At 38.3% G+C, this 288,358-nt stretch overlaps 3 protein-coding genes, 1 long non-coding RNA gene, 2 other non-coding genes and 1 pseudogene across 29 annotated transcripts in view; 2 read left to right on the forward strand and 5 right to left on the reverse strand.

The window, feature by feature from the left end:
• Positions 1–40,629: 40,629 nt before the first annotated feature.
• On the reverse strand, positions 40,630–42,397 carry LOC120854838 (annotated as a pseudogene).
• Positions 42,398–49,656: 7,259 nt separating this feature from the next.
• On the forward strand, positions 49,657–97,587 carry MARCHF7 (membrane associated ring-CH-type finger 7). Of its 23 annotated transcripts, XM_040229179.1 has the most exons (12): positions 49,657–50,149; positions 65,880–66,044; positions 74,991–75,180; positions 76,887–77,039; positions 78,666–79,773; positions 82,423–82,592; positions 88,948–89,057; positions 91,613–91,726; positions 93,130–93,178; positions 93,844–93,903; positions 94,375–94,415; positions 95,744–97,058. In XM_040229179.1, the coding sequence occupies exons 2-11, from the start codon at positions 65,892–65,894 to the stop codon at positions 94,395–94,397; spliced, it is 2,130 nt and encodes a 709-aa protein (XP_040085113.1). In that variant the 5' UTR covers positions 49,657–50,149; positions 65,880–65,891; the 3' UTR covers positions 94,398–94,415; positions 95,744–97,058. The 23 variants fall into 23 exon arrangements, 13 of the variants coding, with proteins under 13 accessions (XP_040085113.1, XP_040085111.1, XP_040085117.1 ...); XR_005719081.1 differs by lacking the exon at positions 94,375–94,415 and having other exon boundaries at positions 88,948–89,080; positions 93,718–93,903; XR_005719076.1 differs by lacking the exon at positions 94,375–94,415 and having other exon boundaries at positions 93,718–93,903.
• On the reverse strand, positions 97,391–216,875 carry LOC120854836 (lymphocyte antigen 75). Of its 2 annotated transcripts, XM_040229176.1 has the most exons (39): positions 216,689–216,875; positions 210,689–211,060; positions 205,618–205,788; positions 201,282–201,446; positions 197,461–197,571; positions 196,092–196,232; positions 193,491–193,685; positions 192,385–192,542; positions 189,206–189,316; positions 188,313–188,401; positions 187,995–188,164; positions 185,537–185,736; positions 183,951–184,093; positions 177,355–177,436; positions 176,355–176,423; positions 172,526–172,640; positions 169,066–169,101; positions 168,503–168,678; positions 167,608–167,675; positions 167,239–167,318; positions 166,210–166,349; positions 164,393–164,498; positions 163,998–164,158; positions 156,603–156,732; positions 155,311–155,537; positions 149,318–149,483; positions 147,721–147,888; positions 146,410–146,526; positions 144,404–144,598; positions 141,913–142,139; positions 140,208–140,376; positions 137,880–138,029; positions 135,337–135,459; positions 133,910–134,077; positions 111,937–112,047; positions 104,173–104,289; positions 103,268–103,441; positions 101,176–101,202; positions 97,391–99,990 (listed from the first exon to the last, which is right to left on the reverse strand). In XM_040229176.1, exons 1-39 carry the CDS (start codon positions 216,780–216,782, stop codon positions 99,788–99,790), a joined length of 5,625 nt encoding a protein of 1,874 aa, XP_040085110.1. In that variant the 5' UTR covers positions 216,783–216,875; the 3' UTR covers positions 97,391–99,787. The 2 variants fall into 2 exon arrangements, with proteins under 2 accessions (XP_040085110.1, XP_040085109.1); XM_040229175.1 differs by lacking the exons at positions 97,391–99,990; positions 101,176–101,202; positions 103,268–103,441; positions 104,173–104,289; positions 111,937–112,047 and adding an exon at positions 130,068–131,974.
• Positions 103,436–117,620, forward strand: LOC120854839. Its single transcript, XR_005719084.1, has 3 exons — positions 103,436–104,151; positions 114,005–114,155; positions 117,129–117,620. It is a non-coding gene; the product is annotated as an uncharacterized LOC120854839 (long non-coding RNA).
• Positions 216,876–246,312: 29,437 nt separating the features above from the next.
• Positions 246,313–246,384, reverse strand: TRNAC-ACA. The gene has a single exon. It is a non-coding gene; the product is annotated as a tRNA-Cys (tRNA).
• A 24,905-nt stretch (positions 246,385–271,289) lies between these two features.
• Positions 271,290–288,358, reverse strand: part of PLA2R1 (phospholipase A2 receptor 1) — a 125,459-nt gene continuing 108,390 nt past the window's right edge. The window contains exons 21-30 of the mRNA XM_040229192.1: positions 287,621–287,738; positions 286,809–286,939; positions 286,336–286,480; positions 282,845–283,083; positions 280,545–280,713; positions 278,613–278,753; positions 277,619–277,735; positions 276,162–276,338; positions 273,358–273,390; positions 271,290–273,236 (exon numbers count right to left, since the gene is read on the reverse strand). Of these exons, the coding sequence (XP_040085126.1) occupies positions 273,022–273,236; positions 273,358–273,390; positions 276,162–276,338; positions 277,619–277,735; positions 278,613–278,753; positions 280,545–280,713; positions 282,845–283,083; positions 286,336–286,480; positions 286,809–286,939; positions 287,621–287,738 (1,485 nt within the window). The 3' untranslated portion in view covers positions 271,290–273,021. The remainder of the gene's footprint in view (positions 273,237–273,357; positions 273,391–276,161; positions 276,339–277,618; positions 277,736–278,612; positions 278,754–280,544; positions 280,714–282,844; positions 283,084–286,335; positions 286,481–286,808; positions 286,940–287,620; positions 287,739–288,358) is intronic.
• LOC120855214 lies at positions 278,347–278,483 on the reverse strand. Its single transcript, XR_005719184.1, has one exon. It is a non-coding gene; the product is annotated as a small nucleolar RNA SNORA21 (small nucleolar RNA).

Raw genomic sequence — 288,358 nt, forward strand, 5'->3', positions numbered from 1 at the left:
ATGAACCTAGAAACTACTATACAGAGTGAAGTAAGTCAGAAAGAGAAAGATAAATATCATATTCTAATCCATATATACAGAATCTAGAAAAATGGTACTGAAGAATTTATTTACAGGGCAACAACGGAGAAACAGACATCGAGAACAGACTTATGGACATGGGGAGAGGGGAAGAGAGGTTGAGATGTATGAAAACAGTAACATGGAAACTTACATTGCTGCTGCTACTGCTGCTAAGTCATTTCAGTCCTGTCCGACTCTGTGCGACCCCATAGACGGCAGCCCACCAGGCTCCCTCGTCCCTGGGATTCTCCAGGCAAAGGAAACTTACATTACTATATGTAAAATAGATAGCCAACGGGAATTTGCTCTATGGCTCAGAAAACTCAAACAGGGGCTCTACATCAACCTAGAGGAGTGGGATGGGGAGGGAGTTGGGAGGGATGTTTGAAAGGGAGGGGATATATGTATACCTATGACTGATTCATGTTGAGGTTTGACAGAAAACAAAATTCTGTAAAGCAATTATTCTTCAATAAAAAATAAATGAAAAAAATTTAAAAATTTTAAAAAGGCATGGGATCATGATGCCTACAACTACTATTAAATATTCCATCAAAATAAAAAATAATAACAATAATAGTAACAGTATATCTGTTATAGAAAGAGAAAGCAAATATGGAAAATGTTAACAGTTACAAATTGAGGCTAGAAGTATAAAGGAGAAACCTCTAAGTTTGAAAGTTGAGCTTTTTAGTTTTCAAAAAATTTGCTTTTTGAAAAACGCTATTTTGTTTTTCTATAATAAATTTTATCAATTGTTTTATTATCATAAGCTATTGATTTAAAACATTTGTATAGTCAGCGTCATCAATAGTTTATTATGTTTAGAGAGATTCACTCACTCCTAGGTGTTAAGTGAATTCATGCTTTCTTCTAGTACCTGTATGACTTTTCATTGTACTTCAATTTTTCACAGTTCAATTTTGGATTTATTCTGGTATATGGTTGAGAAATGTTTCACCTCTAGCTTTTCCTATATATGTATGTATATCTAGTTTATACCAACAATACTTGTTTAAAAGTCCTTCTTTTCCTCATTGATTTTAGATGTTATTTTAATAGACTAGGTCTGATTACGGATTTTCTATTATATTGGCAAGTTGGAAACATTGTTTCATTATGGTAGCTGTATTGTATGTTTTACAGTCTTTACAAATTTTTTTTGTTGAAATATAGTTGATTTACAATACTGTGTTGATTTCAGGCTATGGCAAAGTAATTCAGCTACACACATGTGTGCGTTTGTGCTCAGTCACTTCAGTGGTGTCTGACTCTTTGCGACCCTATGGACTGTAGCCTGCCAGGCTCCTCTGTCCATGGATTCTCCAGGCAAGAATATTTGAGTGGGTTGCCATGCCCTCCTCCAGGGAATTTTCCCAACCCAGGGATCCAACAAATGTCTCCTGCATCTCCTGCATCACAGGGGGATTCTTTACTGCTGAGCCACAGGGGAAGCCCTATACATACATTATGTATATAGGTGTTTAGTTGCTGAGTCATGTCCCACTCTTTGCGACCCCATGGACTACAGCATGCCAGGCTTCCCTGTCCTTCACTATCTCCCGTAGTTTGCTCAAACTCATGGTCATTGAATCAATGATGCCATCCAACCATCTCATCCTCTGTAGCTCCCTTCTTCTGCCCTCAGTCTTTCCAGCATTAGGGTCTTGTCCAGAAGTCAGCTCTTTGCATCAGGTGGCCGAAGTATTGGAGTTTCACCTTCAGCATCAGTCCTTCTAATGAATATCAGGGCACATTCATGATAGTTAAATGATGTATCCAACAAGGAAAACTATGCCAACTTCTAGCAAAATTGGGATGAATCATAGATTATTACATATCTGTGAAATTCTCAGGTAAAATTTCTGATTTCCTTTAGGATTGACTGGTTTGATCTCCTTGGTGTCCAAGAGACTCTCAAAAGTCTCTCCCAGCACCACAGTTCAAAAGCATCAATTCTTCAGCACTCAGCCTTCTTTATGGTTCAACTCTACATTCATTATATGAATCAAATATTAATTTTAGCATTCTGTTTACCTGTTGATCTACTTACTGTGTATTTTCTCATTTAGCAGCACCAAAATCTGAAGCCTTTGATTAAATTATGAATCATATATAAATAACTTCTTCAGAAAATTCTAGGCATGAACAGTTATTTGTTGACACCAGTCTTAATAATTCTCTAATGACTCTTGTTCAGAAAAATTCCTGTGGCTATGTGTGGTACAAATACTTTTTCTTTAAGAGAGTTTCCTCTGAGAGACAGTTTCTTAAGATCAGTAAAAATATTTTTATACTATTTATTTGCTGTTTTTGTTAACATTTTTAAACTAACACATCTTGTAGACAATCTAAAACAGTTAAACAAATGGAAAAACCTGTAAAATGATGTTTTAAAAATCCTGTATCCTTCTAATTCTTATTCCTCTATTTTTTCTATGTTATACTATTTTATTATATTTGTCACCTTGGTGTGACTAAAATGGGGACCTTAATTATATATGTATGTATGTATATACATATAAGTAGATAGGTATGTATATACATATAAGTAGGTATGTATTGTGTACACAGATTTCCTGATTTTTGTTTTAAGATAAAGTACATCATAATACAAAAGAAATGTAAGCTCTCTTCATCCCGAAAATACTTAGGAAATCCTAAAAATGAATAAGATGTTTAGTAAACTTACAGATTTTAAGGGCTCATTTCTTTGTGATGTTTTATTGGTATTTGTGTGTTTGTACATATGTAACACAGAACTGTTCAGTGTTATATTTTACTCTTCTAAATGACAATAGTAGTCTCTACCATTCATCCAAGAAGGAAAATTAAAAATATGCAATCATATTAAAATTAAGTCATTCAAGGCAAATTCAGAGACTGAAAGTAGTTTAGAGGTTGTCATTAGCTGCATAAGAATGGGGAGTTATTGCTTAATAGTTACAGAGTTTCTGTTTGTGGTGATGAAAATGTTTTGGAAACAGCAGATGGTTGCACAACAGTGTGAATGTCTTTAATACCACAGAACTGTACACTTAAACATGAGGAAAATGGTAAAATTCATGTTATGTCTATCAACACAATGTTTTTTAATGGTTAACATGGTAAATTTTATGTTATATATATTTTAATCACAGCCTTAAAAAGTGGACAATCATTTACAAGAAGGGGTATTCCCATAAAAATTGTTATATTTACTTATCGAAGATGTAAATGTTTAATATATCATAGTCTCAGACCTCCATTTCTGGGCTAAATTTTACCTGAGAATTTCACAGATATGTAATAATCTATGATTCATCCCAATTATCCCAGAAGCTGGCATAGTTTTCCTTGTTGGATACATCATTTAACAATTATGAATGTGCCAAAACCTTTTGATTTTAGCTGAGACAAAATACTGAGGATGAAACACTGAACAACTAAAAACTTAAGACAGACGCATAAAAGAAAAAAGGTATTAGCCCTATTGGATAGAAATCCTATATTTTGTTTAAAGGGAATCTTGACAGTGATGATGTATAGATACTTCCCTATATCTCAGATGGTAGAGTCTGCCTGCAATGCAGGAGACCTGGGTCTGATCCCTGGGTCAGGAAGATCCCGTGGAGAAAGAAATAGCAACCAATTCCAGTATTCTTGCCTGGGAAATCCCATGGATAGAGGAGCCTGGCAGGCTACAAGTACAAGGGGTTGCAAAGACAACTTATCAATTAAACAACAACAACAACAACAATAGATATCAAAAGCTTCCCTACTGGCTCGGTCAGTAAAGAATCTGCATATAATGAAGGAGCTGCTGCTGCTGCTAAGTCACTTCAGTCGTGTCTGACTCTGTGCGACCCCATAGACGGCAGCCCACCAGGCTCCCCCGTCCCTGGGATTCTCCAGGCAAGAACACTGGAGTGGGTTGCCATTTCCTTCTCCAATGCAGGAAAGTGGAAAGTGAAAGTGAAGCCGCTCAGTCGTGTCCAACTCTCAGCGACCCCACGGACTGAAGCCCACCAGGCTCCTCTGTCCATGAGCTTTTTCAGGCAAGAGTACTGGAGTGGGTTGCCATTGCCTTCTACGAGTAATGTTTGTATAGTTATGTAGAAAACCAAAGATTACTGAAGTCATAAAATTAACATAATTTTAGATGTATATTTTAAATCAAAAAGAGGATGGAAAAACTCAGAAGTAATTGTAATTGTTACATCTTATTTCAAATTTTATACCTATCATTAAACATGTAACAGGACAAAATAAAGACATAAAACAATGAATATCACATACTGTAACCATGGAGAGTCATTCAAAGAAATTATGATTTCACAATTACTACTTGAGCCCAGATGACTTTATTCTTAATTCAGAAGGTTAATTTCTCCAAAATCTGTATTACTGACATTTAGAAAGATAAAAACAAGTATTTGTATGGCTTTGTTCTTTGTTTTCTCCACTGTTTTCAGTAACTTATGCTTAGGACTTCATCCAGTTACTTCTGAGCAGAAGACAAACGACAAACAGTGTATTGTTTACATCCCCACCTAGTGGTTTTAAATTTCTGTTCTGCATAGTATATAAAAATTGAATACTTACAAAATGAGAACTCAAAAACATATCTGGAAAAAATTAAAATAAACCAAAAATTTATAGCTAGGAGAGAGACAGATTATCTAGTCTTATGCTATTTCAACTAGAGGATATAATGTGATGTCAGGAACTATGAGAAGCTATCAGAAAAAAAAATATGAAGAATCTCCTAGAGCCTCTATTTTACTTAATGCTATATATTAAGGCAAACACATATTCTGGAGTAAAGTTCTTATTAGAAGTATTTCAGTTTAAAAAGCACAGGATCCAAACTTATTCTATAGGAAAAAAAAACCAAAAACCTGATTACCCAAGCAATTAAATGACTTGCTCAAGCTCATTCAACCAGATAGTGATAGAGTGGTATCAATAATGTAGATGTCTTATACCCTTTCCATTAAGTACATACCAAACACAAATCAAGTTCATAAGATACTAAGTAATAATCCTAATTGCCAATTATACACTGGTGGGTAGCTGGGGGAGTTTGGAAATAAAATTTCTTAGATTTTTTTATCCTCAGAATTTTCCTTCCACTTCATACTATAGCACACTTACAACCTGAAGCTAACTCAGAGTATTAGTCTACATTCTTTTCTAAAATTTTCCTAAAATTATATTAAATTGATTTTCCTTAAGAGTAAATAGTTCTATGAATTTTAACACATGTATAGATTCATGTTACTACCACCACAGACAAGATACAGAGCATTTCTATAACGCTCCACCTCCTCCCACAATCCGTAGTTACCGGAAACCACTGACCTGTTTTTCTATCAATCGAGGTTTGTCTTTTCAATAATAGTTTCTTAAGGGAATCATATAGAATTTAACCTCTTGAGAATGACTTCATAATTTCCATATGTTGCCTTTGAGATTCATTCACGTTGTTTCATGTATCCACAGTTCAATCCTTTGTTACTGCTGAAGGGTATTCTACAGTATACTATGTAATATATGGGATGGTGCATAGCACAGAATAGCATAAAGAGGAGGACCACAGTTTGTTTACACATTCAGCCATTGAACAACTTCTGGGTTGTTTCTAGTTTGGGGTGATTATGAATAAAGAGTCCATAAATATTTGTGTCCAGGTTCTTTTCTAATTTTTAAATGTAAGTGATTTACTATTAGAAGTCTTTCATACATCCGATAATTATTCATACAGAAAACGCAACACAAAAATACAACTTTCAGAAGGATAAGAATTTAAAGAAATACTTTCAATGTTTTAATTACTTCAGTATTCAGGAATTAGCATTCAAAGGACAATTATTTCTATTTATACATGGGAAACATGAAATAGAAAGACTGGATAATCTAACTTTCTTTAAACACAGGCATATATAATTTACTTAAACACATAGGAAGGGAATGGCAAATAACGGGTCCACTATTTCCTCTTCCTCTGCTCATGGCACAGGTCAATAATTAATTAAGGCACACTTGGCTGTACAGCCTTTATGTGGCCTCAGAATACTCAATACTCAGTTCTCGGTTGCCATTACTACATAATCAGAACTGGGACTCCAGGTGCAACAAATTTACCATCCCTGCTTTAGGGAAAATGATTCTCAACAAAATGTAATCTGTATAAAATTATTTTAGGGAAAAAATAATGTTCTGTAGCACTCTTAATCCTAGGCTTATTACCTTCCAAATGTGTGCTTTTCCATAAAACAAAGCAAGAGAAACACAGACGGGGTAGTTCCAGGCAGCTATTAGTAGCAAAACAAAATCTAAAGTATATAAAGGAAAGGAGTCCATTTCCTTTTTCCAAAAGAGGGGGAAAAGGAAGAAGATAAAGAAGGGGAGATGGGAAGAGAAGGAGGAGGACACAAAGAAGAAGAAGAGGGGGGAGGAAAATATTATAGTTAAGAAATTGTTAAAATCTTATTTGTCATTCCATTGTATCAAGCTAATTCTCCTAGTTCTGTGTCTGGTACTTGATGATTCTGTGTTTTTATACCTTCATACTTCCTATTTGTTAGATATCAACGTTAGACTGTAAAAGTGGACTCCCTTCTTACGTTTCAAAAATAAAAGATAAAATTTTAAGGAGAGGTTGTGGGAAAAAATAGCAACATAGGAGAACCCAGCTTTCCCACCCACTACCCGCAAGAAAGATCAAGGATTGAAAAACAAAATCAGCTCTGAGAAATCTCTATAGTCACTGAGAAAGTTTTAGCAACACAATGGAGCAAAATAATCACACAAGAAGAGAAAGAAGACAGCTTCATTTTGGCTGCATCATCCCATCCCCCAAGCTAGTATTATTCAGCACCAAGAAGGAACTTTCCAGATAGAATGAGTTCCTTTTGCCAGGAAAAGAAGAGCTGGCTGAATAGCCAGCTTTTCCAGATTCTTGGAGCACTCCATGAAGGCACTGCTTTGGTTTCACTTGGCCCAGACCAGCTAACCTGAGATGTATAGAGACAGCTGGGTATTAGGAAGAAAAGCAGAGGCAGTTACTAACAGACAAGCAGCAAGAGTGATCTAGATTCATAGGATCTGCTCTGTAGTCAAATTAAGCAAATTTCACTACTGACAAAATCAATAGCCAGCCTAGCTTCTGAAGACCCCTGGCAGATTTCACCAGATTTTGCCTCACAGGAATTAGCATTTGTTAAAAACAGCCCAGTGCAGCTGCACAAGTGTTAGGTCACTAGCCACCTGAGTCCCTTCCAGTCCCTGCCAGAGTCTGGTAGTCACATCTGCTGCTGGCTGGGGCTTCTACAGCTACACAAGTATAAGACGTAAGCCTAGATCCCCACTGCCATGCTCAGAGCTAAACCCTCCACCTGTGTGCTCATGCACACCACAGGTTTGACACCCATCATCAGCCTCCACTACAGTGCACATGACCAAGGAGAGCACTCACAGAAGAGCATCCAGAAAGCCAGGGCCCTACAACTGTTGTGGGGCCAGATCAGGCCCTGTCTGCTGTCACTAGCTGGCACCACAGTGCTCACCTGTAGTGAGTGCCTTCAGCTGTGCACCTGAAAGCTCCCAGCCTGACCCCTACCACAGGCATCCATTGCAATTTGCACACCTGGTATAAGAGCAGCAGTCACAGGAGAATATGCCAACAGTCAGGGCCACCATAGCTGACAATAAGGCCATACCTTACTGGACCTGGACCCTTGCTGCCTGCCTTGGTATCTACATTAAAATGTCCACAACTGTCCCCTGCCACTGTATAGGCACTTGCAGCTAACCCCCATAGCCAAATGTAAGCACACTACTAACTCTAGCTCCCACCTCTGTTTGCCCTAGTCCCTAGCTGCTGGACCTGAAAGAATTGCTAAGAACCAATAGGCCTTGATGCCACTGTAAATCATCTACAGTGCCCACCAAGGCCCACAGAGTTACTGATGCTCTGAATTCCAACGCCCTGAGTCAACAAGACACCACGCCCTTGCTATACCTGGTACTGTCACTTGATGCTCCACACCTCTAGGACCAGCATCACAACTCAGTCTACTGCATCCCCAGGTGAAAGACTTCCCTTACTGAAGTTACTCCCTGAAGTCTGAAGAGGTGACTGCTTCTTCAAACACTTGGATACCTATGAAAGGCTACAGGAATTATGAAGAATCAAGGAAACACATCTCTGCCAAAGGAATATAATAAATCTTCAATTTTGTTGTCGTCATTTAGTTGCTAAGTCACGTCTGACTGTTTTGCAACTCCATAGACCGTAGCCCGTCAGGCTCCTTTGCCCAAGGAGTTTCTCATGCAAGAATCCTGGAGTGGGTTGCCATTTCCTCTTCCAGGGGATCTTTGTGACCCTGGGATTGAATTCACAGCCTCTGCATTGGCAGGTGGATTCTTTACCACTGAGCCATTAGAGAAGCCCCAATAAATGGCCCCAAAGAAATGGAGATGCAGGAATTGCCAAACAAAATATTCAAAATAATTTTTCTATAGATGCTTAGAGAGCTACAAGACAACATACAAAAACAATTTCATGGTATCAGGAAAACAACAGACAAGTAAAAAATATCTTCAACAAGGATATAGAAAAAATAGAAAAAATTCTGGAGTTGAAGAATACAATGACTAAACTGAAGACTTCAGTGGAGAGTATCAACAGTAAACTTAAACAAGCAGAAGAAACATCTAGAAGACAGATCAACTGAAATTATCCAATCATAGGAGCAAAATGAAAAAAACAAATTAAGAAAAAGTCTATGGTATGTATGGGATACCATCAAGGAAATGATATATACATCACTGCAGTCCTAGAAGAGAAAGAGAGGGAGAAAGGAGTAGAAAGCTTATTTTTAAAAATAATGGATGACTCATGTCAATGTATGGCAAAAACTACCACAATATTGTAAAGTAATTAGCCTCTAATTAAAACAAATAAATTTTTTAAAATGGATGAAAATGTCCTAAATCTGGGGAAATATCTGGACATCCAAGTTCATAGGGTCATCTCAAATTTTCAATAGAAAACAACCTTTTCTGTTTAATAAAACTCTCTAAACCTAGATTCAGAATATCCAAATAATGTATTACGTGATGTGTCAACTAATTAGATAAAGGTTAAATGACAAAAGTATTAAATGCAACTATAGCTTCTAGAATTTGTTAAGGGACATACAATGTAAAAAGATATGAGTGGTGACATTAATAACATAAAAGGAGGGAAATAAAAGGATAGAGTTTTTGAATGTGTTCAATTGCCATCATTATACAATAGGTGGTTGTAAAGATATTTTATGTGAGCCTCATGGTATCCGCAAAGCAAAAACCTACAGTTGATACAGAAAAAGATAAAGAGAAGGGAATTAAAGTAAATCACTACAGGAAATCATTAATCCACAAAGGTAGGCAGTAACAAAGAATAAAGTAATAGTGGTGCTATAAAATAGCCAGAAAATGATAAGACAGCATTACTAAGTCCTCTCCTATTAATAATTACTCTAAATGTAATTAGATTGAATTCTCCCATCAAAAGGCATTGAATGGCTGGATGAATAAAAAAGACCCAACTGCATGCTGCCCATAAGAGACTCACTTCAGCTTTAAAGATACACATAGGCCCAAAGCAAAGGAATGGCAAAAGATATTCCACATAAGCAGAAACCAAAAGAGAAGAGATGTAGCTATACATATTTCAGACAAAATAGACTTTAAGTCAAAAACAGTAACAAGAGACAAAGATGATCATTATATAATGATGAGGGGGTTAATTTATCAAGAAGATATAGCAATCATAAATATATAAGTACTTAACATCAGAGCACCTAATACATCAAGCAAATACTAATGGATTGAAGAGATAAATAGATAATACAAGAACAGAATGGGACTTCAATATCCCATTTTCAAAAATAGATAGATCATCCAGACAGAAAATCAACATGGAAATGTTGGACTTGAACCATACTTTAGACCAAATGGAACTAACAGACATAGAGAAAATTCCATCCAATAGCAGCAGAATACACATTCTTCTCAAGTTTACAAGGAACATTTTCCAGCATATATCACAAATACATCAAAAGGCAGGGCTTAGCTAAGAAGTTTGAAATCCTATCTAGCATGTCTGGTACTGTCAGTACAAGCATCTTTGCCATAGACATCTTTGCCACAAATACTTCTTCCATATAACTAATTGCCTACAGGGCAATTTTGCAATAAAATAAAAGAGGGGCATTAAAAATGACATAAATACTTGATAAATTAATTAAAAATTAAAGACTTCCTTGCAAAATACAAAGTATTTGTATGTGTTTAAAATGTGTATAGATTCATGGCAATGCTATGCAAATAACTGATTTTATTTTGTGGATTGCACCTAAGCATTTGTCTTCCAAGTCTTTTGTTATAGTACTTTATAATTTTTTTTTTTTTGCTTCTGATTCATCTCATGCTTTGGCATTGTATTTTTCTTTATTGCTAAATTTTTTCCCTTAATTGAAAGGTACAAATTTCCATATACTAGACTCCGTATTTGTAAAAGAGATTTGTATTGCATAGTGAAAGCCTTTTACACTATAGCTGTTCTTAGTGTATTGCATATGTCTCCTAATAGATATTCTGAAGTTCTATGGGAAATGAGGGTTCAACTATGTGCTTTCAAGGCCTGTGCTCTTATTCTCCTTCAATACAGTGTGCTTCTAAATAAAAAAACCAACTCTTGGGGCAAATCACTGTTAGCTCAATGAAACCATCAATAATGTTGATAACTGGAAGAAATGCTAATGCATTTCAGCAGGCTGAAACTAAACTATCAACCCCCAAACCGTCAACCAGTTATTTTATCTTTCATGGGAAAACTGACTTATCATCAATCAGTTACACTGCAGAAACGCATGTGGCAAAGATGTGGCAAAGATGATTATGGCAAAAGCACCTAGCTGCTGCTGCTGCTAAGTCACTTCAGTTAGGTCCGATTCTGTGCAACCCCACAGACGGCAGCCCACCAGGCTCCTCTGTCCCTGGGATTCTCTACGCAAAAATACTGGAGTGGGTTGCCATTTCCTTCTCCGAAAGCACCTAGAATCCATAACAAATATCTTTCCTGATCACAGTGGTATGAAACTAGAAATCAATAACATGAGGAAAGCTGTACAACTCACAAATTGCAGACATTAACCAATATGTTCCTAAATAACCAATGAGACAAAGAATAAATCCAAAGGGAAATTAAAAAATACAGACATAATTCAGAGATATAGTCGGTTTGGTTCCAGACCATCATAATAAAGCAAAAACTGCGATAAAGTGAATCACATAAATTTTTTGGTTTCCTTGCACAAATAAAAGTTTTTACATTGTTTGTCCTCCTTGGTGCTCCAGTGGCTAAGACTCCATGCTCCCAATGCAGGGGACCCGGGTTCAACCCCTGGTCAGGGAACTAGATAACACATGCTGCAACTGAAGACCCACACATCACAGCTAAGACCCACTACAGCCACATAAGTAAATAAAAATAAATTTTAAAAATATTATGTTTATATTATACTGCAGTCTACTCTGTGTTCAAGAGCATTGTCTGAAAACACCAAGTACACACCTTAATTTAAAAATAATGTTTTTGAAAAAGTGGTGCAAATAGACTTGCTTGAGCCAGGGTTGCCACAAACCATAAGTTTGTATAAAACATAGTATGTGGAAAGCACAATAAAGTGAAGTACAATAAAACAAGGTTTGCCTGCAGATTGAAAACAAGAATATGGAACAATAACATATCAAAACCTGTGGGGTGCTGGAAAAACAGTTCTAAGAGAGAAGTTTAAAGTGGTAAAGACCAATATTAAGAAATAAGAAAAAACTAAAAAAAAAAAAAACCAACTTCACTTTATACCTTAAAGAACTAGAAAAATAACAACAAACTAAGCAGAAGGAAGGAAATAACAAAGAGTAGAGCAGAAATAAATGAAATAGAAACCAGAAAAAATAAACATTAATAAAATTAGGCACTCTTTTTAAAAAAGATATAAAATTGACAAATCTTTAAACTAACACCTTGTGTGGAGAAAAAGAAACCTTGTGCACTGTTGATGGGAATATAATTAGTACAGATACTATGGAAATCAGTATGGAGGTCTCTCAAAAAAATTAAAAATAGAAGTACCATATGATCCAGCAAGTCTACTACTGGGTATATATCTAAAGAAAAGGAAATAGGATCTGGAAGAGACATCTGCATGCACCCCAAAGTTCACTGTGGGCTTCTAGCCTAATAGCTCAGTTGGTAAAGAATCCGCCTGCAATGCAGGAGACCTCGCTTCAATTCCTAGGTTGGGAAGATCCCCTGGAGAAGGGAAAGGCTACCAACTCCAGTATTCTGGCCTGGAAATTCCATGGGCTGTATAGTCCATGGGGTCACAAAGAGCTGGATACAACTAAGCGACCTTCACTTTCACCGTTCATTGAAGCAGTATTCACCATACCCAAGATGTCGCAACCTGATGCCTTAAAAACACAAATTTAAAAGTCTGTAAGTCAGAAGCTTGAAATGAGTTGTTCAGATGAAAATCAAGGTATTGACAGGTCTGGTGCTTTCTGGGGACTTCAAAGAAGACTCTCTCTCTCACTTCTTTAGGGTTCTAGAGACTGTCAGCATCTGTGACTGCTGGCCGTGTCACTCTTAATCTCTGTTTTGTTGTCCTGGTGCCACCTTCTTGATCAACCCTCTGGCCTCCCTCTTACAAAACCTCCTGTGATAATATTTAGGGTTCACCAGGATAAATGCTCCATCTCAAATCCTTTAACCTAATCATATCTGCAAGTCCCTTTTGCATATAAAGCAACATTTTAGATTCTACAAATCAAGATGTAGATATCTCTAGGGGGCAATTATTCAGTCTCAGTCTCAGTTCAGTTCAGTTCAGTTGCTCAGTCGTGTCCGACTCTGCGACCCCATGAATCGCAGCACGCTAGGTCTCCCTGTCCATCACCAACTCCCGGAGTTCACTCAGACTCACATCCATTGAGTCAGTGATGCCGTCCAGCCATCTCATCCTCGTCCCCTTCTCCTCCTGCCCCCAATCCCTCCCAGCATCAGAGTCTTTTCCAATGAGTCAACTCTTCGCATGAGGTGGACAAAGTACTGGAGTTTCAGCTTCAGCATCATTCCCTCCAAAGAAATCCCAGGGCTGATCTCCTTCAGAATGGACTGGTTGGATCTCCTTGTAGTCCAAGGGACCCTCAAGAGTCTTCTCCAACACCACAGTTCAAACGCATCAATTCTTCGGCGCTCAGCTTTCTTCACAGTCCAACTCTCACATCCATACATGACCACTGGAAAAACCATAGCCTTGACTAGATGGACCTTTAGTAGTAAACTCCTGTTCCACCCAGCTGCCAGCAACCACTGTCTCTTAGTTCTGTCTCTAGAGCTTTGCCTTTTCCAGATATCATATAAATACAATTACTACAGTACACAGCCTTTAGACTCTAGTTTCTTACCAAGATGCACATGGCTGTTGTGCAGTGGCTAAGTTGTGTCCAACTCTTTGTAACCCCATGGACTGCAGCAAGTTAGGCTTCTCTGTGCTTCACTATCCCAGAGTTTGCTCAAACTCATGTCCATTGAGTCAGTGATGCCATCCAGCCATCTCACCCTCCATTGCCCCCTTCTCCTCTTGCCCTCAATTTTTCCCAGAATCAGGGTTTTTCCAATAAGTTGGCTCTTCGCATCAGGTGGCCAAAATATTGGAGGTTCAGCTTCAGCATAAGTACATCCAATGAATACTCAGGGTTGATTTCCTTTAGGATTGACTGGTTTGATCTCCTTGCAGTCCAAGGGACTCTCAAGGGTCTCCTCCAGCACCACAGTTTTAAAGCATCAGCACTCAGTCTTCTTTATGGTCCAACTCTCACATTTGTACATGACTACCGGAAAAACTGTAGCTTTGACTATACAGACCTTTGTTGGCAAAGTAATGTCTCTGCTTTTTAAAATGCTGTCTAGGTTTGTCATAGCTTTTCTTCCACGGAGCAAGCATCTTGTAATTTCGTAGTCACCATTGCAGTGATTCTGGAGCACAAGAAAATAAAATCTGTCACTGTTACCACTTTTTTTCCCCATCTATTTGTCAGGAAGTGATGGGAATGGATGCCATGATCTTAGTTTTTTGAATGTTGAGTTTGAAGCCAGCTTTTTCACTCTCCTCTTTCACCCTTGTAAGATGCACATTAGATTCATTCATATTATTACACTTTTCATTAGTTCATTCCTTTGCATTGCTAAGAAGTATTCCATTGCATGGATGTACCATACTATGTTTATCCATTAACAAGTTGAGAGACATTTGTGTTGTTTTCAGGTTTTGATCAACACTCATGTGCAGTTTTCTGTATGAACATAGTTTTCTTTTCTCTTGGGCAGATACCTAGGAATAGGACTGCCAGGTTGAATGTTAAGTGAATATTTAACTTTCTAAGAAACTGCCAAACTACGTTCCAATGTGGCTGTACTCGTTATGTCTTTTCTAAAGCACACAGTCACCCAACGAATAAACAATGAAAAAGTGTTCATAGAGAAAAAGTGGAGGAAATAGATCTTGGTTACACAAAACTGTTTGCCAAAGTGATAGGATTAATTCTCAATAGAAAAAGATACAGAAGTAAAAATAGAAAAGTATACTTAAGAGCCAGGATAGACAGTTCTACTGGAGAAGGCAATGGCACCCCACTCCAGTACTCTTACCTCAAAAATCCCACGGATGGAGGAGCCTGGTAGGCTGCCATCCATGGGGTCGCTAAGAGTCGGACATGACTGAGTGACTTCACTTTCACTTTTCACTTTCATGCATTGGAGAAGGAAATGGCAACCCACTCCAGTGTTCTTGCCTGGAGAATCCCAGGGACGGGGGAGCCTGGTGGGCTGCCGTCTATGAGGTTGCACAGAGTCGACACAACTGAAGTGACTTAGCAGCTTAGCAGACAGTTCTACAGGCTCCAATATAGAGCTAATAATAATTCTAGATATTACTTAGAAAATAATAGAGGGGCAATAATGAATAGATAATAGTTGAAAATTTTTCAGAACAGAGGAGATATTTAAATCCACAGATTGATAATGCACAGACAGAATAAACAGAGTCACAACCAGATACATTATGATGAAAATATGGAATATTAAAGATAAATAAAAATCTTAAATCTATCAGATAGTACAAATAGATTACCTAAAAGAATGAAAATAAAGACTGATAGCAGGCATTTCGTCAATAGCCAGGCAATAATAAATAAATCAACAACTTTTTATGCAAAATATTAAGACCAGAAATATTTCAGAATTCAAATTTCATAGCAGAGAGTATGCTAGAAAATTAATATGGTCCATTACTGTATATTACATAGCCAATTTAGCCAGCCCTAAGTACCAAGGCTTAAATAGCAAGGTGAGAGGAAGAGAGATGACAATAGGTTCCAGAAGCTTCTACAGCAATTATAAAGAGCTAGGGACATCACCTTAGGGAAGATGTGACAATCTATACTAATTTTGTCTGGAAACTGCAAATTAATTGGCATGATTTTGTTACCTTGTTTCTCTGTACTACTTATGCATAACAAATAAAGAAGTTAAAGCCTCCAGACCTCTTCTTCCAGAGCACTTAACTTCAAAAATCCTTCTTCTACTACCCAGAAGTCCAATCTTGAGGTCCAGTCTTAAGGGTTTTTGGTCTGCATTTTTAGAAATATTTTTCAATTACTTTTTTTGATTCACACGCAAAATAAATGTATTTTACATCACAACCCAGAAATTACAACCCCCCCCACATATACATTTGAAATATGTGCTGCAGTAACAGTAATTACACTGTGCTAAACACTGACATTTTCCACTCTGTTTTACTCAACTGGAAAAAATCCTTGTTGTGACTTACTTATTAAATTGATTTCATGACACACCAACGGTAGCAACCTGCAGATTGACAAGGACTGAGAAATCTATGCACATATATATAATCAGTTTTCCACAACTGATGGTTCCACATCCATGGACTCAACCAATCACAAGTAAGAAATATCTGAAAAAAAACTCCAGAAAGGTTCAAAAAGCAACACTTGAATTTCCCATGTGCTAGTAACTAGTTACATACAATTTCAATTATCGGTTCAGTTCAGTCACTCAGTCGTGTCCAACTCTTTGCGACCCCATGAATTGCAGCACGCCAGGCCTCCCTGTCCCTCACCAACTCCCAGAGTTGACTCAAACTTACGTCCATCGAGTCAGTGATGCCATCCAGCCATCTCATCCTCTGTCGTCCCCTTTTCCTCCTGCCCCCAATCCCTCCCACCATCAGAGTCTTTTCCAATGAGTCAACTCTTCACATGAGGTGGCCAAAATACTGGAGTTTCAGCTTTAGCAGCATTCCTTCCAAAGAAATCCCAGGGCTGATCTCCTTCAGAATGGACTGGTTGGATCTCCTTGCAGTCCAAGGGACTCTCAAGACAAAGAAATCCCAGGGCTGATCTCCTTCAGAATGGACTGGTTGGATCTCCTTGCAGTCCAAGGGACTCTCAAGAGTCTTCTCCAACACCACAGTTCAAAAGCATCAATTCTTCAGTGCTCAGCCTTCTTCACAGTCCAACTCTCACATCCATACATGACCACAGGAAAAACCACAGCCTTGACTAGACGGACCTTAGTCGGCAAAGTAACATCTCTGCTTTTGAATATGTTATCTAGGTTGGTCATAACTTTTCTTCCAAGGAGTAAGCGTCTTTTAATTTTATGGCTGCAATCACCATCTGCAGTGATTTTGGAGCCCCCAAAAATAAAGTCTGACACTGTGTCCACTGTTTCCCCATCTATTTCCCATGAAATGATGGGACCGGATGCCATGATCTTCGTTTTCTGAATGTTGAGCTTTAAGCCAACTTTTTCACTCTCCTCTTTCACTTTCATCAAGAGGCTTTTTAGTTCCTCTTCACTTTCTGCCATAAGGGTGGTGTCATCTGCATATCTGAGGTGATTGATATTTCTCCCGGCAATCTTGATTCCAGCTTGTGTTTCTTCCAGTCCAGCATTTCTCATGATGTATTCTGCATAGAAGTTAAATTAGCAGGGTCACAACATACAGCCTTGACATACTCCTTTTCCTATTTGAAACCAGTCTGTCGTTCCATGTCCATTTCTAACTGTTGCTTCCTGACCTGCATACAGGTTTCTCAAGAGGCAGGTGAGGTGGTCTGGTATTCCCATCTCTTTCAGAATTTTCCACAGTTTATTGTGATCCACACAGTCAAAGCCTTTGGCATAGTCAATAAAGCAGAAATAGATGTTTTTCTGGAACTCTCCTGCTTTTTCCATGATCCAGCAGATGTTGGCAATTTGATCTCTGGTTCCTCTGCCTTTTCTAAAATGAGCTTGAACATCAGGGAGTTCACGGTTCATGTATTGCTGAAGCCTGGCTTGGAGAATTTTGAGCATTACTTTCCTAGCGTGTGAGATGAGTGCAATTGTGTGGTAGTCTAAGCATTCTTTGGCATTGCCTTTCTTTGGGATTGGAATGAAAACTGACCTTTTCCAGTCCTGTGGCCACTGCTGAGTACAGTACTATCCAAACTACAGACCTTCATATTTTACCAATTGTTCCACTAATAATGTCTTTGATAACAAGAATAGAATAAAATCATAAATGTTTCTGTCTTGGCCCATGATCTATTCCCAGGTAAGAATTGTAGTTAATGTCATATCTCTTTAGTATTCTTTGATCTGGAACAAGTTCCTCATTCTTCATCTTTCTTCACCTTGATATTTTTGAAGCATAGGGGCCATTTATTTTGTGAAATGCCCCTCAATTTGAGTTTGTCTGATGTTTCATGTATGACTGATGCTTCATGTTTCAGGTTATATATTTTTGCAGGAATGCCACGAAGTGATGTTATGCATTCTATCAGGATGCATGATATCTGTTTGTCCCATTAATAACAACATTAATTCTGATAGTAGTAAAGGTGATATCTCCACTGTAAAGTTACTATTTTTTTCCATTAATGATTAGTAAGTACCTTGTGGGTAAGTTACTTTAACACTGCAAAAACATACTTCTTGTCATCACCTCTTTAGGCATTAGTTGTAGGAACCATTGATGATTCTTGCCTGCAAGAATTCCTGTCTGTTTTTATGTATTTGTATTTCCATGTGAATTCTCTCTCAACTTGTCTAGTTCTATAAAATAATAGCAGTACCTATTTTTTATATAAACTATGTGAAAATTAGAAATTAGGGAGAATTGTATTTTCATTAATTTCATCATTCAGATCAAGTTTTGTGTCTTTCAGTAGTGTTTTAAAGTTTTTCTCAAATAGTTTTTCTACATGTGTTACATTTATTCCCAAGTATTTATATTTTTGTTATTTAACTGGGGTTTTCCCTAAAACTATAATCCTCTAACTGGTAAATATCTGCACATATAAAGAATATTGAGTTCTGAATGTTAATTTCATAGCCTGCTAGTTACTAAATTATTTTATTATTTGTGTTAATTTTATGATTAATTCTCTAGGGCATGAGTCCACAAACTTCTTCTGTACAATATCGGATAGAATATTTTCAACTTAATGGGGCAAACCATTCTATCATAGCTATAAATTCTGTCAGTGTAGGGCAAAAATGGCTACAGCCAATACACAAAATGATACAACCAGATGTGGCTGTCTGGTTACTTTGCTGATCTTTGCTCTAGGGTTTTCCACATATACTATCTTTGCATGTTGACATCCATTTGTTCCAGCACTATTTGTTGAAAATACTATTTTCCCCCATTGAATTGTCTTGGCATTCTTAGTAAAAATAAACTGATCATAAAGATAAGTGTTTATTAATTCCTAGGCCTTTGATTTTATTCCATGGATATATGTGCTTATTTGTATGCCTCTTTTGGGAATGTTGGGGTAGGTAATAGATATTTTCATCAACTAAACTCTTTTTATCCTCACTTTCCTTTTTTTTTTTTTTATATAGTTTAAGTTGCTGTCAACCTCTGCATGTCTGTGAAAAGAAATGCTCATTTGGGGAAGTTTGTAAGATTCCTAGTTTCCAAAATGTCCTCTGCTTTAGGTAAAGTATGGTTTCTTTACTGATTAGATTTAGGGGCTGGGTTCTGTGAACAATTTGTCCTCTTATTTTTAAAAATATCTTGCTGTGTTGCAGGACCCCAAATTTAACTGTTTAGTTTCCAAAAGGCATTTATTTCTTCCTTTTTTAGCCCTCTTCTCTCCAAAAGAGTTGTCTTTCCAAAACTGTCTCTTTGAGTCCTATGCAAACTTGTAAGTCCGTTTTCTGTATTAATTCTTGTCTATCAGGATGGTTTTCAGTATTTGGGGAGAAATTAATTTTCCTGGAAGTGATCTTAGATCAGCCTTAAAGCCTATAATTAGTTTCTCTCTTATCGTGTGCAATTTTTCCCAGACCACCATGGCTCTCCACCAAGGCTTGCACAGAGTGTGAATGATTTCGTATTAATTTTTGTACTTACAGATAATCTCATATTTGAATATTCTCTGTGTTCTAGTTATATTAAGACCTGGGTTATATGTAGCTTTATGTTCTTCTTTACTGTTTTTTTGAAGGATGCATGGGGAAATTCAGATTTGTGTATTTGTCGTTACTTCAGTTACCCAATAAATCCTTTTTTTTTTCTTTTTTTAAAAAATATAAATTTATTCATTTTAATTGGAGGCTAATTACTTTACAATATTGTATTGGTTTTGCCATACATCAACATGAATCCGCCTCGGGTGTACAACTGTTTCCCATCCTGAACCCCCCTTCCCCCTCCCTCCCCATTCCATCCCTCTGGGTCATCCCAGTGCACCAGCTCCGAGCATCCTGTATCATGCATCGACCAGGGTCTGGCGATTGGTTTCACATATGATATTATCAATCAATCCTTTAATTTTTTATAAACATCTTGTTTGTTTTTTTCTGGATGAAGGACTGTTGGGTTCTTAGTGGTTTGAGTTATGTTTACTCAAGTAATATTACTTGAGGATGATATTGCAAATAGCTAATCTTCATTGACTTAATGGTCATATACTATATGGTGAATTCTTATTAAAGATACTGCACTTCTACAATGATATTGAAACAGCTAATAAATGATATGATCTAATCAGTGCTGACAACAGTGGAAGAAAAAAACCTGTTAACTAAAATACAAAATAAAGCAAAAATTCTATACCCAAAGGAGCTATATTTTTTTGTTTATAGTTCTCTTTCCACCAGGAAATTTTTCCTTTAAATATTCAAGCTTAATAAATCAGTAGTTTATTATACTATCTATATGAGAGACTATTTGATTCACAATCTATGGTACTTTTGACTTTTCTTGAGCTTTGCTTACCAGAGTAGAGCCCATGTCAAAAACCTAGTGACCATGATATTAAAAATAAATATTAAATGAAATTGCTAGAAACCAACACAATACTGTAAAGCAATTATCCTTTAATTACAACTAAATTTTAAAAAATGAAATTGCTGTTGTTGTTTAGTCACTAACTCATGTCCGACTCTTTCGAGCCCATGGTTGTAGCTCAACTGTCCTCAGGATTTCCCAGGTAACACTCCAGAGGGGTTGCCATTTCCTTCTCTAGGAGATCTTCCCAATCCAGGGATCAAAGCCACCCCTCCTACATCTACTGCATGGAAAGATGGATTCTTTACCACTGAGCCCATCAAATGAAATTACTATCTTTTTAAATACAAACACCTACATACATTTATCTGTATTTAACAGAAATTAAGTTGAAACACTTATTTTAGTAAAGATATTTATCCTTTTATTATTTTTAATTAAAATTCAGTTGATTTATAATATTATGTTAGTTTCATGTATATAGCATAGTGACTTATTATTTTTACAGATTATATCCCATTAAAAGTTATTATAAGATAATGGCTAAGGGCTTCTCTGGTGTCCCAGTGCTTAAAATAGAAAAAAAAAAATATGCCTGCCAATGCAGGAGACATGGATTTGATCCCTTCCCTTGTCTGGGAAGACCCCCACATGCCGCAGAGCAACTAAGCCCTTGTACCGCAACTACTGATCCTCTGCTTGAGCCCACATGCCACAACTACTGAAGCCCACATGCCCCAGAGCTTGTCCTATGCAACAAGAGAGGCCACACAGTAAGACGCCCGTGCACCACTAGAGAGAAGCCCCCGTTTGCCGCAACCAGAGAAAAGTCTGCACAGCAACGAAGACCCAGCACAGCCAAAAATATATACAATTATTAAAAAATAAAGATAATGGTGTAATTCCCTGTGCTGTGGTGTTGGAGAAGACTCTTGAGAGTCCCTTGGACTGCAAGGAGATCCAACTAGTCTATTCTGAAGGAGATCAGCCCTGGGATTTCTTTGGAGGGAATGATGCTGAAGCTGAAACTCCAGTACTTTGTCCACCTCATGCGAAGAGTTGACTCATTGGAAAAGACTCTGATGCTGGAAGGGATTGGGGGCCGGAGGAGAACGGGATGACAGAGGATAAGATGGCTGGATGGCATCACTGACTCGATGGACGTGAGTCTGAACGAACTCTGGGAGTTGGTGATGGACAGGGAGGCCTGGCGTGCTGCGATTCATGGGGTCGCAAAGAGTTGAACCGACTGAGCTACTGAATTGAACTGAACTACAATATATCCTTGTTGGTTATCTATTTTATACACTGTAGTGTATATCTCTTAATCCCGCTGCCCCTCTGCTTCCCTCTCCCATAAGATAATCATTAATTTGGTTTCAATATCAGTGAATCTGTTTCTGTTTTGCATGTATATTCATTTGTATTATTTTTAAATTTCAAATATAAGTAATATCAGCATTTGTTTTTCTCTCTCTCACTTATTTCATTAAGCATAATATTCCCAAGGTCAATCCATGTTGCAAATGGCAGAATTTCATTGTTTTCTAAGACTGAGTAATAGCCTCCTGTGGGCTTTCCAGGTGGAGCTAGTGGTAAAGAACCTGCCTGCCACTGCAGGAGACATGAGATGTGGGTTCAATCCCTGGGTCGAGAAGATCCTCTGCAGGAGGGTATGGCAACCCAACGCAACCAATTCCACTCCAGTGTTCTTGCCGAGAGAGTCCCATGGACAGAGGAGCCTGGTGGTCCCCTGTCCATGAGGTACAGCCCATGAGATCACAAATTGTTGGACACGACTGAGGTGACTTAGCATAGCAAAGCACAGCAACAGTCCATTGTATACACATACCATACCTTCTTTATCCATTCGTTTATTAATGGGCATTTGGGTTGCTTCTACATTTTGGCTACTGTAAACAGTGCTACTACAAACACTGGGGTATCTTTCAAATTAGTGTTCCTGTTTCTTCCAGATATACACCAGAAGTGGAATTGCCTAGAGTAGTTCTATTTTTAGTTTCTTGAGGAACCTCTATATGTTTTTCATAGTGGCTGCAACAATTTACATTCCTATTAACAGTATAGGAGAGTTCCCTTTTCTCCACATCCTCTCCAACATTTGTTATTTGTAAAGATATTTCTTTAAACTGCTGTGACTTAGTATTTTTATACTTGAAACTACAATAGCATTCCTTAGGTATCACTATACTGGTTTTTTTTCTTACTGGTTTTTTTTCTTACTTTTTAAAGTACTGCCTTTATTTCATATAGAAGTTAGAACTGATTACTGAGAATTTGGGACTACTTTTTTTCCATCAGCTACGTAGTATGTGATCATAACTAAATACTTTCGCCACTCTCAGCTTTTGCTTTTCCAATAAGATATGTCATTAATTTTATAACTATTATGAGAGGTTTTGAAAGATTTAATTAGTATTTGTAAAATACTCTGATATATTAAAAAGAAAAGATACAAAGCAAATTACCAGTAATTATAATTTTGCCTAGTACATGTTACTATGCTAATAATCACTGCAAGAGCATTCATGGTATCTTATGAAGCTAAGAGTATCTCCAAAAATCTACTATTCTCAATATAAAAATATTTTACTGAAAGGTATCCCTCTATCTTTTATATATATATATATATATATATATATATTTATCCCTTTCTATCAAATATTATATATTATCTAAAGTATTACAGTCTTTTTCTTCTAAATATAAAATATTTTAATCTAAGCTATTGCTGCATCACATAATAAAAATGTTTAGTCCTTCCTATCATATTTCTATATAATGGTGACTCTACTTTTAATACTGCTGCTGCTGCTGAGTCGCTTCAGTCATATCTGACTCTGTGCGACCCCATAGATGGCAGCCCACCAGGCTCCCCCGTTCCTGGGATTCTGCAAGAATACTGGAGTGGCTGCCATTTCCTTCTCCAATGCATGAAAGTGAAAAGTGAAAGTGAAGTCGCTCAGTCGTGTCCGACTCTTAGTGACCTCATGGACTGCAGCCCACCAGGCTCCTCCATCCATGGGATTTTCCAGGCAAGAGTACTGGAGTGGGGTGCCATTGCCTACCTTGAATCAAAGCTTTCTTTTTTAATGTTCCTGGGAATTAAAATCTGTCTATTCATTTTATAGCTGTATCTGAAGGCACTAATGATACATTTTAAGATTTCCAATGGCAATAAACATTTCTGACATAATTAAATAGTATCCTGAACTAAAGATTTTTCAGCAACAATATTTACTCTATCTGTCTAAATGTATTTAAGGTGTATGTACTACTACCAAATAATTACCACTTTAAGCACCTTAGAAAAAACAAAACCCCAGTATCTCCTCGTTTGCCCATTTATTTAACATTTACTAAGTGCCTCCATCTTGCAAGGACTGCCTTCTGATCAGAAGACAGAATTTTCAAATTCTATTCTTCATGGAGCTTGTAATAAATTTCAGTGGATACATATCCTTTAGTATTTTGCCACCACATTTTGATTAATCAATCATCCCAAATGCTACTTATCACTTCTTTTTATTTGAATCTCACCTCTACTGCTAGGTGCAGTGGCAATGTCACATCCACAAAGCCTACAACTGATTTGATTCATTTTGTATTACAACACGTTCTATCAACTCCTAATTGCTAGAAACTTAGCTGCTTATCTCAACCACAGAAGCCAACAGTCCAGGGACTTTTACTCATGTGGCATTACAGTGCAAACTCATTACTGGTAGAAAAAGGCCAAACAGATAATAATCTTTAGAAACTGTTCAAAATTTAAAGCTGTGAATGGGACTTCACCAGCAGTCCAGTGGTTAAGATTTCACCTTCCAGTGCAGGGGATTCAGGTTCAATCTCTGGTCTGGAGCTATGATCCCACATTGTTGTTGCATGCATGCTCAGTCGTGTCTGACTCTTTGCAACCCCATGGACTGTAGCCCACCAGACTCCTCTGTCCATGGGATTTCCCAGCCAAGAATACTGGAGTGGGTGCCATTTCCTCCTACAGGGGCTCTTCAAGACCCAGGGATCAAACCTACAGCTTACATGTCTCCTGCATTGGCAGGCAGATTCTTTACCATCCCACATAACTTGTAGCTGAAAAAACAAAATATAAACAGAATCAATATTGTAACAAATTGAATAAAGACTTTTAAAAATGGTCCATATAAAAAAATCTTTAAAAAAATGTGAAGTAATGAAAAGTATCCACCTTCAAATTGTCTCAAGTCTGAAATATTTGAGCTATGAATACTATCTCTTATTATTAGCAAAAATCACTTAATCAAATTATCCTAATAAAATTTTCAAAGTATTTAAAATAGAAAACTATTTCAAAATAGTTTTAAAATATCAGTGAAAAGCATACTACATACATGTTAGATTATAACACCACAAAGGATATGGACATAAAGTTCTCAAATTCTTTATCTTGCCACCTGTCTTAAACTAAGGAATCTATCTTAAATTTATTAAACTCACCTTAAAATTATTTTAAATAAATCAAAAATATAAGTAATGCTAGATAGCCAGCTGTTCACCTTTTAGATAAATGATCTTTTAAAAAGCTTTGAGAATTCGGCATTAATACTATATTTCTACATCACATTTTAAACATCTATAATAATTTTGAATGATATATAGAAAGTTTTATTCATATATTATGAAGAGTCTGCATTTTCTATTTAAAAATAAGATGTAAAAAAATACACCTCTCCCAAGAAGATAAAAAAAGAGCAAGAGTGCATCTGAAAAAATTATAATAAAGACCTTTTTTTGGGCCGCTCAGCACAGCTTGTAGGATCTTTTAGTTCTCTAGTAAGGGATCTTATGCCTGCTCCTGCAGTGAAAATGCCAAGTCCTAACCACTGGACTGGCCTTTCTGGTGGCTCAGTGGTAAAGAATCTGCCTGCAATGCAAGAGATGCCAATTTCATCCCTGGGTAGCAAAGATCCCCTGGAGAGGGAAATGGCAACCCACTCCAGTATTCTTGCAGGGAAAATCCACAGAGAAGCCTGGTGGGCTATAGTCCATAGGGTTGCAAAGAATCCCATGGACAGAAGTGCCTGGTGGGCTACAGTCCATAGGGTTGCAAAGAGTCGGACACAACTGAGCACACTGCACAATCACTGGACCACCAGGGAATTCCCAATGATGGTTATTTGAAAGAAATTGAGAGAATGAATGCATACCTTCAACTGAATCACTTAAAAATCTTTTTCAAAACAGTTATCTATAAACTTTTTAAATGTCCTTTTGCTCCTTTCAAATTACAGAAAGATACCATAATTCAATGAATTTCTATTCATGCATGTATAATGGACAATAAATAATTGAATTGTTTTTGTTTTACTTCACTTGCTATTGACAATTTATTTGCAGATGGCAATTTCTACCCCAAAGACTGTTAATTAAATAATGAAGTCTGGCAATTCAAAGATACTACTTTTTTCTGATATCAGACTTGCAATTTATAAACTAACTATAAAAGAGTAAATGTGATTAATTGTAATTTCCATTTAACAGAATTTTTTCATACTATTTATTATTATTTACTCTATACTATTTTATTTAATTAGCTTGGGCTTCTAGGACAAATGGACTGGATGGCTTAAACAATAGACATCTCTTACAATTCTGGAGGCTAGAGAGTCCAGGATCAAGTTACCTGCAGATTTGGTGACTGGTGAGGCTCCACTTTCTGGTTTGCAGACAGTTCCTTGCTCACTGTATGCTCACATGACTCTCCTCCTCTCCTTCAGTCGCTCCTTACAAAGGCACTAATTCCATTATGAGGATCCCACTGTTGTTTCTGTTCAATCCCTAAGTCATGTCTGACTCTTTGCAACCCCAGCATGCCAGGCTTCCCTGTCCTTCTCTATCTTTGAGTTTGCTCAAATTCACGTGCACTGAGTCAGTGATGCCATCCAACCATCTCATCCCCTGTTGCCCCCTTTTACTCTTGACCTCAATTTTCCCCAGCATCGGGGTTTTTTCAAATGAATTGGTTCTTCGCATCAGGTGGCCACATATTGAAACTTCAGCTTCAGCATCAGTCCTTCCAGTGAATATTTAGGGTTGATTTCCTTTGGGATAGACTGGTTTGATTTCCTTGCAGTCCAAGGGACTCTTGAGTCTTCCCTAGCATCACAATTCGAAAGAATCAATTTTTTGGTACTCAGCCTTCTTTATGGTTCAAAACTCACATCTGTACTGGTAAAACCACAGCTTTGACAGCATGGACCTTTGTCAGTAAAGTGATGTCTCTGTTTTTTAACACGGTGTCTAGGTTTGTCATAGCTTTTCTGCCAAGGAACAAACATCTTTCCTGGTTGCAGTCACCATCCACAGAGATTTTAGAGCCCAAGAAAATAAAATGTCACTGTTTCCACTTTTTCCCCTTCTATTTGCCATGAAGTGATGGAACCAGATGCCATGATTGTAGTTCTTTGAATGTTGAGTTTTAAGCCAGGTTTTTCCACTCTCCTCTTTCACACTCATTAAGAGGCTCTTTAGTTCTGCTTTCGTTCCTCTTCACTTTCTGACAGTAGAATGATATCATCTGCATATCTGAGGTTATTGATATTTCTCCCAGCAATCTTGATTCCAGTGTGTGCTTCCTCCAGCTTGGCATTTTGCATGATGTACTCTGCACATGTTAAATGAGCAGGGTGAAAATATATAGCCTTGACGTATTCCTTTCCCAATCTGGAACCAATCCGTTGTTCAATGTTCGGTTTTAACTGTTCATTCTTGTCCTGCATACAGATTTCCTAGGAAACAGGTAAGCTGGTCTGGTAGTCCTATCTCTTGAAGAATTTTTCACAGTTTGCTGTGATCCACATAGGCACAGGCTTTAGCGTAGTCAATGAAGCAGATGTTTTTTTGGAATTCCCTAGTTTTCTTTATGATCCAATGGATGTTGCCAATTTGATCTCTGGTTCATCTTCCTTTTCTAAATCCAGCTAGTACATCTGGAAGTTCTCAGTTCACATACTGCTATAGCCTAGAGCATTACCTTGCTAGCATGTGAAATGAGCACAATTGTACGGAAGTTTGAACATTCTTTAGCATTGACCTTCTTTAGTATGAAATGAAAACTGAACTTTTCCAGTCCTGTGGCCATTCCTGAGTTTTCCAAATTTGTTTATAGGTTGAGTGCAGCACTTTCACAGCATCATCTTTTAGGATTTGAAATAGCTCACCTGGAATTTCACCACCTCCTCTAGCTTTGTTCTTAGTAATGCTTCCTAAGGCCCACTTGACTTTATACTCGAGGATGCTTGGCTCTAGGTGAATGACCACACCATCATGGTTATCTGGGTCATTAAGAACTTTTTTCTATAGTTTTCTGTGTATCTTTGTCACCTCTTATTAATCTCTTCTGCTTCTGTTAGGTCTTTGCCATTTCTTTCCTTTATTGTGCCCATCTTTGCATGAAATATTCCCTTGGTATCTCCAGTTTCTTAAAGAGATCGCCAGTCTTTCACATTCTATTGTTTTCCTCTATTTCTTTGCATTGTTCACTCAATGTCTCTCCTTGCTACTCTCTGGAACTCTGTACTCAGTTGGGTATGTCTTTCCCTTACTCCTCTGCCTTTCACTTCTCTTCTTTTCTCAGCTATTTGTAAGGCCTCCTCAGACAACCACTTTGCCGTCTTGCATTTCTTTTTCTTGGGGATGGTTTCAGTCACCACTTCCTGTACAATGTTACAAATCTCCGTCCATGGTTCTTCAGGTACCCTACCAAATCTAATTCCTTGAATATATTCATGACCTCTACTGTATAATCATAAGGGATTTGATTTAGGCCATACCTGAATGATGTAGGGGTTTTCCCTATTGTCTTCAAATTAAGCCTCAACTTTGCAATAAAGAGCTGATGATCTGAGCCACAGTCAGCTCCATGTCTTGTCTCTGCTGACTGTATAGAGCCTCTCCATCTTCAGCTACAAAGAATATAATCAATCTGATTTTTCCATGACATAATCTAAACCTAGTTATCTCCCAAAGGTACTGCCTCCAAATATCATCACATTAGAGGGTTAGGGATTCAACATATGAATTTGGGGCAATATAAGCATTCAGTCTATAACTAATGGAATGATTATTATAAAGTATTCTATAAATTAAACTAATTGTAATTAATCAGCCACCAAGAAAAAGACAGCTATCATAAAAGTAAATATATATATAAATTTTACAGAGCAAATATTAAAGTGGCATTTAGTTACATATATAACTGAATATATCTGACTATTCTAGGTACACAGAATCTGCTGATTCTTAATTTTTTTTCTCTAAGTAACAAATTTTTCTGTAAGTAATGATGGTTATTCTAACACACTTCTTGATTAAAAAAAAGACTTCTTGGTTTAAGAGCAATTTTAGGATTGAAATTGAGAGGAAGGTATAAACATTTCCTATACACCAGCCACCATTCACACATGCAGAGCTTCCCCCATCACCAATCACATTCACCAAATGGTACATCTTTTTTTTTTTTTTAATTTAACCAAGGAAGAGCCTACATCATTATCACCCAAAGTCCATTGTTTACAATATTGGTGTTGTTTATTCTATGGATTTGTACAAAGGCAGATTCAAACCCTGGGTCGGAAAGATCCCTGGAGAAGGAAGTGGCAACTCACTCCAGTATTCTTGCCTGGAGAGTCCCATGAACAGAGGAGCCTGGCAGGTTATGGTCCATAGGGTCACAAAGAATCAGACATGACTGAAGAGACTTAGCACCATAATGACATATATACATCATAATAGTATCATATAGATACTTGCACTGCCCTAAAACTTCTCAGCAGTATGCTTATTCAACTCTCCCTACCCCTTACTTTACAGAATCATTAATCTTTATTGTCTCCAGTTTTACCTTTTACAAAATATCATATACTTGGATTCATACAGTATGTACTTTCCAGATTGGCTTCTTTTACATAGCAATGAGCATTACAGTTTTCTTCATGTCTTTTCATGGCTTGACAGTTCATTTCTTTTTAGTTCTGTATTGCCTAGTTGGCCAGTTTATTTCTCTATTCACCTACTAAAGGATGTCTTGGTTGCTTTAAAGATTTGGCAACTAGGAATAAAACTGCTATAAGCGTTCACACGCAGTTTTTCCTGTGATTGCTGGATCACATGGTAAGAATATACTGCATTTTCTAAGAAATCATTTTCATTGGAGAAGACTCTTGAGAGTCCCTTGGACTGCAAGGAGATCCAACCAGTCCATCCTAAAGGAGATTAGTGCTGGTTGTTCATTGCAAGGACTGATGCTAAAGCTGAAACTCCAATACTTTGGCCACCTCATGAGAAGAGTTGACTCCTTGGAAAAGACCCTGATGCTGAGAGGGATTGGGGGCAGGAGAAGAAGGGGATGACAAAGGATCAGATGGCTGGATGGCATCACCGACTCAATGCACATGAGTTTGAGTGAACTCCAGAAGTTGGTGATGGACAAGGAGGCCTGGCATGCTGCGATTCATGGGGTCGCAGAGAGTCAGACACGACTGAGCGACTGAACTGAATTGAGCTGAAGGAAACTATCATCCAATGTAGCTGCAACATTTATTCCCACCAGCACTGTATGACAGTGACTGTGGCTCCACATACTTGCCAGCATTTGGTGGTGTCAGTATTCTAGATTTTGACCATTCTTATATAGTGGTATCTTACCTTGGAGAAGGAAAGGGCAACCCACTCCAGTACTCTTGCCTGGAAAATTCCATGGACTGAGGAGCCTGGTAGGCTACAGACCATGGGATCTCACGTGGTCTGAGACATGACTGAGCGACTTCACTTTCACTTTCCTGGTGTTTTAATTTGCATTTCCCTGATGACATGTACAAATTCTTTCTATATGATGTGGAACATCTTTTCATATGATTGTTATCTGTATACCTTCTTGAGTGAAATGTCTGTTAAGGACTTTGGCCCATTTTAAAAATCAAGTTGTTTCTTACTGTCAAGGTTTAAGTATTCTTTGTATATTTTGGATAACAGATCTTCATCAAATGTCTTTTGCAATTATTTTCTCCCCATCTGTGGCTTGACTTCTTATTCTCTTATCTTTTTGTTTGTAATTAAAAAAAAATTTTTTTTTTTTTTTTAATTTTGGCTGTCTGTATCTTCACTGCAGCATTTGAGCCTGGACTTAGTAGTAGGGGCAGTCTGCAGCCTGCATACTCCAAGATGTCCTTTAGTTGCCCCAGGGAATGTGGGAATCTTTGTTCTCTGACTAAGGATTGAACTCATGTTCCCTGCATTGGAAGGCAGATTCTTAACCACTGGAAGGCAGGTTCTTAACCATGGGACCACCAGGGGCATCCATCATTATCTTGTGATTGTTCTTTCATAGAGCAGAAGTTTTAAATGTTAATGGAGTCCTGCTTTATCAATTATTTATTTCCTGGGTCATGTCTTTGATGTTACACCTAATAAGGCATTACCATGCTAAATATTATGTAAGTTTTCTCCTACATTATCTTCTATAGTTTTACAATCTTGCATTTTACATTTAGGTATGTGATTTATTTTGAGTTCATTCTTAGGTGAAGAATTCTAGTTTGTGTCAAGATTTATTTTTTTGCATGTATTAATAGATATCCATTTGTTGAAGGGATTTTGTTCCATTGTATTGCTTTATTCCTTTGTCAAAAGGCAGTGGACTATATTTATGAAGGTATATTTCTGAGCTCTCCATTATGTTCCATTGATCTATTTGTCTGTTCTTTCACCAATACAACACTCTCCTTATTACTGTAGCTTTAGATTAAGTTTTGAAATTGAATAGCAGCAGTCCTCCAACTTTGTTTTTCTCCTTCAATACTGAGGTTGCTATTCTGAGTTTTTTTCCATCTTCATATAAACTTTAGAATTAGGTTGTTCACATCCCAAATAACCTGCTGTGATTTTAACTGGGATAGTATTGTATTATAGATCAAGTTGGAAAAAACTGACTTTCTGACAATATTGACTACTTCTAACTATGGAATCTATCTCCAATTATTTAGTTTTACTTAGAATTTAATTTTTTTCTCTAGTTTCCTAAGGTGGAAATGTTAATTTTAGATTTTTATTCTTTTCTAGTATTTGCTTTCAACACTATACATTTCCCTCTAAGCAAAGTTTTCACTGAATCCACAAACTTTAAAAACTCGTATTTTCATTAATTTTAAAATACATGTTTTAAAATTCTAAACTTCTTTTGAGATTTCTTCTTTGATCCACATATTATGTATAAGTTCATTGCTTAATCTCCATATATTTTGCAACTTCCCAACTGTCTTTCTGTGATTAATTCCTAGTTTATTCCACTATGGTCGAGACCAAAGCACCCTATGATTTCTAGTCTTTAAAAAATTCTAAGGTGTGTTTTATGTCCCAGAAAATGGTAGATATTCCATTTAAGCTTGAGATAAATGTAAATTCTATTGTTTTGAATGAAACAATCTATCAATGTCAATTATATCCAGTTGAGTGAAAGTGTTGTTGAGTTGAAATAGTCTTTACTGATTTTCAGCTGGCTAGACTGTTCATTTCTGAGTGAGGTGTGTAGAAATCTTTGACTGTAACAGGGAATTAATCTATTTTTCCCTCAGTACTATCAGCATTTGCCTTGTCTGATGTTAATAGATGCATATACATTAAAAATTGTTATATCTTCTTGAAGAACTGAGCCCTTTATTATTATGCAATCCTCTTAACTTTCCTTACTTTGAAGTCTGCTTTGTCTGAAATTAAAATAGCTAACTCCTGCTTTATGGTGTATTTTTCTCTATCCATTTACTTTTTAAAACAATTTTTTGTATTTGCTTTTTTGCCTGTGCTGGGTCTTTGTTGTTTCATGGGCTTTTCTCTAGTTGTGGTAAGCTGGGGCTACTCTCTAATTGCAGTTTGCAGGCTTCTCATTGTCATGACTTCTCGTTGTGGAGCCCAGGATCTGGGGCAGGAAAGCTTCAGTAGTTGTGGAACATGGACTCAGTAGCTGCAGTCCCCAAACTCTAGAGTATACCCTCAACAGTTGTGGCGCATGGCCTTAATTCTTTGGCATGCAGGATTTTCCCAGATCAGGGACCAAACCCAAACCCAACTAGGGACCAACTGACAGAAAGATTCTTTACCACTGAGCCACCAAGGAAACCCTCTATCCATTTACTTTTAATCTACATTTCATAAGTATCTTCCTGTAGACAACTTATATCTGGGTCTTATTTGTTGATCCACCATGATGATCTCTGTGTCTTTCATTTGGTGCATTTCAACCACTGACGTTTAACATGGCTATCAAGATCTTTTAGAAGTAACACCCCCAAAAAATGTCCTTTTCATTACAGGGGACTGGAATGCAAAAGTAGGAAATCAAGAAACACTTGGAGTAACAGGCAAATTTGGCCTTGGAATGCAGAATGAAGCAGGGCAAAGACTAATAGAGTTTTGCCAAGAAAATGCACTGGTCATAGCAAACACCCTCTTCCAACAACACAAGAGAAGACTCTACACAGGGACATCACCAGATGGTCAACACTGAAATCAGACTTATTACATTCTTTGCAGCCAAAGATGGAGAAGCTCTATACAGTCAACAAAAACAAGACCAGGAGCAGACTGTGCCTCAGATCATGAACTCCTTATTGCCAAATTCAGACTTAAATTGAAGAAAGTAGGGAAAACCGCTAGACCATCCAGGTATGACCTAAATCAAATCCCTTATGATTATACAGTGGAAGTGAGAAATAGATTAAGGGTCTAGATCTGATAGATAGAGTGCCTCATGAAATATGGAATGAGGTTCGTGACATTGTACAGGAGACAGGGATCAAGACCATCCCCATGGAAAAGAAATGCAAAAAAGCAAAATGGCTGTCTGGGGAAGCCTTACAAATTGCTGTGAAAAGAAGAGAGGCGAAAAGCAAAGGAGAAAAGGAAAGATATAAGCATCTGAATGCAAAGTTCCAAAGAATAGCAAGAAGAGATAAGAAAGCCTTCTTCAGCGATCAATGCAAAGAAATAGAGGAAAAGAACAGAATGGGAAAGACTAGAGATCTCTTCAAGAAAATTAGAGATACCAAGGGATCATTTCATGCAAAGATGGGCTCAATAAAGGACAGATATGGTCTGGACCTAACAGAAGCAGAAGATATTAAGAAGAGGTGGCAAGAATACACAGAAGAACTGTACAAAAAAGATCTTCATGACCCAGATAATCATGATGATGTGATCACTAATCTAGAGCCAGACAACTTGGAATGTGAAGTCAAGTGGGCCTTAGAAAACATCACTACGAACAAAGCTAACGGAGGTGATGGAATTCCAGTTGAGCTGTTTCAAATCCTGAAAGATGATGCTGTGAAAGGGCTGCACTCAATATGCCAGCAAATTTGGAAAACTCACCAGTGGCCACAGGACAGGAAAAGGTCAGTTTTCATTCCAATCCCAAAGAAAGGCAATGCCAAAGAATGCTCAAACTACCACACAATTGCACTCATCTCACATGCTAGTAAAGTGATGCTCAAAATTCTCCAAGCTAGGCTTCAGCAATATGTGAACTGTGAACTCCCTGATGTTCAGGCTGGTTTTAGAAAAGGCAGAGGAACCAGAGATCAAATTGCCAACATCCGCTGGATCATGGAAAAAGCAAGGGAGTTCCAGAAAAACATCTATTTCTGCTTTATTGACTATGCCAAAGGCTTTGAATGTGTGGATCACAATAAACTGTAAAATTCCTCAAGAGATGGGAATACCAGACCACCTGACCTGCTTCTTGAGAAACCTGTATGCAAGTCAGGAAGCAACAGTTAGAACTGGACATGGAACGACAGACTGGTTCCAAATAGGAACAGGAGTACGTCAAGGCCGTATACTGTCACCCTGCTTATTTAACTTATATGCAGACTACATCATGAGAAACGCTGGACTGGAAGAAACACAAGCTGGAATCAAGATTGCCGGGAGAAATATCAATCACCTCAGATATGCAGATGACACCACCCTTTGGGCAGAAAGTGAAGAGGAACTAAAAAGCCTCTTGATGAAAGTGAAAGAGGAGAGTGAAAAAGTTGGCTGAAAGCTCAACATTCAGAAAACGAAGATCATGGCATCCGGTCCCATCACTTCATGGGAAATAGATGGGGAAACAGTGGAAACAGTGTCAGACTTTATTTTTGGGGGGCTCCAAAATCACTGCAGATGGTGATTGCAGCCATGAAATTAAAAGACGCTTACTCCTTGGAAGAAAAGTTATGACCAATCTAGATAGTATATTCAAAAGCAGAGACACTATTTTGCCGACTAAGGTCTGTCTAGTCAGGGCTATGGTTTTTCCAGTGGTCATGTATGGATGTGAGAGTTGGACTGTGAAGAAGGCTGAGCGCTGAAGAATTGATGCTTTTGAACTGTGGTGTTGGAGAAGACTCTTGAGAGTCCCTCGGACTGCAAGGAGATCCAACCAGTCCATTCTGAAGGAGATCAGCCCTGGGATTTCTTTGGAAGGAATGATGCTAAAGCTGAAACTCCAGTACTTTGTCCACCTCATGTGAAGAGTTGACTCATTGGAAAAGACTCTGATGCTGGGAGGGATTGGGGGCAGGAGGAGAAGGGGACGACTGAGGATGAGATGGCTGGATGGCATCACGGGCTTGATGGATGTGAGTCTGAGTGAACTCCAGGAGATGGTGATGGACAGGGAGGCCTGGCGTGCTGCGATTCATGGGTCGCAAAGATTCGGACACGACTGAGCGACTGAACTGAACTGAACTGATATATCTGGATTAATATCTACCATATCTGTTACTGTTTTATATTTGTTGCCCTTGTTCTTTGTTCCTATTTTTATCTTCCATGCCCATTTGAATGCAGAGTTCCAAACAACAGCAAGGAGAGATAAGAAAGCCTTCCTCAGCGATCAATGGAAATAATTAGAGGAAAACAATAGATTAGGAAAGACTAGAAATCTCTTCTAGAAAATCAGAGATACCAAGGGAACATCTCATCCAAAGGTGAGCACAATAAAGGACAGAAATGGTATGGGCCTAACAGAAGCAGAAGATATTAAGAAGAGGTGGCAAGAATACAAAGAAGAACTATACAAAAAGGATCTTCATGACCCAGATAATCACATTGGGGTGATCACTCACCTAGAGCCAGACATCCTGGAATGTGAAGTCAATGCTTAGGAAGCATCACTATGAACAAAGCTAGTGGAGGTGATGGCATTCCAGTTGAGCTATTTAGAATCCTAAAAGATGATGCTGTGAAAGTGGTGCACTCAACCTATAAACATATTTGGAAAACTCAGCAGTGGCCACAGGACTGGAAAAAGGTCAGTTTTCATTCCAATCCCAAAGAAAGGCAATGCCAAAGAATGCTCAAACTACCACACAATTGCACTCATCTCACACACTAGCAATGCTCAAAATTCTCCAAGCCAGGCTTCAGCATTACGTGAACCGTGAACTTCCTGATGTTCAAGCTGGTTTTAGAAAAGGCAGAGGAACCAGAGATCAAATTGCCAATGGCCATTTGATCACTGAAAAGGCAAGGGAGTTCCAGAAAAACATCTATTTCTGCTTTACTGACTATGCCAAAGCTTTTGACTGTGTGGATCACAAAAACTGTGGAAAATTCTGAGAGAGATAGGAATATCAGACCATGTGACCTGCCTCTTGAGAAACCTATATGCAGGTCAGGAAGCAACAGTTAGAACTGGACATGGAACAAAAGACTGGTTCCAAATAGGAAAAGGAGTATGTCAAGGTCGTATATTGTCACCCTGCTTATTTAACTTATATGTAGACTAAATCATAAGAAACGCTGGGCTGGAAGAAGCACAAGCTGGAATCAAGATTTCTAGGAGGAATAAAAAAGATTGCTGGGAGAAATATCAATATACCTCAGATATGCAGATGATAGCACCCTTACGGCAGAAAGTGAAGAACTAAAGAGCCTCTTAATGAAAGTGAAAGAGGAGAGTGAAAAAGTTGGCTTAAAGCTCAACATTCAGAAAACGAAGATCATGGCATCTGGTCCCATCACTTCATGGGAAATAGATGGGGAAACAGTGAGAGCCTTTATTTTGGGGGGCTCCAAAATCACTGCGGATGGTGACTGCAGCCATGAAATTAAAAGATGCTTACTCCTTGGAAGGGAAGTTATGGCCAACCTAGATAGCATATTAAAAAGCAGAGACATTACTTTGTTAACAAAGGTCCATCTAGTCGAGGCTATGGTTTTCCAGTAGTCATGCATGAATGTGAGAGTTGGACTATAAAGAAAGCTGAGCAGCAAAGAATTGATGCTTTTGAACTGTGGTGTTGGAGAAGACTCTTGAGAGTCTCTTGGACTGCAAGGAGATCCAACCAGTCCATTCTAAAGGAGATCAGTCCTGGGTGGTCATTGGAAAGACTGATGTTGAAGCTGAAACTCCAGTATTTTGGGCACCTCATGCGAAGAGCTGACTCATTTGAAAAGACCCTGATGTTGGAAAAGATTGAGGGCAGGAGGAGAAGGGGACAACAGAGGATGAGATGGTTGGATGGCATCACCGATTCAGTGGACGAGTTTGGGTAAACTCCAGGAGTTGGTGATGGACAGGGAGGTCTGGCATGCTGTGGTTCATGGGGTCGCAGAGTTGGACACGACTGAGTGACTGAACTCCTTTTCTGCCTTGTGTGTTTGAAGTATAGCTGATTTATAATATTTCATTAGTTTCAGATATACAGCAAAGTGATGATTTGGAGATACACACACATATACACTAGTTCTTTAATTTTAAAATTTATTTTTGCTGTATTGGGCTTTGTTGGTGCATGAGCTTTTCTCTGCCTGCAGTGAGTGTGAGTTACTGTTTATCGAGGTGCTGCGGTTTCTCATTGTGGTTGCTTTGCTTACCATGGAGCACCCGCTCTAGGGCCTGTGGGCTTCAGTAGTTGCAGCACATGGGCTCTGTAGTTGTGGCTCTCAGGCTCTAGATCACGGGCTCAGTAGTTGCTCTGCAGCATGTGCAATCTTCCAGGATCAGGTATGAAACCCATGTCTCCTGCACTGGTGGGCAGATTCTTTTTACTGAGCTTCCAGGGAAGCCCCTACACTCTTTTTGAAAAAAAATTTTTTATTATAGTTTATTACATGATATTGCATATTATTTCCTGTGCTACACAGTAAAACTTTTATTGTTTATCTATTTTATATAGTGTGTATATATATAGTGTGTTAGTGAGCATCTGTTAATTCCATACTCCCAATTTATTCCTCCCCTCTTCCCCTTTGGTAACCATAAATTTGTCTTCCGTTTGTGAGTCTGTTCCTGTTTAGTAAATAGATCAATTTCTACTATTTTTTAGAAGCCATATATGTGATAGCATACAATATTTGTCTATATCTGACTTATTTCACTTAGCTTAATAATCTCTACATCCATCCATGTAGCTATAAATGTCAGTTTCTCTCTTTTTTAAATGACTAATATTTCACTACATGTATATGTGTGTGTATATATATCACATATTCTTTATCTGTTCATCCGTTGATAGACACTTAGGTTGCTTCCATATCTTGGCTATTGTAAACAGTGCTGCTATGAACACTGGGGTGCATGTATCTTTTCCAATTAGATTTTTTATTTCTTTCTGGATATATGCCCAGGAATGGAACTGCTGGATCATATGGTAAATTCATTTTCAGTTTTTTAATGAGCTTCCCATAGTGACTGCACCAATTTACATTCCCACCAACATAAAAGGGTTCCCTTTCATCACACTCTCTTCAGCATTTATTTGTAGACTTTTTGAAGATGGCCTTTCTCACTGGAGTGAGGTGATACCTCACTATAGTTTTGATCTGCATTTCTCTAATAATTAGCAATGCTGAGCATATTTTTATGTGTCTGCCAGCCATCTGTATGTCATTTGGAGAAATGTCTATTTAGGTCTTCTGCCCATTTTTTGGTTCTTTTTTTATTAGTAGTAAATTTATTTATTTTTGGTTGCACTGGGTCTTCGTTGCTTTGCATGGGCTTTCTCTAGTTGTGGCAAGTGGGTGCTACTCTTTGTTGTAGGGCATGGACTTCTCATTGCAGTGGCTGCTCTTGTCGTGGATCACCAACTCTAGACATTCAGATTTCACTAGTTGTAGCACATGGGCTTTAGGGGACACAGACTCCAGTAGTTACAGCTCCAGGGCCTGGCAGTTGCAGCTCGGAGGCTCTAGAGCACGGGCTCAGTAGCTGTGGTGCACAGACTTAGTTGTTACCTGGCATGTGGAATCTTCCCGGACCAGGGATCAAATCCACATCCCCTGCATTGGCAGGCAGATTCTTATCTACTGTGCCACTAAGGAAGTTCCTTCTGCCCATTAAAAAAAATTTTTTCCATCAGTGAGCTGTATAAACTTATTAGTTAATAAATAAGAGTTAATATATTTTGGAAATTAAGCTCTTGTGGGTTGCATTGTTTGCAAACATTTTCTCCCATTAACTGTCTTTTCGTTTATGATTTTGTTTGATCTGTAAAAATTTCTATGTTTGATTGGGTCCTATTTGTTTATTTTTTCTTTTATTTCTCTTGCTTTGGGAGACTGAGCTAAGGAAATACTGCTACAGTTTATGTAAGAGGCTATTTGCCTATGCTCTCTTCTAGGAGTTTATAGTGTCATGTCTTATATTTAAGTCTTTAAATCATTTTGAGTTTATTTTTGTGTATGCTCTGAGGGGGTGATCTAACTTCATTGATCCACATGTGGCTGTCCAGTTTTCCCAACACCACCTGCTAAAGAGATTGTTTTTTTCACCATTGTACATTCTCGCCTCCTCTGTTCACAACTAATTGACCACAGTATGTGTGGATTCATCTCAGGGCTCTTTTTTCTGTTCAACTGATTAATACATCTGTTTTTGTCTCAATACCACACTGTTTTGATTACTGTAGCTTAGTAGTATTTTCTGAATTCTGGAAGGATTATGCCACCCGTTTTGTTCTACTTCCTCATGATTGCTTTGGCAATTACTGGTCTTTTCTGATTCCATATAAATTTTAGGATTATTTGTTCTAGCTCTATGAAAGATGTTATGGGTAATTTGATAGGGATTGCATTAAATCTGTAGATTGCTTTGGGTAGTCCAGCCATTTTAACTGTATTAATTCTTCCAATCCAAGAGTATAGATTTTTTCCATTTCCTTGAATCCTCTTAAATTTCCAATTTTTGTATTCTAAATATGTATCTTTTAATTCCTTGATTACATTTACAACTATTTTCTTTTTTCATGCAATTTTAAAGAGAATTTTAACTTTCTCTTTCTGGTATTTCATTGCTAGTGTAAAGAAATGCAACAGGTTTCTATATATTACTCTTTTATCCTGCTCTCTTGATGAACTCAAGTTAACAGTTCTCATAGTTTTTGTGTGGAGTTTTTAAGGTTTTCCAGATGGAGTATCAGGCATCTGTATCAAATGACAAATTTTACCCCTTCCCTTCCAACTTGGATGCCTTTTATTTCTTTTTCTTCTCTGACTTATGTGGCCAGGACTTCCAATACAATGTTGAATAGTAATAGTGAGAATGGGCATCCTTGTCTTATTCCAGAATTTACCAGAAGACTTTCAGCTTTTCACCATTTGGTATTTTGTTGGCTGTGGGCTTGTCCCAAATGGCTTTTATTATGTTGAGGTATCTTCCCTCTATATTCACTTTAGGAAGAGTTTTCATCAGGAATAAATGTTGGTTTTTGTTGTTGTTGAATTTTATCAAATGATTTTCTCCATTTGTAGAGATGATCATGTGATTTTTGTCTTTTTCTGTTAATGTGGTATATCAAATTAATTGATTTGCATATGTTGAACCATCCTGGTGACCCTGGAATGAAACCCACTTGATCACAGAGCATGATCCTTTTTATATGTTGTTGGATTCAGTTTGCTAAAATTTTGTTGAGGATTTTTACATCTATATTCATCAAAAATATTGACCTGTAATTTTCTTTTTTGGCAGTGTCTTTGTCTGGCTTTGGTATCAGGGTGATGGTGGCTTGACACAATGATTTTGGGAGAGCTCCCTCCTCTTCAACCTTTTGGAAGAGTTTGAGAAGAACAGATACAAGTTTTGTTCGGTGGAATTGCCCAGTGAAGCCATCCAGTCTTGGACTGTTGCTGGAATGAGTTTTTAAATTACAAATTCTACTTTAATTCTAGTGATTGGTCTGTTCAAATTATCAATTTCATCTTGATTCAGTTTTGATGGGATGTATGTTTCTAGAAATGTGTCCATGTCTTCTAGGTTGTCCAATTTGTTGGCATATAACTGTTCACAGTATTCTCTTATCTGTCTCTTATGGTCGTGTGTGTGTGTGTGTGTGTGTGTGTGTGTGTGTGTGTGTGTGTGTGTGTGTGCATGCTTCTAATTTTAATTTCAAGTTCTAGTTTAATTTAATTCTAATTTCAAGTTCTTTCCAAAAACAAGGCCCCAGGAAATCCCAGGTTCAATATGCTCTTAGGCTTGGTCCACTGCTGTCTTGTATTCACAGGTAGGTGTTCATTCACCAACAGTAAAGCCCAGGATAGTTGTGATAAAACAGGACTTCCTTCTTCATGGCATGAGCCCTTTGCTGGTTTCAGAGGTGGACAGTGGTTATCAGAGAAAACACACAGGAACTTTTCCTTGGAACTGAGGTGGGATGAGAAGTGTTTGTTGTGAACATCACTATGTTTTCCCTGACCCTTTGCCTCCAGTTTCTGAAGATATATTCTAGCAGAAAACAATCTTCCTTGAAGATAGTGAGTGAAAATTTCATAAAACAAAAACACACACTTCCAGTGCACTCTGTTTTCAGGTACACTGGGTTTAGTTCAGCTGCCAGATGAGCTGACTGATGGGTTCACCTCAATAGCCAGGTGAGCCTACTTCCTTGATGAAGCCCACTCTATTCTTTGTAGTGTGATCAGCCATTGAGAGTTGGAAAGGGTGCAGAAATCCTGCGATCACCTGGAAATTCTTCCCTGGGAAGGCAATTTCATGAATGAGGTCTTCTAAGCAAATAACATCAAACTTCCCCAGGTGCTTCTCAATCACTGTGTTGTCTGTCAGAAGGATGACCTTGTTCTTGACCTTGGCTTGTCCACGTTTCAAGATGAGTTCCTGAACAGACTTCAGATTTGGAAATCCCCAGGTCACATAAGATCCACAATACAAAGCATCTTTATGGTTGGAGGAGTCACTTTCATAAAGACATCACTGAAAATCTTATTCAGGCAAAATCTTGCAATTGTCCTCTGCACCAGAGAACTCACCCCATTAATCCTTTCAATGTACAACAAAGGCCAAGGAATGTTTCTCTGGCACTTCCAAGACACAAGGTTTCATTTTTAGCCATCTGAGCTGCACCCTGTCCCATAGTTGCCGCTAGGAATCATGCATGAACCATTCTAGTCACTTAAACTTGATCTCTTTTCATTTCCTCTGCTCCTTCCTTTGCAAAAGTGCCTGTTTTACCTGGGTGGCTTTGAGGGCCTGATAAGCCGCCTTCTTCTTCAGGAGAGTCTCTGGAATGAAAGGGATCTTTCTTCTTGGCTCTTCCTCCACCATTTTTCCAACACTGCAGCTACTACTCATGTCTCTCTTGTGGTTTTAAATGAGCATTTTATAGGATTCCACTTTGTCTCCTTTCCTAGTCCATCAGCTATAGTTCATATTTTGATTTTTTACTGGTTTTATTAGAGTTTTTAATATGCAAGTCCAAATGCACTTTCAAATAACACTACTCCACTTCATATGTAGTATACCTCATAATAACAAAATAATTCTAATTTCTCCCTCCTATCCTTTGTTTCACTGCTGTTATTCATTTCACTTATCCCTGGGTTGGGAAGATCCCCAGGAGAAGGAAATGGCAACCCACTCCAGTATTTCTGCCTGGAAAATCCCATGGACAGAGAAGCCTGGAAGGCTACAGTCCATGGGGTTACAAGAGTCAGACACGACTTAAGAGACTAAAACCAAACAAACATATATGAGAATGCTGTGCTGTGCTATGCTGAGTTGTGTTTGACATTTTGTGACCCCATGAACTGAAGCTAGCCAGGCTCCTCTGTCCATGGAATTTTCCAGGCAAGAATACTGGAGTGGGTTGTCATTTCCTATGACAACATATGAGAATACATAAGCATACTTAATACTTCCCAGGTGGCGCTAGTGATAAAGAATCCACCTGCCAATGTAAAAGATGCAAGAGACGCAAGTTGAATCCCTGGGTCAGGAAGATCCCCTGGAGTAGGAAATGGCAACCCATTTCAGTACTCTAGCCTGGAAAATTCCATGGGCAAATGAACCTGATGGTCTACAGTCCATGGGGCCACAAAGAGTTGGACATGATTGAGCAACTTAGTATACACACACAGAAGCATATACATATATAGATAAGACATATACCTAACTGAATATATTGTTGGTATTATTATTTTTAACATGGTGCTGTGAACTCAATTAAGAATAAAGTAAATAAAAGTTATTTAATCTTTACTTTTTCCTTCTTTAATGTTCTTCCTTTCTTTATGTAGATCTGAGTTTCTGAACTATATTATTTTCCTTGTCTCTAATGAATTTCTCTCTATTTTTGGCAAGGCTGGTCTACAGGCCACAGACTTAATTTTTGTCAATTTTCCCTTCAGTTTTGAAGGCAATTTCACGTAATACAGAATTCTACATTGGTGGTGTTTTTTTCTCCCAACAGTTTTGTTATTCCAGTCCACACCACAGTCTTCATGTTTATGTGGCTTCTGAGGAGATGTTGGATGTAATTATTTTGTTCCTTTATAGGTAAGATTTTTTTAAACTCTGTCCTATTTCAGGTTTTTTTTTTTTATCTTTGACTTTTTAAAATTGAAAGTGATATACCAAGGTATAGCTGTGGGGGATATTTATCCTGCTTGGTGTTCTCTGAGTTTCCTGGATCTGTGGTTTGGGGTCTAACATTAATTTGGGGGAAGTTCTCAGTCATTTTTCTTTCAAATAGTTCTTCTTTTCTTTCTTCTCCTTCTGATAGTCCCATTACATCCACATTAAACCTTTTCTAGTTGTCCCATAGTCTTTGTGTAAGCAGATAGGGTGGGGGTCCCTGGAGAAAGAGAATGAGGCATGGCTTTCTTGACATAAGGGAAGACATTTTTTACATTAACCATTTTGTGATCTAATCCTGGCCACAATGCTTGCCTTTGAACAGGTCTCAGTAATTAATCACCTTAAAAGAGGAAGAACAAACAACTGTTATCAGGCAAGAGAAGTAACAACAGCAAACTCTCAATTTTGTTTCAGTGGTAAAAATTAGCCTACAGTGCTCAACCATCAGATCAACAGGAACCTAAGGGATGAAGACATTGATCTTCTCTTTTTTCTTTTAATAATATAATTTATATTTTATCCCCCAGAATTTATCTTTATTAATAACTTTTCTTGAAATATTTTAGAAATATTGAGATAATATGACAGCATTCTATTGGAAAAAGCTGCCTTAAAATGTCTTTATTTCTTGCTAATTCCTACAAAATTTATACGAAACTGATGCTTTCTAGGAGTAAAAGAACATTTTCAAAAATCTTTCTCATCTAGGGGACTCTACATTCTCTTTTTTAAAATTTTATTTTACATTGGAGTATAGTCGATTTCCAATGTTGTGTTATACTCTGTCAACTTAACTAGTTTCCCCTGAGGTCACTGTTTATTAAGAATGGACTGCTCTGGTGTATTTCAAACTGGTTCCTTTCTCTCTCTCCATCCCAGAAGCCTGATGGGATTCTTCTTTGATTTTTATTGTGGAAATAAACATTTATTTCAGCTTAATTAAACACAGTCTAGAAAATCTAGGGTATTACATGATACAATCTGGGAATAGGCAATATTTAAGTTTAGCTAGCAAGCCCAAAATTATAAAGAAATCACAGACATATTTTACCATATGAACATATGGCAAAATAAATGGCAAGACGCTTGCTCCTTCAAAGAAAAGCTATGACAAACCAAGACAGCATATTAAAAAGCAAAGATATCACTTTGCCAACAAAGGTTCATATAATCAAAGCTATGGTTTTTCCAGTAGTCATATACAGACGTGAGAGTTGGACCATAAACATGGCTGAGTGCCAAAGAATTGATGCTTGCAAACTGTAGTGCTTGGACTAAGTTTGGTCCCAACCAGTCAATCCTAAAGGAAATCAACCCCAAATATTCACTGGAAGGACTGCTGCTGAAGCTGAAGATCCAATACTTCAGTCACCTAATGCAAACAGCTGTCTCACTGGAAAAAATCCTGATGACAGGAAAGATTGAAGACAAAAGGAGAAGGGGGTTGGCAGAGTATGAAATGGTTAGATAGCATCACTGACTCAGTTGGCATGAGTTTGAGCAAATTCTGGGCGACAGCGGAGGAGAGGGGAGCCTAGCACGCCACAGTCCACAGGGTTGCAAAGAAAAGGACACGACTTAGTGACTGAACAACAGACAGAAGACAGTTAAAGAAACAGTGAAGGCAGGACAGGGTAGTAATATCTGTGACACTGAAAAGAAATGATAGGACTTCCCTGGTGGTCTAGCGGTTAAGAATCCACCTGCCAATGCAGGGGTCAGAGGTTTGATCTCTGGTCCAGGAAAATTCCATGTGCTGCGCGGCAACTAAGTTCATGTGCCGTAACTGTTGAGCCCTCACTCTAGAGCCCGCAGCCTGCAACTACGGAGCTCTCATGCCACAATGACTGAAGTCTGCACATCTAAAGCCTGTGATCCGCAACAAGAGAAGCCATTGCAATGAGAAGCCCATGAATCGCAGCAAGAATAGCTCCCATTTGCTCACTGCAACTAGAGAAAGCCCATGTGCAACAAAGACACTGCACAGAGATAAATAAATACATAAATAAAAAGAAAGGATAATTGATATAAATAAGGATTTAGAGAAAAAGGTACCTTTGATTGCAAAATTAGATGAATATGCACATGAAATTTGATGCTTTTATCAAATAAATGGAAAAAATATCTACATGAGTATTTCTCTCTCTGCATGTGTGTTAACTATTCTTTTAATATTGTATTATGTGAATAAAAAAATGAAGAATACTAAATTTGCAAGAATGTTTATGAAATAGTAAATAGAGGTAAGAGAGCTAAATAAAACAGGTCAATAAAAAAGAGCTAAATAGAAAGGGAAGAAAAAGGGGGAAGGGAAAAAAAAAAACAGCCTATACTAAAATAGCTAGCATGTATGACACATTGTTACAAAATTACAAACAAATGTAGACAAGAAAAAAATTAAGATTATAAAGGACATTGCAACCAACTTGCCATATCCAAGGAATTCATATAACTATTTATTAATAGATGCCCTTCTGCTCAAAGTCTCACAAAATGTAGTCCAACATGGACATGAGGCAGAGTATATATAGTCTTGGTTATTATCAATCTGAAGTTGTTATGTATGTGTTCAGCTTGACTGTACTAAAGGGACAGGGGTCAGCTCAATCTAGTTTTATGGTTTATTCCGGGGGTGATCAAACTCTCTACAAAAAACCAACTAGTAAATATTTCAGGCTTTCTGGGCCATATCATCTCTATCATAACTACTTATCTCTGCCACTGTATGTAAAAACAGTCATAGACTGCGATGGTTAATTTTATGTGCTAACTTGGGGAGGCTAGAATATCAAGTCATTTAATCAAAATCTAATTTAGGCATTGTAGTGAAGACATTTTGTAATTGTGAATAGACAGATATGTATCATATACTATTGGTTCTGTTTCTATGGAGAACTCTGACTTATACACAGATAATACATAAACTAATGGGCCTGGCTGTGTTCCCCTAAGACTATTTACAGTAACAAGCAGTGAATCCAACCTTTAGAACTATCAATAATAAAAGACAGTTGCTTTTATTAAAAGCTCTATGTTTTGACACTGTGAAAGGTGTTTCATACATGGATCCAAGTGTCTGATAAACTGAGAATTATTTCTGACCAGACCAGATATTCTGGAGCAGCAATGTGAGCAGGAATAACTTTCCTAGAACCAGTGAGACCATAAGCTTAAGCTTAAGAAAGAGCTTCTCAGAGAAGGTTTCAAGATGGTATTCTTTTTTTTTGGTTTTTATATTGTTTTCTCTACTGGTTTCGGAGATCAAAAGTTATTGCTGCTGCTAATCCAACAGAAGTCAACCAAGAGCATGTCTTGGATGCTCATTTATTAAATGGAGCACCTTTCAATTGTTCCTGAAAAGGGGAAATTCTTAATTCACTAAATCAAAGGTTTTTACTTTTGGAATAAAAAGAATTTTTTACAGCAAAGATTTAAAGCGAAGGACCTTTTAAGTAACATGTTCCTTAGAAGGAAGAATCTTCAAACTATAGACTGTTATTCAATAATAATAAGTACCATATACTTAAGAGTTAGTTATAACTTTAAATAGTAGATTTTTAATTTGGTTGATGCCACAAGGTTCCCTTCTCCAGAATTAATAAAATTCCCACTTAAGAAGAAATTGGCATTCTTTGTTTTCAACTTAGGGACACTCCCCCTCCCACCCTGCATAAGAGGATCCTAGGTATTATCTGCTGTTCCACAAAAGTTTAAGCAATGACTACATTTAAAAATAAGTTGATTTATAAAAAGCAAATATAACCACATCTTTTCAAGATCACATCATTTATGCAAAGTGGAGAATATCTATAAAATTGCCCTTACCATAGAAAAGATTCTTGGAAGGTTAGGTTGTGAATGATATGGGGAAAACAGAAACTTTAAAATTCAGTATCTGAAAGAGAATTCTAACCTATCAGGTAGTTGAAGAAATATTCAAGCATAAGAGCAGAGAGTTGTTATGACCATGACCAAATGACAGACAAATTTATAAAGTAAAAGGGGATAAATGAGTAAAAGTAAAGAAGACCATAATTTAGAGAAGAAGCCAAGTTCAAAAACGGAAATTAATAGGTTGGTTTGGCAAGTGGTGAACAAAGATATTTATATACAAAAAGTTATCAGAGTTGATCATAAGGTATCAGAGTTGATCATAAGGATAAAAATTTCAGCAAAGAAAGGTCAAAAGGGGGGAATTTGTGCAAAAAAAGACAATCATGGGGTCTAAATTGGTCAGAAAGTTCTAATTTCAAATAATTTCCCTGTCAAAGCATTGGTCCTGATTTTAAGTTCAGAAAATATAGTCACTCTATTTGTATCTACAATCTCTATCAAATTGTCTTTAATGTAGAAAATCTCAATAATTATTGTCTGATAATGAGAATTATCTTGAAACTCAAATCAGAGAAAGTACATTAAAAAACAGTATCAACTAACAATTCTTAAACAAAAAAAAATACTTACTCGTGGTCTTTATTTACTAGCATCAACAAGACACTAATTTGGAAGGTCTGCTTAGCCTAAGAAATTGGTGCCACACTCACCTCTTCTGATATTATCAGGGCTGGGTAGGCATGAAGTCACAATCTGCCAAAACCTGAACCATTCTTGACAGGTTTGAGGTTTCTGTAGAGAAGTTACCTCTACCAGGTCTGACTGCCATAGCTCAGGAAAATGGTAGTCAATCCTTCTAGTGTAGAATGTACCTCAGAAGATGTTTAAGGGACCTACGTAATAAGCCCCAGAAAGATAATATTAGTAGTGATTTAGACATGGAATGTAATAGCTAACAATTATGGAATGCTATGTTCTAAGAACTGAGGCATTATCTCATTAAATCCTTTTAAAAACGCAGTGGGTATTCTTCATTTTACAGACAGTAAAGAATCTGCCTGCAATGCAGGAGACCTGGGTTCCATCTCTGGGTGGGGAAGATCCCCTGGAGAAGGAAATTGCAACCCACTCCAGTATTCTTATCTAGGAAATCCCATGGACAGAGGAGTCTGGCAAGCTACAGTCCATGGGATAATAAAGAGTAGGACAGGGCTTAGTGACTAAGTTAAAGATTTAAATGCTCAAGGACTTCTTTGGCAGTCCAATGGTTAAAGACTCTGCTTCCAATAGAAGAGGCGCAGGTTTGATCCTTGGTTGGGAAACTAAGATCCCACATGCCCAGCAGACCAAACAACAACAACAACAACACAGAATCGCTCAAGATCACAAAGGTGGGGCAAGGCAGGGTTGGGTTTGAACTTATGCAGTACGGTGCTTCAGGATGTGTATACCCATAACTGTAATGCTACAGGTACAAAACAGGTTGGAGGAAGAAAAAGTTTTCTATACAAGGCAAATCAATTTTCTCAAACTTAGTCTCTGTTCACTTTATCCCACATCAGGTAGTTAATCTTCAAATCACATTTTAAAAAGTTAGACTGGCATTTATGTACCAACCTTAAACAATATTAATCTTTAATATTTTACAATTTATGTTAGTGAAGCATGGACAGTCTGTTAGTCTCTAACACTGAGTGAAACAGAGATGATACTGATTAGTGCACACCCTCCAGATAAAATGACAAAGAAATACACATAAACTTCACACTTCATTTATTGAAATCATTTGTATCCAATGAATTCCTTAAGTAAACCAATAAAATAAGTCAGTTTACAAGTGTCATCAGTATGCCTCCAAGTTTCAATAACTTATTTTTACCGGTGAGTAACTTACATGTTTGATACCTTACTCAAAAGCCACATATCACCTAAATCCACAGAAATGGTGGTTTTTCCCTCTAATCTACTCTCTTAGTATTCTTTTAACATCTTGGTTTACCACATTTACAGTTGTTTTTTTTTTTTTAAAGTTTCGTCTCATTCTCATCAGACCATTTATCACACAATTTTCCTCCCTCTTTCTAAGTGGATGCATTTTTACCGCAAAATCTGTAGCTACACTACCAAAGATTAGTGCCACGATTTTAAAAGACATGACTGCAGAAATACACTACTACCAACACTGAACTACCACAAGGAACGAATGGTCTGGGACGAATCGGCTCCGACCCTTAAAGGGGAGGGCTCGCTGCCATCACACACGGTGAACAGGGAATGGGAGGAGGGGAGGTTGGAAAGGCAGTGTTTGATTCGAATCAATAAACATTCACTGCGCCACTCACCCAGCGCAAAAGGAAAAAAAAAAGAAAAGAAAAGGGCGGTATTTCAAGCAGTGGGCCCTGCAGGTTTGCCGAAGGGGCCAATATCCTGTGGCGCGGACTCGGGCGCTGGGCAGCAGCAGGGCTGGATATGAGCCCTTCACCAGCCAGGCGAGGGCGGCCAACCAGGGCCGGGCCTCCAGTGCCCCGCTCCCAACGCACGCAAACTCGCCGTCCCAGTCGCCAGCCCGCCGGCCGATCAGCCGCAGCCGCTTACCGGTGGCGCCTCGCTGCCTCCCCGGGGGCAGCCCTTCAACGGTTGCCGCAGTCAGAGCACCACCCCGCGGTGGGGTACGTCGAGCCCGCCCGCAGTTCCCGGGTCCGCGTAGCTCCACCAATCTCGCGAGAACTCGGCGGAGTCCGCGAAGTCGCGGAGAGGAGAAGGGAGGGGCCTCTAACGGTGGAGGCTGGTTCTGCGCCGGATCCGGGAGCTGGGCGGACGCCATTGTGCTTCGTGGTGTGCTGTTCTGCCTCAGGTAGAGGCCTAGAACTCCGAGGAGGAAGGCGGCGGTGTGATCGCTGGGAGCGGGACAAACCCTGTTCAGTGCCAGGTCAGGGGCAGGGGTAGTAAACTGCGGACCTCGGGTTTCTGGCTCTCGGGGAGGTGGTTCCAATCGAGGCCGCGGGTGGGGGAGGGGAGGAAACGAAGTGCTGGGCTGGGGATATCGAGGCCCCTTTCTTCCTTTCAGTATCCGGGTGCAGGCGCTTGATCCGGGACCGCGGGTGATAAGGCGAGCCGGGCGCAGGCCTTCTGTGCTGGTGGCCTTTCGTTCCGTGGTGGGGTTTGTGACGGGTGGCGGGGGCAGGCCGTGCGTCTTCCTTGTGGACGTGTGGCGGCCTAGGGGAAGGGGCTTGAGCCCTGATTTTGGCCTTTGGCAGCCTTCTTTTCGATCGGGGTACGGACGGTCCTCCGGAACCTCACGGGCAGGGAGTGTCGCGAGTGAGGTATTTAATGATCGAGGTGTTAAAGGCGGGGAGGTTTAGGGCTTTGCCAGACCAACCTCGAATTGAAGGAACATTGCCAGCCCTTTATGTAAGGGTAAAGATTTGCTCGTTGATCATCCCAGGTCTTGAGTATCGTGATACTTTGGGATTTCCTTAGTATTGTAGTTCTGTTCTTCAAATAGAAATAGGTGGTGATATGTTTAACAACGTACCTGTTGGTATAAGAAGTAAAAGGAAGGCACTAGTAGTTGAATACAGTACTCCCTCATTTTAATGAAACTGCGTAGTAAAGATGAATGTGTACGCACGCCAAAAATGCTGTAATTCTCTTTTCCTGCGAGCAGATGTAAATATACAAGGAACATCTCTGTCTTGGTAATACTGATAAATTGATCACAACTGGTGTCGTTTGGCGCTATTAAGAACAAAGTGCGAAGTGAAATTGCATTCCTAAGATTATTTTTTTCGATTTTGTAGGATATTTTAGGTATTTTTCATTATTAAAGGAATTTTAAACTCTCCCTTTTTCTTGCGTTAATCTCTTTCTGTCTGGAAATAAGAGATGAAGTTAAATATGAATTTTAGATTTGAAAATCAAACGCTATATCGTTGTTTTAAAAGGCAGACGCATACTGTAACTAGTTGGTTTTTTTTTTTTCCATGAAATAAAATTGTGTTTCAGAAATGGGGTCAGTATTTCATTCACAGCTCTACAGCATTTGTGAAACAGCAGTGACACAGGAGGCATTAGGGACCGACATATGGGTTTGAGTCTTGATTTTGCCAGAATTATTTAACCTTCCTAGAGTTGAAGTGAGGATTAAATTAAATTTAGTAGTGTGTGTAGCAGTCAACATGCTGGGGGACATAATACTTGCAGAGTGAACTTTTGATAAATGTAAACAATTGGAATTCATACCAAAGTCCAGTTTTTATTCATGGATTTTTCAAATTTTACTCTATCTGCAATATGTTCCTCATAGAGTACTGAATGCTTCTCACACTCACAATAATTATATTTATAAAAGTTCTATACTACTAAAAGTTCTTACTTTAGATAAGAACTTTTTACAACTTTTTCTGTGCCCTAAATCATACCACAGATGTAATGTCAGCATGGTCGGTAAGTATAGTCCTGAGTATTTTTTGAAGCTGCATGGTGGGTCAGAGGTCTGGAATAAGGATAGTTATTAAGTATAGGTAATTTCTGTTTCTACCACATTGGCAAGAGAGCTTAATATTCCCAGATAAAGCACAAAGATTCCCTGTATAGGCACATACATATGTTCTATGCGAAGATGTAAGATAATCAGCCTGACTATAAAAAGACATCCATGGCTCCAATTTTTAATCAGCTACATATCCATTTCACACAACTCTTCATCTGATACATGTTCAAGAGTTGCCCAATTAATTTCAGGAAAATAATTTTAAGTAGTGCAAAACTATCAAGAAATGTAAAACAATTTTTGATAGATTGTTGTATTTTAGCTACTAGATTCTAGATTAGGGCTTTACAAGAAGCTTGACACAGCGTCTGCCTTGCACAGCTCACAGTTTAATCATCAGACTAATGTATGAAGAAGTGAAGTCGCTCAGTCGTGTCCAACTCTTTGTGACTCCGTGGACTGTAGTCTGCCAGGCTCCTCTGTCCATGGGATTTTCCAGGCAAGACTACTAGAGTAGATTACCATTTCTTGAGGGGATCTTCCCGACCCAGGGATCAAACTCTGGTCTCCCGCATTGCAGGCAGATTCTTTACTGTCTGAGCCATTACAAATAATTATACATTTAGACTAATGTGTAAACAATTACTATTATCTTAATATAAGTATTGAAACATGGTCCTGTTGTGGGAGCACTGAGAACAGTGTTTAATCTTGGGGGAAATGTTTACAGGAAGTATTACTGGAACTGAGATGTAAAGGATGGTTTGGTAAGGAACCTGTAAATCATGGTATCATGATTTGTTTTAGGAATGTACAGTTTGTTCCCCATAGCTGAAACAGTTGAGTGGAAGGTTAGAGCATGACAGGAAAAGACCTGTACTGTTTTAGAAGGTTAGTGCTCTATGCTTTTGGGATTAAAGAGCTCTTGTGTCCCTAAGCCAAATAAGGAATGACTTTAAATTATTTTTCTTGATACATCCTTCTGTTACTACAAATAATTGTGTTAGTAATAAAAAACAGTGGGAAATGCATAAGTGAAATGCATAGCCTTGTAGCAATCCTCATTTTTAACCAACAAATTAAACTTAACTAGTGAACCTTTTAGCTGTTTAGTAACTGAGTCAAAAACTAATCACATTAGTATAATTACAATTTAAAATGAGTAAAGATTTTGAGTTCTTACTAAGATCTCCTTGAATTCATTGAAGCAGGATTATAGGGAAATAGTTTATTTTCTCATAGTTGTTATTCTACAAAAATTCTATTTTTAATACACTTGATAATCATAAGATGAAGCCGAAGAGGGGGAGCAGGGTAAAGTTATAATTTGAGAGTTGGCTGGGTTACTTTTCATGATCTTAATTTTTAACTTTTCTTTGGTCTGAACTGATGTCAAAGCTGGTTTTTCTTGTTCTCAAAAGTATTTCTCTGGCTCTACTGGTTAGACTAGATAAGTCAAACGCCTGGTTTTGAAATTACCTACTGGTATACACCCTTTAGTCAATAGCTTTAAGAAGAGAAATCTTGAACCTTCAAAACTAGTTTTCATCTCTTTGTTATGATCATTTCACTTTAGTGTTATGTTTGCTGGTTTCAGAATAACTCTAAAATAGTTTCCAGTTACTTAGTGAATGTTGAAATTTGACAAAATTAAATACACTTCAAAGGAGGACAGATTATTTCCAAGTATTGTAACATAGACCTAACATTTTCTCATGAAGATGTTGAACTTTTTTCTAGTTATTTTTTAAGACTTAGGTGTATCTGTGTGTGTTAAATACCTGTCAGCTGAAAATCAAGAGGAATTTTTTTAAAGACCCCAAAACTTCTGTGCTTTCATAGTGTTTTCCTTGTGACTACCCCTAGATTTTATGTCTCCGTGTTCACTAATATCAATAGAATGCTAGGATTTCCCGTTAAGAAAAAAATTTTCCTCGGAAGCAGATGTTTTAAACAAAGGCTATATACCATGTAGAGGTTTTTAACTATGTTTATATTTCTGGGAGACTGTTGGCTGTTGAAATACATTGGTATTTTCTGTAATAACTCTGATCTTCATGCCAGGAATTCATTGCAGAGTACTGTTGTGCTTTTGGTAATTCAATGACTGTAACTCCCCTGGATTTTAAGAAAAAGTCTAAGTTAGACCCTGAAACGATTAGATTTTTCATGAGACTACGTGCATGATGATAATTGTAGGAAAAGGAATAAGTTACGAAGCTTTGCTGTATTGTTACATATACCACCTCAGAACCCTCTGGAATAAAACTAGTATTTACAGTCTTATTACAGTTCTGTGTGCCTGTTGGGTAGTTCTGTTGGTTTTGCCTGGATTCCCTCATGCAAGATTTTTAAGGCCAGCAGGTCCAAGATGGCAGGTGTCCCTCACATTTCAGGCACTTGGTGTTGGTTAATGTTTAGGCTTTGCTCACTGTGGTCTTTTATGGCATGAGGGTTCCAAAACAGCATTCGAGGAGAGTGAAAATGGGAGCTATAAGACTTCTTATAACCTTGGAAATCATACAGTGTCATATTACTTCTTGGCGGCTCAGACGGTAGAGAATCTGCCTGCATGCAGTACGGGAAACATGGGCCCCATCCCTGGGTGTGGAAGATCCCCTGGGGAAGAGAATGGCTACCCACTCCAGGATTCTTGCCTGGAGAATTCCATGGACAGAGGAATTCAGGCAATGGGCATCCATGGGGTTGCAAAGAATCAGTCATGGATGAATGACTAATACTTTCTTAGTCAAAATAAATTTCGCAAGGTAACCCACATTCAAGGGGTGGGGAAATAGATTCCATCCTCTCCCCAGGCAGATCAGCACCATTAGTGTGAAGGGCCATGGGTATTTTGTAGCCATGCTTTATAATTTACCACAGGTGGCTTAGAATATTTTATTGAGAACAGACGTTCTTAAAGATATCATGACTGGATTTGCTTTAAAATAGAGGATGGTGAAATAGTCAAATGTTGATAATTGTTGAAGACTGTTGTTTGGCATGTGGAGGTTTATTATTGTCTTGATTTTCGTGTGTGTTTGAAATTTTCTCATAGTAAAAATAAAAATTTTAAGGCATACTCAGATAATCTAAACTCCATTTTGCAAAGTGATTCTGACCTTATTTTCCATTTCTTATTTACCAGAATTTGCTGCTACTTTTGTGGTGTATAGATATTAAGGGGTATAAACCAGCAGTGCTGCAATTTAGAAAGGAAATTATTTTTAGGAGTTCTTTATAGATTTTATTGTAATGTAAGATAAAAAAAATATCTTTTCATCTGCCAGTAACTGTTTCCCTTATCAAAGTTAGAGTAAAAACATTTTGAAAAAGTTACCCTCCCAGACATAAAGTAAAATGTTAATAATATCTATTTTTTCCCCAATTTTGTATGCATTTGCTTAATATAAGTAAGGTACATAAATTATCTTTACAGTGATTATCTTCTGGTACCAAAATCTGAATGACTTTAAAAAATCTTTCTACTCTGTGTTAAAGACAAATTTCAAATAATGAAAAAGCTAAAGTAATTACCTGTTCAGTCCCTCAGTCATGTCTGAGTCTTTGCGACCCCATGGACCAGCCAGGCTCCTCTCTCCATGGGATTTCCCCAGCAAGAATTCTGGAGTGAGTTGCCATTTCCTTCGGGGGGGGGGGGGGATCTTCCTGAGCCAGGGATCAAACCTGCATCTCCTGCATTCAGGCAGATTCTTTACCACTGAGCCCCTGAGGAGGCCCAAAGTAATGCCTACTAAAGCTGTTTATATGAACATTTTTTACCATCTGATGGTATTGCTTAATACTAGCTATTATTTACTAACTATATACAGTGTGCCAGTAAAGCTCATGATACATCTGTAAAATTGGTATTATTGTTGTTCCCATTTTGTAGGTGAAAAAAATAAAGCTAGTGATATTAAGCCCAGAGTCACACCAAGTAAGGGACAGACTTCAAAGCTTGTGGTCACAAATATTGTATTTACAAGTAGAAGTTGGTGCATATGCTGAAAATTGGGCAGCACTTTGTTTATCTTGCTTTTATCCTGTTTACTGTTTTGAAAAAATTGCCTTTATTAATATATACATTTAAAGTAAAGAGAGTGTCTTAGGTATAGGCTGTTAGTATGAATGGAGTTGGGGCCTTTTTGTTAGTCTCATCATTTGGTTTATGATTACTATGTGACTCATGACATGCTAAACAAGAATATTGTTTTAAGAATGGAACACAGTGATCTATAGAGTAATGGGAAAGGATGCATGTTATTTGAGAGATTCCTTTACAAGCAGAATCATCTATTAAATCAATTCCGCCAATTTCTCTTCACATTTTTTGTGCTCTAGTTCTTTCCTTCTGTAACTAACTAAAAGCACAATAGACTTTCTTACTCTTTCCTCAGTTTCTCTTAAACCCTCTCCTGTATTTGCCATCTTCTGTTTTTCCATCCTTCATTCTGGATAGTTTTCCTCTAGCCTGTTTCCCAGTTCTCTGGTTTTCTCAGTTTTGCCTAGGCTACTGATAAATGCATCAGTTTCCCAGTTTGCTAACGTTAGAGCCATTTATTCATCTGGTTCTGTTGATTGATATCTCTTGATGATGAACTTTTTTCCTTTGTTTTTTAAAATTTATTTTTAATCGGAGGATAATTGTTTTACAGTGTTGTGTTGGTTCCTTATAGTTTTGTGTCTTATAATTTTTGGTTGATGGTGAAATGTTGCAAATGAAAGAACAGTGGAGACTGAGGTCATAATTTTTATGCCTGGATATGGACATATCTTGTCCGACTGTTAGTGTGGTAGATTGAGTTGGTTTAGTCTGTAGTGCAGCTGGGTTTGAGCGTTACTACTGCTTTGGATATTTTTCAGAGTATTCTTTGACTGCTTCTGCATGGTGCTCAGTGTGAAGCTGGAGTGCTAGAGGATTTATTTCAGTATTCTTTCACTAACCTCAACTTCTATAGGCCCTGCATATCTGCACTACAGAGAGGCCTACAACTCGAAGGCTGTTGTAAGTCCTTAAACAGTAAACTGCTATACCTTCTTAGATACTTGGAGGAAAGTCCATGGGAAAGGGGGCGTTCTTAGTTTTATGCATCCTTCTTGAGTTTAGGCAGCCTCTAAGTGCCTGATCCTCAGAGGTGGGGTGGTCCCAAGATTTATGTCCTTTTCCCAGACCCCTGTCACCTCCTCTCCACCAGGGTGAACTAGAAAGAAAGAAAGAAAGTAAGTGAAGTCGCTCAGTCATGTCTGACTCTCTGCGACCCCATGGACTGTAGCCTACCAGGCTCCTCCATTCGTTCATGGGATTTTCCAGGCAAGAGTACTGGAGTGGGTTGCCATTTCCTTCTCAAAGGGAACCTCCCAACCCAAGGATCGAACCCCGGTCTCCTGCATTATTTTAAGGTGGTAGTTCTCTGGTGGCTAAGTGGTAAAGAATCTGCCTTGCTAATGTGCAGATGCAGATTCCATCCCTGGGTTGGGAAGATCCGGTAGAGAAGGAAATGGCATCCCACTCAGGTATTCTTGCCTGGGAAATCCCATGGACAGAGGAGCCTGCCAGGCTGCAATCCATGGGATGGCATAAGCGTTGGACATAGTGACTTAACAACAATTTGAAAGTTAAGTGGAAAAGATGGGTTAGAATTCTGGATACGGGGGTAAAGAATTTAGACTTCATTTTTAAGATAGTAGAGAACAGTTGAAAATCTGATTGGGGAGTGGTGTCATTACTAGTAAGATGAAATAGAAGTGAGAAAATCTCTGGATTAATGACAGATTCCCTTTAGACAAGGCCTGTTGTGCTATTATTAGAGATAAACGTTGGTATACTTAGAGTAGGTCTCATTCATGTAAAGTCTTGCTGAAAAACGTAAAAATTTAGTTTAAATTTGTATTTTAGTATAAGTTTTGTGATAAGTTTTCAGTTGCATTTAGCATGTGACTGAGATCTTGTTAACTTGCAGAGGTGACTTTGGGCACACAATTTTGCATGTCAGATAATGACAGAATTCTTCGAGGCTTTTTACCTAGTCTAAAATAGTTTAAGTTTATTTCCATAGACTAGAGTTGAATTGTACTGTTTATAGGTAGGAGAAACTGTTTTTTGGTCTAAAATTCCTTTATAGTGTTAAGTGAAAGTCGCTCAGTTGCGTCCAACTCTGCGACCCCATGGACTATACAGTCCATGGAATTCTCCAGGCCAGAATACCTGAGTGGGTAGTCTTTCCCTTCTCCAGGGGATCTTCCCAACCCAAGAATTGAACCCAGGTCTCTGGCATTGCAGGCGGATTCTTTACCAGCTGAACCACAAAGGAAGCCCTATAGTGTTAAAATCAGCCACCAAAATCATGAACTTGTTCTTAAAGAGCTCTACAGAGGTTTCCTATGAAGCCTAGCTGAATGAAATTACCTATTTAAAATATTGTCAATTTTTTTTAGTAGTAGTTAACAAGTCACAGGTTTATGAGATGACAGACTACATAAATTTTGGAGTTGGTATAAATATTTGTTTTCCACTACTGTTCTTTATGCCAGTTACTCTTAAAATGCCTGAAAGTAAGGGAGCACTTAAAAGTCACATTAAGACTAGTTGGGTAAACTAGCAGTTAAATACCAGCTTCAGAGAATCTTACAAGTTGAAAAGTTCAATACAGTAAAAATGTAAAATATTGATCATAAGATTTTTATGACTTTGTGTTTCATTACTTTTTTTCTGCATTTGAAATTGAAGCAAGTTCTGAAGAATGAAAAATAAGACCTCTTGGAGCAGTCAGTGCCTCATCTTACTCAGAGATAGATGTGTTGATAAGGAACATGAGCACCCAAGTCCAGTTGATCCAGATGCCTAGGATATGAGTGCGACTCAGAGTAAAATTTGGAAGTGTGTTAATGATCGAAGCTTCATAGCAGTGAGTGCTAAATACAGATTGAGTGGCAAGGCATGGCAGACAGGCACATGCCGCTTCTGCTCAAGCTTGTGCTCCACTATGCTATCTGACTTGACTTATAAGATACAAGTGCAAATTCTAAAGTATTAATGATTTTCAGATGTCAATAGTGGAGCTTTTAATGAAACACAGGGCCTCGTGTGTTTGCATAAGTGGTCATACATTTGTAAAATTAGCCCTGCTGATGTTTTTATCTTGTAACCAGAAAGAAAAAGACCTCAACTAACCAACTCTGGAATCAAACTGAAAGAAATATTTATTTAAAGAAACTGCATAGTGACAAGAGCTTCCGAGGTGGCGCTGGTGGTAAAGAACCTGCTTGCCGACGCAGGAGACATAAGAAACGCAGGTTCTGTCCCTGAGTTGGAAAGATTCCCTGGAGGAGGGCATGGCAACCCACTGAGTATTCTTTCCTGGAGAATCCCATGGACAGAGGAGCCTTGTGGGTTATAGTCCATAGGGTTGCAAAGAGACACGACTTAGCACGCACGCACAGTGACAGAAGGAAAGTAAGAGGCCATTATATATATTGACCATTGAGGAAAGATTGTACATATGCAACTTTTTGTGCTTTACTTTTTCAGTCTTGGTTAAAAGCATTGAGCTTCAGGATACTTTTTTCCAGCTTGATTGGCTTATACTCTTTCTGTTAGAGCATTTATAGCTGTTTAAGTTACATCGTTATTTATGTAGTTTGTTCTCTCCTAGACCACAGCTTCTTTATATTATCTCACTAGGTTCAGTGTTGTCCCCCCATCTCCATCCCTTTGTTTAGTATTAATTTATACTAGCACATGTAAGCATGTGAAAAACTACTTGAATGAATGAACGAACAAACTTGAGAAGATGCCTCATAGTACCTTGTAAGTGGTCTGATAGAAGTTTTTCAAGGACTGCACATTTTATTTTTTACTATTTTTTGTGCTTTTGACCTACAACTTACACAACCAAATTATATAAGTTTTCTGGTAACACCTACATTGTCAAAATTCAATCAATTTATGTAGAGGAGGTTCCAAAAATAGTTTATGCAGTATAAATTACAGCTCTCGGAGGACTCTGCCTCTTTGCCTTCTCCCAAGAGCTTTGTTTTTAGAGATTTCCTACTAGGTTAGTTTCATTCTGCAGGTAAGTATGCAAGTAAGAAGTGAGTATAGATACAGTCAAAGTAAACCATGAGAAGTATGATTAAGAAGCATTATTGTTAAAGAACCAACTGTAGGCCTTTTTAAAAACATATTTCCTGTTTAAAATCCTCAACAAATACAGTCCCTTGTTTAATATTTTTATAGTCTTCTTGATAAAATAACAAATTTGCTACTTGTTAAATCTTTCATGGGCTTTTGTGTGTCACTAACCATTAGTATTCTTTCTACTATTCATAATTCACTTTTTAAATACAAATATTTATATGGATATATAAAAAGTTTATAAAAGCTAAAGGTAGGAAAGATTTACATTAGGTGACTGTATGCTTTATCATCCAAACCAGGCCACTTTTGAGAGACAACACAGGTACTATTAATAATTGCCCACGGATAATGAGCACAAACTAGGACTTTTCTTGCCATAAACTGAAACTGGTCTCAGCAAACCAGGAAATATGGTCATCCTGCTTAAAAGAAAAGCAGCAATCCTTGGCCTCACCCTTTACCTCTTTCCCAGTCCACTTTCCATAGGCAGCTATCCTTAACTTTTAGCTGTTTTAGGAATTACCTTCATATTTCTAAATGATGTGTTCGTGATTTTTCAGTGTGTTATATATATAGATACACGTGTGTGTGTATACATACACACACAGGGTTCTCAGTCATGTCCGCCTCTTTGCGATCCCATGGTCTATAGCCCACCAGGCTTCTCTTTTCATGGCATTTTCCTGGTAAGAATACTGGAGTGTTGTCATTTCCTCTCCAGGGAATCTTCCCGATCCAGGGATCAAACCAGCATCTCCTGTGCCTGCTGCATTGCAGGCAGATTCTTTACCACTGAGCCATCAAAGAACCCTGTCTCCTAGGTTCTGTGTCTGATTCTTTTAATTCTTTACATGCTGGTTTTCCTAGGACCTGCTTGTCATTTAACTAACTTCCTATAGTTTTGTCTTTTGATTGTTTTTAAAAATCTGTCATGTCTGAATATTATTTTCTCCACCTCATATTTAGTTTCTAGATTGGGGTTCAGTGCAAATTTTTTTTCTTCGTACTACAGGCATTGTTTTATTGTCCTCAGAGTTTTTAAAGTTGTAATGAAGAAGCCATTCTGATTTCTTTTGTATTTGACCCATTTTTCCATTCTTGTAAATTATAGTATCTTTATTTCTGGTGTTCTGAAATTTCAAGATGATAAATGGTGCTAAGTGTATAGCTTTTTTTTTTTTTTTTCTAAGTCTATAGCATTTTGAATTTCCATAAGCTGTCCGTTATACTGGTTGCTTTCTGAAGCATCCATTCTTACTTTATAATGAATATCTTTTGCTCCTTTTGAGAATAGTAATTTATTAGCTTCTTTCCCCAGATTTCCTCTGAGTTCCTTTTTTTGTTGTTTATTTTGGGCTTTCTTTTTGGATACATAGTGATCCTTGGTGTTTGTCTATTAGAGGGAAGCACTAAAAAAAGTGATTAGAAATTCACGGTTACTAGTGGACTTCACTTTGGGTTGGATGGTCAAATGACAAGCTAGCTTTGTAATTGAAAGCATTCCAAATAGCAGTATCCAGAAGTGTCTAGTACTTTTGTTTGGTTTTCTGACAGCATTGTAGAAACAGCATCAGAAAAGAGAGAGGTTTGGGGTCTCAACTTTGAGTATGTAGATTTTCTTTTATTCCTTATACTTAACCTTTGCAGAGGTGGTTGTACATTAGGGGAAGGGTTGGTGGTTTACAAGGGAGTTCCTTATTCTCCAAAGAATAAATACCCTATTTTTTGAAAGAATGGAGCTGTGGGAAGAACTGGAGGTTTTACTGCTTCAAGTACAGATTTTAATTTTAATACATGCAACTCCATGCATTATCCCTTTATTATGGTATCTTGTATCTCCAGATAATGATTCTTTCTAGGATGCTACGGCTTACTGCTCTGCTTCCAGTTCCTACCTTTCTATAAAAATGCTTAGGAAATATTATCCTCTCCTGAATTATTCTACCTCTTCTCCAGCTTTTTTTGATTTTCCAAATTACATTGAAATCTCTTGCCTTTTATGATCCTTTTTCCTATTCTTTCCATAGTTAAAGCTTTTGGATTCATCAACTGTCATTTTACAGGGGTTTTGGAAAAAGGGACCGAAATAGGTACATAAAGATAACCTTCTCATGTTTAACTGGGACTTCAAAACTGATCTTTTCTGATAAGCTATCTTTGATTTAATCATGTTCCAAAGTATAGCTTTTTCTCTGGTTCCTCAACTAGATAAGATGAATAATTGTAATTGATACTGGGTTTGTGTTATTATCTTTTTCATGTTTGTTGTATATCTCCTACTGTAGTATAGACCTTTTATTTTGTTGATGTCTTAACTCTCTTTATCCTCTTTTCCCTCATTGGTTGATACCATGTTTTTGGCAGATAGTCTTTTGTAGTAACTTTTAAGGTAGAGCCATATGATTGATCTAAAACTTATCAACTAAGTTAATGAATTGAAAGTGAATTAGGTATTTTTAACTTAAATGTTTAAATTTGAATGTTTTAATACAGCAGATATTACAGTTTAGGCTGCATATCAGGCAAGTAAAGCACATTAATTTCAGTCCACTGCCAGAAAAATATGGGAATGATTTTTGACTTTGAAAGTGGTAATTGGGACAAGTTGAAGACATTATTGTGATTTCTTTTTACTGTTACTTTCTTTTGCCCTTCTCATTTTACTCTCATGGCTGGTGTCATCTCAGTTGTCCACAGGCTGTGCATTGTAAATGTTTTTCCAAGAAAAACTGTACAAGTTTTTTTTTTTCTTTTTTCACTTCATAAAATGTTTTCATAGTTGCACTTACTTGTAATAGCCTAAAACTGGAAACAATCCAGTGTTCACCCACAGTGGAAAAGACAAATAAATTGGGTGTATTGATACAGTGGAATGTTACATAAACCACAGAATGAATTAATCTCACAAATACAGTGTTAGGCAAATGAAGCCAAACAAAAAAAGAGTACATGTTGTAAGAATCCATTTATATCAGTTCAGTTCAGTGGCTCAGTCATGTCCGACTCTCTGCGAACCTATGGACTGCAGCACTCCAGGCTTCCCTGTCCGTCACCAACTCTCAGAGCTTGCTCAATCTCATGTCCATTGAGTCGGTGATGCCATCCAACCATTTCATCCTTTGTTGTCCCTTTCTCTTCCTGCTCTCAAACTTTCCCAGCATCAGGGTCTTTTTCAAGGAGACTGTACTTCCCATCAGATGGCCAAAGTATTGGAATTTCAGCTTTAGCATCAGTCTTTCCAATGAATATTCAGGACTGATTTCCTTTAGGATTGACTGGTATATCTCCTTGCAGTCCAAGGAATCCTCAAGAGTCTTCTCCAGCACAACAGTTCAAAAGCATCAAGTTTTTGGCGCTCAGCTTTCTTTATAGTCCAACTCTCCCATCCATACATGACTACTGAAAAAACTGTAGCTTGGACTAGATGGACCTTTATTCACAAAGTAATGTCTCCGCTTTCTAATATGCTGTCTAGGTTGGTCATAGCTTTCCTTCCAAGGAGCAAGCGTCTTTTAATTTCATGGCTGCAATCACCATCTGCAGTGATTTTGGAGGCCCCCAAAATAAAGTCTCACTGTTTCCATTGTTTCCACATCAATTTCCCATCTATTTGCCATGAAGTGATGGGACCAGATGCTATGATCTTAGTTTTCTGAATGTTGAGTTTAAAGCCAACTTTTTCACTCTCCTCTTTCACTTTTCATCAAGAGGCTCTTTAGTTCTTCTTCACTTTTCTGCCATAAGGGTGGTGTCATCTGCATATCTGAGATTATTGGTATTTCTCCCAGCAATCTTGATTCCAGCTTGTGCTTCTTCCAGCCCAGTGTTTCTCATGATGTACTCTGCATGTAAGTTAAATAAGCAGGGTGACAATATACAGCCTTGACGTGCTCCTTTCCTAATTTGGAACCAGTCTGTTTTTCCATGTCCAGTTCTAACTGTTGCTTCTTGACCTGCATACAGATTTCTCAGGAGGCAGGTCAGGTGATCTGGTATTCCCATCTCTTTCAGAATTTTCCACAGTTTGTTGTGATCCACACAGTCAGAGGCTTTGGCATAATCAACAAAGCAGAAATAGATGTTTTTCTTGAACTCTCTTGCTTTTTCGATGATCCAACAAATGCTGGCAAATAAACTGTAGCTAATGGTGACCCTTGGCATGTGTTGAGGAATGTATAGCCTAAGAAACTTAAATTTTTCTCACTTTTGAGAAGGGGAGGCAGGAAAACAAATTACAGCATGTAGTATGCTCTGTGTTAATAAAAGTATGTGCAAAGTAGAAGCACACTTGATCTTGTTTTAAGGCTCTGCTCAGTAATTGAGTGGGGAATATATAGATTTTGCAGGCATGTACAAAGTCCTGTGAGAGCATACTGTGTTAAGGAGTGTACAAATACTATAGTTTAGCTAATGCTTACAGTATGAGTATTGAACACTAATCTCACATGCAAGTAAAGTAGTCCTCAAAATTATCCAAGCCAGGTTTTAGCAATACGTGAACCGTGAACTTCCGGATGTTCAAGCTGGTTTTAGAAAAGGCAGAGGAACCAGAGATCAAATTGCCAACATCCACTGGATCATGGAAAAAGCAAGAGAGTTCCAGAAAAACATCTACTTCTACTTTATTGTCTATGTCAAAGCCTTTGACTGTGTGGAATACAATAAACTGTAGAAAATTCTGAAAGAGATGGGAATACCAGACCACCTCACCTGCCTCTTGAGAAACCTGTATGCAGGTCAGGAAGCAACAGTTAGAACTGGACATGGAACAACAGACTGGTTTCAAATAGGAAAAGGAGTACATCAAGGCTGTATATTGTCACTCTGCCTATTTAACTTACATGCAGAGTACATCATGAGAAACACTGGGCTTGAGGAAGCACAAGCTGGAATCAGGATTGCCAGGAGAAATATCAATAACCTCAGATATACAAATGATACCACCCTTATGGCAAAAAGTGAAGAACTAGAGAGCCTCTTGATGAAAGTGAAAGAGGAGAGTGAAAAAGTTGGCTTAAAGCTCAACATTCAGAAAACTAAGATCATGGCATCCGGTCCCATCACTTCATGGCAAATAGATGGGGAAACAGTGGCAGACTTTATTTTTGGGGGCTCCAAAATCACTGCAGATGGTGACTGCAGCCATGAAATTAAAAGATACTTACTCCTTGGAAGGAAATTATGACAAACCTAGGCAGCATATTAAAAAGCAGAGACATTACTTTGTCAACAAAGTTTCATCTAGTCAACGCTATGGTGTTTCCAGTAGTCATGTATGGATGTGAGAGTTGGACTGTGGAGAAAGCTGAGCACCAAAGAATTGATGCTTTTAAACCGTGGTGTTGGAGAAGACTCTTGAGAGTCCCTTGGACTGCAAGGAGATCCAACCAGTCCATCCTAAAGGAGATCAGCCCTGGTTGTTCATTGAAAGGACTGATGCTAAAGCTGAAACTCCAGTACTTTGGCCACCTCATGCGAAGAGCTGACTCATTTGGAAAGACCCTGATGCTGGGAAAGATCGAGGGCAGGAGGAGAAGGGGACAACAGAGAATGAGATGGTTGGATGGCACCACTGGCTCAATGGACATGGGTTTCGGTGAACTCTGGGAGTTGGTGGTGGGTAGGGAGGCCTGGCGTGCTGCGATTCATGGGGTCGCAGAGAGTCGGACACGACTGAGCAACTGAACTGAACAGAAATAGCAAGAGTCAAAGGCTCATTCCTGTGGGATTCTGTATAGAGGTAAAATTGAGTAAGGAAAGAGTTCAGGGTTTGGAAAGAATAAGCGGAGGTTTTCCATCACCAGTTTTATCATGTTTCCTTCATTTTATATACAGTGGGAACCTTTGATGAACTTCAGACCTCTCTGCCTTGTAGGAGAGTGATGGTAGTCTCACAGTTTACTATACCAGATTTAGTTAATTTGCATGGTTAATTCTTGATTTTGAACTGATCTTTAAGGAGAGGATTAAGAATCAGAGGTTTGAGTGTTTTCCCAAAGGCCAGTAATCAAAATTTGCATTTCACAGGAAACCTTAAGAATGGAGTCTAAACCTTCAAGGATTCCAAGAAGAATTTCTGTTCAACCCGCTAGCTCTTTAAGTGCTAGGTTGATGTCTGGAAGCAGAGGAAGTGGTTTAAACGATACCTATCACTCAAGGGACTCTTCCTTTAGACTGGATTCTGAATATCAGGTAACATCTTAATTTGAAATATGTGTATGTACAGTCTCATTTTCAAAGTCCTCGGAGCCGTATTATTTTCTGGATTTCAGAAAAGTAGTGGAGTGTGTTTTGAACACCTCAGCTGGATCTGAGGCATCCTGTAATCAAAACGTTAGTATATTTCTGGACACTGATAGACTGTTCCACACTAAGTAGCAAAACCTTGATGTTTTTCAAACTTTTTGGACTTAGGAATTTTTTATAAAGAACTGTGATCATATATAAATGTTCATACTTTCCGAAGACTTGCAAACCTATTAAGCTAAAAACATTTTAAGTATCAATTTAAATTAACAACCTGTTCTTTGATGAAGATACATCACTAACATTCTTTCATATGAATTATAGGGTTCTTATGGTTAGTAATGAGTTGATTGATTCATAATTTACATAAAGTGACATAAGTTCCTTTTATGTAGCTGATTTTCATTAAGACTAATAGTTTTTTTTTAAAAACTAGCTTATTAGTGTTGTAACAATGCTGCTGCTGCTAAGTCACTTCAGTTGTGTCCGACTCTGTGCAACCCCATAGACAGCAGCCCACCAGACTCCTCTGTCTCTGGGATTCTCCAGGCAAGAATATTGGAGTGGGTTGCCATTTCCTTCTCCAGTTGTGTGGTTGTAGTCTAAATGGAATAAATCTGTAGTCATGGATTATAGGTTTAATTCAGTTTATCTTGCCTATCACATTTAAGTTTATTGCATTATTGACTGAAAACCTGATTAAGTCACATACGATTTGCAAAAGTCTAATGTTTGGTAACTGACTCTATAAAGAGAATCCTTTAGTGGAAATGTTTATTTATGTCTTAATATTTATATATCATACAATATACTCTATTAACAGAAGTCACTTAGAAGCATTTCTGCATAGTAATAACATTTTATACAAATGAAATAAGGTAATTTCTCTAGAATGCCCATATCTACTGCCAGCTTGCTAATGTTGTATGTACTGTTTATTTATACTTATTTTAAATGTTGTTTTGACAATGTATTTGTTTTATTCTGTTGGTAGGCAAGAGTATTCTTGCCAGAATCACGTGTCTTTCATTCTGCTGGAAATGTAGGTTAAATGATTGTAACTTTTTTTTCAATATTTATTTATTTGGTTGTGTCAGGTCTTAGTTGTCACATGCAGAATGTTCATTGTATCATGTGGGATCTTGGGGCGCACAGATTCTCTAGATGTGGTAAACGAGCTCAGTAGTTGTGGCTGGTGGGCTTAATTAGTTGCTCCATGGCATGTGGGATTTTTGTTCCCTGACCAGGGATTGAACTCACATCCCCTGCATTGCAAGGTGGATTCTTAACCACTGGACCACCAGGGAAGTCCCTCATTGTGACTTATTAAGAGCACAGAATTGGGGTTTTTTTAATATAGTCTTGAGGAAATTTTGCCTGCTGATCTGTGTCCGGTTTTTCATGATTAGTGAGAAACACAGACTGTAAAACAAGACTAAAAGTCTTGAATATATTTAGAAAACTTATTGACATGCCTTTAAAATATTATTTCCAGAGTTTTCAGCTTGTTCCTAAATAATGTCATAGATTATTCCAAAAGTCTAAACTTTCATTGTGGGAGTTAAACAAATGCAAACATTTTTTTAAAAAGTAAATGTTTTATTGACTCAATAAGATTAATCAGTTTTGTAAATTTGGGGGTTTTCCTTAATGTTTTTCAGTTATTTAAGTGGCTTTTGGTCTTTTTTTCCCCAATGGGTTACAGGAACACTTCCAGATTGCTTTGCTGTTTTAGTTTTTATTTAGAAACTGAAATTCCTATGTTCTGAGTAAAGTAGTTTTCTGTTTCCTCTTATGTGAAATGATAATAAGGGTGGTTTTCTCATACAGTTACTGTTTTGATTGGAAGAAGTACTACGTGTAAAGCACTTAGAACAACAGTGCCTGGAACCTAGTAAGAGTTCAAATGTTAACTGGTTATAATGATTGTTACTGCTGCTGTTACCATTTCCTGACTTTGCCATTGGTTTAAATGAATGATAAATATCATTAGGGGACAGTATAATATCAGATTATATATCACATGATTTTTCAGCAAGATGTGTATTTAATGAATGAGAGACCTTTGACTATCAAAGGGAATATTTTTGGTTATTTGTTGGTATTTTCTGACTCAAAAGTGTGTGCAGCATAACACTCTCCTTCTTTACTGCACTTAGTGAACCTGAAGCTTCAGAAAGGAGCGTCAGGTGATGGCATAGTAGATCATTTATGTTACGGATCAAATGATGTGAAAATACCTTATTTGTACAGTGTTTGACATTTTGCAGAACATTTTTCATTTTTAATCTTAAATACACAAGGACAGATGCTTGTGTCATTTCATAAATAAAGATCTGAAATCTGGATAAATATGTGGTTTCTCCCAACCACACAATTAGTACACAGTGTGCCTGAGCTGAAGAATCTAAGACTTCTGGGTGGCATTGTGTCTTTGGGAAATGTAAGTTCTAGGTTCTGAACAATTGATTTTCTAAATATCTTTTGGTTCTTGTCCATTTTTAAGCTGAGCTGTCTCTGTTATTAACCTTACTGATATTTCTGCTACTCCATGTTTAAATTTTTATTACAATTTGAATGGTGCAAAACTATGATCATCTAATCTCTTTGGTAACAGTAGGTAGAATTTTGTATGTTTGGGGAAAGAAAATTTAATTTACATGATGGTTAAAAGTGAAAATTTGGGAGTATTCTGTGAACATGTAATTATTTTTATTACTTTTATTTTTTTTCTGTAATTTAATTTAAGCAACCTCTAATCCCGCTTTTTGCTTTGTGGAAAGATTGCTTTTTTAATATGAAATGATAAAAGAGGCTTTTAATGGATGTTCTAGGTTTTTACATCATTTTCTAGTTTATATATTAACTGTTACAAAGCTCAGTACAATGGCATATTTTGCATAGTATATATTTTCAACAGTTAAAATAACCATTTGTCATTAACCTTTTTCTTTTTTTGTTTGTTTCGGTTTGTTTATCTGGTACACAGTTTCCAAGGAAATACATATATACATAACGCACACAAAATCAGATAAGAAAATGAAAATAGTTTTAAATGCAATCAGGAAAATACAGATAAAATACTGAGAGTGGGTCAGAGTTAACTGTTAGATTTGTAAGCCCTTGCAGTATTCTAAAGTTAATCTACCCTTACGGCAGAAAGTGAAGAGGAACTAAAAAGCCTCTTGATGAAAGTGAAAGAGGAGAGTGAAAAAGTTGGCTTAAAGCTCAACATTCAGAAAACGAAGATCATGGCATTTGGTCCCATCACTTCATGGGAAATAGATGGGGAAACAGTGTCAGACTATTTTTTTGGGCTCTGAAATCACGGCAGATGGTGATTGCAGCCATGAAATTAAAAGACGCTTACTCCTTGGAAGGAAAGTTATGACCAACCTAGATAGTATATTCAAAAGCAGAGACATTACTTTGCCGACAAAGGTCTGTCTAGTCAAGGCTATGGTTTTTCCAGTGGTCATGTATGGATGTGAGAGTTGGACTGTGAAGAAGGCTGAGCGCCGAAGAATTGATGCTTTTGAACTGTGGTGTCGGAGAAGACTCTTGAGAGTCCCTTGGACTGCAAGGAGATCCAACCAGTCCATTCTGAAGGAGATCAGTCCTGGGATTTCTTTGGAAGGAATGATGCTAAAGCTGAAACTCCAGTACTTTGGCCACCTCATGGGAAGAGTTGACTCATTGGAAAAGACTCTGATGACGGGAGGGATCGAGGGCAGGAGGAAAAGGGGATGACAGAGGATGAGATGGCTAGATGGCATCACTGACTCGATGGACATGACTCTGAGTGAACTCTGGGATTTGGTGATGGACAGGGAGGCCTGGCGTGCTTTGATTCATGGGGTCGCAAAGAGTCGGACACGACTGAGCAACTGAACTGAAAGTTAATCTTAGGCCCTTGTTTGGGTGTCAGGGAGAGGGAGATCACAAAGAAACACAATCAAATCTATAAAGTGTTTTGTTCATATGGAAAAGGAAGCAGTGCTTGGCAGTTTAGTCTAAAAGTGGGAATGGTGAGTGATAGAGAAGACTGTATAAAGAAGAGGTCAGAGTTTTTAGTTGTTGCTTATCATACGGAAAATTTTCAAGGAAGGAACTGTCAGTCATCTCAGATAAGGTATTGATTCATGGAAATGAGGAACCAAGGAAGAGCATTTTATTCTGGACTTGTACTTTCATTACTGTGCATTACATTATTTCCCATGATTAAGCATTGTCTGGTAGATAACATTCATTAAATAATAGTTTTATTGAGATATAAATCAGATAGCATGTGACTTGCCCATTTAAAGTGTACAATTCAGTGATTTTTTAAAGTGTATTCACAAATATTTTCTCCCATTCTGTAAGTTGTCTTTTCATGCTCTTCATCCACTTCTTAACTTCATATGAATGTTCTTAGTCTCTTGAAATAATGATTGCAAAAAAATAATTGGACATAACATTAAAAATTTTAGTGAGTCAAGAAATGCCATATTCCATGCAAAGATGGGCAAAAATGTTTCATGCAAACATTTCATGAGAAGATGGGCTCAATAAAGGACAGAAATGGTATGGACCTAACAGAAGCAGAAGGTATTAAGAGGTGGCAAGAATACACAGAGGAACTGTACAAAAAAGATCTTTGCAACCCAGATAATCACAGTGGGGTGATAGGAAGCACCACTACAAACAAAGCTAGTGGAGGTGATGGAATTCCCGTTGAGCTATTTCAAATCCTGAAAGATGAAGCTGTGAAAGTGCTGCACTCAATAGGCCAGCAAATTTGGAAAACTCAGCAGTGGCCAGTGGCCACAGGACTGGAAAAGGTCAGTTTTCATTCCATTCCCAAAGAAAGGGAATGCCAAAGAATGCTTAAACTACCACACAACTGCACTCATCTCACACACTAGTAAAGTAATGCTCAAAATTCTCTAAGCCAGGCTTCAGCAATACATGAACCATGAACTTCCAGATGTTCAAGCTGGTTTTAGAAAAGGCAGAGGAACCAGAGATCAAATTGCCAACATCCACTGGATCATCAGAAAAGCAAGAGAGTTCCAGAAAAACATCTACTTTTACTTTATTGACTATGTCAAAGCCTTTGACTGTGTGGATGACAATAAACTGGAAAATTCTGAAAGACCTGGGAATACCAGACCACCTAACCTGCCTCTTGACAAACTTGTATGAACTGGACATGGAACAACAGACTGGCTCCAAATAGGGAAAGGAGTACGTCAAGGCTGTATATTGTCACCCTGCTTATTTATCTTATATGCAGAGTACATCATGAGAAACGCTGGACTGGAGGAAGCACAGGCTGGAATCAAGACTGCCAGGGGAAATATCAATAACCTCAGATATGCAGATAATACCACCCTTATGGCAGAAAGTGAAGAAGGACTAAAAAGCCTCTTGATGAAAGTGAAAGAGGAGAGTGAAGAAGTTGGGTTAAAGCTCAACATTCAGAAAACGAGGATCATGGCATCTGGTCCCATCACTTCATGGCAAATAGATGCGAAAATAGTGGTGGATTTTATTTTTTTGAGCTCCAAAATCACTGCAGACGGTGACTGCAGCCATGAAATTAAAAGACGCTTACTCCTTGGAACGAAAGTTATGACAAACCTAGACAGCATATTAAAAAGCAGAGACATTACTTTGTCAACAAAGTTTTGTCTAGTCAAGACTATGGTGTTTCCAGTGGTCACGTATGGATGTGAGAGTTGGACTATAAAGAAAACTGAGCACCGAAGAATTGATGCTTTTGAACTCTGGTATTGGAGAAGACTCTTGAGAGTCTCTTGGACTGCAAGGAGAATCCAACCAGTCCATCCTAAAGGAGATCAGTCCTGGGTGTTCATTGGGAGGACTGATGTTGAAGCTGAAACTCCAATACTTTGGCCACCTGATGTGAAGAGCTGGCTCATTTGGGAAGACCCTGATGCTGGGAAAGATTGAAGGCAGGAGGAGAAGAGGATGACAGAGAATGAGATGGTTGGATGGCATCACCGACTCAATGGACATGAGTTTGGGTGGACTCCAGGAGTTGGTGATGGACTAGGAGGCCTGGCATGTTGCGATTCATGGGGTCGCAAAGAGTCGCACACGACTGAGCGACTGAACTAAACTGAAATGCCATATATCCATTTGCTTAGTCACTCAGCTCTGTCTTTGTGACCCCGTGGACCTTAGCCCTCCAGGCTCCTTGGCCCATGGGGATTCTCCAGGCAAGAATGCTGCCCTGGGTTGCCATGTCGTCTTCCAGGGCATCTTCCCAACCCAGGGATCAAACCCAGGTCTCCCGCATTGCAGGCAGATTCTTTATTGTCTGAGCCACCAGGAAAACACTAGAGTACTGTACTGGGTAGCCTATCCCTTCTCCAGGGGACCTGCATGACCCAGGAGTCTAACCGGGTTCTGCATTACATGGATTCTTTACCAGCTGAGCTACTAGGGAAGCCCATAACAATGCCATGAAGAGTGTGAAAAGCCAACTTACAAAATGGGAGAAATTATTTGTGAACCATATGCCATATGACAAGGAACTTGTAACCAGACTATATAAAGAACTCTTAGGTTGTAACAAAAAAAAACTCAGTTTAAAATGAGCAAAGCAACTGAACAGACATTTTTTGGCAGATGTATAAATGGCCAAGGAACACATGAATAGATGCTCAACATCATTAAGAAATGTAAGTGTACACTCTTAATGAGACACCACTTCATACCCACTAGAATGGCTAAAATAAAACAAGTGAAACAGTACTAAGAGTTGACAGTGTTGTAGAGAAATTTGAACCTTCAGCTATTTGTAAAGCCTCCTCAGACAACCACTTTTCCTTGCATTTCATTTCCTTTGGGATTGTTTTGGTCACTGTCTCCTGTACACTGTTAAAACCTCTGTACAAATCTTCAGGCCCTCTGTCTACCAGATATAACCCCTTGAATCTATTCATCACCTCTACTGTGTAATAAGGGATTTGACTTAGATCATATCTGAATGGGCTTGGCCTAGTGTTTTTCCTTACTTTCTTTAAGTCTGAATTTTGCAGTAAAGAGCTGATGATCTGAGCCAGTCTGTTCCAAGTCTTGTTTTTGCTACTGTACAGAACTTCTCCATCTTTGACCACAAAGAATATAATCAGTCTGATTTTTATATTGACCATTTGATGATGTCCATGTATAGAATTGTCTCTTGTGTTATCAGCAAAGGATGTTTGTTATGCCTGGTGTGTTCATGTTTTAGGAGCATATAAAATGCCCATTTAAAAAGTTTGGGGATCAGGTTAGGTGATACTTGGTATTTTAGATTTACGAGTCAGAAGTTCTCTATCTTTGAAATTCAAAGGTCTTAAAACCATTGGCCTGCAGGATTAGGTCCCTGATAGATGATGGTGGCTCATAACATGGTTTTATTTTGAAGCGTTTAATGAATTTCATCTCACTTGCTATTCAGTTCATTGATTGGGTCTCTGTGGATGACTTGATAGAGAAGGCTTGTGAGACCAAGTCTATGCTAAGCTAAGGAGTCCTACATTCAATTAACAAAATATTCTCTGGACAAGAGTTAGAAGAAATCTTGATCTGCCCATTAGTACTTTCTCAGCTTTGTATGTTATACTTTTCCATGTATGTGCATGGTTTATTCTGTAGAGTTGCTATGGACTAATACAGTTTCCTGTATACATGCAGTATGCTTCTCATAATTGAAAGATAATAGAAGATCAAGTAAGTAGTGATGCTTTAGAAGAATTCCCATGGTAGAATAGTTAAGACATCTTTTTATCTTTTTGTGTTATCCACCTATAACCTCCTTCCTCATTTGCCTATTCAGTGAACTCCAGTTATCACCTTCTACTAGTTCTTCCCTTTCCTTAGACACAGTTAAGTTTTTTCTTTTCTGTAGAACTTTGAACATATTTCCTATTATAGTGCTCACTCATATGATAACTATTGTTTATCTGTACTCTAAAACTGTTTGAGCACATTGTTTGCATACTTATGTTTGAATATTATGTTAACATAGACTGAATTTATGGCCCATGATAACATTCCATTTTTAACTTTCTTTTGTGGAGAAATATATGGTCTCTGTGTGTGTGTGTGTGTGTGTGTGTGTGTGTGTGTGTGTGTGTGTGTATTTGTACATTGTAATTTTTGTGTTATTTCACTCGGTTGTACATATAATTCTATGTTTAAAGAGAAAATGTTGAGCTAAGAGTTTTAAAATACTTAATTTTAGCTGTTTCTCTGATGAAGAAATTCCATATTTTAGTTTTGTTGTTGTTGTTAGTACCATGTATAGTGTTATATGCGGAGAAGGCAATGGCAACCCACTCCAGTACTCTTGCCTGGAAAATCCCATGGTTGGAGGAGCCTACCAGGCTGCAGTCCATGGGGTCGCTAAGAGTCGGACTCGACTGAAGCGACTTGGCAGCAGCAGCAGTGTTGTATGACTCTTCCTGAATGGGCATAAGATCCAGATGTGGTTTTGGTTACTTGAAAATCTTATTCTTACAGTAGAGTACTCACAATCACTTAGTGCCTTTCTTGGTGTTCTGTCTACCTATAAGAGGAAGAAACAAGGTTCATCAATGAGTTAAGAGAACAAAATAATTACATATAAATTTTTACTCTTCAGTGTTTCGTAGCCTAGTGTATATATTCAGTTACAAAGAAGACATACCTAAATCTAGCAAAATAAGTTACCATGTAAAGGAACAAGTGGTAGAAGACAATAGAACCTACATGGTAGAAAAATTTGTGCTTGGTGAAGAATGAATGATCCTCTGCAATTTATTAGAACACTATAGATTAAATTTAATATTTCAACTTAATATTTTAAAATTTCAAGTGTTTTGTTCCTTTGTAAAATTTCATTTTAACTTACAGTCTGCATCAGCAGCTGCGTCACCATTTCAACCTACATGGTATAGTGAGTCTGAGATAACTCAGGGAGCACGCTCAAGATCACAAAACCAGCAACAGGATCATGATTCAAAAAGACCTAAACTTTCTTGTACAAACTGTACATCTACCTCAACTGGAAGAAGTATTGGCCATGGTTTAAATGCAGTATCAGGTAATAATTAAATTTATGTATGTACTAGTCACTGTATTTGTATTTTGGATAAAAGCCTGTTTCCCAAGCTGTTCTGTTTTAAACAAGTAGATTGAATGTGAGATTGAGTCAGAAATGAGTGGATCTTCCAAAATCTTAGGTTAGTGCTAGAACTGAAGTTAACTCTTCATCTTGGATTTTTGTTCTAAATTTGGTAAAAATGTCTTACACACAAGTAGATTGAATGTGAGACTGAGTCAGAAATTCTAAGAGTGGATCTTCCAAAATCTTAGGTTAGTGCTGGAACTGAAGTTAACTCTTCAACTTGGATTTTTGTTCTAAATTTGGTAAAAATGTCTTACACAAATGGGATTTTAATGGATTTTATTTAATTAGAATAGCTGATATGTTATAGTAGCAAAGTTTGTAAAACTGACCTGTCTTCTGCTTATTATTATAGGAGATAAAGTTTTAAATTGTTACTGGGAAAGCCAGATTTACAGATAACATGTTTAAAATATTTCTTTAGCATATTTGTAAATAATACACATTGTGCTATATGACACTTTATTTAAGAAAATGTAGAAATTCTTTAGTTGAAAAATAGTTGGTGGTATTCTACTAGAAGTTCTGTACAAGGAATTGGAAAGCTATGATTCTAGTCTTTTAATTGCGTGACATTGGACAAATCACTCGATCACTCTGGTATGAAAGACTTAGGCATAAAGTAATTGAATGAGCATAAGTGATTCCTTTCTATTTTGTTAGGTAGGACGGCCATGAAAAAGACACTGGCCATCTGAAAGATATTAAGAGTAATGTGATGGGTAAGAGCAGACTGACCTTAACTTTATAGACAGATATCATTACATAGTGATACTTTTGTTCTCTTCTGCTCTGTGAAGGCATAATATTTACCCCCCAGGCTTTTCCCTTAATGAAGGGAAATTATTTAAGGAGTTTAGGACTAGGAGAGGAAGACCCAGAATTTCAAGATAAACAGTAAAGGGGGGTAAGTTTTGAGACTTAATTTTTAATTTCTTTTTAAATGAAATTATATCTAACAAAATTTAGATTATAATTGGAATGATACATTAATTCTTAGCATAAGGATGAACGAAGTATGGCAGCAATAATAGTTCCAACAAAATAATGTAATTTGCAGTATAACCTCTTTCTTTTCAAGATGGCTTTGATTTTGGCTGTTCTCATCACTTTTGCTATAATCATTTTTACATTATGTGTATATTGTGTATTCAGATATTTCAGGGAGTGACTGAGACATTGGCATTCTAGATGAGGAGTAGATTTTAGTATTAGAGAAGAACATGTTTGAGTAGGAGATAATTTTATGAGTGATTAGTGCATTAGTGGATTTTGCTTTTCATTGCAACTATATAACTTGATTCCTATGTGTGCATGCATGCCTGATCACTAAGAGTTGTGTCCAACTCTTTGCAACCCCATAGACTGTACCCCGCCAGGCTCCTCTGTCCATGGGATTCTCCAGGCAAGAATACTGGAATAGGTTGCCATGCCCTTCTCCAGGGGTCTTCCTGACCCAGGGATCGAACCTGCGTCTCTTAAATCTCCTGCACTGGCAGGCAGTTTCTTTACCACTAGCACCACCAATAAACCATAATTATCTCTGTGTAGTATTGAAAATTTGTTGTCATGAGAAACCATGAAAGCTTTCTCTGAATTAAAACTTTTTCAATTATTTTAAGATTCTACTTGGAGGCATAGTCAGGTTCCCAGATCTTCATCAGTGGTACTTGGATCATTTGGAACTGACTTGATGAGAGAGAGGAGAACAGATTCCTCCATTAGTAATCTTGCAGATTATAGTCACCGAAGTGGTGATTTCACAACTTCATCATGTATGTATAAGCTATACTGTTACGTATAATTTATCTAATAATGTTACATTTTCTTCTTTGTATCATTAAAATCACAGTACAGAGGAATAAATGAAATAAATACTATGAAGATTTAGAATATAGGATAGCTTGATATATATTCTAGGACTTTGTTGTTTTACTGTAAAAATTGTAACCAATTTAAAATATTTAGACACAAGTATCCAAATTCTGTTTGCTTATAACTTTTCTACTCTTCTGAATGTATGTTTTATATATACTTGATAATTCTTATATGCTGCAATATAATTTGCCTTATGAAATAAGTAAAACAGGAAATCATCATTTTAAGACATAATTTAGGATTCCTTTAGTTTAGCATGAATTTGTTTTTGTTTTCATTTAGTTGAAATAAAAACCCACACTGTTTCTGTCAATGTGTGTAAGCCTAAATTAAAAAAAAAAGTCCAATGAGTTATCCATTATGCAGTGAATCCATCTGAAAAAAAATAAGTGCAATTAAAAAAATAAAAATAAAACAATAATAGTACATAACTGAAGGTAAAAGGTACTAACTGAAGTTGACAGTCATAGCAGACAAAAGTGGAATTTGATTTACAAAGAAGAATATACATTTCTATTGGACGGTTTAACTAGATTTGTTAAATGACCTTACTAGGGCAATTTTTTGCTTTAAGACAAATGAAACTGTATTATTTTCATTTGCTTGACTTTGGATGGAGGAGGTTTAGTAAACAGTGTCAGTAGCTTCTACGTTTGGGGAGTATAAGTGTATGGAATAGATTCATCCCCATTGATTCTTCCGTGAGGTATCATGTGTTAGCACGGTAACAGTCTAGTTCTTAAACTAGATATATGGGTGAATATTTTTTATAAAGGAATGCTGTGATATTTCTTATTCCACTTGAAGGTTAGAATCATCAGCAATGTACTGTTAAAATTGCAGATGCCAGAGCTCTATTCTGACTAGGAGTTCCCGGCCAGTATTTTTTTTTTTAAAAAAAACATAGTTATGGTTGATGAGTAATCAGAGATTGGAATCCCTGTTGTTAACTTGAAAGAAAAAGCCAAAGGTTGGAGAAAGTTTGAACTATTAGCATGGTTTGCCATAAAATTACAAGAATGATAGTATTTACATGAAATAACTTTATACTTACTAGAGTAAGAAAAATTTCCAAAACACCATCTCCCTAAGAGAATTTTGCTTTTACTTGTTATGAGTCATTTACATTGAGTTTTTGACCCATTTAAAATTCCTTATCCATTTAGATGTTAGGTATTCTTCTCCCGTATCAATTTTTGATCGATAAAATCAACTGTTATACCTTCATCTGTGTTAGTAGATTGATGTTCACCTCTTATAAAGCTATAATGCATTTCTGTTTTTAAAAATTTGTAATGATGACTTTATTCAGCAGCACTGGATTTTACCAAAAGTGTAGACAGATAGTTAAATATGTTAATTTTTTTTCTGTAATAATAGTTAGGCTATGTAGTTATAATATACCAGTGTTCAGTTTGAATCTAGGGGTTAAATTTAGCATTAATTAGTGGTTAATAGACTTAAATTTAATAATGCACAGATAATTCATGAAATTAGTTATCTTTTCCTTTTTTAAAAAATAGATGTTCAAGACAGAGTTCCTTCTTCATATTCACAAGGAGCAAGACCAAAAGAGAACTCGTTGAGCACTTTACAACTGAGTACATCATCTACTAACCACCAAATGCCTTCTGAACATCAAACTATACCATGTTCTAGGGACTCTGCTAGAAATTCTTTAAGATCAAATTTTTCTTCAAGAGAATTAGAATCTCCCCAAAGCAGTATGCAGCCTGGATTTTCTTATACTTCAAATAGAGGTGAAACCTCAACTATAGGCAGTTCAGATAGGATTAATTCATCTCACAGATCATTTCAAGAATCTTCTGACAATGAAGGTAGACGCACAACAAGGAGATTGCTGTCACGTATAGCTTCTAGTATGTCATCTACTTTTTTTTCACGAAGGTCTAATCAAGAATCCTTGAATACAAGGTCATTGAGTTCTGAAAATTCTTATGTGTCTCCGAGAATCTTGACAGGTTCTCAGTCTCGTGGTAATGCAGCATCAGCTTCTGATATTCCTGATAATAGGGCATCCGAAGCTTCTCAGGGATTTCGATTTCTTCGGCGAAGATGGGGTTTGTCATCTCTTAGCCAAAATCATAACTCTGAGCCAGATTCCCAAAATTTTAACCAAGAATCTGAAGGTAGAAATACAGGACCATGGTTATCTTCCTCACTTAGAAATAGATGCACACCTTTGTTCTCTAGAAGGAGGCGAGAGGGACGAGATGAATCTTCAAGGATATCTACCTCTGATATACCATCTAGATCTCATCATCTTTTTAGAAGAGAATCAAATGAAGTGGTTCACCTTGAAGCACAGAGTGATCCCCTTGGGGCTAGTGCCAACAGACCACAAGCATCTGCAGCACCAAGCAGTGTTGGTACAGGTGACTCCCCATCAGATTCAGCTCGTAGTGGACGAAGTACAGGAATAACAGGGATCCTTCCTGGTTCCTTATTTCGATTTGCAGTGCCCCCAGCACTTGGAGATAATTTGACTGACAATGTTATGATCACTGTAGATATTATTCCTTCAGGGTGGAGTTCATCTGATGGAAAAAATGATAAAACTAAAAATGTACCTTCAAGAGACCCAGAAAGACTACAGAAAATAAAAGAGAGGTAAGTTTAAATACATGTCTTAAGCCTGTAAAGCAGGAACAGATTAGAGAAAGAACTGTTTGTTTCTAAAATGGTTTCTCATAAGAGTGATGTCTGAAGTTTTCTTCCTTTAAAATTTACATCCAGTAAGATGTTAGTCTCAGAGGTAAAATGGATGAGAATTAATACTAGAGGTAGGTACTGGGGGTGTAAATTGTGTCGGGAAATAATCTAAAGGTTGTTTTTAACCAGCTTTGGACACAGATACGTATGGAAACAAAAGGCCTTAATCTCTTACCCTTTGTCTTGGTAGGCTAGGGCTACATGGAATTGGTAAGTTGACCCAAGTGGTCATGTGTATCAAGACAATATTTCACCTTTTAATAAGATCATTTATTTACCATTTATTTATATTTCTGATTTCAGATCTTTTTGAGGATGAGGTAAAATCACAGATTTTTAAATTTTTTTAAAAGTCTAAATGTATGCTGAATTACTGTGACTTTTTGACAGAAATGTCAGTTTAAATTCAGAACTTAGAATCTTTTATTCATATGAAATCGTTTGTAGAGTTTAGATTGCTTAAAAATCTCTGGGGAAAGATGAAAGATGAGAGATTTTCAGTCCAACTTAATTATTTTGCCGGTTAATAATTGTTGCTTAGTTTTTCCATGTATTAAAATTACTTTTATGATGAAATGGGATAGGATAGTGCACATAAAAGATACTTGTAAGAAGAAAAGACTTACGTAAGGCTAAGGTCTTTGGGTGTTTTTGGTTTTTGTTTTTTCTTATTCATAAAGGCCCCAGTAATGAAATCATTGGGGAGCATAGTTGTTACTGTCACTTTAGATTTTTTTTTTGTTTTTAACAAGAAACAATTCAAATCTTACTCTGGGTAATAAAGGGAGCGTCATATGCATTCTAAGATAGTGAACATAGACGAGTATGTTTCCACTTTTCCTTAGAGAAAACAAATTGTACCAAGTGAAGATTCCCTTAAAATTTGCTTTTTCTCCTTTCATAGAGAAGAATTTACTCAGCTGTGGTAGTGTTAGGTTTAATGTTACAGGAGCAGCCTCTATTTGTGAACGGTCTGCTGAGTAATATAGTAAGTAACTATATTTCTCGTGCTCAAAGTGAGATTAATTTGAGTGCAGTAGTGTAAGTAGGCAAAGCATTAGTTTACTGATTTCCAAAGAGTAACCAGTTAAGCCAGCACTGCCCTGTCTGGTTAGCTAGTTCAAAAGCACATTTGTTGGGGTATTTTGACATGGACTTTATATGTGTGTGTTCCTTTATTATGTTTTTCATTTATACATGAGGATTATAAGATACTTTACAATTAAATGAATAAAAGTGTAAAAAAATGGACTCTCCCAAAGTAAAAACTCAGAGCCAAAGAAAGTCACATCTAAAGGTAAAACATAAAGATTAATGTTTGGGGGTCTTCCCTGGTGGCTTAGTGGTAGAATCTGCCTGCCAGAGCAGTAGACACAGATTGGATCCCTGGTCCAGGAAAATCCCACATGCCACAGAGCAACCAAGCCCACGCACCACAACTACTGAGCCTGTGCTCTAGAGTCCAGGAGCGGCAACTGCTGGAGCCTGCACGCCCAGACCCTGTGTTCTGCAGCAAGAGAAGCCCCTCAGTGAGAAGCCTGCACGCCACAGCTAGAGAGGAGCTCCCACTCACACCAACTAGAGAAAAGCCCACGTGGCAACAAGGACCCAGCCAAAAATAAATAAAAACTGTTCAGAAAAAACAAAGATTAATACTTGAGGTTATATCTCTGCTTAAGCCTAGGTATGGAAGTCACCTCAGAGTACATCTGTTTTCTTTCCACAAATCTTTTGCTAAACTCATATGGAACCCATATAATCAGGTTGTGTTTCAGTTAAAGTTTAGTATTCTGTATCATCAATTTATTGAGTGCCTTTTTTGCGTCAGCAGTGGACTAAGGTGAGAGGTTTTAACCAAAAAAATTACTTGTTCTATAGTGATCATTTCTGCATTTAAATAAGCAGTACATGTTGGCCTGTGAAGTAGAGGATGTCGGTTAATGGGAACTGCTCCACACTTTAAAATCCTAACCTTAAAGAAATGAGAATGATTTACTAACATTACTGGGGGTGGGGAAAATGAGGAATTTTAAAATCTATTGTTTTGATTTTATTATTTATTACGAAGGTTAATCAGTTTAAACATTATGTGGTTCTAAGAACATGTAAATTGAAAAATCACAAGTCAATGTTTAATTCATCAAAGTTGTCTTAAAAGTTTTGAGGGTACAAAAGTAATGGGTATATATGTACATTATCTTTATACTCCTGGAATTGAAGTTGTCTGTGATATTGTAGAAATTAAAATCTTAGTGAAACTTATAAATTATGAAAGCTGTGGAACTTAAGCTGTGGTACCAAGGACAAATTACTTTAAATTGTTTGAAGATAAGTAATAGGGTAGCCTATTTGATTTGCTTTTAAAATATTACATTTTTTACTCTTGTTGAAAGTATTTTTCTTGATAGTTGCTATTTATTATTGTTATTGTTTGCCTTTTTTCTACCCAAAGAGACCATGATATATTTTGGGATTATGTATAACTAGAAATGACCGACCAGGATGAGTTTTGATAGCTCTGTTTAAGAAATATACCGTCTTTTCCAGCCTCCTTTTAGAGGACTCTGAAGAAGAAGAAGGTGATTTATGTAGAATTTGTCAGATGGCAGCTGCATCATCCTCTAACTTGCTGATAGAGCCATGCAAGTGCACCGGAAGTTTACAGTATGTCCACCAAGAGTGCATGAAGAAATGGTTACAAGCCAAAATTGACTCTGGTAAGGTTTACCCATGTGTGTATTTTTTTTTCATAGTTTTTTTTTTAAGAAATGCATGCATATATGCATTTTAGTTAACAATTCTGATTATAATTTACTCAAATTTATACTCTTATCAAAAGTGTCAATCATTTTTGAAGCAAAGCATTAAAGAGCATTAGTTTTGCTTCATAAAATTTAATGTATAGTAGTGTTACATTTCATTTACTGAATAGTCTATTTACTTCCATATGTGTATAGTTAACTGTGATTTGTTATTGCTGGTGACCCTTATATCATGTAAGATGCTTTTGAATCAAAGAAATACTGTTACTATTTAGCAGCTATGTGTCCTTGAGAAAGATTTATTTTCTCTAATGTTATTATGTAGCAGTAGGATTACTATAGGGAGTCGTTTATTAAGTGCTGTTATGGACCCAGGCATCGTTCTAGATATGGGATATAGAGAAGTCAAACAAGGCAACTTTCTCCCATGGTGGTAGTATTATGTGTTAAAGAAATGCCTTGTTGAGATGCTGCTGCTGCTAAGTCACTTCAGTCATGTCCGACCCTGTGCGACCCCATAGACAGCAGCCCACCAGTCTCCCCTGTCCCTGGGATTCTCCAGGCAAGAACACTGGAGTGGGTTGCCATTTCCTTCTCCAATCTTGTTGAGATGAGGGCATTTTAAACTTGAACAAAGAGGAGCTAGCTATTCTAGAATGAGAGGAAGAGCATTCCAACACATGGAACAACTAGCACAGAGCCTTTAAGGTGGGAATGACTTAGGTGTGTTTGAGGAACTGAATGAAGGCCCAGTGTGGCTGTAACTTGTGGGAAGGGACAGGGGTGATAAGTTGAGATACAAGAGATGAGCAAAGGCTTGCTCATTTAGGACTTTGAAAGCTATTGTCAGAAGCTTAGATTTTTATAAGTGTTATACAAAGCCACTGAAGGTCAGGGGAGTGGAATGATCTTATTTCTATTTTGGCTGCTCTGTGAAGAGTGGATTTTATTGGGACAGGAGTAGAAGCAGGGAGCTATTGTGACCAACTAGGAATCTATTGTATTAGAGGTGGTGATGGTGGTGGTAGAAATAGATGATTCCAGTATGTTTTGGAAGTAGATTCTATGGGACTTGCAAATGGATCGGATATGGTGGAGTGAAGAAGAACAATTAGAGAAGTAACTGTTTTTGCCTTGATCTACTAAGTAAATTGTGGGACCATTTACTAAAATAAAGAAGACTGAGAAAAGTGTAAATTTGGGAAAGGAAACCAAGAGTTCTGTTTTGGAAATAATTGTATATGAACTGTTTATTAAATAATGATATGGAAATGTCAGCTGGGCAGTTAACAAGACAGGCATGATGTTTCAAGGGTTTCAGTGCTGAAAATTGCAGTTTTGGGAATCATGAGCACATAAATAGTATTTTAAGCTTTGAGATTAAATGTCACTAGCACAAGGGCAGATACAAAAAAATGAACCCGAAACAGAGCTCTGAAGCACCCACACATTTAATAGGAACAGAGAAGATTTGTGGAGCAGCCTCAGTCTGGTATGAAGAAAACTGAGAAAATGTAGTGTTGTGCAAGCCCAAAGAAGAACATGTTCTAAGAGGATGTAATCAACCCTGTCAGGTACCACAAAGAAGTCAGAACAGAGAGATAAGAACAAAGAAATGACAGCTGGAATTTGGCAGCATGGGTGTCCTTGGTGACTTCATTGCTGGGCAAAGTGGATGAGGTGAGGTGTCATTGTATTACTAAATTGGGCTAAGATTAGGGAAACAGCAACGTAGACAGTCATGTTTCTGTTTTTTGTTTTCAGGGTAGAAAATTTGAGGACATGTTTTTATTTTAACAAGAGATACTGTGAAGAGAAAAATTTATGAAAAGAGAAGGGGAAGATGGGATCCAGAGTACAGGTTGAATAGGTAGTTTTTAATAGGAAAAGGGTACCTGCTAGTGTAGATATGGATTATTTCTAACCAAAGTGTGTTGCTTTGGTGAGAAGGTGCTTAAATTCCCATATAATTGCCTCTGTTTTCTTAATAAGGGTCTTTAGCTGATGGAGGGGGTGGGTTAAGAAATTTTCATAGATAAGGAAAAGAACATTCTAAAATGCTTTCAGGGTTTTCGGATAGTACTAGTGTCCATAAAAATCTGTGGCCATGAATATGATTTAAAAGTGGGATTGGGATACATGTACATTTTTAAGAAACAATTTTCAGATGCTTGGATACAGACAAGGATTTGAGTTCAGTGGGGTTGAGACCTTTGCCAGGCAAAAAATGATGAAGGGAGTTAAAGTTGGATGTGGTTGTAGTGAGCCTAGAAATTAGACAAGAAAGAGGGAGTAAGGATGTTAGGAAGTAGATAGTGAGAAGTCGGATCTGTGTCTTTTGAATCTCATTGACGTTGAAGTTAATTGCCAGAGTAGGTGAGCTAGAACAGTGAAAGCTTGTAGGTATACAGAAGAGATGCTTAACACACAGATTTTAGGAGTAGTGCTATAAAGTGCAATGACAGGTCAAGGTTAATGACCATAAGTGGGTGGCTGAGGTGGGGACAGGTAATATTGGAAGCAAGGATGTTGAGGAAGTCAGAATCAATTGTGGTCTTTGTAGATGTGGAAATAACCAAGAAATAAGTTGTGTAAAGAAGCTAGGTGCTAAAGTCATTAATGAATGAGGAGGAACTTTGAGTTTCAAACCAGCAATAGGTATTGGGGACATCTGTCCCTGTTTCTTGGTCCTGAGGTGCAAACGGTTGTTGGGAGGAAGTGATTGCAGAAGAATATTTTATCAGTCTGGGAGGCCCTGTGGTTCAGTCTTGAAGTTGAACAGGTGATTCATAAAGGAAATTGGTTGAGAAGAATTTACCTGTGTTTAGCCATGAGTACCAGGAGGACCTAGTGAAATATGACTAGTAGGGTGGGAAATTGGATCATAGTAATAAATGGACATACTTGTGTGGCAGTGATGGTCTGATGATGATAGTTGGGTGACAGAAAAATAGGTTGTGAAGTATGATGGTATTAATTTCAGTGTTAATGATCTGTTGGAATTTGATAAACGTGTTCAAACTGGAGAGGGTGAGTCTAGTGGAAAACTTCTCTTCCTGCAGCAAGATAGCAAAGGCCTCATTGGGGTAGGGGGTTATCTTTTTTTCTAAACTAATCTGATCCCAAACCTGTGGGATGGGCCAGTCTTACCTGTAGCAGCCTCTTTTTGACTGTGTGATGTTTTGAAAGCCTTATGGACTTTATTAGGCACTGCCCTGGGGTGTTATAAGTTTAAATGAATGCTCAGCATGGTTCTTGACACTTAGCAAGGGCCCAGAAATGTTAGCTATTACCAGAATGAAAGACACCTTGACTCACCTTCTATTATATTTGCAATTGGATTCTTAGTATTGTATAGGTAGGAAAACAGGTAATACAATATATTAAGAACATTGGCTTTTGAGAGTTAGACATGCTTTAGATTGGAATAATGACTCCCCAACACTTAACTATAGGATCTTGAGTAAGTCTCTTAACTTTGGTTCTCAATTCTGGTAGCTGATCAGAATTACCCATCTATGTTTTAAAAACAGATTCCTTAAATCCAATTTCTAAACATTCTTGAATGTTAAGTAGGTCTGGGGCTGGCCCTCAGTTCCATCAAGAGTCAAATTGAGAAAATTGTTTGTTGTTAAGATCAAATGAGATGATGTTTATGAATAGTTTCTCACAGGATTGGGCTCACAGTAAGTAAATAGGTTTTAAAGGTAATGATAAGTATTCATGGTGATGAATGTTAGGATCTCAAGAACTGACCCTTCCTGTTAAGTTTTCACAAGGCTTTCTCATATTTACTTGAAGACCGCATCTGGTAGATGATTCAGTCTGATAGAGATTTGTTTAAACATTTAAGCAGCTGCTATATGTAGACTGTTAAAAACTCTGCAGATGTTCAAAGATGAATAGAATCGTTTAATATAAGCTTAGGCAGATGTAGACAGGGCCTGCTGAATGAGGTGGGATATGAAGGACACCTGAGGGATGTCCTGGATTAAATGAGGGGTCCTGGATTAAAGATTTCAAGGATAAGGCCTTTTTGAACAACTTCTTTATGTTACTTGTTCCATAAAAGAGAAACATGAAGCCTTAAGATGTGAAAGACCATTATTAAATTGCATCCAGTGTCCATATTTTATGATCATCATACTTTTCTGCTTCTGATTCAAAGAATAAATGTCTTAATAAAAGAAAACCTTCTGAAGTGTCACATTTTTTATATCCTCCATCTTGAGTAGTATTTTTCAGTAATATATTTTTAAAGATTAAGAAAATATTATGAATGCATTTTAATTTCAACACTTTCAAGTATGCTTGACTTCTAAAAAGCAAATCGATATTATTCACCTACTTGATAAATAGAAATGTCTTTTGCAGTTTCACTCCACCTCATCTTGAGGTGACATAGACATGTTACTACTTCAAAATAGCACTCATTCATTTTCCTTTCAGCTGTTTTTGGAAAATGCATGTAAGTTACTACTGTTGTCTTAGACTTTATGCTAAATTTTTATTATTTAATGAATTGTTATTAAATAACACTAATTCTAAGAGTTTATGAGCTCTTCAAGACAGGCATGACTACTTTCTTAATGTTTAGAACTTCTAATATTTTTTTGGCACATAACAAGCACTCAACAAATGTTAAATTGAATCTAAATCTTTACCTTATTATGCATATGACTTATTCTAGTTTTTAGGACAGTTTTTCATTTTAAAGCCCTGTTTAAAAATAAACACAAGGAGGAAAATGGCAATATGTTTAATTAAACAAGACTGGTACTTAATTAGATACAGAAGCTTAGGAATAACCAAATGTTGAGTGCATATAGGACAGAAGGAATTGTATTTAATTATAGTAAAAAAATATATAACATAAAATTTGCCCTTTTAACCATTATTTAGTGTATAATTCAGTGGCATTAAGTAGATTTAATATGTTGTATAAGCATCACCACTATTTATTTACAAAACTTTTATTAAGTCATCCAAAACAGAAATTCTGTATCTGTTAGGCACTAACACCCTTCTCACCCTCTTCCCAAGCCCCTGGTAAATTCTGATCTACTTTCTCTCTGAATTTGCTTATTCTACATATTTCATATAAATGAAATCATACAATATTTGGGGGCTTTTTGTATCTTACCTGTGTCTTAATTTTACTTAGCAGTTGTACCACGTATCAGGACTTCATTCGTTTTATGGCCGAGGGGAGCTGTTTTTATCTGAAGAAGAATGGATCCCTTTCTTTGCCTCCTGTGTTATAGGGAAGACACATTTCTTAGACCACAGACAGTCTTAGTGTATGTTATCACATCAAAGATACTGGCCTAGGTCTATGTAACTAGTTGTTTTAGATACCATGTTCTAATGGCATCCAGTCCCATCATTTCATGGTGAATAGATGAGACAGTGGAAACAGTGACAGACTGTATTTTCTTAGAAGAAAGCAATGACCGACCTAGACAGCATATTAAAAAGCAGAGACGTTACTTAACCAACAAAGGTCCATCTAGTCAAAGCTATGGTTTTTCCAGTAGTCATGTATGGATGTGAGAGTTGGATATAAAGAAATCTGAGTGCCAAAAAATTGATGCTTTTGAACTGTGGTGTCGGAGAATATTCTTGAGAGTCCCTTGGATTGCAAGGAGATCCAACCAGTTCACCCTAAAGGAAATCAGTCCTGAATATTCATTGGAAGGATTGATACTGAAGGTGAAATTCCAGTACTTTGGGTACCTGATGCAAAGAACTGACTCCTTGAAAAAGACCCTGATGCTGGGAAAGATTGAAAGCAGGAAAAGAAGGGGACAACAGAGGATGCAATGGTTGGATGGCATCACTGACTCAATGGACATGAGTTTGAGCAATCTCCTGGAGTGGGGGATGGACAGGAAGCCTGGCGTGCTGCAGTCCATGGGGTCGAAAGGAGTCAGACACAACTGAGTAACTGAACTGAACTCAACCTTTATGGCATCTTATCAAAGTACTTAAAGAGGAAGTAGGAAGTACAGATAATATTCCATTGTCAGCATCCCACATCAAAATATATGAGTATCTGGGATGGGAAAATAAACACAAGGTGGAGGCTTAGGTACCACAAGAATGGGACATGCACGTCAGGTGTTACTAATAGCTATTTTAGGAGACGTTACTGGTTTATGGTAGTAGTACAGTCTCCCTGCTGTCTCTTCCTCCCTTTCTTCCTTTTAGTTTTCTATATCTAAGCTTAAAACCCACAAGGAAAAATGTTTTGTGGAGATGTAGCAAAATTAAGCTTTATTTGTGATTTTTCTTTTTTTTTTTTCACCAGGTTCTTCACTAGAGGCTGTAACCACCTGTGAACTCTGTAAAGAGAAGTTGCAGCTTAACCTGGAGGATTTTGACATTCATGAACTACATAGAGCTCGTGCAAATGAACAAGTTAGTATATTTTGCCTAATTTGGTAAGTGTCTATTCTGTGCTTAAAGGACAACTGTTGAAGAAAAGATTAAATCATGATCTGAAAACCTACATTAAAATAGTAACGTAATTTTCTTTTACTGCATTAAGTATAATTTTTCTTTACTTTCCTATAACTTGAAAATGAAGGGCAAAAAAAGCAAGTCACAGGTTTTAAATTATTAAGGTAAAATGTATTATATGGTTCCTAAATAAACCTGAAAATAAAGGCTTAGGAAAGTGGTCCCCAAACAGGCATGCTAACCTTACCTCCCCAGAGCTGTCTCAGTTGTGGATGCCTCAGTCCTGGAGCGTGATTGAAACACCTAGCCCTGGGTCTACATTCTCTTTTCTTCTTTTAACGTTAGAAGAAGCTTTTTGTGTGTCTGTCTGCCCCCTCATGTTCCTCTGCTCTCCTAGTTCCCTCCACTCTCCTTATTGCTTCCTGCAGCTTTATATAGAATACCTTATGAAATCTTTTATTCCAAGTTCACATTGTTTATAAACCTCTTTCTTTTAGTATTTGTGTCATTTTAGTCTATTTATATAATGAAAATCTCCAATCTTATTTAAAAGTTTTTCAGATATTCTCATTTCTCAGATTTTTTTGATGTGTATTGATAACTATTCTCCTGAGAATTGACTTAGTGTCACTAATTTTTATTTTTTGAAGCTTTAAACTTTAAAAAAAATTTGATGTGCTTAGGGAGAATGAAGAACTCAGTATTTCCTCTCTTTCCCCCCTGCCAAAGGAAAATTCTTGGGCAAAAAGATGTTCAAGGAGATTACAGGGTTGACTCAAGAGCCATACTATACAAGTATGCTTAGCATATTCATTATAAAAAGAGATATATATGATGGTGGGAGAATGCATAAATGCTTGAAAAACACTTTTTAAATAAAGGAGTAATGGACACTTTTTTTGATTGAGGCAAATTTCACATAAACATAAAAATCATAAGTGGAATCAAACAACATAATCCTGTATGGATACCCTTTACTTTTAAAATGTAGGAATAATGAATACCCTTTGAAAAATCTGATTAAGACCACACTCAGTAAAATTTACAGATTCACAAAATTTGTATATGATTTAAAGGATTTTCAGATCCTTTGAAGCAGATTACTTCTATCCAGGTAAAGAAACACTCAATTAATGCAACTCTGGGCAATTGATGTAGCACAGATGCTACTCACAGTAATGAGCCAGTTGTCCAAAGAGAATACTAATTTCAGCAAAGAATTGTCTTGAATCTCCAAGGAATCTCTCTGGATAGCTGAGCATTGGTATTTTAAAGAACAAGGGAAAGAGTAGGTAAAGGTAGAATGATGGAAATAAATTTTTTTTTAATCTTCTCAAAGTGAGTAGGTTTCAAAGGATGGTTTTCTCCTGCTGTCCTTCCTTCTTTAGGTGCTCCATCATGTCTCCGAAAGGTGGTTCTTTGCATTTCATTTCAACCAGGAATGTTTTCATGGTTCTCCAAGGATTGAATGGCCCACAATCTTAAATAATTTACAAGTGTGAGAAAATGTTAGGTGAAGTACAAAACAATGACAGTCTTGATTAAGCTTCCTCACTTTTAACTTCTTTGTTCCCTGTAAATCTTGGATTCTGGGGGCCTAAAAACTGTCATTTTAAATAACGAATTTAATACAATTTATTTCCTCATCCAGTGGCTTCATTTTTTTCAAGGTGATAAATATTAAAAATTATGGACATAAATTTCCTTATAAGTAAAAAATAAAAGTAAGAAGTGATGATATAAAGACAGTTTTTAAATCAGTTTCAAATTTTTTGAATCCTCTGGAATATGAGAACAGGTAGTTGCTAAAGTTGATAACTAAGAACATATAGCTCTTAACTTCAGATGAGTTAATTACCAAAAATAGTACAATTTAGATAGTTTACTGCATAAAAATTACAGGATAGTTTAGATTTTTAATAACACTATATTCATGACTTGTATTATTAGCTTCAGAACAATAATTTTGAACCAAGGGACAGTTTTTACCCACTAGAAATTTCTATGTGAATCATCCAAGGAACAGTTACTCTGTTACCTTTATTTTTATATTTATTGTTGCCTAAAAGTTAATTATATTATGTAATAAGTATTTGACCCATTTGAATAGGTTTTATTTGCATATATTGATACATAGCTATACATGAAATGGTAATTTTTAGGTAAACATTTATAGCTATTTGTATTAATAAAATCTGTTAGGTGCTTTATAGAATTAGATCATTCATTCTGCCCTCAAATGAGTTAAAAGCCCCACTTTTATATATAAGTCATTACATAACCAAAGACTGTAAATTAAATAAAGAGGATATTCATACACCTGTTTGTATCACAGCATTAGTACAATTATGATATTATGGAGGTATTTCTTGATTTAATAGATGGTGCTATATCTCTAAGAACTGGATATGAATACATTTCCTCTAGTTATCAGTATATGAATGTCAGTCTCTTGTCTATTAATTTTTCATTCTCCATATATCTTCTTTTTCTCGTTTGCTTCCCTCTTGAAGGCTGAGTATGAGTTTATCAGCTCTGGTCTCTACCTAGTTGTGTTATTGCACTTGTGCGAACAAAGCTTTTCTGATATGATTGGAAATACGAATGAACCAAGCACACGTGTCCGAGTAAGTAACCTTGGAGCAGGGGGAGAGGGAGGATATGATGCAACAGTTGTTTGCAGTGGAAGGCAGATTGTTTTATACGTTCACACACTATTTCCTTTGGGAAGTTCCTATATTAAAAGCTTTCTTAAAAGTAAAGGTATTGTAGTTTTAATAGAAATTACTGTCTTTATCAAGGAGCATAAATTTTTCATAAAGCTGTTTTTAAAAAGAAGTAATTTTCTAGCTCTTGAAGTTAATTGGAATATATGTCAGTGAGAAACAGGGACTTGGAAGTACTAAGGAAAATGCTCTTTCTAACAAGACTCAGTGTTATAACTTAGAAACCTGATACTGAACTCCAAAAACTGAAAGAGTATGGGAAATTAACTTCATTTTATTAATTACTATCCTATAAAAGATTACCACTCTAGTAGTTTTTAAGCATCTGTATTTCAAACTACTTAAAGTTTGGACTATTTGGTGTTTACTCTGTACTCTATTGCCTTAGTTTAACACGTAAGAAAGTTGTTTGTTAGGTATTTTTAATTAAATGGTACTGTTATGGAAATTTATAGTCTACTGCCTTGCCATTGTATGTAGCAGGGACTAGAGTCTACATGTCATTACAGTAGCATTCTGAACACGTGATTCTTGAAATGTCTTCATAAATATATCCTTCAAACAGTTTTTTATACAAATGTTCTCTTTGGTGATAAAAATTCAGTAGAGTTTATGGTGAGGTATAACGTTTCTGTTATATTTTGAAAATTATCAAATAACAAATTCAGTGTATATGGATAGAACATTTTTTGTAATCATGTAAACATCATTCCTACTAGCCAATTGTTAATTTTTATCATTCAGAGAAAAGAGAAGGAACTCTCAAAGGCTTTCAGAATTTGAGCAAAAATTTGATTTCTAAAAAGGCAACTTGTCTCTTCAGAATAAATGAACCATATTAATTAATATCTGTTGAATTCATGCCTTTGTAAAAGGTATATACATTTAAAGTACAGAATCATATGTCATATTTCTAGGCAGGAAAATAATTGATTTATATTTTTTAATTGACCACTAACAATCATTTGGTTTCAAATTGCAAAGGATTAATTTTCTCCATAGTTTTTGGAAGTATTAAATTTATGCAAGAACACAATGGTATTGAAGAAGATTATTGTTATCTGCTCCCAGTTTCTATATGATTAATACATAATTTCTACATAACTGATAATGATATATAAGGTGTTTTTAAAAGTCATATCATTAAAAGCTTGTAATTTTTGATGTGGGGGATGAAAGACCCCCCTATTTAAAGGCTTAAAATTATGTTTGACTTTTAAGTAGAAATGAATCTCTTATACTGATTCTCTCTAGATCCATTTGCTACATTTAAACTACTGTATTTCTTTCTGCATTGTTTCTAGTTTATTAACCTTGCAAGAACTCTTCAGGCACATATGGAAGATCTCGAAAGTAGGTGGAATTTCCCCTCCCCAGACTTGTTGAATTTACTTTTGCAAATTAAACCCATAGAACAAAACCCAAGTATATATACTCTACCAAATTAGAGCTTAATTTATAGGCTTAATAATACCAAAATAATTGATTTGGGAAAGATGGGTTGGGCAACTGACATTAGTTTAATAGCATATTTTTTTAATTGCATTAATTTTAATGTATAGAAGGATATTATTTTAACCATCAGTATTTTGCTTTTATATAAAATAAAAATATATTTAATCACCTTAATTTTAACACTTCTAATGTTAACACTTTTTAAAAAGACATGTTTAACTACTAATCAAAACACATTTCTTAATTGGCTAGATTTTTTATTTTGTGTATGAAATTTTGTTATTTAGCTTTGTTAGATCATAAAAGGTGTTCCCTGGGTTTATATACAGTTCGAGGAAAATAGGAGTGAAAGAGTCCTAATTCTGAGTCCCTAACAGAAGCCATAGTTTTTTTTGTTTTGTTTTGTTTTTTGTTTTGTTTTTTTGCTCCTTGTTCAGGTCCTCATGGACCTTTAATAGGCAGCCAGCTACGCCAGCAGCTCCAATCTCTTAAGATCACGTTCCAGCTTTAGGACTTCTGCCTGGGCTCCTTTGTGAAGGCACTTAATGCCCAAATCTTTACAGGCATCTGCACAGCTTACCCTCTTCTCAAAGTCCTACAATCTCCAGGGTGCTTCATACCAGGTGGGCACAGATATTGGTGGCTCTGGAACAGTTCTTGGGAATCCAAGATTACCCTACTTAGCTATTGTGCTTTTTTACCCAAAGCAATTGGCACTCCCCATGATCAGATTCCAGTACATTCTTTGAAGTGTTATCCAGTTGATTATCTTCTATACTCACCTTTAAAATACTTGGACTATTACATGTAGTCTGTGTAATGTTTTACCTTTAAAGAAAATTTAGCATCCTTTGAAGTAAGGTTTCAAAAGGACCTAATCCTCCTTTTTTTAATTCCTTGAATATTCTTAGGCATGGGTTTTTGTCATTGAGTTTGTACAATTTTAAGTTTTAAAAGGATTTAGAGCTGCAGTTAGGTGATACGGTTTCACAATTTTGGTTAGTATGTGTGGAAATGGATGTAAAGGAGTCAAATGGTATAATAAAGTGGGACTTCATTGAGTGTAAATCTTTTTTTCCTTCATACCTTCTTAGTTCAGGTCCATCGTGTTGGCTAATACAAAGATCTCTTTTTTGTAAGTTATAATTTATATTTTGTCAAATGTGATGAGAGTAATCTGTTGCAGTGTACATTTACCCAGATTGCTGTTAATTTTTTTTACTAATGTTCTTATTTAGAATTTAGTTTATTAAGCACGTGAATGAGAGGGAAAAGATGGAATTGAAATAGGTATATCCAGACTCAGGGTGAAAGATGTTGTGGGTGTTACTAGTTGACTGCTAAATACCAGAGTACTAATATATTCTGAAAACTGGTTTTGACTGAATTTTCTTCTGTAGAGTTAATCCAGTAGAAAACAGAAATTCTCTGAAAAACTATTTTATTTTTTAGTTTGACATTTCTCCATGATATATATATAAAACTTAAGTGTAGGATTTTACTCCTTATGAGCTAATTAAGTATATGCTTGGTATCATTTATTTAAAATTTCTGCAAGGTAAATATATGGAGACTTAAGTTTCATCTGTACATGTTGCATGATTTTTTTCTTGTTGATTGCATTTGCTGGGTGCTCTTAAATTGTCCAGTATTAAATATAAGAAGAATGTGCATTTATCTTTTCTGCTCTTGATAATAGGGGAGATGCTGGTTAGATGTTTAGTGACTTTCCATTTTCCTTCACATACAGTTTATACAGTCGTACACTTACTATATCCTAAGACATTCAAGAATGTTTTCTATTAAACTCTTGAGCTACTAATGACTCTAAAATAAATTGAGGTCAGAACTGTTGCAAGAGTGGTGAGTCTTTGACAACATGGAGGCATAGAAATACTCTCAACAAAAGGTTAAATCCAATTATTTTAATTTAGGCTGTATCTATATAAAGCTTTTTTGACTAAACAGAACTTTTTCTTGGCATTCTATAGACATAGCTCTGATGTAAATTGCAAGAACATCCATAACCTATTATTCTATTTCTATGTACATTTTTTTTTCATTCTCATCGGATACATCAAACATGCAGCGGTAATAAGCCAGATTCTCCTCAGGTGTGTGAGAGCACTTGCCTCAAGTTTACTCTTTGTCTAGTGTATTTATCATTAGCTGTTATGGACACAAACTGATCTCAGGAACGTTTTAGATGTTCTTGAACCACATTTTAAAACATTTTCATTTCAATAAAAACATAACAAAAAATTGTGGGGGTGGGGGCATTGTGGCTAGGCGTCACCTACAAACTACCCTAATGCAGTCATCATAATTTATCATTTTGACCAAACAGTATATAATAAATCGGGATTTTTGTTTTATAAATCATTGCTGTTCTGGCTTCATACTTACACTTCCATTCTCATCCTCCTTAAAATCATCCTTGATCATCCTGTTTTCTTTCAACAGCTTCAGAAGATGATTCTGAAGAAGATGGAGACCATAACAGAACATTTGATATTGCCTAACTGCAAATAGGACAAATGGATGATCTGTGAACAGGCGTTATTAAAACTGGCAATTACGTATGAGTGCATTTTGTGGGGAAATGTCTGTTGAATATATTATCTCTATAGAATGAATATATATATATTCATATATACACATTATGCATGTATATATATGTTCATTCTCAAGTGTTACTGAATTAAAATTCTGCTGGACCTTTAACATGGCCAGTGAATCTAATGTTTATAAACTGGTAATTAAAAGTATTTTTCTTTTAATGAGTGGGGAAAGTGTTACCCTTGTTTTAAATAAGCAATGTTGACAACCCTTTTTTGTGTTCTGATTACTGTAGTTATATTTATGAAGAAAGGTTGGTGTTTTGGTCTGTTAGTGGTAAAAAGTGGGACAAAATAGGATTTCAAAATAAATTGCCAGATGGCACCTAAGTATTTTTATTTTTAAAATGCCTTAAGTTGCAGTTTCAGTTTTATAATCATTTGCTTCCAGTGTTTAAAAAAAAAAATAGGGAGAAAGTTAAGACCATTATATTAGGTTTCTAAATTTAATTTGAATTTTAAACTCACTTAGCAGTAAAATATAATTTTCTAAAAAAGTATATAAAAATAAAGTGCACAAATGATGGATAAATTTTTGTATTGATTTGGAAAATGCAGATTATATTTGATAGACCGTAGTATGTAGTATGTAGATATTCCTCTTAGGAATATTGCAGCTGTAAATTATATCAGAATTGCTAGCCAAATGCTGTTTGTTTAAAAAAAAAAATTATTGCAATCTCAAGTTAATGAGATACTCTTAAGGCCCACATTCAGAGTTTAAAACACTGGTTTTCGATGTGTTTTTTAGTGTTGTCACTTCTTTATAGATAAACACGATATAAATAACCTGTTTGGATCCTGGTTGTTTTTAACTGTTCCTTGGTAATTCTAAACCTTTATTTGATGACTTAATATTTTTCACTACCTTTAGAGAAGAGATGAACATTACCTATTCACCATGACTAGATTAACACTGTGGTCCTGAGTTGTGTATACATCCATAATAACACTGTATATTTTCTTCATCAGCACCCTTAGGATACACTTTAAAATGCCTTCAGGTGGCTTCAGGTTAAATAAAGTCTATGTCAGACTACTTTTTCAGAATCTAAATAGAAACTATGTAATTTCCCAAATGTGAATCAACAGTTTGCTCACTTTCAGACTGTTGGTCTTAATGTAAAATTTTGGCTTGAAATAAAGTGCATACTGATTTACTTTATAGTTTGAAATGTTTCCTTTTAAACTGGTGCTCAAAGAAGCCTTCAAATATTATAGCCAAAAACCTTACAGTTTCAAATTCCATTTTATAAGAAAATAACTGTTTCTAAACATTTGCTCAGCTTCTGCCTGTTATCTTTGTATTACCTTCCTTAAAACAGATATGCGAAATTTAAGGATGCCAGTATCAGTATCTTTACTACAGGTCTTTGCTTTGAAATCAAAACATTTATGCATTTTAATAGAACTCAGTATGAAAATGTAATGTCTTCTTAACCTAAAAAATTTTTTATTTAAAAATTTTAAGTAAATGGTAGAATATATTCCATTGATATGCATACAGTTTATTTATAGTTTTGCTAAATTAACTGCTAAATGACAGATACACAATGACTTGCTGCTGCTAAGTCGCTTCAGTCGTGTCCGACTCTGTGCGACCCCAGTGACTTGAGCTTTATAGTATTCTTAGTATTTCAATATTATATAAGCTTCTAATTACCTGTAAATGTGAATTAGAGGAAATAAAAATCTTTCATTGGTTATCATTTTTTAGATTCTGAACAAAATAGAGACCATACAATACTCAAATTCCTAAGAATTTAAGAATACAAATTTCTAATAAAATGTTAAAAGTAAATGGTAAATGGTAACTAAAAGAAAGGATGGTAACAACAGCTACCAAAGCTAAGAATTACATTGTCATTATTAGATAGAATCAAGACATTTGAAGAAAAGCAGTTTATACATTCTGAGTGTAAACAGGCATGCTTATGTTATTACTAATATTAAAAATAAATACAGACTTGAATTATCCAGTTATCTGTTGAACAATGAATAGACAAAAAGGCTTGTTACAGATGTTCAAATATATAAAGAGAATTAAGATTTAACACTGCATTACCAGGGCCTTTTAAGGACTTGTTTGAAATCAAACATGAAAAATCAAGTCACTTAGAACAACCATTTTGGTAGAGCTGTCATTGGACAGAAGTTATTGAAATGAACTGAAGAAATTGTTATTTAGAAATGGAACGGGAGACTGGAACATCATTTTCCAGTGAAACTTTCTATCATAATGGAAATATTGCCAAATATGGTAGCTACTAACTGCATGTGATCTGAGCATTTGAAATACGGCTAGTGTTAATTGAGGAAGTGAACTTTAAATTGCCACATGTAGCCAGTGGCTACTAAAATATATATTGTAAAGATTTGTGATAGAAAGTTTTAAGAACAGAAAGTTGGTCTTAATTCTTAAAGGATTGGTAGAATTTTAGTTAGAAAAGCAGGAAGGAATTCCAGTCTAATTTTCACAATTAATAGCCCTGTTAATACTCTTAATAAAATAGACATTTCAGTCAATAACACAAAAATCTCAATATTACAAAACATAATTGTGTAGTAACACCCAGTTCTTTAGTACGACAGTCACATACATTATCATCACTTTGTAGTTCACTCATGTCTTGTTAAAAAAAAAAAACAAAAACTGCCATTAATTGTGATGAGGAATGATTCTGCTTCATGGTGGCCAGTGGAAACAGGTGTCACAAGCTATGACTTTGTTGCCACTGGTTAAGCTTGAGAGAGTATCTACATATGAAAAGTATTCCCATGAAATGACTGATGGGATATGCATTAGGGAGAGATGCACTTTCCTTGCACTTTCATGTTTCTTCATATAGTAAATACAATTTTGTTAAGTACATACCTTATCTTTTCTAATAATGTTAAGTTATAAAAGTTGCTAAAGAAAGCATTCTTGCTTCAGCTTTACTGCATTTTCATTTTTTACCACCAAATGATTCTGTCTTAAAATGTACAATATACGTACCAGAAACTTGAACATCATCACTACAGTAGTATGCAGTTCTCTGTAGTTATTGCTTACACAGTTTTCATGTCATTGAAATACTTCACTGAGGCTTGGGGAGCATGAGAGATAAGAACATAGGATATGGCAGCAGGAGAAAAATCCTTAAAAGGGCTCTATACATTACCCATGTCAGCCTCCTCCACACCGTCCTGGTATGGTATGGCTGTAATTATTTTGCTTCACAAAATCTTACTGAGATCCTGACAATTTATGATCAGTGCTAAATAGTGTTAATGCTGTGGTCCAAAACAGTATCCTAAAAAGTATTAAAATTATATAATTATATGGCATATGGGGTGTTAAAATCTGTAAAATTTTCCACATCTAATACACTTAAATCCTAAAAGGAGATAGATGTATTAGAGGAATTATCAGAGTAACCAGCACAAGTGGTATCTAAATGAGAATCTTTTAAGGTTAGGTGTATTCTCCATATCTTATTGGTAAAGGAGCAATAGAAATTGCTAAAGATCTAGTGATTGCTAAAACTAGTGGTAAGTAGAATTTTTTTTCAACTAAGGTGGTTCAACTCAGTGGGAGGAAGATAGAGGAGGTAAGACAAGTGGACTGGATTTTTATTTTTACCTGCTTTCCTTAATTCAAGTGAAAGATGCACTTGGGAGGTGGTTAAAATCATTAAATTATATCTAAGGTTGTTACTCCTTTTGTCTTTATAATGATCCTAAAGATAAATTTTGTCATGATCAGTGATTACATAAGAGTAATGAATGTTACTGGAATAAGGTAATATATCATAAAAACTAATTTTCATTATCAGGTTTTATATTGAAATCACGCAGAAGAATCACTGAAAGGTATTTGATGTCTTAATCTGACATTTCCAAAATCTTAGTTAAATTGAATATCATATTCATTTTCCTCTGCAACTACTAAAACACAGTCATCATTATAAGGTGATTGGTGTGCAGTTGAAAAAACTGTGGTGAAACCAGAATCCAAACTTCTTTTGTACAAGAACCAAACAACTGCTCCCAAAACTGTCAAAATTACTGTGCCAGCAATCACCAAAGCTGATATTAAAATGCGGTTATCTGAAAAAGATAAAATATGGGAAATCAGGATATACAAGTTGCTAGTACTGCTTTTTGGGGAGCATAAATATAGTTTCATCACTTAGATATTTACCTATTTTTGAGAATTTCTCACATTGGTTATAAAAACTTTATTACTATCAAGATTTATATTTCTTAGCTTGAATAACTGCCATACTTCAAAATTTGAAGTAGACTTTGCAGGTCTCCACTCTACTTTTAAGACTCTGAAATAGAAATTATCCACACTGTTTCACTGTGTGTTTCAAATTGTGTATGTCCTTTTATGTTCTCCAAACTATATATGTACATAGTTTAAAATTTGTATTTCTACAAGGTATGTAATGAAAATACCATACTACTCCCTGTTACTATTACCCTTAATTACCTTTCTAAATAATGTGCTTACACTCCTCTTTAATTTAAAACTTTTTTTAAATTGTGGTAAAATATGCAAAACAAAATTTACCATCTTACCCATTTTTCAGTGTACAGTGCAGTAGCATTCAGTGCATTCACATTGTTGTGCCGTGTCACCACCATACATCCATAGAACTTCATCTTGCAAACCTAAACGTCAACTCCCCATCCCCACTCTCCCTAGCCCCTGGTAACTGCCATTCCACCTTCTGTCTCTGAAGTTGACTACTCTGGGTATTTAATATAATTAGAGTTACACAGTGTCCTTTTGTGACTGGCCTTATTTCACTTAGCTTAGTGTCCTCCAGGTTCATACATATTGTAGAGTTGCCTTTTTAAGGCTGAATAGTATTCCATACCATGTTTTGCTTACCCAAATCTGTCAATGAACACTTGATCTGGTTCCACCTTCCTGGCTACTGAGAATAATGCTGCTATAAACATGGTGGTTTAAATATCTGTTCAAGTCCCTGCTTTCACATCTTGGGGGGACATAATGGATTGCTGGATCTATGATAATTTAATGGGAAGCATCAATGAAGAGATGTTACTGTTTTAAAAAATATTCATACATAACTTGCAGATACATTTTTAAAGTCTTATTATTAAGCTAAGAGACCTTTCTACCTTCTTATAAAAGCTATACTTTACATTGTTATATAGTTAATATTTAAAGAGGTCTTTAATACTATTCAGTACTTTAATATGCTAGAATCTTAATGTATGCTTACATGTGGGGAAAATTTAACAAAAGACCATACTTACCTGATAAATATTTCTTTTCATATGGGACTGGAATACAAAAGGAAATCATCATTAATTTAAATATGCCTTATTCTAAGATTGATTTTAAATACTCTCAAAGTAATTTAAAACAAAGCTTTTACTAGCTTAGAATTAATATTCTTTATATTGTTTGGTAATGTGTATTAATCTGTTTTGAACTTGGTTTAAAAAAAAAAGATGTAGAGGACTAAAAATGCATTAGTTCAAAAAGTGGGAAAACAATAAGGAAACTCAAGAAAAAGACAATGTGATGAAGTGAGGGAAACAAGATGACTTGGGTTGGAAAGTGGAAACATAATAAGTAAAGAATACACCTGTGACCTTACCTCATACAGGTTTGCTCACTGTTTATGATGTTTTGAAGTTATAGTTTATTTAAAGCTGTAGCTTATATAATGATATACTGGGCTGGATGAAGCACAAGCTGGAATCAAGATTGCCTGGAGAAATATCAATAACCTCAGATATGCAGATGATACCACCCTTATGGCAGAAAGTGAAGAACAACTGAAGAGCCTCTTGATGAAAGTGCAAGAGGAGTGGAAAAGCTGGCTTAAATAAAGCTCAACATTCAGAAAACTAAGATCATGGCATCCGGTCCCATCCCTTCATGGAAAATAAATGGGGAAACAGTGGCTGACTTTATTTTGGGGGGCTCCAAAATCACTGCAGATGGTGATTGCAGCCATGAAATTAAAAGACGCTTACTCCTTGGGAGGAAAGTTATGACCAACCTAGACAGCATATTCAAAAGCAGAGACATTAATTTGTCAACAAAGGTCCGTCTAGTCCAGGCTATGGTTTTTCCAGTGGTCATGTATGGATGTGAGAGTTGGACTATAAAGAAAGCTGAGCACCGAAGAATTGATGCTTTTTGAACTGTGGTGTTGGAGAAGACTCTTGAGAGTCCCTTGGACTGCAAGGAGATCCAACCAGTCCATCCTAAAGGAGAGCAGTCCTGGGTGTTCATCAGAAGGACTGATGCTGAAGCTGAAACTCCAATATTCTGGCCACCTGATGTGAACTGCTGACTCATTTGAAAAGACCCTGATGCTGGGAAAGATTGAGGGCGGGAGGAGATGGGGACAACAGAGGATGAGATGGTTGGATGGCATCACTGACTCAATGGACATGGGTTTGGGTGGATTCCTGGAGTTGGTGATGGACAGGGAGGCCTGGCGTGCTGCAGTCCATGGGGTCGCAAAGAGTTGGACACAGCTGAGTGACTGAACTGAACTGACCTGAGGCACAGTATATGAAAAGAACCAACATTTTAAAAATCCCAACACTGGAAGTTGAGTGCTAGGACCATAAAAATGTGACTGATTATCAAAAACCCTGCTGAGGCAAGTTAAAGTTGTATGGGATTCCAGATTTAAAGAAAGGAAATAATCAGACGCAGATGTATAGTTTTGGTTTGCAGTTCGAGTAGAAGGGGGGAATAAAGGATGCAATGTGGGGAAATGGCTGTGTCTTGTCTTGCTTCAAGCATCGTAAAATCATATTTTGAAATTTAAATGCCTTTAATGAGAAAACAATTCTTTCTGTTTAGAAACAAAAATTCATCTAATGTTTAACAATAATATGAAAATATTGTGGGACAGGATAATTCTGTTCATTAGATAGCATTGTGATGCATAAGAAGAAAACTTAGATTTTAGTCCAGAATTATAAACTGATTTTTCTTTGCCTAATCAAGGAAGTCCTTGTACTGAATCAAATTCTTTGTAAACTAACTAGAATTTTGGAATTAACCATTATTCTTCACCACTTCCACTGTTTAATCAAATCACATCAAAGGAGCTATGATAATTCCTTTGAACAGCATAAGAAAATTTTGACTTCTTACTAGTTCTAAGAATAAGCAGAGAGAATGCCTGATTCACATGGTCTGGTCCTACCTCTAATGTAATAGGATTACATATTTGCCTTCCAAGAGTCTTGGGTGCAAACCAGCTTAATCATCTGAAATCTTACTTCCTCTATTGAGGCACACAACTCAAAAGTTATTTAAAAACGAGCCCTGCTTTCCCCACCCTTAGAATGGAAAAAGGTCTTCAGTTATACTTACTAGCTGCTTTACAAAGGGTTCCTTCCACAGAAGAAACTTCACAATTTCCTTTTTTCCAATCACCTGTCTTGGTGTGCAAAAAGGCACAGGTGTCAACTAGCTCCTCGCCATCTTCTTGGTCTGACCACTTATTAAATGTCATATTTGAGTTATCAAACCACTTGAAACTGGCATCTGTCAGTTAAGGAATATTTTAACATTATGACAGTATAAAATGTTAAAGAAAAGGGTCTAGCTTTATTTTTATTTTTTGATTATGGATTGTGGGATCTCCATTCCCTGAGTAGGGGATTGAACCCAGGAGCTCAGCATTGAAAGCGTGGCATCCTAAACCACTGGACCACCAGGGATTTCTTGGGTCTAGATTTAAAGGTGGGAAGTTACTAAGGTATGTTTGATCTAAATTTCTGATTGTAGGACTTAAATTGGAAGAATATATCCTATACACAGACCAGAGATACTAGTTCAAGACGGTTCTGAAGAATATCCCATTTTTTATTAAACAATTTTCATGGAGAAATAATAGGTAGAATATTAATGGTAACCTTAGTAATTATATTTGATTTTGAAAATATACACTTTTTATTTTCAATAGTGACAATAAATACATTTCTATAATATTACCTTGATAGTTTTCTATCCTATTGTTACTACTACCAATATTACTCTACCATATTACAGAAATACTGAGTCTAGAATCATATTTTAATGCAGATGAAAGAATCAACTTTAGCTCTCATATGGGACACACATTGAGCTGTTCAGTGAAAAGCTGTGGTACATGAGCGCATACTGAAAATACAGTACCTGGAAGCTGCAGGAAATACCAACTTGAACTAGAGACATGAAGCATCTGAAAGTTATTACTAACATTAAGAGAGAACGTAAGTGTAAATATCACTTACCATCTGTGTCAAAAAACATGCCTAATAAGATATCAGCTGGGTCTTTCCATTGCTTTTTCAAAGTATCCAGTATAAAAGCATTTTCTTCTTCATTATGTATGCTTATCATGTCTGCTCCTGAAATTATTTTAGGGAGAGGAACTCAGCATGTTCTCCAAATCAATGAAAATCACATGAAGCATATACAGATTATACGTTACTATACCACATATACTTTTGTTATTGTCGTTTGGTCGCTAAGTCGTCTCCAACCTTTTGCAACCCCATGGACTAGCCTACCAGGCTTCTCTGTCCGTGGAATTTTTGAGGCAAGAAAACTGGAAGTGAGTTGCCATTTCCTTCTTCAGGGGATATTCTCAACCCAGGGATTGAACCCACATCTGTCTCCTGCATTGCAGGTGGATTCTTTACCACTGAGCCATCTGACAAGCCCCACATATACTCTTACACCCTTTTTAAAAAAAATTAGCTTGGAAATGTCATGCAAATTCCTGGAAAAACAATCGACTCATGAGAAAAGTAAAATGATAATAAACTGAATCATACCTTTTATTTCATTCACCTAGGGTTAGTAATCTCATAACATGGAAACGGAAAATCGGGGGAAGGCTTAAGCAGGAAAACACTTCCTGCAACTCTCAACTTTTTACTATTCCTCTCTCTAGTCTTCATGGCCCCTCCTGCCCTCAGTTCACATTTATAGGGTACTGAGGAGAGCTGAAAAGTCCCAGGGCAATTTGCCAGAACAGTCCCAAGACCTAATGAAGTTCAAGTAACAGGCAGTTACTGACCTGCCTCACTTAACTGACCACTATGTGCCTGCTGCCTGAGGCCTACCCCTTCCTGTATTTTCCGCTGTGGCCATCCTTAGAAAACTCCTGCTTAGAGAAAGTGATAGAGGAGGTCCTTGTTTCTTGTTCTCAATGGAGAGCTGATTTTTCCTGGGAGACTCACCCGGTTCAAGAGCAGCAGTCACATATATATATAAATGTCTCACAAATATTTTTTTATCCTTTTAATCTACATTCTACATACACTATAAAATATGAGCACTTCACTTTTTCCCAGATATATTTAGTCATTTCTTAACCCAAGAAAGATGCTCTTGCAAATTAAAAAAAAACTTTCCACTGTCTTAATTGGATACTACTTAGAAAACACTAATGGAGTTTGTTTCTCTCATGATATTGTATGATTTTTTTGTAAGTGAAAATAATGAAAGACATCAAAGCTTATAGCAACCAGAAATCTAGTGGGGAAGGTACATCTAACTCCGGGGGAATATACATCCTTTCAGCTATACTCAGCTAAGTGAGCAATTAGCATCAAAATGTTCCTAAGAAACATGACTTTCCAGTCTCAGTAATTTTACAAGTTTAAATTTTCTTAATTTTCCAAGGAGAAGTCGTTGATCCTATATATTTTTAAAGTTATCATGGAAGTTTTGGGTACTACAACTAATTCAAATACTACATAGAGAGATAAGGAAGTCTCTTCTACTATTGGGCTTCTTCTCTTGGGCTTCCCTACTGTAGGCTACAGTCCATGGGGTCGCAAAGAGTTGGACATGACTGAGCGACTTCACTTTCACTTTTCTACTATTCTTCCCAAATTATCCTGACTTAAAAAAAGACTCCTGAAAACTTCAGAATGTTGTCTTGGATCAGTGGCTCTCCAACTATAAAAGTGAAAGTAATTCAGTTGCATCCAACTCTTTGGGACCCCATGGACTCTGGTCAGAATACTGGAGTGGATAGCCTTTCCCTTCTCCAGGGGATCTTCCCAACCCAGGGATCGAACCAGGGTCTCCCACATTGCAGGCAGGTTCTTTACCAACTAAACTATCAGAAGCACAACTATAGTGTGCACCAGAATCACCTAGGGGGCTTCCCTGGTAAAGAATCTGTGTGCAAGGCAAGAGACGTGGATTTGATCCTTGGGTCAGGAAGATTCCCTGGAGAAGGGAATGGCAACCCACTCCAGTATTCTTACTTGGAGAATTCCATGCACAGAGGAGCAGGGCAGGCTGCAGTCAATGGAGTGGCAAAGAGTCGGACATGTCTGAGCAACTAACACTTTCATTTTCAGAATCACCTACAGAGGGCTTGTTAAAAGTGTTAGGTCCTACACCAGAGTTTCTGATCTAGTTGGAGGAACATGGAGCCTGATAATTTACATTCCGAACCAGTTCCCAGGTGGCACTGATGTTGCCACTGAGAATTTATAGGAAACTTACTAGGCTATTTATGATGACTCTCAAAATCCATAATTTTTTGGTAATTAACAGATAACGAGATAAGAAAGTGCTTTTAGCTCATGATGTGGTAAGAGAAATGTGTATCAGATGATTACTTTTATATCTTTTAAATGAAGCTTAAAAAATAAATGTAACTATAAGAAAATTATAGGACTTAAAATCTCTCCCCAAACATACCATATTATGTTGAAGAAGAAAATCACAAACTAGGCAGACTAGCTTTATTAAGAATAAAAAAGGGGAAAAACATTGTCTCAGACTATTTAAAAGGCAATAGACACAAATATAGAGAACAAAACTAGTGGTTGACAGTAGGGAGAAGGAAAGGGTCACGGGCAATATAGGGGTAGGGATTAAGAGGTACTAGTATGTATAAAATAAGCTACAAGGACATACTGTACAACATTGGATATAGCTAATATTTTATAGTAACTAAAATGGAATTAAAACAATTGTACATTGACTGTACTTAAAAAAAAAATTCATCCTCACAAAGGGAAATACCACAATGAATGTGTGAATATGCAATTTCACTAGTAAAGGAGTGAAAATTAAAATAAGCAGTTTCAGAAGTGTAGATTAAACAGTGCTGACTTAGAGTGCAGAAAAATAGGAACTCATAAGTGGATAGTTGGAGAAAAATTAGTTAAAAACCTTTTTGGATACAATTTTGCAAGAAAGGCCTACATAAAAGGGCTACATAAAGTATAGGGCTACATAAAGCCCTACATAAAAGTATACATCTTTGACCCAGCAATCCTTAACATTTTATGCTAAGACAATCACTGGTTCTGCTCAGATAGGCACAGTGGTTAATGTTCATCACATTTACGACACTAGAAGATTGGAAATAATAACCAATATTAGAGAATTAAATCAATAATGGCATATCTGAAGAATTGATGCTTTGGAACTGTGGTGTTGGGGAAGACTCTTGAGAGACACTTGGATAGCAAGGAGATTAAACTAGTCACTCCTAAAGGAAATCAATCCTGAATGTTCATTAGAAGGACTGATACTGAAGCTGAAGCTCCAATACTTAGGCCATCTGATGTGAAGAGCTGACTCACTGGAAAAGACCCTGATGCTAGGAAAGATTGAAGGCAGGAGAGGGAACGCCAGAGGATGAGATGGTTGGATGGCATCACTGACTCAATGGACATGAGTTTTAGCAAGCCCCAGGAGATGGTGAAGGACAGGGAAGTCTGGTGTGCTGCAGTCCATGGGGTCACAAAGAGTCAGACATGACTGAGCAACTGAACAATGGCATATTCATATAGAGAAGTATTGTGCAGTTATTAGGAAATATACATTCTATATTTACTGCCATGGAAACATATTTTTAAGTGAAATACAGATTATGGAACAGTTTGCTTAATATAATCCCTCTCTCTACATATATATATATATATATACAGACATATGTGCATATGTACATACACACATATGGAATGTATATTATAGTAGTCATGTATGATGTGAGAATGGGACCATAAAGAAGGCTGAGCATCAAAGAACTGATGCTTTCAAAGTATGGTGCTGGAGAAGACTCTTGAGAGTCCCACGGACAGCAAGGAGATCAAATCAGTCTATCCTAAAGGAAATCAACCCTGAATATTCATTGGAAGGACTGATGCTGAAGCTGAAGCTCCAATATTTTAGCCACCTGTTACAAAAAGTTGACTCATTGGAAAAGACCCTGATGCTGGCAAAGATTGAAGGCAGGAGGAGAAGGAGGTGACAGAGGATGAGATGGTTGAGTTTGAGCAAGCTCCGGGAGATAGTGAAGGACAGGGAAGCCTGGCATGCTGCAGTCCATGGGGTCGCAACATAGGCTTCTCAGCTGGTGCTAGTGGTAAAGAATTTGCCTGCCAATGCAAGAGATGTTAGAGATGCAGGTTTGATCCCTGGGTCGGGAAAATGACCTGGAGTAGAAAATGGTAGCCCACTCCAGCCTAGAGAATCCCATGGACAGAGAAGCCTGGCAGGCTACAGTCCATAGGGTCACAAAGAGTTGGACACGACTGAAGTGAGTTAGCACATAGATATGTGTATGTATCAAACATTTACTAAAATATATCTGCCTAGGGGTTTGGAAATCTAGAAGGATACTTAGCAAAATGTTAACTGTCATTACATTTCCTTGTGTGTGTTCAGTCAGGATGGTACAATTTAGGGTAATTTTCTTTTATTTTTAAAATATTTGCATATGTTTTTCTATATAGGGACTGTGCATTTGTGTAATTAGGAAAGCATTTTTAAAAGAAAAGAAAAAATAAGACTGACCTTTAAAATACTCAATGCTTTAGTCCAAGGCTGGAATTTAGCAAGGTTTTCTTTCTCAGTCACAGCTCCATTGTTAAAAATTCTAGGATTTTTTTTTTTTTATAAATTCTAGCTGTTATCACCTCCTGTGGTAAATGTCACGTACACTTTTAATCTGTTTTACCTTACTAGTACCAAATTTACTTGTACTGATTTAGGAAATGTAACCAAAGTGCCACTTTAGAAAAAATTCTCAAGAGAAATATTTAACTAGGTTATAGTTTAGGCCTAAGTGTTTAGAGATGAGATTTTCATTCTTTTCTCTGACCTTGTGTCAGCCAATGGAACGTGAATGATTTTTAACGGTGCAATTTAAGTAAATACTGCACAAACTTAAATTACTATGTCAGGCAAAAAAGACACACTTATTTTCTTTAACGAATGACAGCATAAGTCCCTAAAGAATGCATGTACTCAAGCAAAAAAAAGAATTTTTTTAAAATGCATAACCAGTAATGCTACCTACTGAGATGTAATTTGGGTCTTTCATTCTTTTAATGGCTAGTAACATAGCTTATACACAAATCACAAAAAAGAAAGACTGAAAATACTTACTGGTTCTATTATAAAGAAAATAGCTAAGTCAAAGGTAAATGTAAAAAAGAGTAAATGTTGCAAAATAAGAAAAATTTTAGGCTCTCACAGTTATTTTCCTATATGAATGATAACAGTACCCGAAATAAGTATAATAAAAGTAACATCAACTAAATTAGCTCAGTGCACTGGGCCTATTTCTAAATATAGCTCTCAGCAGTCCAAAAAATAACAAGCCACTTATTTTCTATACCCCTTAAGATAGGACTTGGTATAGTCCTAAAATATGTGAAGACTTGATAAATCTAAATGTAAATATCCTTGTATTCTTCTTTTCCTTCTTCATATATAGCAAACACTGAATTCATGTTTACCTACAGTTACAAACCACCTACTGTTCTAAACACTACCCTAGGCAAAAAAAGTAATGGTAGTAATAATTAATTTTAGCTAATTTTCTGATTTATCAATAAAATGGGTATATCCATAGTGGAAGCAAATATAGAGGATTTATCAAATAAATGATGACATTATCAAAAATATATAAGAAATTTAAAAATTCACATAAGTAAGAAAACAGAATTTATACATTTTTAACTGGGATAAAGACATTTTTATTTAGACACAAAATCAACTTTATAAGCAAATTTGTATCCAACAATTTAAAATCCCTAAATGGCTACTTTGCTTTGAACAAATAGTTAACGGACTTCAAAATAAGTCATCAAAAATCAGGCTTCAAAGTTGCTGAGTGTTTTCAATTTCCTTTTACTTCATTTACTAAAGAAAAATAGCAAAAACAATTAACTACGTTTAGTTGCCTGCAGAGGAAGTCAGTCAACAAGTAAAAGCTATGCCTCTGTAGTGAATGTGGTTGCGTAACTGTTGAACGTAAGTATCAAAGCTGGACAATGCAATCTAATGATGGTTCATACAAACTAACAGGAGTATAGAACACATCTTGTCTTGGCTCTGAGCCTCCAATATAATCTGTTTCTTGAAATCTGTGTTTTTGTCTAAGTATTTCCAATATAGCTTTTTAAAAAGAGACAGAAAATAGTTGTGGGAGAAAACATCACTTAAAAAATCTTGTAAGACCAGCAAAATTCCTATTATTCCATTTCCTTGGAGTAAAACCAAACTGGCATATTGGAAATGTCTTGTCTTCAAAGAGCCAATGTTCAACACCATTTAGCAAGTAAGAAAAATGATAAATATGTATTGAGCGTTCCATGGCACTTCATAGGATTTAAAACTGCTATGCCTACATTTATTCCTAAGAAAAACAATAAATATGTATTGAGTGTTATTGGCATGTCTTAGGATTTAAAATTCCTATGCTTATATTTATTCCTTCTATAATAAGTGAATATGATTTTAATTAAAGCACCCTAAAGCAATTTGATATTGTTCCAAAATGTTATATTGGTGGGTTGTCAGAATTGTGTTTTTTAGGTAAAGGGCATTTTAATTTTTTTTTTTTTTTTTTTGGCCATGCACTGCAGCATGTGGGATCTTAGTTCCCTGACCAGGGCTTGAACCTCTGTCTCCTGCATTGGGAGCACAGAGTCTTAACCACTGGACTGCTGGGGAACTCCTGGTAAAGGGTACTTTTAAATGCTGGTGTTATGAATATGCTTAAGAGAAAATTTAGTGAAATAATCAAAAGATTTTTAGATCTCACACAATAATAAAAAGCACTTTTAAATAATCAAGGACTCTCATGTCACCATCATAGGTATCTCAGTTGAAAAAGATGTTAATTGACACTATAGTTTTAGTTTGAGCTGACAAGTATCACAATTAGAGGCTCAACAAGGATGCACTTTGGGCCAAACAGCCAAATATATAAAGAACACTCAAGCACAGCTTTTTTAAAAATGATGTTTTTATTTAAAATATTTCACAATGTGAAATTATATTTCCCAGAGAATACTGAGCAAATCATGTAGCAAATAGCCTTTTTCTCATTTTTATTTAACAGTATACAGAATCCCCCTGCCAATGAAAGAGACTTGGGTTCTATCCCTGGGTCGGGAAGATCCCCTGGAGAATGAAATGGGGTCACAAAAGAGTGGGACACAACTTAGCGACTGAAGAACGACAACAGATTCTTCCACACCACGTGTCACAATACCATGTGATCTGACTTCTGCCCACACTGCATGCCTGAAACAGTACTTTCAGGGCAGAAAGACAGAGTGATTAAGAACACTGTTTCTAAAATCAGATAATCCCTGGTATGAATCTTGGCTCTGCCAACTGTTTCCTATTCAACCTTGAACAAATTATTGAACTAGTTTTATTCTCTTGATAAAAGAAGGCAAATAATAAACTTCGTGATAGGTTTGCTGCAATAATTAAAGCCAGTAAAAGTGTATTAAGTGCTTAAGAACAGTGCCTGACACAGAGTATTCACACCAAATACACACTGCTCTTGTCACTCCGCTTTGAGCAGTGCTGTCCAGCAGCTGACTTCCAACTCAAGAGTTTACCCCAATTCCACTGCCTGTCTTGCATATTATAGAATAAAAATTGTTACAAGGACCAAAGGTAAAAAAGTAAGACACAACAAACCATTTTTTTAAAGAAATCAGTGAACATTCTTTACTGATCTGTGAAAAAACAAAATAGAATAAACTCCTTACCATGATTAGTACACTGATTTCTGACATCCTCTATGCTTTCAACTTTGATGGCTTCTTGAAGAAAAATGTAACAACTGTCTTGGAACTGAACCCAGGTGGATGAAGGGCAGTCTGTGTGGAAAAAGAGAAACACTTAAATAACTTGAAAATGAGAATTTCATGAACAGCTAAAATATGAGATATTAAATTATCATAGAAAAAAGAACGGCTATTTCCATTAACATTTAATATAGTTATCAACACCTTTGGGTTTATATCTACCACTTCACTGTTTGTTTTCTACCTGTCCTACTTAATTTATGTTGTTTTTCTTCCCTTGTTGTCTTTTTGGATTATTAGACAATTTTATATTCTATTTTTCTTTTAGCTTATTAATTATATATTCTTTAATTTTTTTCCTATAGTGGGTACCCTGAAAATTACACCATGCAATCTTGATTTATTAGTACTGAAAATAAATTAGTACTTTTACTATTTCCTAGACAACTCTAGGATCTTACAATAGTTTAACTTCCCTCTCTTTGTGCTATTGTTCTATTACTATTTTGCATGTTCATTTAAACACATATTTACCTTCCCTGTTGCTTTTCATTCTTATATATTTGAATTACTTATGTGAATAATTTTCTGTCTGCCTGAATAAACCCCTTTAGTGTTTCTTTAAGGGTAGGTCTACTACAGATTCCCTCCTTTTGTGATTTTCTGTAAATGTCTTATATTTTCTTCCCACTTAGGTATTTTTGAAAGTAAAAAATTCTTGAAAGGAAGCTTATTTTTCATTGAAGACGTAATTTGACTGTTTTGGCTTCTATCATTACTACTGAGAAATCAAATGTCAGTCTGATGGCTGCTCTTTGGTAGCTGCTTTCAAGATTTTCCTTGTCTTTGATTTTTAGTAGTTTGACAGTGGTATCTCTAGTATTTTTTTGAATCCTGCTAAGAATGCAACACAACTATTGAATCTATGGCTTTATTTTCATTGCTCACTTTTGCAAAGTCCTCGGCCATCATCATCACTTTCAATAATACTTTTCCACTCTCTCTCTCCTCCATTTCTGGGACTCAAACCAGATATGTTAGATTTCACATGTTCAGTATGTTCACTTTGTTCCTTCCTATTTTAATGCCTTTGGCACTCCCTATCATAATCTTGTTCTTTATGGTGTCCTATTCTCCTCTTTGGGCTTTCCCAATGGGTCAGTGGTGAAGAATCTGCCTATGACGCAAAAGATGCAGGAGACTTGGGTTCAGTCGCTGGGTTGGGAAGATCCCTTGCAGAAGGAAATGGCAACCCACTCCAGTATTCTTGCCTGGGAAATCCCATGGACAGAGGAGCCTGGCAAGCTACAGTCCATGGGGTCGCAAGAGTCAGACACAACTTAGCGACTAAGCCGCTGCTGCTAAGTCGCTTCAGCCATGTTTGACTCTGTGCGACCCCATAGATGGCAGCCCATCACGCTCCCCCATCCCTGGGATTCTCCAGGCAAGAACAGTGAGTGGGTTGCCATTTCCTTCTCCAATGCATGAAAATGAAAGTGAAGTCGCTCAGTCGAGTCTGACTCTCAGGGACCCCGTGGACTGCAGCCCACCAGGCTCCTCCCTCCACGGGATTTTCCAGGCAGGAGCACTGGAGTGGGGTGCCACTGCCTTCTCTGAGCGACTAAGCACACACACATATACAGTCTACTCCAGTTTGTAACAAATCTGCTGTTAAACCTAACTACTGAGTTCATAATGTCAGCTATTTTTCAGTTACACAACTTCCATTTGTTTGTGCTTTTATAGATTCTGAGTCTCTGGTGAAATTCTCAACCTTATAAATATTCTCAAACTTATTACAGCTATTTTAAAGTTAATTTTTGAAAACTCTAATTTCTGGATTATCTGTTGGTCTGTTTTTATTTATTTTCCCAGCTTTGGCCTGTTTCTTGTTATGCCTGCTAGTTTTTGTTTTCTTTTTAAAATATCAAATACCAGATACTGTGCAGGAAAAATTTCACAGTATCTGGTATTTGATATTTAAAATAAAAAAATTGCGGAGGCTCGAGATGATGTCATTCTCCCCTAGAAAGGATCCTGGCATGCAGCTGGCATACTGAAGATTATTTAAATAAATCAAGGGTTGATTCCACCTGAGGGAGCTGTTAAAATCTCTGTGAGGCCCGATATCCATGGATTCCAAGTGAAGCCTGGAGATTAGCTAGTGTCCCTCCTCTTTGGTAAGTAAAAACTCAAATTTTCGTCTCATTAATACCGTGAGAATACCCAAAACTCTGCTCTCTTTTTAGCTCCTTAAAATGTGGGCAATTCTTCTAAAGGGAAAAGTAATACACAGGATAGTGGGCTCACGTCAACAAGCTGCCTAAACAGCTCTCTGATGCCTGCAAATACCATTATTACAGAATTTCATCTAGATTTTCCAGTTGTTTTTGGGGGGAGTGTTAGTGGAGTCCCACTTCACCAGAGTCAGAAGCAGAATCCCCTCTTTCACACTTCTGAGCAAGTTATTGATAGCTGTCACTACTATCATCCATCAAACAATCATTGGCTGAGCAACTCCCATGTGTCAGAGACAACAGTTAGCACCAAGGAGTAAGGATAAAAGGATTTAAGACAGTGGTCCCCAGCCTTTGGGCACCAGGGACTGGTTTTGTGGAAAACAATTTTTCCACAGATTGGGGCACACTGGGGTGGGGGTGGCGGTGAGGGGAGTATGGGGGGCAGGGGGATGGTTTCAGGATGACTCAAGTGCATTATATTTATTGTGCATCTTATTTCTATTATTATTAAATCAGCTCCACCTCTCAGATCATCAGGCATTAGATCCTGGAGGTTGGGGACCTCTGATTAAAAAGGAATGAGTCCTACACTTAAAGTGTTCAGGCTGCTAGGAGAGTCAGACACATATACATATCAAAGGTATGAAAGGTTAAAGTTATGAGACTATAGAAGAAAAAAGTAACTTGCTCCCCTGGTGGCTCAGATGGTAAAGAATCTGCCTGCAATGCAGGAGACCCGGGTTCAGTGAGATCCCTGGAGAAGGGAATGACAACCCACTCCAGTATTCTTGCCTGGGAAACCCCATGGACAAAGGAGCTTGGCAGGCTACAGTTCATGGGGTCACAAAGAGACAGACGTGGCTGAGTAAGCACACACACAGACAAAAAAAGAGTAAAGAAACATTTCAAAAAGGAGGTAATATTTGAGCGGCAATTCACAGGATAACTTTACCATGTGGAAAAGGAGAAAGATGAAGAAATCCCAGGTAGAGAGATCACCATAAAAACCACAATGAGAGGAGTCACATATTTGTTGAAAGGGTTAACTAGGCAGGTCTCTCCCACCCCACACTCCTGCCATCACATATTTTCTCTATTAAGACATGATAGAGAAAAATTAAAAAAGCAGTCATTTCCAGGATGAAACTCAAATTGAAAGTCAGGAGGTCATATACTCTGAATTGTAAACTTTGACTTTCGTATATTTCTTCTCCTGTTTTCTTCTGGTTCCCTTTGTTGCTTTTCCTTTAGTCTTGCAGAATTTTAAAAAATGGAAGTAGAAACAAACTCCATTACCACATTGAATGCCACTTGAAACACCTCACATATCACTGAAAATTCTTGGACCATGGGCTGAGAAATGCTCTTGTGTATTATTTATAGTCAAAGCTACACATAGGATTTTGTAATGATGATAAATAACTCAAGAATATAAAAATAATTTTTGAAATATTGTTTAAATGGAATAAAGCATGTCTATTAAGTATATAAAATATAATTAACACCAAGTGAAGTGAAATTTATAAATTGTTTTTTTGTACACTTGTATTGGGTTGGCCAAAAAGTTGACTCAGTTTTTTCCACACGATCTTACTGAAAAAGCTGAACAAACTTTTTGGCCAACCCAATAGTTCTTAGGCTTTATGGTTACAATGAACTCTGATTTCCACATCATCTGTAGACTAAACTGTATTCTTCTGTTCAGTGGCAGCTCACGTGTCAATTCTCTGTGAGGCATCCCACCTTCACCTTCCTTAAACTCTGACGCCTCTGAACTTCTATAGGACTCTACACTACACAACGTGTGAGAGGCCTTTTCTGGTTATAAAGACGAAACGCTTGTTTTGGTTACCCCAAATGATAGAGACGTTCTGCAAGGATACACGGGATAATAAGACATCTGAGGATAATCTCCTAGCAGTCAAATAGACCTCCTAGTGTTCTTATACCAGGTACCCTCTTGGATTGCTACCTAGCTTAGAGTAGTCAGTCTTTGATTTAGGAAACTACCCTTATTTTGATTAATCATGGTTTGGATGGTGAGCGTAATATGGCACAAGTCAAGGCCCTAGGCACAAGAACCACAGGTAGCCTATCTTCTTGGAAAGGGGGCTGTATTACCCTTTGAAGACGAACACATATTCACGTGTGCTGATCATCATAAAGGTGACATATAAAAAAGAGACCTGAAGGAGCTGGAAAAGAAAAAAAAAGCCAAATGCTTATCTAGGTCACACAGGCCTCTGAGATGGGAGTATTATTGTGATAATGATACTTGACAAAGACCCTTGTTGAATAATTAAATAAGCAATATGTGATAAGATTGAAAAAACAAAACACAAATAAAAACAAAAAGCTACAGGCAGAAAAAGTAAAAAACAAATTGTTAAATTCATATCCTTTAAACTTCCAACAGCGTTCTCCTCAGACTTATTTCAGCATTAACAGTAACTCCAGTTAATTCAGCGTTGAACCCCTCTTCTCATGCTACCAGAGTCTGTGCTCCAGAAAGAAGATTTAAGCACTACTCAAAAATATTTTTACTCTAAGAAGAGTTTTCACATAGAGGCTGATACCTCCTATGGCAGAACTGAGGTTCACCCATACAAAAAAGTTAAACTAATTGTGTTTTGTTCTATACTTCTTAATATTGTACAATTATAATCTTTGACAATTATTACTCAAAAATAGAAAAAAAGAAAGGTTACATTTTCAATACTAAGTGTCTTTTCTATAATCCTGTTACAATGAAAAACCTGCCTTCCAGAATACTGGCATAAGTTTTCAATTACAGAACCTGTAATATTTTCTAGAAAATATACTTCAATAAACATACTTTGCTCAAAAGAAAAAAATATCCTGCTCACAATGCTCTCTCCAATGTGCTTCTCTGTTACTCTTGCTTTTTCACAGTTGTCCTGAAAGATACGTTGCACCTAAAGGACTCTTTGATGCTTTTGAACTGTGGTGTTGGAGAAGACTCTTGAGAGTCCCTTGGACTGCAAAGAGATCAAACCAGTTAATCCTAGAGGAAATCAGTCCTGAATATTCCTTGGAAGGACTGATGCTGAAGCTGAAACTCCAATATTTTGGCCACCTGATGTGAAGAACTGACTCATTGGAAAAGACCCTGATGCTGGGAAAGATTGAAGGCAGGAGGAGAAGGGGACAACAGAGGATGAGATGGTTGGATGGCATCACCGACTCTATGGACATGAGTTTGAGCAAACTCCAGGAGTTGGTGATGGACAGGGAGGCCTGGCGTGCTGCAGTCCATGGGGTCACAAAAAGTCGGACACGACTGAGCAACTAAACTGAACTGAACTGAAAGGACTCTTTATGGATTGTATAATTTTATAATTCTATTGATTTACTGTGTTTACAGAGATTTAGGAACCTGATGAAACTTTTTTTTTAATTAATTAATTTTTTTTTTTATTTTACTTTACAATTCTGTATTGGTTTTGCCATACATTGATATGAATCCACCACGGGTGTACATGCATTCCCAAACATGAACCCCCCTCCCACCCCCCTCCCCACAACATCTCTCTGGGTCATCCCCATGTACCAGCCCCAAGCATGCCATATCCTGCGTCAGACATAGACTGGCGATTCGATTCTTACATGATATTATACATGTTTCAATGCCATTCTCCCAAATCATCTCACCCTCTCCCTCTCCCACTGAGTCCAAAAGTCCGCTATACACATCTGTGTCTTTTTTGCTGTCCTGCATACAAGGTCATCATTGCCATCTTTCTAAATTCCATATATATGTGTTAGTATACTGTACTGGTGTTTTTCTTTCTGGCTTACTTCACTGATGAAACTTTTAAAAGCTTGTACTTAACTCCAATAAGTTTCCAAATAGATCCTCTGCTTAAAATTATCATGTGCTAAATGAATAAGATGGTATATCTACAGGAATATTTTGCATTGCCAGCAAGTTCTAATAGAACTCTCTGTTCCCTTGTAATTAATTTTTTTAAAGAACCAGGCACAGCAGAAGAGGAAGTGATCCTTGGGACACACATGTTCTGAATGTTAACAATGGAAAGGCAAGATTGTATTTTTTTTTTCCTTATCAATAAGACCTTTGTCCTTCTCCCATTAAGATATAGGTCAGTCACTTACCTTCTACAAGGGCAACTGTGGCAGAGGGAGAAACAGGCACTGGTTATTATGTTTATTATGTATGGAGGACGATGCAGTATACTAGGCCCCTGATAACCTGGAAGGCCTGGGCTGCAAGATCTCTCTAAACCCTAAGGAAATTCAGCCACTCTGACACTCCGCCCCCTCTCAACGTCACCCAACCTAGCTTCTAAGATGTCAACCCCCATCTTCTCCCTTCAAATCCTTTCTCAGAAAAGCTGTCATGACTTTTATTCATAGAATGAGGGTGGCAGTGTTTCTCTGCACCTTTCTTATTGGGCTTTAATGGTCCATTTTCTTATCGATGCAACCTGAATATCTGCCCTCAAAATCTAAAATAATCTTAAATACTTGATATGTATCAGAAAAAAATTGTGGATGATAACTCTGTTGCAAAACTAATTTTCAACACCTAAGTGTTTAAAAGCTTTCAACACCTAAGCTTTTAAAAGCTTCTCAATGAAAGAAGTCCTGAAATAATACCTAATTATAACTTTTTCATTGGAAGAAAAACAAACACTTTTAACATTTCAAATTTTACAATCTAAAATAATATTTGCTGAAACATCACTGTACTATCCACAACGGTCAGAATAAGTCACATCAATAGATTAAAGTGACAATGCTTTGAATTCAATTATGAGATGAGCTCAAGGGCAAAAATAAAAATAATTTGAAAGAAATTGCAATCCCATGACCCGCCGCCATTCATCTAAATTTTTGTCCTTTTATTATAAGTTAGAATACAGCATAGAGACACATTTCAAAACAAAACAAAAATCCACAATACAGTGAATTTTCTGCTGTTACAGAGCTTCCTTGGTGAGGGGAGCGACAAGCAAGAAGACAAACAAGATTCATTCCGAGAGAAATGAGTGCCCTGAAGAGAAAACACAGGGATGTTATAGAGAAGGTGGAGTGTTCAGGAAAGGCCTGGGGAGAAGACATGTGAATAGAGATCTGAAGGACGTGGAAGGGTCCATGCCAAGGAATGGGGAAGAGGAGGGTGGTCTGGGCAGAAGAGTCAGAAGGTGGCTGAGTCCCGCAGAGGTCAGTGTGGATCAACAGAGTGAATGGCAGGAAGGGTGGTAAGAGGTGACATCAGGGAAGGAGGCAGAGTATTGCAGGCTATGGCAATTCAAAATTAGTAACCTAGATTCTGATCCATGGAACCACCATCAGAATGGGATTTACTCCAACATGCTTACATTCTCTTATATTCATGCTCCCCACGGGAAATCACTGACCCAAGAAACATATACGAACCCAGGTGTCCTGCGTTGCAGGCAGACACTTTACCCTCTGAGCCACCAGGGAATCTCCACTGATCATTTACTACATACAAAATGTGGTGTTCCAGAAGAACTTTTTAAAAGGGATGCCATGGCACCTAACCCACGTATCTAAAGAATGTTTTGTTCATTTGATTTTTCAAGATAATAGCTAAGTAAAACATAAGATCATTTATACTAATAAAATCCAAAATAACAAAGAACAATAATTTCCATTTCAATATTACATTTATATTTTCTGCAACACCATAGGACCTTTCCTGTTAAGATCTTGCCATTCGACAAATTCCACAATAACTTTCAAAAGCTCTTTTTACTGAGTTCTAAGCAAAATATTATTCCTGATCTTGTCTAGATAAATTGGTGAAGTATGATAATAAAACATGGACACAGGTTTTTAGCTCTGTGTTATCAACATGCATGGGAATGTGCTCAGTTACCATACACATCAACCCACATAACGTTGCACTCATGATGTTATCTAACTGCAATAATTACCCTTCATTTCGTATGAAGAGAACAAAGGGAAACCAAGATTCACAATGCCTCGAATAGGTGCTAGACATGGCGTACTCCCTGAATGCCCATGATCGCCCTATGGTCATAATCTCCATTTTAACTGAAATGCAACGAGTTAGGCAATTCAATCAAGACCACACAGTCTGTACCTAATGCCAAAACTCATGCACCTTCTAATTTAATCCTTAAAACCTCCTGAGAGAAACTGATTAATTCACAGCATTAATTTATTCAACATGCACTTCTTCAGCTCTTAAAAAGTCTATGTAACCATACTGAACTTATTAAAACAAAACAAAAAAGACAAAACTTTCCAAAGACAGTTTTGAGACAGGCTGGGACCTGAGACCCTTTGCTACAGTGCTTGCACCTGGACAAATGTCTCCTCAAGCCACAGAATACAAAGACACTATAAGAGACTAAAAATAACTGCATGCATGGGCAGCTGGGGCAAATTTTGAGCAACAAGATACAAAAAGATCAAAACCCAACTGCCACTTCTGAGCTGCCAGGAGCAAAAGCAGGTTACTGAGCCTGATCTCTGCACACACCACCACCAAGCAGGTGGGCAGCCCACCTAAGCCACTTTACTTCTCTGTCTGGGACTACGTCAGCCCCTACCCTCACCCCATTTAAGGGACCAGCTCACCCCACTTAGGGAGCAAGCAAGATCACCTATTACTTGTTTTCACTCCCCTGCGCTGCAGCTCGAGTCCCAGTAAAACTCAGCCTGAATTCCTCATCTGGTCTCACCTATTTCTATTAAGAAGTGCAAGGGCCCAGATGGGTAAATGCTTGTCCTCCACTGCTGATCAAAATAGCTTCTCTGAAGAACAGAGACATCAAAATCTAGAAATGGGCTTCTAAAGAAATTTGACAAGTATTTTTTTTTTTCTTAGTCTAACACACAAAGGCACAGAAACTCGGTTGTTCAGTCACTCCAGTCATGTCCGACTCTTCTGCGAATCCATGGGCTGAAGCACACCAGGCTTCCGTGTCCTTCACTATTTCCCAGAGTTTGCTCAAATTTATGTCCACTGAGTCTGTGATGCTACTGAACTATCTCATCCTCTGCTGCCTTCTCCTTTTGCCTTCAGTCTTTCCCAGCATCAGGGTCTTTTCTAATGAGTCGACTATTCACATCAGAGAGGCAAAGTATTGGAGCTCCAGGTTCAGCATCAGATCTTTCAATGAATATTCAGGGTTGATTTCCTTTAGGATTAACTGGTTTGATCTTGCTGTCCAAGGGACTCTCAAGAATCTTCTCCAGCACCACAGTTTGAAAGCATCAACTCTTCCGGGCTCAGGAACCCAGAGGGTGGCTTAAATAGGCGTTTAAATGTAACTGGCAAACATGAGGGTGTGCATTAAGAGGGCTTGGCAGAATCTCTAGTCCAGCCTTGTTTTGGACAAACCTGATGTGCTCAGTCTGAACAGAGTGAAACTCTCCTTTCTGCTCCTCCATAGGCAGCAGATGGCATAACTGGTCATAAATGCTGGTCGACAAAAGGTGTCAGGATAGGAGCTCTGAGTTTGTAAGCAAGTTCTGAGCTGCTTATGCTACTGCTGCCTCCAACACTGAGATCCTGTCAGCAGGCTTCCAGCAGGAATTTATAAAACAGCAGTGAAATTCAGGGGGAAAAAATACCAAACTCTTGCATAATCAATTTATTCAGACCCATGCAAGTACTCACTCTGTTTTTATTTTGCTCCTTATTTCCCAGAATTGTTCAATCAATAGTGGTTTTGGATGTAAGTCTTTCTCCAGAGTTTCCCCCAACAACATTTTTGACACCGTTACAAGAGAAACTTGTTTTTAAAAAACACAAAATATATTGAAGAGTCTATTTTCCTCGGAACTTATTTTGGAAATCACAAGTCATTTTTCAGATGAAACTTGCACAACAGCAGACTAGACTTAAAGATTTTTAAATCACACGACTTAAGTGGAATCTAAGCCTCGCCTGTTCTCTTCCCACTTCCACTCAGGGGTTATTTGGCTGAACTGTTTTCCTGTTTCAACATCTTCAACACCAACCAAATGGACAAACAACGCCGAGAGCAAAAAAGGGTCAGCTTCCTCCCACTCCCATCCCACCCCAGCTGCACGCGAGCTGGGGGAAATCGCAGTCTAACTTCCCCACTTCCCCTTTCAGCCCCAAACGGCCGTGAAACTACGCTCATCCTGGCGCTTTCATAAGTCTTTCTGCTCTCCTGTCAATTAGCCCCGTTTGGGGACCCTTGCCCGCGACTGGGGTCCGTGCTAAGGATGTGGACACGGTGGGCGATGAAGGGCGCTCTGGGGTCCCCGGAGATCCCCTCCCTGCGGGCTCTCTCCTCCCCAGGGGCGCTCTCACGGAGCCCACCGAACGCAGAGGCGGGGGGTGACGACCAGCCTCCGGAGGCGCTTGGGGTGGGCGCGCAGGCGAGCGCGACCTGCCTGTCGAGAGGCAGCCCTCGCCCGGGGAGAGGGTGGAGGGTCTGCTCAGGGCGCCCGCTCCCAGGCCGAGGAGGGGGCGCGGCCGGGGGCCAGCTTACCCGCGGCGGCGGCGGCGGCGGCGGCGGCGAGGCCCAGCAGCGGCAGCAGAAGAGCGGGAGGTGCGGCTCGTGGCATGACGGCGCTGCGGCCCGGGCGCGCGCTTCTCGGAAGTGCAGAGCCGCCGTCCGACCCCTCCCACCAGCCGCCCCGGCCGGGCCGAGAGCCCGCCCGCGCTGCCTTCCGGCCGGCGCCCCGGCTCACCGTGGTTTTTAAAACTTCATCTGAACCGAAATCGATTCAGCTTCTCAAAAACGTTTCCAAAGAATTATTTCCGTAACGCTTCTTTCTCTAAATCTTAACGTCGTACGTGTAACTTCAGTGCAATGGTCAAATCTAGTATATTAACACTGATCTAATACTGTGGGCTAATCTGCAGCCCTTATCATATTTCATCAGTTGTCCTTCTGATCATTTTTCTGTCCTAAAATCCAATCCGAGATCATACACTGCACTGCGATGTCACGTGTCCTCAGCCTCTGTACTGTGGGACAGTTCCTGTGTCCCTGCTTATCTGGAAACAAGTTTGAAGAGTACTGACCAGTCGCTGTGTTGTACAACGTCCTTTAGTTTTGGTTTGTCTGATGCTTCCTCTTGAGGGAGATTGGAAGCAGAGGATTCAGGTTATATTTCTGTGGTTTGATGGTGGTGGTGGTGGTGGTGGTTGGTTGGTGTTCGGCAAGAGTACCACAGAAGTGGCATGCCCAGCCCGGGAAGACCACGTCATTCTGTCTTATCACTGGTAATGTTAACTTTGATCACTTGGTTAAAGTGGTGTTTGTTCTTTGAACCCAATAGCCAGGAACCTTTTCAAAGGTTCTCTCAGTGGGCTGTGGCCATCAGACAACTTCTGTCATCAGCTCTTGGATGAGGGGTCTTTAAACTGTACTTGACAGCCCTTGAAAGGAATACTTTGGACTTTGATCTTGAACTTCTGGCCTCCAAAACTGTGACACAATAAATTTCTGTTGTTTAAGAAAAACAGCAGCAATCACGTTTGTTACTACACATGTGAACTACGCAACTGTCACTCGAATGGCGGGGGTCTCTGGAACCAGACAAATCAGAGTCACACAGGCTGCTTGTTTAAACTCTGACATTGCCTCATGTCGTTAGCAAAAGAGTGTTTTACAATTGAGTCTAAACTCAAGACTACAAACATAAACAACTCAATTTTAAAATTTACAAATGAGTTGAACAGATACTTCAACAAATAAGATATATAAATATAGCAAAAAGCACATGAAACCACACTCAACATCATACGTCACTAGGGAACTGCAAATTAAAACCAGATACCACTGTACACCTATGAGAATGACTTTTAAAATCCAAAACACTGACAACACCAAATGCTGAAGAAGACAGAGAACAAAATGAATTCTTATTCATTTCCAGTACCATGCAAAATGGTACAGCCACTTTGGAAGACAGTTTGGCAGCTTCTCAGAAAACTAAATATACTCCTATCGTATGATTCAGTGATCATGCTCCTTGGTATTTATCCTTGGTTGAAATGTTACATATTCACAAAAACACACATAGATATTTGAAGCAGCCAAGCTATCCTTCAGTAGGTGACTGGATAAATAGACTGTGGTGCATCCACACAATGAAATATTATTCAGCACTAGAAAGAAATGAACTATCAAACCATGGGATGAACTTAAACACATATTGCTAAGTGAAAGAAGCCTGTCTGAAAAGCCCACATACCCTATTATTTCAACTTTATATTTTGGAAAGACAAAACTGCGGTATCCGTTTTAAAAAAAAAATCAGTGGTTGTCAAGAGTTGAGGGAGGTGATAAGGGAGACATGACTAGGTGGAGCACAGAGCACTTTTAGGGCAGTAAAACTGTTCTGAGCAATACTGTAATGGTAGATACATATCATTATACATTCGTCACAACTATAGAATATACAACATAAAGAGGAATCTTCATGTAAACTCTGGACTTTAGTTAAGAATAATGTATCTAAATTGGATCAATTTTGCCAAATGTACCACACTAATGCAAGATGCTAATAATAAGAAGAAAAAGGTGGCGAGACATAAGGAGGTATGTGGGAACTCTGTACTTTCTGCTCAATGTTTATCCTAAGACTGCTCAAAAATTACAGTCTATTAAAAAAAATCAAGTCTAGTCTTTTCCATGCTATTGATTGTCCAACTAGAAATGGAGTGATTGCACTATCTGACCAAAGGGGTCTGTAAGGAGTCTCAGAATGTCAGAGGTGGTAGGGGCCATCTCTTCATTTACTGATAAAGAAACTGAGGTCCAAAGAAAGGATGTGACTTAGCCATGGGCACACAGTGAATGCCAAAAATTGAACCAGAGCCCAGGTCTTCTGCTGGACTCTCCCAACCTCTCCAGGTTCAGCCTCTTTGCCAAAGTATCAAGGACTTGCTCAACTGATTTATTTCCATCATTCCTCAGACTGTTTGTATACTAAACCCAAACCCAAAGCAAATCCTTTTAAATGTACACAGTGTTTAAGTATTCGAACCTCCCGATTCTGGGGACTCTCATCCTGCTAACTACGCAGGGGAAATGAACAGTCATCTGTCTGAATAAGTTATCTCCACCCCTACCTCAGGCACCAAAGCACACGGTATCAATGTGGATTTTTATTAAACTAATTTTAAAATAATTGTTAGATTTACAATAGAAGTAGCACCTTCATGAATCAATCTACTTTAGGCAAATAACCCATTTCAGCTGTCTTTTATTTTTCAGTCATTTGAACTAAAGGAAGACATATTTTCCCCACTGTTAACTCTGGTGCACACTTCCTCATTTTTTATGCTAATATAAGACAGACTACTTACCCTCTCTGCATGGGAAAATATAGTTATTTCATCAAAATCTCTCATTATGATATCCTACTTTCCAACTACATCTCATACTGTTTTTTCCTTCTCTTTCACTTATTTACTTCCTTTTTGATCTCATTCCAGACTCCAATCCCTTGACTTCATTTTACACCCAGAAGTGAGACTGCTGGATCACCTGGTAGTTCTATCTTTAATTTTTTGAGGACAGTGGCTCTATTTTCTCCTTCATATTCTCCTTTTCCTCAATTTTAGTTAAGCAGCCGAGGGCAGGTAAAAGAAATCTATTCATTTGCCTGATGGTTGTCACTACTAATATATGGCTTTTAATTTCATGCGAGCCCAGTAAGCCTCTTCTGCAGTCTTTTATTTTGTCTTGATCATTCTCCTCTCATTCATTCCCCACATAGAGTATTTCACTTTTTTATTATGCTCTTTAAGCTGAAACCCCATTCAATATTTATCTTTCTCTGAAAAAGACTTCACCTTCTACTCACTAGGAAAATAGAGGCCATCAGGTATAGATAAATATCTTCAAACACCTGTCTGCTCTCCCCTTCTCTTCCACACAGGTCATTCTCTTCTGTCCTTAGAGAGGAAGGCAAGCTTCCTCCCATCCCATCCAAACCTAGTTTTTTTAATATATGGATTTAGATCTGCCCTCTCATCCCATCTTCTTCAGATCTTCCTGTTTCTCCCCTGCATCAACTTCTCTCTGTTCATTGGTTACCAATGATGTTTTGTTTTCATTCCTCTCAGCTTCTAAACCTCCTCCCCTACCTCCTTTGGGAAGAAGTCTTCTTCACCTTTCCTTCTTCTCACTCTAGCTATGGCCCATCTCTACATCTCAAAATTTCATGTTCTCTGTTTCCTAATTTCCTTTCACTTTTCAGCTCACTGCCGTCTGGATTCTGGTGATTTTCTGCATTTCTATTGGTTAAGATCACCAATGTTTTCCTAATTCCTGGACTCCAGTTTCATCTGACTTTGCCTCTTTGTTGTTTAGCCTTTGAAACAATATTGACTTGACCCTACTTTGTATTAAGAGGGTGTTGGGGAACTTCACTGGTGGTCCAGGGGCTAAATTCTGTGCTGCCAATGCAGGGGACCTGGGCTTGACCCTTGGTCAGGGAACTAGATCCCACATGCCACAACCAAGAGTTTGCATGCTGCAACTAAAGATACCGTGAAGCCAAATAAAATAAAAAATCAATATTAAAATAGAGAAAAAACAAAAAAAAACCATTTTTTTAAAAGAGTGGGCATATGGCCAGGAAACCAAAACCCTAGGGCTACTCAGGACTGACTTCAACCCCTTAAAGGTTCCTGGAGAAGGTCCCAGGCTGGGCTTTGCTGAGCTCCCTTTTGACCTAAAGTACTTCAGGTCAGTTCAGTCACTCAGTCATGTCTTCGGTGCTCAGCTTTCTTCACAGTCCAACTCTCACATCCATACATGATCACAGGAAAAACCATAGCCTTGAGCAGACGGACCTTAGACGGCAAAGTAATGTCTCTGCTTACTTTGCCAACTAAGGTACTTAGGACGACATAAATGGAGACCAAAATAGAAGGGGAGTCCTCCTCTGTAACTCTCAGCTTCCCTAGGTTCAGGAACGGGAAAGATGGGGTGAAGGGGAAAGGCTGATGAGGAAGACCAGTGAAGAACCTCGTGCAGATAATCCAGAAAGAAAAGAGGATAAAGTTCTGAATTAAAGACAATTGGCAATGAATATGACCAGTCCATGAGAAGAGTGGGGAAAAACTGACAGAGTTGCTGGATTAGAGAGATGAAAAAGAGAGGATTTAAGGATGAATACTGAGTTTCTATCCTGGGAAACAAGGGGTATGCTCTCTTCATATTAATACAAAGAGAATATAAAATAATTGCTTGGGAGAATGGAAAAAAAGCCTCTCAGATTCTGCTTGGGCACAACTGATTAAGTTAGCTTGGCCAAAAGGAGAAATAGATGTATACTAAATCTGTTGAGATATAATAGTGTGAGAATGTTTTAATTTAGAATATAAAGGAAATTAGAGTTTACTGTACAGATCATTCCCATCTCTTTCAGAATTTTCCACAGTTTATTGTGATCCACACAGTCAAAGGCTTTGGCATAGTCAATAAAGCAGAAATAGATGTTTTTCTGGAACTCTCTTGCTTTTTCAATGATCCAGCGGATGTTGGCAATTTGATCTCTGGTTCCTCTGCCTTTTCTAAAACCAGCTTGAACATCTGGAAGTTCACGGTTCATGTATTGCTGAAGCCTGGCTTGGAGAATTTTGAGCATTACTTTACTAGCATGTGAGATGAGTGCAATTGTGCAGTAGTTTGAGCATTCTTTGGCATTGCCTTTCTTTGGGATTGGAATGAAAACTGACCTGTTCCAGTCCTGTGGCCACTGCTGAGTTTTCCAAATTTGCTGGCATATTGAGTGCAGCACTTCCACTGCATCATCTTCCAGGATTTGAAATAGCTCAACTGGAATTCCGTCACCTCCACTAGCTTTGTTCATAGTGATGCTTTCTAAGGTCCAGTTGACTTCGCATTCCAGAATGTCTGGCTTTAGGTGAAAGAGATGGGAATACCAGACCACCAGACCTGCCTCTTGAGAAACCTATATGCACGTCAGGAAGCAACAGTTAGAACTGGACATGGAAAAACAGACTGGTTCCAAATAGGAAAAGGAGTACGTCAAGGCTGTATATTGTCACCCTGCTTATTTAACTTATATGCAGCGTACATCATGAGAAACGCTGGACTGGAAGAAGCACAAGCTGGAGTCAAGATTGCTGGGAGAAATCTCAATAACCTCAGATATGCAGATGACACCACCCTTATGGCAGAAAGTGAAGAGGAACTAAAAAGCCTCTTGATGAAAGTGAAAGTGAAGAGTGAAAAAGTTGGCTTAAAGCTCAACATTCAGAAAACGAAGATCATGGCATCTGGTCGCATCACTTCATGGGAAATAGATGGGGAAACAGTGGAAACAGTGTGTCAGACTATTTTGGGGGGCTCCAAAATCACTGCAGATGGTGACTGCAGCCATGAAATTAAAAGACGCTTACTCCTTGGAAGAAAAGTTATGACCAACCTAGATAGCATATTCAAAAGCAGAGATGTTACTTTGCCAACAAAGGTCCATCTAGTCAAGGCTATGGTTTTTCCAGTGGTCATGTATGGATGTGAGAGTTGGACTGTGAAGAAAGCTGAGCACCGAAGAATTGATGCTTTTGAACTGTGTTGGAGAAGACTCTTGAGAGTCCCTTGGACTGCAAGGAGATCCAACCAGTCCATTCTAAAGGAGATCAGTCTTGGGTGTTCATTGGAAGGACTGATGCTGAAGCTGAAACTCCAATACTTTGAACACCTCATGCGAAGAGTTGACTCATTGGAAAAGCCCCTGATGCTGGGAAGGATTGAGGGCAGGAGGAGGAGGGGATGACAGGGGATGAGATGGCTGGATGGCATCACTGATTCGATGGACATGAGTCTGAGTGAACTCCGAGAGTTGGTGATGGACAGGGAGGCCTGGTGTGCTTCGATTCATGGGGTCACAAAGAGTCGGACACGACTGAGCGACTGAACTGAACTGTACAGATCATGAGGTCTAGTTTTTTTTTAATGTCTTTGACAATCTAGAGGGGTGGGATGATGTTGAGGTTGGTAGGGAGGTTCAAGACAGAGGGGACATATGTATACTTATGGTTGATTCACATTGTTGTATGGCAGAAACAAACAGAACATTGTAAAGCAATTATCCTCAATTGAAAATAATAAAGTCTTTGAGATATAGTTAAAATTTGTCTTTTTAGGTAAAAAGTTGTTGAACTTAATAGTTAAAATTTGTCTTTTTAGGTGAGTCAGTGAGCAATCAGGTCTTTGTTTCTCCAAGAGGCTTTTAGGATTAAATGAACCAAAGAGAAAGAAACCTGAATCTCTGGCTTTCCCTAGCATCAGTTCAGCAGCGAGTCAGGACTGGGGTTTCCCACACTGCAGCAAACATTCGCAGGGCAGATGTTCCAGGTAATGAAACATCCTGCCCTGGGATTGGGGAAGGGAGAATACTGTCAGAGGGTATTTATTGGTCACTTCCAAACTCGTCCTCTATACCTGATCATCTGTTATTTCAGGTGCATCGTTCTGAAAGATCAGTTTTGTCAGACCACATGTGGGGGTTGGATTAGTTAGGAAGATTGGAAAAGGCTGTCTTCAGTTCTTCTGAGAAAGGGAACACAATATGGGCAGCTCTGTTCATGGTAAGAAGGACCTTCATAGAGATTGTTCAGTGGGAGTTAGAAATATGAACCTGAAACTAGATGTTTGAATTAATGACTTAGAAGTGGTTGATGAATGCTGTGGGGTGGGAGGCGGTGTGCAGGATCTCCTGAGGGAGGCAAACAGAGTGAGAAGCAAGTGTATTATAGGTGGGACCCCTGCTGACCCAGTAGTCAGAAGAAACACTGGGTCAGAGGAACCCAAAAAGCAGCCTAAAATCAAACACTCAGAGATGTACAAATGATTATATTTATTCTTTTAAAAGTACACACAAGATCTTGATGCCTTGCTTTACACATTTTTCTTGTCATGCTATATGTGTAACATAATAAAGCCCAATCTAGAAACTTATTTTTCAAAACAGAAAACAAATACTTTTACATAAGATCAACAACAGTTTTACCTAAATAATAAAAAAAAATGATTTTATTATGGCATCACTACTGGACTTCCCTGGTGGCTCAGATGGTAAAGCGTCGTTTGCCTACAACGTGGGAGACCTGGATTCAATCCCTGGGTTGGGAAGATCTCCTGGAGAAGGAAATGGCAACTCACTCCAATATTCTTGCCTGGAAAATCCCATGGATGGAGGAGCCTGGTAGGCTACAGTTCATGGGGTCACAAAGAGTTGGACACGACTGAGCGACTTCACTCACTCACTATATATACCTGTACTTGTTGCATCAAATTTGTTCAGTTCATTGAAAAAAGTCTTAACAACTAAAATTGTACAGATAATAGAGGAAGAGAATTTAATAAATTCAGTATAAAATAGTTCAGGACAACCATACTACAGCATGTTAGACCACTAAAATTGTCTTAGAAAGTTATTTACAACATTATCATAATATAAACACTAAATTTTAAAATAAATCTGTGGATTTTCTACAAAAATAAAGTACAAATGTCAATATAAGTTAAACACTCAATAAAACATTAACAATATCCAGTAGAAGCTATTATTAAGACTATATTCTAGGTGGTAAAATTCAAAACAATAACCATAAAACCGTGTTTCCTAAACCATTCACATTTTAGTAGTAATCACAAGATTTAGAGTTTCATTGTAAAATTCATTTTTACAAATATACACAATTTTCACAGACCTCCTATCTCTTATGTAAAAGGGCAACAAAGAATAAAAATTTCTCAGTCAGAAGTTGCCATACTATGTTAAATATATAAACTGTGAAATTTTCAAAAAAATCTCATCCTTAGCTGATTCCCTTTAAAAAGAAAACATGTTTTATATAAAACAAAAAACACACTGCTATAAGATATCTAATCAATCTAAAAATATTTCCACACTTATAAAAACATTAAGTACTAAATATTCTTTAAAAGCCTTTGAAAAACTATGAACAGAACAAAATTATTTGCATTTCAATAATTTTGGTATGAAATATCTTTGGAACAGTATAAAAAAATCTTGCCAAGAGGCATAATTTTGCTGTCTGCATGTCTCATTGTTCAATAATTTCCCCCAAATGCTACAAATGACTACTTTTTTTTTTTTTCAAATGACTACTTTAAAACAATGTTGATATTATTTACTGTTTTGTTTTTATCTAGAGGTACTAATTTTGCATTTGGTTTAGATGTATTTAAAGTTCAATGTACATATGTGACCCAGTAATATGCCAATTTTATTTCCTAAGACATTTCGTTAAAATGCCATTCATATCCTAGTTACCAACTACATTCTTACAGAGAAAACGCACATTAAACTCATTACCCTATGAACAATTTGGACTTTAGTTCCAACTTTGGTATCTTTTCATACCATTAAGTAGTTATAAACATGGCATTTTGTGGGTTAACTGTAGATACCAGCATTATAATTAAACAAAAAGAGTACCTAATACCTCAACATTGAAACAGAGTAAATACTGACATTGGGAAAATTTTTAATGGCTCATTTTTCCTAAACCATCAGTGCAAATTAGCAAACTTCTAGAAAAGCTTAGTCATGGAAAGAAGGAAGCATAATTTCATCTTCATTCCCTCCCTGTTGATACCGAACTGAAGAGAAGCCTGACCAGTGCCAACGGTTCCTTCGGAAGAAGAGCCAGACCAGCCCGCAGGTTAGAGCTAAGATACTCAGCACAGCAAGCGTGATACCTAGTCCTCTGTAATCAGGGCCTAGACCAGAGAAAGATTTGACAGTGGAGGACAGAACAGAACAGTGACCATCACTGATTTTATATATTAGGCTTTGTGTCACATATGTGAACACTGCACAAATTAGATACAGTAAGTGCTGACTGTCTCACAGTGTCAACACAGAATTCAAACTCATCATCAAACACTTCAGTGCTTTCTGATCCAATTTAACTGTTTTCATTCAAATCCTCTTCACTCCTATAGCCATTTTCTTCCAAAGAAATTAGAGTGGTACCATTATTCTCACATTCCCTTCCCATCATCCTTTTGAGACCCTCATTCCCAGTATATTACCTTACTTTGACAGCAAATTGCTAAAGGCTGGTAAATGTCTGTGTTTGACTTACCTAGTGCCAAATAAAGTGTTATTTGCTTTAAAGGAAATTAACCCTTTAGGATGACCTCACTGAGTTCCTCACTATTCAATTTTAAGCACTGTTCCAGGCCCCTATCTACATGCTGCCAAGATGGAGTCATTGTGTCCCATGGCTTTAATATCATCTCTGTGCTGACTTTCCTTCTCTCTCAGATGTCCAGCTGCACACTAGACATTCCACATGGATAGCTCATCTCCACATGGATATTCAAAATGCCAAAACGGGAACTCTTGCTTTATACCATTCTAACCCTACTTCTCCCTCACCCCAAATCTACTCGTTCTCTATTCCACTAAGTATAGAACCTGAACACTTGACTCAGGATTCCAAAGCCCTACCTGTCTGACATCTGTCTCCTTTCCAGTTCTTCCTTAAGCCCACATCAAGATGTTCTGTCTTGGGCTCTCTGCTCCGACTGGTACCTCTGCCTGGTGTGACTCTTCCGCTGATCCCAAAGGCCTTGGCTGGCCCTTCAGATTTCCGCTTCCACATCTCCTGCTCTAAGAAGTCTTCCCTGATCACCCCTGATCTAGAGTAGTTAAACCCCCTAGTCTCAAGACAGTTTATGTGTGTGCATGCACATGTGCCTGCTCAGTTGTGCCTAACTCTGTACAACCCCATGGATTGCAGTCCGCCAGGCTTCTGTGTCCATGGAATTCTCCAGGTGAGAATACTGCAGTGGGTTGCCATTTCCTTCTCCAGATTCTTTACCATTGCACCACAGAGTTTATAACTGTTTGATATTTTCCTCTCTTTTAAAAATGGACCTGCTTGGTTACTCCTTAACTGTCTTCAATAGATTGTAAGCTCTGTGAGAAAAGGAATCTTACCTGTCTTGCTCATGGGTGCACCCCAGCACATAAAACAGATACTCTAAATATTTACTGAATCAATGCATAAATATGTAGATACTGATTACCTAGAGTTAAGGTTTTATTTTTAACATCTGTACACCAAAATGGACATTTTATGTTAATCTTTAAAAATGTTAATGTAAAAATTTTAGAGATTGTTAAGATTTTTGTGGTTAATTTATGTATCAATTATGATGAAACAGAAGTTCAAAGTATAATTTCCTATAGATACTTAGGACATTGTAACTAATTAAATACAGTCTTGCATTATTGTTTATTATGAGTTGTATGGGAATAGGGAGAAAGGAAATGAAATAACTGCAGAATTAGACCTTTGAGCTTTTAATCTCTGAACTATAGAATAAAATACATTTTAACATTTTCCAAGAAATGACCTCCCTACAACTCTGGCAGCTCCCATTTTTCTTAGGAAAGAATTATACAAAGTTTGGACAGTTCAGTACTTTCCTCTGGGAATCCTAGACATCTTGTGCATTCACTGTCACTTGTAATTCATTTTTCTGAGGGAAAGAATCTTTATGACTTAATCAAGTTTGTATGGATATACTCTAAGGACTAAGTACTCTGGGACAAAGTACAAAACTTTGTGCACAGTTGAATTGTACATTTATTGCCTGACCCATTCTTCAAAAAGGTTCCGTAAGGACAGGTTACATACTTACCCAAGGGAACTTTGCAGACAACTCTTCCGTAGCCACGTGAACATTCAACTTTTGTCCAAGTTTCATTTGAAGCTAACAAAATGCTACATTGTCCTCTGCCACTCTTAATTTTATTTGTCCATTTGACAAATGTCACTTTTGATCCATCTAACCAATTCCAAGACTGATCTAAAGAAAGAAGTTTGTTTACTGTAACTAAATTACTAAGGTAAAAAGCACATGGTTCATACATTTTATTTATTTAGAACTGTGCTGTGCCACTATTTTTAAAATGAAATTTATTGAAAGTGAAAATGTTAAAATCAGCCCATCAGTTGCACTTGACATATTTCAAGTGTTCAACAGCCACATATGCTTAGTGACCACCACACTGGACAGCACAGACAGAAAAAATTTCATCTTTGTAGAAAGTTCTATTAGACAGCACTTACATAGAGTATAGGTGGGATAAATGAAGTACATAATGCATGCATATTTATTGTGTGATGGGCAGATTTCCAAAGATCTGTATCCATTGTCCCTTGCTTCCCACCCATGACTTCTCCCCACTAAAAATCATTCACAACGTGCTGGTGGGAGAGGAAGAGTCCTGCAGGGTCCAAGAAGTCCTTCCCACCATGATTCCACTTCTGGTTCCCAGCTGATGCAGCACCACCTTGTGGTGCGAGTATAAACACAACTTATACTTCCCTCAGATGGCCAACTTAGAATTCATTCCCTTCTGGACACATATTTAATATTTTGAAATTCACATTTATTTCAATTATTTAGAATTCAAATTTGCATAAAATGTGAAGCCAACTTTCTATTATTCTATCAAATGTGTACTTTTAATTCATTCTTTATCCATTCTAAGTGCATGGAAACAATCTATTATTCCTTATTGAAAAATTCTTCCACAAATCTTTTTGAACCAAATCTCTGCAATTTTACTAAGGTAATATAAAAAAAATCTCATCATTAAGACTTACTCTCACTCTATGGTTACAAAAAAAAAGTAAAAATGTTTCAAGAGGGAAGGAAACAAGAAGAAGAGAACTTTCTGAATAATAGTTAAAAGCTATCACTACCAGGTGATAGACACTACAATGCTATGGACAGTAAGCAATGAGTTCCTGGTGGGATACACAAGGGACACAGATACTGCCATAGGAGAAGAAAAAATCCTGTTGACCCAAGCATCTTATGCCTCTAAAACAATTCCAGTTGATTTAACCTGATTTTCTATTTCATTAGTGTTTCCATCATTACTAATAAGTCATTCATTTATTCATCAGGAATTTATAAGCCTCTAAACCAGCAGACCTAGCTTATTCATCACCAAGAAGTGTCTGAGTTAGCCACCACTTGACATCCCTTAGTGAGGCTGACTTGGCATTCAGGACAAGTTAGAACTCTCTTTGCACACTCTACACAAAGATATTTACCGGCAGAAAGTTGAGATAATCCAAGCCAAACTCTCATGGTAATGTTATTATTTTCCCTCATTAGTCTGCTCACAAATTTATTCTCATTTTCATCCTTTATAGTAACGATAGTTGCAGAATGGGCTGTGGAAGGAAAACAAACCCTAAGTCAATTAGCTTTATGCCAACTAGGGAAGACTGAGGGCAGGAGGAGAAGGGGACAACAGAGGATGAGAAAGTTGGATGGCATCATTGACTCAATGGACATGAATTTGAGCAAACTCTGGGAGACAGTGAAGGACAGGGAAGCCTGGTGTGCTTCAGTCCATGGGGTTGCAAAAAGCTGGACATGACTTAGTCATAGAACAACATCAAGATTAAGATCATGAAGATATTCAAACTTGACAGAGTGTATAGCATTAATACACAAAAGTATAGTGTTAATAGCTTCCAAAAATGTTAGAAATATTTCTAGACTGAAACTTTGTATATATACATATCTTATGTTTCCTCAAAATGTTTACATGGTAATATTTCTGGGTCTTGGAACTATTTAACCAGTGAGATCTTCCTGTATGAACAGCTAGTCATAAGAAGTGGGGTATGTGATGGTAGAAATCTGTGTTCCCCTGTAGATTTTTAATACTCTCTCCTCAACAACCAGTTCTGTATAATAAGTTAACTTTAAATGTGCTTCTGCTAAAATGAAAATAAAAGCAAATAGATTTGAGATGTTGGAGAGCATCAGCCTTCCTTTTAATATTATTTATACATAAGGATACATGGTCATGATCTTAGGCATCTGGTCCCATCACTTTATGGGAAATAGATGGGGAAACAGTGGAAACAGTGTCAGACTTTGTTTTTTTGGGCTCCAAAGTCACTGCAGATGGTGACTGCAGCCATGAAATTAAAAGACGCTTACTCCTTGGAAGGAAAGTTATGACCAACCTAGATAGCATATTCAAAAGCAGAGATATTACTTTGCCAACAAAGGTCCATCTAGTGAAGGCTATGGTTTTTCCAGTGGTCATGTACAGACGTGAGAGTTGGACTGTGAAGAAAGCTGAGCACCGAAGAATTGATGCTTTTGAACTGTGGTATTGGAGAAGACTCTTGAGAGTCCCTTGGACTGCAAGGAGATCCAACCAGTCCATCCTAAAGGAGATCAGTTCTGGGTGTTCTTTGGAAGGACTGATGCTGAGGCTGAAACTCCAATACTTTGGCCACCTCATGCAAACAGTTGACTCATTGGAAAAGACCCTGATGCTGGGAGGGTATGGGGGCAGGAGGAGAAGGGGATGACAGAGGATGAGATGGCTGGATGGCATCATCGACTCGATGCACATGAGTTTTGGTGAACTCCAGGAGTTGGTGATGGACAGGGGGGCCTGGCGTCCTTTGATTCATGGGGTCACAGAATCGGACATGACTGAGCGACTGAACTGAACTGAACTAATATATGGTCATGCCATTGTATATTGTCCAAAATACAGTATGAAATTGAATGAGTGCGTATTCCTCAAGTTTGATAGGCTGCCTTGAACCCACAGAGGTAACAGTACTATCACCAGCATCAGGCAAGGGATAGAAATAAAATAATACCTGGACTTGGAAACTAATCCAAAATGGAATCAAATAGTCTTCAATCCAAACCAGCTTATCCATACTTGAACTAAAGCATGTCTTTTGTGGTGTAAAGTATTAAAAGAAGGGCAAAGGAAAGCATTTTCTCCTCTATAGATCTCCACAGTGTGCAAGTACTTTACCTTTTATAATATTAATCTCACATGAAAGTTTCCATCATGTAGTTAAGCAGTAACAAGGAGATTTTTTAAATCAGTGAAGTGTCTCCACAAGGTAGTAAAATAAATATAAATGTCATCTGCCTAAATTGCTCCCAAGGATGCAGGTCTTTGAAATACTCTAGGTGGTCTCCCTAGAAGTTATTTCACAGTTTGACTACTGTCTAAGATTCTCATGGGAGGTAATCTTTCATTTTAGTTAAATCTGAAGATTAAAAGTCCTGTCCCCTATAGTGTTCAGAGATGTGGGCCACGGGTCCGTTTTGCAGAATGAACAACCCATGCTTCTTGGGCTTTGTTACCCTGGTCAGGTTAAACTTACTTATTAATGACTAAGTAATGAAAAAATCTACAATTTTGTATTTACTGCTTAATCAACTTTACAAAAAATCTGCTTCTTAATCCTTTCATCTGAGCACATCTAGCTATATTTAAAATGGTTTCATTTGTCAGTATTTTCACATAATAGTTTATTTAGCAATTTTTTATTCTACTTCTTCCCAGTTACTTTTATATACCATCTACTTATTCTTATATTGATAATTTTTTAATGGCTGTTCCAATATTCCATTGAGTTCATATATAATAAAATACTTAACCATTTCTGTACCACTGAGCAATTAGGTTATAATGCTATTATAATTAGTGAGTGCTTCACAAAGATTTTCAAAAATATAATATTTACTTTAAAAGGTTTCCTTAAGAAAAATTCTAATGACTAAATTATTGAGAAAAGAAAATCAACACATTTTAACTCACCAAGCTCTGAGCAAAACTGTCTGGCTTCTGAGAAACTGTGCAATGCCTGGTCAGATGTGTAACAGTGGTCCCTATACTGAATCCACTGGGACTTGTTCCCTTTTACTCCTGGACATCTTGATGAGTAAGTATAAGAGGACACCTCTTTAGCTGTAAAAAATGTTAGACATAACTGTGAAAACGCATAGGAAAATATGACTGGCTTTTAAAATCTCACTGACACCATGGTTTCTGTAGGTAAGAGGCACTCAACTTCAATACACACCAGAGAGGGCTACAGCCCACACTCTGAGACCACAATCTCATTAGCTTTTTAGAAAACCATTTTTAAAACTGAGAATACAGAGGAAAGTACTTAACTCTCTAAGATGAATTTAGACTAAAGTAAAAACAACTGGAAAGACAGAATTGAGAAGAAAAGACAAGGCTGGGTAGGCCTGTAACAAATTTGAAGTAATAATTAAAATTCTTTCTTTCTTTGGATTCCTTTTTGTATTGATCACAAAGACCTACTTTTACCTTGCCATAAAAAAATCACACCCACATTGAAAACTTGGTAACTTACTTACAAAGCAGAACAGATCAGCACTGAAAAATCTGTCTCAAGCCAAAAAAAAGAGCAGGTGTGGCTTCTAAGCTCTGAACAATTCCCTTGGTTTCCATGTAAACTGTTTAATTTTCAGTCGTTTTGTGTAACACAAGAAGCCTGTGTAATGAAGCCTGTCCCCCTTAACACCATTGTTAATTCCAACAGAAGAGAGTATGAGAACTGGAAAGTAAATTGCCAACATCCTGCTGACCGGGTACAGATTATCTGAATCAAATATCTGATCTGGGATGGCCAGTCGCATACCCATACCATTGTTCTCTACGCATTATGCATGGGCTGCATGTCCTTCAGTCACTGAAGGCTTTCCTGCTTTTGTTCCTCATTGCAGTTTGGTAGAATTCTTCTCATTTATGATCCCTGTGATTCCAAAAGAATGGCTACTGCCCTTTACTTCTCCACTGAGAGACTTCAGGACGGTTCCCCATTCCTTATTCTGCATCTCTATCCTGTTTCTCCACTTGGGCTCAATCTTTTTTGAAATCTAGCTATTTGATCGGCTTCTGCCTCCACACTTTTCACTAATGCCACTAGTGTGGGGTCTAAGTCTTCCTTCAGTTTGAAAACTGACTACTCCTGGGTAAGTTTCCTAGCTGCAGATGACCAAAAGTCATCTAAAAGTTAACCTGCGAAGTCTGTAAGACTTGTGACAATTCTTTGTAAAGCTGTGGTGGAGGAAGAAGCTACTAACAAGTGCTTGATTCTGTCATACTGGGAAAACAGTATCTCTGACAAAAAGTACACTGCTGACTACTCTATCACTGCACAGGCAATGGTGTGTGTTGTTTCTTTAGACTCAAAACGTGCTGAACACTGGCTACCAACACATGGCTAAGACGAGTGGACTTTTATGAACGGGTTGGCTTTAAAAACAATTCTTCATCCCCTGGGAACATATGGAAATGCCTTATCTTCAAAGCCTATTTGTTTCTAGTCAAAGCTGCAAATGGCCTGTCTCAGACGGCATATATTTTCTTTCCTTATTGTTCTTTAGGGAGTTTTGCTTTCAACTCTCACATTTTTTTTTTTCCTGCAAAGGCCAGCCTTGTGGTAAGTTTGTTATATTCCTGTAAAGAAGATTCCATTTTGTTTGAAAGGGGATAAAATATACATCATGTAAAATTTACCATTGTAACTATTTTTCACTGTACAGTTCAATGGCATGAAGTACATTCACATTATTAAGCAATCATCACCACCATCCACCTGCAAACTGTTTCATCTTGCAAAACTGAAACTCTGCTCCAATTAAATAATAAAACCTCATTCTTTCTTCCCTGCAGCAATCACCATTCTACTTTCTATAGTAGCAATATTTGGAAAATGTTTAGTTACACAAAACATTTCTTTACTACAGAGAAACTTTCAGAGCCATTAATATGGTAAATAACCTAAGATTTTTCTCAAATCTATATCCTGTGGAACCTTTTTTTAAAAAGGAGAATCTCACTCTTTGAAAAACACTGCTAAGTGAAATTAAAATTCACAAATTCTAGAATAAAACTCACTGAGTAACAGAACAATTGAAAGTCCTTGAGAACAAATTCCTTGAATGGGCATATCATATTTGTTTCTCTTCACAAAGTATCAAAATTATTTTGCTACGATTTGTGAATAAACCTTATTTAATATCTATAAAAATTATTTTGCATACTTAATCAGGTACATAAAACAAATGTCATGTTTTAGTAAATATACAGCTATGTGAAATCAAGTCTTACATTCTGTAGGTTTATAACAAATAGCACCATCCTTAACAGAGTTGCAGCTTTCATGCTTCCAAATTCCTTTTGGATCCAAGACAACACAATTTCCAGCAGATTTTTTATCTTTCCATGGAATATAGTCAAAGGCACTGCCATCAGACCATTCAAAACTTGATTCACTTCCCTGTATTAAGAATAATAGTCATAATCTGAATTCATATGTATGACTGCAAAAGAACATTGAGATGAACATGCATACTTTAAGAAATATAGGAATGCAGTGTTAATTATTTGCTTATAAGTATTATAGATCTGAACATATTTGTAAAACCAGGGATTTACTTTTGATGCACTGATTTGAGACATTTGTTCTGGCATATAATTTAAATAGGACTTTAGAGATAGAGTTACTACACTCTATCTCTAGATTTCTTTTTTTAAGGATGAGTTTATATAACACTAGAAATTATATGACATGGAAATGGCTTCCACTTGTCACAATTACAGGTTTACAACCCTTCATATTACTCTAAATATTGTTTTTTATGTTTTATGTTTTATAGCTTTGTGTTCCTGGCTTGATTTTTTTTCATATTACAGAAGTTATCAAGCAGCAAGGGGCTGGAAGAGAAAAATAGTTCCCAAGAAATTCATATAGGAAGATTACTTTTGATTTGTCCTTAATTCTTAAATCCTAATTTGCCATCCTTTTACTTTTCCCACTTTATTTAGATTAGGCCTCCATTCTAATCTCAACAGACTGTTTTTTGTATCCTAGATATCATTATCAGTACATATATATATATATATATATATATATATATATACACACACTACTTAATAGGATTCAAATAGTGGCACAAAAGGCATGTTTACCAACAGAAGATTACTTTCAAATAGTGTCAATTTCTAGGGGGAAGTGGGGAGAAAATATACCTCTATATTTTAGATGTAGTTAAGAGTTTTACTTGGCACCTTATATAATTTTTTTAACTTTTATTTTGTATTGGGGTATAGTCAATTAACTGGAGAAGGAAATGGCAACCCATTCCATTGTTCTTGTCTGGAGAATCCCAGGGATGGCAGGGCCTGGTGGGCTGCCGTCTATGGGGTCGCACAGAGTCGGACTCGACTGAAGCGACTTAGCAGCAGCATAGTCAATTAACAATGTTGTGATAATTTCAGGAGAACAATGAAGGGACTCAGCCATACATATACATGTATCTATTCTCACCCCAGTACAAATTTTGTGCTAATAATCCTCTATTAAGGAAAATATCATCACCCCATTTGACAGATGAGGAAATAAGCTTGCAAAGGTATAATAACTTGCTTGGGGTCACCCAACATGTAGATAGAAGACCTGCCACTCATATTGGAACTCAGATTTTTCTGATCCCAAGCCGTTCCCTTTTTACCAGCTCTCCAACTGGTCTATCCAGAATAGGTCACAGTGGTGTTGCCGAGATATTAATCTACTGAGTCCTTAGGATGGCTTGGCAGTGTCTAGGGCAGCTGCAGTCCTGGCCAGTTGCCCTAGTGTACTCTACAAATACAATTTTCTATCTGTTCTACATTGTGAAAAGACAGAAAGCACTATAGTACGCAAATGCAATCCCAGGATTTAATCTGATGTTATACTTTGAGTTAATACTTTATGCTCAAATTTCCGACCCTCTAACATACTTGGAAAGTTTCTGGAAAACAAAACAAGACTTACATCATGACTTGAGAGCCCAACCCATAGCGGAAATCCATCACGCTTTACGATATCTTCCAGAAACAGCTGGCCATTTTGGTCATGAACACTTGCCAAATGACCTCCACTTTGAAAACATGCATTTAATGCTTCATACCATGTCACCTTTTTCTGAATAACATTATAAATACCATCTTCATATGGAATAAACTGTGGCAGAGTAGTATTATATTCTTCCTTGTAGTCAACTATAATATTTAAATTAAAAGTGTTAGTGATTAAATTTAAATTATTTAAAATACATAATTTGGGTAATATTAGACATACAATCATTTCAAAAGTTAAATAAAATTGGACTATAAGAAGGTCAAATGCATACTTTATCTTACTGCCACAGCTTATTTAATGGGCTCTTAACTATTACAATTGTCTCGGTGATTTAAAAAAGGCACAAACACTGTCTTTCATTTAAGGAGCTCACATATTAATTGGGCACAGAAAACACCAGCACCTGAAATGAGGGCAAAACAATTAACCACTAGAACACTTGCGACTGACTAGGAAAGGAAAGATTCATCTGGATTAAGAGAGTCAGAAAACCTGCTTAATAAATTAGGTCTCCAGATTATGGTTAGGTGAAATTAGTTCTAAAAAGAACTATGGTAACAAGAAAGTCAACTAAAAACAATCAAACCACCACAGTAATAACAAGACCACAATTATGAGGGTATTTCAAAGGGACACAAAAGCCATGTTAAACAGCTCCAGACGCCAAATCTGGAAAACTTCAAGGAAAATATTAACATAGTCTATTATAGCCCAAAGTATAAAAAAATAACCATGAGCCCAAACTGATATGAATAAATGCCTAAATAAATTTTTAGATGGAAGAGAACAGACAACTCTCCTATGCAGAACTCCAAGTTATTTATGTAGATATTCCCCACTGCGGGAAGGTAGAAAATAACTCTCCATTCCCTCAGTGAGGACTGAGCATGGTAACTTCCTTACAAAGAGTACGCTAGGGGAGGTGGGAAGAAGAGCAACTCTGTAGTGGAGGAAGCTAACAAACATTACCTTGACACAGGTGATCAAGGTCAAAATCCACAGTGACAAGTAATAAGTTACGTTGACAGCATATATCCTTCATAGGATGTGATGAGAATGACATTTTACCTCTTTGGCTTTTTCCCTAAACCCCAAACCCATAACCCCAGTTTAACCATGAGAAAAAGATCAGCCAACCCAATCTGAGGGACATTCTACAAATCACATGACCAGTGTTTCTCAAAATTGTCAAGAGAAGTAAGAAAATCTGAAAAACTATCATAGCCAAGAAGAACCTAGGCGAACATGATGACTAAGTGTAATGTAGTATACTGGATGGATTCCTGAACACAAAAATAACATGGAGTAAAAACTAAGGATATCTGAACAATATATGGACTTTAGGTAATAATCATCTATGAATATTGGTTTAGTTGTTGTAACAAGTGTCCCATACTTAAGACAGATGTCAACAACAGGGGAATCAGGTTATGGTATATATGGGAACTCTCTGCAATCTTTGCAACTTTTCTGTAAGTCTAAAACTATTCTAAAATGAAAGTTTTATTTAAAAAAGAAAAGAAAGAAGGTAGAAGACATCATCGCAGGAAAAAAATCCCATAAATAAAGGTACAAGTGAGAAAGGTTATACACTGTACATGGGCAGTTAAGAGATCAGCCTGACAGGAAAAGATCTTTACCGAACCAAAAATGTTGGGAAAAATGGAGACTGGGAGGAAGCCTAGAAATTTAGAAGAGACACTGGTTTCTAAAAAGTCTCAAAGGCTTACAGGAACTCAAAATAACTGATAGTAGGGAATTCCTGGAGATTGTTGATAGAAGTGGTACATCTGAAAGTTATTCTCCAAGAGTATGAACGGAAAAGATGGGCCTAGATGTGACTGTGATAGGCTCCATTTAGCAGAGGGCTTAAAGCAGAATGGCCATAATAACAGTTTTTAAGCTGTAAAAAATTTAAACCTGATATGCATTAAAAAATAGACTTATTTAAGGAATTAGGCAAAGTTGAAAAACATTCATTTTTAGCCTAGACTGTCAAAACTACCCACACATACTTTCTTATGCATAGAAATTTTATCCATCCTTCAAGGCCCAACCAAGTTTTTCCTCTTCTCTTCAATGGTTTTTAGTTTTCATTATATCTGTTTTCACTGGTGTCTTTTGATTTCTCAATAAATGTAAGCCTGTACATACTAAATAACTTAAGACTAACCTACATAAAACAACAATAAACATTTAATGCTGTTTTCCCAACTGAATTCATTTTACTCCTTGAGATCAACAGGGAGTGTGTCTTCCTTCCTCTAAAACCTCCATAGTGCTTCTCATGATACTGAATACAGGGGAGCTACTCAAAAAATTCAATTGCATAATGCCCACTAGTGGAGCTAATGGCTTTACATTCTCTTTCGCTGGAGTAGAAACTCTGCCTTAGCATACTTACCCATTTCAATTTTACAAGCCAGAATGCTGTGCTGGTGAAAGTATAGTAAGTCTTCAACAACATTAAAGGTTTGAATATCCCAGAAGCCATCAGTACTCAAGCCAGCAATAAACTTGCCATTTTTTATAGCTGGTCTTCCTGATCTCCAGTGTGTATATGACAGCGTGGTCTTATCAGACCACCTAAGAGAATTATCTAGAAAAGAAACATTTTTTTCCATGCTTAGAGATTAAATTAAGACTTGAATTATAGTTACAAGGTTAATATCTCAAACTCAAGTAATTTTCTCTTTTTCCCAACATTCTAAAGTTTGTATACTTATGTGTATTTCTCTAAAACAGCTTCCAATTTTAACAGTAAACAATGCTTATTTTTAACATAGAAAGTACAAATCATAAATATGAAAACTAAAATTTACTTACAATTCTATCATCCTGAAATAATTTAACATTTTGTTGTTACTTCATCCAATATTCTTTTTTTCTACATATATGTTTAATTGTGATGAAAATTAACATAACTATTTAAAAAATTAACATGTTATAAAACTAGTGGTAGAAAACTGGACTTAAACTATGCACAGTTTATGTGAACTGACTCTTTAGTTGCGGGGAGGTGAATGGGGGCTACTCTCTAATTGCTATGCACGGGCTTCTCCTTGCACTGGCTTCTCTGGCTCTAGGCGCATGGGTTCAGTAGCTTCGGCACACGGGCCTCGCTGCTCCATGGCATGTGGGATCTTCCTGACCCAGGGATCAAACGAATGTCTCCTCCATTGGCAGGCAGATTCTTAATCCCTGGACCACCGGGGAAGTCCTCGATTGTTTCTGATAATATAGCTAAGAAAGTACAGCAGAGGGTACACTGAAATCTCTAACTATATTATGGGCCTAGTTTCTGCTGCTCCACACAGGATCACTGTTTCCTCAGTCACTTTCAAGTAAAGCTAGAATTCTTGCCTGGAGAGCCCCATGGACACAGAAGCCTGGAGGGCGACAGTCCATGGAGTCGCAAATAGTTGCACTAATGACTAACACTTCCACTTTTTTTTCACTGGGAAGCTTCTACCTAGTTCCTCTCCATTTTTTCCTATCCCCAAATCTGAGTATTCAAGCATCATTAGAGAAAAGACTTGGGCAACTAAATACTATCATGATGAATTTATCTTCAGCTGGCAACCCAAGTCTTAGTCATTGCTTGATAGCTTAATTTTTGTTAACTCATCTGCAAGAAAATCTTGAGTAATTTTTAGAAAGAGACAAGTTAGATAGCAAAGAGCAGACTATTTTTAAAATGGCCAGATTTGAGTAACTTAGCTTCTTTGTCTACCCTACCTCTAGCTATCATTGTCCTGTGCCTCTCATTCAGCCCCCTCTTTGGGTAAATGTATGTTTTTGAGGCTTTATGCCCAGAGAGTGATTTTTTTCTAATTTCAAAACTTTATGATTTTTAGGACACCTCTTAAGGAGTATCTTTCTAAATTGGTCTTACTTCTCCTATCATTAGAGTCTGTGTTTTTTTAAAAGTTTCATAGCAATTATATCTTGGGTTTGTGGCATTTACAATCTCAAATATTCTAGTCCATTGACAGACTATGTGTCTCCTTTTTCTAATGTATACCCCAAGCCAATGATGAAAACCCCAAAATGCAACATTAGAAGTGTATTTCTATTCTCACTCAGGTCATATACCTAGAGATATAAAGTAAGTATTAGACATTTATGTGGGAGTGCAGTCACTTTTAGTTAGTCTTGTACTGCTAGGATGGAAAGTGGAAAAAGGAAATCATTTTCCACCATTAAACTCTAAGCTTGGTGGTAAAGGTATTTTAGTGGCAGGGCAGAGACACAAAACCTGTCTTGGTATCTGTGTAAGTTATGCTAAGTACATAATTATAATTTTGTATGTTGATAAATACTTTGAAAACTATACTTTTACAGTGTGATAAACAAGTAGTTCATTATGAACTATGAATATAGGAAAAAAACAGTAGATTTACAACTTACTTTCATAAGTTATACCTAACATGACCCATGAAGCCATGTAATTGTAATGTAGAAGCTGCTCAAGAACGAAGTTGTTCTCTTTTTCATCTCGAATGCTCAGAATATGTGATTTTGGATCTGGTAAATAAAAAAATAGCCAATGATTTAAATAATTATTTAGAACACTTTGTTTGATAAAGATTTAACAATTTTTGCTTCCCAGTTTAATACACTTCAAAACAAACAACAGTAGAAAATAAGTAAGAGATATAGATTAAAACCATCTTGTACTACAATGCATAGGTTGAGAAGTTTTCAAACATTTTGATCTTAAATTTGGTCTCATCGAATAGTGGAAAACTAGAAATTGAGTAGAGAATTTGAAACACTGATTTGCTTTTCCTCACAAGGCTTATTTTGAGTTGGTATAAATCCACATATATTAATGATACAATGTCAAAGACTATAACAAACAAAACCTCTTGAATGGGCTAAAAGTCAAAAATCTTCCTTTTCCTTAGAGATCATTGTTTTACAGGAAGGTTTTAAAAGTTTAATATTTCCCAAAGTGTGTTCCTCGGTTTCCTCAGAAAAGAGTTACACTGAAAAGAGCTTTACAAACATTGGTTAACCAAAGTTAAACTACTTCATTCATGCCAATATTTCTCAAAGTACATGCTAATGTATATTTGATAATGTTTTAACAGGAAACAAAGATGTGTGACATTTCTCATCCTTGTTCTTTTACTAAGAATCTTTTTTTTTTTTTTAATACAGCACCTCTTAAAAGTAGTGTTCCACAGAGCACACTTTGAGGAATAATGGTTTGATATCTTCCATAGGAATTTTCCACAAAGTTGATGCGTCCACTGTTAAAAAGTCACAAATCCTCAGTGGATCTCACAGGATAACCTTGAGAGCTAAAAGTATGCAATATGTATTTCTTTTAAGCAGAGCTGCTTCTTTACAGCTTATCTAAGCTTTCAGCCACTCAAACTGAACTGTTTTCTCTTTGCCCGCAGCCTAAGTTGATTTAACATCCCATTCTCTAGTCTCTGTCATTTCTTTTCCCTTGTAAGTAGAATCCACTTTGTTTATACACGTGAAGACAGACTAGTTCTCTAATGGATAGGTTGAAAATGAAGGAACTCCTGTACTTTCCATTTTCACTAAACACAAATTTTAATACTTTGTCATTGACAATGCAGAAAAGAGGAGATGGATATTTTTAAGTTCTAGTTACTACTGCTAATTAGAAATATTTATAATATACTCAGGTGAGATTCGTTTAAGAGCATAATGTAACATATAATGGCTATATAACATACTTACTCAGTGTCTGGCATTTAGAATGAACTTCATATTGTGTTGTTACTCTGTATCTATTTTCTGTTATCAAGAAATTGTAGCAAGAGTTCTGAAATGGTATCCATGGAGTACTTAGAACAGGAGATGGACACTGAAAACTGTCAACTGGTTTGACCTCTTTCTTAGTCTCATCTAGAAAAAGAATTAATGGTAAGAATTCTAATTACATATATAAATATTAAATTGTGTTCATAGTAATTAGACCTGATTTGTAGGAACTATTCAGGAAGCCAAGATATAATAACTTAGTGATGCTTGTTCTGTTTATGCTTGAATAAAATGTGACCTCTTAACTGGCTTTCTGTAGGAAGGAAATTATTTAATATAATTTTCTTTCCCCGATGTGGAATGAGTAGAATAATATGGATAATGAAGTGTTATTAGGTTAAATGCAGTTTCTGTCTTCTTGCATTGCCAGACTTCAAATACAAGGGGCCACTTCAGAGAAGCCATACAAACATAATAACAGGTACCTAAATATAACTGGGAATTCACCTTCAGTTTTCTGGTTACTGACATCTCTAATTTTAAAGAAACATTTATGAAATATGTGAAATATGTGTGTTTCATTTATGAAATATGTGAAGTTATTGCTCTAACCAAAGCAAATAGAAATAATTTAAAATCTGACACCTAGAAAATCTAAATTCAGCTTTTTCATTTTATGAAAAGGCTATACATTAAAAAAGATCCAAATAGAGACAGGTTCTACTCAAAGCCAATAAAACTGATTCAATATGTGGTAGAGACCATTCAGTACAGTATTTCTCCCAGCTCATGGCAACTTCCTTTGTGAATTAGTCTTTTTTTCTAACCACAAACCCACAAATGTGGGCCCCTGAAAGTTGTAAAACCACTTTCCTCTGACTGGGCTAGAGACTGCATATCTGACTCAGCTGAGTCTCTCAGATTCTCTCTACAGATATGAAAAGTGGGATTCAGAGACAGTCAATTCATCTCCAGTTATGGCTAAAATTGAAAGCTGCAGAGCTGCCATGTTTCACCATGTGCAGAGAAGCAGAAAGTATATAAAGATAAGAGTGCAGATTCACAGAGAGAAACAGAATAGACAGGTGGAAGACCTCTGCCTTACAGACCCATTTTCCTCAGAAGGTGCAGCTCTATCCCCGTTTCTGAAGATCTACATTTCTCTGAAGTGAGCTCATTACTGTTATTTGCAACCAAATAAACCTTAGCAGTAACTCATAAAACAAATGTGAAGTACTGAGAAGAACTGCAAAAGATGTAAGTTTTCCATAAGAACATAAACAAAAAGGTACACAAAATGAGGCTAACAAGGACTTAAAACTCAAAGGTCAATTACTATCATCTGTTGACAGAAATAAAGATAAAATACATCTAAAATAACAAGTTAATGACAAAATATTTAACATACAATAATTCTTGATTACAAATTTTCACAATAAATTTTGTTGTAAAAAGGACAAGATTATAATTGCTTTATAATTTTAAAACAAGATTTCAAATCCATTTCCCCCGAATTCCACTACTCATAAGACTGATAACAATTAAAGAGTTAAAATACTTGAAATTAGCATACTTCCTGAATAATAGCAAATAGCGCCTGGTTGATTATTATCGCAATCCGATGTTTTCCAGAATCCATCAGTGTCTAATACTACACAGTCTTCAAGTTGTTCATTATTTTCAGACCAGCGACTAAATTGAAGATGTTTCCCATCTAACCAACCAAAATTGAGTTCATCCTGGAAGGAGGAGAAATATATATTAAGTGACAATCCTTCTTCTTATCCCTATGGTTTGATTTTGACCCTTGTGGTCAATCTAAGGGCTTCCCTGGTGGCTCAGACAGTAAAGAATCCGCCTGCCATGCAGGACTCCTGGGTTTGATCCCCGGGGAGGGAAGATCCCCTGGAGAAGGGAATGGCTATCCACTCCAGAATTCTTGCCTGGAGAATCCCATGGACAGAGGAACCTAATGGGCTACAGTCCACAGGGTCACAAAGAGTTGGACATGACTGAGCATGACTTTTAATTTTACCTTATATTTAGTACATATTTACAAAGCACTTACTACATATCAGGCATTGTTTTAAGTACTTTGCAAATATTATATAATCCTCATAACAACCATATGAGGCACCCAGGTACTATCATATATCCATTTTATAGATGAGGAAACTGAAGTTATACACCATCAACACAGAGTGTAAAACCATAGTGAGCTGGGATTCAAATCCAGGCCATTAGACCCTGGAGTCCATGGTCTAAACCATTATGCTTTGCTGCCTCACACATAATTAGAACCATTGGTTGTTGGAAATCAGAAAGCTAAAATGGAGTGAGGACCACTGTGAGCACTGATTAACTTAGAGATAATATGTAGTAGTGGAAAGAACATGGGTTTGGAGCTAAGCATACTAGTTTCGAATTCTGGTTCAGTCATTTGTCAGCTTTTGATTGTGATATTACCTTGCCACATTTCCATCCCCTCTTCTATTAAATGGATGTGACACTTAATCTCATGGGTTAGAATCAATGGGGTAACGTGTAAGACACGTAAATCAGTGGCTAGCTGGTACACAATAAGAGCTACATGGGTGTTAGCTCCCTTTTAAACTCTCAGGCCCTGTGGATCTCATACCACTCTTTTCACACTTGTCTTTGAAGAGAAACTTCCTTATTCAGTACATTCTATTGTGCGGTAGAAATCTGAACATCTATCTTTACATCCTGACAAAAGCATGACCACCTGTCTTGAGAGAGGCTTTCAAGGTGATGGGTTGCGAAGTACAGGCCTGCCTGAGCTCTCCTGTGGTGCTGCCAGGGTACCAGGCCTTACACACTGACCCACTGAGGCATGCTTTCCTGAGGCCCATGGCAATTTGGCATTACTGGCTTAAGTGGAACATTGGGCAAAGGCCATATACAGTCCCCTTAGTGAATGAAAAATAGCAAATGCAGTCAAACCTCAACATCACCAACTATTTTATCCAGAATTGTTCTCCACCAGCATTCCTAAAAGATGATGCTGTGAAAGTGCTGCACTCAATATGCCAGCAAATTTGGAAAACTCAGCAGTGGCCACAGGACTGGAAAAGGTCAGTTTTCATTCCAATCCCAAAGAAAGGCAATGCCAAAGAATGCTCAAACTACCGCACAATTGCACTCATCTCACATGCTAGTAAAGTAATGCTCAAAATTCTCCAAGCCACGCTTCAACAGTACATGAACTCTGAACTTCCAGATATTCAAGCTGGATTTAGAAAAGGCAGAGGAACCAGGGATCAAATTGCCAACATTCACTGGACCATCGAAAAAGCAAGACAGTGCCAGATAAACATCTACTTCTTCATCGACTATGCCAAAGCCTTTGACTGTGTGGACCACAATAAACTGTGGAAAATTCTGAAAGAGACGGGAATACCAGACCACCTGACCTGCCTGTTGAGAAACAGTATGCAATCAGGAAGCAACAGTTAGAACTGGACATGAAACAACAGACTGGTTCCAAATAGGAAAAGGAGTATGTCAAGGCTGTATATTGTCACCCTGCTTATTTAACTTATATGCAGAGTACATCATGAGAAACACTGGGCTGGATGAAGCACAATCTGGAATCAAGATTGCTGGGAGAAATATTAATAACCTCAGATATGCAGATGACACCACTCTTATGGCAGAAAGTGAAGAAGAACTAAAGAGCCTCTTGATGAAAGTGAAAGTGGAGAGTGAAAAAGTTGGCTTTAAGCTCAACATTCAGAAAACTAAGATCTCTGGCATCTGGTCCCATCACTTCATGGCAAATAGATGGGGAAACAATGGAAACAATGACAGACTTTATTTTTTTGGGCTCCAAAATCACTGCAGATGGTGACTGCAGCCATGAAATTAAAAGACACTTACTCCTTGGAAGAAAAGTTATGACCAACCTAGAAAGCATATTAAAAAGCAGAGACATTACTTTGCCGACTAAGGTCCATCTAGTCAAGGCTATGGTTCTTCCTGTAGTCATATATGGATGTGAGAGTTAGACTATAAAGAAAGCTGAGCATCGAAGAACTGATGCTTTTGAATGGTGGTGTTGGAGGAGACTCTTGAGAGTCCCTTGGACTCCAAGGAGATCCAACCACTCCATCCTAGAGGAATTCAGTCCTGAATATTCATTAGAAGGACTGATGCTGAAGCTGAAACTCCAATACTTTGGCCACTTGATGCAAAGAAGTGACTCATCTGAAAAGACTCTGATCTGGAAAAGATTGAAGGCAGGAGAAGGGGATGACAGAGGATGAGATGGTTGGATGGCATCAATGACTCAATGGACATGAGTTTGAGTAAACTCCAGGAGTTGGCAATGGACAGGGAGGCCTGGCGTGCTATAGTCCATGGGGTCGCAAAGAGTTGGACACAACTGAGCGATTGAACTGAACTGAACTGAGCATTCCAGTTGTAAAGTTGTAGCCAGTTAATTTCTAAACCAAGTGGCCTCGAATGTGGCCCTTTGTCCCTGTGATGTTGCCAGTACTAGGTATTACCCTAGATTCCTTCTCCCTTGCTGCACTCCCAACTAACTCAGGTCCTTGGACCTTTGGAACTTCTGTTCCTTATAGATAAGCCATCCCACTCCCTCCATCTCTTTATTGAATACTACATCTGTTTACTAAGACTGTAAATATCTCTTCACTAAATTCTAGACCTTGATGGATCTTAATTAAAACCTGTCTTTTCTAACAGAGTAAGTTCCTTTCAGTACCCACAAGGGAAGGCTATTTGTTTTTCTTAATCTCAGATACCACGGAGCCATGAGAATGAGATCATGGGTATTTTTACCTTCTTTAGTACTTTCCTTTGAGGTTTATGCCCTTATCACTGCAATCGCCCAGAGTCCTTGCTTCTCTCTGACATTCACTGAGGTCTTGGCCCCCTGCCCATCTCTGATATTCACTAAGGAGACGCCCATGTCTTGCTCTGTCCTCCTGGTCTTACCTCTAACTTAGGGCGTTCTGTGTTCATGTGGTTGACTCGCCCCATTCCCAAACCTTCTTGACTTCCTCTTCTTCTAGACTTTCACTTCAGTGTACTAGAGTGACCTGCTGTCACAGTCACACTCCAGACTTCCTATACCACAACTGCTGTGCTGCAGACAGTGTAAACACATCTCAGTCCAGACCATCATCATTTTCTGCACTAATGTCTACAAGAAACTCTAACTGGTCTTCTGTCTCAGGACTTCTCACTTCCTTCCCCAGCTTCTCCACAGCATGCTTTTTCTCAAGTCAAAATCTGATGTTGTTACTACCATGCTTAGAAACTTTCAAAACCTCCCCACTGTTTTTAGTATAAACTTTCATTTCTTTATATCCTGCCATGTGCCAAAGATTTAAGGCAGTTTTTGAAAATATATAATAAAGCTACATAAAATATGATGAAGAGCAAAAGGGAAAAGAGAAAAAGAGGTAAAGATTGAAAACAGAATAAGAAAGAAGACCAAAATCATCAAGGGGCGGGGGGGGGAAAGTTACAAAACTATATGATACCAATTATCTTAAAAATAAAGACATGTACACAGAAAAATAACCTGAAGGATATATACTAAACATTTAAACCATGTTTATCACTAGATACTGGGGATTACAGGCAATTTCAATTTTATTCTTTTAATTTATTCTAACTTTATGACTTTTCTCCAGTGACAACACTGCTTTTGTTTTAAAAGATTTAATGTGATTAAAACTAGGAAATGTAATAACTGATTACCAGCTTCACAAGAGACACAGTGATGTGTTTCACACAATGCCAAATGTGACAGAGAAAGGAAGTAAAAGCAATGTTACAAAGGAACTGATACTGTGAAGTCTAGGGAAGCAGTTCAAGCTGACAATCTTGCTTGAACTAAGGGTACATTTTAAAATCCAGAGTTTTGGAGAAACTATTCGTCTAGTCAAGGCTATGGTTTTTCCAGTGGTCATGTATGGATGTGAGAGTTGGACTGTGAAGAAAGCTGAGCGCCAAAGAATTGATGCTTTTGAACTGTGATGTTGGAGAAGACTCTTGAGTCCCTTGGACTGCAAGGAGATCCAACCAGTCCATTCTAAAGGAGATCCGTCCTGGGTGTTCATTGGAAGGACTGATGCTGAGGCTGAAACTCCAATACTTTGGCCATCTCATGTCAAGAGTTGACTCATTGGAAAAGACCCTGATGCTGGGAGGGATTGGGGGCAGGAGGAGAAGAGGACGACAGAAGATGAGATGGCTAGATGGCATCACTGACTCAATGCACATGAGTTTGGGTGGACTCCAGGAGTTGGTGATGGACAGAGAGGCCTGGCATGCTGCGATTCATGGGGTCGCAAAGAGTCAGACACGACTGAGCGACTGAACTGAACTGATTCTTCAAGCAATTTCTAAGTACTGTTTTTTGTTTTTTTTAATTAAACTTCTGACAAATGCTGTTGGTAATAAATTTAAAGTTTGTCAAAGATTATGTTCACTTCTGAGTTTAAGTTTTTCATCCACTCTCCAGTTCAACTTGGGGGTTGTGCAAGGATTGAATTGTCTTTCATCACTTTTTCTCCAGACAACCCTAAAACCATCTTGGTACACTGAGGGTTATTCTACAGCCTCCATGCCTCAGGTTTGCTTCGCAATGCCATGGATGCTTCTCTCCTACTCTCCCGATTAACTTCTCTCTAAGGTGGATTAGGAATACTGGTTTAGGTGACACTTATCAAACTGGGCTTTATGGGTCACTTGCTGCACAGATGCAGGAAGCAAAGTTCACATTACCATCTTTGTAAATGGCACCCCTATCAATAGACAACATATGCAGCCTTATATACCAGCCCTATATCTTAACTTTAAATTCATTTCAGCGGGCAAAGCATCAAATCATTACAAAGAAGGCTCAGGAAAGAGGCAAAAAAGGACTACGACACTGACAGAAATAATAGAGCTCTATTTTAAAGACGATTCCCTATTAATTTTAGCCAAAAGATTTAGGAGCATAAATGTTCCTGTCATGCTATATGTATGTAATTCAGTGTTGGGAATTAATAGGAGACTAGCATTTGTTGTTGGGCTAAGAGATGAATGAGAAGTACCCAAGATCAGAGTTGGAGACAGGGTGAATTGCTCTTCTAAATCCTTTGTAGAGTGGCTTAATTTCACTTTGCTTATTCAGAAAGGGATAAAAAGCCCTTTAATAATGTCCATGGGCTTCCACTCACCCAACCCCCTGTGATTTTGTAACTGCCCTTCCCCTCTCCTTTTCATTGGCTGAAGAGAGATGGCAGCTCTAGATTCCAGCTCCATCTTTGATTAGAATAAATAAAAAGAAATGCTCAGCTACATATGTCCATTGGACATTTTTCTAAAGCTAAACAATAAAGCAGCAATTCAGTGGAAAAATGACTGCCACTAAAAATTACATACTTGATGAAATTACATACTCATTCACTGGAGTAAGATTTTATGATCTCTGGGTTTTTTTAGTCTGATAGGAGAGATGCTGTGTGCAATAAAAAAATGTCACATTCCATCACCCAGTCCTGGCGATTGGGACTGAAAACTTACGTCATGACTGGAGAGTCCAATCCACAAAGAAGAGTTGCGAAGGACCGCCTGCACAGTCAGGAAGGCCTGCTGGTAAGGGTCTGTGATGCTCACCAGGTGCATGTTTTCTTTCTGACACTCTCTTAGAGCATCGGTCCAAGTCAGGGTCTTCAGGATTATTTTGTACAGGTTATTTTGATACTTCATAGTCTCTGAAGTATTCCGCAAGGTCTGTCTGCTTTCAATTTCTGTGTGTAAAAGAAAAAAAAAAACCCACCCACTTGGTAAGTCATGAGATACCTTTTGAAATTTCTCCCTATAATAATGTACTTTAGGTATTACTTATCTATTTGTTTTAGACTTTGGGTAGGATAATTAGGTATGTTTTGCTAAAAAAATATTCTGTTTTAGTTGATCTGATTTGGGAAGGGGAAAAGCTGTAAATAAAACTAGAGTGCAGTAAGATTACCATTTCAGATTGGTGTCAGATTCTTTCTTTGTTTGAACTGCTTCAACAAGAGGTGTTAAGACTCCCTTTACAAGTTTTCATCTGGGAGAACTCACAAAAAAATGTATGAAACCACCCCTTAGAGGATATATTTGCATTATGGATTTGCAATACTTCTCTGAATTAAGGCAGTTACTAAAAACTGTAAGACAAATGAGTAAAGATTAATTTAGCAAAAAGTTCTTCAGAAGCACATGAATTAGCTACTTGAGGTTCTCATTACATGACAAAGGACTTCTTTTTTTTAAATCATTTGTTAAAAACTTACTGTGACCAGTGAAAACAATTTAATAAAAAATATTTTGAAAATATAGATAATGTCTACTTTTAAGTACATATTTTATTTTTATGTGGATTATAGGATAAGGCTTAGCATGTGATCCATTTATAATGCTTCATATCCTTTTATTTTTTTCGAGTGCTAAATTTAACCATGAATGTTTACACTGAGTTCAGTTACAAACATTTTTTCCTCCTCTTTTCATGATAGAAAGTAAAATTTGAAAAATCCCAGAGTAAAAAGAACAAAATGCAGCCATAATTTACTGTCATTAGACAACTCCTATTAACAAATTCCATTAAATACTTAATTTTGATATTTAATTATGGCAATGATCTTGAAAGAAAATCACACTCTATTCAATACTTGAGCTAATTTGACTCACATGGATGTAGCCATGCTAAAATGTTAAGGAAGCTGTATGATTACAAATATTAATTAATTTATAGGATTTTTTTGTGTGAAAACATACTGTACATCTCTAACAACATAAAGTTCCATAGTTATCTAAATAATGATCTATACCTGAGTATTTCTGACATAGAGACAGAGTATGGTGTTCACTACAGGAAGTAAAATTCCACATCCCAGTAAAAGGTGATTTTTGGAGGTTGAGCATTACAGCACAGTGGTAAGATGCCTCTTCATCAAAAATCTAAACAAAAAGGCAAAAATGTATAAGCAATCATGAAACTAACAGTCTGAGGATCCCAGTAAGATAATTTTATATTCCAAATTGGATTTTTCTTCCTATAGAAAAATCCATTAGGGAGCTGACCATGAAATCACTAAGAAAATCCTGATAAACTTTCAAAACATGGGAAAAGGGCAATTAACTTTAGAAATCACAAACCAAAATAGTAGTAATATTGATAAATACATCTTCAAAACAGATAAAGAAAACCTGTTAGAAGACAAAAGTAATTATAGTAATATTTAACACTCTGCTCTCATTCTTAACATTGCAAGTAAGCAAAAAAGTGATGACAATTAGTTTAACTTATTAGAAACTTATAAACTTTTTATAATGACAAATGGTGTTCCATACAAGAGAGAACTCACCTTAAAGCTTTGATCCTATACTTGTCACTATGAAACATCCATAAATAAAAGTATCTATTTAGATTTCATTTGTTGACCACAAATCAGTAATATTAGACATGAAAATTTATTCAAAGTATATTATCCCTACACTCTTCTAAATGTTTGAAACATATTACTCTTAGAAAAATAAGAAAAGTAAGCTTATCCCAAGTTGGCGATGAACAGGGAGGCCTGGCGTGCCGCGGTTCATAGGGTTGCAAAGAGCTGGACACCACTGAGTGACTGAACTGGACTGAACTGAACTGAAGCTTATCCAAGGAGCTATAATATTTTTTTAAAAATACTACATGCATGCACACATACTAAGTGGTTTCAGTCATGTCTGCTTCTTTGCGACCTCGTGGATTGCAGCCCACCAGTTTCCTCTGTCCATGGGAACCCACATCTCTTACATCTCCTGCACTGGTAGGTGGGTTCTTTACCACTAGCACCACCTGAAAGTGAAAGCTGCTCAGTCGTGTCCAACTCTTTGTGACCCCATGGACTATACAGTCCATGGAACTCTCCAGGCCAGAACACTGGAGTAGGTAGCCTTTCCCTCCTCCAAGGCACTCTTTATAAATAAAAAACTGAGGCTCAGGAGAAGTGAACTTCCTAGGGCATACTAAATGGCTGAATGGAATTCAAATCCAGACAATCTGACTCTAGAGTTTAGCCCTCAACTACTGTGCCAAATCCCTTTATGATTAAAGAATGATCTTGGAACAGGATTCTAATATCACATGGTTTTGTTCCTTCAAACTTTCAGAGAAAGATAACTTCCCAGGCTGAGTCATAATCTCAAAACACAAAGGCAGAAAACTACCCAGTTCATCTTATGAAGCTGACACAATCAGAAAAAAAAATCTAACAATATGGCATTAAAAAAATTAACTCTATGAACAGAGATGAAAATATTCCCAAATAAAATTCTAACAAATCTAATTCAGTAGAGTAGTAAAATAATAGTCCACCTTCAGTAATTAGGTTTTATTACTGAAATTAGGTTTTATTTAGGATTCAGTAATTAGGTTTTATTTAGGAGATAAAAATGGTTTTATCACAACATCTATCAATGGGCCACACATCCATGGGCCTAATGGGAAAAACTATATGACACAATTTTAATAGATGTTAAAAATAAATTTTAGAACATCTACTACTTATTCTTGAATAAAAATTTAAAATAAACTAGTTATAGAATGATATATCTTGAACAAAAAGTACACATCAAATATAAAAATGAAAGACTATAGGACAAAGATAGTCCTATTAGAGTCCAGATCAAGTGTAAGATATTATTTAATACTCCTGGTATTTACCATGGTTCTGCAAGTCTTACCACATGTAGTGAAGTGTGAACTGTTATTTGCAAATTATGATTAACTAATTAGAAAACCCAGGAAAATCTAGTGAAAAACTCTAAGAAGTAGTAAGAGTTTTTAGTAAGATGGATACCTATGAAATAAATGTACAAAAATTTCCAAACAATAGGGTTCCTACACATCAATAAGAAAATTTTAAAAAGCTGCCATTCTCAATGGCAATAAGAAAGATAATTTCTATGAAAACATCACTGAGGAATTTAAAAGGAAGACTTGAATTAGTGGAGAGACATGTTACACCATATTCTTGAGGAAAGATTAATAAAGAGATGTCAGTTCTTCCTAAAATGTTGTCAAATTCTCACCAGATGTTTTCTATTTAATTGTTTAGAGTGGAAATTAAGTAAATAATTCTAGTTTGCCTTGGAGAATAGATGTAACAGCTAAAATTTTTTAAAAGCAAATAATAAAGGATAACTAATCTTATTATATTTTTTGAAATATGGGAACATGGTAGTATTTAGAGCAGTGTGAGACCTATACAGGAGTATGTCTCATACACAGATGCACACACACACACTTCACATATGATAAGGAAGGCATTCTATATTGATTTTAACAAATGGAACTATATGCAATACATGATGCTAGAAAATTGGCCAGGATTAGGGAAAAGGATTAAGTACCCATTGACAATATATACCATATACCATGGATGTATCATGTTGTCAGAATAAAAAGGCAAGCTATAAAACAAAAAGAAGAAAATAAAGGCATATACTTAACTAACATAATAACCTTAGAAGAATAGAGGGAAAAAAAGAAACAAATAGAGTTAAACATGCAACAAAAAAATCAAAATTTATTTCTGTAATATTTTTGGTATTTAGACTCAAAGAAAAACCCTATGAAAATATTTGCAATAAATGCAAGAAACACAGGGTTTGCACAGTTAATGTTTACACAGTCATAAAAACAGTAAGAATTACAAGAAGACTTTGACAGATAAATTTTCTTTTCTTTTTTCCTTCATTTTTCTTTTTTTTTAAATTTATTTTTTATTTTATTTTACAATACTGTATTGGTTTTGTCATAAATTGACATGAATCCATCATGGGTATACATGAGTTCCCAATCCTGAACCCCCCTCCCACCTCTCTCCCCATATCATCTCTCTGGGTCATCCCAGTGCACCAGCCCCAAGCATCCTGTATCCTGCATCGAACCTAGACTAGTGATTCATTTCTTACATGATAGTATACATGTTTCACTGCCATTCTCCCAAATCATCCCACCCTCTCCCTGTCCCACGGAGTCCAAAAGTCTGTTCTATGCATCTGTGTCTCTTTTGCTGTCTCGCATACAGGGTCATCATTACCATCTTTCTAAATTCCATATATATGTGTTAGTATACTGTATTGGTGTTTTTCTTTCTGGCTTACTTCACTCTGTATAATCGGCTCCAGTTTCATCCACCTCATTAGAACGGATTCAAATGTATTCTTTTTAATGGCTGAGTAATACTCCATTGTGTATATGTACCACAGCTTTCTTATCCATTCATCTGCTGATGGACATCTAGGTTGCTTCCATGTCCTGGCTTTATAAACAGTGCTGCGATGAACATTGGGGTACACGTGTCTCTTTCAGTTCTGGTTTCCTCAGTGTGTATGCCCAGCAGTGGGATTGCTGGGTCATAAGGCAGTTCAATTTCCAGTTTTTTAAGGAATTGCCACACTGTTCTCCATAGTGGCTGTACTAGTTTACATTCCCACCAACAGTGTAAGAGGGTTCCCTTTTCTCCACACCCTCTCCAGCATTTATTGCTTGTAGACTTTTGGATCGCAGCCATTCTGACTGGTGTGAAATGGTATCTCATTGTGGTCTCGATTTGCATTTCTCTGATAATGAGTGATGTTGAGCATCTTTTCATGTGTTCGTTAGCCATCTGTATGTCTTCTTTGGAGAAATGTCTGTTTAGTTCTTTGCCCCATTTTTTGATTGGGTCATTTATTTTTCTGGAATTGAGCTGCATAAGTTGCTTGTATATTTTTGAGATAAGTTGTTTGTCAGTTGCTTCATTAGCTATTATTTTATCCCATTCCAAAGGCTGTCTTTTCACCTTGCTTATAGTTTCCTTTGTTGTGCAGAAGCTTTTAATTTTAATTAGATCACATTTGTTTATTTTTGCTATTTCCAGTATTCTGGGAGGTGGATCATAGAGGATCCTGCTGTGATTTATGTCAGAGTGTTTTGCCTATGTTCTCCTCTAGGAGTTTTATAATTTCTGGTCTTACATTTAGATCTTTAATCCATTTTGAGTTTATTTTTGTGTATGGTGTTAGAAAGTGTTCTTATTTCATTCTTTTACAAGTGGCTGACCAGTTTTCCCAACACCACTTGTTAAAGAGATTGTCTTTTCTCCATCGTATATCCTTGCCTCCTTTGTCGAAGACAAGGTGTCCATAGGTATGTGAATTTATCTCTGGGCTTTCTATTTTGTTCCATTGATCTATATTTCTGTCTTTGTGCCAGTACCATACTGTCTTGATGACTGTGGCTTTGTAGTAGAGCCTGAAGTCAGGCAGGTTGATTCCTCCAGTTCCATTCTTCTTTCTCAAGATTGCTTTGGCTATTCGAGGTTTTTTGTATTTCCATACAAATTGTGAAATTATTTGTTCTAGTTCTGTGAAAAATACCGCTGGTAGCTTGATAGGGATTGCATTGAATCTGTAGATTGCTTTGGGTAGTATACTCATTTTCACTATATTGATTCTGCTGATCCATGAACATGGTATATTTCTCCATCTATTAGTGTCCTCTTTGATTTCTTTCACCAGTGTTTTATAGTTTTCTATATATAGGTCTTTAGTTTCTTTAGGTAGATATATTCCTAAGTATTTTATTCTTTTCATTGCAATGGTGAATGGAATTGTTTCCTTAATTTCTTTTTCTACTTCCTCATTATTAGTGTATAGGAATGCAAGTGATTTCTGTGTGTTGCTTTTATATCCTGCAACTTTACTATATTCATTGATTAGCTCTAGTAGTTTTCTGGTGGGGTCTTTAGGGTTTTCTATGTAGAGGATCATGTCATCTGCAAACAGTGAGAGGTTTTACTTCTTCTTTTCCAATTTGGATTCCTTTTATTTCTTTTTCTGCTCTGATTGCTGTTGCCAAAACTTCCAAAGAATAAAAAATTCACATTTGATGAAATTAAAATTATTACTGAATTTATATGCTTTTATTAGAAATCAGAGCAATAGAAATCTAACAAAAGCTTTTACTAGAAATCAGAAAATATGGTATCACTTAAACTAACAAATTAGCAAGCATTTTTAAAAGATAATGCTCCTTAGAGCACTTTAGTAGAGGCAATGTAGTAAAGAAGCTAAGAATGCTGCCTCTACAGACTCAGATTTAAAAGCCGACTCTGCACGTATACCCCGAATGACTTCTGGCAAATTATGTGACTCTCTGTCTCCACGTTTCTAAGACAGGAGAGGAGTACTGACTGTTTCACATTTTTTGTGCAGATCAAATGAAATGATACATGTGATGCATTAGTAGAATGTATGACACATTAGCTGCTCAATAAATGTTGGAAATTATTAATATACTGGTATGAATAGCAGAGTAATCACAACATACTGCTGACAAAAAAATAAACTCATAATTGGTTAACCAGAGTTTTGTAACTACTAATATCTTTTGATCTGGCTACCTAAATCTATCCTAAGGAGGTAACCTGAAATATATAGCAAAGATTATACACAAAGATGTTAACTGCAGCTATTTAAGATTATGCAAACTGAAAACAATGGAAACACCCAGCATTGTTTAGGTAAATGATGGCAATATATATCAAGAAATACGGTGCAACCATCAAAATGGTTATCAAGTATATCCTTTAATGGCATAAGAAACTATTGATACTTATATAATACTAAATGAGAAAAGTAGATACAATAGTATATAATTTTATCTAAGTCAAGAAGACAGTATATAGAAGAGTCCTAGAAGAAAAATGCTGAAATATTCATTGTGATTCCCTAGATCAGGATTGAAACTCATTTAGTAGGTCATGAAATCACTTCAGTGGATCTTGATTCTTACTTGTGATAATGAAATAGAATAGGATAGAATACAGAGAATAGATTGACAATACTAGACTAAAGCAGACTAGAATAGAAAGCAATATAAGCTCTAAGGTAAGTATTATTACCTGAAATTTTTGTTTCAATTCAGTATTATATTTATATCTATGTGCTAAATGGTTCTTTAAATGTATTTCTTACTATGGGGCATGAATTAAAAGTTTAAAAGCTACCAGCCTAAATATAAGCAGGATGTAGGTTGATATTTTTCTTTATGTTGTTTACTCTTTTATAACTTCCAAATTTTCTATAATAACCAAGCATTATTTTGATATTTACTTTGTAATAATTACATGTTTCAGTTCCTTTTGCCATCAAAGTCAATCTTGAACAAAGTTCCTTTGCATCAGTTATATCACTAAATGTCATCTAGCATGTACTTTTGGAATTCAACTTTAACCTCTTAATAATTTTTGTTTTCTGTGCAAAAGATGGTTTGTATCCAGCAAATAAGGAAGACAGAAGCAATGGACAGTAATAGCATGATACAGGATAACTATTGTTAAAATAATGCCTTCTTCCCTTCTACAGCTTCTTTACATTTAGATCTTAAGGAAAAATGATCACCAATCACCAATTTTTTACTTTTTACCTCAGAAGACTAAATCTGACAGCTCCAAATTACAAAATGATAAATAAAGCCTTTATATTAGCTTTTATTTGCAGCTCACTATTGATGGTTTTGGGCTTCCCTGGTGGCTCAGATGGTAAAGAATCCACCTGCAGTGTGGGAGATATGGCTTTGATCCCTGGGTCGGGAAGATCTCCTGGAGGAGGGTATGGCAGCCCACTCCAGTAATCTTGCCTGGAAAATTCCATGGACAGAGGAGCCTGGTGGGTTACAGTACATGAGGTTGCAAAGAGTCGGACACAACTGAGTGACTAAGCACACTGAAGGTTTTACATAGTTATAAAATAAGTGCTATGGAATCTGATACTACTATGAAAAACTAGGGCACCTACACAAAGGCTAGGGAAGCTATGTTGTTGTTCTTCTTATAACAGCTTTCTTGATAAAATTCATAGATGGTATAACTCACTCATTTAAAGTATGCACTCTAGTTTTCCGCATATTCACAGAGTTGTGCAACCATCACCCTCAATCAACCTTAGAACATTTTCACCACCTTAGAAAGAAACCGCATATGCTTCAGCCATCACTGCCAATCCTTCTAGCCTCCTTAGTCTCTGGTAAACAGTAATTTATTTTCTATCTTTATAGATTCGCCTATTTGGATGTTTCATATAAATGGACTCATAAAATAGGCCATTGTTCTTAACCCAATAATTTGTGAAAGGCTCAGGTATTTCATAGAGCTACACACTGTACTGATTAAAAGAACAAACAGACTTACATTTGGTGGTATTTGCAGCCTCCGACCAACCAATAATGGGTGAAAGTTACTGTATGTCAGCTCTCTGTTATCCATCCATTTGTTTATCTTTTCATAAGCCGTCCAGCGCAAACCAATCCATAAAGAAGCTTCCATACCCGGAAGCAGGGATGTAATAAAATCTGTCAGAAAGATACATATTTTTTTAAAAAAGCATCTGATTTATTGAAATTAAAGGTATACTAAAAATGTCAATTAATACTTTGAGCTTATCTATCAAAATAATCTTTGATTATCACCTAACTATAAAAAGTAATTTAATAAGATTCATTTCATATGTTAATTCCCCACATCTTACCAACCGGAACTTGGCCCCCAGATCAGAATAAAATATGTTTACAGAAAAATTCAGCTACCTTGCTCTGTCTGGCTCAACACTGAAGGAAGGGTTCCACCATAGGTATGACAAATATCACTGGCTTCAGAAAATGTGACAGATTTGGGGTTGATCCTTAGAAAACACTACAAACAAAGAATACACACGAAGTATAAAATTTCAGACAAATGAAAGTTCATATGGGAAGTAAATGCCTTATCTTTTAGAGAGCTGCTAATTTTTTGTCTGTAAGGTACAGGAATGCGCAAAGCAGTGTCATAAGAATGCAGACCTATACTCTTAATTTAAACAACTGAAGAGCAGTCTTTGAACTATTCTTTTAAAAATTTCCAATTTACTGAGTACTTCCTTGTGCTAAACACTTTGCAAAGCATTATCTCATTTAATTCTCACAACAAATGGGGAAATGGAAGCACAGGGACATTAAGAAACTTTACCCATAAGTGAAATAGCCATAGCATGGTCAGCATTTAAACTCTGCTCCATTTGATTTCAAATATGTATTCTTTACCATTACCTTATATTTAAAAAAACACATTTTAAAAGAAATCATCCCACTGTCTCTTGGCAGGATATTTTAATTCAAAGGGGGTGAAAGGGATTAAGAGATATAAACTATCAGACTAAAATAAATAAATCACAGGGATGTTACAATTTTATAATAACTTTGTATGGTATATAATCTATACAAATATCTGATCACTATATTGAATACCTGAAATTAACATACTATTTTCAGTAAACTATACTTCAATAAAACAAACAAAAACTCTACAAATTTATATCAACTATGTAAATTAATCTAGTCCTAGCACCTTGGGGGAAAAAAGATTATTTTAATTTTAAAAAGTCAAAATATACCCCTAATATTTTAAATTTACTACAGATGCTTTCAGTTGCCAAACCCATCGCTTCCTTTTTCTGTTTGATATTATAGTCATGTTACTGTGCAGTAGTATGGCCCAAATTATGTTCCTTGAAACATTCTACAAAAATTTTTTTTTCAGCCTCCTTACAGACAAGAGTGGCCAGAGAGATATAAAGTCATTGGGAGACTTCTAGAAAAGACTCCCTGAACAAACACCCTGAACTTGGCTTGGAAGCCTCAAGTTAAGGATGGTAGAGCAGAAAGATAAAGGAAAGTCTGGTTTTGAAGACCACAGAGCTTTCATACCAACCCCAGCCTGCTTATCTTCAAATTTCTTTTATCTGAGAGAATAAATGTTTTAGCATACTGTAGTAATTTCTCTTTTTAGCAGCCAGTTGCATTTCCTAAGATACATACACCAATATGAATTATGCTTCTCAAGGAGGCAAATATAGAACGTGGCACTTCCCAATCTATTTAATCATAAACCCTGCTCTGGAGGCAAGATCAATGATTAATATTTTGTTAGCATATGTGTATATTCCCCAAAAGTAGTTTGGGAAATGTTGATTTAATTTTATTGATAAATGCTGCTTGGATGTTTTCCTTAAGGAGGAAAATTTATCAGCTAGAAATTCAGTCAGTTTCCTACATGCCAAAGAGATAGTCCTGACTAGTTAATGTACTATTCATTGAAAGATCAACTTCAGCAATTTAAGTGTTAGCAGCAATGGAACAGGAACACGGTATTCTAAAAGGCCGGCGGTTGCTGCTGCTGCTGTTGCTAAGTCGCTAGGCATGACTAACTTGAGAGTAACTCCGTTTCTGAAAATGTAGAGAATCCGGTGAGATACTGAAATATGCAGAGTCTATTTTAGTGAAGTTACTTGGGATGTCATTCTGCCATGGGCCAAATAACCTTCATGAAAGAAATCATCATCTGCACAATGTAGCAATTCCCTTTTTACCTTGTTCTGAAAAGTAATCCAGTCCCCAGAGCACTGCACTTTAGCTGCAGAATCTGGACTATATTTTTCTAATGAAGATACATTGTATTTTTCACAGACAAAGGGCAACTTGGTACTACAGTCTGCAGGTTTTCGTAAATCTGAGAAGTGAAAAGCAAGATTACTGTGGTGGTAATTTTCCATTCAGCACATTTTTAAAAACAATCCAGTAGTAAAGAAAGTCTCTTTAAATCAGTATTTCCCAAATGGTTAATGTATATTCCTTTTCTTCCCTGGCTATTTTTGTCTCCTATTATTATTACTCATTTCAATAGGTTGTAGCATACCAATATTGCTTATAAAAATGCACAAACTTGGTGCATTTCCTAGTGGCAGGAAACAGAGAGATGAAGGCTCTTGGGGAGGGGGATAGAGACCTAAATTATACTTTAGAACTGCTGCCTGCTTATCTTTGTGAATTTGTCTATACCCTCATCAGTTAGGAAAGGGTAAGTAACTGCTTTAGCAACTGAAAGTCGCTCAGTCACATCTGACTCTTTGCGATGCCACGGACTATACAGTCCATGGAATTCTCCCGGCTAGAATACTGGAGTGGGTAGCCTGTCCCTTCACCAGGAGGTCTTTCCAACCCTGGGATCGGACCCGGGTCTCCCTCATTGCAGGCGGATTGTTTTACCAGCTGAGCCACAAGGGAAGCCCACAAATACTGGAGTGGGTATCCTATCCCTTCTCCAGCAATTTTTCCCGATCCAGGAATCGGACTGGGGTCTCCTGCATTGCAGGCAGATTCTTTACCAATTGAGCTATGAGGGAAGCTCAACTGCTTTAGGATAAAGGAAGTCAAAATATTCTCAGTGAAAAGCACCTTTACTTGCATTTGGAACTTGAGCTATTGTCATTAGCAATAAATCAGAACAAGATGAAGCTACCACATGTATAATCAAAAGGAAAACAAGATTAAGCTAGTAACTGAACCTGAAAGTTCACATATTACATAATCAACATTAAAGGATTTGGAATTAACCTTACCATTAAACCAAGTCTTGGCAGACAGGTAAAAGCATTCCTCTCCAAATAGTATAGGAAAGCGATGCCATGGGTCTCGTGAGCTGAAAGAAGACGAGAGATGTGACAGCTTGCAATGTAGTTACATGTTCCATCTTGGGCTTCACTGTAAGCAATTTTAATTCTAAAATTAATGTTAGGCCATTATTTTATACTGCTTTTTTCTTGATGATCATTTGCAAAAGGATTTGGTTTCTCAGTCTAGGTAGTTAAGGATTAATGTTCAAAACTAATTATAAATAACTGCTCCATTTAGTATTAAATAAAAGAGAATTAGGGAAAGATTCTTTTACATGATAACTTTACAAAGGCAGCATCAAAGATGTCACATACTATATAAAACGATGTGATATCATCTGTTCAGTAGTTCTCACCCACCATTTCTGCTCATCACTAGATATCTGAAAAAAACAATACAAAAACAAAACAACCAAGTGAACACCCACCATTACATGTGCTAACTTTTCTAGGAGAGTTTTGACTTAAATACCTTGGCTTATCAAAATCACAAACCACTAAGATTTCTGAATATTCATTAGTTTACTAAATTACATAAACTGGGTCCTTTCACTGAAGAAAGTAATTTGGAAACTTTTTTTTATATTCACATGCCCTATTTTGTATACAGAAAATATGGTCACTGTAATTGTGGACATACATTAATGGAACATATAATATTCTACTGCTACCAATGATAAATTTTAAAATATATGAATCACTTTTCCTCTAAAAAACTATTTTGCAGAGTTAGTTATGCTTAGAAACAGAATTTCAAGTTAACTACAAAGTTATAATAACTTTTGATGCTCATCTTATCAGTTGACATTTATAATTAATCTTGAATATTTTAAAACATTATACAGTTCTATTTAAATTTTTTCTAACATGCAGTGATGAACTTACAGGCAAATTTCACTTGAGAGGAACATTCAACTTTTGTACATTTAAAAAATTTTTTAACAGAATAAATACAGTTTCCCAGGTGGCTCAGTGGAAAAGCATCTGCCTGCAAATGCAGGAGCCACAGGTTCTGGGCCCAGGTTCAATCCTTGGGCACAGAAGATCCCCTGGAGGAGGCAACGGCAACCCACTCCAGTCTTCTTGTCTGAAGAATCCCATGGATGGAGGAAGCCGGGTCCATGGGGTTGCAGAGTCAGAAACAACTGTGCACACATGCCCAACAGAATAAATATAAAATTAAAAAATAAAATACATTCTTTTAAATTACATTTGCTATCTTGTTTTTGATGGCTCTTAGTCCTGTAAAAGATGTTAAACTAGCCAGAGAACTGTGATTACTATCACAATACAGAACAGCTTCTTCATAGCTTAAGCGGGGATCAGCGACAAACCAATATTCACTCCCTTCTATTACAACTGGAGGTCCATGAATTCCAGCACGCTCTAAAGAAGAAGAATAGCAGAGTCAGGACTGCATAAACTCAACTTCACCCTCTCAGCATGCATGAATACTCAAAACTATTTATAAATAGTAATCCATTTAGATTACTGGCTCTCTTTGCCCATGGCAGTTCTGCCTGGAAGGATTCAAGGATTTCTGAGCCAGTGAACAGCTCTTGTACCCTCCTGCACTCATGAAGAAGGCTAAATCCAGCCTCAGAGTCTCATCCCACACCAGCCCATCACCTTCCCTCCCTGCAGATACTTCATCGCATTTGAAGACATAATAGAGAAGAAGCTGGCACTTAGACCTGGGCTTAAATAGTTAACTAAATACACCACTGAAAAGGTAAAAGCAACTTTGGATACATTTTAGTTTTCTTCACTCACCTGGATTGTACCAGTCTGGTATTTTTAGAGTATGACCTGTATAAGAAAGCAAGTGGCTTAAGTTTAGTATTCAATTATAGACCACAGCATACTTGCAATTTTGCTGAGATTTGTTGCTTTCTGGCCAAACCATCTCCTTTCACGTTATGATCACTTCAGTCTGAATTTTGCAGGGCCTATGCTAAAGCTGTTTTTGTGGCAACCGAAAAGGCAGATTTGTTAAATATTAATACAATATAACTAACAGCTCTCTACCTTATATTGTGGAAGTCATAAAAGAAGACTAGATGGATAAAATATAGTTAATAATTAGGAAGGACAAATAAGTAAATGAATATATTGTATATATTACATTACATAGGAATATGCAAGATAATCATCACTGTAGGATGAGGTTGCTCAGGAACCACATCTCCATCTAATGCAATTTGAATATATTTAGGTTGGTAGAGTTTATTGTTTCCCAAATTACCCTTGGGAAAAAATGTTTAGTGATCCAGTACTGAAACTTTTGAGGAGAGACAAAACTGGGAGGAAAATAAAATTCACCCAGCAAGGATATATGGTATCATACAAAGAATTATGGTCTTTGAAGCTGGGTGAGTCAGTGTCCAAATGCCCTGACTCTTTGCTGCTGTGCTACTTGGGATCAGTTGCTTAACTCTCTGAGCCTCAACTTTCTATTTTATAAAAACGAAACTCTCCTACCTAACTCACAAAGACAGTGTGAAGATCACGTAAGATCACACTTATGTAAGCACCCCACACGGGGCCAGGCACAGAGCAGTTCCCTCAGGATGCTAGTTGCTCTTCTCTCTCTTTACATTCTGGTCATAGGTCACACTGGTTTCAAGCCAAAGACATAATTTGATGAATTTTAGAAATGATAGGGTAAAACAGCTGTTCTTCATTTTGTTATGTATCAGGGCCAACGCATGAGAAGACTCTCTACTCAAAGGACTGCCTACATATCCAGCATCTGTGGTTTTTTTCTCTGACTCAGCCCTCTGTATACTGGATGATTTTCATTAACAATGCTGCAGATCAGTTAAAAACAGTTTCTTGTTTGTAATCTTGTCTATTCATTTGTATGTTGGGGGAAAGCTATATGTTTAACCTTTACATTTCTTTACATTAGTGAGAAAAGCAAAATAAAAGGTACTTTTATACACAAGATTACAAACATGTTTGTGTGTACCAAGTATCGATAAATACAATTCAACAAAGTTGTGTTTATAGATCATTTTCCAAAAACTTTTTTGTGAACCTTATTTTTGATATAGTTATCTTGAGTAAAAAACTACTTAAAAAGTACATATATCAATAGTAATTATCATTTTTAAAAATCAGGCTGTTAAATTACTTCTTTTAGAGAGGAGGGGACTAATTAGAACCAGATGGATGAGACAATAAAAAAGGCAAGCGCTAGAGAAAAGGTTGGGTGATTTGAGCTACTGAAGAGGTAGCGTCAAGGAAATCAGAAAACACATTAATACAGAAGTATCTAGTTGAGCAGGTTTTGGCAGTTGTAATTACCAAGAAAATATCCACCTAGTGAATGAGACACACTGTAACTCAAATTTAGGGGCTTTCAAAGGGAAATTAACATAACATTTAAACCCTGGATCAGACCATCACTGATTGCTTCAAATGACTGAGACATTTGAAGGCTGAGGCAGGTTGAGATGGGACATTCTTTAGTTTTAAATTTTATTTCTGCATTGGACAGAGCAGGGATGCAATTATTTAAAAGATTTATTTATTTCTTTTATTACTTGATTTATGTTTTCTAAGCAAATATAAATAAAAACAAAAAATATATTAAAAAGAAAACCACGGTTTTGATAATATATCCTGTGGTTACTGGATTGTCATTTCTAAGGTTTTCCCAGTGTAAACTCTAGGGCCTGTTTCACCACTCAAACATGAGGCAGGGGAACAGCTATCAGGAAAATAAAGAGCATACTTAACAAGCATACTTTGGAGGAAGCAAGGACACTCTCTGTGGCATGCCACATGGCAAAGAATAATAGAAGTATCATAACTAATGCTTCAAGCCAGAGACATTGTCCAAGTTAATTATATATTAGTTACTTTGCCACTTGTTTGAAAGGTGTCCAAACTGATTTTCCTCTTTCAGGTTAGTCAATAATTAGGACTAACTCAGGTATACTTTTTCCTTTAGGAAAACCCCATCAACACATACACACACATACATACTTTCTTTTTTATTAATCATGCCTCAAGTCTGCCTTTGTGAAAGAGACTTGCCAGATACTCTACCAGATGTTGCATCTGAAGCTTTTTTTTTTTTCTTTATTTGGCTGCTCCAGGCCTTAGTTGTGGCATGCAGGATCTTTAGTTTTAGCATGTGGGATTTAGTTCCCTAACCAGGGATCAAACCCAGGACCCCTGTATTGGGAGTGCAGAGTATTAGCTACTGGATCATGAGGGAAATACCTGAAGCTTTTTCAAAGGCAAGGTGGCTCCTCTTAGGAGAGAAGAACCATCTTCTAATAGGCAGTTCCATGAGATAATCTTTGGGTTCTTGGAGAACTTTTAAGAAGATATCCCTTTTGTCTCAATGAGCTGTCTACATTCAGTTCAGAAATTCATTTTGGAACTTTCTGGGCATTTACCATTGTGTTAATTAATCTAATCTATCTAAAATCTGCTTAACAATAATTTGGCAGTTAAAATCTTAACATTTTCCTTAATATATCCTTGACATTTTCCTACTACATAGTGAAGTAAAAGGACATCTATTTATTATCTTTTCTCTTTTTTGTTACCAAGGTCTCTACTATCAAGCTAACTGATATCCTGAATTTGAAGGAGATAAACTTAGTAATTTTGAGCTCATTGAAAATTGTTTCGAAACTGTAAAAAAATTTAGATTTGGGCCCTGCCCAAATTTGATTTCCTGACTTTTGCTTCATTCTTCCAAAGCTTGTCTTCATTTTACAACAAAATTATTAAAATGATTAAATGGTTCCTTTTACTTTGTCTCTTCTTTCACTTGGAATAATCTTTCATTCCAAGGCCTAATCTCCCTAAACTAGTCTTAAATGTTCTCTCCTATACAAATTCTTTCATGATAAAAGAGAAAGGTAGTGCCTAATTTCCAAAAGGCAGCCTTTTACTAGGGGTAGGAGAAGAGGGAATCAGAGCATAAGATGGCTGGTTGGCCACGGACATGAACTTGGGCAAACTTCAGGAGATGGAGAGGGACAGGGAGGCCTGGTGTGCTTCAGTCCATGGGGTGGCAAAGAGTCAGACACGATTGTGTGACCAAACAATGACAACAGGAGTCAGGCAGGATGGAGCTTACTATATTAACTGTATAATCAAAGGCTTTCAAAACTATAATTATAGACTAAAATGCTCTCTTAGATACTATGGATCAGCAGTCATAATATTCACATGAGAAAACTGGGAAAAGGAATAAACCACTACTTACCTTTTGGAATCTGGCACACCCATTCGAGTTTGGCATCACAAGCAAAAGGCCTTAGATTCATAAATTCTCTGTCATCATAAAAATACCAGCTTCTTCGCCATGGCCTTTGAATGACCTAAAGGGGGAAGAGGATTGTAGAATATTTCCAAGTTGATGCAGCCCTTATACAAAACTAAACTGTAAGTCTTATAGTCTTTAATTCTACTTTAGCTCTAGAACCGAAAATATATGTTTATGAATGAACACATGAAAGAATGCAGTGTGTAAGCAGTAAAATTTAAACTGCATTAAGCAAGAGCCTTCAGAGGTACTGATAAAGGAAATATAACATAGGATCATGTTTATGTCCAAAATGCAAACGACTGTTTTTTTTTTTTTCTGTCTTTATTGATATGAAATAACAGAATCTTACAACTTTAAATTTTGGAAGGACCAAGCTAGAGAAGAATATTTGGTTCAGTGATTTCTAAACACCAGGCTGTGATCATAGTGGGTCTGTGAAAAGTGAAATAAAAGTTGGGCATCAGGGGCCCAAGTTTGTTCTTTGGTGTTGGTTTGTGTACCTGGGGTATTGCCCTCCTCTGTGTGATCTAAGGGGCTTCCCTGTGTCTCAGTTAGTAAAGAATCTACCTGCAATGCAGGAGACCTGGGTTCAATCTCTGGGTGGGGAAGATCTCTTGGAGAATGAAATGGCTACCCACTCTAGTATTCTTGCCTGGAGAATTCCATGGACGGAGGAGTCCAGCGATGGCTCTCTACAATTTCCAGCCAGCAAGCAACAGGGAAAGGTAAGGGGAGGACAAGATCTGGTAGAAGCATCCACCAGGTTTTGGACTGTTTTGTCTCTTTTGAAAAAAAATTATTTACTTCTGTATTTATTTATTTTGGGACTGCAATGGGTCTTTGCTGCTGCACACTTGCGGGCTTTCTCTAGTTGCAGTGAGTGGGGGTTATCCTTTGCTGCGGTGTGTGGGCTTCTCACTGTGGCGGCTTCTCTTTATGCAGAGCACAGGCTCTAGGCATGTGGGCTTCCGTAGTTGCAGCACACGGGCCTCAGCAGTTGTGGCTTGAGGGCTCTGGAGCATGTAGAGCTGGGTTTCAGTGGTTGTGGCACATAGGCCTAGGTGCTTTGCAGTATGTGGAATCTTCCCAGGCCAGGAATCAAACCCACACCCCCTGCACTGGCAGGTGGATTCTCAACCACTGGACCACTAAGGAAGACTTGGACTGTTTTTTCTTAAGTGCAAGATTCTAGAGGGTACTGCAGTAGGTGAGGTAAGATTCTCCTTCCAGACACTGCCTTAGTTGGCCTTGTTTAGTCTCTTCTATTTAGTTTTTTGGTAGGTTCTTCACATATAGGGACTCAATTTATATCAAACATAGTTTATTGTATGAGTGTTCTAGAAACTTCACAAACTTCCATTGAATTTTCATTCTTTCATGTGTTAAATCAAGAATTCTATAAAAATGGCATGATACTATAGAGTGTTTTACTAAAAACAGTTCCTTTGAAACAGTGGTTTCCAAGGGACCTCTCAGTACTTTGTCTCAACATTCTTGTAACATTTCTAGTCAATCATATTCTTGAATCTCTTTCTTGGGCTTATATAGCAAAGATGTTTCCTAGATGCCTCTTCTCTCTTCATCCTCTTACATTTTAAATGTTGGTAGTCACCCTAAATCCACTTCTTGGACTTCTGTGCTTTCTTTGGCCACAGTGCGTGGCTTGCGAGAGCTCAGTTCCCTGACCAGGGATTGAACACAGACCATGGCAGTGAAAGCCAAGAACTCTAACCACTGGGCCACAAGGGAACTCTTTTTCAATGGACATTTTTCCTTCAACTCCAGTTTCTTGATTCTAACTTACCACAGGATATTTCATACTGGAAGCATGGATTCAAAACATCAGTTAAAGCAAAGTGTACTACTATTTTCTCCATAAACAAAGATCCCCTTCTGACTGTTTCTATACATGTCATAGAGCATAGTAGACTCAGACATCTGCATTTAAATTTCAGTTCTGTAATCATGCAAGTTACTCAGAGTTCACATTTCTTCCTCATGAGCTGGATATAGTAACAGTAACTACCTCGTGTGTGTGTGTGTGTGTTTTAGTCGCTCAGTCATGTCCAACTCTTTGTGACTGCATGGACTATATGGAGCCCGCTAGGCTCCTCTGTCCATGGGATTCTCCAGACAAGAATACTGGAGTGGGTAGCTATTCCCTTCTCCAGGGGATATTCCCCACCCTGGGATCAAATTCAGGTCTTCCACATTGCAGTCTCTACTGTCTGAGCCACCACGGAAGCCACCTACCTCATAAGGTTGTTTAACATCAAGTGTGATAACAGATGTGACCTGACTGTGCCTGGCTCAGGAGCTCACAAATGTTAGCTGCTGCAGCACCACTACCATCATCACCATCGCCAGCAGCATTACTCTCCTGGAACACTTTTGTTCTTGCCTAAAACTTACACTTTGTCACAGTCCCTGTAATTGCTTGTCTATTGTCTTTATCTTCTACTAGCTTATAAGTTCTGTGAAGGCACAACTATTTTATGTTTTGTCATTGGTGACCCCCCACCCACCCCCACCCCCAGAGTATCACAGACTGCTTGGACATACTACCTACAGAATGAAAAACAAATGAAATCAGACTTCCCTGGTGGCCCACTGATTAAGAATCAAACATAGGTTCAATTCCTGGTCCAGGAAGATTCCACATGCTAAGAGGCAACTAAGCCCACGTGTCACAACTACTGAGTCAGTGCTTTTGAGCCTGTGAGCCACAGATACTGAAGCCTGTGTACCTAGAGCCTGTACTCTGTAACAAGAGAAACCACCACAATGAGAAGCCTGTGTCCAGCAACAAAGATCCAGTCTGTCAAAAATAAATATAAATAAATTTGAAAAGTTAAAAAAGAACTAATTTGTAAAAGAAACAAGGCAAAACAAAACAAACAATGAATGAAGTTTGCAAGGGAAGAGGCCCAACTGGCCTGTGTCTTCTGGTCCTATCTGTCTTTTGCATCTGGAAATTTGTCTCAAGAGGAATCTTCTCACACCCCTCTTAGGTCATGTCAAAAACCTTTAATTATGCTCTGTGGCCTACCAAAAAAACGCACAAACTCCTTAACCTGGCATCAATCTAATTTCCCACCTTTGTTTTCAACCACAGTACCAATTAAAACTTCCTGATGTGCATTCTGTTCCCCTCACTGACAGCCACTCCCTTCCACTTCCACTTTCATTTATGTCTTATACTCTCCTACCTGAACAAACTCTATCCATCCTTAAAGGTCCCATTCAGCTCCCACCTCTTTTGGCTCTTTGGGGCTTTCCTGGTGGCTCAGGGGTAAAGAATCCACCTGCAATGTGGGAGACCTGGGTTTGATCCCTGGGTTGGGAAGATCCCCTGGAGAAAGGAACAGCTACCCACTCCAGTATTCTGGCCTGGAGAATTCCATGGACTGTATAGTCCATGGGGTAGCAAAGAGTCGGACACAACTGAATGGCTTTCACTTCACTTCTCTTTGGAAATACCGCCATAGAAATTACTTTCTTCTGAATTTCCTTCTTCAACCCACTCCTTTGGAGCTAATTACTGCATAGTAACAAGAGTCATCTTTCTTGAATATGACTTTTAACTTCTCACATTGAGTGTAAGTTAGGTTGCTTGAGGGCTGGACCATGGGTATACTTTTAACCTCTGACTGCACCTAATATCATGCTCCACACACAAAAGGTACTCCAAGGTCTGTTGCTTGATTGCATGTACTGCCAGATTTATTTTTTTTTAAATATGCAGGCTTTCTAGCATTGTACTGACCTTGACAGCAGCACAGTCTCTGATATCATAATCCTGCTGAAACTCATTTGCTGTGATAATAGTAGACACCTTAAAAGACAAGAGAGGCTTGAGAATTTAAGACTGATGTATAAATATTTGCAATTTAGATGTAATTTAGGCAGCTTTAATAACTCAAGTGCGTTCATATGCCAAGGGAGGAAAACTTTTTCATTTATTTTTTTATGTCAGGATGCTAAATCATGAAGAGGACTTATAAAATGTCATGATGTCATTGTTTCCAAACAAAGGCAGCCATAGTTTCAGAAGTGGAGGTTAACTGTGTATTAAGTTCACAGTTGGATCACAAAGAATCAGGGGCTTGCAAAATACTTCTTCTTTTTTCGCATGTGTTGAAATGCTAGTTATTTGATTAACTATTCTCAGATATGCTCCAATTAGAAAATGAAGTCAAGGAATTTTACATTTAGAAAGAAAACACAGTGATTTGACACAACAGCAATGTGGAGCAAATATTCAATATTTGAGAATAATTTGTTTCTCTAAGTGTTAACTAGAGACTAACACTCCTCTCCTTAGGATAATGTAAACATTTGAAATAAGATTTAAGGACTTTTTAAGGTTCTCCCAAATTGTTCCTTCAATAAAAAAATTTTTTTAACATAACTCATTACTTTTAGATAATAAAAATAAAAGCTTTTCATTATGAAAAAGGAAACAATACAAAGAAAAGAAAAAAAATCACTTTTACTATCCCCAAATGACTGCTATATTTATATATCTATATTTTTATGCTTTGGGGCTACATATAGAGATTATACATACGGTTATTTTTTTAAGTAAAAATGAAATTAGTAACATCTTTTCCCTACTTTATATATGTGAATCTATTTCCACTTCAATAAAGATACATCTACATAGTCTTCATGGTTGTATGACTATATTAATTAACAATCAGCTTACTTGTTACTGAAACAAATATTCTTTACATATTATCCCTCACAAGAAAGATTAAACTTACTGGTGTATGATCACTCCATTGCCAGGATCCTTGTAAATCGGGGCTCCTTTTATTTAAACCTATCCAAAGCCAACGCTGGTCACTATGTAAAAAGGAAGTGTTAAGAAAAGATGAGCACAGCATTTGGCAAAAACATTTAGCATTTACATGTCTAAAATGCTTAACACAGGTAAGTTTATTCAGAAAACCTTGTCACTAACTGAGAGACACAGTTTCAAGCTATATAAAGAAGTCTTCTGAAATGAAATTGAACCGTAACTATGGCGTAGCCATCAAAAAAGTACCATTCTTTTTAAAACTAAATTTTATGTTATTTTCTTCATATGAAAGGCAAAAATTCTTCTGCTTTGAAGCACTTAAGAGTAAAAAAAAAAAAAGAGTATATGATCATTTTAAAACTTTTACTGCAGAGCTTCAATATTAGATAATGTTTTCAGACGCAAAACAATAGCAGGACTTCCTGGTGGTTCAGTGGTTAACACTCTGCACTTTGAATGCAGAGTGTGTGGTTTCCATTCCTGGTCAGGAACTAAGGACCCATATGCCATGGGGTAAGGCCAAAAACAAACAAACAAAAATAACAACAGTTTTTCCTTATAGCATTTTTCTGTAACTATCAAATATCTTTTCCTTAAAGTGCAGAACAAACCACTTAGCTAACCTTTTATTAAACAAGATTTAAAAAAAAAAAAATTAATTCCCAGTGCCCACTAAGTTAAAGTAAGAAAAGCATTTAAGTATTTTCTAAACACCAAACTCCATGGCTTATACTAGAACAATACAAGTAAGCAATCACTTAAGTGAATACATTTAACACTCATAACTATTATACTTTAATGTACAAATCATTGAGCTATGTGCAATGATGATATAGAAATGTACAAGACATAATATCTACCCTCAAGTGGCATATAAACTGGTCAGGGAAACAAGATGTATATGAACAGAGAAACTATAAGGCCATTTTTGAAAAAGCATCAAATGATAAAAATTGGCATATATTTTAAGTAATACAAAAATTTGAAAAAAAGAAGTCACTGTGAACTGTAGGAAGTCAGGAAACATTTTATAACATTAGTAGAACAAAAGACAGTCTTCAAAGAATAGCTATTGTCTCTTTTGAGTCATAATCTGAATGTTTACCACGTGTCAGTATTCAGATTGGCTGAGAGGAGAAACAATAGGAATATTCCAAGGAAGAATGTACACAACAACACAGAGACAGGGACATACATTGTCAGTGATTCCTTTCTCTCAATTTAATGTATGCTCTAGCCAGGGAGAGACTTTCAGTATAAACAGAAAAGAAATAACCATAAAAAAATTTCTCCACCGCTAACTTTTCTTGAAAATACTCTCTAAAATGTAGTATACGTCTTAGGCCTTAATAAGTAGGTCATTTTCCATGCATTTTGGGGGAGTGGCACTGGTTACTTTCTGTATAATTTAAACTTTTGATTGTATATATCATGTACCATAAGTATATGAGTGAAAATTAGATGCAAAATAATACATATATAAATATTAAATATAAATAGAACACATATTAGAAAAGTAGAATCCAAATCCAAAATTAATCTCTATTTTCAAGCTCAGCAGAATATATGGATTGTAGTTATAAGACTGCTGGGAAATATAGTGAGTTTACATTTTAAAATATTTCCTAGTGAATCCAAGGCAGAAACAAACTTAATTTTAACTTCCCATTTTTTAATAAAATAATTTTCTTCATTTATTTCCTCTGTTCAACATTCCCTCATATTTTAACATTAATAAGCACATTTTTCATCTTGCCAACCTCAAGCCTTTCAACTTACTGCAATGGAATATAAGGACAGTCCCTTTTCAGTTGTTTATTGTTACAGTGTTTTCTTTCAAAGTGAAAGATCACCAATTTGTAGAGTTAAGATAAATCTAGTGGAGATGATTAAGTCCAGTTTGAATTTAGCAGCTAAAAAATTTTTAAGTTTGTGTCTTCAACTAGTCAGATTTCTTACAGACTTACAAATGTATCATACTTCTTGAGTGTTGGATTTCTAGATAGTTGCTAAATACATTATAAAAAAAGACAGCTAAAATAAAGAGGTCAAGTTTGTTTCCTTATATTTCATTTCTTTCTAAACCTTGTAGATTATTTATTTAGGCCTGAAGAATTTGTGCAGAATTTTGTGTTTCCCTAAAGTAAGCACTGGGCCTCTCTTGTGGCTCAGATGGTAGTAAAGATTCTGCCTGTAAAGCAGAGACTTGGATTCGATCCCTGGGTTGGGAAGATCCCCTGGAGAAGGGAATTGCAACCCACTCTAGTATTCTTGCCTGAAGAATTCCATAGACAGAGGAGCCTGGTGGGCTACAGTCCATGGGGTCACAAAAAGTCGGACTTGACTGAACAGCTAAGACACACACAAAGTAAGCATTAGATATTTTATCTTCTTTACACAATCAACAGTACAACCCGAAGATGATCAAAGATCATTTGCCATCTGCATTTACTCCATAGCGGTGGTCCCCAATATTTTTGGCACCAATGACTGATTTCATGGAAGACAATTTTTCCTCAGACTGGGGGGTGGGGTTAGAGAGGTGGTTTGGGGATGATTTAAATGCATTACATTTATTCCATACTTTATTTCTATTATTATTACATCAGCTCCACCTCAGATCATCAGGCATTAGATCCCAGAGGTTTGGAACCACTGCTCTATAGGCAGCTCCCACAGAAAACCCTTTAGATGTCTGTCTCCAACATTTCCACCGAGTCTGCTCGTAACTCCCCATCTTCCCTTAGAAACTTCTGCTTTCAATCCCATTTCTGCCTCCTCTGCTGCACCTCAGTGAGCAGCCTCCTACACAGCAGTTTGCCGCATGGTCCAAAATTTCTGATCTTTACTACTTTCTGAGATTGAACTTCATTTCAACCCAGATCTTTACAGCTTTCAGCTTTCCTTTCAAGGGATTTATTAATGTGTTATAAATATAGAAAATAGTAGCTACTTGTGGGGTTTTTTTTGGTGTATTAAGAGGTGAAAAATTATTTCCTCATTTGTAACCTATTTCTGCTTTGGCCTGATTTATTAGGCAGATAAAGAGAAGAAGAAAATTGGAAATCACATTAATCATTGCACACCTATAATGTAGATTAAAAAAAAACTGAAGGAAGAAATGGGTAACTGAAGAATTAAATCAAACTGAAATTTTCTCTCTCTATATAAATTCTTCCACTCCAAGTACTAAGGCTATGAGGTGAAGAAGACAGTGCATGTTTCGGTTACTGTGTGTATCTGTGGGAAAATTTCTAACTCTCAATCAAATTTCCTGCTGTATCTGGTTCCTAAGGAAAACAGTACCTGAGCAATAACTTCTAATAAACACAATTTGAAGGGGGTGCTTAGTCTGTAAAGCCTTAGATTTATATCCAAATCCATTCATGCCACTTCACTGGAGGTAGCGTACACAACAGCAACTGCTCTGCAAACAAAGCTTTCTTCCCTAATCCTAAAGCTATTTTTGTTTTACAATGGCTTTCCCTGGTGGGCTGCTGTTAAGAGTTGCAAAGATCTTAGAGCATCAATGATTTGGTGCACCCTGAAGCCTTTTCACCGAAATATAAACAGAGATGTGGAACTCAGATTGTGAGAAGTAGAGCTGTAATCTGACTTCACTCCTTGGCAGGCAAAACACAATTTGGACAATGGACATCTTGCTGAGGAAGGTCAATCCCTGCAATAAAAAGCTAAAGGTGTTCAAGGAATAAACTTTAGAATCACTTTCTGATATAAATGGGCTTGCTTCCTTCCTTTTCTTCAAGCCATGGTTATAATATTAAATAGGTTTTAGAATATGTTGCCTACGTATAGCATGAACAAATGATCTCTCATTAACAGAGCATGTATTAAGCAGACATTATGGTTTGTTTAATATAGCAGTATATCAGAGGCTAGGATGAATATAAATACAATATGGTCCCTATGACTGAAAAGATTATGGTTATCTGTTGTTTCTTTGTGCTTTCTGTTTTCTTTCTTAAACTTTTTATTTTATATTGGGGTACAGCTGATCAACAATGTTGTGACAGTTTCAGGTGAACCACAAAGGGACTCAGCCATACATATACATGTATTCATTTTCCCCCAAACTCCCCTCCCAACCAGGCTGCCACACAAGACTGAGCAGCATGCCCTGTGCTACACAGTAGGTCCTTGTTGGTTATCCATTTTAAATATTGCACTGGACGTTATACTTTGTTATTTTATTCCTTTATAATGTGCTGTATGGGCCTTTTCACCCATTAAATATTCGGTGGATAATATACTCTTTACAGTTTTAAAAATTTATAAAATCTGTGTCTCTGAATATAATTTCCAGGTAAAATGAGGTATTTATTATGCTTTAATTTTTTAAAACCATTTCATCTCTTTACATCCCAGTTTTTATTTATAAACAGAGTTATAAACTCTGGTATTAAGCAGAGTTAATACTGGTTTTATTAAAATATTATTGTTTCTCTTTCAGAAATTAGGATAATTTAAGATAATTTTTCAGTTACATAGATTGCATTATTTAGACTGGAGCTGTTTTTATGTTATGTATTCCTCCTCCTAATTCTTTTATTCACCTTTCAACTGGAATATGTCTTTGAAATTTTTTTCAAGTACACTTAGTCGCTCAGTCCTGTCTGATTCTTGCGACCCCACAGACTGTAGCCTGCTAGGCTCCTCTGTCCATGGGATTCCCCAGGCAAGAATACCAGAGTGGGTTGCCATTTCCTGCTCTAGAGGATCTTCCCAACCCAGGGATCAAACCCACATCTCCTGCATTGCAGTCAGACTTTACCGACTGAACTACAAGGGAAGACCTCATTTTTTCAAGTAGAGAGCATAAATAGTATCAATTACTATCTTCACAAATGAAAAATCCACTAAATCGGGAACTAAAATCAACACAATCAAATATTTACTACCTCAAAACTTTTTAGATCTCAATTTTTAAAATGCCTTCTTATAGTTAATGTCCTAGAGAAGGTGGCTAATTGGATTTTCTTGGTGCTTTGGTACCTGTTTCACTTTTGCTGTTTTTTTTTCTTTTTTTGAGTCAAAATGATCAGGAAAGTATTCACTAAGATATATTCTTATATCTTAGTGATTCTTTTCCATAAATTTACCTGGTATACCCTGAATACTAGATTTATAACTTTCAGTCTTCCTTTCAAAGAGAGGAGGGGAAAATAAATCATGAAGTAAAAGGCCTTCATACTCATGACTGCTCCAGACCTTCAGAAAAAATCTCCTCCTATGATACCAACACTTGGCTCATATTTCTCCACATTATCCTTGAAGACATCAGGAAAACCATTCAGGAATCCTCCTACATACCATCAAAATTACAGCGGCTTCTTGATTCCATCTTTGTAACATCTCAGACTACTTCCTTTACTGTCCCAGCTTACTGCCCATCTTCAATATAGTTTTCTACCAGAGGCGTTGCAATAGCTTTAGAATTAATTATTTTGCATCTACCCCGTGTCTGTCTCTCTCACGCACACACTTTGTTTTTGTTTGAATGCTTTTTGCTTATTGACTTAAGATTAAACTCCCTCCCTAGCAAGAAAGGACATTTCAATTTCATATACCAACTCCACTTTGCAGTGATGCTGTAGGCTCCCCTTTCCTTCACCATATCTGCATACTCTGGTCTCAGTTCCTATGCTCATGTTCTGTTTTCCCTGGCCCCTTCTCCCATCTTACCCTTCAAATAGTCCCTGTTTAGAAAACCCGTTACGCTTATTGATTCATTCTGGCTGTGCGGGGTCTTCTCCGCTCCCTGGGCCTTTCTCCAGTGGTGGTGAGCAGGGCTGGGGCTGCTCTAGCTGCAGTGCCCGGGCTTCTCACTGTAGCAGCTTCTCTTGCAGTGGAGCTCAGGCTTTGCTAGTTGTGGCACACGGGCTCAGTAGTTGCAGCTCCTGGCTTCCGGAGCACTGGCTAAATAGCTATGGCACACAGGCTTAATTGCCCCCTGGCATGTGGCATTTTCTCAGGATCAGGGATCGAACCCTGCAGTGGCAGGTGGATTCTTTACCACTGGGCCACCACGGAAGCCCCTGCCTTACTTTCTAAGAACCATCCTTCTTCGTAATATTTTCCCCAATTGTACCACCCAGAAACACTTCCTCCCTGCTCTAAATTCCCCTGGCCTCTCCTTATCTATGTTCTAGATTTTTCCACCATATTTTTATTACCCCCACTGTTGAACTTTATTACACTACACAAAGGGTGGTGACTCTGTCCCTCTATGCTCTGATCTCTCATAGCAACCTGCACGTAAGAATACTTGATGTTGAATGACTGTTAAAATACTGCATGATCCTTTAGATAATAAAACATGTCAATTCTGAATACCTGTTGTTTAGTTGCTAAGTCATGTCCTACTCTTTCACAGATCCCATGGACTGTAGCCTGCCAGGCTCCTTTGTCCATGGGATTTCCCAGGCAAGAATACTGGAGTGGGTTGCCATTTCCTTCTCCAGGGGGTTACGTAGAGGATGTCAAATTTAGGATAGAAGATCTCACTCTAAAAGATCAGAACTGCTGCCTGAACATTACCTGAACTGTTCTGTTAAAAAGTGAAGAAACTCCTTTATTTCATCCATGTGACTGAAGCTAAGAAGGTGTCCTCCAAGCGCTTGGCAGAATCGCTCAGCTTCTTCCCAGTTTCTCTTTCGTACAATTCTTTCTCTATGAAATAGCTTAACAAAATATAATGTTAATTTGTTTTCTTATATTATCATAAAGTATTTATAATTTTAAAGTCAATCTCAGTTGAATGTGTGGGTCTCTGAAACAGATTCTTAGAAGTGTAGTAGACTGAGGTAAAGGCACATACACTGTGACACAGACAGGTCCTGCTCAGAGTGTCAACCAGAGGCCAGCACAGGCACCAGTCACTGTCACTGGAGGGATAACCTTCCTTAGCCAGGCTGGGGAACTGCTCTGACATGACACCATGTCCTCTTGCATTCCAAGAATCTTGAGAGATAAAATGAAGTAAGGGTATAAAGAATACACATGAATGCTCTGGGAGTAGATTTCTGCAAAGAAATGCACTAACGGCAAATCTGAACATAATACACTGAGAACTGCACAAGTACAGGACTACTTTTGATGAAGAAGAATCAAAGGGCAGACTGCACTGGTGTGCGAACATTTACAGAGGATAGCAAAACAAAACTTGCCACTTTGGACTGTTCCTTTGGTTTGTGATGACTGATTTTATGCCAAATGAACCCCAGTCATTTCAAAAGTAGAAGAGGAGCAGATGACACAATGGTTGGTTAAATTACTGGTGCTGATTTTTCAGTCCCTGTGATATAGTTATACACTCTTGCCATCACGGCTTCCTGGTGGGTGAAGGATATGTCCCTGTGTCGTGACCTGGGGCTCAGCCATGTGACTTGCTGTGATAGATGGGATAGCAGTGAAGGTAAAGTGAGCAGAAGCCTAAAATATGCTGACCTGGGTTAGGCTTGCATTTCCGGCTCCAGTAATTCGGTATGAGAAGAACAAGCCCCTGCTAGTTGCTCCTCCTTTGGCCTGACACTAGTCTGAAGAGCAGCAGACCCCAAATGATAGCCTGGAGGCCAGCACAGCTGACCCATAGCTGAAAGCAGAGCTGACTATTAAAGCCCAAATTCAATCATTCAAACTCTATCTGACCCAGAGATCTGTGAACATGAGACTACGTGTTGTCATAGCCACTGAATTTTGAGATAGTAAGAAATCATGAAATAATTTCTTTGTGGGGACAGTTGGCTGATACGAATTCTAAAACAAATTCTTTGACTTGTAAGAAGTGACAGAACTCTTCACTTGACAGCAATAATTAGAGGGATATGAGAATCATAAGCAAAGTATCACCATGGCATGTAGCTCATCCAACTTTCCAAAACAAAAGAACCCGAGTAAAGAGCCATTCTGACTCTGGCCCTGCTCCTTTGGGTAGTACATGAGTGTACATGGAAATGGGTTTTCTGACACACAGGTTCACTGATACTCTGACAAGGACTCTGTGCTCCTACACACTTTGGCAGGAGATGTATGTGTCTGAGGAGAAGCAGAGTTTGTGCAAGGACATGGACTAGAATAGGAGAGAGATGACTTCACTGAGGGATTGAATGAGAATATTACTTTACCTTATAACAAGCAAGACCTGAGGGGAAACTGTGCCAGCCTTCAGGACAGGGGTCTTCAGGCTTGGGGGCTGCTTTTTCGGGCTCAGAGCGTCCACTTATTTTCTTGCAAATTGAAAGTGCCCTGAAACTTCTGCAGTCTTTTACCTCCCACTTTCCAAGAGACTTTCCAGTAGCCATAACCACACACCCTCCTGGAGAAGCTGGGGTTGAATGGAAAATTTTAACTGAAAGTTACATTAGAACATTTAAGTACAAACACTTTCTAGTTCCTACACTCCTCATTTGATTCAAGATGGCAGAAGAGAATAGGAAAGAAAATGGAGGAAATAAATGTACTTTCACAATAATAATGATGACAGTAATACAGAGATATGCTTACTACTTGCCGGGTACTATTCTAAGAGGATTAAAAGAATTGATCCTCACATAGAGAGGATTCTATTGTCAAACTGAGGTATAGTGAGGATTAGTGATGTGTCCAAGGTCACATGTGAGTAAATAGTTGACCAGGAACTGAAATCCAGGCAGTGTGTGTGCAGAGCTGAACCCTAAACCACCATGATGCTCTGTATAATCTAAATTGTTTGTATTCGCCTAACAACTTCCAACAGTTTTTGAGAAACTTAGTAACCCTCAAAACAAAACACTCCCAGATTCAAATCCAAAGGAAGAGCTGGTTCCATAAAGGTAAAAGGAGGTGTGTGGTAACACTCATCTGTTTACTATTTACGTCAGCCAGAATTGTATTTACTCACTACAACATTAAAAGATAGTTTGTATTGTCAGATCCATCTCCAGATGAAAAATGAGTGACTTGCCCACAATCATAGTTAGTGAGCGGTGAAGTCAGAAAGAACTGGAACCCAAATTTGCTAACAAAATACCACGCTCCCTTTCCCATGACTTCACACGGCTTACAATGGGCAAAGGACAAGAAGAGCATACATTGCAAAGGAATGAGGATGACTTCCATTCCATCACACAGAGAAGCCGTACAGTCTCATGTCTCATGACACAGGGACAGCAAGAGGAACAAGGAACTGGAAAAAACTGGGAAAAACAACACACCTGGGTGGGTGTGCTATCTTCCCCTAGTCTACCCTCTGCCATGGCTTGCCCAGTACAGACCAAACTGGTTGAATCTGGGAGTGAGAAGATAAAGAGGACTTAAAGACAGTCTTTCTGGCTACAGACTGAGAGAACAGCCATTATAGCTTACTTCCTGAACACCCTTTCAACCACTGTGGCTTATCCAGGAAGAATTTGACATTGACTCTGAAATATAACAGTGTCAATAAAAGAAAGCATGTGTTTTGTATAGTAGAACATTCTAATTTAAGATGAAGTTTAACCAGGATCAGCACCTGTATCCTCCATGTTCTGCAAAGTAAAAAGACGACTTTGATATTATCAATACCACTCATATGGTGGCTCAGAGGTTAAAGTGTCTGCCTCCAATGCGGGAGACCTGGGTTCAGTCCGTGGGTTGGGAAGATCCCCTGGAGAAGGAAATGGTAACCCACTCCAGTATTCTTGCCTGGAGAATCCCATGGATGGAGAATCCTGGTAGGCTACAGTCCACGGGGTCGCAAAGAGTCGGACACAACTGAGTGACTTCACTCACTCACTCATATTTATATTGATGATCACATATTACAAATTTTGTGGGCATTCTCTATCTCAACTATTGTGTTTAACTATACATTCACATGCTCCAAGTTTTATGTTATAAAAATGGCCTTCATGATTCACTGTACAAAACATAAGAACATATAAATAATTCAAAGGAAGAAAAGTCAAATGCTTCATAACTGCTCTCTCAAACAAAGTCAACATCCTTTAAAAAGCATTGGTTTAGAAATCAGATCAGGATTTTAGCAGTTCAATGATCAGGTCACCTTTGTCAAGTAAATCACCTTTCTAAGCCTCTGTTTCCTCAATTCTAAAATCCAAAGGGAATTCTGAGGCTCAAAGGTCCTGATTCTATGGCTCATTATGGTCAATGCTGTAGGCTAAAGAAGGATAAACTAACTTTCAGAATAAATAATTCATGGCCTCCTTAATTATCACCCCTTGAGAAGAAAATAAATAAACACCATTCAACTTTGGAGAAAGAAGTTAAGAAGCAGAGAGGTGAACATGTAAAGTGCGCATGATGAGACTTTCAGGTTCTGTTTGAGAGTTAATATGGAAAAGATGCTAAACTCACACTGACAGTTCTAGTTCTGTGCCATTAGATGGTGGTTTCTGAGAACCAAATTTTCCAGTTTTTACTGGGTAATCCCTGAGGACTTCAGAGGGGAGGCATGGTCACTGCTTCTATTTACGGTTCTATAGAAAGACTAGTCCAGATATCATCATCTCCTTCACATTTCAAAGGTAAGTGAAGAATAGATCTGGGAGGAAAGCTGTCTCTCACATCACCGTATTCCACTGCTTTAAAGGCTAAGGCACCTACCTGGCTCAAAAAAATTCCAATTGGAAAAGGTTACAGCACGCTTTACTCCACCAACACTTGCCCAGCTATACTCTCCATTTGCATTTGTATCTCTCAGGCCAGTCCAGAAGTATTTTTCTGGAGACACGGTATGCTTTTTAATCATATCATTCAGGTATTCTTGCTCAAATCTATAAAATGAAAGTCAGATCAGTAGGTGTTTTTACAGTGACAGAATTACTAGATAAATTGAAGATGAACTTTGTTTTTAAGGAAGATTATTTGGCAAAGGAGCCCAGAGTTAAAAGTTCACTAGTACGTGTTTACTGATGGTCACACCTGCTAGTTATAGTCAGATTGCAGTTGGTCCCAAAGGGGACCTCATCCTTGTAAATCTTGTAACAGGTCTCTCCATGTCTCTTCCAGCCCTAAATCGGAGGAAAAATATCATCACACTGTCTTCCGGAATTGGTGACAAGCAAGGTTCTGCTACACAGGTTAACATCTTACAACTAATGGAAATTAACGACACGGCCAGGGAATTCATACACTTGATGAGGGTGGGATATAATTTCATGGATAACCTCCATAAGCTTGTGATCCCGTGTCAGACAGAAGGTATGTCTTAATTTTCTTTACCCCCAATGTCTTTCTTGGGCTTCCCAGGTGGCGCTAGTGGTAAAAAAAAAAAAAAAAAAAAGCCTGCCTGCCAATGCCAGAGTTGTGGGTTTGATCCCTGGGTTGGGAAGATCCCCTGGTGGAAGGCATGGCAACCCACTCCAGTATTCTTGCCTAGAGAATCCTATGGACAGATAAGCCTGGTGGGCTACAGTCCATGAGGTTGTAAAGAGTCGAACACAACTGAAGCGACTTAGCACAGCACAATGCTTAGCTCATTTTAAGAATATAACAGTTGTTAGCTCAATTATTTTTGCACAAGAATAATATGAGTAGAAGTAAAAAAAAAATCAGCATTGAGAAGAGTAATCACATATATTCTTATAGAAATTCATGAATAGGTAATTCTTTTTCCTATAACTCTTTTTTTTTTTTTCTCTTCTGTAGGAATGCTGATATACTGTGATTCACTGCCTTCTGGCTTAGTCTAATGTAAATGAACAGAAGCTAGTAATTTCTTCTGTTTTCCAAGTTTAAACTGTTTAAGTTCAGTTACCATCTAACCGAAAAGGTGTAATATTGCTTAGAAAAATTTACACAGGCATTTTACATACCTCATCTGGAGGACACATCTTATCAGATCTTGTGTCATTCAATTTTTCTCCCTTTTTCTTACACACATATTTAAGTTTTTCTTCACATGATTGGACCTTCCATTGACCGAGCTTTTAAAACACAGAAAATCATTTCTTTCACAAGAGAAATTATTTTCCATATATTTAGAATTGGACTTATTTTAAATCAAGATATTTTTTTCTTACAACTATCAGGGAGGATGAAGAGGAGGAGCGAAAGGAGGAAAGGGAGGCAGAGAGAATGAATATAACTTAGCAATTAAACCTGAGAACATACTCCTAGAAAATGCTACCCAACAAGACTGGAAGCCTGTTACTTCACCACCACCTCAAGGTCACCATGGGGATGCAGTTCATTTTCTTATAAGGGTAACAATAAAAACTATTAAAGGGCACTTATACAGAAGTTGAAGAGAAAAGAACCCAGCCCACAAAGACTTGCCAGTGCTCTAATCTCCTTCCATAGGACATGGCCAGAGTTTGTCTGTGGGTTAATACCTTTGGGGCAGGTCACTTAACCTCCCTGTCTCAGTCTCCACATGTGTAAGATGATGGTGATCAGAAAAACTGCTAAGAATTTTAGAATCAAAATTTTCTTCCAACTCCACTTCAGTGCAGATGTCCAATTTCTCTCTTTCAAATATCTTACTTAACATTTATTTCGCTTGAGTCACGATGCTTTCTTTGAATGAAATTTTAGAAAGTCAGTTGTGATACAGGTCAGTTTTGAACACCGGAAGCCATCTAGGTAAGCCACAATTTCACTGTGGCTTGTGGGACCTCATTTCAACCTTTGATACTCTTTTAAAGATATCCTGTGTATCCTTTTAAATACAGCATTAAATGTGACACCCTTCTAAATTCAGCTTTACACTTTTCTAAAAACATCTTTTAAGATGATGCTGTGGAAGTGCTGCACTCAGTATGCCAGCAAATCTGGAAAACTCAGCAGTGGCCACAGAACTGGAAAAGGTCAGTTTTCATTCCAATCCCAAAGAAAGGCAATGCCAAAGAATGCTCAAACTACCGCACAACCGTACTTATCTCACACTCTAGTAAAGTAATGCTCAAAATTCTCCAAGCCAGGCTTCAACAGTACATGAACTGTGAATCTCCAGATGTTCAAGCTGGATTTAGAAAAGGCAGAGGAACCAGAGATCAAATTGCCAATGTCCATTTGATCACTGAAAAAGGAAGAGAGTTCCAGAAAAACATCTACTTTTGCTTTATTGACTACACCAAAACCTTTGACTGTGTGGATCAAAACAAACTGGAAAATTCTTCAAGAGATAGGAATACCAGATCACCTGACCTGTCTCCTGAGAAATCTGTGTGCAGGTCAGGAAGCAACAGTTAGAACTGGACATGGAACAATAGACTGGTTCCAAATAGGGAAAAGAGTACATCAAGGCTGTATATTGTCACCCTGCTTATTTAACTTATATGCAGAGTACATCATGCGAAATGATGGGCTGGATGAAGCACAAGCTGGAATCAAGATTGCCTGGAGAAATATCAATAACCTCAAATATGCAGATGACACCACCCTTATGGCAGAAAGTGAAGAGGAACTAAAAAGCCTCTTGATAAAAGTGAAAGAGGAGAGTGGAAAAGTTGGTTTAAAACTCAACATTCAGAAAACTAAGATCATGGCATCTGGTTCCATCACTTCATGGGAAATAGATGGGGAAACAGTGGAAACAGTGTCAGACTTTATTTTGGGGGGCTCCAAAATCATTGCAGATGGTGATTGCAGCCATGCAATTAAAAGACGCTTACTCCTTGGAAGGAAAGTTATGACCAACCTAGATAGCATATTCAAAAGCAGAGACATTACTTTACCAACAAAGGTCCGTCTAGTCAAGGCTATAGTTTTTCCAGTAGTCATGTATGGATGTGAGAGTTGGACTAGAAAGAAAGCTGAGCACTGAAGAGTTGGTGCTTTTGAACTGTGGTGTTGGAAAAGACTCTCAAGAGTCCCTTGGACTGCAAGGAGATCCAACCAGTCCATCCTAAAGGAGATCAGTCCTCAATGTTTGTTGGAAGCACTGATGCTAAAGTTGAAACTCCAACACTTTGGTCACCCGATGCAAAGAACCAACTCATTGGAAAAGACCCTGATGCTGGGAAAGATTGAAGGTGGGAGGAGAAGGGGATGACAGAGGATGAGATAGTTGGATGGCATCACTGATGAGATGGACACAAGTTTGAGTAGGCTCCAGAAGTTGCTGATGGACAGGGAAGCCTGGCATGCTGCAGTCCATGGGGTTGCAAAGAGTCAGACATGACTGAGCAACTGAACTGAACTGAAAAACATATTTTCTAGTGAAACACTTCTAAACAGCCCTACAATTTCTTGCCTTCACTTAAGTTTCCCTAGAAGTTTGGGTAATATAATCAGCTTCCTAAACAGGAGTTCACAGGGAAGTGCTACAAATAAAAATATAGAGACTCTTGCATCCCTTTGGCTCAAGATTGCTTATCCTGTACATGAGACAGGGTGCTCAGAGCTGGTGCACTGGGATGACCCTGAGGGATGGGATGGAGAGGGATGGGGGGAGGGAGGGTCAGGATGGGGAACACATGTTCACAGATGGCTGATTCATGTGAATGTATGGCAAAAACCACCACAATATTGTAAAGTAATTAGCCTCCAATTAAAATTTTAAAAAAAGATTGCTTTTCCTGGACTCTTAACTGAAGCATGCTCAATAAACAGCCATGAATTCTATAGCAGTAAGATGTTTATTGGGCCTAATTTTTAATAAAACCATTTTTTTCACTTCTCAAAGTGGGACTAATATAACACTTTACCTGAACACGAGACAATGGGATTTTCCAGGTTACATTACCTGCTAAATATTACTGAGAGAAAGAAGCTTCTCAGAAACCATTTGGCACAAGAATCTCTGGTCCAAAAGAGATTCTCTTGATCTCTTTCACACCAGGGCAGATACTCTCAGACAGGAGTTGGATTGCTTCTTTAGTAATTGTTTTATTTACCTTTTCTCAGCAGTGACTAGAAAGATAATCTACAGTGCAATTACCTTTTATTTTCTTTCCTAGCTTAAATGCAAATATTCCAACAAAAGTCACCTTATTATAAGATTATCAGGTATAACAGTAAGGATATAAATAAATCCAAGGAGGTTTCCTACCTTTCCTGAATAGGAAACGCAGTTGGGAGTCTCATTATAGGGAACACGTGGCTCATTCTCATCCCAGTAAGTTAGAGTAACTTCAGTACCATCTGACCACTGAAATAGGGCTGGTGTGTTTATATTCCTAAGGCCTGTCCACACTTCCCCTTCGGCATCTAAAAGAAAAACATTTTGTTTGGTTACTCAGTCACATACTTCCACATGGAAACTACTGCTGATTTTTACATTTTGATAAGGGGTGGTAGCAGCCTTGATGGTATTTCTTTTTAATTCAGAAAAGTGGTAGTCTTAATTAGCTTGTAAAAATGTTGATATGTTAGGCTGGCCTGATGACGAGGGCTTTTCAGGTCACTTTTGCAGACAGGGTACATAGGCGGAACAGCTAGCTGTACTACGATCTGTAGTCTGGGTGTTCCTGAAACCTGGTTTAGATAAACCTTGCTTTACGAGAAATAATGAAATTCTACTAAGACAGTCATAGATATTCCAGTTAGAATAAGAATATTGTTCATCACTGAATGACTGTACTGCTTTTGCCAGGTAAAACAACTGGCACCACGCTGGCACGGAATATAGGTATCTGAAAGTGAAAACTGAAAGTGAAGTCACTCAGTTCTGCTATTACTATGGGTGAATCGTAGGTGGAGAGCTTAATACTGGCTCTCTGGTGTTTTGTTCATTTTTTAGCTTCCAAATAATTATAAGCATGAGGTAATCATCACTTAGGTGTCAGGAGGGATTTAAATAGCATTTAGCTTTTGAGAAGAGGGGAATTATTCAGTCAGTGGTTGTACCGTCAGGTTGGTAGCCGCTTGCTACATGCAACTATTTAAAATCTGAATCAATTAAAATGAAATGAAAGCAAAAATTCAATTCTGCAGTCACTCTGGCTACATTTCTAGGGTTCAAAAGCCACAAGTGGTTGGTGGCTATTGAATGACAGTACAGATTTTCTGCCAGTTCCATCACGGCAGAAAATTCTACTGGATAATACTGATGTACAGGATCAAACGGTAAGATTTTCATTCTCTCTAAGAGTCTGAAAACAGGGATACTTTAAAATGTTTTAAACCTCTTTTTAAAAGGATATCTTAAAAACTTACCCCCATTATGAAGTTTTGTGACAACTACCTCCATATCTGCTAAAGAATGAATGCTGATGAGGTCACTGCTGAAGGTTTGGCATGTCGTATGTGCCTTATCCCAGGAATCACTTTCATTGACCAGCAGATAGCAAAAGCCATCATTTGGCACCCAGTCTGCAGCATCACAGTGGGTATCTGAGTATGTCCACACATCTGGAGGAAAAGAAGCTATTTATATTCCAGTAAAGATACATCTATTTTGAATCAATAACATTACAAATTCTTTCCTGAATCATAAGGCTTCTGGAAAACTGAAGAACGGGATTTTAGACGGTACAGTGACATGAATTTATGCAGCGCACAGGATCATAAGAGTGACTGCAGGGATTCAGACAATAATGTGACTTTAGAGTGATACAAATTTGCTACATGGCTGGCTATAGACTATTTATAGAGGGATTTCCCTGAGTCCTAGTAGACAGAAGAAAAGTGTGGAGTAAGTCAGTAGTTGACCAATCTCTTCCTGGGTATGGCATTTGTGACGTTCCTCCCCAGTCTCTGCCTTTGAGAGATTATAAAGTTAAGCTTCCTTTTCAGGTATGGTCAGCTTAGCGAGGGAATGTACATTTGTGCTCATGGCTGAACAAACAAGGAGAGACTTAAGGAACATAATAAGATATTTATTCATTTCACATCCAAGAAATGGCATCAGTGGAGGGAAAGAGCAAAGCGCATCTCTGGACCTCTTCCTTCCCGCCCTCTACTAGTCCTACAGGCCTCATGGAATGAGGGGTTTTCTGTCTCTACTATAATAAAATTTAGCCAAGTGATGGTCAAAAAGATTAGAGAAAAAGAGCGAGGTATAAACCATAAAGAATACGTCAACCCCTCTTAACAGAACTAGAAAGTAGTTCAGCTATTCAGGCTTCATGGATTTGGACCATTTAGAATGCTTGTTATAAGAAAATACATCTTCAAAATGTGGACAGTGTGTTTTCTACTAAAGGATAAAATCAGGTTCAGCTTCTCACACTTGTAAAATAACTCGATTAACTTTAAGGTTCTGAAATAGCACTTATTATTTTTATATCTTACAATTATAATAAAGGAACAGAGGGGAAAACACTCACAACTGAACTTAAAATAATTGTTTTCATATTATAGTCCTTGTCTCTATGAATACATATTTTTACAAGATTACAATGATAAGTAAACATATGATTTTGTTCTGCTCTTTGTATTTTTCTGCTGGCACAGTTATTTTAATAAATGCATTTATTCAATCATGTGGAAACATCATGATTTACTTAATAATTGCTACTAAAGGATATTTATTTGATCTATAATCAGTCACCCTGGTTTATTTTCATTGGTGCTGTCCTTTCTGCTATGCCTTTTGTTGTATGGACTAAATCTGGTTTGAATCAACTTGGAAGATGACTGTTCATTTTCCCCTATTATTTTTTAATCTTAAAAGAACAGCTTTATGCTCCTATTTGGATGATAAGAAATTTTATGCTTTATTCTCTTCCCTCAACATTCTTTAAAGCACAAGACAATTTAAAACCTCTTCTCCCAGTTTTAAGTACTCAATGAGGATTTAATCAAATACCGGGTATATGGTGGGCCCCCAGCAAGACAATAAGGGTATTTCTCTCCTCCATTCTTTTGAACACTTCTCAAACTTTTCTGGACCTTGGAAGTTTCAGCTGTCCTGTGTCTCTCTTACTCCCAAACTCCCTGGGAGAAAACACCTCTGTGCACATATTTTGTCCATCTACACCTTTCTACCTCATTTGTCAGAATCAGCCTGGTAAAGCAGAGAGGTGGGTGGGCATTATAGGGCAATTCCTATGTCCATCATTTTTCACTCCCAATAGGGGCAGGTCATATATAAGACCTCTCCTTAGAGTGTGGCTCTCAAACTTAAGAGTGTATCAGAACCACCTAAAAGGCTTTTTTCCTTTGCTCAAAGCAACTCTTCTTTTTTTTTATCCAGAGTCTTAAAAAACTTTTTTTATTTATGTATTTGGCTGTGGCAGGTCTTAGTTGCAGCACGTGGGACCTTCCTTGGGTAATACAGGATCTTTTGTTGGAGTGCACAGATTCTCTAGTTGTGGTGTGTGGGCTTAGCTGCTCCATGGCATATGTGATCTCAGTTCCCCAACCAGGGATCAAAACTGTGTCTCCTGCATTGGGAAGCAGATTCTTCACCACCCAACCACCAGGGAAGCCCCTGGAAGCACAGGCTGGGGATCCCCATCCTCAGAGTATCTCATTTAGTAAATATGGGTATGTCCTAAGAATCTGCATTTCTCACAGGTACAGGTAAAGCTGATGCTCTTGGTCTGGGGAACCACTGCTCCAGAGAAAGAACAGCCACCTGTGAAGAGAACTGTATTTCCTATCTAGAATACCTCTGCCTTCTTATGGGCATACAGCAAGCTAAAGCTTTATTCCTGTATAGTTTATAATATCTAACCACAGGGTCAATATCAAATACCTTCCTGCATCGGCAGTATCAGGTGAAGGAAAGGGGGAAACAGGTATCTGAAATGGATTTGCTTGATTTCACAAAACTAATTCTGAGACCTTTGTCGGAGGAAGTGAGAAAGGTACCTGTCAACTCCACTGTGCTATTTAATAGTTTCTCACAGACGTAGGGCAGTCGAGCCTCGCAGGAGAAACTCTGCCACAGACCTGAATCGGCATCCATTCTTGCACAGCTTGATCTGCCAATGGTAGGTGTCATCAGCACATCTGAAATGGCAAGATTTTCAGAGTTAAAAGAAGAAGGTTAGGGCAAGGGTGGTGGTTAGAAAAAATAATTTGTATTCTTAACTTTATTTATTGGAACTCATGAAATAGTTAAAGCTTTTAACTACATTGAGATGTATAAGCTGCAATAGACAATCACTTGTTTAACTATGTCTTCTTAAATATAGGACACAGGAGAAGAAATACTCTGATATGTGGTAGCTAGTTTAAAAAACAAAACCCAAAACCAAACCTCTGCCCCTAACCAATCTGCCTGTCATATCCTGTGGTCAGTAGTTCTTAATTTGCTACCCTACCCAATAAAAATGCTAATTTATGATTCTGCTATGCCTTTAAGGTTTTAAGATTAAATTATCTTTAAAGATTCTACTTACTGAGCTAATAGAGAATTTATTTACTAAGAAAATTCTATTAACTTAAATGCCAATGTATTGGTATTTTATTGCACTTATCTCATTTTTATTATATGTATGTAGAATACTTTGGTAGTGAAGTTAGTGTTAACTTTTACATTCTACATTTATCAGAAGCCTATGATTTTATTTTTTAAAAAGATATCTAAACCTTTTTGGGAGGAAGGTGAAGACCTTTTGACTAACTAGGGTTTTGTTTTATTCACTATAAAATTTTCTTAAGGATATTTATTTGTATATGAAAATATAACCATTATGTTGTCAGTACTTGGGTGCTGCAGTGGAAGACTTCAGGAGTTTGAGAATGAGGAATTATTTCCACTGGATGGCATCACCAACTCAATGGACATGAGTTTGAGCATGCTCCAGGAGTAGGTGATGGACAGGGAAGCCCGGTGTGCTACAGTCCATGGGGTCTTTAAGAGTCAGACACAACTAAGCAACTGAACTGACTTATTTCCATATTAGAGTTAAGCTACAGATGAAATGCAATATGGGTCAGTCACGGACATGTCAAGTCCTCTCAGGGACCCAGAAAGGTTCCTGGGCCATGGAGTGGGGCTCTTTCTGCTCCTACCTAAAAATGTAGGGTCACTCTAACGATTAGGGACAAATGCTCAGTTGCCCATGGTGGGGGTCAACTTGGCTATAATGGAATCACAATAAAGAAGGGTTCAGGGAAAAAAATTCTTCTGAGAGTTTGAAATTTGTATAAGCTCTGAGGGAGTGGGAAGGTTTTTTTTTTTTTTTGTTTTTTTTAAAGTTTATGCTTTGTAAATGGAAGAGCAGGCAGTTACCTGGGTCCCAGTTGAGAAAGTTTAATGGCTTGTGGTCTGACCATTCCCAGCCTCTAGCAGAGTACAGCTGATTTAGACCAATCCAGAAAATTCTCGCAATGCCTTCTTTTCCTGTAAGAATTACACAGGTTTAAAAAGTGACAAAATTATGTGTTATTAATAATCCAGACTTAAGTTTATACTACTAGCAAAAACATCTGCAGGTCTTGATTATAAGGCAGGAACCCTGTAGGAGACTGTGTATCCAACAAAGGCAGGTGATGCTGACAGGCAACAAAACTTCAATCTATTGAGAAACCCAAAGGCTGCTAAGTTATTCCATTCAGCTTCTCCATTAGCTTGTCCAGTTCTTCCATGGTTGTATGGGTCCATGTGTATTGAAAAAAGATAGAATGAAGATTCCGGGAAGAAGATGGTAGGAACAGAGGACCAATTATCACTCCAGTGAGAAATAAATATGAGGTTAAGAGTGAAATATAAGGATACACTGTGCTTTCCAGGAGCTTCACTGTGAAAGATAGATGATTAGAGGTCCCTGAGAAGGACAGAGCCACAGGACATTTGACTCCCAAACAAAATCTAGTGAATATGAGCAAACTGAATCCCCCACTGATAGGCCCCTTGGATTAGTAAAACAAAATCAAAATAGACTAATTAGGTGCAGGGCAGGCACAGAGAAGAAAGAATGCTCTTTTAGACTATGTGGGATTTATCTTCAAGAGGGATGATCCTACTTTATTTCTGTCAGCAAATTCCCTAATCCCATCCAACCACTAGCTACCAAACCCAGAGGTCATTTGGGAATAACATTCCCCACTATCTTTGTGTCTGTGCAACTCTTATTTCCCTGACTAGATCAAGCACTTTGATCACAAATTTCAGATTCACTTTTGTGTGTGTGTTGTGTGTTCAGTCGCTCAGTTGTGTCTGACTCTGCGACCCCATGGACCATAGCCTGCCAGGCTCCTCTGTCCATGGAATTTTCCAGGCAAGAATACTGGAGCAGGTTGCCATTCCCTTCTCCAGGGGATCTTCCCAATCCAGGGGTGAAACCCACATCTCCTGTGTCTCCTGCATTGGCAGGCAGGTTCTTTACCACTGGCACCACCTGGGAAGCCCTTTTGTGGGCCTCACTATTCCCAGTCCACTGTTTACACCTGCTAGTTTTTAGGGAAGGGACACAATATTATCAGAAATTTCAAGAAATGCTTCAGATTTGGTTACTCTGAGTTTCAGATGACAAAGTACAGCTTTCTTAGGTCTTAGGAAATCAGCAATCATAATTAGGCATATTGAGCACTCACAGTGAAAGAGAAGCTTGGAAAATTAGAAAGGACTGCACATCTGACATTACTGATAAGCAAAAAATTGTGGGGAGTGTGTGGCCAGGGACACAGCTGAATTCATTAACTCATTATCTCTCTCTTACTTGTTATTAAAGAAAATTGATGCATAAAGAAATCCTGCAACATTTATTCCTTCAAATGCATCATCAGACTGTTTGGATTGGTGTTGACAGTCACACTTTGACAACTTTTTCCCCTCACAGAAACCATTAGCTCCCAAATGTCAGTATTCTGGGAGACAAATTTATTGGCACTTTTAATTCTCAACAGTATTTTTTGTAAGTTTTCAGCGGGGTATGGAATAGAATTCCATTGCCTAACAGTAGCCAAAATTATGTTTCTTTGACAGATTTCCATTCAAGAGATCTGATTATTCAAGTTCTGAATAACACAAGAAAGGGTTAAAAGAATAAGAAAGAGATCTGAATAAAGTTTAAGCCAAAAACCATGACAGAAGACCAGCAGAATTTTTTTGTGGTTACACTGTTTTATAACATAAGTTTCATGTGTGCAACATCATATTTCAACTTCTATATTTGGTGGTGTGGTCACCACCAAATTTTAGTTTCCATCTGTTCCTATATAGTTGACTTCTTTTAGCCACTTCACCACTTTTAGCCATTTCACCCACTTCTCTTCCTGCTTCTCATCTTATAACCGTTATTCTGTTCTCTATGTTTTTGTTTTGCTTGTTTATGTATTTGTTTATTTAAATATATCACATGAGTAAAACCATACAGTACTTGTCTTTATATGTCTGACTAATTTCACACAACACAACACTCTCAAGTTCTCTCCATGATGTTTTTCATAGAAATAGAACAAAATTTTATACAAACAAGATTCATATGGAACAACAAAACACCTCAAATAAGCAAAGCAATCCTGAGAAAAAAAACAAAGCTGGAGGTAACCACTCCCTGATTTCAAATTATATCACAAAGCTAGAGTAATTAAAACAGTATAGTACTGGCAGAAAAAACAGACATACAGATCAAAAGAACATAATTGAGAGCTCAGAAATATAGCCATGCATATATGGGCAACTGATGTATAACAAAGAACATACAATGGAGAAAGGATAGTCCTTTCAATAAATGGTATTGGGAAAACTGGATACTGCCATGTGCAAAAGAATGAAACCAGACCACTGTCTTGTACCATATTAAAAAATCAGCTCAAAATGGATTCAAAATTTTAATCTATGACCTGAAACCATAAAGCTCCTAGGAGAAAACATAGGCAGTATGTTCTCTGACATCAGTCTTAGAATGTTTCTGGATATTTTTCCTTAGACAAAAGAAGCAAAAGCACAAATAAACAAACTCGCCTATATAAATCCAGAATGCTTCTGCACAGCAAAGGAAACTATCAACACAACAAAAGAATCTACCACTGTGAGAAGATATTTGCATATCATTTATACTATAAGGGGTTAATATTCAAAATATACAAAGAACTCATACATTTCAAAAACAAAAAACCAAACAACCCAATTTAAAAGTGGGCACAGGATCTGAACTGACATTGTTCCAAAGAAGACATATAGATGGCCAACAAACATATGAACGATTTTGACATTACTAGTCATTAGGGAAGAGCAAATCAAAACTACAGTGAGATATCACCTCATGCCTGTTATGAAATGTGCAAGATACAAAAAATGGAGAAGATATAGAGAAAAGGAAAGCCTCATACATGGTGGTGGGAATGTAAAAGTCCAGTAGGTTTTTAAGGATGAAAACAAAGAAAGGTATGTAAGAGGAGTAAGTACTACAGTAATGAAGTAAGGGTTCTGGAGTTATATATATGTTGAAATTCAAATTCCAATTCTGATACTTCATAGTATCATAAAAACACGGGTTTGAACCATGCTGGTCCACTTACATGCCAACTCTTTTCACTAAATACACACTACAGAACTATACAATCTACAGTTGGTTGAATCCATGGATGTAGAAATGCATTCGTTTATTCAAATATGAAGTTTTTTACTGAGGTGATCTACTTTGACTCAACAATCTTCTCCACTCCTCAAATTCTCTCCTGGTCAATGTTCAAAGTGTTTAATGTTCACCTTTTTTCAGGTCCTTTCATTTAGGCTTCAGTTAGCAGTTTAATCTTGCTACCTCACCTCGTTTTCTGAATATTTACCTCTCTTGGTCTTTATCATGAGATGCACTTTCAATGGACTGAATAAGATTATATTCAGTATTTTTTTACTTGAGGGCTTTGGTGTTAAACCCAGGAAAAGACAGAGAAATATAGAAGAAAACAACACAGCTAGACATGAAAATAGAAGACAGCGCCTTTACCATCTCAGCAATTTGCTCTACCACAGCAACTAAAACCTACTTTGTTTTCTTTTTATTTCTTTATTGAAGGATAATTGCTTTACATAATTTTGTTATTTTCTGTCAAACCTCAACATGAATCAGCCATAAGTATACATATATCCCCTCTCTTTAAACCTACCTTTAAGATAAGTTAACTCAGCAGCATTGTTGATGCTCAATAAGTCAGCTCCTTGATTCTGACATGAAACGTAAGCTTCCTTCCAAGAAAGAGTTGCCTGAATATTAAATTGGTAGCAACTTCCAATCTCTTCATTCTTTTCCCAGTTATCTTCACAGCCACTTTCTGTTGATAAAAAGATATGTCAGTGATCATAAAATAAGGGCATAATGTTGTCTATTACTTAGAGTACTCACAAATACTGCCATTCAATTTGCATACTCTTAAGATATGCTAAGATTGAGGCTGTCATTGCTCTACTAGACAATATTTTGATTCTTTGGTTAGATGAAAAAACCAAACTAACAGGACAGGAAATGACTTAGACTAGTTAAAGCTTCCATGCTGCTTCTAGCTTCTACTCTCCTTTTATATAGCCCTATTGATTATAATGTCACATTTTAGCCCATGCCTACCCTCTGCCTAAAAACAGGAGTCTTCAACTGTGTTCAACCCCTCAGCTCACTTGAAGATGGTATCAGACTAAAGAGGGGTTTGCCCATGTTCTGCAGTGAAACCACTGAACATGTTTGCATGTGTGTGTGTTTGCTGCTGCTACTGCTAAGTTGCTTCAGTCGTGTCTGTGTGTGTATTTAGACAATGCTTAAGTGCCTAAGATTTAACGCATCAGTTCAGTTCAGTTCAGTCGCTCAGTCGTGTCCGACTCTTTGCAAGCCCATGAATCGCAGCACGCCAGGCCTCCTTGTCCATCACCAACTCCCAGAGTTCACTCAGACTCGTATCCATTGAGTCAGTGATGCTATCCAGCCATCTCATCCTCTGTCGTCCCCTTCTTCTCCTGCCCCCAATCCCTCCCAGCATCAGAATCTTCCAATGAGTCAACTCTTCACATGAGGTGGCCAAAGTACTGGAGTTTCAGCTTTAGCATCAGTCCTTCCAAAGAACACCCAGGGATGATCTCCTTTAGAATGAACTGGTTGGATCTCCTTGCAGTCCAAGGGACTCTCAAGAGTCTTCTCCAACACCACACTTCAAAAGCATCAATTCTTCGGCGCTCAGCCTTCTTCACAGTCCAACTCTCACATCCATACATGACCACAGGAAAAACCATAGCCTTGACTAGATGGACCTTAGTCGGCAAAGTAATATCTCTGCTTTTGAATATGCTATCTCGGTTGCTCATAACTTTTCTTCCAAGGAGTAAGCGTCTTTTAATTTCATGGCTGCAGTGACCATCTGCAGTGATTTTGGAGCCCCAAAAATAAAGTCTGACACTGTTTCCACTGTTTCCCCATCTATTTCCCATGAAGTGATGGGACCAGATGCCATGATCTTCGTTTTCTGAATGTTGAGCTTTAAGCCAACCTTTTCACTCTCCTCTTTCACTTTTATCAAGAGGCTTTTTAGTTCCTTTAGTTGCCATAAGGGTGGTGTCATCTGCATATCTGAGGTTATTGATATTTCTCCCGGTAGTGATACCTTATTTGCAAAACTCAGTCTAGTTTCTCCTTGTATTTTAAAAGATGATGTAATATATGACTAGTATTACAGAACTAACATTATATATGCACTATATGTCTATATGTACATATGTGTGCGTGTGTGTGTGTGCTCAGTCATGTCTGACTCTTTGTGACCCCATGGACTGTAGCCCACCAGGCTCCTCTACCCATGTTATTTTCCAGGCACGAATACTGGAGTAGGTTGCCATTTCCTCCTCCAGGGGATCTTCCCAACCAGGCGATCAAACCCATGTCTCTTATCTCCTGCACTGGCAGGCAGATTCTTTACCACTAGCGCCACCTGGGAAGACTATATATACATGTATATATAAATATACATGGACAATGTGAACATCATTTTTCTAAAACAAATATCTAAAGAACATGCATAACTTCAGATGAAGAACCTTCAAGCTCTTTCCAGGACAGATATGCAGGTCTTGATACAACTAGTTCAAAAATATACTCAGGGCCTCCATGTGCTCCCAACAAGAAGGAAAAACCAACAGAGCTTATGTTAAGTGTATCCCTGGCTTCACATGGGTTCTTCCAAAGGGTCTCCTATAACCAGTTATACTTATGGGCCCTCAAGCGGGAAGGTCCCTTAGAGATCATTTTGTGTAATGTCTTCATTTCACAGACAGGAACAAGGATCTAGGGACATTAGCAGCAGAGCTATAACCAGAGTACAGCTGTCTAACTCTGTTGTTGATCTTCTGACTGGCATACACTGCTTATTCAGCCACTTCTGAATGTCCTAAACCACAGTAGAGGTGGTTGTGACATTTGGTAAAAAGAAAGTAGGTGGATTTGCAAGTGCATTACCGAAAGGTTCTTTTTTTATCACTAAGGCAAAACACTTGTAATTCTGGAAGATTTCAGCAGGATGGCAATGTATCATTTGCTATAAAATACAATCTCTATGGTTTAGCAGTCCTCAGATTTGAGAAACTCACATCTCACTTCAGTAGAAAGGGAGGCACATGAATGCACTGACAACCCCCTCTTTCATCCAAAGTAGGCTAAAGGCACCAAGACACACATCAGTCAAGGCAGCAAGGTGGAATGGGATGGGGAATGAACAAGGTAGAACAAGGGGGAACACACTGGGAAATGAAGGTCAGAGTCCTGGGAGATCTACCAGGCTCCACACAAATATGGTCTGACACTGACAGGCTATTTCATCAATCTAGGTCTGCCACTCCTTACCTGAGAAATGAGGGTTGCTCTGAATAAGGTCTAAGCCTCTCCACAATCCCTAAAGTTTCTGATCCAGACTCTGTGCTAGGCTAAGTCGCTTCAGTCATGTCCAACTCTTTGCTAACCCTAAGAACTGTAGACTGCCAGGCTCCTCTGTCCACGATTCTCCAGACAAGAATACTGGAATGGGTGCCCTCCTCCAAGGGATCTTCCCGACCCAGGGATCAAACCTGTGTCTCCTATGGCTCCTACATTGCAGGCAGATTCTTTACCACTGAGCCGCTGGGGAAGCCCACGATCCAGACTATAGTATGACTGAAATAAAATTGGTGCCTGGTTGACCGAACCCAGCTTGTCATCAATTACAGGTGGAGTAAATGTTGGCTTTTTATCTTTCAGTAAGTTCTCAGTGTTGAAAAGCCTTTGCCTCTACCCAGAAAAGTAATTCTTAAAGTGTGGTCCCCAGACCATCATCAGCATCATCTGGGAACTCACCAAACTGCAAAGTTTTGGATACCATCCAAAATCTACCAAATTACAATTTCTGGAGGTTGGTCCCAGAAATCTGTATTATAACAAACTCTCCAAATAATTCTGTTTCAACCTGAAGTTTGAGAATGATTGGCTTGACATAATCTGTTCAATTTGCTTAGGACTCTACATTTTGAAGCTCAGCTTCTGTTAAGGAGAGATCAGCATTACTAATTTCATCAGACTGGCTACTGAATAAGGCAGGATAATGTAGTTGTTTGAGGCAAGGACTCTAGAGCTGAATTTGAATCCTAGCTCTGAAATTTATTATCTATGTAACCTTACGCAATTGATTTAACTCTCCTAAGCCTCACTTTGCTCATCTGTAATATGGGAACATGGGCTTCCCAGATGTCTTGGTGGTAAAGAATCCATCTGCCAATGCAGGAGAGCCAAGTTCCACCCCTGGGTCAAGAATATCAACTGGAGAAGGAAAAGCAACCTACTCCAGTACTCTTTCCTGGGAAATCCCATGAACAGAGGAACCTGGAGGGCTACAGTCTATGGGGTCACAAGAGAGTCTGACAGGACTTAGCAACAACAACAAAATGAGAATAAATAATAGTACCTACCTTATAAAACTGTGTATAGAGTAAATGAGTTAATAAAGGTTAAGTACTTAGAATAGCACCTGATACTTGGCAGGGCCAAGAGATAACTATTGCTACTATAAGTAATAACCATTACTATTACCGGAGCTTTTTCCTTTCTATTTACTGTTGATCCTTTTAACTTATTGCCCATTAAAAAATATGTATTAATTTTGAGACTGCTCTATTAAGGCCAGTAGCAATTTCCTGACTGCTCCTGGCAATAGCCAGGAAGTGGCCTGGTCCTCTTCCTGAAGTATCTGTGGTACAGCAGACTTCCTCATCATCTGCCTTCAGTGACAGCATCCTGTCTTGGTTCTCTTCCTGGCTCACTTCTAAAAGTAAGTTCTTAGCTACACACAACTTCCCTGTCTTTCCTCAAATTTACACTCCTTCTCTAGGATATCTGTTGCTGTCATTTTTGAGTAATCATGGACTCTTCCCTCTCCCCTTTTCCACAGAGGAACAGTATCCTTTTCTTTCCACCTACAAAGTTCACCAGCCCATACATACCTGGCTGTAAGCAGATGCCCCACTTCTGATCATATTCATAATTTAAGGTGGTTGCACACCATGGCCCACCGCGATCTCCATCAAAAATGCACTCATGATGCCAGGTCCCATTAACTAAGAAGGGAAATTCACAAGGTCTCCCAAAAGAGTTCCCATCTCTAGTATAGATTTCTGTGGGTTGGGGAGAAAGTAGAGGAAAGAAGAGTTAAAAATTAGATAATCAGCTTTAGTTAACTACCTTCTAAAACCGTTTTGAAAGATGTTTTCATACTTATGAGAGCCCAGTATCTAGTGGGCTGCACCATGTGGCAATTCAGAGCATGGATGCTGGCTCCCTCACTGACCAACTGTGTGGCTGTGGGCAAGCTCTCCAACCTCAGTTTCAGTCTCAGTTTCTGCATTTGAAAATTAGGAATAATGCTATTGGCTCATAGGGTTGTTCATGAGATTCGGTGAGATGATCAGGTGAAGCTTCATTTATTGTGATGTGATGAGGAGCTAAAAGATCCTGGCTTTATAACATAAGGATAAACTGACTACTCTAGATGGCAGAGAAAGTCACCAAAAGGGGTATCTGCTTGAAAGGAAACCTAAATTCTATTTTCTTTAGTAAGAGTGAGGCCAGCAAAATACCTTGGAATCACTGAGGCTGGGTGTGGGCTTTGAAACCAAATGTGGAGTTGGAGAGATGCACAAATAGCTCCATTGTTACAGACTGGTGGTAGAAGCACAGCTGAGGGTTTTGAGGAAGTAGGAGAAAAGGCTGCTGAGTTTCTCGGCAGTCTCTTGGAGAGGGATAGGACGCGGTAATTCAGGTTATGAAAGAAGAACCAGAGTCAGCAGGGCAGTCATGGAACCAGTTGGACAGCAAGGCAGCAGAACTAGCCTTTCCCGTTAACAGTTTTCCCTGATACATGGAGAGGAACTGGAAAACAATTCCAACCTCAAACGTACCTGGAAATGCTAGAAGAAGTGCTAAATACTTATGTTGGTAACAGTTCCTTTGGAGAGGTATCTTATAGAATAGCTAACCCTATAACTATTTCGGTCACCTTTTTCCATAATTTGTTTAAAACCATGGTTGTTATCAGATCAAATAATGACTATTTATAGGTAGAGGATAATAATCAGATTTTATCATCATTTACCATGCTAGTTGGGTCCCTCAAAATGTCTCATAGATTTGCTTAAAAGGGTGTTTAAGATAGAATTTGATTCCACTTCTTTATTATTCTCAATTGCTTGTTTAACTGAAATGTGAGGCTTAACAGTTTAGAATGTATTAAGCAGCAGTACAGGAAAATAATGTAGATGTTTTTACAATCTTTTAAGGATTTTGGTTTTGTTTTCTGACATACAAATGGTTTTGAACAGTATACTTTGGTTAAAGAGCAATTTGACCTTATATGTTATAAGGATTCTATTTATTATATACCTTTTATTTTTAACCATAACAAAACTCCCAATAGCACATGACTGATTTCTCTTCCCATATCACAGCACTTAAAAGGAGAGCCCGTGAGCACAATGACTATGATTTGTAGAATCATGAGGGGTTTTTTTTTTAAACTCGTAAAAGTGCTGTCACTTGCTCTTTCCCACAAGCCCACAAGATCAGTGGGGCAAGTATTACACTTGTTTGTGAAATCCCCGTTTTTGCAGAGTCATTAAGTGAAACATTTAGTCATTCAGCTGTGACAGGGATCAGAACTGGCTCTCTCCTTGAGTCCCTGACATATAAGGACAACGTGTGATATCAACGGCTGCCTTCTCAGGCTTCAAGTTAGTGTCATAGCTCAAAGCTGGGCTTCAGTTAAAAAGCTCTCCTGTTCACGGTACATTTTGAAGAATGATAAGCATATAACAACCACCACAACAGCAGCAGCTAAATTATGCTAATTATTCACTAAGACTTTTATTCTTACACATTCTTTGATGTTATTGGACCTCTTAAGTCCTAAGGATCTCCCCAGAGAGACAGGCTTTCCTAAGATACCCTTTGAATGTATGAATTTCCGATGATGGCAGCCTTAAAACCACAGCTTACTCTGCAATAGGCACACATCTATGAGATGAGATGCTTACATAGAAAACGAATGTTAACCTCTTTGGTAGCAAAAGGAAAAAACAGCTTCAGTGTTTAAAGAGCTCGGCAGACTTCTAAGTTGCTTAGAATTCAGACACTTCTACAGGTTCCCCACCACTGAAAGTCTACTTCCTCTGCGTGATTCACCAAACATTCAAAACTTGAGGCGTACTAGTGAGGCCAAGATATCTTAATGATATAAATGCATATGTGGATGCCAGTCAAGAGCAATTAATTCATCAAATATATATAGCGAAAATTTTTTCTGAGAGGAGCATGGCTCACACAGGACGGGGGTGAGGAGAGAGGCAACCCAGAACATAATGACAGATAAATGTTTTTATATTAGAAGTAAAAAAAAATTATATAGCAGAAGCAAGGGAAAAGTAAAGAAGCTATATTTGGGGAATGTCATCCTGGTTTTTGCCGTAACAAGCTGGGTTACCTTGAACTTCACTTTGTTGGACTCTGGTATCTTATCTTTCTTATTCTGTACAATTAGACAAGAAGGAGGGATGGGGTCCAATATGAGAAGTTTGAGAGAGCACATCTAGAGAAAGTCTCTAACTTAAGACATCAGTCTCCAACCCAAGAACAGGAAGGGACTACAAAATTTTAAAAGAGTAAAATTGCCAGGACTTAACATTTGACTACATTTGAATGGTGGGAGAGAAGAGCAGAGGAACTCTAGGGTGACTTGATTTCTGATGTGCAACTTGGATGGTACCAGTCACCTGGAGAGGAATGGAGAAGAGGCAAGTTTGGCCCTGGCGTCAGTGCAAATGAAAACTCAAGATATATGCTGATAAGTCAGGACTACATGCATCTTGTCTTAGGAATTTCTAAGTTTCTTAGTTGGATATTTAGTGTTTAAAATACTGTATTTGGTAAGGTCAAATACAGCCTGTGGGCTCTTGCTGGTGAGCACTGTTCAGCTTTCTCTGGGGTGATGCCCTAGGTGGGTTTTTAACCATTTTTGTGCCACTGATAACTTCGGCAGCCATGTGAAGCATGTGAGCCCCTTCTCAGAAAAACAAATGTGTAAAATAAAACACATAAGATTATAAAGAAAACTAGTAATATTGAAATGAAGGCATTTGAGGGACTGAGGGAATTTATAATTACAACTATGTCCCTCAGTTAGGAGCAGAAGAGAGAAGGAAGCCGGCCAAGAAAATTATTGTTTCTGATCTTTGAACAAATATAATGAAACAAGTTAAATCCAGTTCAAAAGGCAATTTGCATGGTTCCATGTTTTCTCTTGGCTGCCAAGTGAGAGAAAGGCTTTACAGCACAAAATTTAAGCTTGCCATTTTTAAAGTGGTATCCAAAAAGCAATTGCTTTTTAAGGTTAGGAGGAAGGTGGCTAACAGAAGCAGACTTTTCAACTACTCAAGGGTCGAGGACTGGAGAAAAGGAAAAGCCCATCTCTGATTCTCTGACATTTCCCATAACAGCAGAACCTGACATCTCGGAAGCTGCTGCACCCTCACTAGGAAATGGAAAGAGGTGGTTCCTCCAGGAGAAAAACCTGTTCAGGCACAAAAAAGATGGGAGGCCAAATTTAGCTTAAGAGAAGAGGAAAAAAATCTCTGTAAAGCTATGTAAATTTACAAAGAAGAGCACACATGAGATAACAATTAAGACAAAGATAATATAATGAAACACATATAAATGTATATAGATACCCACACATTCAACATTTGATATAATTTAGAGCAACATAATGGAAAAAGATTTGCTTGCATGAGAGCTAATTTACATTTGGAGGTTTAAAAGACAAATCTACTCTTTCTTTTTAAACTCAAAAATTCATTATAACCGAACGTCTATTCATTATAGACTCAAAGTTCATGTCTCTAGTCCATTCATTATAGACTCAAAGTTCATGATCAGTGCACCCAAAGGCAAAGCAGACCGTTCCAGACATACGATGGTATTGACATACAACTTTTTGACTTTGTGATGGTATGAAAGTGATACCTAGTCAGTGAAACTGTACTTTGAATTTTGATCTTTTCCTGGGCTAGCAATATATGGTACAATCCTCTCTCTGATGCGGGGCAGCAGCAGCCACAGCTCCCAGTCAGCCACACAGTCACGAGGGGAAACAACTGACACATAACCATTCTGTTTTTCACTTTCAGTACCGTATTCAATAAACCACAAGAGGTATTCAACGTGTTATTATAAAATAGGCCAGGCTTTGTTTTAGGTGGCTTTTCCCAACTGTAGGCTAATGTAAGCATTCTGAGCACATTTAAGGCAGGCCAGGCTAAGTTATGATATTCATTACAAGTGTATTAAATGCATTTTCAACTTATGATATTTTCAATTTTTGATGGGTTTATTGGGACAAAACAACATTGTAACTAGAGGAAGATTTGTGTTCATATACTTATTTTGGAGGCAACTGAGGAAAAAGTCCACTCTTATAATACTAAATCATAAATACAGTGTGATAGCCATGCCAAAATAAAAAATAAAGCCACATAATACTCTTAAAGTTTTTCCATTACATCCAAATCTGCAGACAAGAAAAAAATTCATTTCCTTTTTTTCCCCCCTCTTTCTTCTTCTTCATTTTTAACTTAAAATAGGGTCAACCTTATTAGGTTATTTGACTTTTATCCTGTGTAGGGGACTTCCAGTTACTCTAACATTTTCTTTTCTCTGGAATTCAGGATATAATCATAGAAAGTACATATGCTCAGGCATCAGAGAGATTTCAAACCCCCGGGTGCCGCAGAATAGCTGTGAGACCTCTAACAAGGCATCTAATTTCTCCTACCCTTCCCTGTGAAAGTGGGCAAATAGCACTGACCTCATAGAAGCAGCTCAACGTTACTACTCAGTGCCTGGAACTAGAGGCCAGTTCACTTGACTCACCAGTGTATGACTCTAAGTGTGATCAGAGGTACACGTTCAAGGCCACTTGCACCAAATACAGCAGCAAATAAGTCAGAGTCTCTCTCCAGTACTCACCATGGTAAGGCTGGGCACACAAGTTTTCCTCTGAGCCTCCTTTCCTCCAGACATCTGATGAATTTGTACTTGCTATGGCGTGTCCACCCTTCAGAGCCAACTGGTACTGGGCAGCCCCGTAGAGAGAGTGATGCTCACATTTCCACCACAGCATGGCATTGTAGTCGCAGCTGAACATTCTCAAGGAATCTGTGGGTTTGGTAATATCTAGGCCAAGACACTTTTGGGACTGCAAATGAAAGAGCCGATGCTGGGACACCCACTTCCACAACATGTCCTTGGTTTCGTCGCAGTCCTTTGCCACTATCCAGTCATTCAGCGGCGTGATGCACTTGCCTGTGTTTCCATTGACGATGGTGAATGGATCATTACCTGAGACGAGACAGGCAGAAAAGACATTTCAGGATTCTGAATTATGTGGCCGACGTGCCTTGGCCCTGCTTGCTAAGGAGAGTGAGTCTGAGCATCCCCAGACTGTTAACATCCTCCCAGCTGTATAAACTGTAATATTCCATACAAGGTTGGAGGACAGTGGTGGCCAGAGAGGCAGTTCAGTGTAGGATTAAGAGCATGGGCTCTGGGGCCAGTTTGCTTGGCTTTATATTAATAGTTTGCTCTGCTATTATTGACCATGTGATCAGGGCGTCATTTACCTGCTGTGCATCAGCTTTCTCCTTTGTAAAACAGTACTTCACAGGGTGGATGTGAGGATAAAAGGAGCTCATACATGCAAAACACTTAGAATAGTATACATATTTGTTATTGTCATTCAGTGAGATCTCCTCCTTATTTAATGAGATGAAGTCGCTCCTTAGAGCTTCTTTAGATAAGTGGCCTGTAGTCAATGAAAAATATCCTGTGCTTTTTCAGGACACAATTCTGTCCTGATTGCACTTCGGCTACTTCAGCAAGGTAATTGTTGCATGACATTAATGTGTCTGAGAGGAGACAGGGTAGAAAAGTGGGATAAAGGAATAAGAGGCAATGGAGGTCTGGGTTCTGAGTGTAGGGACCTGTGGCCAGCTCCACTGCCACCTCCAGGAGGCAACAGGAAGCCCCTGGGGAGGGGATGTGGGGACTGACCATCTGGATCACCCAGGGAGGTAAAACCTGAGCTCCAGGAGCCACCTGATTCACAGAATTCAAGACCCAGTAGGTTTGGACAAGGGAAATTCACAGTAACCAGCATAAGCTGAGCAAAGGGTGGAATCTCCCTGAGTGTTCCCTGGGCAGTTTTGTATAAGCTGGGGAAGACCTCAGGAGTGACAGAAACTGAATTTCTGTTAACCTGGTAGAACAGGACTTCAGAATAAAATTTAACTTGATTTTATGAAAATAAAATAGTACACTGTTTCTTGCACACCTGAGTCTGTAGAGCAAGATTCACATCTGTTATAGCAAATTACAACAGTACAATTTGGTCAGTGCTTTTACAAAGAAACATTTTGTGAAGGTATAGCACAGGACATGTTGATGACCTGAAGCAGTTTAGACAAATGTAAGCAATCTTTGTCAATGAACCAAAGGGTTCTGGAGAAGGAGCTGTAAAATTTTAGTTCCCACAAGGTACTTTCATTTTGATGCCACGGTCACATTCAGTGGTTTTACTAACACGAAACACCTTTTCTAATAATAATTCATAGGCTTGCAGAGTTCAAAATTCTTATACTAAGGACTGGAGGGGAAATTTCGCTATGCAAATAACACCTATATGATTAAGTTCAATTCCAGTTTGAACTTCGGACAGAATTTTTGCTTGTTTTAAATAGCAGTAGCAGCACCGAGTGAAACAACAGGAACAGCAAGAACAAAATCATTTAAAACCTTAAGCTATTTCCACTTTCAAGTTGCTATTTTAAAACACTGCCTAGTGTTGCAGTTAGATCTGTTTGAATAGCAGCTTCCATCCCTCATTCTTCTTTGACATCACTCTGCTGTTCCCTATCTTACGGACACAGTTTGGGCAGACAGTTAGCCAAAAAAAAAAAAAAAAAGGAAAACATATTATCTCAGAAGATTATCAGACCATGATGTAACTCTTTGCCAATCTATTCCCTCTCACCTCTCTTGCACTCCAAAGTATCAGGTTCTGTAGCAAAAAACAAAGAAGTCGGCTTCTGCGGGAGAGTGGGCAGTGCACCCCTGCTGGATCTTTCCCTCTCCTGCTCTGTAATCTCCCTGCTCTCCTTCCTGGGCACTTTGCTCTGTGCTCTTTGACCCAAGATTTTCCAAGCTGCCTTTGCAGAATCCAATGGATTAGCTACAGCGCTTAGAACAGTGGTGAGAGCAGTAGAATAAGGCGTTAGGGTCCTAGATTGAAGATCTACCTCTGTTTCTAGTTAGCTGGGACACCTGGGGGAATTCAGTTAACCTCCCCAGGGTCTTCTCATCCCCAAATGTGAGATGAAAGCAGTAGAGTATAAAAATCTAAGTTACTTCCAGTGCTAACACTCTATGCTTCCACTAATTCAGTTTTCCTAGCCTTGCAGGCTTTACAGGGCTCTGCTAAGTTCACTGCATATCGTTCTTGAATAGATGTCCACAACTTTATCACATCATGCCAGCAGCATTTCAGGTCATTTGAATTCCATCTGTATTGGGTATGTGCACTTAGGTGACAGTGCTGCCTTATAAGTACTCTGGAAGAGAAAATAATTTTACCCTTTCCCACTTGCTTCCCTGTTAACTCAAACAGTAAAGAATCCACCTGCAATGTAGGAAATCCAGGTTCAATCCCCGGGTCGGGAAGATTCCCTGGAGAAGGGAGTGGCTCCCCACTCCGGTATTCGTGCCTGGAGAATTCCATGGACTACACGAGAGGGTTCCATGAGTCAGACATGACTGAGTGACTAATACTCTCACTTTCATTTAATATATGTTTAACTTCTAGGACACCCATGGATTTAACAAGGTTGTAGAAATTCTGAAAGACTATAGGAGAGGTGTGGAGTAGCTACATTAAAAAGGAGTTTCCAAGCTTCTAACAGCTCTGATTGTAGATACTTGTCTCATTTTAAATCTATCTTTTAACCACATATGTAATATCAACGCTTGACACCTATAGTGATGACTTAGCTAATACATTAATTATTGATATGATTTAAAGAAACTTGTCATTAGCCTTCATATATGTGTAAGCATTCATACATAATATATAACTAAGGGAGAGTCTTGTAGTCTCAGGATAGTTCCTCCTATCTTTCTTTACCCTTACAAAGAAGCTGTTCACTCTGCTCCAGTCTTGTAACCCTATTGGGAAAGTAGGTTGGGGTGGGGGAGGTCTGAAAAATGTGAAAATAATTTTAAAAATTTGTTAAATAAGGGTCTATGAAATATATCAGAAATGTATTACACTTTGAAATGGTGATTACAGAGCAATTTATAAAACAGATTCTTTACTGATAGCCTTATATTGCATCTTATTCACTTTATACTGGCCCTAAAGGGAATTTTAATATTTACCTACAAATACAATATTGAGACAAGTCTAAAAGACAGAGGTTGATGAAAAGAAGACTCATCACCTCATCATCCCTAGAGCACTTTTTAAAATTTTTCATTTTATATAAACAGTCTACTGATGTTCAAGAGGAAATAGCTACATGGCATTATCATAAATTGGAAATGAATTTTTAGACCATCACAGGAAAGCTCTTTCTTATTGTCTGATTGTTAAGTAACTCCTGTGTTACAAGACCCAAACCAAAGAGCTTTGCACATTCCAAAGGGAAAATGGACCTCAACATTTTGTAACCCACAGACACATGGAGAGGAGATGGTTTCGGAAGGCAAGAAGGATGAAGTTTGCAACTTGTTTAGTTTCAGGGGAACTTCCTGAGCCCACACTGTTATGCATTTTGTGGAGCTGCTACTATATGTGCAGAGTGTACACTAGGAGAGACCCAGAAGTCTGGATTTGCCAGTTCAAAAACAGTACTAAAGCGATGGTTGGGTCCAGAGCAATGTACTAGGAGTCAGAAAGTCATGGAGTTCAGATTGGGTGGTGTGGGCTGATGAAAACCTCAGGAGTCTCTGAAGAATTAGTGTACTTCAAGCTGCTAGCCCTCCCAGGAGGCAAAAAAGCCAACTAAGCAATTGGCATCCTCCCAAGGACACAGAAGTACTTCCCCTGCATCTGAGTATTGGAGACTGCCTGCGTAAACCTAGCTGCACACATGTGATGAAGCACACACCATCACCAGCATCATGAAGCTGACACAGTGCCAAACAAGCTACCCAAATGGCTGAGATTTCAAAATCCCAGTGCTTCCCTCAATAGGGCCACAAGTCTGACCAGAGCAGGTGCTCAAGGTGGGGAAGGATGCAGGAAAACAAACACCTTTGAGGACCTCCGGCAAGAAGAATAGCATTAAGTTAGTGCTCTTTGCTCTTGGTTGATGAGAGAGGCCAGGAATTGCAGAGACTGCAGAAATTAAGAAAATCTTGAGTTCTATGGGGGAGACAAAAGAGATAAAATAAGGCAAATGCACGTGGAAGCCAAGTTTAGTGATTGAAAGGCTAGTGTGTTTCCATTACAGTTAGCTGCTGCCTTGATCATTTTCTCCCTGGATTATGGGGACAGGCAGAAGAGAGTTCTCACAGCAATAAAGACTTTTGGTAGTTTCCAATATGGGGGATCAAAGAAGAATGCTGCTGCTGCTAAGTCGCTTCAGTCGTGTCCGACTCTGTGCGACCCCATAGACGGCAGCCCATGAGGCTCCCCCGTCCCTGGGATTCTCCAGGCAAGAACACTGGAATGGGTTGCCATTTCCTTCTCCAATGCATGAAAGTGAAAAGTGAAAGTGAAGTCGCTCAGTCGAGTCCGACTCTTAGCGACCCCATGACTGGAGCCCACCAGGCTCCTCCATCCATGGGATTTTCCAGGCAAGAGTACTGGAGTGGGGTGCCATTGCCTTCTCCGAAAGAAGAATGCAGAAGGGTGAATCAAAACAAGATCAGCGATAATGTTCTTAACATAGATAAGATGATGCTACTCATGATCTGAACAATCAGACAGTAACTCAGTTTAACTGCAAAGAAAGGAAATACCATAAGCAAACTGAAGTTTTTCAAAAACTCCCTTGACTATCTTTTACTTCCTCATTCTGACAAGATGACAGAAGTGGTAGGTGGGGACAGCTCACGAATTGTCTGTGAAGCAGCCAGACTAAGAAACAAAGTCCTCAGCACACCTTTGCCAAGACAGAAAGAGAGATTAAAAGCAAACTCCGGGTGCTGCCAAGGGGTGGAGGTGGGGGAGGCACTACTCAGAGCATCAGCGAAGGGTGTCTGCTCCTCGTCCTGCTTCTCAAGTGAGAGGCAAGAGGTCTCTGGGCAAGCAACCCGGGCTCCACTGCGGGAACTTCGACCTCTGGGGTAGGGGTTGGGGTAAACGTTTGGAGCCCGATAAGCCAATTAGAAGAAAGATCGCTGCTCGAGGCATTGGGGGAGGGCATCGTATCAGTCTTGCCACAGTCAGTGTAGGAGACATGGCTTTTTGACGGGCACCACGAGCAGACTGAAGTCAGAGAATCGCTGTTTCACCCTGGCGCTGTGGGTGGAAAGCTCCTCTTGACACTGCGTGGCCAAGATGGCAAGGGGCGCAGGAGGGCCGAGACGGCGGGATGCGGCGTGAGGTGGGTGGGGGGGTGAGGGGGCTGTTGAGAAGCCCTAAACCCTAGCGAAGCAAGATTTTAGAGGAAAGGCGCGGGAGGAAGGCGCGGGAGACCCGTTCAGAAAAGACACTCTGGGTGCCTCCCCTACGGTGGACTCCAGGCCCCCCGCACGAGAAAAGCCAGGCGCCTCCTCGCCCCACCCCGTGCTCCTCCAGGACTCCGGAGGGTGACGGAACTCCTTCTCCCCGCACCTCCCTTCCGTTCACTTGTCCAGCAGAGGTGACAGGACCCCGGCGCGCAGCCCGAACCCGAGTCAAGAACAGTCGGCCGAGCCGGCGGCGTCGAGGGCCCTAGCCGGCCGGCCCGCGGACGCGCCCGCGGTTACCTGAGCGGTCCGAGGGCTCCACCAGCCCGAAGCCCGGAAGGAGCAGCATGAGCAGCTCCGCCGCACGGCGAGGGGCTGCCCAGCGCGTCCTCATCCTGAGCCGGCCCCGGCGCTTCAGTCGGGTCTTCGGGGGCACGCGGCACCCAGCCCTCCGGGTGCGCCAGGTCAGCCCCTCCACCGCCTTTGCCCCCAAGCCCCGGCCTCCTGGGGCGCCCCGGGCCCGCCCCCGCTGCCCTCGGCCAATCGGATCAGGCCGTCGCGGGTCCCAGGGCGGGGCGGGCGGGGCCCGGAGGTAGCGGGCGGGATACCGGGCGGGAAGACTGCGCGTGAAGAGCGCTGCGCACCTGGGCTGGGCTGCCCGCCTAGGCTGGAGAGCAGAGCGCCGCGCAGACTAGCGGGCCAGGGGGAAGCCCCGCCGCGTCTTCAGCAAAGTTGAGGAGATGGGGCACTGGCTGGGACTTGGCACCGCCTCAGTCAGGCACGGCTTCTCTTCCTTTCGCGCAGCTGGCCTGGAAAGGCATCCGCATCCCCTCGTACCCGAAAGAGCGAAATGTGCACCCATCCTGTTGCGACTGTGGTCGACCCAAAGAATTCAGTCGTCCTTGGCACCGTCCTGAGTATTTGATAGTGCAAACAAAGGTGAGGTGATGGGTCAATGAGGTTGCACCCGCACTTGTTAAAGTATTAAATGCAAGAGCTATTTGAGTGCCCCTATAAGACTTCCAAGGATGACTAAGTCGTATAGCTCTTTGGCCTTTACAAGTAAGCTCTTTTCTTAATAATTAAACAATTATATCCACCAGAAGTGTGGAATCCTCTAGAAGTGTGGAGGTCTGCATCCAAAACTGGTCTTTGTGAGAGTAGACTTTATCCCCAGCTTGTGGGAACTGATATCATTATAAATAGGGTGATCTGAGTTGCCTGCGTGCTAAGTCGCTTCAGTCGTATCCGACCCCTTGAGGTCCCGTGGGCTGTAGCCCGCCAGACCCTCTGTCCATGGGGATTCTCCAGATAAGAATACTGGAGTGGGTTGCCATGCCTCCTCTGTGGAATCTTCCCGACTCAGGGATCAAACCCTAGTCTCTTACGTCTCGTTCACTGGCAGGCGGGTGCTTTACCACCAGTGCCACCTGGGAAGCCCCAAGCTTTCATTATAAACAGCTATCATAAATAGGTGATCAGAGTTACCTGGATATGAATGTCCTATATTTTTAAACCTGTATTTACTAAGTGCATGGTGTGTGCCTGGGATGACCTTCCGCCCTCCCCGCAGGGTGAATTCTTCCAGGAGGAAGTGAACAGGAAATTTACCTTTTCTGATTCCAACCACTAAGGCTTGGCTGATGACTCCCAGCTCTCCCTCGGCCCTGATCTCTCCCCAGGCAGCTGCCTTTCAGTTCAGTGTGTATACTGAGCACCTGCCAGTACAGGAAACTGGCCCCATCCCAGCATGAGATCAAAGGAGGACACCCTGCCCGCTCCAGCTTAGTGAGTATTGGGGGAGACTGAGGCACGCACAGTTAACTCAGGGCAGAATGAATAGGGAGATGCCACAAAGGCAACACCTCAGCTGGGCCTTGTTGTTTTGTCGCTAAGTCATTCCCACCTCTTTGCAACCCTATGGACTGTAGCCTGCCAGGCTCCTCTGTTCGTGGGATTTCCCAGGCAAGAATACTGGAGTGGGTTGCCATTTCCTTTTCCAGGGGATCTTCCTCACTCAGGGTTCGAAGCAGGGTCTCCTGCATTGAAGGCAGATTCTTTAGCATCTGAGCTACCAGGGAAGCTATGGGTAATAGATAGGCACTTGACCAGGCACAGCTGGTGGAAGGAACATTGTAACAGAACGGAGGCAGGAAAAGGCAAAACAGTCTCAGAAGACAGAGTCTAGTGTGGTCGACCTGCGGGATGCAGGTGTGTGTTGACAGAAGCTGTCGTTGGGACCTAAGTGGAAATGACAGCAGAAAGATGAAGTGCCTTGAATGTGATATTAAAGATGTTGACTTGATTCTTTGTGCAACGGGCTGTGTAAAGTTTTGGGTAAGGCAATCTGTTGCTGCTCTGATTCCCTCCACATCCGTTACTGCTTACCTTTCTCATCCTGTCTAGCTTGGAGCTCCTTGAGAGCAGTGATCTGATCTTCTTCATTAACACTGAGCACCAGACCTGTCCCAGAGCGAGCTCTCACTAAATATTAGTTTACTTTATTAATTAATGCCTAGAGTTAGTTTCGGAGAAGGCAATGGCACCCCACTCCAGTACTCTTGCCTGGAAAATTCCATGGACGGAGGAGCCTGGTAGGCTGCAGTCCATGGGGTCGCTAAGAGTCGGACACGACTGAGCGTCTTCACTTTCAATTTTCACTTTCATGCATTGGAGAAGGAAATGGCAACCCACTCCAGCGTTCTTGCCTGGAGAATCCCAGGGATGGGGGAGCCTGGTGGGCTGCCATCTACGGGGTTCCACAGAGTCGGACACGGTTGAAGTGATTTAGCAGCAGCAGCAGCAGCAGAGTTAGTTTAGGGTTGTGTGAGCTCCAGCTTGCACTGTCCTGCAGCAGTTTCTCAGCTGACCTCGCTGCCAACCCTTAGGCAAGTGAAGGCTTCTAAACAGTTTGAAATATGCCACCTTTCCTTTACTCACATCCTTTCAGTGCTACCTGCTTATAGCAGGGATTGCTAAATGGGAGTTCAGGGGGATTGTGGTGAACCCCTGAAATTGTATGCAGCTTTATAAATACAATTTCCTTCTTTTCCTTTTTATTTTTCGATAAAGAGGGGTCCAAGGCTTTCTTTGATTGTCTCAAAAAAAGTCATTCCTTCAAAAAAGGAAGAAAGTTCCGTGTAAGGTAAAGCAAGCCCCTCCGTGCCCCAGCCTTTTGTCTTTAATTACCTCCTACATCACTCCTGGATTCAAGCAACCTGTCTAAATCTGTCCTGCCTTTTCCTAGCTCTGTCCATATATTATATTTTCCCCTATCAGGAATGCCTGTTTTCTCCCTCCCTTGTCTTAGTTTTCCACCTCTCCAGTTAAGGCCCTGCTCAAATCTCATGTTTTATATAAAATGTTTCTAAGATGGTCTCTAACCCTTGGGGATTCCAAACATCTGTATAAGGTACATTCTGTTCATTTGGTGCTTAAAGCGTGGCACCTCCTGTAGCTGTTTTTTTCTGTAAGTACATGTGCATAGACATTCCACCCAGGTTATAGATCCTAAACAAATATTCATTGTCTGTGGTGACAATAGAAACAGTGTATCCTTTAAGTCTCAACTTGAATGTCATTTCTTCAAAAGCTTTCTTGACTCTGCAGGCTGGTGAGCTTCCTCTGTGACAGGTTCTCAGTGCATCCCACATTCGTCTTGATAGCACTTAGCAACAGCTGGATTAAATAATTATATGCCTGCTCATTTGTTGAATGTCTGTCTCCCTCCCCAGGCCCCAGGATCCTGGATGTGGTTTTAGTCACTTCTATGTTCCCAAGTACCTAGCCCATGAGATGCTAGATGAATAAAAGAATAAATACCTGATAAATGCCTCATAAAGGATGAATGAATAAATAAATAAATACATGGGATACTCTGATTTCTCTTCAGCTCATATAAATCTCTTGTCTTTTGTATGGTAAATGCCTCATAAATGGTTCAGACAACAGGAGGTCTAAGTATTTAAAAGAGGGAGAAATCAGCTCGCGTGAAAGGGAGGGTCTGCAGGCCTTGGATGAGTACCATTCAGTAGATAGTAGATAGAGGGGAACACTCCAAGCTGATGCATGATGTGAGCAAAATAATAGACATCTGCCTTCTTCTGGGTGCCAGGCCCTTTTGCGGAGCATTTCCCATGTGCTCAATTATCTAATAATCATTCTATGGAAGTGTTACTATTATCCTCACTCACTACTGTTTCTTACTATCGTCTTCACTGTAGAAACTGAAACAACACAGACAAGATCAACAACTTGGTCATGGTCAGTAGCCATAGCGAAGGTACCAAGACGACATAAATGCGTGTGATAGTCACTGCTGTTTTCTTCCCATTTACAGTTAGAGAGAGGGAGTGTGAACTTTTAGGACCTCTAAAGTCATGTTTTTAATTATGATGCATATATCATATTTAAAAAGAGTAGCTGTGCTTGTGGGCCTCCACCTTACTCCCATGCAGAAATAACACTCCTCTGAATTATTGTCCTTTACACTTTTCCATATGTGATTCATTCCTTAAACAGTATATATAACTTTCATGTTTTTGAATTTTATGTAAATAGGATCATTTAAAGTTTTTTCCTACTTATCATTTTTGCTCAGAATTACACCTGTGACATTCATCTGTGTTAGTGTGTGTAGGTACAGTTAATTCATTTTTATTTGGTATTCCATCATAAGAATAAAGCACACTTTATCCATTCTCCTGTTAGTAGACATTTAGGGTAGGTTTTAGCTTGGTGGTTTGCGGTCCTTCGCAATGCTCCTGTGAATGTTTTTGTACACAACTCCTGTGCACATTGCTGGATTTCCCTGGAGGGTAAGTCCTAGAAATGGGGTTTCAGGGGCACAGGATATGCTCAGCACCAGCAGTATTAGATGATGTCAGTGTGCTTCCAGTCTGCACTCCCAGGGATGTGCACATGTGTTCCCACTGCTGAACATTTCCATTGACACTTGGCTTTTTAACATTTTTGGTGTGAGGTTAAATGGTATCTGATTGTACTTTAAAGTTCCACTTCCCTAATTATTAATGTGGTTGAACACGTTTTCCTATGATTTGTTCATTTGTGGTTCCTTTTCTAGTACTTGTACAGGTTATTCATTTGTTTTCTCTAGAATCCATTCCCTGCCCTTCCCCACCTTGACTCCCAAGGGGCTGCTTGCATTGCCTGGGTTCCCTCACCCACTGCCTTCTGATGAGGTTCAGCTAATGGCAGTTGGCAAGAGATAGAAGTTTGGGATGGGGAGGCCCCGAGGTGTTTCTCTTCTCTCTGCTTGGCCACTGCATCTAGAAGTTCTACGTCTGCTCTGTGGTTCCAATTCTGGCCTGGAGGTCTCATCCTTTGTGGTCCAGTCCCCACCAGAAACCCCTGTTTTGTTTCTAGCTCCTTTTGGATGGTTCCTTCTATAAGGTTATAGCTCTATTGAACTACCTAGCATGGGTTTTGTTCTCCTTATTGGACCTTGGCAACACTGATTCAACTTACCAAAAATTGTACTTGAGACAACATCCAAAAGTAAGTAAGAGGTAAACAAGAAAAATTCCCAATGGAGCGTATTCAACTGCATAAGGTATTGTGGTATAGGAGATCCAGCATGGGATGCATTTAAATTGATGATGCCCACAGATAGTCCCAGGTGTAGTAAGGAGGACCCAGGAGGCCAAGGCTTGGTGTAAGAATATATTTTAAACAATTCCCACTACACTTTGATAATAAAGATCTGCACTTATTCTTGGTCATAACTAAACTCATGAGAACTAGTTGTGAACAGAGACACCACAGTACAAAGATAAGGTTGTAATTCATCCACTTAAAAAGACAAACAAAAAACAAAATTAAACAATTCTTCTTGTTAAAGGAAACTGAACTTCCTTCACAAACGTTATAGAATTCTCAGATGAGGAAATGTTCTGTTAGGGTGTGTACAGAACATTGACACAAGAAACTGGACAGACCGTTGACAACCAAAGTTGACTTAGTCACTTGCTCAGCTTAACCTCATGCACAGATAGCAAGGAATTGTGGAATTACAGAGCTTGCAATGATCTTGGAGTCCATTATCTGCCCTCTCATTTTATAGATGAGGAAACTGAGGGTTCAGAAGGTACAGTGACCACTGTGGATATGAGAAAAATTAAAGAGGTTATTTGTAGACCCCTGAGACTCATGGGAAGAGTCCAGAACACGATGAAAGCACCTCATGGCTGGTAAGCTACTTTTGATTGGGGGTAGAGGTGAAATTTGGGTGTGAGATGGTGGTGCAAGGGTGGGTCACAGGTCAAGAAGATGCTAGTGTTGGGAGGAGCTGTGTACCTGGTGGAGTGTGTTGCAAAGATCAGTGGTGTGTTTTGGATGGGGGTGCAATATCTCAAGCATGGTGGGAGTTCTCCAGGAGACATTTTCATCAAAGATGCATGCTTTGAATAATAAGGGAATAATTGTAGTGGTACAAATGATTTTCTGGACGTGGAAAATGTGATGAAGGGCTAAGTTTTGACTTTGCCAGAGACATGTATTCCCTGTGTTTTGTCAAACAAGCAAGAACTGAGGTGACGTGTTTGCTTTTATTTATGTAATTGGAGGCTCTTTCCTCAGGTTTACTAAATCCATTGCCTAAATCTGTTCTAAGAAAACAACAGCTCCAGTGATAAATAACCAAAGCTCAAGAGTCCTTTCTCCTCAGGGAAACTGATCAGGTTTTTGTGCTTTAGAACAGTTATTTCCCCAACTTTAGCAGAAGATAAAGGAGGTCAAGTTTTTCAGCTTTGGAAATCAGAGGTGATCTGACCATATACCAAAGCTGACTTATAGCCCAGGGACAAAGTTCAGAATACCTAACCTGTTAGTTAAGGGTGAAACTAAGAATGCTGGATTACTAAGTTTTAGAAATCTTTGTGACCTGTGTCATAGTGAGAATCCTACTAAGAAATTCACGTACCAAAAGGTATGACACTACGACATTACCAATTTACCAATATTACCTTCTATTTGCGTTTTGCCAACTTACTTATATCTCCATAAAGAAGATGGTTCAAACTATTTCCTCTTCAGGACCCAGTTCTGTCTCCCCCTGGGCTTCCTCCATGGAGAGGAATGTGCTTCTTACTTTGCTGATAGGATTTGTTGTTGTTTAGTTGCTAATTTGTGTCTGACTTTTGCAACCCCATAGACTGTAGCCAACCAGATTCCTCTGTCCATGGGATTTCTCAAGCAAGAATACTAGAATGGGTTGCTATTTCCTCCTCCAGGAGATCTTCCTGACTCAGGGATCAAATCTGGGTCTCCTGCTTTACCACTGAGCCACTGGGGAAGCCTGCTAATGGGATAGAGGTTGCTGCTGCTAGGTCTCTATTTTTCTTGCTGTAAACTTATCTTTTTCTCAGCCTTGGAAGAAAAGCCAGCCTCCCTTTTCTTAACATATCTGTGCTTCTAATCCTTATTCTCTCCTCTTTAATATTTTTTGTCTCTCCCTGTCCATGAATCTGAGGAAGAGAGACTCTGAGTATGTTTAAATTAAAAAAAAAGCTTTTTCCTATAGAATGTAAAAACTACACCCAAAGTAGAGACAATTCCTGTTCCCATTTCTTTCCTTTGATGTTTATCAATACATGACCAGTCTTGTTTCATCTGTGCTCTGAACCACTCTCCACTCTTCACAGATTATTTTGAATAAAATCTCAAGACATCAGATATTTCATCTGTAAATATGTTGGCACACATCTCTAAAAGGTGCCTCAGTGGGTAAAGAATCCACCTGCAGTGCGTGAGATGCAGGAGACTCGGGTTCCATCCCTGGGTTGGAAGACTCCCTGGAGGAGGGCATAGCTACCCCCTCAGTATTCTTGCCTGGGAAATCCATGGAGAGAGGAGCCCGGCGGGCGACAGGCCATGGGGTCGCAAAGAGTCAGACATGAAGGAAGCGGCTGAGCACACATGCACGTACTAAAGGATCACGTAAAATGCCCAACCTTAGTACATTATCTCCCTAAAGCACTGGCAACAATCCCATAATACTGTTAACATTTCCCCAGTTAGCTCATAAATGTTTTGAAACTTAATATATTTGAAATAGTATAGTGAAGTCCATGTAACACTACTTAGGCAAAAGTGTATAATATTTCCAGAAACCCTCCAGAAACTCTCTCTGTGCCCACCCCTCTTTTTAAGTCACACATACCTCCCTCCTCTCTAGAGGTAGCCACTATTTGCATTTTCATGATAGTAATGTCCTTGATTTACTTTACAGTTAGAACTCTTACAAATAGACCCCTTTAGGTGTTGCCTGTTTCTGAACTACATACGGATGGGTTCGTGATCTATGTATTTTTTTTTATATCTGATTTATTTTATTCAAAACTGTATTTGTAAAATTTATTAACATTGTTGTGTGAGGCTGTGCTTTTTTTCATTTTTATTGCTATGTATGTCCCATTGTATAAATATACCACAATTTGTTTATCCATTTGATGGATGTTTCCAGTTTTTGACAAATATAAATAAGGCACTTTAAGAACTGTTGTACAAATATTCTGATGTACAAGTGTATGTGTTTGTTTTGAGTATATTGTAAAGGTGGAATTGCTTGGTCACAGGGTTTATCAGACTTTAACAGATAATTCATACTATTTTCCAAAGTTCTTTTGCCAATTTACTCTCTAACCAGCAGTGTAGAAGAGTTTAGTAGCTCTGCAATCAAACCAACACTTATATTTTCTGACTTTTAAGTTTTGCTAGTTTGGTGTATGAGGTGGTATCTTCTTTTGATTTTAATTTGTTTTTCTGTGATGACTAATGAGATTGTACCTCTTCCATGAGTCAACTGGCTGATTAGATATCCACTTTTGTGAACTATGTGTTCAAGTGTTTTGACCATTGAAAAAAATTAGTTGTCTATTTATTATTGATTGTAGAAACTCTGCATACTTTAGAAATTATTCCTTTCTCAATTATAACTCTTACAAATATCTTTCCCTATTCTGTGGTTTATGTTTTTAAGCTTTATTAAAAACATTTAAGCAAAACATTTATATGTTTTGTTATATAACATATATGTGTGATATATAACACATACATAACTATATATAGTTACTTTAACTTAAGAATATGTATTCAAATACATGTATTAAATGCAATGATTTAGTATGTAACTTAATGAATTACCACAAAATTAAAAAAAAACCTACATTAACCAAATATCACCAGGAATAAGGCATGTTGATATCATGTACCTTCTGTATAATATAATGAATAAGACTCATCAGTTTCGTGGTACCTTTTTCTCAAAATCCATAACTGTAGTTTAATCATGTGAAAACCTCAGGTAAACCCATGATGAGGGATATTCAGCAAAATACTTGACCATTACTCTTCAAAAGTGCCTGGATCCTGAAAGAGAATGATCGAGGAATTGTCTCAGAGAGGAGAAAACAAAGGAGATAGGACCAACTAAATATAATGTGGTATCCTGGATTGAATTTTGGGAAAAGATATTAGTGAAAAAACTGGGGAAATTGAAATAAAATCTATAGCTTCTTTATTGGTATTGCAAAATATTAGTTTCTTAGTTTTGAGGTGGATTTTATTAGCCCTCCTTAACAGACGAGGATATTGAGACTTAGATTAAAATTTGGTTAGATGGTTAGCAAGTGGCAGATCTGTGACTCAAAGGCAGGTAAGAAATCACTGCAAGCTTTTTTTTTTTTTCCTGCTTTGTTAAATACATTTGTCTTATTCTTTTAGCTTCCACTGTAATGATAACAGTATTAGTCTTTCTCTGATTAATTTTGCAAAGCATAGTACTCTCTAGGTCCATCCACATTGTTGCAAATTGTTGCAAATAGCAGATTTGTTCTTTTTATGGCTGAGTAATATTCCATTGACATTGGACTATTACTTCATCCAGTATTTACTGTCTTTATCCATTCATCTGTTGAGGGACATTTGGATTACTTCCACGTCTTGGCTATAGTAAATAATGTTGCTGGGAACAATGGGGTGCATGTGTCTTTTCAAGTCAGAGTTTTTGTTTTTGTATATATAACTGTGAGTGGAGTTGCTGGGTAATATGATGGTTTCTGTTTTTTGGTTTTTTGAAGAACATCTATAGTGGACGTTTTCTATTGTGGCTGTACCAATTTACATTCTCACAATGTACAAGGGTTCCCTTTTCTCCGCTTCCTTGACAATGTTGTAATAGATTTGCAGATCTTTTCAAATTTGATTTGGCCACACAGTATGCAAGATCTTGATTCCCTAACCAGAGGTCAGACATGTGCCCCCTGCAGCGGAAACATGGAGTCTTAACCCCTGGACCACCAGGGTGTGAAAGGTTGCCTTCTGACAGGTATGAGGTGATATCTCATTGTGGTTTTGGTTTGCATTTCTCTAATAATTGTCAATGTTGGGTGCTTTTCATGTGCCTGTTAACCATCTGTTTGTCTTCTTTGGAAAAATATCTATTTAGGTTTTTTGTCCATTTTTAATTGTTTTTTTATATTGAGTTGTATGAGCTATTTATATATTTTGGATATTAATCTCTTATTGGTCATATCATTTTCAAATATTTCTCCCATTTAGTAGGTTGTTTTATTGATGATTGCCTTTGCTGTACACAGGAGTGTCCTGCCTGTGTTCTCTTCTGGGAGGTTATGGTTTCAGGTCTTACATTTAGATCTTTAAGCTATTTGAGCTTTTTTTTGTATACGATGTGAGGAACAAAGCTTCTTTCTTAACTGTAATACTTATGAGCAGATCAAGCTGGAGGGTTCAAAATCTTTTCCCCCACACCTTCCACAGTGCATCCCAAAAGATGGATGAGAACTAGAGAAGCTCCACCCCAAAGAAAACAGTGGGAATGAATTAATAATCGATGAACACATGATGAGGAACTGGCGGTCATGTGACTCCTTGGGTACACGCATGAAACTTTTCCTAAAATATACAATAAATAGAGACATTGCTAGATTAAGATTAAGGTATGTGTACTCAACTTGTTTTAATGTTGCCGGTTGCTCACCAGAATTGTACCAGTGTGAATTCTCAGTTTCCCTTGTTCTACATTGTCATCAGCAATTGACTGGGCATTGTATGTTTATTGCCGTTTGAGCCTTTTCCTTTGTGAATTGACAGTTTTGTTTTGCTATCTTTCTACTGATTTGTTTGTATTTTCTTATTGGTTTTTAAGCATTCTTTATATATTCTGGATTCCAAACCTTTGTCAGTTATATGTATTACATATATCTTACAGATTTGATGTGTATCTTTCTTCTTTTAAGGCATCTTCCAGATGTTTTGAACTCTAACTGAATTAAATATATAAATCTTTCCCTTTATGATGAATACTTTTCACTCTTGTTTAAGAAATCCTTTCCCACTTGAAGATCATAAAATTGTTCTATATTGTACACACAAAAATTCCCCATAACACATTTAAATGTTTAATCCATCTGGAGTGCATTTAAATACATGGTGATAAACTTTCCCACCAAATTAAATTAATTATTCCAACATTAACTTTTTCTCATTGATTCATTAGTGCCACCTCTCTCATATATAGACATTTCCATAAATTCAAAGGACAGTATCTGGGCTATGAATATTGCTTCATGTAAAAAAATTTTCCCCATCTGTGCACCAATAGTAGCACATTGCTTTTTATATATTATAACTTTAGAATAAGTCTCAATTTCTGGAAGGGAGGACATGCTACTTCTTTTACCTCTTCAGAACTATCCTGCCTATTCCGTCCCCTTTGGTCTTCCATATGAACTTTAGAACCAGCTTGTTAAGTTTCACAAGAAACCCTATTTGGCTTTTTATTGCAACTGCACATAACACAATGTCCTCTGGACGCTGGTCTTTCTGCTTTGTGAGCATGATACTGCCCTTTCTTCATTTTGGTCTGAGAATTTGTGTTGATCTGAATGCTAAACTGAGGGATATGTACCCAATTTGGCAGTTGCTTGGGTTCCACTGAAGGGTTTTGAGTGAAACGACTGACATGATTAGAACCTTATTTTGAAAATATTGGTCTAAGAGTGCTAGCAATTTGATTGGAGACTAGAAATAGAGGACCCTTGCAAAAGTCAAGGGGGAACAATGATACAAGTCTGAACTTTAGTAGCAGAAGTGGTAATAGAGACTAAGATAAATTTGAGAAACTTTTCAGAAACAAGTAATTACTTCTTTTTGAAAGAAAAAATCCACTTGGGCTTCCTGCTTCTCTTCTTAAGGACAGACGAATGAGAAGCTCTGAAAGAGAAAGAAGCTAAGACTTAAAGGAGTTACCTGTGGTAGGGGAAAGCGGTAGTCACAGGAATGAGTCCTTGGAGTTTCCTATTTCCTGCCCCCCACCCCATGTTTTTTGGAAATCATATCCTTCTTTTAGGGCTTCCCAGGTAGCTCTAGTGTAAAGAGCCTGCTTGCCAATGCAGGAGACTTTAGAGATGCAGGTTCAATCCCTGGGTAAGGAAGATCCCCTGGAGGAGGGCACAGCAACCCACTCCAGTATACTTGCCAGGAGAATCCCATGGGCAGAGGAGCCTGGTGGGCTATGGTCCATAGGGTCGCAAAGAGTTGGACACAACTGAAGCAACTTAGCACAGTACGTCCTTCTCTCAAGTCTGATTCAAATATGTAGACCTCTTCCTTGAGGCCAACCCTGATTTTATCAGCTGGAATGAGACTACATAACAAGTTTTCCTTCGTTTTATGATTATGCCCATGCTCACCATCCCCATAGGAGCAGGTACCAAGTCTTAATAGCTTTTATTCCCTGCTCTCCGACACAGTTCCTTTTAATTCAAAGAAAAAATCCTGTCAGACAACAAAGAATAATAGTTCTAGAATAAAAATTAAAACCTTCATTTGTCCCCTAGAGAACACTGGTTTTTTTTCCCTCCCTTTTGTGGGTAGAGTTTGGACCATTGGGCTATGTGAGGTCATCATTAACAAATTAGGGTAGAGGAATGTTTGTGGACGTTTCTCCTCATTTCCTTCAAAAGCACCTTATATGTTTTGTGATTTCTTTCATTTAATGGCTGTTTTGTAGTGTTAGTTTATATAGTGATCTCTGTGTGTGTTAGGATAAGTATCAATAGTTATTGAGTATAAAGGAATTTTTAGTATTATATTATTTTTACAGTTAAATGATTTAATCTGCAAATCACCTACTAGGTTGCTGTATGCAATTTACAGAATGAATGATAGATACCTAACAATTCAAAGATTAAAAGCAGAATACAACCATAAATAAAGGTGTACCCTTGCTGCCTTGTAAATAGCTGTCATCAGTTTCTTCCCCATGGGTGGTCAGACTTCCCCTGTGAGTGAGTTAATGGAAAATTAAGGAGATACCATTCTCATTTAAGGTTCTTAAATGTGGTTCAACCTCTAATTGCTCTTAGTGAGAAGAGGTGGTGTGTATGTGGGTGTGTGTGTGTGTGTTTGTGTGCTCGTGTGTGTGTGCTTGCACATACCTGTCGGTGTGTTTTCCCTCTTGATACTATACTCCCAAGTTTGTTTCTTTTGTCCATGTCTTTCACATTTGAAGGTACTGCTTTATGATTGCAATTGACACATCGTCGTTTCCATACTATTTCCACCACTGAGAGCTCTTTGGTTTCTTCAATTTGATGTACATGGTTTGCAATTATTGCCTTTAGTTGTTACCACCTTGCCATACTTATGCCCAAGAAGCATTATCCAAATAAATATGAAAGTGTTCTCAAGGGAGCTTTCTAGCTCTGAGATTCTGCTTCTTATCTCAGAGAGGCTTCCAAAGCCTACGGCCAAGCCCCTGATAAAGGGTATGCACAGATTATGATGCTTTCTGTTCCATATGACCCTGCACCCCTGATCACAGCTGAGTAGATCAAAGATCGGCTTCTGCCTCAAAGACAGCCAATCTCTACATGTCTTAGCAGAATGTAAAATGGCTTTTTCTTGTGAACGTAAGCCAAAATCCATAAAGTAGGCTCTTAAGGGCAGATTGAAAACTCCCAAGAGGAAAATATGAAATGCCTTTTCTGAGATTGGCTCCCTAAAAGCAGGCCCTGGGATAATTGTGTGAAAGTGCCCTGATGAAAAGAGTCTTCAAATAGAATGTAGAGTTTGTCTTGCTGTCATAGGACCCTTGAGATAGGAATTTTTCCCAGAAAAATCTAGAGCAATGGGGACATGGGACAAGGTTGAAAGGAAGACAAACAAGGGTGGGATGTCAAGCAAAATCCCACAGAAAGCAACTTGGTAACTATTCTGTAGAGAGGTTTGGAGACATGAGGATCCCATCACAGACAATCCCATCAGGGTTGAGGGAGCTGAGGTATTTAAACTCCTATACTCATCAGTCATGGGCTGAGAGCTGAGACCAGGGTGGGAATATAAATGAACAGACATGGTCTGCTCTCTGTTAGATTCTATAGGCCTGGTGTGAGAGGTTGCTCAGGAAGGACTGTTGTGATTTGTGGAACAAATCAGATCCTCTCTCTTAGGGATCTGGGGATAACAAAACACAGAGAGTTTGCAAGAATTCAAGAGGCAGCAGGATCCAGGAGCAAGAAGAAGCAGAGAGAATTAAAAGGAATAGATGCAAAAGTGTACGGAATTCTTTGTATGTGGGCATGTGCCCTGGTTTTACTCACTGAACTCATCCCCTTGGGGAAGTGGTCTTTTATTATTCTATCACTGCGTTCTTTTATTCAAGTAATTTTTTAAAATTTGGTCATGTTACATGGCTTGTGGGATCTCAGTTCCCCAACCAGGGCTTGAACCCAGGCCTCTGCGGTGAAAGTGCCAAATCCTAACCACTGGACCACCAGGGAATTCCCCCATCACTGCCTTTTGTAATAACAAAGGTATCTTGAGTACAAAGTAAAGATAACAGGCATGATTCCCCCAACAGAAGAACCAGATGGTCAAATCCCTGGGTTCAACTACTTTATTATTCTGCTTCTGTTTTCCCTTTTCCTCATCTGTCTATGTCACATGAGGTGTGGATTTCACCTAGAAGAACTCAATAGATCATTAGTGAACTTATTTTTCTGTGACTTTTCAATATGGGTTTTGGGTATCTCTGGTGAATTAGTATAGGGGCTAAAGGTTTTTTTGTAACACTTCTTTCCCTCACTGGCAGGGCCAGCTTCATGGTGGGCAATAGGTAGTTGCTATAAACTGTGTGACTTGGCACCAATCCTTGAACTACAAATACCCCAGCCTCTGGTCTTCCACCCAGCCACCCCACCCCTACCAACACCCTCGCCCCGCCCCACCCATTTATTATGCATTTGGGCTCAGCAAATTGGAGTGGTTAAAATGAAAATGTTTTCTGGAAACAATCCATATTGGTTAACAATCTAAGTTCATATGCTCATGTGTAGTGATGTAGCTGAAGAATTGTAAAGCCAGTTTCAGAACAACAGTTTCTTATAATCTAGGATAACTCTCAAATCCATCTTAATAGTGAGCCTAGCTGGAGAGAGGATTTAGACCAGATAAAATTAGCATAATAACTGCTCAGTTACTGGTATTGAGGTGGGCATTTTTTTCTTCCCAGGTCTGACAACCTTATCTCTGTGTTAGACATTTTAAGAAAATTTACAAGAAGTGTGGGGCCCTACTTGGGAAACCTTAAAAGGAAAGGGGCTAGCTTTAATGGTTGGAAACCAAGATGGCGTCCAGTAGACGAGATAGGGACGTGGTCTATGTTAAAGTTTTTGATTGGTTCTCTTTACTTCAGTGCACATGGACAGTGCGTGATTACCATAGACTCCTGTTAAGCTCATGACGACTTTACCTAATATGCACATTATAATTTGACCTTTAATGTGATTGGTGTAACTATGGCATTGACCTTTAACGTGATTGGTGTAACTATGGCATATTCTAATTTGACCTTTAACGTGATTGGTGCAACTATGGGAGGTCTCTCCCAGAACAACCTTGCTTGCCTATATAAACCAAGAGTTTGTGGCAATAAAGCGGAACCGCTCAGACGGAACCCCTGTCGCGTCTGGTTGTCTCTCGCTCGCCGAGGGGCTGGGTTGGTGGACAGCAGGCTCACTTCTCCTCGGGACCCCTCGGCTTTGCAGCCTTTCTCTTTCTGCGGAGCGCTCCCCGCAGAAACTGGTGCCCAACGTGGGGCCGTGAAGCGGACGGATGGAGGTGGTGTCACCCTGCGGCTCTGAAAGAAGGAGCGATGAAGGACCCTAGGCTGGTCGCAGTGCAGAGCTCCCCTTTAGAGGAGTATCACCTGAGGTAATCCGGATTTCAAGGTGGGCCCCCCCTCTTCCTTGAGGGAAGCAGCAAAAAACTCTCCTGACTTATTTTCTTTCTTTTCTGATCTGTCCTTAATTCTTTTTTCTGGAGTTTCAGTGAACAGGCGAGTGGTTGTGGAGGCAATTGGTAAGTCCTGGCTAGGGCCACTCGCTGGCGGACTTTGAAGGCCCCGCAACAAGTGAGCCTCAGTAACTAGAGCCCAACCGGGTGAAACTCCCCTTTAATCTTTCATAACTGAGGACGTGGCCTAGAATCTTCCCTGTGGGCACAGTCAGGCACTTAAAGGCCATTAGGGTGCCTGCCACTTGAAGACTCCCGTGACAGGATAAGGGGGTCACGGAACGGGCTAGAAACCTCTAGGTTGCCCGCCCCCAGCAAGAAAACTTCCGTGCAACGATGCAGGCACATAAACAGTTTCAAAAGCATACCACAAGCCCAACTTTCTGGCCACCACCACTCCCGGTAGGATTTTTGGTGGTTGTCCTCAGTGACTTTTCTTTCTATTCTCTTGGCAGCATGGGAAATAATATTGGGAAATCTGATGAGCCCGCACTCAGGGCACTGAGATATATGCTCATAAGCAGGGGACTTGAGATTGCTGATGCTCAGGCCATTAAGGTCTGGGGGACCATTGTACAATTAGCCCCCTGGGTTGCTTCAGCTAATCTGTTCCCTTGGGACACTTGGGATCGAGTACAAACCCTTGCTAGGCAGCGAGAGGCTCAATACAGTGAGGAGCCCCCCTTAGGGTTCTGTTTGACCATTTCGGCCCTCAAGCTCTCTTTTTCACGGAGCGGGGAGCATGTCACTGATATGGGTACCCCCAATTCAAAATCAGAAAAACAATGGGAAAAGTTAGACAAGGAATGAGTCATGTCAGACCAAAATATAGCAAAAGAGACTGTAGGGGATAAAGACTCTAGAGCGAATAGTGGGCCATGGGAGACTTTCGGGGATAATAAAGGGGCGGAAGAGAATAGAGACCCCTCTGATGCCTTGAGACCTGGAGCCCAGGGGAGAGATCTGTGCCTCTCCCTGCCTCCCCCATTTGAGGAAGTTTCAGGAGCACCTTGGGTGGGAAAGACCATGAGGTCACCTTGGAGGGGGACAGCCTATCCCGAGGACCCTTGGGGATCCTTGCTGCCCTTTGTTGGCCCAACTCAAGCCTTTCCTGTAAATGTTAACCCGGGGGGGAATAGGCCGGCAGCCTGGTACCCCTGGGAGGCCAATGATTTAAAAGAGCTCAAAAAGGCAGTGGCAGAGGATGGCCCAAACTCCCCGTGGGCGGAAACTATTCTCCAGGGCCTGGCTCATCAACCTTATACGACCCAAGACTGGAAGATGCTATGTAAGGCAGTGCTTCCCAGCAACACCTATATCAAATGGTGTGCCTTTTTCAGGGAAGAGTGTCATGCTCAGGCAGAAAGAAATCAAGCTGCCAACCCTGCTATCCCGGTGGCTTTCGGAATGTTGTCAGGGACGGCAGATCAATGGAGTACGGGATCTCAACAGGCCACCATTCCTGCTCCTTATACAGATCAGATACGGGCCATATGCCTAGCTGCCTGGAAAAAGCTTGCAGAGGGCCCCATTGAGCCCCCTATATCGGGCATCACTCAAAAAAATAATGAAGATCTCTCCACTTTCATAGATCCGGTGGAAAAGAGTATTCAGAGAAAATTTCCTCCAGGGGCCCTGAGAGATCAATTTGTTAGGCTATTAGTCTGGGAAGGGATGAACTCAGACCATAAGTTGGCTTGTGCAGGACAGAAAGACCGCTCTATGGAGCGATGGATTGTAGCCACCAAAGACGTGGGGACACAGAGCCATCAGACCCGCTCTATTTCGACTGCCCTTCAGGCTCAGACTGAAGGTCTTACCGAGGCAATGACCAAGGCCCTCTCCACTATGACGGCCTCTGGGAGGACCGTATCTAAGGGACCCCTAGTCCCCCCAAAATTGGGTCGATGCTTTGGCTGCGGACAAGAGGGACACTTTAAGAAGGAGTGCCCTCAAGGCGGGGGAAGACCTACTGGTCGGAGACCCCCCACTACTCCATGCCCGCGATGTAGGAAGGGATATCACTGGAGGACAGAGTGCAAATCTAAGTTTAATAACGATGGCAAGCCTTTAAACTAGATGAGGGGCAACCCCCAGCCCCGTCACCCAAAGGGGAACCTCATTTCTTACCAGATCATATTGAAAAGTTCCTTCAAAAACCCTTCCCTGGATGCGGCTCGCTCCGACCCCCTAGAAGGCTAATAGGAATCACTAAGGCCAAAGAGCGCCCCAGAGCCAATTGGGCTGTGCCTATTGTGCCTGCATTAAGGCCTAAAATGGATATTACCATAGGAGGAAAGAGACTTCGATGTCTGATCAATACAGGAGCTGATCGGACCGTCCTCAGGGCAGAGGAGGTCCCACCTAGTTGGAAATTGGTCCCTGGGCCTCAATTATTGGGCATTGGGGGGAACACTCGATCTAAGGAGACTGCTGAGTGGGTCCCCTGGAAAGATGTTGATGGTTCTACAGGAGAGGTCCGGCCCCTGACAGCTTCTGGATTGAATGCAAATCTGCTTGGCCAGGATATTTTGGGACAAGCGGATGTACATATTACCACTAATTATAAGGGCCTTTATGATCACCTCGATGAGGAAAATATCAACAACATTATAAAAATTCTCCCATACAAAACTATAGGGGAGATTCTGGATTTGATAAACTTCACAAGGGAGAGCCTCTAACCCGATGGAAGGTGCCCCCCCAATCCTAAGGGCCACTGCCCCGCAGGTCCCTCCTATACAATGGAAACCCGGACCCCCAATATGGGTGGAGCAGTGGCCTCTTTCATCCATGAAGTTACAAGCCCTTAGAGAAATCATTTCTGAACAACTAAATTTGGGACATATCCGCCCTTCTACTAGCCCTTGGAATACCCCGATATTTGTAATTAAAAAATCCTCGGGAAAATGGAGGATGTTACAAGATCTTAGAAAGATCAATGAGAGAATGATCATCGAAGGGACACCCCTAAGGGGGTTACCCTGGATACCAGCTATTCCTAATAATCTATGTCTTATGGTAATAGATATTAAAGACTGTTTCTTTTCTATACCTCTACAATCCCAAGATTGTGAAAAGTTTGCTTTTTCGGTACCCTCCACTAACTTCGAAGGGCCTGATGAGTGTTTTGAATGGACTGTTTTACCACAGGGAATGGCAAACAGCCCTGCCTATTGTCAAAATTATGTAAAAGATCTTCTCCAGCCAGTTAGAGGTCTGACATATATTAAATTGTATGTTTATATGGATGATATCATCTTGGGTGCCCCTACTGCTGAACAGCTGACAGAAGCAAATAAAATTTTACGAAAGTGTCTATCAAAAGGGAGACTCCATATATCCTCTGACAAAGTCCAGGTTGTCCCGCCTTTTAAGATTCTGGGATCTCAGCAGTCCCTAGAAGGTGTGAGCCCCCTAAAACCCCAGCTATACATCCAAGACTCCTACTCCCTGACCGGCCTACAACGGGTCTTGGGAGAACTCAATTGGCTACGACCCTGGATCCCTGTTTCCACAGGTCAACTCTTGCCCCTCTTTGATCTATTAAAAGATAAACAGCCCAATGATGAGATAACACTTCTACCTTCCCACAAAAAGATCTTTCAAGACATTCAAAGGGCCCTCAATGGGGCCCAGCTTACCAGGTATACTCCTGAAGAGAGTCTACAATTGTGGGTCCTGCCTAGTCCATCCTTATGGCAGCCTTGGTCCAAGGGGGAAGCCTCTACAATGGGTTCACATCTCCTTGGGGGGAACTCCCCGAGTCTATACCTGTATAGATCAAATGGCTGACTTAATACAGAAGGGAAGAGATATCGCAGTCTGATGCTATGCGCATGAACCTGATAAGATTGTTATCCCACACAGACTATCAGATTTTGAATGGATTCAAAGAAACAATGGGAGAATAGCTTTAGCCCTGGAGGGGTACCTAGGCATCCTTGACTGTCATTATGGGCCACACAAATGGGTTACTTCTTTTGGTCGCCTAGATTGGAGGGCGCCCCAACTATTTCTCTTTAAGCCTATACCACATGCCCTCAATGTTTTTTCTGATGGAGGAAAGAATGGTGCAGCAGTCGTCGTGTTCCAGCCACCACAGCTATCACAACAGCCAGATGAGTATATACGAAAATACTTTGGGCCTTGTGAGGGGTCTGCACAGTTTAAAGAATTATTTGCTGTTGTCATGGCTCTCACAAAAGTCCCTGAACCCATGAATCTGTTTTCTGACAGTCTTTATGTAGTAAATTTGCTTCCAGGATTGCTAAATTCTCACATACGGCTAGATAACAATCCTATTACTCCCCTTATGATACAAGCCTGTACCCTGTTACTTGAACAGGTTAACCCCATTTATGTACACCATCTTAGGGGTCATCAAAATTTACCTGGATTGCTTTCAATGGGAAATTCCCTGGCTGATAGAGTGGCCTCCCTTACAATCCAAGCTTATAACTTACAAGATGCCTATGATCATCACGATCTTACTCATATAAATTGGAGAGGGCTACATAAAAGATTTCCACAGATCCCTATTAGAGAATTAAAGAAAATTATACATACTTGTAAATCCTGTCTTCCTTATTTACAAGTACCACCTTTACAGCCCCCAGGAGTAAACCCTCAGGGCTAAAACCCAATGTGCTATGGCAAACTGATGTGACCCATTATTCTCCTTTTGGAAAACTTAAGTATGTTTTTGTGTCTATTTTCAGGGGGCGCTCCGCAGAAAGAGAGAGGCAGTGGAACTTCCCTCAGCAAAGCCGAGGGGTCCCGAGGAGAGGTGAGCCTGCTGTCCACCAACCCAGCCCCTCGGCGAGCGAGAGACAATCAGACGCGACAGGGGTTCCGTCTGAGCGGTTCCGCTTTATTGCCACAAACTCTTGGTTTGTATAGGCAAGCAAGGTTGTTCTGGGAGAGACCTCCCATAGTTGCACCAATCACGTTAAAGGTCAAATTAGAATATGCCATAGTTACATCAATCACGTTAAAGTTAGCATAATAACTGCTCAGTTATTGGTATTGAGTTGGGCATTTTTTTCTTCCCAGGTCTGGCAACCTTATCTCTGTGTTACACATTTTAAGAAAATTGACAAGAAGTATTAATTTCAATGATTCACGTTGATTATGTATAGATGAAATCAGGGAAAAGGAAAATGATTTACAAAGTCAGTATACCATGTGAAAGAAAAACAAAAAACAATGCAGTTAGTCTTGAAGCCCATTATATGTGGAGCTGAATTCAGAATGACAGATAATCTGGGTCTTCCCGAACCAAATAGCCAGCCTCAGGACACTGCATGTACCCTGCTGCACCAAGATATCCACTTTCAGCTGTGAGAGCTTCTGGAAGCTCTCAGGAGCAATGATGATATGACACCATTAAATTTTTTTTAAAGTGACAACATTCATTAACATTATTGAGCACCTACTTTGTGCTTTGCTTTACTTTCTTTATAAAATGGGGCTAATAAAATCACCCACTTCATATAGGGGTATTGTAAGAATTAAGTGAGGGAGGCAGATTAGCACCTGATACAGTCCTAGTGTGTAATCACTAACATCTATTATTATTGTTAGCTAGTCGCTACTATTGGAGATAAAAATAATAGAGAAGATACAGTCCTTCTCTTCAAGTGGCTCTGAGCCTAATGGGAAATGAGACATGTGAAGAAGCAGTTACAATTTAGGAGGATTCAGTGCAACAGGCTTCCCTGGTGGCTCAGACAGTAAAGCATCTGTCTGCAATGCAGAAGAGCCTGGTTCGACCCCTGGGTTGGGAAGATCCCCTGTAGAAGGAAATGGCAGCCCACTCCAGTAATCTTGCCTAGAAAATCCCATGGATGGAGGAGCCTGGTAGGCTACAGTCCATGGGGTCTCGAAGAGTTGGACATGACTGAGCGACTTCGTTCTCATTTTTGCTTTCTAGTGCAACAGTCAGTTCAGTCACTCAGTCGTGTCTGACTCTTTGCGACCCCATGAATCGCAGCATGTCAGGCCTCCCTGTCCATCACCAACTCTCGGAGTTCACCCAAACTCATGTCCATCGAGTCAGTGATGCCATCCAGCCATCTCATCCTCTGTCGTCCCCTTCTCCTCCTGCCCCCAATCCCTCCCAGCATCAGAGTCTTTTCCAATGAGTCAACTCTTTGCATGAGGTGGCCAAAGTACTGGAGTTTCAGCTTTAGCATCATTCCTTCCAAAGAAATCCCAGGGCTGATCTCCTTCAGAATGGACTGGTTGGATCTCCTTGCAGTCCAAGGAACTCTCAAGAGTCTTCTCCAACACCACAGCTCAAAAGCATCAATTCTTTGGCACTCAGCTTTCTTCACAGTCCAGCTCTCGCATCCATACATGACCACTGGAAAAACCATAGTAGAGACATATTAACACCAGGGTCCTGGCTTAAAAGAGGGAGCAATTAATTTTGCTTAGACAGTAGTGGAAGATTTTCCAGAGTAGGAGGCTCTGGGGGCTGAGAAAGGTTGCCATATGGAGAGGGGTAATAAAGGGCTTTCTAGTAGTGAGACTTGTAGATGCAGTGTCATAAAGACAGCACACAGTGCAGAACATCCGAATGGTTACCCAGGAGTGGAGCAAGGTCTGTTGCTACAAAAATGGCCAAATGTGATGCTGGATGGTAAGGTGGAGCTACATCAAGAAAAAGTTCTGTATGCAACATTGCGGAACTTGGACTTTATCCTCTGGGTACTGTAGACCCTTAAAAGGGTTTGACCAAAGAAAACAACAAAGATGGGCTTCCCTGTTGGCTCTGTCTGTAATGCAGGAGACATGGGTTCAATCCTTGGGTTGGAAAGATACCTTGGAGAAGGAAATGACAACCTACTCCAGTATTATTGCCTAGGGAATCCCTTAAACAGAGGAGCCTGGTGGGCTACAGTCCATGGGGTCCCGAAAGAGCTGGACACGACTTAGTGACTAAATAACAACAACAAAACAACAAAGATATAACCAGCTTTAGATTTTTAAAAGATGACAAGATGACTCCAGCAGCTGTGGATACCTTTAAAATGGATAAGACTGAAAGAGCTGTTAGGAAAGTCCAGCAAGAGACAGGAGAGTGTTAATTGGGCAGCAACAATGGAAGCAGAGAGGAGATGAGAGATAAGGGAAAACATTCTGGGAAATAGAAAAGTATAAGCTACCATTGAAAGGGTGAGAGATATTTTATAGTACAATCAGATTTTCCAGTTTTTCTAGACAAACATTTTAATTACTATAAGTCCATGTACAATTGAGATTCTTTGCATTTCTCTTCAAACTGTATACTGTGGTTTTGGGTTTTGTGCTTTCCAACCAAACTTGTCTGCACTTAAACTAAACATTGGAAGAGGAGACTAAAGTTAGCAATAAACCTGCAATCATCAATGTAGCTTATTTTGTATTTACCACAGTCTCTCATTGATGAAAGGTGTTCAGTTCAGTCACTCGGTGTTGTCCGACTCTTTGCAACCGCATGGACTGCAGCATGCAGGGCTTAATGTCCATCACCAAATCCCAGAGCTCACTAAAACTCATGCCCATCGAGTCAGTGATAGCATCCAATCATCTCATCCTCTGTTGGCCCCTTCTCCTGCCTTCAATCTTTTCCCAGCATCAGGGTCTTTTCCAGTGAGTTGGTTCTTCACATCAGGTGGCCAAAGTACTGGTTTCAGCTTCAGCATCAGTCGTTCCAATGAATATTCAGGACTGATTTCCTTAAGGAGGGACTGGTTGGATCTCCTTGCAGTCCAAGGGACTCTCAAGAGTTGTCTCCAACACCACAGTTCAAAAGCATCAATTCTTCAGCGCTCAGCTTTGTTTATGGTCCAACTCTCACATCCATATATAACTATTGGAAACCATAACTTGGACTAGACGGACCTCTGTCAGCAAAGTAGTGTTTCTGCTTTTTAATATGCTGTCTAGGTTTTGGTCATAGCTTTTCTTCCAAAGACCAAGTGTCTTTCAATTTCATGGCTGCAGTCACCATCTGCAGTGATTTTGCAGCCCAAGAAAATAGTCTGTCACTGTTTCCATTGTTTCCCCATCTAATTACCATGAAGTGATGGGACCGGATACCATATCTTAGTTTTTGAAATGTTGAATTTTAAGCCAGCTTTTTCACTCTCCTCTTTCACTTTCATCGAAAGGCTCTTTAGTTTCCTCTTTGCTTTCTGCCATATAGGTGATGTCATCTGCATCAGTTCAGTTCACTCGCTCAGTTGTGTCTGACTCTTTGCGACCCCATGAATCGCAGCACGCCAGGCCTCCCTGTCCGTCACCAACTCCCGGAGTTCACTCAAACTCACGTCCATCGAGTCCGTGATGCCATCCAGCCATCTCATCCTCGGTCGTCCCCTTCTCCTCCTGCCCCCAATCCCTCCCAGCATCAGAGTCTTTTCCAATGAGTCAACTCTTCGCATGAGATGGCCAAAGTACTGGAGCTTCAGCTTTAGCATCATTCCTTCCAAAGAAATCCCAGGGTTGATCTCCTTCAGAATGGACTGGTTGGATCTCCTGGCAGTCCAAGGGACTCTCAAGAGTCTTCTCCAACACCACACTTCAAAAGCATCAATTCTTCGGTGCTCAGCCTTCTTCACAGTCCAACTCTCACATCCATACATGACCACAGGAAAAACCATAGGCTTGACTAGACGGACCTTAGTCGGCAAAATAATGTCTCTGCTTTTGAATATACTATCTAGGTTGGTCATAACTTTTCTTCCAAGGAGTAAGCGTCTTTTAATTTCATGGCTGCAGTCACCATCTGCAGTGATTTTGGAGCCCCCCAAAATAAAGTCTGACACTGTTTCCACTGTTTCCCCATCTATTCCCATAAAGTGATAGGACCGGATGCCATGATCTTTGTTTTCTGAATGTTGAGTTTAAGCCAACTTTTTCACTCTCCTCTTTCACTTTCATCAAGAGGCTTTTTAGCTCCTCTTCATCTGAGGTTATTGACAGTTCTCCCTGCAATCTTGATTCCAGCTTGTGCTTCATCCAGTCTGGTATTTTGCATGAGGTACTCTGCATATAAGCTAAATAAGCAAGGTGACATTATACAACCTTGACGTACTCCTTTCCCAATTTGGAACCAGTCCATTTTTCCATGTCCAGTTCTAACTGTTGCTTCTTGACCTGCATACAGGTTTTGCAGAGATGGTCTGGTATTCCCATCTCTTTGAGAGTTTTTTGCATTTTGTTGTGACCCACATAGTCAAAGGCTTTAGTGTAGTTAATGAAGCAGAAGTAGATGTTTTTATGGAATTCTCTTGCTTTTTCTATGATCCGGTGGATCAGCAATTTGATCTCTGGTTCTTCTGCCTTTTCTAAATCCAGATTGAACATCTGGAAGTTCTTGATTCATGTACTATTGAAGCCTAGCTTGGAGAATTTTGAGCATTTCTTTGTCAGTGTGTGAAATGAGTTCAATTGTGCAGTAGTTTGAACATTCTTTGGCATTGCCTTTCTTTTCAGAATTGGAATGAAAACTGACCTTTTTCAGCCCTGTGGCCACTGCTGAGTTTTCCAAATTTGCTGGCCCATTGAGTGCAACACTTTCACAGCATCACCTTTTAGGATTTGAATTAGTTCAGCTGGAATTCCATCACCTCCACTAGCTTTGTTCATAGTGATTCTTCCTAAGGCCCACTTGACTTCACACTCCAGGATGTCTGGCTATAGGTGAGTGATCATACCATGGTGGTTATCTGGGTCATTAGGATCTTTTTTGTATAGTTCTTCTGTGTATTCTTGCCACCTCTTCTTAATATCTTCTGCTTCTGTTAGGTTCATACTGGTTTTGTCCGTTATTGTGCCCATCTTTGCATGAATTGTTTCCTTGGTATCTCTCAATTTCTGAAGAGATCTCTTGTCTTTCCCATTCTATTGTTTTCCTCTGAAAGGTGTTAGAATGAAGGATTTAGGAATTTAATCAAGATAAAAGTGGGAAATTCTGGAACTATAAAGAAAAAATTGGATGGTAATGTATAAGGATTATACTGATATATGTTAGTGAATAGCTTTATTAGAATATCAGCACTATTTGGAAAGCTGTCAATGTCATCTCATATTTAAATGATTGCGTGCATATTTAAGTTGTGCAAATCACTGCATTCATTTCATGGCTAATCAATCCAGTCTAAAATCGTTTGCCAAATAATAATGGGATTTTCTCTAACAGCCAGATACTTAAGTCACTAGACACCAAATTATGGGATAGAAAAAATCAGTTCAGCATCCCAGTTAATTATCGGCTTAAAACAATATTGTGTTGAGTTCTGGCACATACCCTTTAGCAGCAGATGTTTTTGTTTCAGACCATTTTGATTATCTCAGTAACTCTAGCATGATAAACTAATGATGCAAATTATTTTTTCATTTTAATTTTACATTGTGGATGGAAATATTGGCCTTTAATGTAACATATTTTCTGTTGTAGCCAGGGCCTAAATTAGAATGGTAACAGTGGAGAAGGAGAGCGGGTGACAGAATTGAGAGCCATTTGGAAGGTATGATATTTGAAAGTGTAAAGTGGGAGTTGAAAGAATAAATTCCAAGCTTCTAAAGTGGGCAGCTCAAATGATGGTACCCTTTGCTATAAGCGGAGGGGCAAATTTTAAGGGACAACAAATTTACTTTCAGAGTTGGTGAATTTGAAGTATTCATGGTATGGATGTGGAGAAATTCACTGAATCTAGAACTCAGGAGGGATCTGTTGGAGACAGATCTGAAAGTCACCAGCATGTAGGCAGTAGATGAAGTTACAGGACTGTCTAAACAATGAAGAATTTCATGGAAGGGAAAGGAAAGAAGAAGAGGAGACAGGAGGCAAGAAGACAGGTGAAAAGATGGAGAAAGAAAACCTGGGCTTCCCTGGTGGCTCAATTGGTAAATAGAAAGTGAAAAGTGAAGTCACTCAGTTGTGTCTGACTCTTTGTGACCCGGTGGACTGTAGCCCACCGGGCTCCTCTGTCCATGGGATTCTCCAGGCAAGAATACTGGAGTGGGTTGCCATTTCCTTCTCCAGGGGATCTTCCTGACCCAGGGATTGAACTCGGGTCTCCCACATTGCAGGCAGATGCTTTACCCTCTGAGCCACCGGGGAATAAATTGATAAGTAATAATAAATAGTTGGAAAATAATCTGCCTGCATTGCAGGAGACCTGGGTTCGATCCCTGAGTTAGGAAGATCCCCTGGAGAAGAGAATGGCAACCCACTCCAGTATTCTTGCCTGGAGAAGTCCATGGACAGAAGAGCCTGTAGAAGACAATGGTTACCCACTCCAGCATTGTTGCCGGGAGAAGTCCATGGACAGAGGAGGCTGTCGGACTACAGTCCATGGAGGGTCACAAAGAGTTGGACAGAACTGAATGACTAACACACACATTACTTGTTGGAAATGGTTTAAATCAGTGGTCTTTTAACTTTTAAAATTGTGTATCCAATCAATAGGTTTTTCTTTGAACAATCTTCATAGATGTCTGTTTACTTATGGTTTATATACATATAACATTTTCAATCCATAAGTAACTATTAGTAAAACTTAATTTCTCTAAGTTTTAGATATAAACTAAATATATTTTACTTAGCCAAAGATGCATATTTCCCCCATTTTAATGTCTGTCCACCAGGGAGCTGAAATGACATCAGTGTCCACACATACATGAATTCAGTCACAACAAATCATACCACCATTATTTGTACATTTAAATAAATGTATTTTGTTGTTGTTTAGTTACTAAGTGGTATCTGACTCTTTGTGACCCCATGGACTGTAACCTGCCAGGCTACTCTGTCCATGGGATTTCCCAGGCAAGAATTCTAGAGTGGATTGCCATTTCCTTCTCCAGGTGATCTTCTTGACCCAGGATCGAACCCCTGTCTCCTGTTTGGCAGGTGGATTCTTTACCACTGAGCCCTCTGTGTTCCCTAAATAAATGTAGGTTTGCTGTGTCACTTCAGTCGTGTCCGACTCCGTGTGACCCCATAGACGGCAGCCCACCAGGCTCCTCCGTCCCTGGGATTCTCCAGGCAAGAATACTGGAGTGGGGTGCCATTGCCTTCTCCAATGCATGAAAGTGAAAAGTGAAAGTGAAGTTGCTCAGTCGTGTCCGACTCTTTGCGACCCCATGGACTGCAGCCCACCAGGCTCCTCCATCCATGGGATTTCCAGGCAAGAGTACTGGAGTGAGGTGCCATTGCCTTCTCCAAAATGTATGTTTACATGAATCTAAATGAGTTCTTGTAAGAAATATTAACTAAACTTGTAAATGATAAGAACGTTATATCATATTTAATTGGCAGAGTTTTTCCTTCTTACTAATATATAAAATAATGGTGGCATCTTACAGTCAACGGAAGTTGCAGTGCTTTCTTTTCCCACCCAAGTGATTGATCTTGTGTGTCCCACTCTGGAGATTGGGTTTTAATCAAGACAGAGGGGTACACAGTGTGGAACACCTTGAAGAAATTAAATAAAATGCTATCTTTTAAAAAATGGAAAAATGTTTATCACCTTTAACAATACAGTCACCGGGAGCCTTGCTGGGGGCAGTGTCAATACTAGAAGAGGGGGCAGCCAGATCATGGAAGTTCAAGGAATAAATAGGCCATGTGGTATTTAAAATGCACTCACTGCATGCCAGACTCTGTGCTAACTAAGCACTTTTCATATAACCCTGAGAAGTTGTGATTACTCCTGATTTAAGGTAACAATCAGAAATTTTCAGAATTTAAATGACTTGTACTAGTCACACAGTTAAGTAATTGGTCTGAGCAAAACTTGAACTCTGTTGACCATCTCAGAAGCTGAACCCAATAATAATATTCTATAATATCTTTCAGTGTGAGGTTAGTGGAGGTAGAAAGTGAGTGTAAACAACTACTATTCAGGTAGCCAGGTATCTTGCTACATTGCTTCAGTCGTGTCCAACTCTGTGCAACCCCACAGACAGCAGCCCACCAGGCTCCCCCGTCCCTGGGATTCTCCAGGCAAGAACACTGGAGTGGGTTGCCATTTCCTTCTCCAGTGCATGAAAGTGAAAAGTGAAAATGAAGCCGCTCAGTCTCGTCCGACTCTTAGCGACCCCATGAACTGTAGCCTACCAAGCTCCTCCCATGGGATTTTCCAGGCAAGAGTACTGGATTGGGTTGCCATTGCCTTCTCCAGCCAGGTATCTTGCCTATGGACAAAAGCAGAAAGAATGACAAATGGCTAAGTGTATGGTTAAAAAATGTCTTCTTTAAAGATGGGTGAGCATTGAGCATTCTTGCATGGTGAAGGAAATGAGGCAGGAAGAGAGAATTTGAGGCAACTAAGCAAGACAGATAGTAACTAATGATAAAAATCCCCGAGGATTCCATCTTGAGCAGGAGGAGGAACCTTATTTGCCTCCCCTACTAAGAGGAGGAAAGTGGTGGGAACTGAAAACAGGGACCCATAATGAAGTGAAGTGAAGTCTCTCAGTCGTGTCCGACTCTTTGCGACCTCATAGACGGGCCTACCAGGCTCCTCTGTCCATGGGATTTTCCCGGCAATAGTACTGGAGTGGATTGCCATTTCCTTCTCCAGAGGATCTTCCCAACCCAGGGCTCGAACCCGGGTCTCCTGTATTGTAGACAGACGCTTTACCATCTGAGCCACCAGGGAAGTCCCATAATAATGGAAGCTTTTATGTGAGGAGAAGGAAGAGAACACAAGGAAATACCAGGTTTATGTTACTTATTTTCTCTGTAGACTAGGCAATAAGACCATTGCTTAGAGTGTGTGTGGGGTGGGGAAACAGATGGGGGCAGTCAGACCTGATAGGAGTGTTACTAAACTTTAAACAGTAGCTGGAGGGAATCCGAGCTATCACTCACTTGGGACTGTCAAAAGCTGTAATCTACTCATGACACCGGTCTGCATGGTATAAAAGTTTTCCCCCCAATGATGTCTGCAAGCTTGAACCTAAGAACCTGACAGCTGGATTTTTACCACGCTGGGATTTTACACTGTTTTAGAGAGGCAGTGGTTGAAGACAAAGGAATCAAAGATTTCAAGAAAACAGGAAGGAGCTGGTGGAGCAGATGAAATCAAGGTATCAAAGTCTTGGAAGTTTTAATAAGGTTATTGGTTTAGCAGATGCAGAGAGAGCAGGAGAGTGACGAAGCTGAAGGAGAGAAGAGAGCATCTGAGCTTTCAGAGTTATCTCCTATCTCCTCAATGACCATCCTTGTAAATGCTCTCAATGCAGGATTGGAAATTTGTAAATCACACTTCTCAGATTCCCTTGCCAGTGGAGTTTCAATTTAGAATCTTCTATGAGAGACACTGGTTTGAGATTTGCAAAGGAGAAGAGGAGAAGCCATTGTTCTCCAGCTGCAGGTATGCACAAGCGCATGAGCATCCCTGGATGGCAGACATCTGGGCAGATGTGCCAAGATTTCCAGGCTTCCTCCTGGGAGTCACTTACTTTGGTGCTGCAGAGGGCTGAGATCCGCAGTAGTGGTTTCTACAATATACACATTTCTAAATTTCTTGAATTCCAACAGTGGTTTCTCTGACCTTTGCTCTGACCTTTTCCCTAGACCTTCTAGAGACTGAGTGATCCTCTCACTTTCTGTGTTAAATCCCGTTTGACTTGATGTATTTAGAGAGTTTTTGTTGTTGTTTTTCTGACATATTTCCCCCTAATTCTACATTTAAACTGGATTATAAGCTTTTCCATGATCACATCAGTATTGGTCAGGATTCTTATCTGTTCAGATTCCACAGTTACAAGCGAGGTAAAGAAAATACAGCCAATTTAAAAAGAAAAGAAATTTACTGAGTAAATTCAGAGAGCATGTTTTATTGCTAGGAGGGCTGGAGAACCAGACTCTGAAAATGAATCTATGCAGTGGATGGAAACTATGGATAAAATCATGTCACAGAGCCAGTGGCCACTGCTACAACCAGTGGTGGGCATGCCTAATTGATGAATCTAACCCATGCCCCTCTGTCCTAGACTTAGAGGTGGCTGGGCAATTGAGGATCTGACCTTTCAAGTTTTAGAGTGACAGCTCTGCCTCATAATTCAGAGGAACCTCAGACAAGAGATTCAAATACTGGGAAGTCCCACAACTGGTGCATATCTACTCTAACATCCAATTTTTGTGTTTGTGCTTTTGCTTATATCTTTTGTTTTCTCTGGCAAGCCCTCCAAATGCTCATGTCGCCACGATGTGTACTTATCCTTTACAATCCAGCTTCCTCCTGGAAACCTTCCCAGCTGCAAGTGTTTGCTTCCAGCCCTGAACTCCTACAGCAATTTGTATCTTGTTTGACCTTATTAAATTCTAACTTGCTTTTATTGATATTTTCAGTTAAATATGTTGTAGCATATTTAAGGTTGAAGCAACATGAGAGGCTATCTAATGTGGCTAGACTATCAGCTCATTGAAGTCGTGGTTTGCCTTATCAAGATTTGTTAATCACCTCCCCCCTCTTCCCAGCAGAGTACTTGAATATGGTAGGCATATCAGAAATATTAGTTACATTGAATTAAAGGACCCATACCAAGATTTGCTTGTCCCAATTTCCTTTCTCTCTTCCAGCCACCTCCCTCCACCACCACTTGCTTTTATTTTATCCCACCCCCTCCCACATCCTCTAGGATCTATTTCACTCCTTTTGTTCTTATGGAATTTTCAATCACCTGCTACAGATTCCTGCCTAGTGGCCTGAAATAAATTCAAATGTCCCTTGTTCTAAAATAACCATTCTCGGCTTTCTTTCCACCCTACTCTTAAAAAAGAAAGAAAGAAAAAAACAAACAAACAAATTATGTGTACTGCCTTCCTGATATCACCTCTCCAGCTGCTCACTTCTTCTCAAAGTCTGTCTGGTTCCCCCTGAAGGTGCCCGTGACCGCAATAGGGCGATTGGGGAACCGTTAGCCCGCATCCTCTTTGGCTTCCCCGGGTTGTTTGCTTCTGGTGATCACGTGACCACCGATCTCGCCGCTCCCGGACACTGCACACCTGATTCTTCCGCTGCCTTTCCAGCGCCTACGCGCCCCTCGTCCTCCCCTCCCCCACCCCGGCTGCTAGCCTGCGGCCACGTGATCTGGGCCCTGCCCGACAGAGGCTCCTGCCGGGGACAGTCAGGTGATGGTAGCTCTAAGTCTGTGCGGAGCGTGCCCGGCACGCAGCGTTATGACCTCACCAAACCGTCCCCGTAACCTCGTCCCAGCTCACAGCTGCTGGCCTAACTTGGTCATTGTTTTGTGGGCCTGGTTTTCCCTCTTTTCTCTCTGTACGCTAACATCCTGTCGGTATGTTCCGTTTCTGCTTAGGTGAGCCAGAATTGGGTTCTGTAGTTTACTCCCAAGATCTCTGGCTAGTACAATTACTTTTCTTTCTCTTTCTGACCCCTAAGTGAAGGTATTCCTCCCAGTTCTTTCCTTGCCTGTTTTTTTTTTTTTTTTTCCCCACCCTCCACAATTTTCTTTTAACACTGGCAAGCTCACCTATTTCCCAGGTATGGGTTATCACCTTTATGCTGGTTTCTCCCAAATCTTTTTCCAAGTGCCACCTCCCACCTGAGCTCTAATCTAATAGCATATTACCATAAGCACACCCAGGACCTGTCCTGGGATGCACCCAAACCAGTAAGACTAAAATTCAGACTCACCAGTTCTCATCTTGCTAGTAAACCAACTTCTTCAAATTCATTTTTCTTGCTGAACACCCAGACTTTGAATCTTTCTCTCTATGCCATCCCTAATATCTCCAGTAGTACCAAGTTCTTTTTATTTTTTTCTGGACCACCAGGGAAGCCCTGAGCCAGCAGGAAACCCTTTCCTGGACCGATACCTCTCAAATCCTTTCTTTCCCTCATACTGTCATTACTTTGTCATTGCCTGAACAATTGTAATTTGCTCCCCATTGAGCTCCTACTTCTAGTTGTCCCTCTAAATCAATCTGACATGTGATCAGATTAAATTTCCTGAAACAAAATTCTGGACACAGTCCTGTCTCCTGCCCCCTCGTGCATCTTCTGTGCTCCAGTCTAAAGTGAAACCTGACTCTCAAGCCATCCACAGATGGATCCTAACCTACTTCGCCATTCTTTATCCTATTACATGTAGGATTTTTATTTATTAAAAAATGTTTAGATTCTTTTCCATTACAGTCTATTATGAGATATTTATTATAGCTCCCTGTGCTATGCATTGGGCCTTGTCATTTATATATTTTATATAATACGTAGTAATTTGTATCTACGTGTTAGTCGCTCAGTCATATCTGACTCTTTACGACCCCATGGACTTCAGCCCACTAGACTTTTCTGTCCATGGGATTCTCCAGGCCAGAATACTGGAGTGGATTACCATTTCCTTCTCCAGGGTATCTTCTGGACCAAGGAATTGAACCCAGGTCTCCCGCGTTGTAGGCAGATTCTTTACCAACTAAGCTACCAAGGAAGCCCCTGCTGAACCCAAATTCCTAATTTATCCCTCCCCCCACACTTTCCCCTTTGGTAACTATAAGTTTGTTATCTATGTCTATGAACCTGTCTCTGTTTTATAAATAAGTTCATTTTTACCATATTTTAGATTCCACATGTGTGTTATTATGTAATATTTGTCCTTGTCTAACTTATCTCACTTAGTGTAATAGTTTCTAGATCCATCCATGTTGCTGCAAATGGCATTATTTCATTCTTTTTTATGGCTGAGTAGTCTATATGTGGGCTTCCCAGGTGGTGCTAGTGGTAAAGAGCCTGCCTGCCAGTCAGTGCAGGAGACAGAAGAGACACTGGTTTGATCCCTGGGGTGAGAAGATCCCCTGGAGAAGGGCATGGGCACCCACTCCAGTATTCTTGCCTGGAGAATCCCAAGGACAGAGGAGCCTAGCAGGCTGCATACAGTCCATGGGGTCGCAAAGAGTCAGACATAACTGAAGCGACTTAGCACACATGCAGTCTATACGTAGGATTTTTTAAAACACTTTATGACCCATAATTGCGTTTCACATTGTCCCACTGTCCTGCATTTGCTTAGAGTGTTATTCTTTACATGGAGTCTCTTTCTCTGTGCAGCTCAACCCAGGAATCAACTTAAGTGTCAAACCAAATGCCATTTCCTCCATGAAGTCCTCCTGCTTGTCCCCTTGTAAAATGCTTTTCAACCTTTAATAGATGTATGAACCACCTGGGCATCATACTGGAATGTAGATTCTGGTTTAGTAGGCCACAGGTAAGGTGGTGGGTTCTGCATTTCTAACATACTCTTCATTGATACTGAAGGTGCCTGGACCACAAGTTGAGTAGCAAGGCCCTGGAGAGAAGCATGTTCTTTCACTGAACTGTGGGGCAAGATACCAGGACAGAAATTATGTATTATTTATTTACACTACAATCTTCAAAGTACTCATTTTACCTTGTCAAAGATAGGGATTGGCACATAGTTATTTTGGTTGAATACAGTAACTCATTCAAATTATTTTAATTGAATTGAATATGCTTCTGATATTGCCTTTTCTTTTCCACTCTATGGTTACTCTCATGTCTTAGTTTAACTGGATTTCAAGTAGATAAATATGTGGGAAGAAGAGGATACTCCATACATGATCTGCTGTAAGTGAGGATGACCCACCATTTCTAAGGTAATGCTAATTTAATCATTGTGATGGCTAGGATCCTTAAGTGCAAAAAAACTGAAGTCACTCTAACTTAAGCAGAAAAGTAGTTTCTAAAAGTATATTAGGCAGCTCACAGAATTGTTGAGAGGGTCAGAAACTACACAGTAAAAGCAATGCATAAATTATACCAGGGGACTCCACAAATACACCTTTTGGGCATAGAATCAGCAGCTCGCTGGGTGTTTGACTGTAGTTCTGACCTTTGGCTGTTTCAGCTATGTGTGTCTTCCACCACTCTTAGTACAGTGGATTCTGTGCAGGGCCTCCTTCTTCATGTTTGTATTAGTTTCCAGTTTGTAATGAATTTGCAGAAACTGAATGGCTTAAAACAAAAATGTGCATGCATACTTAGTTGTGTCTGACCCTTTGTGACCCCATGGACTGTAGCCTGCCAGGCTCCTCTGTCCATGGGATTCTCCAGGCAAGATTACTAGAATGGGTTGCTGTTCGCTTCCCCAGGGGATCTTCCCAATCCAGAAATTGAACCTGTGTCTCCTGTATTGGCAGGCAGATTCTTTACCACTGAGCCATGTGGGAAGCCCCAAAAGAAAAATGTGTGCTATTGTGTTAAGTTACTTCAGTTGTGTCTGACTCTTTGTGACATTATGGACTGCAAGCCTCCAGGCTCCTCTGTCTAAGTATTCACTTACAATTCTGGAGGACAGAAGTCAAGTCAGTATCACTGATTTGGTGGGAAATCAGGGAAAGTATGGCCAGGGCTGTCTGCTCCTGGTGACTCTAGGAGAGACCACATTCCTCACAAACCCTGCCAGCTTCTGATGGCGTCTGGTATTGCTTGGCTTGGCTGCATAGCTCTTGTCGTCAAGGTCAGGATCTTCAAACCCCTCTGCTCGGCCATCACGTTGCTGTCTCTTCCTTGTATGTGTTACGTCTCCCTCTGCCCTCCTTTTTTTAAAAAAAAAAAAAACTTTTTATATTCCCGACCCAGAGATTGAACCTGGGTCTTTTGCACTGCAGGCAGTTTCTTTACCATCTGAGCCACCATTTCTACAAGTAGATTGTTTTTATATTGAAGTATAACTGATTAACAATATTGTGATAGTTTCAAGTGGACAACCATATGTATACACGTATCCATTCTCCCCCAAATGCCCCCCTCCCATTCAGGCTGCCACATAACTTTGAGCAAAGCTCCTTGTGTTATACAGTAGATCCTTGTTGGTTATCCATTTAAAATATAGCAGTGTGTACATATTGATCCCAAACTCCCTAACTATCCTTTCCCTACATCCTTCTCCCCTGGCATCCATGAGTTCCTTCTCTAAGTCTATGAGTCTGTTTCCGTTTTGTAAATAAGGTCATTTGTATAATTTCTTTTTCACCCCTTTAAAAAAAATTAATTTATTTTAATTGGAGGTTAATAACTTTACAATATTGTGGTGGTTTTCACCATACATTGACATGAATCAGCCATGGGTGTACATGTGTCCCCCCATCCCAAACCCCCTACCTCCCTCCCCATCCCATCCCCCTGAGTTGTCCCATTACACTGGCTTTGAGTGTCCTGTTTCATGCATTGAACTTGAACTAGTCATCTGTTTCACATATGGTAATATACATGTTTCAATGCTGTTCTCTCAAATCATCCCACCCTCGCCTTCTCCCACAGAGTCCAAAAGTCTGTTCTTTATACCTGTGTCTCTTTTGCTGTCTTGTATATAGGGTCATCATTGCTATCTTTCTAGATTCCATATATATATGCATTAATATACTGTATTGATGTTTTTCTTTCTGACTTACTTTATTCTGTATAATAGGCTCCAGTTTCATCCACCTCATTAGAACTGACTCAAAAGTGCTCTTTTAATAGCTGAATAATATTCCATTATGTATATGTACCACAATTTTCTTATCCATTCATCCGCTGATGGACATCTAGGTTGCTTCCATGTCCTAGTAAACAGTGCTGCAGTGAACACTGGGGTACACATATCTCTTTCAGTTCTGGTTTCCTTGCTGTGTGTGCCCAGCAGTAGGATTGCTGGGTTGTACAGCAATTCCATTTCCAGGTTTTTAAGGAATCTCCACACTGTTTTCCATTGCCCTCCTTTTTTAAGAATACACGCAAGGTTGTATATGGACCACCTGGATAACACAGGTTACTCTCCCTGTCTCAATACCTTTAATTTAAACACATCTGTGAAGTCTTTACCTTATAAGGTAACATTCACAGGTCCCAGGTATTGGGACCTGATATCTTTGGGGTCATCTTTCATCATCCCTGCAATGGTTTTTGCTTCTACATTGAAGTCTCAATTGTGTACATCTCACTGGTGGAGCCCAGGTCACATACCTGCTGTTGAGCTGCAACGGAAGCTAGGAAGTGAGCTTGTCAGGAAGGGCATTCAAAGATAAGAGATGGACAAAATGTCAAGTATCAATTAAAATAGTCTCCAAAGTACCATAAAAATGAACTTGGTGGCAGATCCTTTAAACTGAGAGAAACTAATCAAGGCTGAATGTTTTGGGCACCAAATCTCAAGCCATGCGACCGTGGACAAGGAAAGTCATCCATTTGGAAAATAAATTTCTTTGACTTGGGGAGTCGGCAGGAATGGCTTTGGGCAATGTTCCTCTTTCAACCACAGGAAAAATCTTCCCTGGGACCCTAATATGACCAATTCAGTTAAATTTTATATTTTATTAAGAATGACACTAAAATTATAATGTCATGGTAAATTCCATTTCCTATCTGATCTGATGTACCTCACACCTGTGGTGCCCAGGACTGTCAAATATATTTATGGCAATAAAGACTTGGACAATAGTAGATGTACAGCTTATGTTTCTTTAACTCTCTGATATGATTTTCAAGCAAACCCAAAGGTCCTTCTGGTACTTCCCCCCTTTTTCTCAATGCATGTGTGTGCTTCCATGTCAGCAATTAATTTTTCCAGTTCCTCTTACCTGTGTACCTGCTAGAAATAATGGTGCCAACTCTTATTTGCCTATTCAATCAGTAAAAAAAAAATCAAATAATCTGGTAAGAAATACCATGCCTTAATAGTGTTATAGTGATGGCAAGCATCTTACAGGTTGCCTACAGTCCAAATTACTGTGGCAATAACAGTAATTCTCCATTTTGAGGTGTCTGTGTATATAAGAGGGAAAAGAAACCATGTGAAAGTTATTGAGATCAGCATTTATAGCAACTACATTGATGTCAATATAAATACATCTTGGGCTCTTCTGTAAAATGATCATCTGAGAACATTGTTTTATTGTTGGTACTTTGCTATATGTTTGTTTCTAAGACACACTTAAAAACTCCAGTTTGTTCCCTTGAGCATTTGTGGGAGTGAGGAATCTGGCAGCATAAACAAAAGCTTTCTGTTAGGAGGCCCAGAATCAAAGTGAGGTAACAGTTGTAGAAAAAATTATTTTCTTTAACTTTAGCGGCTTCCTATTTCTGTGTTGAGATTTTATTTGGGAAGGGACCGTTATGATCTGATTGACAATGATTCCAGCTCCTCCAAATACTAACTGAAAAGTCTAAGTCTTTCTGGAACTCCACTTCTCATTTAAGATGAGAATAACAACCATGTCATCTTCTTACTTCCAAGCAGCAGTTACTTTTTCTTTTCTTAGATATGATTGGCATTTTCAGAAAAGTGTATTTTGGAGCTCTTCTCTCGCTTGGGCTCTAGAGTGGTTCTGTGTGTATTGAACTTTCACAAAATGTCCGTCTCTGTATTGACCCCAATCTCCTATTTGATGCGACCTTTGTGATGGGTGGAGGAAGGATGAAGGAGAACTGGAGAAGGTTTTGGAAGCTTCACTCTGTGAATTAATACTTATGCTTCAGCATAATGCTGGTATTTGATCAAACATAAAAAGCTTCAAGCTTTTAAGGTCCTGCTGACACCAGTATCAACAAAGCACTGAAGCGGAAGCTTTCCGGCGGCTGATTAGAGGGAGATTTTATTTCACTAGCTTTAAGACTAAGTATACCTTTTAGTAGATTTTTCTCAAGGATAAGCTACATCATGCATTATAAATCAAATTCAAGAGCTTTAATAGAGTACCCTTTATAATTTGGTAATATATTATCACTATGTTTTGGAAAGGCAATAAATGATTGCTTTTTATAGTGTAATTTAAAATAATAATATGGATTACAGTTGTGTTCAGTCATGAAAGTATAATTTAACAGTTTGGGCTTATAATAACCTTTCTTCCCTTGACAGTGTCCACTCTTACTTTAGTCCAAGTATGGCTTACTTGGGAATGATTAATTGTGCTTGCTTTTAGAGTCTAGTAGGGCTAAACATGTGTTTAATTGGAATTTTATGTTGTTGTCTTGGAAAAGCTTCACACAAAGCTTCACACAAAAATGAAATTGAAAGCTGGAGGATCAAGACTGCTAAAGTGTGAGCTATTCCAATATCAAAAGCGTGACCAAACATTTGCAAGCTTGCTATATCCTTGGGGACCCTCCAGGAAATGGGGGCATCATGAGAAGTGGAACTGGAAAGAATTTAATGAGGGAACCATTTATAAAGGTGTGGGAAGGTGCCAGGGAGCAACAAGGGACAGCAAAGCACCCAGGAATTCATGCCATAGGAGACTTCACCACCCCAGGCCTGAAGAGATGAGTGGTTTTGCTGCTTCTGGATCTGGAAAAGACAGTAGTTGTGGAAGAGGGGGCAGGATACGGGTGCTGTGGCCTCAGGGGAGGAAGGTGCGCACTATTCAGTTGCATTTAGGCGAGGAGGGGTTGGGAAGATTAAAATCACCAGCATTTTCCCCACCTTTGAAATCTCCCTGTGGAGCCTCCTATTGGGTAGACCCAACCGATGCTAGAAGTTCAAATGATTCCATCTGAGGCACAGAGCAGGGTGAAGATAGGTGGGGCGTGGATTTGGAGGGACACCCCGTACATATACCAGCACATGAACAAAACTGATGCTGAAGGACTGCATTTTTATCTGATATCTATGTGGCCAATTAGAACCCAAACTCAAAATAGTTTCTGTTTTCTTCTGCTTTCTAGCCATTACACATAAAAAAGCCTTTTTCAAAGTTCTCTTTTTCCTGAGTTTCTGTGATTTTCAGAGCTGTTTGTTTTATATCTTTAATCAAGTTGGATTGCAATGCATTAGCTTTTAACAAGGAAACACCGTTCTCTAGGAACACAGAACAAAACAGAAATAACCCAATTTTTGCTACTATTCAGGACTATAGGAAGAAATCTTGCCATTCATAAGATCCATCATAAAAATGCAAATGGGTAACTTCACTTTTAATTGTTTGTCAAGGATTCCATAGAGCTCTTCGGGGGTTCCCAGCTCCCCCTCCTATATCTCCTACCTTCAGCTCCCCACTTTGAGAGCTCTACATGCCCTTCTTACCTGCTCCATAGACCTGTTTGGGTTCCAAAGCAGAACTGAAACTATGTCTCTGTTTATCAGGTGTCTGAGTTAGCTGAGCACCTATTTACCCTTCTCTGATTTTATAGCATGGCCTCTTTCATTGTCCACAGTCTATCATGCCTCACAGTCCTCTGAAACTCCACTTTTCTTGCAGCGCTCTGGGGTCAGCTGAGTTGTAGGCAACAGAGAAGACTGAAGAGAGCTCAAAACTGGGAATCATGAGATAGATTCTAATTCCAGCTTTTAGCCAGATAGCATTCATCAGTTAAATCAAAGAATATTTTTATTACATTTTTTAAAATTTTATTTTTAACACCAAAAACATTTTGTATTGGGATCTAGCCAATTAACAATGTTGTGATAGTTTCAGGTGAACAGTGAAAGGACTCAGTCATACATATACATGTATCCATTCTCCCCCAAACACCCCTACCATCCAGGCTGGCACATAACATCAAGTAGGTCATGTACCCACTGCTATATTTAAAATGGACAACCAACAGAAACCTATTGTATTGCACATGGAACTCAAAGTATATTTCTAACCCTTGTCTTTGCCATCTGAAAAACAGGGTGCATGAAACAGATCTGTGATCCCTCAAATACTACTGTGAAATCAATAGAATGAGAGTTGGTGGAAGAACTTAGTAGTCTTCACAGGAAATGGAGCCTAAGTGAAGATGGGTTGAACCCTGAAGATCACAATTGTATGCCAGGATTTGGGTTTTGGTTTTAATCCCAGAAAATCACTCTTGTTTGGCACTAGGGGATGTCATGCTTGCACTCACCCTAAATCAACATCCACAAGCTGTGATAGAGATTGTAATGCCAATTTAGGACTCTTCTGGCGTCCAAGTAAGCACTGTGCCCTTGTTCTTCAATCACTGCACTAGGATAAGTTCTCTGGGTCTAGATCCCCTTTTCAGTGAGCAACAGTCTGGACCTGCCACAACAGAATCACACAGGAGGCTGAAGCAGCTATCACAATGCCAGTGTATTCATTTACAACCAGAAATTTAAGATGAGTACTTACACAATCAACAGCTTTTTTCTAACTGCACAGGAAATTTAATCACAATCTCAAGTCATTTCCTTGACCATAGGCAACCCCTCTCTTAGGGACCTATTATACTTAAAAGTCTTGGAGGTTGTTCTCTCAATACTAGGCAAATCTATACTAAGATTTTTGTTAGGCAAAATGGAACAAAGAATGTTATGTTTACAGCGCAAGGTAAGATGATTAAACAATATCGTACATTCACCTCACCCAGAGATGTCTTTGGAACCCTAAAATATACTCTGCCTAATATCCTTGCTTCCAACACTGTCAAGGATGTCTGTCTCTTAGCCTGCTTCCATGGGCCACTGATTCAGCTCCCCAGCCCCTTCCTAGGCACCTTCTTGCTTTCTTTCCTCAGACATGTTTAATCAAGTTGCAATCTAGACAGTAGATAGGTGGCCTGGGAAGCTATTTTCTCTCTCTTAGATAACTTGCTTATATCTGTTCAGATCCATTCTGTGTAGATATCAAGTTCTAAGGGAAATTCTCATTTCCTGTGTTTGGAGGAAACCTTAAACACTAACAGCTGAAGAAGCTAAAGACTTCACTACCCTGGTGGGCCAGCCAAGTCCTCTGTGAGACATTCTGTTGAAATGAAGGCAAAGCTATATTCCCACCAATTCCTTCATACACGTGGTTAACGTGATTGGTTGTGTTTGTTCCCAAATCCATTTATGAGAATTGTACTAGGCATTGTAATTTTATACTCTAACTAAATTGTAAGAAAATATGAGTATAAAAAGAAAATTATGAAAACCAAATCTTTGCAATGACTCAATAAACGTAAATAGCTAAAGATTCTATTGTTGAGAAAGACAATTTTAAATTGGGAAAATTTTTTAAAAATTAGGGCTCTGCACTCAGACTGGCTTACAGATATCTTTAAATTTGCACTCTACTAAAGAAAATGAAACCAGAGATTGTGAACAACTGCTTTATGCACAAGACTGACAGGAAGCCATATTGAAATGAATAATACTGTCTGTATACCAAGAGATTTGTGGATAAATGTATATTTGTGTGTTCTAATAGAAATTAAAATGTTCAGGCTAAGTATGCATCTATTACCCTTTATGATTCCTTGCTTTAACTGATATTTTTGACTTCCTGACTAAAGATGCCAACTGAGTCAGATAAGAGTGCCTCAAATGCGATATGAATAATGATAATAAACTTCAGGATAATTATAGTGGCTACCACCCATGCAACTACATTTTTTAACAAATACAGTTGATTATTAAAATGGAACATGACATTTACTCACTAGTATGAAAACACTGCATGTGGTGACTGCAGCCATGAAATCGAAAGATGCTTACTCCTTGGAAGAAAAGCTATGACAAACCTGGATAGCGTATTAAAACGCAGAGACATCACTTTGCCAACAAAGGTCTGTTTAGTCAAGTATATGATTTTTCCAATAGTTATGTACAGATGTGAGAATTGTACCATAAAGAAGGCTGAGCACTGAAGAAATAATCCTTTTGAATTATGGTGTTGGAGAAGACTCTTGAGAGTCCCTTGGACAGCAAGGTAATCAAACCAGTCAATTGTAAAGGAAATCAGTCCTGAATAATCATTGGAAGGACTGATGCTAAAGCTGAAACTCCAATACTTCAGTCACCTGAGGCAAGGAGCTGACTCATTGGAAAAGACCCTGATGCTGGGAAAGATTGAGGGCAGAAGGAGAAGGGGGTGACAGAGGATGAGATGTTTGGATGGCATCACAGACTCAGTGGACATGAGTTTGAGCAAGCTCTGGGAGATAGTGAAGGACAGGGAAGCCTGGTGTGCTGCAGTCCATGGGGTTGCAAAGAGTTGGACACGACTTAGTGACTGAACAGCAACATGTAATTACAGATTATCTTCTATAGCAAAAGTAATCAAATTGGCCTTCTTGCTCAATATGCCTCTTTTCTCTCTAAACTTCCCTTGGGAAATAAATTGAGGTGCCAACTCCAGGGAGTTTCTATTGAGTGCCAGTGTCACCAGGCCCTCTGATCCTTCCCTGTCACCTGCTTTACTCAGATGTGGCCTCTCAGATAGGTAGTGAGCAGAGAGACTGGTTTTCCTTTGCACCTTAGGTGTCATGGGGAATGAAATGGAATAAAACAGTTTTGTGTCCAGCTAGAGGAACCCTGGAGAAGGCAATGGCACCCCACTCCAGTACTCTTGCCTGGAAAATCCCATGGATAGAGGAGCCTGGTGGACTGCAGTCCATGGGGTCGCTAAGAGTCGGATACAACTGAGCAACTTCACTTTCACTTTTCACTTTGATGCATTGGAGAAGGAAATGGCAACCCACTCCAGTGTTCTTGCCTGGAGAATCCCAGGGACGGGGGAGCCTGGTGGGCTGCCGTCTGTGGGGCTGCACAGAGTCGGACACGACTGAAGCGACTTAGCAGCAGCAGCAGTAGCAGCAGAGGAACCCTAACTTGAACACTGCAGGTGTTGATGGCTTGGATCCACACTGCATCTGTTCAGGGATGCTCAATCTTGAACAGATTTCTCAGTCTCCACAGAATAGATTTTTTAATCAGACATGCCAAAGCTTTTGGTGACACATGAAGGAATGCCTCTGTTAAGTCCCCATTCCTCCCTAATCCTGATGAGTTTTCATTGATTCTGTCTTCTTTTCTGGGTATTTGCCTCTAACCAAAGTCCATTAGGAAGAGAATCCTGCCTACTACCTACATTTTTGCTCCTGCAAAACCCCACTGTCTGAGAAGGGGAAGAGCAAAGTTTAAACAGCCTCATGGGGACATGACTTCGTAAGCTGAGACTGAAGGAACTCAGTTAATAAATTATTGAGTGGAAATAATAGTAAAGTCACAATTTCAGGCTTGGGGGAAGGGTAGGAAAATATGAAAATGGTCCTTTCGTAACTCACCATATTAATTTCAAAATATTTGAAAAATACCCAGGATAATATGGCTTCCCTGGTGGCTCAGAGGTTAAAGCATCTGCCTGCAATGTGGGAGACCTGGGTTTGATCCCTGGGTTGGGAAGATCCCCTGGAGAAGGAAATGGCAACCCACTCCAGTATTCTTGCCTGGAGAATCCCATGGACGGAGGAGCCTGCTGGGCTACAGTCCACGGGGTTGCAAAGAGTCAGACACGACTGAGTGACTTCACTCACTCACAGGATAATATACAATGCTTGAATTTACTGTAAATGAAAGACTTAGGAGAAATGAGAAATAGAATAAGGCATTTTATATTAGTTAAAAAAATCAATTTCCATTATTAAATACAAGCTCAAGAAAAAAACAGAAAATGGCATAAATCAGGATCTGGTTTTTTTTGCAATAAAAATGACATTGCTATTCATAATTACAAGAAAAGGATGACAATATTTTAAATGAGTTAACTTTGGCCCATCATGCTCACTTCATGGTGTGAAGAAAACAGTACTTCAATGATTTTTTTCCCCTAATTTGTTCTAAATTACAGCAAAGTGCTCTGCAAGAAGCAAGTGCTTGTGTTAATTAACTCTGAGGAGAGAAGGTCACTGGTATACATAGTACTAATTTTGTGACTTTAGTTATAGATTTTCTTCTGCAATTAGAATTCTTCATTAGGCATTCATTATAAGCACATGCAGATTTTCACTTTTTTATCTAGCATTTCAGATTTAGACTCATTTGTTATTTTTTTCTAAATTTTAAAATGCAGCAATACTAATGGAATTGACTTAAGAAATAAAACATATGGTTCAAGATATTTACAAGTATACCTGGAATATTAACCTTTTATGTAAGCCTGAATATTATTAGCTGAATTTTTAAAGCTACATTACACTATGGGCTTCCCTGGTGGCTCAGAAGGTAAAGAATCTGCCTGGAATGCAGGAGACCCAGGTTCAGTCCCTGGGTTGGGAAGATCCCCTGGAGTAGGAAATGGCAACTCACTCCAGTATTGTTGCCTGGAGACTTCCATGGACAAAGGAGCCTGGAGGGCTACAGTCCACGGGGTCACAAGGAGTTGAACACGACTGAGCAACTAACACACACACACACACACACACACACACACACTTCAAATTTTACAACCTAAGAGTGAACAAATCTGAATTTTCAGTCATTTTCTATTGAATTGTAAACATTGGAAATAAAATTCAAAGTGCTATAAATTTTTGTAAATAATCCAAGACACGAACAGTTTCATTAGGCTTTAGAGAACCATGAACAGCTAAATCAATGTCCTAAAATAGATATAACTTTTAAATGTTTATTTCTAATGTTCATTTATAAATGCTTTAGTTTTTTCCAGTAAAAGGCATTATTTTTATACAAAAGAATTGAGTCATAACATGTGTTAATTGTGTAGCTCATATAGCACATGATATAATATAGATTTTAAACTGAAATTGTTTATGGAAGTAAATATTAATGCCATGGTGTGATCAGCAATGCAGATTTACCCACTCTTTCCATTCCATCCCAGTAATAACTAGGAATAACTATAACCAAGTTGGCTTTAAATGGATTTAGCCATAGTATAAAGGTAATAATGTATGCCATTCTTGAGATTGTCTTTTTTCTTGAGGATTCAGAAGTTAAGTATGTGTAAATTAGGTACGTCTTTTCTTTATTATTGGTCAAAAACTAAAAAGCTTTCTTTCTAACTCAAGAAGATATAAAAGAAATCTCTTTTATTTAAAATTTCCTGTTTTACGGGCATTACTCTGGAATCAAGATTGCTGGGAGAAATATCAATAACCTCAGATATGCAGACGACACCACCCTTATGGCAGAAAGTGAAGAGGAACTAAAAAGCCTCTTGATGAAAGTGAAAGAGGAGAGTGAAAAAGTTGGCCTAAAGCTCCACATTCAGAAAACGAAGATCATGGCATCTGGTTCCATCACTTCATGGGAAATAGATGGGGAAACAGTGGCAACAGTGTCAGACTTTATTTTGGGGGGCTCCAAAATCACTGCAGATGGTGATTGCAGCCATGAAATTAAAAGACGCTTACTCCTTAGAAGAAAAGTTATGACCAACCTAGATAGCATATTCAAAAGCAGGGACATTACTTTGCCGACTAAGGTCCGTCTAGTCAAGGCCACCTCAATGAGTTGACTCATTGGAAAAGACTCTGATGCTGGGAGGGACTGGGGCAGGAGGAGAAGGGGACAACAGAGGATGAGATGGCTGGATGGCATCACTGACTCGATGGACGTGAGTCTGAGTGAACTCCGGGAGTTGGTGATGGACAGGGAGGCCTGGCGTGCTGCGATTCATGGGGTTGCAGAGACAGACACGACTGAGCGACTGAACTGAACTGAACTCTTTCTGTTAAGTTTCTTTCTTTACCCAACAGAATTCATCAGTACCCTTTTTTTTAAGGTTTATAATTTTAGTTTTTAAATTATTGCCTTGTATAATCTCAAAACAAATAATACAAGAAAATGTTACCTTAAGTTTTTTTTTTAATTTTAATTTTATTTTTTTTTAATTTTTACTTTATATTATTTTACAATACTGTATTGGTTTTGGCATACATTGACATGAATCTGCCATGGGTGTACATGAGCTCCCAAACATGAACCCCCCTTCCACCTCCCACCCCACATCATCCCTCCAGATCATCCCCGTGCACCAGCCCCAAGCATCCTGCATCCTGCATCAAACATAGACTGGCGATTTGTTTCTTACATGACAGTATACATGTTTCAATGCCATTCTCCCAAATCATCCCACCCTCTCCCTCTCCCTCAGAGTCCAAAAGTCTGCTCTACACATCTGTGTCTCTTTTGCTGTCTTGCATACAGGGTCATCATTACCATCTTTCTAAATTCCATATATATGTGTTAGTATACTGTATTGGTGTTTTTCTTTCTGGCTTACTTCACTCTGTATAATCAGCTCCAGTTTCATCCACTTCATTAGAACTGATTCAAATGTATTCTTTTTAATGGCTGAGTAATACTCCATTGTGTATATGTACCACAGCTTTCTTATCCATTCATCTGCTGATGGACATCTAGGGTGCTTCCATGTCCTGGCTATTATAAACAGTGCTGCGATGAACACTGGGGTACATGTGTCTCTTTCTATTCTGGTTTCCTCGGAGTGTATGCCCAGCAGTGGGATTGCTGGGTCATAAGGCAGTTTTATTTCCAGTTTTTTAAGGAATCTCCACACTGTTCTCCATAGTGGCTGTACTAGTTTGCATTCCCACCAACAGTGTAAGAGGGTTCCCTTTTCTCCACACCCTCTCCAGCATTTATTGCTTGTAGACTTTTGGATCACAGCCATTCTGACTGGTGTGAAGTGGTACCTCATTGTGGTCTTGATTTGCATTTCTCTAATAATGAGTGACATTGAGCATCTTTTCATGTGTTTGTTAGCCATCTGTATGTCTTCTTTGGAGAAATGTCTATTTAGTTCTTTGCCCCATTTTTTGATTGGGTCATTTATTTTTCTGGAATTGAGCTGCATAAGTTGCTTGTATACTTTTGAGATTAGTTGTTTGTCAGTTGCTTCATTTGCTATTATTTTCTCCCATTCTGAAGACTGTCTTTTCACCTTGCTTATAGTTTCCTTTGTTGTGCAGAAGCTTTTAATTTTAATTAGATCCCATTTGTTTATTTTTGCTTTTATTTCCAGTATTCTGGGAGGTGGATCATAGAGGATCCTGCTGTGATTTATGTCAGAGAGTGTTTTGCCTATGTTCTCCTCTAGGAGTTTTATAGTTTCTGGCCTTACGTTTAGGTCTTTAATCCATTTTGAGTTTATTTTTGTGTGTGGTGTTAGAAAGTGATCTAGTTTCATACACTAATAATGAGAAAGTAGAAAAAGAAATTAAGGAAACAATTCCATTCACCATTGCAATGAAAAGAATAAAATACTTAGGAATATATCTACCTAAAGAAACTAAAGACCTATATATAGAAAAGATCAGTACCCTTTTTTTCTGATTCTTTTCTTTCTGTTAATATTTGTGTCACATTATATTACATTTATTATGTACATATTCTTCTTCCCCAAGACCTCGTGCACTTCCTCACGGGTTTTATTTGTATTACCAGTTCTAGAACCTAGAACCCTCTCTGGGGGCTCATTGTTGTTGTTCGGTTGCTAAGTGTCTGACTCCTTGTGACCCCATGAACTACTGCACGCCAGGCTTCCCTGTCCTTCACTATCTCCCACAGTTTGCTCAAAACTCATGTTCATTGAATCAGTGATGCCATCCAGCCATCTCATCCTCTGCTGCCGCCTTCTCCTCCTGCCCTCAATCTTCCCCAGCATCAGGGTCTTTTCCAATTGGTTCTTTGTCTGCTGGGGCACAGTAGTCTCTCAATAAATGTTTCAGGCTTCTCTGATAGAGAGACATTTCTTCTTCTTCTTCTTTACCAGGCTCAACTAGTAAAGAATCTGCCTGCAATACAGGAGACCCCGGTTCGATTCCTGGGTCTGGAAGATCTGCTAGAGAAGGGATAGGCTACCCACTCCAGTATTCTTGGGCTTTCCTTGTGGCTCAGCTGGTAAAGAATCCACCTGCAATGCGGGACACCTGGGTTCAATCCCTGGGTTGGGACAATCCCCTGGAGAAGGGAAAGGCTACCCACTCCAGTATACTGGCCTAGAGAATTACATGGACTGTATAGTCCGTGGGTTCGCAAAGAGTCGGACACGACTGAGTGACTTTCACATGGTTCACATGGTTCCAGATAGAAGTGGTTATCAATACACTGAATTGCTTCTCATGTATATTATAATGCTTGTAAGACTTGCCAAAGGATGTTAGACTTCGCTTCTAGATAATTCTTTTCTAAATCAGGGGTCAGCAGACCTCTCCTGTAAAGGGTGAGAGGTAAATACCAAAGGATTCCAGGCCCTTCAGTGTATGTTGCAGCCACTCAACTCTGCTGCCCTAGCCTGGAAGCAATCATACACAGTGACTGAATGAATGAGGATCACTGTGTTCCTGTAATTTTATTTACAGAAACAGGCAGAAGGCTGGATTTCACCCTGCCAGTTGCTATTCTACATCGTTGTTTTGAGGGGTGGAAGAAAAGGGGATAAAGATTCCAACTACGTATAGTAATAATCGTTGCAAAGTTTCATATAAATGGTGATAAGAATTTTGATGGAATGTAACATTTTGAAAGTTTCTCAACGTGAGGAAACTAAGCAAGTTTTATTCTTCCCCTTCTGTACTTTGTCTACCATGAAGAGTAAGCCATGAGGTTGTAATGGATAAACAGGAGTGAGAGAATTGGAAATGCTGATAAGACACTAGAGAAGTGAAATAAAAAGAGCACAGAAGGCAGAAAGCTGACACCAGGATATATGTTGGCCTCAATTCTGTGGATGAGCTATTAGACAGATTGAAGAAAAATTAGGCTTTGCTTGGTTCTTATTTGGGGCAGGAGAAGAGAGTGTCATATAACAATGGTCCTCAAATATTTTTGCTTGCATACTCCTAAAAGAATTTTGGGAAAAAAAATCCCTCCCTACATTTCTAATTTGACATTTAAAATTTTCTACAATTAGGATGCAATTTTCATCTTATTATAATGACATTTAAAAGTAAAAACATCATGTCATCCTTTCAACACATCCAGTGGAATATAATATCATAGCCTATTTTTAACTTTTTATTTTGAAATAACTTTAGATTTATAGAAAATTTCTAGCACAGTGCAGGACCAGCATAGTACAGAGAATTTCTATACGCCATTCACTCAGCTTCTAATGGTATATATATACTGCTATCTACAAATTTTATTACAATTTCATGTTTTTCCACAATACCCATTTTCTGTTTCAGGGTCCAGTTCAGGATTTTACCTTGCATTTAGTTGCCATGGCTCCTTATTCTCCTCCAATCTGTGACATTTCCTCAGTCTTTCCTTATCTTTCATGACCTGGACACTTTTGAAGTCATCAATTATTTTGTGTAATGCTTGTCAATTTGAATTTGTCTGATGTTTTTTATTGTTAAATCGGGATTACGCATTATTGGGGAGATACCAAAAAAGTCATGTGCCCTTCTTAGGGCATGATGCTAGAGGATACCAGATGCTGCTGTGGCTTATTACTGCTTATCTTAACCCTGAGGTTTCTCTTATAAAGTTAGTACTTTCCAGTTATAATGGAAGTGGAATTCCAGTTATAATTAACTGGAATTAATGGAATTCCAGTTATAATTTATGACTATTTTGGAGGCAATATATAAAAGCTATGAAAATTTCCTGTTTCTTCTTAAATGTTCACCCACGAATTTTAGAACCCACTAGCGGATCTTGCTCTAACAATTATTACTGTTGTGTTTTCCTAATGGTGATTTTTGTCTCCCTCATTCCTTCTACATTTTTAATTGGAATTCTTCTATAGAAAAGGACTGCTGCTTCTCCTTGATTTACTTACTTATTTATTTATTTACATTAATATGAACTCATAGATATTCTATGCTTAAAATCCAATACTATTATTATTTTGTTACTCAGTGTTCCAATTTTGACCATTGGGAGCTCCTTCAGTTTGGTCCTGTGTCCTTTGGACATGATCTCATCTTTTTGTGAGCATTTCCTTACTTTCTGGCATTACAAGATATTCCAGTTTCATCTTGTATTTTTCCTGCCCCAGACCTGAAACCAATCACTTCACCAAGAAGCCCTAATTCTTTTGATTGGTAATACCATAACAGTTTGAATTCTATCATAGTCTATTTAAAAATAGAAATACAAACAAACATTTAGCAGTCAAAGATTCTTGTTTCTTTTTCTGTTTAGTCTTGTATTTCCATTCCAATCCCCCTATGAATTTTATCCTAATGTAATATATTTTTATTCTTGAAACTATTTTATTAATTTCCTTGTCATATTTGCCTACAATAAAAAGATAAGTTAAAATTATTTTTTAAAATTTCCCTGTGAACATAGGTTGTGTTAAACATTTTCTTCTGTACTGAGTTGCCATTACAATTACTATTATTACAATTATTATCTGACAGATATGAATATATTACAATGGTTGATAAATAATTAGTATATATAAAAATAAAATGGTATATTTCATCTCTTAATGAAATGGATGTACCATAGAGGAAATTAATTAGTAGTAATTAAAAATTGCTAGCATGAATCAAGATTCAGCATGAATTCTATTCTCCCCAGCCCCTTTCTTTTGTAGCTGTATGTGCTGAGAAAGCTGGCAGAGGTTGTTGGTCCTCACTATTGTCCATTATCCTCTCCTTTCTGAGCGCACTGGGAGACCTCCCAGACTTCTCTGCAGTTACGTTGGACCCTGTGACTAATTCTGGCCCAGTGGTACATGAGAAGAAGTGCCATGTTGTGCTTCTAGACCCAGAAACTTCAGAGTTCTCTACTCCTTTTTAAAATTACTGTCAGTTATGCCTATTACTCTTTCACTTATGGGCACCTTGTTTTGCCTGGCATACAAAGGTTGGGAAAAATAAAATATTGCTAATTTTATCATACTTTGGTCAATACTACTTTTCTATTAAATGTCTTTATTTTATACATGCTTTAATCCGAACACTTGATTTGCATGTATAGTTCATCCAATTTAATGAAAATTTTCATCATAAAACCTAATTGGTAAAGCCAATCTTTATTGTCAAATGAGCCAAATAAGACAATGTTCAAAAAAAATTATGGTTTCATTTTTCAGTTCAAATAAGCATGATAATACTCTTCCCCAAAGCTCAGTTAGAAATCTAAGATAAATAAAACACAAAGCCTTGCCATGAGCTTATAAAGTAACATTTCAGGGTCTTATCAACAGTTGCACTGTCTTTGCTTTTCTGAGATATTCTCTCCAGATACAGTCTTTCATAATAGACAGGGGCTGGATGAGATAAAGTCTCAAAGGAAGGTAGTTATCACTCCTGCTGTTTATATATATGTATATGAAATGCATATTAATTTAGACTATCCCAACATGGGCAAAATAACCCATTTCTAATTTATCACTTAATCCTTAACAGAAAAATGTATGAAAAGAGGGAAAGACATGAGAATATATGTGGGTTAAGAATTCCTTTATTAAAAGAAATTTCAGTGACATCATTATTTTGAAATTTTTTTCTGTCTTTGGTCCATGGAGGACTTTACCAAGATAAGGCATCGTCATCATATTTTGAGTAAAAGCCATGTCTTTTATTTTTTTTGAGGTAGAGATAGACATTTCTACTAAAAGAGATGGGAAAGAAGAACTAGCATGACACCTCAATCTCAGGCAAGTAACTTCTAAGAAAGAATATATTTAAAGGTTAAAGAATCTGGAAACTGAGCTCTCCAGCAATATCCCTGCCCCTGTATCCCTTGGAAGTCTTTATGTACCCACAGGGTACATATTCTCAGGTTAAAGTCTGTTGATGTGGAGAATGTATTTCAATAGCCCATGGAAACTACATAATTAATCAAGGAGATCTTTAACTTCTGTGAGGCAGAGGTAAGGGATCTCTGAGTCCACCAAGGCTTTTGGAGATAGAGGTCCTACTATGGATATTTAGGAGGAGCCCGGACCCATGAATAACTGAATAGAGCAAAGTTGGTGTGGATGAGAAATAAACCTTTGTTGTACTAAGTCAATGAGATTTGGGGATTGTTTGCTATAGTATTAAGCCCCCTGACTAAGAGAGTAGCTGATGATGCTACTGCAGATGTGACATGGCTTTATTGTCTAGAATTGTAATATCCAGGTAGGGAATTGAATGGGAATCACAGACAATTCTCTAGGGAGAGGCAGTGCCAGGGAAAGCCAGGATGGGGCCAGACCAAGAGACTAGACTACACGTTACACCAAATACAGACTCCATAAAGATGCCAGCAGGACTCCCAGTCAGTTATCACCTACTCCTACTCCCCTCCCCCCCCACCCCCCGCCATGCCACAAGGACACAAGTGAAGGTGAATATCACTCAGTCGTGTCCGACGCTTTGTGACCCTTTGGACTATACCAACTGAGCTATAAGGGAAGTCCAAGAATACTGGAGTGGGTAGCCTATCCCTTCTCCAGTGGATCTTCCTGACCCAGGAATTGAACCGGAGTCTCCTGCATTGCAGGCAGATTGTTTACCAGCTGAGCTATCAGGGAAGCCCCCACCACAAGGACGCAATGAGTTTCATATATCCAATCACCATTTTGAGAAGGGAATGTCAACTCCAGAGGACTGAATGTTTATCTAATGAGACCAGGTAATGCACCCTTGATAGGAAGTGGAAATTTCAATAGAAGAAACATTTAAACTGAGACAGTTGAAATTGGAAGAGCCCAAGATATCTTCAGTTGGAAAGATCTTTAAAATTTCCCATCACTCAGAGCTATAGAAAATAATTGACTCTTTTTGGAGGGGGCATATTAATTATCCAGTCCCATCACTTTATGGCAAGTAGATGGGGAAACAATGGAAACAGTGACAGACTTTATTTTGGGGGGCTCCAAAATCACTGCAGATGGTGATTGCAGCCATGAAATTAAAAGATGCTTGCTCCTTGGAAGAAAAGCTAAGACCAACCTAGACAGCATATTAAAAAGCAGAGACATTACTTAGTCAACAAAGGTCCATCTCATCAAAGCTATGGTTTTTCCAGTAGTCATGTATGGATGCGAGAGTTGGACCATAAAGAAAGCTGAGCACTGAAGAATTGATGCTTTTGAACTGTGGTGTTGGAGAAGACTCTTGATAGTCCCTTGGACTGCAAGGAGATCCAACCAGTCCATTCTGAAGGAGATCAGTCCTGAATATTCATTGGAAGGACCGAACGAAGCTGAAACTCCAATACTTTGGCCACCTGATGCAAAGAACTGACTCACTGGAAAAGACCCTGATGCTGAGACGGATTGAAGGCAGGAGGAGAAGGGGATGACAGAGGATGAGATGGTTGGATAGGATCACTGACGCGATGGACATGAGTTTGAGCAAGCTCTGGGAGTTGGTGATGGACAGGGAAGCCTGGCGGGCTGCAGTCCATGTGGTCACAAAGTGTCGGAGTTGACTGAGCGACTGAACTGAACTGATTTTGTGACCCTGCTATTTTTTTTCTTGTATAGCTGTGAAGTCTAGCTCAGATGAACTCATGTACACCTGTGGCAGATTCATGTCAATGTATGGCAAAACCAATACAGTATTGTAAAGTAAAATAAAAATAAAAATTAAAAATAAAAATAGTTGTGGAAGAAAGTTTTTTTAAAGTGCACATATATGAATAAAGCAGAATATCTCAGTACTTCTTATTTCTGTACTTTCATTAATGGTAAGTAGTGTGTGACCTGTCCATGGGGATGTGGTTTAATACTAAATATCAAAGTACAGAGCACTGACGCACAGTACAGTTTTTACCTGCAAAATCACTTTACTAATGACATACTTTGTCAAATTTTTATGTGTGACTGACTATTCGCTTCAATATACCTTGACTGGAAGGATAGCTGATTAGCAGTTTTTACCAAGACAACTGACAAGAACAGAACTTTAACTTCACTTGACAGGTTATTAAATTGGGCTAAACATGTGGTTAGTCGAGGCCAGTTCTTTTCAGTCATAAGCATGCAACTGCCACATAATGTAATATCTTTTTAAAAAGTCCCTGAACAAACAGAATTATGGAAGTCGATTGTCTCAGCATGTAATGACACAGCAGTGGCAAACAGCTGCTTTTGGACTCTGTATTAATGTTTCAGGCCACAAAGACTTCATTCTTAGAACACATTCTCCAAATTGTGTTTCTAATGATGATAGTTTTCCATGTAGAGGCTTATTCCTACTTTCTCTTAGCTTCATCTTGTGGCTGTTTTCCACCAGGTTTGAGGCAGCTGGTTGTAATAATGAAAATGCACACTCTAGGGAGACTCTCCCAGTTTCTCTCTCTCATAGGCCCTTACTTAGTCTTCATACCCACCTGCTATTTTATTCTGTTTCTTGACTGCTTTACTGTTGGTTTTCCTTCATTAGAAACTAAGTGCTTACCCCAGTACCTCCAGTTTCTAAAATGGCTCTTGGTTCTTAACAGGAACTTGATAAACATTTATGTAATGAGTAAAGTTTTGAATATTGATTATGAAGTCTTTTTTGTTTATAAGAAATGAATGAAGGAAGACCAAGTCTGTGATTTTTAATTTATGGATTAGTATCATGCTTTTATTTTTTACTGACCACACTAACTAGTCCAATGCAAATGGAGGTGGTTCCCCCCCAAACCATAATTTACTAAATAAATGCTATACAGCAAAGGTATCTAGATTACTCTGGAGAGTAATTTTTTAGTACTTCTCATCACATCCTCTAGTCTCATTCTAATGAAACTATAATTCAGATCTTTAACTTTTCCTCTTTAAATTCAAGTTACATTTTATATCTTTTGGTTGTTAGGAGTGGTATACACTTTATATCTTTAGTCTTAAATAAAGCTCATAAATTTTAACAGTATTAAGATCTCAATATATTTCTTTGAGCTTATCTATACAGTTTTTTTAAAACTAACTTTGTTATCATTTAGTAATTGATGATTTTAGGTCACATTGCATGGTTGCTTGTGAAAGTGTGCTACTAAAAGATCTTTACTATTTAAAGAAAGGTTATTTTTCTTTTCCTTTAGTTTGAGAAGACAGAACTAATAAAAATGAATGTCACCCTAAATATTAGTATAGAGTCCAGAACCTGTGAGTATTAAGCTGAGATATTAGTGTTTTGCAAACCCTGCTGTTAAACTGATTGAATAAAAACCAAACAAGAATCCTCTCAGAAGCTTTTTCTCTTTCTTCTACCAGTGTAGGACTTTAAAATTTGTTTTGCTTCCCACCCGCCTCTCTTTCCATGGAATGAGTATTGGTAAACATATGAATAGATATCAAATTAGCTTAAAAATTCCCCAGAATTTTTGGTAAAAGCATATTAATGCAAAAACCATTATTCATGTTGGTTTGAGGGGTCTCATTTGGGAGTTTCTTTTAATAGTTCTTGTTTTTTGAATAAAAAGCACTGTAAAATTTCCCCCTTTTAAGAATAGACCACAGTTTGAGGAAATAAATAAATGAACACCTATCTGATTTGGTTACAATTCAAAACCAGTAATCATTTTAAGAATAACGAAGATGGTGACACGATTCACATTATAGTGGCATCGGGTCTGTAAAGGAAAATACTCTTCTTTGCTCATTCTCACCGCCGTGACGTTCTCTCACTTCATTATTATTGGTCATTCTTCTCAAGATCAGAAATGAGAATATTTTCTTCTAAATGTACTGTACTAAAGTTGGCTGAAGGATAGTAAGGATTTCTAAACTGAGCAAGTCTCCTGAATATACTGTTCCTGCGCTTGTACATGCAGAAGGAAAGTGTGGAAATTGCCAGAATCACTATCAGTGTCGGTGCTACTGTAAGAGGTATAATGCTGTGACTTGGTCCTGCAAGGAGATGAAAAAAGAAAACTTCAATGACAATGAAGTCAGATAGTTATTGTCACACAGTTACTTTCTATTTTATTTCTATGAAAAATCAAAATGTTCTCTACTGTTCCAAACCTACCTTTTCCTGGATGCTTCTTTACTGTGTGAATATCTAAAATCAAATACAAAGATATTGAGATGAAATTTTCCTTTTAATTCAGCAAAGTTATGTCATTACTTCAAAAAATGATGGTGCATGGATCAAATCTGAGCACGTTTCTATAAGTAATGTTTAATTAGAACTCAGCCATCTTTCTGTCGTCTTTGGCGGCTTTTTTGCTACAGTTGAAGCGTGACAGAGACCATATGGCTCCTATATCCTGAAATATTTACTATTTAATCCTTTACAAGAAAAATTTGCTGACCCCTGATTTATTTAATCATCAATATTAGTGCTCACAAAGACATATACTGCCTTTTTTAAGCTGAAGAATCCTCATCCAGTCTCAGCACTGTGCTGCAATAAAAATATGAGTGAAATATAGTCCCTGCCTACAAGGAACTCAGTTTTGTTGGGATCTGATGTGGAGTTGGTCCAGTGATGATAACCTCCCTGGCTTTTTGCAGATTTAAAAAATGAGTACCTTCTCATGTCTCAAGAATCTTGGGAAATGAGTAATAGCTCTTCCATTCAAAAAGTTTGAGGGTTCCTGTTTGAGGATCTTCTACTGAAAGAATATATCTTTTCCAAGTAGACTCTATATCAGAATTTGAACTCTGCTATTTTTGATCTAGGCAAAGATCCAGAGAATTATACAGGGAATGACCCAGAGAAAGAGCAGTAAAGGACTTGTCAGTGGAGGACTACTTGGTGTGCTACTTAAGACCCATGAAGAAATGTCAACATTGTTACCAGTAACAAAAACACACTTATATATATATATATATAAAACCTTGATTTTGCAATTTAAAAACAATACTATATGATTTTACATATTATTGAAAACGTAGTATTGTGTATAGAAAAGTTGTGACCAACTTAGATAGCACATTCAAAAGCAGAGACATTACTTTGCCAACTAAGGTCCGTCTAGTCAAGGCTATGGTTTTTCCAGTGGTCACGTATGGATATGAGAGTTGGACTGTGAAGAAGGCTGAGCACCAAAGAATTGATGCTTTTGAACTGTGGTGTTGGAGAAGACTCTTGAGAGTCCCTTGGACTGCAAGGAGATCCAACCAATCCATTCTGAAGGAGATCAGCCCTGGGATTTCTTTGGAAGGAATGATGCTAAAGCTGAAACTCCAGTACTTTGGTCACCTCATGAGAAGAGTTGGAAAAGACTCTGATGCTGGGAGGGATTGGGGGCAGGAGGAGAAGGGGACGACAGAGGATGAGATGGCTGGATGGCATCACTGACTCAACAGATGTGAGTCTGAGTGAACTCCGGGAGTTGGTGATGGACAGGGAGGCCTGGCATGCTGCGATTCATGGGGTCGCAAAGAGTCGGATACGACTGAGCGACTGAACTGAACTGAACTGAACTGAAGGATACTTTTCAAAGAAAGACTGATGAATGGGTATTCATTCTCAGGATGGAGGCAGTGGGCAGGTGTAGAAGGGACACATGGAGTCAGAAAATTCGGATACTCCTCCCTGTGGCCTCAGTTTGGACAAGTACTTTTCTCATCTGTAACACGGGAATGTTGTATCTGTTTCACTGCCTTGAACACTTGCCGTGAAGGATGAAAGAGGTGTCCTGTGTAGTACAGGAAACCTTAAAGATTTGAACAGACATGAGGTGTTTCTAATTTGTTCTTGATAGCTGAATGCTAGTGGTTGCTTGGGCACACTATTAGCTTAGCTATGTTTTCCGCACAGAGCTGATACCCACACTTTTGGAACCTCAAACTTTGGTTCCTACACCTACCAGTTTTTGCCTTTTCATTGCCAATATCTAATCAGTCACTAAAGACTGATCATTCTCTTTTTCCATTTCCTCCCTCCATTTTTGTTCTAGTTCTAGGGCTCAAATTACAACCATCTCCCTTACATCCACGGTAGGTATCAACAGAGTACTTAGGGGTTCCCCGTGTCCTTCACCATGAAGTTCAGCTCTTTAACCCAACACTCCCTGAGGATGGAGCCTACAGAAATATGCTTTCACCCCCATCACCACCTAATGTGGGCTAGTCTTAAGTTCATTCTCTATTTCTGTCTTTAGTCTTACTGAAACGTTTCTCCAGTATTCTTTCCCTCCTCTATTCTCTTTATCTTTTACTATTCCAAAGCCTCATCCCCTCTCTAAAGTCTTCTTCAGGAGCCCAGGCCACATCAATCCCCCCTTCTTCATAATACTGGTATCTGGAAACTGGTGTGATTATTATAAACATCTTCCACTGTCCATAATCCTTACTGTCTTAGAAATCTCTATCATTTGCAACTGACTAGAATTTTCTGGCTTATATTTCTAAATTTTTATCACCACAAAGATGAAGTTAAAATATGATTTATAATATACTATGGCTTGCAGTAGAAAAACACATCTACTTATCCACAGTAAGGATACCTAGGCCTGAATTATATTTCCTGTGACCAGAAATGATACTTTAAAATTCTAAGTTGCAGTTGCCAGAATGAGAGTTGCTTGTTTACATTTCCAGCTCTATTTGCTTGAGGTAAAACTGCTTTTTTGCCCATTAATATAACAGCCAGATGACACAAGAAAGTCATAGTCTTTGAGTTGATTTATAATGATTTTTTTCTGCATATGAGAGAAAGCTGGTATGTTCTGTAAATTATTTGATGTAAGACAAGACAATAATGTCAGAATCTATTTGAATACTCTCTGAATACCTGAATTTTAAAAGTTTTAAGTGTAAAGAGGTGGGTCAGCTTTAGTCAGGATGGAATCAAATGAGGATTTACCTTTGAACTTTACCTACCTGCTTCCATTTTACATATAAATCCCTTTTTGTCTTGACATGAGGATAATTGCCACACTCCTTCAGGAATCCTCAGGGCAACACACAGATGGGGTTTGAAGTGGTCCACCTCTGGCTTCCGAATACCCCAGTTTGATTGATCTGTGGGAGTTCCATCAAACCACTTTATGGTTTCATCTGTGGAAAAAAAAAAAGCTAACTTATTATGAATTACATGCATGGTTATCAAACATACTAAGTGTTGAATAAACCATAGAAAGCAGCCCCTAAATTTAATGAGACTCTCCTTATCTGATGCATTCAATTCAGTAGGTGCAATCATGAACTCATCATCAAGAGGTAGGTGTTAGTAAAGCTGTCTTGTGAACAACTCTCTTTATGGTAGATATGAGGTTCTAATGTAGTTCATTTGAGATATCATGTTTCTTAATATAACAGTTTGAATTTTTAAAGTTCTTTATCATTATAACCAACTTAAAGAAATCATTTGAAGGCCTAACATCTATATCATTACAAAAGAGCTCACTTTTTAAAAGAATTTTACAGTGAGCTTCTTTTAAAAAGCAAGCCAGTGGTGTACCAAAGGGTGAAGATGCTGGTAGAATCTATCTGTGTGTAAGTGATAAGGAGGTGCCTTGTATGAAGAGGACTTAAAACAAGCAGTATAACTAAGCATACATCTGTCAGCTTTTTTATTATCACCCTGTGCTAGAAGTTTTAAGCAATATCTGTGATTGAAATACTTTTCCTTCCCAGTGTGGGCCCATCCTCCACCTTGGTATACCCCTGTGACAGGTTCTCCATTCCAGTTTAAAGTAATTTTCTTTACAAGTACTTTCTTTGTTTAATTTATTTATTTTTAATTGGAGGATTATTGCTTTACAATGTTGTGTTTGTTTCTATCATATATCAACATGAATCAGCCACAGGTATACATATGTCCCCTTTCTTCTGATACAACTACTTTCAATAACCATCAATAACATAAAGAAAAAAAAATAATACTCTCATCTAATTACAAACTCTGACTTTTATGAGTAGCAAATAACAATTCTATTAGCACTATTTATCACTGGGACATTTCCGTAACTCTATTGTGCTCTTATATGACATTTGGGAACCCAGGATATTTTAAAGTAAATATGGCTTTGATGTCTTATGACTAAGTCTGTGAACACAAAGTTCCAGTCAAACATCTTCATAATGTGAGATTAAGTATAAAATAAACTTGTTGTTTGTTTTCATTTTTGGTTTTCTGAGATTATTTCAGAGAACAAGAGGGTATAAAAAAAGGTTAGCAACATTGTCTTTGAAAGAAATGGCTTTAGGACTTATGATATTTTTTCACAGCAAATGTGCCCAAGGAGAGCTTTCTGGTTTGCAGATGTCATTTGCATCAACCTTGACCACTGTGTATTTATTTATGCCCTCTCCTCTTTTCTACCCATGTTACTTACTGTCACCATCAAACTGAGCATTCAGCCAAATCATCTGGACTGAAGAACGGAAAGCTAAAAGCTCTTCTAGAAGAAAAGAGTTTTCAGCTTCATCTTTGATTGTTAAAAGATTAGAGCCTATAAAAGAGACAAGTAGCAAATGAATAAGTATTTGTGTATATATGTAAATATAATTAAAATAATTCATGAACCTCAGCCTTTGACACATATAAATCAATGTTAAGCACTCCCTCAAACACCATACACAAAAGTAAACTCAAAATGTTTTAAAGACTTGAAGGTAAGATGTAACACCACTAAACTGCTAGAGGAGAGCATAAGCAAAATATTTTCTGACATAAATCATAGCAATATTTTCTTAGGTCAGACTCCTAAAGCAAAAGAGATAAAAGCGCTGTATACCAGAAACTAACACATTGTAAATCAACTATACTTCAATTAAAAAAAGCTCAGGTTTTGAAAAATGAAAATTTCCATTGTAAATAAGTATTTTTGATTAAAAATTTAAAGGTAATATGACACATTAAAAGATGCAAACTGGTACTTAAAGCATGGAATGTTAATTTGGGAGAAAAGTTAAGATTCATATTCAGATACATTCAAAGGGAACACTTTCTTGGGAATGTGCAGTATCCTGAGACATCACCTTGGGTTTTTCATTGTATTCTGGACATTGAACATATTAGCTGTAAATTCAATAATATTTACTTTTTCAATTTTTTTTCCCACCTTGTCACACCACCGATTGAAGCAAAACAACACAACATGCTGCCACTTCACCCAAAAGCAGTGTTTTCACTCTGCCTTTTCTTGACAGCTCAGCGGGTCATTAGCAAAAGGCCCACTGAGTGCTTTTAAAAGAGGGTACTTTTTCAATTATTTTTGTTTTGCTCCTAAAGTCACTGAATTATCAGACAAATGAAGAAATGACATTGTTTACTGAAATGTCAAGAAGGAACACATTGAAAGCATTTTACCACCACAAAAAAATTACCTTTCTTTTTGCAAAATTCATGAGCAGCCTCAAAACTTGTACTGTCTAGGACTGTAGAAAAACTGTAGCAATTACTTTTGAATTTTATCCAGGGAATTGATGCTTCTGAGCACAACTCTAGGTGTCCAGACAGTCTTGTTTCTATGAACAAAATGAGTTATGATTTCAGGGTGGTAACTGGGTTCATTTATTGAGATAAACATTGTATTACACTCTATGAAAGACCAAGATAAATATATGTAATGAGATTTTCATGATAATACTCTGAAAGAGTGGGTTTAATGTAAATGATCACAAAACTGAAATGGCTTATAGCATGTCTGACAGAAATAATCTTTACCTATACATAACAGGGTATATTAATGCATAGCTTCATAGGCTTAGTTTGGGTGCTATCTTTCATATTTACAATTAGGATTGGAAAAATGATTGGAAAAACTGGGGAATGAGATTCATAGAAATACTAGCAGCTGAATGAAGTTGACAAAAAGGCACTTCAAATGAACAAAATGTGTTCCATTCAGTGGTGAAGATTTAGTAAATCCTTACCTGCTAGTTAACTTATGAGAGAAAATAAATCATTCAGTAAAGTATCATAACATAGCACAGCATAACCCATCATAATATAACATCATAACAAAGTAACATGTCATATCATAACATATCATATCATGATATAACATGACATAACATAGCACCAGATATAACTAAGTGGAATTTGGGATGGACTTTGCTTCAGAGGGCAAGCATGAGAGTCAGACATATCCACACTGAGATCCTAGATGTGTGGCTGTGGGTATGTTACTATCTTCCCCACACTCCCACACACATAAAAGAGAGTTAACAATAACATCTTTCTTACAACTTAAGAAGTTTAGGTGGGCTAGTGTCTAACAACTTAAGCACTCAATAAATGCAGTGTTATTGAGAAAAGAAGGATAATTTTACAGTGTTTTAGAAGGAGAATTGGCTTTCCCAATATATGTGACTATCATTTACATTTTTGTCCTGTATTGTTTTGATCTGAAGTTACGTAATATGTATGCTATTTGACTTACAGCATCCGGAGTATAAGTAAATACATGCACACTTACTAAATGAGAGATTTAAAAAGAAACCAGTTAGTGTTAAGGAACTCTCTTTTTATATGCCAAAGCAATCAAAAGAAAAGGGCCCTGATTTAATGGGATAGATATGACATCAGAGATCAAGGAAACTTGGCTTCTACTCCAAGAAGATCTATGAGATCTTCAGGAAGCTATGTAATGCTCTGAGTTTAAGTTTAATTTTTAAAGTTCACCTGGTTGGACAAGGTGACTTTTAAGTGTAATGAGATGTATTGTCATTATTACCATGTTTTATATTTGCATATAAGTATAAATATTATTACTATGCTGATGATTCTAGCATCTTATTAGTCTTGGACTTAAACAAATCCTCAGTATTCAAGATCCTCCACACCTGCTCCTAACCCATGGTTCTAGCTTGATTTCTTACTTCTCTCACCATAAACCTGCCATGCAGGAAAATCCCAATACCAGCTTTACTTATACATGTCCACTCCTTTCTTCCTTCCATGTGTGCCCAGGCCTTTCTGCTCAGAGTGCCTTGCCATGTCCCAGAGTTTCCTGATTCCACCCATTCATCAAGACCAATCTCCACAGTCATGTCCTTCAAGAAACCTTTGTACTTTTCCCCAGGTGAATCTAATGTGTCCACTTTCTTGCTAACCCCCACAACGCTTGCTATGGTTCTTGTATCATTTGGTAGCCTGCCTCCTGTAACAGTTATTTGTCTGTATATCACCTACCAGACCAAATCCTTCTTGAAGGCAGAGAATTCTTTCTACTTTCCCTCAAAGCTCCTGCTTAGCACAGTGCCTTGCATAGTACAGGTTCACAGCACATATTTCTTGAGTTGAATAGAACCTACTAGTGGGCACTCGACAAATGGCTCCTTGCAGATACGACTCGCAGGCTGTGCTACTCCAGCGTCCATGGGTGTCAGCAAAAACACAGTCACCAAGGAAGGATGACTCATCGTCTTTCCAAAAAGTGAAGGAGGATTTGGTACCATCTGACCAGTAAAAATTAAGACCGTTCTGTGGAGAGAAATTGGACCATCATTTCCTTGCTGTGAATGCTGGTGGCGTCGGCCAGTGCTGTCTGAGGAGCCCTCAATTCACACGTGATTTTTATTTCCACTTCTAGATGTATTTTAGGAAGCCTAGGACAGCTTGTGAGTATGGCCTGACAAAAAGGACTCTCTGACACAAGCAGTATCTTTTTTAGTTTTGGGGAATCCTTGGTTCCTGTCCATCAAATTTCCCAGTAAGCAGTCAGAGTGAAGCTGTTCTATATCTTGTTTTTTATTGTTGTTTAGTCGCTAAGCTGTGTCCAACTCTTTTGTGACCCCATGGACTGTAGCCTGACAGGCTCCTCTGTCCACAAGATTTCCCAGGCAAGAATACTGAAGCGGGTTGCCATTTCCTTCTTTAGGGGATCTTCCCAACCCAGGGATCAAACACTTTCTTTTGAATTGGCAGGTGAATTCTTTACCACCGAGCCACCAGGGAAGCCCATCTCATTCTTTACACCAAAATAAATTTAAGATTGAGCCACAGGTTCAGTCCCTGGGTCAGGAAGATCCCCTGGAGAAGGAAACAACAACCCACTCTGGTATTCTTATATGGGAAATCCCATGGACAGAGGAGCCTAGCGGGCCATAGTCCATGGGGCTGTGAAAGAGTCAGATATGACTTAGCAGCTAAACAACAACAGCATCTACAGGTTCATACGTGCAGTTGAAAACATAAAAGTGCCAAAGAAAACTTGGCTAAATAGTTTATGCTCTTAACATGGGAAAAATCTTTCCATGTCTGATAAAATAATCCAAAGACCATAAAGCAAAATTGCCTACAGAAAGTTAAAACATTCCGTAATACAAAAATACAATAAGGAAAACAACAATAAATGCAACAAACAGCCATGAAATACCATCCTTTCAGCTATCCTACTGGCAAGGATTAAAATTTTGACATACCCAGTGTTGACAAGGATGTGAAAAACTAGACGTTATCATATACAATTGTTAGCATGTAAACTGTCACAAACTTTTGGAGGGCAATTTAGCACCATTGCTTGTTAAAATTTAAAGTGTACTTCACCTCTGGGGATTTATCCTACTTGTACAAGGATATTTGTTGTGCCTTGTTTGGAACTGTGAAAACTGGGAAGAATGCAAAAGTCCATTCACAGGAGAATGGTTCAATAAATTGTGGCATATCAGTATATGCTGCTGTCTCAAAGACTGTATCAGACTTTTATGAGCTGACACAGAAAGCTGTACAACCTATATTAATAAAAAGGCAAGGTTAAGGACAGTATATATATAGTATGAGCTCACTTATATTTAAAAAAGAGTATACCTTTTAACACATTACATATATATATATATATATGCATACACAGAAAATTTGTAAATGACATACAAGAAACTGTTTACAGTGATTGACTTTGAGGAGTGGAACTAGAAGTCAGAATTGAATAGGTTTACTTCTCATTATTTGAGTAACCACTTTCACTTAAAAAATATTATTTTCCAAACCATATGACTAGAGGGGAAAAATGACATACATGTTAAATTACAAGGAGTATTGAATTGATTAATGACCAAATTTATAGGCAGGAGGCATGATTCATTTTTCTTGGGGATTCTTTAAATGCAGCAAGTTACCCGAATTCAGGTGTTTGAGTTCAGGATGTATTCTAGTGCACATATGAGGCAGTATCCTGAAATTTCTCAGACCTCTTCAGAGAACCTTTGAAGGGTATTAATTTCCAGAAATTAGGCAAGTAGTTATTTACTCTAAAAAGGGACACCTTTATTTTGTAGTCATATGCTGCTCATAAGGTTGGTCAATAGTTACTGTATGCTCATAGTTTTAGCTGCTCAGTCATGTCCCACAGTTTGTGACCCCGTGGACTGTAGCCCGCCAGGCTGCTCTGTCCATGGAATTCTCCAGGCAAAAAAATACAATGGGTTGCCATTTACTTCTCCATTGTTCATAGGGTTGGTCAATAGTTATTGTATAATCCAATTACTCAAATGTTACATTTACTGTTATTTTGTGACTCTGTTTTTCTGTGGTAATGTCAGTGGCTATCTCACTAAAGAGGTAGATGTGAAACGTAACTATGCAAGAATTGTACAAGGGATTTTAGGAAACCTACATCTTCAGTGAACAGTCCAATCCAGTGGGCATATCCTACCCGGTTAAGGATAACAGTGAGGAAAGACTGGTGGTACTGGTCTGTAATGCTGGCCAGTTCTGCTCCATGCATCAGGCAGGTTTTTAGTGCTGTATACCAAGTCATATTTGCATTAATTATTTTGTAAGTTCTGTTTCCATATTCTAAGGTATTAGGGATTGGATACATATCAGATGTATTTATCCTGTGTCCAGAAGCATCTAGAACAAGAACAGAAACAAAAATTGTTTATAGCATCTGGATGAGAATAGGGGAGGCAAAGCTTAGCATGGATCCCAGTACAATGATCCATACTATTGTTAACATCAGTTTTCCTTCCCAGAACTGACTACTTCAAATTGAAGACAGTATCTATAAATATAGGTGATGCTAAAGGACAAAAACACTTAGAAAATTTAATGAATGAGTTTTTAAACATATATAAACATATACTGAATCATTTCTAGATTTCCTGTTTTTGATAATCCCTTGTCAAACTGACCACTTTTTGGTGAAACTGATAGTGACCTCATTAGGCAGGTTTAATTATAGTAGGTACACTCAGCCTTATACATATATTAAGTTCTGTTGCTGGCAGAGCTTAATATTTACTAAGAGAATATTAACAAATATAATGTAGTCAAATACTGCTTTGCGGGCATAAATTACAAATGCATATTCTCAAATATAATACTATTAAACTTTTGAGACTGGTAGTTGTTATCCTGTTTAATATTAATACAATTTCTAAAGAGAAGTTAAAAATAAGTTAATAAAATGTTTAGAAATACATTACAGTTCTTATAAACCATTATTATTAATACGTCACCCCCTGTCAGAGTCAAGATTTATAAATGAAAAGACTAGGTTTTCCCACACATGATACTTGGTTCTTTGTGTTCATGAGTGGCTGTGATCAAGTGAAAACCAAGCTCATGTGTTATACAAAGATGTTTCCTCTTTGATACACACATTTGCCATTTTGTTCTGTTCTATATTCAGGCTAAATTTAGGAATTCTAGAACACAAAGACAGGGTATTTCTGAACTGTCTGATCTAAAGTAGCTGGGATTTCTCTCTGTATACTGGTTTTATCACATTTGGGGTGAAGAGGAGCACGGGGAGATGTAGATAGACCCAGAGCCCTGGGACTCAGTCGCAGACCTGACCCTAAATGGCTTAGAGACCTTGGCCAAATCAGCCAGTTCAGTCTCTCTAAACTTCAAATTTCTGGTCTGCGAGAGATTGCTAAAGCCTTTGTTAGAAGTATGAGGGTAAAAGTCAAGGAGATGGTTATGCAGAGCACTGTGCTATAGGATGTGGAACTCAGCAGGCACTCAATAAGTGCTACTTCTTGCTCTCCTCTCCTATTCTTGTCATACTCTCCCAAATAAAAATGGCAGAGTGGGGATTTGACTTTTCCTGACACTGTTACCTCAATGTAGCAGTAATATATATTGTAAAACCATTGTAAAACCAAAGTGAAACAAATCTATTCACCAACTAAATTTTTTTTTTACCAACTAAATTTTGATGGACCACACTTTCATCATCTGTTTTTCTTTGTAGAAGTCTGTTTACCAGCTGATGTACCAAGTCTAAACGTTATTTATATAAAACTAATATAACACCAAAGTAGCTATTTAATAACAGTTATTAAAACTAAAGTAACTGAAATTCTTTGTATGTGTGACTTAATGCCATTTTAATTGACTCTCCTCCACTAAGTCATGCACCTGTATTTTCACATATATGAATTTCTTGCTGTGTAATTGATTTCATCATTTCAAAACATAAGCGATTTTGAACATTACAATATGCCATCTGCTTCCCTGAGAAAGATAGGTCCACTGGAAACCAAATTCAAAATTGGGGGTCTTGATTTAGCCCTTGTCTCTCTTTTCATTTAGATATCTTTATTCTTTTGGGCAAATCAAATTCTTTAGGTTCTAAACCCAAGGCAAACACATATTCATATGATAAATAAAGAAGAGGAGCCAGAATTTGGATAGTCAGAATTTGTAGACCACAAGAACTTAATGTAGTTGAATAGTAATATAATAAAAACAGTAATAAGGAAAACAATAACGGTTTCTTAAACATATGCTGGAACTTGCTAAACATTGTATATATGTAAAGTCCATGAAATAATTATTATTCCATTTTACAGATGCAGAAATGAAGATTCAGAGAAGATGACAAACTTTACTGACAGTTTATTTACAGAGATGGGGTAGGAACCCAGGTGGTATTTGAACTTCACCACCACTGCTCTATACTGTTTCCAAAAAATCATATATATTCTTAGTTCCAGAAATATCAAAGAGAGAAAGTGGTTCAGAGAGTACTGAAAAGATCAACATTATTCTTAAATACAATGATTCTATTCCTATAATAAATATAACAATTCTATTCTTAGAATAGAAGAGAATCATTGTATTTAACCAAGAGACTTTGAATACGTTCCTTATTATTCCTAAGCCTCAAGGTCCTCATCTGTAAAAGGGGGACCTACTTCATAGAATTGTTGTGAGGATTTTATGGCATAATACTTATAAAATGAAGGCACGGTTCCAGGTGCATCATAAGTGTGCAAGTAATGATATACTGATATTATTTTATTCCTACAAGGCTCTGCTCTTCTCATAATACTCTTTCTATTGATCTGATATCTTCTTTCAGTTCCTAACCACTACTATTCTTAAGTGATAACTGTGAACTAGGAACTAGGGTTTTCTTGAAACTGCTGTTATAAGGATGGTTGATACTTAGTAGCATCAAAGAATTCGCATGTATGTAACACTAAGAGGTATAATTCACATTCCAAGTAAGCATGTATATCCTCGGCTGCCTACAGTTCCACACAGCTCTAGACACAGACAATGGCCTTCTAGGGAAGCCTGGGACTGGGTAAAAGCAAGAGATGTGAGCTCTTGTTAATTGTTATTTTTACTGCTCAAGGTCACTTAGAGTGCATCTACACCGCTCACTGTCCCCACTGGCTGCTTTTTAGCACTATAGCTCTGGTATTTCATACCGGAAGTCACTGGGCGTTCTGATAATCAGACCTAGAAAAGTGCTGTAAGCCATGTTTAGCCACAGATGCCATTTTAGGATCCCCAAAAAGGAATTGAGTTGGCTTATTTCCTTGACTCTTTTCCAATAATTTTGCAATGTCTTTTTAATAATCTGAACAGACCCAATCCTACAGCAAGCAGTAAAACCTTTGAAAATGACCAAAATGAATGCATAAACTTGGTCATCACTCAAGTGGTCTCTGGAGTCCTTAGAACCCCACTAGCGGGCACAGCCCTGAGGTAGTGGAGATTAAATTACCATATGTGTGTAAAGCTCAAAGAATAAGCACTGGCACTATTAGCTATGAAACTATCATTTATACAGTGTGTAAACAAATGTGGAAGAGAAGAGTGGGCCATGGAAATGAAAGGAATAAAAAAGCAAATATTTCTTACCCTGCATTTTTTCACAAACAAACCCATAACCTTCTCTACAGTCTTCAAAATACCATTTTCCAGTGAAATGAAAATTAGGATTATTTGACAGCAAGCCACAGAGAGGAATGCGTTTTTGAACTTCAGTGGTGTTGTGATTTGGAATCTTCAAAAAAAATACATGTTTAAAAAAATGGTAACATATAACATTATCATAACACTGACATTTTTATTAAGAACATAATTTTAAAAATTCAAACACTATTATTCCTTTATTTGCATTTAATAAACTTGTTCACAAATCACTTTATAACCCACACATAAATAAATAATTATTGTGATGAGTAATTACATCTATGGAATGCATGAAAATTATATGAAATTACATTATTAAAAATATATTGACAAACTAATAAAAATAAAACTTCAGTAAACAAGGATCAAATAAGATCTCTTGCTAAAATGACTGATAAAAAATGATTCTTAAAACTTACATTTATTGTATCAAATGGAGACCAATTAGAATATGACACAGGCCTTCCATTTAGCCATTTTTCATAATCATCATTTTGTAACCCTATCCACACATTAGTGGTATGGCCAAAAAGATTCATGGTAATGAAAGCTGAAAAATAAGAATACATTAGCAAATTTAATACACATAAACCATGTGGATAATCATCACATTCTGTTTATAGCTATGATTTTATTTAAATGACAGCAAAACTTAATTACTAATCAATTGTAGGAATTCATTACTTTGTCCTTATTAAGGTAATACAGTCTCTTTCATTTTTATTCAGCTTAAATTGACAGAAATTAGTTGGCTAAACCTGGAATTTCATCATATCATTAACAAAACAATTTTCAATGTTCATTCAGTGTCTTCCTAAGCAAAGAAGGGCTAATCGCTTATGCTTAAAGTATACAATTATTGCCTAAATAGCAAATAAAAGTATGTAAGGATCTAAAAGGATCTAAAACATTATACCATGCAATTATAATAGACTTTACCTCAGATTATTTTAGCTATTTTGAAATACTGATCATAAGTATGTCTTTATTCTTTCCATTACTCCTGGTGAGACAAAAAGCTCTGAAAAATCAGCAGTTTCTAAGCAATGGAGTGTACTAACTTTTACAGATATCAAGATATAAACCATATAAGTCACACTGAAAAGTTAGTGTCACCAGCAACATAATACTTAAAATGTTGGTTGGAAAGGTTAGTATTTCAGAGAAATGTTTTAACAGACACTTCAGTAAAAACGGCGATTTTTGCCTGATTGAACATTGAGTACGCTACCTTGTTCCACCTCATTTTCAATGGCAACCAGTGTCCCCCCTTCTTCAACACAAAAGTCTTGAGCAGATGTCCAGTTCTTCCAGTCACTTGGGCCTTCAGGGATTTTCAGCAAAAGGCACTATAAAAATGTCCCAAAAAAGCATTCATTTCCATATTTTTCTAAGTGAATTAAAAGTTTCCTAAACACACCGAGGATCAGCTTTGAAGATTCTTTATGATTTTCTTGGACAGAAGCGACTCTTTTTTTTTTGTTTTTTTCCCAGCTACTCCAAAGGTGTGAAAGCAAAACCAAGAGGACCAGCTTTCAGGGTGAGTCAGGACTTCTGTGCATTTGCATCAGGCGGCCTCAGAGACAGCGATGTGTTTTGTCATGCACAATGTCAGAACAATGTCTTTTGCTCAGTGAAAACGAGCATTCCTTCTAAAAAGAAGCCAGCCTCACTGCAGAGTTGACAGGGGAGGATTTCATCTAAAAAAAATTTCTTTCGGTGGCAGTTAATATGTTCATTTGATTTTATTTACAAATACACTCTCTCACTTTTCAGCGAGAGAGGAATCCTGGGGACGCAGACCACATCAGGTATTTAAAGTCCCTAAATACGTGGAGTCAGCCATGTGGTCCAAAAGTCAGTGAGGAAGAGCGGGAAAAGAAAAGAATGAGCCAAAGGGAAGAAAAGCAAAAGCAGGACCAAGGAAGCCTAGGAAGGAGAAACAGAAGCGAGGGGGACAACAGTGTCC

The sequence above is a fragment of the Oryx dammah genome, unplaced genomic scaffold (genome assembly GCF_014754425.2).
Source record: "Oryx dammah isolate SB20612 unplaced genomic scaffold, SCBI_Odam_1.1 HiC_scaffold_27, whole genome shotgun sequence".
Lineage (NCBI taxonomy): Eukaryota > Metazoa > Chordata > Mammalia > Artiodactyla > Bovidae > Oryx > Oryx dammah.

What these genes read in the sequence shown, in the direction of transcription:
- MARCHF7 (XM_040229177.1), top strand. Translation starts at nt 65,892, where the DNA reads ATGGAGTCTAAACCTTCAAGGATTCCAAGAAGAATTTCTGTTCAACCC. An exon ending in GACTGGATTCTGAATATCAG is followed by an intron (nt 66,045 to 74,990) that starts GTAACATCTTAA and finishes TTTAACTTACAG; the next exon opens with TCTGCATCAGCAGCTGCGTC. An exon ending in TGGTTTAAATGCAGTATCAG is followed by an intron (nt 75,181 to 76,886) that starts GTAATAATTAAA and finishes AATTATTTTAAG; the next exon opens with ATTCTACTTGGAGGCATAGT.
- LOC120854836 (XM_040229176.1), bottom strand. Translation starts at nt 216,782, where the DNA reads ATGAGGACGCGCTGGGCAGCCCCTCGCCGTGCGGCGGAGCTGCTCATG. An exon ending in GTTGAGCCAGACAGAGCAAG is followed by an intron (nt 164,159 to 164,392) that starts GTAGCTGAATTT and finishes TCTTTCTGACAG; the next exon opens with ATTTTATTACATCCCTGCTT. An exon ending in AAATCAGTGTACTAATCATG is followed by an intron (nt 104,290 to 111,936) that starts GTAAGGAGTTTA and finishes AAATAATTTCAG; the next exon opens with GAGCAGACATGATAAGCATA.